Source organism: Dipodomys merriami, unplaced genomic scaffold (assembly GCF_024711535.1).
Source record: "Dipodomys merriami isolate MVZ:Mamm:240054 unplaced genomic scaffold, mDipMer1.0.p SCAF_48, whole genome shotgun sequence".
NCBI lineage: Eukaryota > Metazoa > Chordata > Mammalia > Rodentia > Heteromyidae > Dipodomys > Dipodomys merriami.
In genome coordinates, this window is record NW_027206046.1 from 9,402,448 (window position 1) to 9,637,409 (window position 234,962).

At 44.5% G+C, this 234,962-nt stretch overlaps 8 protein-coding genes across 18 annotated transcripts; 6 read left to right on the forward strand and 2 right to left on the reverse strand.

Annotated features, from left to right (window-relative positions):
- Positions 1 to 14,510: 14,510 nt before the first annotated feature.
- Pygo1 (pygopus family PHD finger 1) lies at positions 14,511 to 34,253 on the forward strand. The gene is made up of 3 exons (XM_069995355.1): positions 14,511 to 14,590; positions 23,189 to 23,274; positions 24,825 to 34,253. The coding sequence occupies exons 1-3, from the start codon at positions 14,542 to 14,544 to the stop codon at positions 25,947 to 25,949; spliced, it is 1,260 nt and encodes a 419-aa protein (XP_069851456.1). The 5' UTR covers positions 14,511 to 14,541; the 3' UTR covers positions 25,950 to 34,253.
- A 1,891-nt stretch (positions 34,254 to 36,144) lies between these two features.
- Positions 36,145 to 55,247, forward strand: Dnaaf4 (dynein axonemal assembly factor 4). The gene is made up of 9 exons (XM_069995356.1): positions 36,145 to 36,485; positions 37,314 to 37,461; positions 38,507 to 38,640; positions 41,159 to 41,387; positions 42,199 to 42,344; positions 43,560 to 43,669; positions 48,313 to 48,466; positions 50,292 to 50,397; positions 53,426 to 55,247. Exons 1-9 carry the CDS (start codon positions 36,363 to 36,365, stop codon positions 53,539 to 53,541), a joined length of 1,266 nt encoding a protein of 421 aa, XP_069851457.1. The 5' UTR covers positions 36,145 to 36,362; the 3' UTR covers positions 53,542 to 55,247.
- Positions 55,248 to 59,058: 3,811 nt separating this feature from the next.
- Positions 59,059 to 65,411, reverse strand: Pierce2 (piercer of microtubule wall 2). Its single transcript, XM_069995452.1, has 2 exons — positions 65,179 to 65,411; positions 59,059 to 59,895 (listed from the first exon to the last, which is right to left on the reverse strand). The coding sequence occupies exons 1-2, from the start codon at positions 65,194 to 65,196 to the stop codon at positions 59,548 to 59,550; spliced, it is 366 nt and encodes a 121-aa protein (XP_069851553.1). The 5' UTR covers positions 65,197 to 65,411; the 3' UTR covers positions 59,059 to 59,547.
- Positions 65,412 to 65,585: 174 nt separating this feature from the next.
- On the forward strand, positions 65,586 to 101,152 carry Ccpg1 (cell cycle progression 1). 5 transcript variants are annotated; one of them, XM_069995359.1, is made up of 11 exons: positions 65,587 to 65,715; positions 74,331 to 74,399; positions 76,960 to 77,074; positions 79,197 to 79,279; positions 79,957 to 80,158; positions 87,220 to 87,315; positions 89,020 to 89,271; positions 96,201 to 96,322; positions 97,088 to 98,490; positions 100,389 to 100,486; positions 101,026 to 101,152. In XM_069995359.1, the coding sequence occupies exons 2-11, from the start codon at positions 74,340 to 74,342 to the stop codon at positions 101,040 to 101,042; spliced, it is 2,448 nt and encodes an 815-aa protein (XP_069851460.1). In that variant the 5' UTR covers positions 65,587 to 65,715; positions 74,331 to 74,339; the 3' UTR covers positions 101,043 to 101,152. The 5 variants fall into 5 exon arrangements, with proteins under 5 accessions (XP_069851462.1, XP_069851460.1, XP_069851458.1 ...); XM_069995357.1 differs by having other exon boundaries at positions 100,389 to 101,152; XM_069995358.1 differs by lacking the exon at positions 65,587 to 65,715 and adding an exon at positions 73,144 to 73,244 and having other exon boundaries at positions 100,389 to 101,152.
- Positions 101,139 to 120,484, reverse strand: Pigb (phosphatidylinositol glycan anchor biosynthesis class B). Of its 2 annotated transcripts, XM_069995362.1 has the most exons (12): positions 120,281 to 120,484; positions 118,854 to 118,989; positions 118,152 to 118,269; positions 112,542 to 112,646; positions 111,232 to 111,362; positions 110,118 to 110,258; positions 107,702 to 107,753; positions 105,002 to 105,213; positions 104,290 to 104,354; positions 103,330 to 103,543; positions 102,161 to 102,341; positions 101,139 to 101,490 (listed from the first exon to the last, which is right to left on the reverse strand). In XM_069995362.1, exons 1-12 carry the CDS (start codon positions 120,414 to 120,416, stop codon positions 101,353 to 101,355), a joined length of 1,629 nt encoding a protein of 542 aa, XP_069851463.1. In that variant the 5' UTR covers positions 120,417 to 120,484; the 3' UTR covers positions 101,139 to 101,352. The 2 variants fall into 2 exon arrangements, with proteins under 2 accessions (XP_069851463.1, XP_069851464.1); XM_069995363.1 differs by lacking the exon at positions 101,139 to 101,490 and having other exon boundaries at positions 102,191 to 102,304.
- An 88-nt stretch (positions 120,485 to 120,572) lies between these two features.
- Pigbos1 (PIGB opposite strand 1) lies at positions 120,573 to 123,301 on the forward strand. 4 transcript variants are annotated; one of them, XM_069995365.1, is made up of 2 exons: positions 120,573 to 120,698; positions 123,003 to 123,301. In XM_069995365.1, exon 2 carries the CDS (start codon positions 123,071 to 123,073, stop codon positions 123,233 to 123,235), a length of 165 nt encoding a protein of 54 aa, XP_069851466.1. In that variant the 5' UTR covers positions 120,573 to 120,698; positions 123,003 to 123,070; the 3' UTR covers positions 123,236 to 123,301. The 4 variants fall into 4 exon arrangements, with proteins under 4 accessions (XP_069851466.1, XP_069851465.1, XP_069851468.1 ...); XM_069995364.1 differs by lacking the exon at positions 120,573 to 120,698 and adding an exon at positions 120,906 to 121,038; XM_069995367.1 differs by lacking the exon at positions 120,573 to 120,698 and adding an exon at positions 120,906 to 121,034.
- Positions 123,302 to 125,543: 2,242 nt separating this feature from the next.
- Rab27a (RAB27A, member RAS oncogene family) lies at positions 125,544 to 167,095 on the forward strand. Of its 3 annotated transcripts, none has more exons than XM_069995369.1 (6): positions 125,544 to 125,692; positions 154,541 to 154,715; positions 155,912 to 155,997; positions 157,656 to 157,759; positions 158,368 to 158,491; positions 164,959 to 167,095. In XM_069995369.1, exons 2-6 carry the CDS (start codon positions 154,563 to 154,565, stop codon positions 165,152 to 165,154), a joined length of 663 nt encoding a protein of 220 aa, XP_069851470.1. In that variant the 5' UTR covers positions 125,544 to 125,692; positions 154,541 to 154,562; the 3' UTR covers positions 165,155 to 167,095. The 3 variants fall into 3 exon arrangements, with proteins under 3 accessions (XP_069851470.1, XP_069851471.1, XP_069851472.1); XM_069995370.1 differs by lacking the exon at positions 125,544 to 125,692 and adding an exon at positions 137,102 to 137,316; XM_069995371.1 differs by lacking the exon at positions 125,544 to 125,692 and adding an exon at positions 144,689 to 144,707.
- A 1,443-nt stretch (positions 167,096 to 168,538) lies between these two features.
- Positions 168,539 to 185,160, forward strand: Rsl24d1 (ribosomal L24 domain containing 1). The gene is made up of 6 exons (XM_069995372.1): positions 168,539 to 168,663; positions 170,022 to 170,135; positions 171,392 to 171,464; positions 172,287 to 172,350; positions 182,574 to 182,659; positions 184,419 to 185,160. The coding sequence occupies exons 1-6, from the start codon at positions 168,583 to 168,585 to the stop codon at positions 184,490 to 184,492; spliced, it is 492 nt and encodes a 163-aa protein (XP_069851473.1). The 5' UTR covers positions 168,539 to 168,582; the 3' UTR covers positions 184,493 to 185,160.
- Positions 185,161 to 234,962: the final 49,802 nt, after the last annotated feature.

The window sequence follows — 234,962 nt, forward strand, 5'->3', positions numbered from 1 at the left end:
TATGAAACGTTTTGCCTTAGACCTTTTTACTCTTTGTGAAGTTACTTAGGGATACAAAAAGTTGCCTTAACAGTTGTTTTGTTGTTGTTTATCAATAACGATTTTGATGTACAGTAACTTGAAAAGTGCAGGTTTTGTTTAGGGATGAAATGTTCAGAGCTCTACTGTCTTCACTTGTGTTTTTCTGAATTCTTGAAGAGAATTTGGTATTTGGTACTTTGGGTGTACTCTTCCTTTCCTGTAATGCTGGGACAGAGAAGGGGGGGGGGTCCCATTGCCTCTTAATATTATGTTTTCCTATGTCCTGGAAATGACCCCTCCCTCCCTCCCTTCCTTTGTCCTGGGGCTTGAACTCAGGGCCTGGGTACTGTCCCTGAGCTTTTTGGCTCATAGTCAGTATTAATTGAGCCATAGCTATACATCTGGCCTTTTGCTGGTGAACTGGAGCTAAAAAAGTCTCAGGGACTTTTCTGCCTGGGCTGGCTTTGAACCTTGACCTTCAGATCTCAGCTTCCTGAGTAGCTAAGATTACAGGCTTGAGCCACCAGTGACTGGAATGAGTCTCTCTCTCTCTCTTTTTTTTTTTTGGGGGGGGACCCTCTGGTCGTAGGGCCTGAACTCTGGGCCTGGGCTCTGTCCCTTAGCTCTTCAGCTCAAGGCTAGCGCTCTACCACTTGAGACTCAGCACCACTTCCGCTTTTTTTTTCCTGCTTATGTGGTGCTGAGGAATCAAACCCAGGGCCTCAGACATGCAAGGCAAGTGCTCTACCACTGAGCCACCTTCCCAGCCCCTCTCTCTCTTTTTTTTAAGGTCACGTTAAATTATACTCAAATTCTTTTTTTTTTTTTTTTTTGGTCTAGGTAATAACTTCCTAGCCATGGCCTGTTGACTGATGATAGAACATTTTGTCATAGTCTCGCCTTTTCTTCTCTCTTCTTTCTTTGTGGTTTGGTGCCACACTGGTTATATTCAGAAGCAGACTCTATATACGCGGCGTCACTGCTTCGGTACTAAGTTCAAAGTCGTCCCCTCTTTGGTTAAGTTTGGCCTTCTGGCAAAAGGGAAATAAAAAACAGCAACAACAAAAAAAGAAAAAGCAGAGCTTTAGGTGAATCATCTCAAGTTGAGGGGAGATACTGCTCCTGCCTTTATGGCTCCTGTTTTATACTACCTCCTTTAAAGCTATGCTAGTGTTACTTTGCCTGGACTCAGGGAGTGCCGTGCGGCACGTTGACAGGGTATGGCGGTGGGTGGGTGGGTGGGTGTAGATGTTTGTAGAACCAACTTCATCGGTAGCCCAAAGTCAGAAGCACGACGGGATTGTTTTTCGTTTTTAAACGGAAAGCTGTAGCTGTAGGACCGTATGAATTTTGAACCATCTTATCTGCCTGAAAATAATAATAAAATAGATCCTCAGTTCGGGTAGATATTTTGGACTTATTCACCTTTTTTTTTTGTACTTTCCATTTTTTTCATGTACAGATTTTTTGCATTATCTATTACCAAAGAATTTTCAGGAGAAAGTGAAATTTTGATTATTAATTCCCCCCCACCCCAGTTGAAATTGAATTAGTTAGAATGAAACGTATACAAGCAATTACACCAACCGAGGTTTACTTTGCTTTTGTTTTTTATTTTTTGTAGTAATTAGATTAGTAATGCTGACTACCTCATTATACCAGAGCATTTAAAATAAATTGTAATTACCTTCTCTATCAGCATATAGTTCAAAGGAAATTCAAGTATAATTTTTTTCCTTCAGCAAGTATATATGTTCAGCTACCCAGTATTAAAACTAGTATTGAAACTAGTTGGAGAGGGGGAGAAAATCTTTTCAACAAAAGTAAATATTTTGATTATACTGAATAAGGTACTGAATGTGAGCAAAGACTTCTTTTTACTTGGCCAAAAAATTTCTTTGAAGTCTGAAATATGAATTTGTGACTTAAAATGTGAACGGTCTTTTGTGGTATTCACTCCTAAGGGGTGAATATGTAGACAAGAACCTTTTTCTTTTCCAAAGATTTATTTGCTGTCATTACTGACACATGCATGTCATTTTTTAAATGCCAAATATTACAAGATACTGCTCATCAGTATTTTCATACCAAAGACCATTAAAATATAGAGTTTAGCCTGTAAGAATGAGCAGATGTGAAATAAATTTATTTAGAGGCAGATAGAGAATCTAGCTTTAGTTGCAAAGGATATTCAAAAGGTTAAGTTTACATAAGTAAAAGCAATACGTTGGTATTTATCGGTGTTTATTCTAAAATCCTTTACATTGGCAAGTTAAAAAGAAAAAGAGAACCAAAGATATTTAAGGTTACCTCCACATGTAGGGAAATTGAGTTGTACATTAAACTTTTTGTTCCTTGTTTTTGTGTTCAACAACTTTGTCTTTCTCAAAGCTATTCTACATACACAAATCATCCATAGAGACTTTCCATGAAGTCTGCTGACTGAGCCATGGGATCTTTTTGCCAAATGGTGTGATTCTTTTCTAAGCACCTACTTTGTGAGAAGTTGATAGGAAGCCAGAAAGCTATGGTAACCCCACAATTAGCCTGTACAATCTTCTTCCTCTTTGTAAAAGTGTCACTTGGCTAGAGGTGGCCCTGAGGAATGGGAATACTGTCATCTGCAGAGCTAAAATGGATGCAAAACATATATTATGTTCTTATTTTTATTTTATTTTTGTACTGGCGGTGAGACTTGAACTCAGAGCTTAGGCCCTGTCCCTGAGCTTTTGTGCTCAAGGCTAACACTCTTCCGCTTGATCCACAGCTCTACTTCCGGCTTTTTGGTGGTTAACTGGTGATAAAAGTCTCATGGACTTTCCTGCCTGGGCTGGCTTTGAAACTTGATCTTCAATTCTCAGCCTCATGAGTAGCTAAGATTATAGGTGTGAATCACCAGCTTGCCTCAGCTTATCATGGTTTAAGTGAGTGGTGCTTATGTGCTCTTCAGCGCTATTGAGTTGAAATTGAATTATTAAATTGAAACATGTCCATTGTGTCAAAGGAGTCTGGTTTTCAAACTAAAACTGACACCTTAGGAGAAAAAAATATACTTTTTAATGAGATCTGGAGTTTGATATAATTAACCTAAAAGTAAAGACTCACCGTGACTTTTCAAATTCAGCTTTGCCACGCTGAGGAAATTAGATCCCCCATGAAATTCTACCCTTCTTTTTGCTTGGCTTTAGACAGAGATGATACTAATGGAAGAACTATGATTTATTTATTTATTCTTTTGCCATCTTGTCTTACCTTTGTTAAGGGTATCGATGTTAACAATTCAGGTCATCGTTCAAGCCCAGAGGATGAACCCTTTGGAAACATTTCTGAGTTGGTCACAAAAAAAAGTAATAGAAAGTATCTCATATATATATATGAATACAAGAACATCCAGATAGGCTTATACTTCAGCAGTGGCTATAATAGTTCACATATATATATATGTGTGTGTGTGTGTGTGTGTGTGTGTGTGTATGTGTGTGTGTGTACTTCATTGAATGTAAACCTTTAATACTGAATGTAAAAAAACCCAAACAAACCAAAAAGCATGTTTCCACTATGTCAAAAGAGTCATGGTCACTTGAGTCTCACCATGTTTTCTGCAGGCTTTGGTCTCTGATAAGGTTTAATCATCAAAATAACTTTTTGCCACCTGTGACCCCAGAGTGGAGTGGAGGCCAGGTTCTGGAGACCAGTGTTCATACCCAGTTGTCCGATGGTCAGTTGTGTTGATGGTTAACTGCAGATTAATTCCGTGTTAGGTTGATGTATACTCAGGACCTAAGATCATAGGCTAACGCAACATGTGTGTTTGCAGGCTTCTTTCTAAAATCTCTGGAGGTATTTTAAATTGCAACACCTAATTTAATCTTCGAGCTCTGTAGATCTCTGTAGATGAAAATCAAGGTGTGGGTAGGGCTTCTGGAAGCCTTAGGTAATACAGGATTCATTCCTTTGTCTTTCCCAGCTTTTAAGGGCATATAGATTCCTCTGTGTCTTCAAAGCCAGCTTGTGTTACAGCTTTCTGATGCTTGTCACTGGACAGAAAGCCCCTCCCTCCTGGGGGAGGGGGGGTGGGTGCTGTGGTGGCTGGGAAGGTGGCTTAGTGGTAGAGTGCTTGCCTCGCATTCATGAAGCCCTGAGTTCCATTCCTCAGTACCACATACACAGAAAAAGCCAGAAGTGGCATTATGGCTCAACTGGTAAGAATGCTAGCCTCAAGCAAAAGAAGCTCAGGGACAGTGCCCAGGCCCTGAGTTCAAGCCCTAGGTCTGGCATAAATAAATAAACAAATAAATAACTAAAATCTCTTTCAGAAAATGTGAGAGAAGCAGTTCTTCAGTCATACTAGTAAGAGGATTTCCTTGCCCTTTAGTATCCCACAGTTCATTACATTTATAAATGTACTCAACATCTACTTTTTTTTTTTTTTTTTTTTTGCCAGTCCTGGCGCTTGAACTCAGCTCAACATCTACTTTTAAAAAGTCATACCTTAGCCGGGCACCGGTGGCTCTCTTCTGTAATCCTCGCTACTCAGGAGGCTGAGATCTGAGGATCACCATTCAGAGCCAGCCCCGGTAGGAAACTCCATGAGACTCTTATCTCCAATAAGCAACTAGAAAACTGGAAGTGGCGCTGTGGCTCAAGCGGTAGAGCGCTCGCCTTGAGCTGAAGAGCGCAGGGACAGTGTCCAGGCCCAGAGTTCAAGCCCCACGACCACCAAAAAAAAAAGTCGTACCTGAAAGGAAATGACAATGAGATGCGACACAGATATATAGATACTGAGCAGTATCTTCTTGGGGATGAATCTGTGTGTCTTACAGAGATAGCTGTGATGAGTTCTTAACCTTTGTTGTTGTTAGGTCTTTTTCTTTCTGTTGTGCTGGCGCTGGGGCTTACACTGAGGGCCTTGCCCTCTTGCTTGGCTTTTTCACTCTGTTCCATCTTTATCCATAAATGAGAATAATTTGTTGGGCAGAGTGAAACAATATATTGAAAACATAAAAAGAAAGTCAGTAAATACTTAAGACCCAGAAGTCATTTCTGTGAAGTGTGAAAACACATCTTAATGGTTCTTTGTTTACAGACCCACCTTTCCACTTAGGACTCTTTCTAGCTTGAGATGGCAAGCGGTCAGAGAGAGAGAGAGAGAGAGAGAGAGAGAGAGAGAGAGAGAGAGAGAGAGAGAGCGCACACCCAGAATTTAAACCATCGTCCTGAGTGTGAGTAAACTCATGGGAGGAACAGAGAAGTTGACTGAGCTAGACAGACATTCACTTTGATATCTTGGCTTTTAACCAAGTAAAGAAAAAAAAAAAGGTGTTTCTAGACTTCTTCTTTAACAGATCTGCTTCCCATGATTATGCAGCATTGTTCTGTTTTTTGCAAACTATTTAGAATTACATCTGTGCGTGAGTGTCGCTGTGGATGGAACTGGAGGCCCTGCACCTGCTCCACCAGCACACCGCCTCCTAGCAGCCGATACTGGATGAGTTTTATATAGGACAACACAGAGCCGCCTCATTCTTACTGTATTCCAGTCTATGCTTAAGGCTACGTTCTGGATGGTATTTATTTTGTTTGCCAATGGAAATGATTACCAATGATTCACACCTCCAGCCTGTGACAGGAGAGCCTGCATGCAACACATTGCCTTAGCCTATGAGCGTTAGAAGACGTGTGTTCACAAAAGTTTGTCTCTTGCTATTGTTGCGCAAAATTTTTGATTGTGAATTTTTGCATTTGTTTGTTTTCTGTGTGTGTGTGGTTTTTTTTTTTTGTATTTTGTTCAAAGATGTGAATTTAATGCAAGTGTAGGAGCCAGGTAAATTATTTTCTCACGTGGGTGTTCTGGATCCTGTCACTCCGTATACCCTATTCTTACCTGGACAGCATTCGCAGACTTGCTCGTGGACTGTGGAGCTGAATGCTATTAATTTTATACTTGACTCAGGGGATCAGCTCTGTAAACTCCAGTGCATGAAGAAAGCGAATGTCTGTCCTGATTTTTGAATGTACTTTTTTTAAATGTCTTCTTAAAGCATATTTTGTTTAATAACGTGGGTTTGTTTTCTCCCTAGCATCATAGTAAATATTTCTTAGCATCTTTCTCCCCCTACTCCCCCAATTCCCCAGGGTAGTTTATATTCTACCCAACAGGTCATGCCAAAAAAGAATAAAAGTTTAAATGCCAAAATGTTTATGAAACTGCTGTCTAAATACTGATTGATTGCACAGTTTAAATAAAAGATTTTCTTAGTTTAAAAAAGGTCCTTGTGTTCTTTTACTCTTCTCTTTCCTTTGGAGAAAGGAGACTTGGAATTTCTAGAATGGGATTGGGATGATGACAGAAGGGAGTTAAGGATCTAAGAATTGTTTCCTTGTTGCATTTTCTGAATAGCACAGTAGAAATCATTTTCTTGCTTTGCCACATGGTTACTCACTAAATAGCAGGTAGTTTATTTATTTTGGTTAGTCCTGGGACTTGAACTCAGGGCCTGAGCTCTGACTCAAGGGTAGCATTCTGCCACTTTGAGCCAAAGTTCTTCACTTCCAATTTTTTGGTGGTTACTTGGAGATAAGAGACTCACAGACTTTCCTGCCAGAGCTGGCTTTGAACCACTGGTGCCTGGCTCAGAATTTTTTAGAAGGATGACTATGAAAAGGTAAAAAGATTCTAAAATGAACTTGGTGGCTTCCATTCGTAATCCTAACTACTCATGTAATCCTAGCTACATGGGAGGCTGAGACCTGGAGGATCAAGGTTAGAAACCAGCTTGGGTAGAGAAGGCCATGAGACTTAGCTCCAATGAACCACTAAAAAGCCAGAAGTAGAACTGTGGCTCAAGTGGTAGAGTGCTAGCCTTGAGCAAAAAAGCTCAGGGACAGTGCTCCAGGCCCTTGGACCTGTACACACAAACCAACGCTATAATAGTGACTGGTCTGTATTTTAAAAAATCTCAGAAGCCGGGCTCTGGTGGCTCACACCTATAATCCTAGCTACTCAGGAGGCTGAGATCTGAGGATCACGGTTCAAAGCCAGCCCGGGCAGGAAAGACTGTGAGACTCCTATCTCCAATAACCCACCAGAAAACCGGAAGTGGCGCTGTAGCTCAAGTGGTAGAGCACTCGCCTTAAGCTGAAGAGCTGAAGGACAGCGCCCAGGCCCAGAGTTCAAGCCGCACGACTGACAAAAAAAAAAAAAAAAAAAATCTTAGAATCATGATACACACGGGAAGCCTGAGGAGCCTCCCCACTCCCATATTTAAAGAAGACCAACACAGTTAAATATAATGTGGATCCTTCATGCCAGGATCAGGGCTTTGGGCTTGGAAGAAATAAAACTGGCCTAGCCAAGAACTAGCCGTCCTTGGAATTATATTGGTTATGTGGCACATAATGTTTCAAAGACTGACCAAAATACATGATGGATGCAACAGTGATTCAGTGTCATTTAAGCCCTCTTAGTCTTTATACAACTATTCTCTCCCACCTTCAGAACCTGTCCCCATTGTGAACAGACAATAGTTCTTGTTAAATTTCCTTAGCAATGAAGATCTAAATTAGTGTTAGGTGATCTCTACTAGATAATACTATGCTAGTTGTATTTATTTTCCTTAATTTTTCTCCCAAGTGGGAATGCATTGTTCCAGGAGACTCCTCCAAAATGACCAGCAAAAAGCTGGGCTAGAGGCATGACTTGAGTGATAAAGCACCAAGTCAAGCAATCAAGCCAAGCACACACAGGCTCTGAGTTCAAACCTTGATACCACCACAATAAAAAAGCAAGTATGCAAAACATAATAAAATACTCAAAAGAATGTTATATAAAGTTGTCATTATCTTGCTTTTCTGTTCCCAGACTTTCCCTGCAAACATTCCTGTAAGCCAAAAAGGCTTAACGTTGGCACCTTTGCTGTCTGTTCATTGAGATTTCCTAAGATGGCGATTGTTCCAAATTTAGTTTGTTGTTTTAACACTAAGTCTTGCCATGTTTCTTACATAGTCTTGCCTTGCTGTGTTTCATTCACAAATGTGCACACGTCCTGTTCTTTCCCAAATGTTCGTAAAATTTTTCTCAGGCACCCACAGCGTTGCAATCTGCCTGTGTTGGCAGTATGTGTATCCTGGGGGGAAAATCAGCCTCTTTTCCCATTGCTATAATAAAAACAGAGCAAAATAAGGAAGAATCTCATATTGGTTTTTATCATGTCTCACTTTCAACTTTTTGCCCTTAGATTCAAAGATCAAAGACAGGCTAGGAGCGGGGCACTGGTGGCCTACACCTGTAATCCTAGCTACTCAGGAGGCTGAGATCTGAGGATCACAGTTCAAAGCCAGCCCAGGCAGGAAAGGCCATGAGACTCTTACCTCCAATAAACCACCAGAAAACTGGAAATGGTGCTGTAGCTCAAGTGGTAGAGTGCTTGCCTTGAGCTGAAGAGCTAAGGGACAGCACCTAGGCCCATAGTTCAAGCCCCACAATCAACAACAACAACAACAAAAAGACAGGCTAGGGGCTGGGAAGGTGGCTCAGTGGTAGAGCGCTTGCCTTGCATGCCTGAGGCCCTGGGTTGGATTCCTCAGCACCACATAAGCAAAAAGAAAAAAGCCAGAAGTGGCGCTGTGGCTCAAGTGGTAGCACGCTAGCCTTGAGCTGAAGAGCTGAGGGACAGCGCCCAGGCCCAGAGTTCAGGTCCCATGACCGGACTCCCCCCCCCCCCCAAAAAAAAGGCTAGGAATGTGGCTTAGTGGTAGAGTGCTTGCCTAGCATACATGAAGCCTTGGGTTTGATTCCTCAGTACCACATGAACAGAGAAGCTGGAAGTTGCTCTATGGCTCAGTACTAGCCTTGAGCAAAATAAGCTCAGGGACAGCGCCCAGGCCAAGCGCCAGGAGTGGCAAAAAAATAATAATAAAGTGCCTTGGAGTTATGTCACTTAAAAATGTGATACTGCAGCTGGCTTACACCTGTAATCTTAGGTACTCAGGAGGCTGAGATCTGAGGGATTGAGGTTCAAAGCCAGCTGGGTAGAGTATAAGATTCTGATTCCCAACTAACCACCAAAATGCCAGAAGTAGAGGTATGTCTCAAGTGTGTAGTCCCAGCCTTGAGTACAAAAAGTAAGGGAGTTCAAGCCCTATTATTGCTGCATGTACACGTGTGCATACATGTGGGAAGGTGGTTCAGTGGTAGAGTGCTTGCCTTGCATGCATGAGGCCCTGGGTTTGATTCCTCAGCACCACATAAACAGAAAAAGCCGGAAGTGGCGCTGTGGCTCAAGTGGTAGAGCGCTAGCCTTGAGCTGAAGAGCTGAGGGACAGCGCCCAGTCCTAGAGTTTAAGCCCCACAACTGACAAAAAAATAAAAAGCTCTACACTTTGGAAAATAGGTGGACAGCCCTTATAATATTGAAAATGGAGTCTCCACATGATCCAGAACTTGCATTCTTGGATCTTTATGTCAGGAAATTGAAGCCTATTTTCAGGCAAGAATTTATATATGTATGTTCATAATGACTTTATTACTCCAGTGTCCTTCAATGAGAAAATGATTTTAAAAAAACAAGCTGTGGGTCTGGGAAGTTGGCTCAGTGGTAGAGCGCTTGCCTTGCATGCATGAGGCCCTGGGTTTGATTCCTCAGCATCACATAAGCAGGGGGAAAAAAAGCCGGAAGTGGTGCTGGGGCTCAAGTGGTAGAGTGCTAGCCTTGAGCTGAAGAGCTGAGGGACAGCGCCCAAGCCCAGAGTTCAGGCCCCACAACCGGACCAAAAAACAAAAAGGGCTGGGAAGGTGGCTCAGTGGTAGAGAGCTTGCCTTGCAATGCATGAGGCCCTGGGTTCGATTCCTCAGCACCACATAAGCAGAAAAAGCCGAAAGTGGCCCTGTGACTCAAGTGGTAGAGCGCTTGCCTTGAGCTGAAGAGCTGAGGGACAGTGCCCAGGCCCAGAGGTCAGGCCCCACAACCGGCGGGAAAAAGAAAACAAACTACAAGCTGTGACATATCCATTCATGTGGAATACTGACAGGCAGTAAAAAGACAAAATACTGACACCACAATGTAGATGTAACTGGAGGAAAGTACAGTCTTTTGGAAAGAAAGCTAGTCTCAAAATAATACATACTGCTGATTTCTTTTGGTAATATTAGAGAGATGGAATAAGGATCAGCTGTGTCAGGTGTGTAAGAATATTTTTGGTAGGAATTCTATCATATTGAAGACATAAAAAGTGTAATGGGCTGCCAGGCCCTGGTGGCTCACGCCTATAATCCTAGCTACTCAGGAGGCTGAGATCTGAGGATCGCAGGTTCAAAGCCAGCCCAGGCAGGAAACGTTGGTGAGACTCCTATCTCCAGTTAATTAATCAGAAAAGGTGGAAGTGGCGCTGTGGCTCAAGAGTGCTAGCCTTGAACACAAAGAGGCTCAGAGACAGCGCCCAGGCTGAGTTCAAGCTTCAGGACTGGCAAAAATAACAACAACAAAAAAAACAAGTATAATGGTGTTATGTGGAAGAAGTCACTCTTTCCACTTCTGCATGGACCCGGGGCCAGGCTTTTAGAGGGGACTTCAGATTTCCTTTGACATATAAAAATTGGTACTGGAGCAGGTTTGTACTGTATCTGGCATCTGGCTAGCAGCGTTGAGGCATACTGATGAATCTTTGTAGGACTCTGACATTTCCAAGATGAACAAGAGTAGAAGAACATGACAGATGCCATGAGGGAGAAAAGAGAATTTCGGTTTTTTGTTTTGTGTTTTTTTTTTCTTTTTTAAGAGTACCATGTGTTCCTGTTTCTCTCTCCCATCCTCAGGAATGTCAGAAAAGGACACACATGATAGATGATTGCAGTCATTTGCTCTGCCTTCTTTATATCCAAATTTTTGTATAAGCCAAATTCCACATTGAAAATGGGATTGACAAAAATGAGATTTAAGCAAGGTTGACAAATGTTTGCATGCAAGGACTTAACCTTCTCTTGGCATTGTTGGAAATCTAGAAACTACTACTTAGATGAAGGAGGTCATACTAGCCGGCTGGATGCTAACAGATGGCCCATTTACCAACCTGCCAGCCACCAGCCACACAAGGCCACTGTCCCCACGGATCCTGGAGTCTACCTAGTCATCACTATAATGTCCTGCTGAAGCAGCACAGCTTTTCCTGCTGACCCCGCACAAATGGTCTAGCCACAGAACTACTACAAGTAAGTGACTGGTTTTTATTGTTTTGAAGGCTATCAAATATTGGGTTATTGCATCACAAAATTTATTATAACTGATTATATAAGTGATAAACAGTTCACTCATAATTGCTAATAGAATTCCTTGGACTGGAGTGTGTAACCTGGGGTATTATGGGTTGTATCAATGTATCTGTCTGCTAGATTCCCCACTTCAGACTCAACATAGCTCATCCCAACCGAAAGTTCTTCCTCTGTTCTGGGTCATCTAAACCAAGGATGTGTGTAAATGTCTTCCATGTTTGAACCCTTACCATATTATCAGTCTGTACTACTTTTACAGAGTCCTCACCCCGCTGACATTCTCCTCTTTTTGTGTATGTGTATCATTTCTCAATTGCTCTGCTTTCAATATGTCTCCTTCAAAATTCAGGTGATAGCATTAGGAGGTTGGACCTTTATGAAATGACCACCAGGACTACAACAGCATGAATAGAATTAGGCATCTTTGCAAGGAGGGTAGAGGGAGTTTGCCTTTCTTTTTGTTTTTGCCTTTCTGGGTTTTTTTTTTTTTTTTTTGGGTCCTGTCGTGGGGCCTGAACTCTGGGCCTGGGCGCTGTCCCTCAGCTCTTCAGCTCAAGGCTAGCACTCTACCACTTGAGCCACAGCGCCACTTCCCGCTTTTTTCTTTTTGCTTATGTGGTGCTGAGGAATGGAACCCAGGGCCTCATGCATGCAAGGCAAGCACTCTACCACTGAGCCACCTTCCCAGCCTCTGGTTTTTGTTTTTTAAGATAGGATCTCACTATTATAGCCAGGCTGGCCTGGAACTCCCAGTCTTCCTGCTTTCTTTTCCTAATATCTTTTACCTTTCTGCCTCCTGCCTGCTTCTTCCCAGGAGTCCGCATTCACAGTGCAACTTGGAAAGCAGGAGGCAGCCCTTACTAGCCGCTCCTGACTTCATCTTGGATTTGCTAGTCACCAGAACTGTGGGAAATACATTTACCTTCTTTATAAATAATACCATTGTCATAGCAGCATGAATGCAGTAGGAACACTTCTTGTTGTTGCTTCACTGGATTTGAATTTATAAGCTCAGGTAGGTGATCTTTCTACCTCAGCCTTCCAAGCAGTTGAGACTACAGGCATGCTATACCAAGCCTAACTTGGCACTGTTTGGTGCCTCTCCAATCCATCTTTCACTTTATAGTTAGGGACAGTATTCCTAAAATGCAGACCTACGGATGGCATTCACCTGCTTAAAGTCTTTATTGTTTCCCCAGTTTTTAGGATAAAATCCAAATTTCTTGGGTTCAATGTTCAATACCAGGAAAGGGGGGGGGGTGGCGAATTCCAATCTCTTAGCAATGACCTTCCTCAACAAGTCTCCTTTCCCTAGGGTTATGTAATAATAATTTTAAAAAAGTTTCCATATTGACTGGTGTTTTCAGAGTGCTTTGCGCGTCTTCTACGCTCATCAGTTCCTGTGAGGGAAGGGCATTGGATCCACTTTTGCTTTTATCATGTTACCATTTGTCCTGAACACTTTCCTTTCATCATATTACCAGGGGCATTATCACGCCACAGCTCTGCCGGTCCAGTTGTCCCAGGCCCACTTCCAGTCCATTTCGTCACACACTTAGTCACCAAGTATTTTTTGAACACTTAGTATGTGGGACTGCGGTAAGGACACAGTGGTGTGCAGAATTCCTGCCTGCCATCGGGGCTTCCGTCCCAGTCTGTGGGAGCCTTTGGCTATGTACCTCCTGTTACCAGCCTTGCTCCGTGCTGACCCAGAGTCTTCTAGTGAGGAACGCCACCCCCTACCCTCAGATCTTTGGGCACAGGATGACATCTGTCTCTTGGCCAGGCTGCGTTGTATCTTGTAAAGCAGGCTCTGTCTTGCTGCTGGGCCTGCCCGTGCAGGCCGCTTGGTTCACCCTAGCCTGGCTGGTTCTGGGGGCTCTGTGTTCAGCTCCAGGGGGGACGGAGACTTCCGCTTTGGTTCTTCCCGCGTTCTGGCAGGCTTGGAGAGCAAGCTTTTGTCAGTGATGGGGACGTGGACATCAGCCACGTTTTAGGGGACGGAGGATTACACACTCCGCTGTAGGATAGCTAGCAAACCTTCCTTCCCCCCACCCCACGCCTCCCAACCCAGGCCCAAGACCGCGGGAGCTTAAGGCCTTGCCACAGACGGAGCCCCCCCCCCATCCCCGCCGCCTGCTGCAGAGGAGCAGGGCCCCCCCAGCCTCGCCCCCCGAGGGGTCCCCAACTCGATGCTCACCCCAGTGTCTGGTGCTAAGTCGGGGTACCGCACAAGCAGGCGTCCGGCCCAGGGAGGTAGGGGTGTCCGGGGGGTGTCCGGGGCCCGCTGACAAGGCTTCGCTCGCTGCCAGACCCAGGCTGGCGACCAGGCCGAGGCCACGCGGGGCCGGGGCGTGGGGGGGGGGCCGGGGCGTGGGGGGGGGCCGGGGTGTGGGAGGGCCGCCCGGGGCGTGGAGCCTCGTCCGTCCGTGTGTGTGTGGAGGGGGCGTCGCGGAGGCTGAGCGTGGGGACTCCCGCGTGGCGTCGTGGAGGCCCCCGAGCCGGGGCGTCGGCGTCGCGGAGGTCGGCGGAGCGCGGGAAAGGCCGGAGGAAGGCGCGCGGCCCGGGGGCGAGCGCCGCGGGGTGCAGCTGTCAAGTGGCGGCGGGTGAGAGGTGAGAGGTGAGGGGTGAGGGGTGGGGGGCGCGCGCCGGGGCCGCGGGGGGTGTGGCCGAGGCGGAGCACGCGGCGGGGGCGGAGGCGGCGGGGGGCGGGTCGAGGCCGCGGCCCCCTCCTCCCTCCCTCCCCCTCCCCGAGCCCGTCCTCGCGCGGGGCCGCGCCACGTCCGTCGCCCGCCCGCCCCGGAGCGGGTGCTGGCGGCGGCTTCCCGGCCGGGGGCTTTGTGTCTGCGACCGGGCGCGGCGGCGGCGGCGGCGGCGGGCCGGGTTCCCGCTCCCGCTCCTCGTCCTCGGGGGGGGGGGGGGTCGTGAGGGCGCCGCCCGCCTCCCCGCCCGGGGTCCGCGGCCTGGGGTCCCGCGCGCGCGCGCGCGCCCCGCCGCACCCCCAGGCCGCCGCCGCCCCGGCTGGAGCCCCGCGCGCCGCCCCCGGGCCTCGGCCTCCTCCCAAACTTTGCAAAGTCAGCCGCGTCGCCGCCGCCTTCCCCGGCCGCCGGGGCTGAGCCTCGCGCCGCGGCCCCGCCAGGCGGAGGAGCCGGAGGAGGCGGCGGGGGCCGGGGTCGGGGAGGAGCCGCCGCCGCCGCCGCCGCAGCGTGGAGACCGGATTCCCGCGGCCTGGGAGCCATGCGCCGCGGTCGGTGATGTCCGCGGAACAGGACAAGGACCCCATCGCGCTGAAGAGAGTCCGAGGTACCGGGGCCCGGCGGCGCCCGCGCTCAGGGGACGCGGGATCCGGGCGCGGGGCGGCGGGGGACGGGGGGGGGGGGGTTGTGGATCCGGGCTACGCGTGCCCGGAGGCCCCGGGGCTCCGTCCACGGCCTAACTCTGCACCGCCCGCCTCCCGGGTCACCCCGACTTTGTGTGCCGCCCTCCCGCATCCTTCCCACCTCCCGCCGCCTCACCCCCTTCCCCCCAGACGCGGCACAATGGAGGGAAGTGGGGTATGTGTGTGTGGGGGTGCCCCCCCGGTTCAGGATCTCCATCCATGCACACCCCCCCAGCACCCCCCAGAAAAGTAAGTTGCATGGCAGGAGAGTTTATGATTTTTAAGGTGTGCAGGTTTTGCGAGACTCTCCTGGACCCCTGCTTCCCCCCCCCTTCCTCCACCCCCAAAAAAGCATCACATAGTTTGTTTTCCTTAGGGTGAAGGAGAGAAAGAAATTAGATTCATCCAAAAGGCGCCTTCTGCATTCATTTATGTTTAAAAACCGAATCACCGAAAATGGCTTTTAGACATCATCCGTTTTGTTCCTAGCAGACTAGTGAGTACTGTTGTTACTGCTGTCTTTGCCAAGAAGAGTCAGAGCGAGCGATGAACTAGACAAAAGATACTGCATGCAACTGCAAAAAGCCCAAATGCCATCTGCAAAGATGGGGGTGCTTTTTCACTTCAGTGGATTTAAAGCTGGGAAGTCCTGAAGTTGGAATGTTACCGCTGGGTCATTAAGCAGCTATTTATTGAGCATCTACTATGTCCTGGGCACTGTTCTTGGCACTCCTTGGTTCCAGCAGTGAATATAAAACCAATCTGTATCCAGAACGAGTTCACAATCTTCTGGGGGTAAACTCAAGATAAAGGAAAGGTATAGAATGGCAAGGTGTAGGTGTTGTGGTAACAATAAATCAGGAAAACAGATAGGGGGACAGGGATTATACATGTTTTAGGAAGACGTCAATCTTGGCAAATCAGCAGCAATTGCAAAGACTGTGGGTCTGGGTTTGTCTGTCTACCTAGTTATCTACATATCCATCCATCCATTATCCATCCGTCCATCCATATCTATGCATGCCCACTGTATTCAGGCAACTACAAAGAAGTTGTTTTAAGGAGCAAAATGAGCAAGGGAAGAGTCACAAGAGATGGGCTGAAGGTTGGGGTGGCTGTGTGTTGGGAGACCTTGTGTGCCATTTAAGACTTTAACTCTGACAAAGGGACTGTACAGTTTTGCACAAAACAGTGATTGAGGTGACATTTTTAGTAGGGTTTCGGTGACTGCTGTGTAAAACGTAGACCGTAGAGAATAAAGGCTAAATCAATGAGACTAGAAAGCTATTGCAGTTGCTCTTTCATCCAAAATGGGGTGTACACACACATACACCAAGCTTGCACAAGGTCCTGGCTTGGATATTAATAAGGCAAAGAACAAAAAAGGGATGTATGCTTAAAATACTTCATAATTAGTTTAGTAGAAAAAAAATCTCCACTTAGGTGATACTGAGATCAAGGGCTACAGTCATTCATTGTTTCTGATCTGTATGATTACAGATTAAACATATATAGAACTGGCTTGTGACACACTGATAATCTAGTATCCGAAAGACATTGCCTCAAAGAGTACGTAGGAATTTATTTTCTTAGTCATTTAAACAAAAATAATTTAGGGCAGAACAGTTTTTAAAAGGTTTAGTGTCAGCATAGCCTTTCATTTGATGAATTATTTTAACCTTTTTCTGTTTGTGGTTATGTGCTGCCAAAGCCTTTAAGGAATAGAACTTTCTGAGATAGATAGGATATTTCTCCTGACATTTTTGGTGTATCATTGTAAAGTGCTTTGTGGCTAAAGAAAATGAAAGCTGGGGCTGGGAAGGTGGCTCAGTGGTAGAGTGCTTGCTTTGCATGCATGAGGCCCTGGGTTCGATTCCTCAACACCACATAAGCAGAAAAAAACCAGAAATGGTGCTGAAGTTCAAGTGGTAGAGCATAAGCCTTGTGCCAAAGAGCTGAGGGGCAGCACCCAGGCCCAGAGTTCAAGCCCCATCACTGACAAAAAGAAAACCATCAGACTTTTTTTTGGGGGGGGTCCGGGCGTGGGGCCTGAACTCTGGGCCTGGGCGCTGTCCCTCAGCTCTTCAGCTCAAGGCTAGTGCTCTACCTCTTGAGCCACAGTGCCACTTCCAGCTTTTTTCTTTTTGCTATTATGTGGTATTGAGGAATCAAACCCAGGGCCTCAGGCATGCAAGGCAAGCGCTCTACCACTGAGCCACCTTCCCAGCCCAACCATCAGATTTTTAGCTTTGAACGTAATCATCAGTCTTGGTGTGTGTGTAAAACGGTACTGGGGGCTTAAACCCAGGGCCTGGGCTACCTACCATTGGAGCCACAGATCCACTTGTAGTGTTTTGGTAGTTAACTGGAGATAAGAATCTCACAGAGGACTGGGAAGGTGGCTCAGTGGTAGAGCGCTTGCCTTGCATGCATGAGGCCCTGGGTTTGATTCCTCAGCACCACATAAGCAAAAAAAGAAAAAAGCCAGAAGTGGCGCTGTGGCTCAAGTGGTAGAGCGCTAGCCTTGAGCTGAAGAGCTGAGGGACAGCGCCCAGGCCCAGAGTTCAGGCCCCACGACCAGGACCCCCCCCCCCAAAAAAAAAAAAAAAAAAGAATCTCACAGACTTTCCTGTCCCAGGCTGGCTTTGAACTACAGGCCTCAGATCTCAACCTCCTGAGTAGCTAGGATTACAGACATGAACCACTAGCACTTGGCTGTAATTAGTGGTCTTAAATATAATTCTAAGTGTAATGGATGAGTATTTGTTGAGGATCAAGAACATGGATGTGTGTTCATTTGTTCCAATGGCTGCTTGAAAGTCTGACACCTTACGTGTTACAAGTTGGCTAGGTGTTAACTCAAGAATATTCTGTGAGGGCTGGGAAGGTGGCTCAGTGGTAGAGCGCTTGCCTTGCATGCCTGAGGCCCTGGGTTTGATTCTCCCCAGCACCACATAAGCAAAAAGGAAAAAAGCCGGAAGTGGCACTGTGGATCAAGTGGTACAGCGCTAGCCTTGAGCTGAAGAGCTAAGGGACAGTGCCCAGGCCCAGAGTTCAGGCCCCATGACCGGACCAAAAAAAAAAAAAAAGAATATTCTGTGAGAGCCGGGCGCTGGTGGCTCACGCCTGTAATCCTAGCTACTCAGGAGGCTGAGATCTGAGGATCGCGGTTCAAAGCCAGCCCGGGCAGGAGAGACCGTGAGACTCCTATCTCCAATAAACCACCAGAAAACCGGAAGTGGCGCTGTAGCTCAAGTGGTAGAGTGCTCGCCTTGAGCTGAAGAGCTGAGGGACAGCGCTCAGACCGAGTTCAAGCCCCACGACCGACAAAAAAAAAAAAAAGAATATTCTGTGAGCTGGGCGTCCATTGCTCACACCTGTAATCCTAGCTACTCAGGAGGCTGAGATCTGAGGATCATGGTTCAAATCCATCTGGGGCAGAAAAGTCCATGAGACTCTTAATTTCCAATTAGCCACCAGAAAACAGGAAGTGGCACTGTGGCTCAAGTGGTAGAGTGCTAGCCTTGAGCTGAAGAGCTCAGGGACAGCACCTAGGCCCAGAATTCAAGCCCCACAACTAAAAAAAAAAAAAAAGAATATTCTGTGAGTAAAGTGCCAGAAGTAAGGAAATAAGTCAGTATTTTCATCAAGTCAGTATTTTCATCTCATAAGGTTTTATAGGTCATTTTCTAATAATTAATACGTTAATGTAAAAGGCATTTTTGGATTATTTTATAACCCACAAAAGCTACTAGAATGTCATAGTCAGCTTTTCTGATGCACAATTCTGCTGAAATTCACTGTCCTGGAACTTTTGTTACTGTTTGTATTATTCATTATGTGGTGTTTTCAGAGCATATGCTCCTTTTTATTTTTATAGGTGGTGGTACTGGGGTTTGAACTTGAGCCATGACTCCAGCCCTAGCACATAATAAACTCTTGAACAGTTCTTCCCAAATTCTTTCTCATCTACTTCTGTATACAGATAAACATTAAGAATGGTTGTATATTTATTTCATGTGTATTAATACCAAATTCATTTGCTAAGAGAAGGATAAGATACAGATTCCATATATATGTGTATATGTATATACACACACATTAAAAATAAAGATACACATTTCCAATTTAAATGAATCATTAAGAACCTAATTTAAGTTAGGTACTAGTGGCTCAAGCCTATAATCCTAGCTACTCAGGAGGCTAAGATCTGAGGATCACGGTTAGAATCCAGCCTGGTCAGGAGAGTCCTTAAGACTCTTGTCTCCAATTAACCACTAGAAAACCGGAAGTGAAACTATGGTTCAAGTGCTAGCCTTTAGTAAAATAGCTCAGGGACAGCCCCCAGGCCTTGAGTTCAAGCTCCACAACTGAAGAAAAAAAAAAGAAACTAATATAAGTAGAAGTTAGATTTGACAACTTTATGATGGGAGATTTTGTCATAGTGTGCTTTGTAAAACAAAAGCATCAGAGTCCACCTGTGACACTAAAATAGAATCCTGACCCTCAGAATTAGGATTGCTAGGACATTTCTCTGCATTTTTTAGTGAGGTCCCCAGATGTTCTTTATACAGATTTATTTGAAAACTTACATTGCAGGCATACATGGTCCAGAGGAAGCTGGTTTGTGGTCTTGATCTTGTCCTGGTATTTAATTCAAATTGCATAGTATTTTATATTATCTACTAGTTAATCTACCCCCGAAACCTGAGCTCTTGGTGATTATAAGACAGATTCCAGGGCTGGGAAGGTGGCTCAGTGGTAGAGTGCTTGCCTCACATTCATGAAGCCCTGGGTTCGATTCCTCAGCCCTATATAAACAGGAAAAGCTGGAAGTGGTGCCGGGCTCTGAAGAGCTCAGGGACAGCGCCCAGGCCCAGAATTCAAGCCCCACGACCAACAGAAAAAAAAAAAGAAAGAAAGAAAAAATTTGCTTATTCTTTTGTTCATTTCTTTCTTTTTTTTTTTTTGTCGGTCGTGGGACTTGAACTGTGGGCCTGGGCACTGTCCTTCAGCTCTTCAGCTCAAGGCGAGCGCTCTACCACTTGAGCTACAGCGCCACTTCCAGTTTTCTGGTGGTTTATTGGAGATAGGAGTCTCACGGTCTCTCCTGCCCGGGCTGGCTTTGAACCGCGATCCTCAGATCTCAGCCTCCTGAGTAGCTAGGATTACAGGCGTGAGCCACCAGCGCCCGGCGCGTTCATTTATTTCTTTATGTTGCATTCTGATTTGTGTGTGTGTATGTTGGTCTTGGTGCTTGAACTCAGGATCTAGGTTGATGTCCCGTAGCTTTTTCACTCAAGGCCACTTGAGTCACAGCTCCACTTGTGGCTTTTTGCTGTTTATTTAGAGATAAAAGTTTCAACAAATTTTTTTGCCCTGGCTGACTTCAAACTGCAATCCTCAGCTCTCCACTTTTTAGTATATTTATGAGAGAAATGTCATAAAGATTGGAGAGGCTTTAAAGGTTGTGTAGTTACAGAATAGGGAGGAACAGCTTGTGAGACAAAGTGTAAAGGAAAGGTTTCTGTTTCTATTTTTGTTTTTAAAGTTGGTTCAAGAACTAGGCAAATTATCAGGGAAGTAAGTTTGGAATCAAACCTTGAAATCAAACCAGGATATTCCAAGGGATGTGCTTACACAGTTTGGAACTGAAGCTACCTATTGAGCCATAAATAGAGCTGAAAATCGTCAGTAAACAAGTGAATACTAATTAATGTCTTGGGAACACATGAACTCACCATGGAGGGAATGAACCATGAGCACAGAAAAGCATTAAGACCACAAGCTTTGGAAACACTAACATTTGGGAAACAGATGGAAAAAGAAGATCTTGAAAGGTAGAATGTACTAGATTTCTCAGGTAGGAGGAAAACCCTTAGAATAGTGTCACACGCACATATGAAAGGGTAGATTTAGGAGGAATACACAAATGAATTTTGCTTTTGACATATTGAATGAAATATTGTGAGATGGGAATTCTCTCGCCAGTATTCCATACCTTTTTTTTTTTTTTTTCTTCAGTCCTGGGGCTTGAACTCAGGGCCTGGGCCCTGTCCCTGACCTTCTTTTGTTCAAGGCTAGCACTCTACCATTTGAGCCACAGCGCCACTTCCTGCTTTTTCTGTTTGTGTGGTACTGAGGAATTGAACCCACGGCTTCATACATGCCAGTCAAGCACTCTACCCGCTAAGCCACATTCCCAACCCCCAGTATTCCATATCTTAATGAACATGATCATTATCTAGTGGCCCAAAGTTACTGTTCCTTCCCACACAATATCCTAGAATATCTGTTGTTACAATAACTTGAACCCTTTGCCTTTCCACAATCAGTTGTTCAGTTTGGGTTTGCCTATCTATTTGATCATTACAATAGCCCCTTCCTTGTTTCTTGGCTTCCCCAATGTCCTTAATCCACTCACCTAGCCTCTGCTAGGATTAAGTAACTACTATCTATGGAGTGCTCACCCAATGTGTTGCCAAGTGGTTTATATGGATCATTTGGCTCAATTCTCTCAGGAACCCTCTAAATTAGATGTTATTATTCTAAACTTACATGAAGGCTCATGCTATCCTGCCCAATCATTGGCTGAGGAGGAGTTTCACACATTTCTCCTTTACCTTGTGGAAGTTAAGCAACATTAAAATTTGTTCAGCTAGTAAGTGACAAATAACTGAAGTTGTAGGGCCCAACATTCCAGCCACTGTATTCCAGTGGCCTCTTCCATAAAATTATTCATTGGGTTTTTACTGCATTTAGCGGGGGGGGGGGGGGGGGGGGATCTCTTCTTTTTTTTCAAAATCCTGGAGATTGAACCTGACAGGCAAGTGCTCTACCAGTTGAGTCATGCCTCCAGCCCCCTTTTTCATTGTTTATTTTCCTGGTAAGATCTCAATTTATGCCTAGCTAGCTTGGGCTGTGATACTCCCACCTGTGCCCTGTGCTTCTCTGTGTCACTGGGGATGACAGACTGGTGACAGTTTCCAAGAAGTATGTTTCCTCAGTAGAATAGAAATAACGAAGGGCAGAAACAAAAAAGAAAGTATTTGTTTCACGTGTGCAGTACTGAGATTTGAACTCAGGGCCTCTTGCTTGAGAAGCTGGCTTGCTCATGGCTGGTACTATACTGCTTGAGTCACTCAGCTTTTTGCTAGTTAATTGGATATGGAGTCTCTCCTAGTTTTCCACATGGGCTGGTTTTAGATTGAGATTGTCAATATCGCAGCCTCTTGAACAGCTAAGATTACACCAGCACCTAGCCAGATGGTTTTTAGATATACTTTATAAGATAAATGAAAATGTAAAAATATTTGACAGGGCTGGGAATGTGGCTTAGGGGTAGAGTGCTTGCCTCGAATGAATGAAGCCCTGCATTTGATTCCTCAGTACCGCATCCACAAGTGGTAGAGTGCTAGCCTTGAGCAGTAGAAGCTCAGGGCCAGTGCCCAGGCCCTGAGTTCGAGCCCCAAGACTGGCTCTGTGTGTGTGTGTGTGTGTGCGCGCGCGCGCGCACACACACACACACACACACACAATTATCCTTGTTTTGCATCCCCTAATGGATCATCAGAGCCAAAGTTGATCACTCTTTTGATAGTCGGAATTCTAAGGTGACTGCTTACCTTGTGTGTGTGCATACCCTGGACAGTCAGGATCATGAGCTTAAGGTCAGCCTGGAGTATGGAGCAAGACTTACTCAACGAATCAAAACAGTAGAAGGGAGACTTGATTTTTTTTTTTTTTTACTGAAAGAATAATATGGAGGGAGCAGATGCATGAAACTGTATGACAGGCTTTTTGACTATTTTTATCTGACAAAAATAGGAAACAATAATAGATGTTAGGTTTGAATGTGAAGTATCCCCACAGACTGGCTCATGTGTTGAATGTTTCATCCCCAACTAGTGAGGAGCTTTGGAAGATTCAGTAGGTAGGGCTGAGCTGGATGGAGTAGGTGGGGGTGGGGTAGGGAATGACAATGCCTGTGAAGGTTTCATCTGGTTCCTCATCGCTCTCCCGTCCTCTATTTTCTGTCTCTCATGAGATAAAGAAACTCTTCCTTCACATCCTTTTCCCAATCACATGGGGCCAAGCAACCATGAACTGCACCCTGTGAAACTGTGAGCCAAAATAAATTTTTCCTCCCTTAAATTGTTCATGTTGGGTATTTGACAAAAACCAGCAACATAGCTAGTACATAGGTTATAATAGATATTGCTGGCCAGGCGCTGGTGGCTTATACCTTTAATTCTAGCTACTCGGGAGACTGAAATCTGAGAATCAAGGTTCAAAATCAACCTAGGCAGGAAAGTTCATGAATCTCTTATCTCCAATTAATCATCAGAAAGCCGGAAGCAGCGCTGTGGTTCAAATGATAGAGCATTAGCCTTGCACAGAAAAGCTAAGAACAATATGCAGTCCCTGAGTACTGGCACAAAAACAAAATAGATATTGCTATGAGATCTACAAAATTGTTATACTTACAGGTAGATAAATGAGGATTATTTTTTTCTTTCTAGGTGGTGATAGTGGACTGGATGGGTTAGGAGGACCAGGTATACAACTAGGAAGTCCAGATAAGAAAAAACGCAAGGCAAATACACAGGTAAATTGATATTTTCTTTGGTAACGATTTTCTTTTGCTAAGGGAAATTGAAGTTTGGTAATGGGTTTGCTTTCCTCTCTTCATTCAGAACATGATAATGGATTGTGCAGCAGTTGTTAGGTTTGGTGGTCTGTACGTAACTGCTGGCTGTGTGTGGATTATGGGTAGTGCAAGGAGAAAGTGTGGGCGTGCCAATTAAAATACTGGTTCTAAAATCTAGAGTTTGTTAAAAGATATAAATATTTGTAGTTCTGTTTATAGATTTAATGTAGATTCTATAAATTGAAGCACTCTTTTGGTGATAAAAGCTGTGGATATGTTTGCTACTTAGAAATTGTTGTTTACTTTTTTCCTTTTTTTTTTTTGCCAGTCCTGGGGCTTCAACTCAGGGCTTGGGCACTGTCCCTGAACTTCTTTTGCTGAAGGCTAGCTCTCTACCACTTGAGCCACAGCATCACTTCCAGCTTTTTCTGTTTATGTGGTACTGAGGAATCAAACACAGGGCTTCATGCATGCAAGGCAAGCACTCTACTACTGAGCCACATTCCCAGCCCCTCCAAGTTTCTTTTGCTCAAGGCTAACACACTACCACTTGAGCCACAGCACCACTTCCGGCTTTTTTCTGTTTATGTGGTACTGAGGAATGCAACCCAGGGATTTATGTATGCTAGCTAGCAAGCACTCTACCACAAAGCCACATTCCCAGCCCCCTATTTTTTACTTTTTGACCAGTATCTGTTAAACTTGCAGTGTGACTAAAACCAGCAGTTTAGGTTTCAGCTATCAGGCCTGTTAATGTTTTGAAGATACTTTCTTTAATTGTGGCTCCTTGAATTTTACTGGGGAAAGTTTTTCTCCTGTTTATTGTTACTTAATTTTATGATTATTTGAGAGTATAAAAGGAGTTTTAATTAGACTGCTTTCTTGTTTTAAGTGAATGATTCTCTATATAGGTATCCTTAAGGAAAATTATGACAATGAAGCTTCTTTTGAAAGTTAAATACTGGTCAATGGGTTTGAGCTCTAAAAAGCCAGCCTGCCTACCTGCCCACCTGCCTGCCTGCCCGCCTGCTTGCCCCACTGCCTACCCACCTGCCCGACTGCCCTTTCTTTTGTGTGTGTGTGTAGTTATGGGGCTTGAACTCAGGGCCTGAACACTGCCCCTGAGCTCTTTCCTTAAGACTAGCATTCTGCCACTTTGTGCTACTTCTGATTTTCTGGTAATTCATTGGAAACTTATCTCCAGCCAGTCCAGGCTGGCTTCAAGCCATGAGCTTCAGATCTCATACTCCTGAGTAGCTAGGATTACTGGCATCAGCCACCAGCACCTGTCTTTATTCCTTAACTAAAAGGAACATAGATAGTTTTATCAATAAGTATAATATAATTACATATAAATAATTGTGATTGAAAGGTCAGGTGAGGAAGTTGTATGGTCATAACATTGTAGGAACAGTTTGACTGAAGCCAGATTCATAGGTTTACAGAGGGGACACTCATAATGACTTATTTGATCAAGAACCTATGCTTTACTTTGTATCTCTTTTCAGGGACCTTCTTTTCCTCCACTGTCTGAGTATGCTCCACCACCAAATCCCAACTCTGACCATCTAGTGGCTGCTAATCCATTTGATGACAACTATAATACTATTTCCTATAAACCAATACCTTCATCAAATCCATATATTGGCCCCAGTTATCCTGGCTTTGGAGGCTATAACACATTCAGAATGCCACCACACGTTCCCCCAAGAATGTCTTCTCCCTACTGTGGCCCTTACTCACTCAGGAATCAGCCACACCCATTTCCTCAGAATCCTTTGGGCATGGGTTTTAATCGACCTCATGCTTTTAACTTTGGGCCACATGATAATCCAAGTTTTGGAAATCCATCTTATAATAATGTGCTAAGTCAAAATGTTAATATACCCAATCAACACTTTAGACAAAATCCTACTGAAAACTTTAGTCAGATTCCTCCACAGAATGTTGGGCAAGTATCCAACCCTGATTTGGCATCTAATTTTGTCCCTGGAAATAACTCAAATTTTACCTCTCCATTAGAATCAAATCATTCTTTTATCCCACCTCCAAACACTTTTGGTCAAGCAAAAGCACCACCTCCGAAACAAGACTTTCCCCAAGGAGCCACCAAAAGCACAAGTCAACATTCCTCCACTCTTCCACCTCACTTAAATATGGATGACACGGGGAGTCAGAGTAATATTGAATTGAAAAATGTTACCCGAAACAATGTAGTCAATCCGGAGAACAGCCGTTCAAGTAGCACTGAAGCCACAAACAACAGCCATGCAAATGGGACACAGAATAAGCCACGGCCCCCCAGAGGTGCAGCTGAGGTGTGCAGTGCCGAGAAAAGCAATAAATCCTCCCTCCACCACAGCCGCCATGGCCATTCGTCTTCTGACCCTGTGTATCCCTGTGGAATTTGCACAAATGAAGTAAATGATGATCAGGATGCCATCCTCTGTGAGGCCTCCTGTCAGAAGTGGTTCCACCGAATCTGCACGGGGATGACTGAGACAGCATATGGCCTTCTTACTGCGGAAGCATCGGCAGTGTGGGGCTGTGATACCTGCATGGCAGACAAGGATGTCCAGTTAACGCGCACCAGAGAAACTTTCGGCCCTCCTGCGGTGAGCAGTGATGCTTAATCACAGGCAGAACTGAAGTGGGTTCCCCCTGTGTATTCCAGAGGCTCGGTGACACAGGATTGAAATACTTTACATTATTTTTTTAAATGCACACAAAGACACTTGATTACCTTTAAGTTCTTCCTGATATTCTACTTCATTGCTAGTGCATACTTTGTATTGTCTTTATTTGCTCTCTTCAATGAGAATACTGTATGTATGGGTGCTTTGCAGACATTGATGCCTAAATGTTAGTTGTTATTTATCATAAACATAAAAGCCTCTTGAAGCTTCAAAATAATATGAAAAATTGGAATCATTGAAAAATAACATGATTCAGTGCCAAACCTTGGCCATTTCACGTTAAACATTTAGTTCAAAATGTTTTTTAAGGATCCACTTCACATGTGTTCCAAACAGCATATGTAGCTATAACGTGGGGAAAGCATCCATCGTAATAGATTCTCAAAAAACAATAGTGTGTGGCACCAGATTCCTTCTCAATAAGAGACTTTGACATGAATGAATTTCACATTTGTTGGTCAGTCTTCCCAGGATATCTGTATAGATAAAGAGATGAATTTTAGCATTTAGGAGCTTCTCAGTATTTGATAATTAACTTATGGATTGTACCATTTGAAATTGCTAATATTAGATCAGCTGAGAAATGACTGCAGTTAGCAAAGTTGGTCTATAGTATGGATAGAATTAGGCCCTCAGTTTTCTTTGAGCATTCAGTTATTTTATTTTCCAGGGTTATTAAGAATACCGTAGTATCTCCAGGAGAATTGTGAACATGTTCTTTCACATAACTTTTAAGCATGACATTCTGCAGATGAGAAGGTAGAGGCATCACGTGACTGTAGAGGATCTGCTAGCCAGATAAAAGCAACTCTCAGTTGTGGTTTGAAAATCTTGTTCTGGGATCTGAGCTTGCAAAATGAGCTTCAGGAAAGCTTAAAATCCACTTGAAGCAGAGACCAGTTAAGATGCAAGGTGATAACCAACTTAGGAACACCAAATGGAGGCCTTACTTCAGGCTTATGAGTATCTGCTGTGACTGGGCCCAATGTGGAAGTGGACCTTGGAATACAATGCTTACAAAAAAGACAGTTGGAGGAATGAAAATTAAGGTTTGCAACAGCAAAAGCACATTTTTTTGGAGCAGATCATACCTGTGATCAAAAGAAAGTGAAAACACACTGTGTGACAAGTGATAGCGATTTATACCATGGCTGGATGTTGAAGCTCCACCATTATCATTTCCTCCTAGAAAGTTCTGAAGACTGGTGATCCGCAAGGGAGACATACTACAGTTTAAATCTGGGTAGATGATAGCGGGAGCTATATACAGTATTGTCAGGAAATTTTAAGTTGTACATGAAAAATTTGACTTTGAAATAACTATTGGGCTTAGCAGTGGCTCATGCCTGTAATCTCAGCTACTTCGGAAATAACAACAACAAAACTTAGTAAGGCCTTCTAAACCAGGCTAGGTATTGTAGTATGTACCTGTGATCCCAGCTACATGGCAGAGAGGAGGTAAGTAGGAGGGTCATGATCCAAGGCTGTCCTGGGCAAAAGTAAGTATGAAAAATAACTACAGAAAAATGGGCTGGTGGTGGGCATGGTAGAGCATTTGGTCTGTGCATTCAAATCCCAGTACCACCAAAAACCAACTTTTGACTGACAAACCTCAATTTACACGTTGTAATCCACAGTTAATTGACTCAGGTTGCAAAACATCACATCTTCCAGGGGACAACCAACTTTTTTGTCATTTGTGGCTTCTTCCTAAAAAACAACACATTCCCCAATTAAGCAGTAACTGGACGGTTTGAACAATTTATACAGGCTAACAAAATGATACCTTTTGTACAGGTTAGGTATTTAATACCTTATTGAAAGAATTGGTATCCATTTTGGTTGAATAAAACTTATTTTTTTTTATAAATAGTGCTTTAATTTTGACACGCAAAACAGCAATTTCATATGGTACAAGATAATAGAAGGTTTTTTTTCTTTATCCTTGCTTGACTAGTTAGAAAATTTTAAATAGTTGTATAATATGTATACAATGAGATGATTAGAAAATGAAACAATGTAAATTCTACAGCTAGGTATTTCCTTGTATGAAAACTACTATTTGGAGCAGGTTAAAATGCAGCATTTTGGGCTGACTGACATTTGATGTTACTCAGTACATACTCAAAAGTCATTTTGCTGCCGGGCGTCGGTGGCTCACGCCTGTAATCCTAGCTACTCAGGAGGCTGAGATCTGAGGATAGCGATTCAAAGCCAGCCGGGGCAGGAAAGTTCATGAGACTCTTATCTCCAATAAACTGCTAGAAAACCGGAAGTGGTGCTGTGGCTCAAGCGGTAGAGCGCTCGCCTTGAGCTGAAGGCCACAAGGACAGCGCCCAAGCCCAGAGTTCAAGTCCCACGACCAAAAAAAAAAAAATTATTTTGCTTACATAATTATTTTTTTTGCTAGAGATAAATAATGTTCTAAGTGTTCAAAGGCTTAATTTGCCTTGAAATTCTATTGAGTGCTGATTTTTAGGAAATGACACACTGCATGCTGTGTGCTCATATTGGGGAATGAGTGTGATTGAATAGAACTTCTGATACTCAGAATCCTCCCACCTGGTGTGGTAGCAATTGAGTGGTACTCATTGCTGAAATGGCTATGAAGCTTCCTAAACCTTTGATGGCTTACAGTCACAGAAATTAGCTGTTTTTGTGGAAATGAAATAACCTTTTGAAATCTAGTCTGAAGACATTTGATTTGAAGGTAATTCATTTTCTCCTTTCACTGTTGTTCACATTTGGTTTGTGGTTTTGTTTTTTTTTAAACTTAAAACAGGTGGATTTCAATTCATATGTTTAGGTCTTCAAAGCATCATACTTAAATAAGTATTCTAAGAAGAACCCGTGGTTGATTTTGACATGAATCATAACTGATGAATGTTTTCATGTGTTTGAATTCATTTTCTTGCTAGTTTCACATTTATCTCTTTAAAACATTTAGTCCAGATTACATTTACAGATGCTTTTGAGGGAGAAACAGTGATAAATTATGAGAATGGAGAGAAAATTTGTAGTGTGACATGAAGTCTTTCTTAGAACAAACTGTCATCAACCTTTTTTTTTGCCAGTCGTGGGGCCTGAACTCTGGGCCTGGGCACTGTCCCTCAGCTCTTCAGCTCAAGAATAGTGCTCTATCACTTGAGCCACAGCGCCACTTCCAGCTTTTTCTGCTTATGTGGTGCTGAGGAATCGAACCCAAGGCCTCATGGTTGCAAGGCAAGCACTCTACCACTGAGCCACTTTCCCAGCCCCTGTCATCAACCTTTAACACACGGTGATGGAAAGAAATAACAGGTAGAATTGTACCTTTCAAAGTGAAACCCTTTTCCTTTACTGAAAGCCCTCATTTCTCTCTTCCCCCCCATATACACGTACAAACACACTCTTAAGTTCAGACAGACACACACACACATACATACTCTCTCATTTTCTCTCTTTCTCTCCCTCCCTCTCTCTCTCTCTCTAGGCTATCTCAGGGTTTCCCCTATGATCTTGAGTTTTGCTAAAGTTCATCCTGGTTCACTATTAGCACCATCTAGGTTTCCTCATTGAGGCCAGTTTGCTGATGAAAAATTTTAAAGCATACATCCTTTGTTGTTGTTGGTCTTGGGATTTGGATGCTGGGCTTGGGTGCTAGACCTGAGCATTTGTGCTCAAGGCTAGTGCTCTACCACTTTGACCCACAGCTCCACTTCCAGTTGTTTGGTGGCTGACTGGGGGGAAAATACTGTCTAACAGACTTTCCTGCTCAGGATGTCTTTGAACAGAAATCCTCAGATCTCAGCCTCTTGAGTAGTTAGAATTATAGTAGTGAGCCACCAGTGGCTGGTTCATAATCTGTCATTTCTTAAAAACTTGGTTTACTCACTCACTAGAGGATTGCTGGTCCACTGGCTTCTAAATGTCACTGGACCCACAAATATTGAAAACAGCTTAGCTTAGAAAAGAAAGAAATAGTTCTTCTGATAGAATGTTTAGAGTGAACAGTCTTTTCCTTTTGGGTGAAATACTTTAGATTGCTGCTATTAAGAATCTTGTCCAAATTAGGTTATATGCATAAAACAAGAGTTTTGTTGTACTAGTGCTTATTCTTCAAAGAAAACACAATAAAAAGATAGCCAAGGTTTTGTTTTTTGTTTTTTGTTTTTTTCCTAGTTTTTTTCCCTAGTAATAGGGAGAAAAACCTTCATCCACATATAAGCATGAACAGTTTCCATCTAATATTCTTTCAAACATTTCAACAAATTAAGAGTGCTAGTAGTTCTCCAACATAGTAACTGTATTTAACAATAAGCAAATATATAAGCTGTGGGGTGGGTATGTGTATGTGTGTTATGGTTCTGAGGATCAAACCCAGGCCTTTGCACATGGTAGGCAAGTGCTGTCCCATCTCACCACACCCCAAGCTCTAAGGAATGATTTTTTTTAAAGGGGGGTTATAAAGTTTTAGATTTCTTCTTTGCTGGTGTATAGTGGTTTCGTATACATAAAAATTTGTGCTATTTTAGACTTCTTTTTCAGTGGGAAAACATCCCGCTTCCAAAGTTCACTTGTAAATAGTAGCTTGGAACTCTATATAACCAGATTCTTAGGGAAGCTCATAAAGGTGTATTTAAACCATCGTATAAACCATCGTGTAGTTAATTTCATCATCCTGAACACTTAGTTTCCTTTAGAGAAAGAAAGGAAGGTCTTCCTGATGTGATTGGGAGGTTGAGATCTTATTTTTGGTTTCCTTCTTACCATTGTGCACTGTCTGGCGCAAAGCTGTGCAGACAAGCTTGTCTTTTCCCGGAGGGGTGTCCTGTTCTTCAGAATTTCCCATCTTAACTCAGCAGATAGCATTTCTTTGGGTAATACTTGTTGGCCAGATTTTAAAAGAAAATAATGGGGATGAGAGGAGGGGGTGAAGAAAGTGAGAGAAAATGAGGAAGGGGCTAAGTGTTCAAAAAGAAATGTACTCATGGGCTGGGAATGTGGCTTAGTGGTAGAGTGCTTGCCTAGCATGCATGAAGCCCTGGGTTCAATTCCTCGGTATCATATAAACAGAAAAAGCCAGAACTAGCACTGTGGCTCAAGTGATAGAGTGCTAGCCTTGAGCAAAAGAAGCTCAGAGACAGTGCCCAGACACTGAGTTCAAGCCCCAGGACTGGCAAAAAAAAAAGGGGAAAAGGAAAAGGAATGTATTCATTACTTAATGTAACTGTAACCCCCCTGTTCATCTCCTTTACAAAAAAAAAATAGATAAAATCATTCTCTGCTAACATACAAATGAATATCGTGGAGAATATGACTTTTTTTTTTTTTTTGGTTTGGTTTGGTAAGGGTCTTCAGAAGGAATCTTTTTTTTTGCAACACTTCAGACAATATGGCTGTATTTTGGGCACCATGGGAAGCAGTATTTTTAGAACCAGTTGGTACTGTCTGAAGAGCACTTCTCACTTCCTTTAGCTTATTTTGACTTTTCACAGCTTCTTGCCCTTAATTCTGCACTCAAGAGATTTCTTCTCATTTTCAAATTTCAGTAAGCATCCCTTTCTGTTCTACCTCCTCAGTGAGCATCATAAAGTCAGTGTGCATTGTCAAGTCTTGGTGGTACTGTGATGGGAATTTGAGTTGTTGGAGTGGGGAGGCTACAGATAGCATTTGCATCTGCGAGACTAATGGTTAAGAGAAAGTGGCCTTGTGTATGCTAAGCAGTAACCCATTGGGCACTGCCTGTGTCTAATGAAAAAGCTTCAAATGAAACCCACAGTATAAGCTTCATCTTGGTCATAGTTTATCAATACTACATCACAATTAATGCTGACTTTAAATACTTGTACCTTTGCTGTTCTGCAGATGTGTAGATGATATTGCTTGGTAGTTCAAATGTTATCTTTTATAAAAGAAAGTCCTGCTTCTTATCATGATGTATGTGACTTAAACGATTGTTTCATATTAAAACTATTTCTTCCTTACGTACTGTTTACATATACCTCTTTTTGGGATATTAGTTCAGTACTTTTATACAAATTTGAGTGTGTTCCACATTGGTGACATGTATTTTTGCAGTAAAGTTTTGTTTTGTTTTTTAGAGCATGTCTAAAGGAATAATACATGCACTAGTGCTGTGGTCTGTGGCAAAATTACTGTAATTCAAATTGGAAAATAGAACGTTTCCAGACTTTGTCCAACACTAATTCCTATGGTAAAGGAAATTACTATGTAATACTAATTATTTCTTATGCTGATATGTTTTAAGCTACTCTATGAAGTATGTGAAACATCAGTATCTGTGGATTAGTGGGTGGTCTGATGTCTTTAAAATAGGAGAGAGAAATAAAATGTCATGTTAGCAATTCAATAACAACAAATACTTTTTAAAAATTTGATCTGCTGGGCATGGTGGTACACCTATATAATCTAAGCCCATTGGAAACTGAGGTAAGAGGACCTTGACTTAAAGGCCAGCTTGGGATAGGTAGTGAGACCCTGTCTCAAAAACAAAAAAGAAAATTTACCTATACGTGTAATTTACTAAGGAATTATCCTGACAGTGCTTATGAGGATGTTTTAGCCCATACTACTAAATACTACTAAGATTATATAGTAGAATTTTTCTTTTCAGTGATGGGTCTTGAACTCAGGGCCTGGGTGCTCTCCCTGAGCTCTTAAGCTCAAGGCTAGTGCTCTACCACCTTGAGACACAGTGCCACTTCTGGTTTTCTGGTGGTTAATTGGAGATAAGAGTCTCGTGGACTGTCCTGCCTGAGTTTGCTTCGAACCTGAGTAACTAAGATTACAGGCACAAGCCACCAGTGCCTGGCTGTCTAAAGTAGAACTTTAAGATGATGACTCCAACCACAAACTATCATTCCACCACGGAAGAGTAACACTAGTCTTTCCTTATTAAGAAATTAAGACACCATAAAAGTGATTTAGTTAAGAGTGTGTAACCATTGACCATTGATACTTGAATACTCTTTATTTTAGACTAATGAAAGGATTTGATAATAAAAGTCAAGGTTTTTAAAAGCTTAGTTATGAAGGAAAAATTTTAAAATTTTATTTTAAAAACATTTATTTAAGAACACTAGTTTTTAAAGAAAACATTCTTATTTTGTCATTTAAAACAAGTACCCAAGAAGAATTTTAGTAATACTTGACTGATGCCAATTTATGTATTTGAAATTAGCCTGGAGCTTTCACCCTTCTAAAAGAACACAATGTGAATGCTTAAATTGCATATCTTTTTAAAATACTCCAATTTTTAGACTCAACTATTCAAACTGTTCTGAATTATTAGTAAGGTTTTACTATATTAGTGAATCCGTTAGAAAATAAATGTCTCCCTATGTTAATAGTATTTCTATGTTGCATTGTATTTGGCATGGTGGTTGTGGTATATATTGTACTTTTAATTGTTGATTGTTGTTTGGATGATATAGCAATAAATCTGATTTAGTCTTAATGTTTTTAAAAATGGCAGATACCATCTGTGTCATAACCCTCTCCCCTCATACTTGACTTGAATGCCCATATTTTCATAGGTCTATTTTTGTGTTAAAATTTAGTATAACATGTTCAGGGTTTATTTTTGTCTGCTATTTTGACACATAGTCTTTTAAAACTGGGTATATTTCTATTTAAATCATAGAGGTTTAAAGAAGTATTAGTATGAAATGAATTCATGAAGTTTTGTGAAATTAAAGTATGCAATTAGTAGATCACCTCCAACTTGCTTATTATCTTTATAAGGTTTGTATACAGGTTGTAACTTTCAAAAGAATAGACTTGGCTTGGTAGCTGATAGACTATAGTAAAACATGAAATATGCTAAATCATGGAGTTTGTTTCAAGGCTACCAAGTATTACTTGTGTTCTCAATTCTGAAATGATGATTACTATAATAACAGTAAGCTACTTATCCTTTTTTGAGATGAACTCTGACAGCCTTCTCTGATTCTACTCCCTTCTCCCTAAACACTAGGCTAGATCTGACAATTGGAATGTGTCTTCCACGTTAGTTTTTTACTCTAAAGTAATAAGACAAGTAGAGGTTCTGCTGTGAAGACAGTCTATGGTATTGTTGACTATTCTTTTCAGGGATAAGGCTAATGTCATTTGTGCATTGTGTTTGGAATGTCACATGTAGATCTAATAGAAATGATGTATGGCAGGCTTTCTTGAATAATATGTATCGTGTGTTTCATATAGTGTTATTATGATTCAAATTCTTTTCAATAAAGCTAGTTTTTAAAGAGAAAAAGACCTGTTAAGTGTTTTGACTTTCATTAAGTGTGAGCATCATCAACAAAATGTTGATGACAATAGTTTACAATTTACCAAAGATTCAATTTTATTCAAGGAGAGTCAGTATTTCTGTTCATGCATTGCTACATACATACATTTTTTGTGGAAAAAAAACCCCGAACAAACATTTAACTCCTGGGCTTCCCTAAGAAATGGTGAGAATAATGTGTGTTTATTTTTATTTTAACACACTAGGACTTCTGTTCACAGAAAATTGGAGCAGAATCTACAGCCTTAGCAGCTGGATCACCTGAATGATGAGTGTCAAGTAAGGTTGATTTTCTTTCTTTTTTTTTTTTTTTTTTTAAGTACAGGAGACAGAAATACCAGGTATGAAAAAAAGAGGGAAGGCCAGTCGCTGGTGGCTCACGGCTGTAATCTTAGCTACTTGGGAAGCTGAGATCTGAGGATCACGGTTCAAAGCCACCATGGGCAGGAAAGCCCATGAGACTGGTCTCCAGTTAACGACCAGAAAACTGGAAGTGGCGCTGTGGCTTAAGTGGTAGAGCACTAGTCTTGAGCTGAAGAGCTGAGGGACAGTGTTCAAGCCCCATCACCAAAAAGCAAACAAACAAAAAACAACACTAACGACTAAAAGCATGAACTTTTTTTTTTTTTTTTGCTTATGTGGTACTGAGGAATCGAACCCAGGACCTCAGGCATGCAAGGCAAGCCTTCTACCATAGAACCACCTTCTCAGCCCCAAAAGCATGAACTTTTTGAAGACTTGGAAGCTTGACACAGAACAGTAAAGGCAGAACTAGAACAAAAAGATGGCAGACACCAAAGGCACCAAGAAAAAAAAAAAAGACTCTAAGATTCTTAGATTTCATGGCTTGGTCGGCAGATGTTTGAGATCATTAACTGCTGGTTAAGATAAGTCAGGGGTACATTGTTTGGAGGAAAAGACATTTTCCCCAGGCTGGAAATGTGGCTCAGTAGTAGAGTGCTTGCCTAGCATGCATGAAGCCCTGGGTTGGACTCCTCAGTACCACATACACAGAAAAAGCTGGAAATGCCGTGTGGCTTAAGTGGTGGAGGGCTAGCCTTGAGTAAAAGAAGCTCAGGGACAGTGCCCAGGCCCTGAGTTCAAGCCCCTGAACTGGCAAAAAAAAAAAAAAAAAATCAAAAAACATTTTCCCCATGTCTGCTGTTCCTAAAGTTCCAAGGTATTTCTGAGAAGGTTTGAAACGTGTATGAACGGCCTCCACATGTTAAATCATACTACTTTAAAATAGAAATCCCCAGCTGGAAAATAATGTATAGATTCTTAATTGCATCTACTGTGGTAGCATAGTATTTTAGTGATTTATAAACTGAGTCTACAGATTTCTCTTTTCCTTTTTTTTTTTTGTTGGTCGTGGGGCTTGAACTCTGGGCCTTGGGTGCTGTCCCTCAGCTCTTCAACTCAAGGACTCTCTACCAACTTGGGCCACAGCCTGGCAGAGCCTCAGGCATGCAAGGCAAGCACTGGACCACTGAGCCACCTTCCCAGTCCCTGCACAGAGTACAGTAAGTAGCCCAAGGACAGAACTCTGGAATGGGAGGTGGGGTCCCAAGGTCTGGGCTTCAGATTCCTCAGCTGTCTGGTGGAACCACCAGACCTTCAGGTCTAGGTAAGCCCATGTGAGGCCTATTCGTGAAAGCTGCCCTTCTCCAACTGCCCGGGAGGTGTCAAATAGCGCCTTTAATGTTTAATCATCCCACCGACCGAGACGTGAGCTCGCCGTCCGGCCGGCTGGCTCCGCAGCGCGTAGGCGCGGGGCCCCGACGGCGCGTCAGTGTCGCACCCGCTCCCCGGGGCTTCGCTTTACGGCTCCGTGCGCCCACGGTCCCGAATTCCTTCGGAGAAGTGGGGCGCCCTCCGAGGCGAAGAACCCCGAGAAGCGACGGCGGACACCGCGACCCCGGCGTCCAGGCCATCCCTAGACGACCCCCGACACGTGCCCGCGTCGCTGACCCGGAAGTCCTAGCGCGCGGTGAGCCCGGCTTCCCTAGCAACCGAGCGGGCGCGGTGGCAACGGACGACGCCACCCCCAGCCCGGCGCGATGCCGGTGCAGGTCGGCGACTACAGTTGGCAGCAGACGGAGGCGGCCGTGTTCCTCTCGCTGCCGCTCCGGGGCGTGAGCGTCAGGGACGCCGACGTGTTCTGCGCCGAGAACTACCTCAAGGTGGGAGCCCGGGCCAGGCCGCCGCCCGCTGCCTCTGCCCGCCCGCCCTCCGCCAGTGCTTTTATTGTTATTGTTGTCATTATTGTTATTCGTGTTTTCTTCTTTGCAGCATGAGGTTCGAACTCAGGGCCTCTCTCTTGCTAGGGAGGCCTCGTCTTTAATTCTCCCCCCCCTTTTTTTTGGTCGGTCGTGGGGCTTGAACTCTGGGCGCTCTCCCTCAGCTCTTCAGCTGAAGTTTGAGCCACAGCACCACTTTCAGTTTCCTGAGTGATTTATTAGAGCTGGGAGTCCCACGGACTTTCCTGCCCGGGCTGGCTTTGAACCTCGATCCTCAGATCTCAGCCTCCTGAGTAGCTAGGATTACAGGCCTGAGCCACCAGCTCAAAGCCTTAATTCCCATTTTAAGGGAAAACCGAATTCCAGGCCAGTGGTAACCCTCCTGTAGACAAATGTCCTCCTATAGGAGATGACTTTCATGCAGGGCTTTCTCCTAGAACCCACTACATTGTGGAACCTGGTAGAAGCACCTGGTATAAAGTTAACGGACCTTTAAGAAAAATTAAGTTTTTATCATACACTTTGTGTGTGTGTGTGTGTGTGTATGTGTTGTTTTGTTGTTTGTTGTTTTGCCTGCACCAGGGCTTGAACGAAGACTGGTGAAGACTTTTCTACTTGGGCCAGCTTTAAACCAGGATTCTCCAGACGTCAGCCTGTTTAGTAGCTAGGATTACCAGCCTGAGCCACTTGGTGCCCAGTTTATCACATTTTTCTTTTAATGGCAATAACTTTATGTAACCAACTTAATTTCTGTTCCCCCCGCCCTTACAGGTCAATTTTCCTCCATTTTTATTTGAAGTATTTCTATACGCTCCCATTGATGATGCCAGCAGCAAAGCGAAGATTGGGAATGACACTGTTATCTTCACCCTGTATAAAAAAGAAGTGGCCATGTGGGAGATGCTTTCCATGCCAGGAGGTACGTTCTTCAATGAAGGATGTTTATCTGCCCAGGTGTAGTGGTGCATGCCTGTAATACCACCTTTTAGGAGGCAGAGATGATGGATGCTCACCTAGTATATGCAAGGTACTGGTTTCATCCCAATCAGCTGTGAAATCAAACTACTTGAAACCCTGAACACTACTGAAACCCTACCTCAAAAAAGAGAAAAAAAGTGTTTTGTTTTGTTTTTTGTCATTGGTCATGGGGCTTGAACTTGGGCCTGGGCGCTGCCCCTCAACTCTTCAGCCCAAGGCTAGCACTCTGCCACTTGAGCCACAGTGCCTCTTCCGGTTTTCTGATGGTTAACTAGAGATCAGAGTCTCATGGACTTTCTGCATGGTCTGGCTTTGAACTGTGATCCTCAGCTCTCAGACTCCTGAGTAGCTAGAATTACAAGCATGAGCCACTGGTGCCTGGAAAGAAAAAAGTTTTAACTTCTTGCCAGGTTAGATAAAAATAAAATATCCTGAGCAGGGTGCTGGTGGCTCATGCCTGTAATCTTTTTTTTTCTTCTTCAATTTTTGGTCATGGGGCTTGAACTCGTGGCCTGGGCATTGTTCCTGAGCTGTGTTGCTCAAGGATAGTGCTCTACCATTTGGAGCCATAGCTCCACTTCCAGTTTTCTGGGGATTAATTGGTGCTAAGTGTTTCATAGGCTTTCCTGACCATGCTGGCTTTGTACCAGGATTCTCAGACCTCAGCCTCCTCAGTAGCTAGGGTTATAGGCATGAGCCACCAGTTCCCAGTATACCTGTAATCTTAAATACTCAGGAGGCTGAGATCTGGAGGAGGTGGTTTAAGACCTGCCAGGGCAGACTCCATTAAAAAAAAAAACAGCAAAAAGTAGGGATGGATGCGTGACTTTAGTGGTAGAATAGCAGCCAAGCAAATGGGAGGCTGTGAATTCAAACCCCAGAATCAGAAAAAAAACAAAACAAAAAACTCGCTGCACCCTGCATCAGTATATTAATTTTCTTTAAGTTAACAAGTTAGTCACCTGGCAGTATTCCTTATATTCTAGTTGATAAAGAGACGAAGCAAAAAATCAGAGAAAAATCTATTTTGCAAGCTCAACAGACAGCACAGGAAGCTGAAGAAGCAAAAGCTAAGGCAAGACGGGAAGATCAAAAGTATGCACTAACTGTCATGATGAAGGTAAGCAAGACTGAGGGAAAACAAGGAATGACGTAAAGACAGTTCTGTTCACTGTTCTTTCTCAGCACTTGATTATAGAAGTCACTATGTTATATAAAGCATCTACTATTTAACATGTGTTACAACCTGTATGGAAATCCAGGGTATATATAGATGTTGAATAATAACATAGGCACAGTGGTACACAACAGTAGTCCAGCTACTTGAGGTAGAAGGACTATTAGTCCAGCAGATAGATGCCAGCATGGGCCACTAGTGCCAGCTAGGCACTAGATTTATAGCTATAATCCCTACCTACTGAGGAGGCTGATATCTGAGGATCATGGTTCAGTGTCAGCTCTAGCAGGAAAGTCTGTGAGACTCTTAACTCTAATTAACCACCAGAAAGCTGGAAGTAGAACTGTGGCTCAAGTAGTAGAGCACCAGCCTTGAGAAACAAAGGTAAAGCCCTGAGTTCAAGCTCCAAGACCAGCACAAATAAAATGGCGGGGGGGGGGGGAGCTCGTGGAACAATAAGTTAATTTTCAAGAAAGGGTCATGATGGGCTAGGAATGTGGCTTGGTGATAAGTGCTTGCCTAACATGCATGAAGCCTTGGGTTCCATTCCTCAGTACCACATATACAGAAAAAGCTAGAAGTGGTGCTGTGGCTCAAGTGGTTATAGTGTTAGCCTTGAGTAAAAGAAGCTCAGGGACAGTTCCCAGGCCTGGCCAAAAAAAAAAGGCATGAATCTATGACTCATATCTGCAATACTTTTTTTTTTTGTGCGTGTGTGTGTCGTAGTGGGGCTTGAACTCTGGGCCTACGCGCTGTCCCTCAGCTCTTCAGCTCAAGATGAGTGATCTACCACTTGAGCCACAGTACCACTTCTGGTTTTCTAGTGATTTATTGGAGTCTCTCGGAAGCTGGGCGCCAGTGGCTCATGCCTGTAATTCTAGCTACTCAGGAGGCTGAGATCTGAAGATCATGGTTCAAAGCCAGCCCCGGCAGGAAACTCTGTGAGACTCTTACCTCTAATACACCACTAGAAAACCAGAAGTGGTACTGTGGCTCAAGCGGTAGAGCACTCGCCTTGAGCTGAAGAGGGTACAGACAGCACCCAAGCCCAGAGTTCAAGCCCCACAACTGACAAAAAAAAAAAAAAAGTCTCGTAGACTGTCCTACTGTGGCTGGCTTTGAACCATGATCCTCAGATCTCAGCCTCCTGCGTAGCTAGGATTACAGGAGTGAGCACCAGTGCCCGGCTTAAAAAAAAAAAAAAAATTGGTCATGATTCCAAAGCTTTCTTCTTCAGTTCTACTAGATTGTGTGTGTGTGTGTGTGTGTGTGTGTGTGTGTATGTGTGTGTGTGTGTGTTTCTTTTTGGGCACTTTTCAACATATCTGAAGTCTTTAGTATACTTGTTAATTTCTGCCTTTTCTATTATTTTGCCTGTCAACCATTTCATTTAGTCATTTTTCTGAGTTTTAGTTACTTATTTATAAGGCAGAGTCTTGCCTTCAGCGCACCTTGTAGACCTAGAGTCTGCTTCCATTTCCTACAGTACCATACAGGGTTGGTTGTGTTCCGTTTGCCATCATGGGAAAGAGTTTTACCTGATAAAGAGTATGGTTTATTTTTTGTTGTTGTTGGTCTTAATCGGGCTTAAATTCAGGGCAAAGATGCTGAGTCTGATAGACTTTTCCTGCTTGGGCTGCTTTGGAACAATGATCCTCAGATCTCAGCTTCTGAGAGGCTGGGAAGGTGGCTCAGTAGGAGAATTCTTGCCTTGCATGCATGAGGCCCTGGGTTCAATTCCTCAGCACCACATAAGCAGAAAAAGCCAGAAGTGGCTCAAATGGTAGAGCACTTGCCTTGAACTGAAGAGCTGAGGGACAGTGTCCAAGCCCAGAGTTCAGGCCCTACGACCGAATCCCTCCCCAGAAAAAAACATCTCAGCTTCCTGAGTAGCCAAGATTATAGGCCTGAGCCATCAGCTTCTGGCTATCTTTCCTATGTTAATTATTATTATGTTTTCTTTGAACTCAGGGCTTGAGTGCTGTCTCTGAGCTTTTTTTTTTTTTTAATTGTGAAAATACCATACAGAGGAGTCACAATTACATGGGCAAGGTAATGAGTACATTTCTTATGCCTCCTCCTTTGTTTCCCCTTCCTATCCCTTCCCATATTCCCCCCCCCCCCCGGGCTTTTTTGCTCAAGGCTAGTGCTCTACCACTTGAGCCATAGCTCCACTTCTGGTTTTGGTGTGGTTAATTGGAGATAAAAGTCTCATTGGCTTTGCTGCTAACTGGCTTTGAACTGTGATCCTCAGATCTCAGGCTCCTGATTAGCTAGGATTACAGGCATGAGCCACCCGTGCCCACTCCTATGTTAATTCTTGATAATGAACTCATGACTAATGTTATGGAGGGGATGGTAAGGGTTTAAATGCAAGAAAACTTATATTTAGTTTCTTATTGTATAACTATAATCTTGCTTCGAAATGATTCAAAGGGTTTGGTCATTGCCATTTTTACAGATTGAAGAAGATGAGAGGAAAAAAATAGAAGATATGAAAGAAAATGAACGGAGAAAAGCCACTAAAGAACTGGAAGTGTGGAGAGAATGTCAAAAGAAAGATGAAGAACAAAAACCTATTCCAAGAGAAGAGAAATTACGGCAAGGAAAGCAAACTAAAGAAGAAAGAAAACAATTAAAACATAAAACTGTTACAAGAAATTCTACATTCAGTCATCATGCTACAAAAGGTATATATAGGGCTGGGAACGTGGCTCAGTGGTAGAGCTCTTGCCTTGCATGCTTGAGGCCCTGGGTTTAATTCCTCAGCACCACATAAGCAAAAAGAAAAAAGCTGGAAGTTGCACTGTGGCTCAAGTGGTAGAGCGCTAGCCTTGAGCTGAAGAGCTGAGGGACAGTGCCCAGGCCCAGAGTTCAGGCGCCACGACCAGACCCAAAAAACAAAAAAAACAAGAATTTCAGAAAAGTAGTGGGGGGGTCACTGTGACAATGACAGGTTAGCCACCATATTATCAGTGATGATTTCCATTTTTATTTTTGCAAAAGATGCCTTTGGCTTATTTGTTTAGGATTATAGAATTAGCTTTGATGTGTAATTATTTTTTTTTCTTTTTTTGGTCAGTTGTGAGGCTTGAACTCTGGGTCTGGGCACTGTCCCTCAGCTCTTTGGCTCAAGGCAAGCACTGTACCACTTGAGCCATACTGCCACTTCTGGTTTTCTGAGTGGTTTATTGGACATAAGAGTCTCACAGGCTGGGCTGGGAAGGTGGCTCAAGTGGTAGAGTGCTAGTCTTGACTGAAGAGCTGAGGGACAGCGCCCAGGCCCAGAGTTCAGTCCCCACAACCGGACCCCCCCCCCAAAAAAAAAGAGTCTCACAGGTGTTTCTGCCCAGGCTAGCTTTGAACCATGATGCTCAGATCTCAGCCTCCTGAGTAGCTAGGATTACAGGCAGGAGCCACCGAGCTTATGTGTAGTTATCTTAAAAATCAGTTTTAGCTGGAAGATAAGTAACACCTTACTTGATACCCTTACTTTTGAAGGGAGAAATTCAGAGGATATATTTGCTGAAGTGTTACAGGAAACCAGCATTCCTGCCCCTCGTTCTGTTGGCAGTATTAAAATCACCTTTACCCCTAGAGTGTTCCCCACAGCTCTCCGGGAGTCACAAGTAGCAGAAGAAGAGGAGGTAAGTATATTTTGCTTTTCATATAGCTACCAGCAATGAAAATGCTTCACTCATTTCAACCACTGAAATTAGTACTGGCTCTGGATTTCCTAGGTATTTTTTAAAGATACTACTTCATGAATATGTTTTAGTATTTCCTTATGAGAAAAATTTTATTTTTGGCTCTAGAATATTCATGAGAAGCTGGTACCCGTATCTCACGTCTATAATCCTAGCTACTCAGGAGGCTGAGATCTGAAGATCGCAGTTCAAAGCCAACCTGGGCAGGAAAGGCTGTGTGACTCTTATCTCCAATTAACCACCAGAAAACTGGAAGTGGTGCTGTGGCTAAAGTGGTAGAGTGCTTGCCTTGAACTGAAGAGCTGAGGGACAGCGCCCAAGCCCAGAGTTCAAGCCCCATGACCAAAAAAAAACAAAAAAAACAAAAAACCATGAGAGAATACTAACAGATAGTATTGTTGCCAGGCTCACACCTGCAATCCTAGCTACACAGGAGGCTGAGATCTGAGGATCGCAGTTCAAAGCCAGCCATGGCAGACAAATCCTTGACACAGCAGAACTAGAGGACTGGCTCAAATGTTAGAGCACCATCGGTGGTGCAACTCCAAAGCAGAGAGAAAGGAAGGATCTGGGTCGAAATGCCCTTCTAAGTTTAAACCCCCATTGACCTAACTTCCTTCTTATTAGGCTCTGCCTCCTCAAGTGCCATCACCTGGCAGTGGTGCTACAGGCTGGTGACCAGGCCTTTAGCACACAGGTCTTTGGGGGACATTGAAGATCTAAAACAGCTGGTTGCCAGTGGATCACGTCTGTAATTCTAGCTGCTCAGGAGTCTGAGATGTGAGGATCCAGATTCAAAGCCAGCAGAAAAATCCAAGCAACTCCAATTAATCAGCAAAAAGCTGGAAATGGAAGCATGGATTAAGTGGTAGCACACCAAGCATGGGTGGAAAAGCCAAACAAGAGGGTGAGGCCAACCTTTGCCCCTCTCCCCCACCTTCTTCCTTGCACGTCCTCCAGCCAGTTGATGCCATTTACCATACTAGAACACAGCCAGAAGGTTCTCACCAAAACCTGACTAAATGGAGGCATTCAGTCTTAGATTTCCAGCGGCAAAACCAACCTCTTTATAACGTAGCCAGCCGTGGGTATTTTGTTATAGAAACACAATGTGGACAAAATCAGTATCCTTCCTGAAACTTTCCCTCGTTTCAGTGGCTACACAAACAAGCTGAGGCGAGAAGAGCAATGAACACTGATATTCCTGAATTTTGTGATTTAAAAGAAGAAGAAAAGAATCCAGACTGGTTGAAGGAAAAAGGAAAGTAAGTTGGGCTCTGCCCACAAGGCTGCTAATGTACATGGACACTAGTACTTAGCACCTTCTCTGTCTCTTCTGCCCCTTGTGTTTTCATGTGTATCTATTATGGGGGAGTGTATATGAATAAGCAAACTAGGTAGGCAGGCCCTGTGTTCAAGAAGCTCATCGTGCTGGGAGCTGGTGGCTCATACCTGCAATCCTAGCTACTCAGGAGGCTGAAATCTGAGGATTGCAGTTTAAAGCTAGCGTGGGCAGGAAATGCTGTGAGACTTCTATCCAATAAACCACCAAAAAACAGGAAGTGGTGCTGTGGCTCAAGTGGTAGAGCATTAGCCTTGAGCTAAAGAGCTTAGGGACAGCACCCAGGCCCAGAGTTCAACCCCACTACTGACAAAAAAAAGAAGAAGCTCATAGTACAGTGACTGAGTACAGTTCTTTTTTTTTTTTTTTTTTTTTTCCGGTCGTGAAGCCTGAACTCTGGGCCTGGGCGCTGTCCCTCAGCTCTTCAGCTTAAGGCTAGCACTCTACCACTTGAGCCACAGCGCGACTTCTGGCTTTTTCTTTTTGCTTATGTGGTGCTGAGGAATGGAACCCAGGGCCTTGAGCATGCAAGGCAAGTGCTCTACCACTGAGCTACCTTCCCAGCCCTGAGTACAGTTCTTATTTTTTGTTTTAAATGGTTATAAAAATGTGAAAATATGGGCTGGGAAGATGGCTCAGTGGTAGAGTGCTTGCCTTGCATGCCTGAGGCCTTGGGTTCAATTCCTTAGCACTACATAAGAAAAAAGAAAAAAGCCGGAAGTGGCGCTGTAGCTCAAGTGGTAGAGCGCTAGCCTTGAGCTGAAGATCTGAGGGACAGCGTCCAGGCCCAGAGTTCAGGCCCCACAACTGGACCTCCCCCCCCCCCAAAAAAAGTGAAAATATCTAAGGGGAACAAATCGGGGAGAATGAAGGAAGGTGTGACATTGATCAAGAAACATTGTATTTATAACCTGACTTATGGAATATACTCTTAGAACTCTTGAATACTCATTTCCATTTTTTAAAGAGATAACTAGGTTTTCTCATGTCTAAGTTAGATTGTTAAATGGGATGTTCACACAGACCTGAAATGCTGACATGTGGGTGAGTGGTAGAGCACTTGTCTAGCGTGCCTGAGGCCCAGGCATTCCTCGCAAATGGGAAGACAACCACAACCAAACCACTATGGAGTCTGTCTCATCGATGGCCCACACCTACAGACCTGGGAGGCCATGGCAAGGGGAGTATGAATTTGAGTCCGATTTGGGCTGTGTAGGGTGATGTCATGAGAGTGAAGCCAGCAGAAAAGAGCCTGGAGAATGCCGGTCCCCGTCTCCCTGGGAGGTGAGGGTCTCAGTGATTAGCTCGGTGGAGAGGGCCTTGTTCTCAGGGCAGAGCCAGGATATTTTTTTGCCAGTCCTGGGGCTTGAACTCAGGGCCTGGGCACTGACCCTGACCTTTTTTTGCTCAAGGCTAGCAATGCCACACCACCTCTTTCAGCTTTTTCTGTTTACATGGTACTGAGGAATGGAACTCAAGGCTTCATGAAGGCTAGACAAGCATTCTTTCACTAAGCCACATTCCCAGCCCCCAGGGTAATTTTTTTTTTTTTTTGTGGGTCACGGGGCTTGAACTCTGGGCCTAGGCGTTGTCCCTGAGCTCTTCAGCTCAAAGTTAGTGCTCTACCACTGGAGCCACAGCACTACTTTCAGTTTTCTGGTGGTTAAATGGAGATAAGAGTCCCACGGACTTTGCTGCCTGGGCTGGCTTTGAACCATGATCCTCAGATCTCAGTTTCCTGAGTAGTTAGGATTACAGGCGTGAGCCCCTGGCGCCCAGCCCCCAGGGTAATTTGAAGAAAGCATTTAGCTGGATACCTATGGCTTACTCCTGTAACCCTAGCTCATCAGAAGGCTGTGATCTGAGGATCATCATTTGAAGCTAGCCCTGTCAGGAAAGTCTGAAAGAGTTCATCTCCAAAATAACTAGAGGAGGTGTGGCTTAAATGGTAGAGTGCCAGCCAAACAAGCTAAACAAGTGTAAGGCCCTAAGTTGAATCTCCATACTGTTGTACATGTGGTATGTGCATGTTTATACACACATACAATCAAAATCTAGATGCTCTAATTTAGGTATGTGCATGGTATAATGGTGTTTAACAGCTTTCCATGACTCAGACTCTGTAAATAACTTTAATAGCTACCCTTCCTGAAACTTGTAATTATAGAAGGGAGAAGGGCCATTGTTCTGTCATTTTGCCATTACTTTGTGCATGATTTCTATCATAAGTTCTGTATCTTAACTGAACAATTCCAGTTTATACCAATAATCCTAGCTACTTGGGAGTATGAGATCCAAAGGATCTCAGACACAAGCCCAGACAGAAAAGTCCTGAGACTCCATTTCCAAAATATCTACCAAAAAGCTGGGCTGGATGCATGGCTCATGTGGTAGAGCACCAGCCAATGGAGCAAGTCAAATGAGCACAAATCCCTGTGTGATACTGACAATAGAAAAAAAATGCTTTCTTTCCCCATATTGGATCTGCTTACATCTCATTTCCATACCTCAGACAAATTCTAACATGAGTGGGTGGAAATTAAGGCTATCAAACCCTATAATCTAACTCCTAACATCCTTCCTATTACTGATATTTCATAAATTCCCCTTCTACTCCAGTTGTAGTGTCCAGACCCCCTCTCAGTCTCTCTAAGTGCCAGGTCTTAGAGCCTGCCAGATACCCCGGTCATTTTAGGACAGAGGCTTTGCTTTTGGTTTTCCTACCAAGTTAATTCTGCTGGCCAATCCTAACTGAGAAGGCAGTAGTTTTCACTCTACTACAGTCCACATATGCACCAGGCTGATTTTCTGTGTGCTCATGGTTTTGAGTTTCCGGTAGCTGGATTCCATCTGTATATCAGATGTCCTTTTATTTTACCTGGCATTTTTTGTTTTGTTTGTTTTTAGTCAGTCTTCTATCTGGCTTGAACTCAGGGCCTGGGCATTGTCCCCAAGTTCTTTTGCTCAAGTCTGGTGCTCTACCACTTTGAGCCACGGCACCACTTCTTGTTTTCTGGTGGTTTATTGGAGATAAGAGTTTCACGGACTGGAACTGGGAATGTGGCATAGTGGTAGAGTGCTTGCCTAACATTCATGAAGCCCTGGGTTCCATTCCTCAGTACCACATACACAGAAAAAGCCAGAAGTGGTGCTGTGGCTCAAGTAGTAGAGTGCTAGCCTTGAACAAAAGAAACTCAGGGAGAGTGCCCAGGCCCTGAGTTCAAGCCCCTTTGAACTGTGACCTCAGATCTCAGCCTCCTGAGTAGCTAGGATTTATAGGCATAAGCCACCAGCGCCTGGGCTCCCCTGGGACTCTTTTTTGAATTGGAGATAAGGTCTCACTATGTAGCCCAGGCTGGCCTTGAATTTGTGATCTTCCTGCCTCTATTGCCTAAATGCTGGGATGACAGGCATGCACATTGACACTAACTTTTTTTTTGGTTGTGGGGCTTGAACTCTGGGCCTGGGCGCTGTCCCTCAGCTCTTCAGCTCAAAGCTAGTGCTCTACCACTTGAGCTACAGCACCACTTCCGGTTTTCTGAGTGGTTTATTGGAAATCAATCAATCAATCTCGTGGACTTTCCTGCCCAGGCTGGCTTTGAACCGTGATCCTCAGATCTCAGCCTCCTGAGTGAACCACTAGCACCTGGTTATACCGACTTTTTATTCAAAGGTATTTATTGGTTCAAGTATCCCAAACCTTAAAGTCATTTTACATTTCAGGTAAAGCTTGGTTTTGCAGGTTAGTTTGTGTTCCAAGTGGGCAAGTGCTCAGTTTTGTTTTTTTTTTTAATGTGCTTTTTTTTTTTTGGGTCCGGTCGTAGAGCCTGAACTCTGGGCCTGGGCGCTGTCCCTCAGCTCTTCAGCTCAAGGCTAGCACTCTACCACTTGAGCCACAGCGCCACTTCCGGCTTTTTTCTTTTTGCTTATGTGGTGCTGAGGAATCGAACCCAGGGCCTCGAGCATGCAAGGCAAGCGCTCTACCACTGAGCCACCTTCCCAGCCCGAATGTGCTTTTTTTTTTTATTCCTTTCATATTTAATTCATGTTTCATTCTAGCTTCTGCCATGGTGTTGAAAGTGAATCATAATTTAGGCTTTGTGCTCTCTTTATCTGGTTGGGGAAAGAGTTTTCCCAACTTTCCATCCTCAACCAGTGAAACCAAAGTGATAAGCTTCATTGTTTCTCTTTGTCTTGTGGTGCTAGGGAGGGACCCCCAGGGGCCTTGCCCCTGCTCTTCAGGCTCTCTGCCTGGAACCCCAGTCCTCCTCCCCCCACCTCAAGTTTCTTTCTGAATAGACCAGTGTAGGTCACAATCCCATCCTCGGGTCAGTCACTCAGTGTAGCAAGGGGGATGGAAATCTGCCCAGCAGATTAAACAATCAGTGGCCACTTCGGGACAGCATGGGGTGCATCCATTCTCACTACATGCTGGTGTACTAGGGAGTTGGGATTAGTCAGCCTACCAAAAAAAAGTGAGCTGTCCCATTGTCAAATAGCTCTAAATATTATTTCTGTTTGAATTAGTGATTCAATGTTGTTGTTTTTCTGTTTTTGTCTCACTAGCAAATTGTTTGCCACAGAAAACTATCTGGCAGCCATTAATGCATACAACTTAGCCATAAGACTAAACAACAAGATTCCACTCTTGTATCTGAATCGGGCTGCTTGCCACCTAAAACTGAAAAACTTACACAAGGCCATTGAAGATTCTTCGAAGGTATGTACCTCTCTATGTATAGTGATTTCTATTCGTGAGGTGATTTGATGTGGTTTGTTGTATGCAGATGGCTCATGCCAGTAATCCTAGCTACTCAGAAGGCTGAGATCTGAGGAACATGGCTGGAAGCCAGATTGGATAGACAAATCTGAGAGATCCTTTTTTTTCCCTCTCTCTCTCCCTTAACTTTCTTTCTTTTTTTTGTTTTGTTTTGTTTTGTTTTGTTTATGTGGTACTGAGGAATTGAACCCAGGGCCTTACGCATGCTAGGCAAGCACTCTACCACTAAGCCACATTCCATCCCATTAAAAGACTTATCTACAGTAAACTACTCAGAAAAAGCTGGAAGTGGCCCTGCGGCTCAAGTGGTAGAATACTAGCCTTGAGCAAAAAAAGCTCAGGGAGGGGGCTGGGAAGGTGGCTCAGTGGTAGAGTACTTGCCTTGCATGCATGAGGCCCTGGGTTTGATTCCTCAGCACCACATAAGCAAAAAGAAAAAAGCCGGAAGTGGCTCTGTGGCTCAAGTGGTAGAGCGCTAGCCTTGAGCTGAAGAGCTGAGGGACAGTGCCCAGGCCCAGAGTTCAGGCCCCATGACCGGACCCCAAAAAAAAAAAAAAAAAAAAAGCTCAGGGACAGAGCTCAGGCCCAGAATGCGAGCCCTAAAACTGGCAAAAACAACAAACACAATGCAAGAGGGAAAAAAAAGGACTTAAAGCATCCCTCTTTGGTTCTGGGAAGGTGGTTAGAGACCAGAAATAAGTTGGGCAGTAAGGAAATTATAAGGAAAACATCTGTCATCTGTTTACTGGAGGATAAGACAATGTAACGGTATCAGCACAGCACAGTCCAAGAGGTCAGACTGCCTGATCCCCTGATCAGCCACCCCCAACTCTGTCAGGAAGCAATTTAGGACAGGGAAATGAATCAGCATTCCTGTAGTTAGCCCTGCTTACCTGCTTACCCCTACCAAAGCTGCTAAGTTGGAAAGCCCCTGCCCTTACTAGAAATGATCATGCCTCAACTAATGAGTTTAAGACAAGATTTACTGGTGAATCGCCAACCAATTACATAACCCCACACAACCAATGCTGTAATGATCCCTCTCTCTGCTTCATGGTTCCCTATAAAAACCCTGCTGGACAGGGGGTCGGGGCTCACATTTCGGACCTGCTACATTAGGGAAGATTTGTGAGTCCGGCTCAAGCTGTAATAAAACAACTCTAGTTCATTTACATCTGGGACTGCTCCCTGGTGGTCTTTGGGGGAATTCTACGGCCTGGTACTACAGTGTCTCAGTTGCTTGCCTTGCATGCATGAAGACCTGGGTTTGATTCCTCAGCACCACATAAGCACAAAAAGCTGGAAGTGGTGCTGTGGCTCAAGTGGTAGAGCGCTAGTCTTAAGCTGAAGAGCTGAGGGACAGTGGCCTCAGGCCCAGAGTTCAAGCCTCACAACTGGCAAAAAAAAAAAAAAAGACATCACTCATTTTGAATGCGAAAGACCACAAATGCTATTTAATTATCCCTGTGGTGGATTTCAAGTAATAAGCCTGGTCAGAGATCAGACCTTTTATCAGTGTATCAATATATGCATTGATGAATTCCTGCTTGAGGCTTGTCTTTTTCTGTTGTGGTCCTGAGCCTGAACTAGGGCCAAATGTCTTCAAAGAAAGTAATGAATCTCTTGGCCATGTCACAGGCTTCTCTTAAGAGTTGTTACTTAGATTTAGTTCACACTTAAATTGGAAAGTTATGTCTTTGCATATGCATATGCATACACAAGTATATATGTATGTTTTTTTGGGGGGGTTGTTTTCTTTTGCCAGGCCCTGGAATTATTGACACCACCAGTTAAGGACAATGCTAATGCAAGAATGAAGGCACATGTACGCCGGGGAACAGCATTCTGTCAGTTAGAATTGTATGTAGAAGGTAAGACATCTATAGAAATGTGATTTGTTTCATTTTTTATTTCATTTTTCACTGTAGTGGTGCTTAAACTCAGGGCCTGAGCGCTGTCCCTAAGCCCTTAATTCACAGCCTAGTGCCTAGCGCCTAGTGCTCAACCACAGCTCAAGAAAACTTACAGTTTTCTGAAGGTTAATTGGAGATAAGAGTCTCTTTGGCCTTTCCTGCCTGGACTGGCTTCAAACTTGATCCTTAGATCTCAACCTCCTGAGTAGCTAGGATTATAGATGTTAGCCACCAGCACCTGGCATTTGCTTTGCTTCTTGATTTGAGATGCTGGGATTACTTGTATCCAGCAAAAGAAATGTTTTAGCTTCCAGCTTACTCTGAAAAAAAGAAAAGTCATTGAGATTATTTAAGATCATGACCCTTTAGGACTCATTACATTATATTTGTAGTAAAATATAGGTGATTTTAAAATTATATTGTAAAAATAAAAGGGCTAGCCAGCTACTCAGGAAACTGAGATTAAAGATTAAGGTTCAAAGCTAGCCCGGGCAAGCAAGTCCGTGAGACTCTTCTTTTTTTTTTGGGGGGGGGGGTCAGTAGTGGGGCTTCAACTCTGAGCTTGGGTACTGTCCCAGCTCTTCAGCTCAAGGCCAGCGCTCTACCTCTTGAGCCACAGAGCCACTTCCCGTTTTCTAGTGGTTTATTGGAGATAAGAGTCTCAGGGACTTTCCTGCTCAGCTGGCTTTGAACGGTGATCCTCAGATCTCAGCCTCCTAAGTAGCTAGGATTACAAGTGAGAGCAACCGACACCTAGCCTAGCCCAGAAACTCTTAAATCCAATTAACCACCAGAAAACCCAAAGTGGCACTACAGCTCAAGTGGTAGAGTGCTTGTCGTGAGCTGAAGAGCTCAGGGACAGTGCCCAAGCCCAGAGCTCAAGCCCTATGACCGACAAAAAGGAAAAAGAAAAAATATCATAGAGCTGGCCATGTGCTAGTGGCTCATGCCTGTAATACTAGCTACTCTGGAGGTTAAGAGCTCTGGATTGCGATTTAAAGCAAGCCCAGGGCAAGAAAGCCCTAGAAACTCCAATTAATTACAGAAAAACCCAGAAGTAGAGCTACAGTTCAAGAGCTCAAGCAAAAAGAGCTTAAGGACAGGACCCAGGCCCAGAGTTCAAGGCTCAGGGCCAGCAATAAATAAATAAATAAATAAATAAATTTCTAGGGCTGGGCATTAGTATAATTTTCGATACTGAGGAGGCTGAGACCTACTTGGAAGGTCACAGTTCAAAGGCAGCCAGGGCTGGAATGTGTGAGAGATACCATCTCCAAGACAGCCAGCAAAAAAGCTGAGCTGGAAGCATGGCTTAAGTGGGAAAGCACCAACCCTGAGCAAGGAAGTAAAAAAAAAAAGAAAAGAAAAAAGTAGGGCTGGGGATGTGGATGAGTGATAGATTCAGTACTGAGCATATGCATGGCCCTGAGTTCAAGGCTCAGAACATAAAAATAAAATTAACTAAATAGGCCCATTCATTGTAGAATGGAGTTAGAGCAAGGTGTGAGCTGCATGAGACCAGGAAAATGCTGTGTTATCAGATAGGTATGTGGTAATTGGTACAAGGAATTCACCTGAGATAGACCCTGTAAACACATCCACACACTCTTAAATATAAATGTTATTTGTATTTGTGTTACTGTACTATGATCTGTCATTTATACCCATGGATTTAGAAGCCTTAGCATTTTATTTATTTATTTATTTATTTATTTATTTTTGTGCCAGTATTGAGGCTTGAACTCAGAGCCTGAGTGCTGTCCCTTAGCTTTTGCACTCAAACCTGGTGCTCTGCCACTAGCATCATACTTCTACTTCTGACTTTTTGCTGGTTAATGGAGATAGAATCTCTTGGGTCCAGTACAGGTGGCTCACGCCTATAATCCTAGCTACTCAGGAGGTTGAAATCTGAGGATCACAGTTCTTTTTTTTTTTTTTTTTTTTGGGTCCAGTCGTGGGGCCTGAACTCTGGGCCTGGGCGCTGTCCCTCAGCTCTTCAGCTCAAGGCTAGTGCTCTACCACTGGAGCCACAGCGCCACTTCCGGCTTTTTTCTTTTTGCTTATGTGGTGCTGAGGAATCAAACCCAGGGCCTCATGCATGCAAGGCAAGCGCTCTACCACTGAGCCACCTTCCCAGCCCCTGAGGATCACAGTTCTAAGCCAGCCTGCGGAGGAAAGTCTGTGAGACTCTTATCGCCAATAAACCACTCAGAAAAGGCTGGAAGGGATGCTGTGGCTCAAGTGGTAGAGTGCTAGCCTTGAGGAAAAGAAGTTCAGGGACAGTGCCCAGGCCCTGAGTTCAAGCCCCAGGACTGGCAAAACAACAACGACAACAACAACAAAAAAGAATCTCTTAGGGGGGCTAGGAAGGTGGCTCAGTGGTAGAGTGCTTGCCTTGCATGCATGAGGCCCTGGGTTCGATTCCTCAGCACCACAAAAGCAGAAAAGGTTGGAAGTGGTGTTGTGGCTCAAGTGGTGGAGCACTAGCCTTGAGCTGAAGTGCTGGGGGACTGGGCACAGGCCCTGAGTTCAGGCCCCACGATCGACCAAAAAAATAAAATCTCAGGTTTTTCTTCCTGGACTGGCATCCAACTGTGATCATGAGATTTCAGCCTCTTGTGTAACTAGGATTACAGTCATGAGTCACCAGCACCTGGCTAATTTCTTTTCTTTTCTTTTCTTTTTTTTTTTTTTTGGGTCCAGTCATGGGGTCTGAACTCTGGGCCTGGGCACTGTCTCTCAGCTCTTCAGCTCAAGGCTAGTGCTCTACCACTTGAGCCACAGTGCCACTTCTGGCTTTTTTCTTTTTGCTTATGTGGTGCTGAGGAATCGAACCCAAGGCCTCAGGCATGCAAGGCAAGAGCTCTACCACTGAGCCACCTTCCCAGCCCCCTGGCTAATTTCTAAAATATACATAATTTATTTAGTGACTATGTTATTTAGATAAGTATAAAGGATTTATCTTCCCTCTTTGCTATCCACATAGGTTTGCAGGATTATGAAGCTGCACTTAAGATTGACCCAGCCAACGAAATAGTACAACATGATGCAGTGAAGATTCGGAGTATAATTCAAGGAACAGAAGTCAACTCTTGCAACTAGAAACAGCTAGGTAGAGTACAAGGCATTATTTTGAAGTTTCATTAGACACATTGGGAAACTTTGTACATATCCATTTGTACATATATCCATTTGTAGGATAACCTACTGTGGAATATTTTAGTTCTCTAGAAGACAAAATATTATGAATCTGTTGAATGTGAAGTATTTCTTTGATTCTTCCAAAAGAAAATCCAAATCACAATATTTTAATCCTTCATATTTGAAACAGCTTAATTTTTTTTAAATTTGTTTATTGCTGGTACTGGGGCTTGAACTTAAGGCCAGGACGCTCTCCTTTAGCTTTTAAATATATATATAATTGTTATGATTGAGGTGTTGTACATAGAGGTTACCATTTCATAAGTCAGGTAATGAATGTAATTGTTTTTTTGAACAATGTTACCTCTTTCTTTTTTTTAATTTTGTTTTTGGGTCCGGTCGTGGGGCCTGAACTCTGGGCCTGGGTGCTATCCTTCAGCTCAAGGCTAGCACTCTACCACTTGAGCCACAGCGCCACTTCCGGCTTTTTTCTTTTTGCTTATGTGGTGCTGAGGAATCGAATCCAGGGCCTCATGCATGCAAGGCAAGCAAGCACTCTACCACTGAGCCACCTTCTCAGCCCCACCTTTTTCTTTTCTTTCCCCTAGTTTCCTTTAACTTTTTTGCTCAAGGCTGGTATTCTGTTACTCGAGCTACAGCTCTGCTTCTGGCCTTTTGCTAGTTAATTGGAGATAAGAGTCTCATTGACTTTATTGCCTAGGCTGGCTTCAAACCACTATCCTTGGATCTCAGCTCTTGAATTAATTTTTTTTTCCGGTCATGGGGCTTGAACTCAGGGCCTGGGCACTGTCCCTCAGCTCTTCAGCTCAGCTCTACCACTTGAGCCACAGTGCCACTTCCAGCTTTTTCTGTTTATGTGGTACTGAGGAATTGAACCCAGGGCCTCATGCATGCAAGGCAAGCACTCTACCACTGAGCCACCTTCCCAGCTGGATCTTAGCTCTTGAGTACTAAGATTGCAAGCATGAGCCAGGGTGCCTGGCTTACTTATCCAGTTTTGTTGGTTTTGAATTACACTTGCTCAAAAATTGCTGCTGGTGGGCTGGGAAGGTGGCTCAGTGGTAGAGCGCTTGCCTTGCATGCCTGAGGCCCTGGGTTCGATTCCTCAGCACCACATAAGCAAAAAGAAAGAAGTCAGCAAGTCTTAGCCGGGCGCTGGTGGCTCACGCCTGTAATACTAGCTACTCAGGAGGCTGAGATCTGAGGATCGCGGTTCAAAGCCAGCCCAGGCAGGAGAGACCGTGAGACTCCTATCTCCAATAAACCACCAGAAAACCGGAAGTGGCGCTGTAGCTCAAGTGGTAGAGCGCTCGCCTTGAGCTGAAGAGCTGAGGGACAGCGCCCAGGCCCAGAGTTCAAGCCCCACGACCGACAAAAAAAAAAAAAAAAATTGCTGCTGGTATGTGACCAGGATACTTAATTTTTAACAAGAAAGAATATTAAAATAAAATTTGTATTTGTGTAAAGTATTTGTTGATATTAAATTGATTATTGTCTGAAACATTGACTTTACTATAGTAGATACTGGTAAATGTTTAGTTTCCAAATACAGTGAACGTGTGTGTGTGTGTGTGTACGTGTGTGTGTGTGTGTGTGTGTGTGTACGCACACACGTGCATGTTCCAGCCCTAGGGCTTGAACTCAGAGCCTGTGCACTGTCCCTGAGCTTTTCTGCTCAAGGCTGGTATTCTACCATTTTAACCACAGTTCTACTTATATCTGCTTTTTGGAGGTTAATTGGAAATTGACCTGTACTCAGGTACTTAAAATCTTATCTCAAACTGTTCTTATAGGCTGCTGTCAAAAAACAAATTTAAAGCCAGGCACCAGTGGCTCAGTCCTGTAATCCTAGGTACTTAAGCGGCTGAGATCTGAAGAGTGTGGTTCGAAGCTAGCTGGGTCTGGAAAGTGTGTAAGGCTCTTATTTGCAATAAATTTTTCCCCCCTAAACAAACAAAAAAGCCAGAATTGGAGCTGTGGCTCTAGTGGCAGAGCACTGGCCCTGAGCAAAAGAGGTTCTGGGAAGCTTCCAGGTTCTGAGTTCAAGCCCTAGGACTGGCACCAAAAAGTAAAAAAATTTAAAAATTAAGCACCTTGGGTGGTACAGGCCAGTACAGCACAAGGGAGGCAGAGGACCAGAGAATTCAAGTTCAAGGCCAGATAAGGTAGTTTAGTGAGACTCTGTCTAAAATAACAAACAATAACAAATAACAAATTTAGTTTACAGACCTTGATTGGCTTTGTGATTTTAGACGTTAGCAGTGCTTAACTCCACAAAATAGAATATTCCCTTGAGCTGAGAGGCTGTTGATTTCATAAACAGAAGAGCAAAGGCTGACACATCACTGTACATGTTGTGTGTTTGTTGGATTACATAAACATGGGTGCTGTATCATTGTTATTATGTAAGCACTACACACAACTGCGTAACTTCCTTTTTTAAAAAATAAAATACTGGGGGCTGGGAAGGTGGCTCAGTGGTAGAGCGCTTGCCTCGCATGCATGAGGCCCTGGGTTCGATTTCTCAGCACCACATAAGCAAAAAGAAAAAAGCCGGAAGTGGCACTGTGGCTCAAGTGGTAGAGCGCTAGCCGTGAGCTGAAGAGCTAAGGGACAGTGCCCAGGCCCAGAGTTCAGGCCCCACGACCGGACCAAAAATAAATAAATAAAATAAAATAAAATAAAATACTGTTTTTCAGATAGCATTTCCCTATGTGTCCAGGCTGGCCTGGAACTCCTGGTTCTCTTGTCTTGGCCTTCCAGGTGCTGGGATTATAGGCTTCACTCTCATAGCTTCCTATTGGCATATGTAAAGATCCATCAAGGGCTGTGACCCATCTCTTGAGGATCCAGTCTACATTAGCCATGCTCAGGAGACTGAAGGAAACAGAACGCCTACTTACATTAAACGAAAATCACAGAGGCCACTGTTTTGGTCTCCTCCGCCTCAACAGAGAGAACACTAAAAATCAAAATGGAGCAGTTAGGATAAAGTTCAAAGTTTTCAAACCCAAATCAATTTATCTGATCTTCTGATAAGAGATTAAAAATCAAATTTGAGGCCCAGTGCTGGTGGCTCACACCTATAATCCTAGGTATTCTTGAGGCTGAGATCTGACTATCTCTGTTCAAAGTCTAAAGGACTCTTATCTCTATTTAACCACCAAAAAGCTGACAGTGGAACTGTGGCTCAAGTGGTAAAATGCTAGTCTTGAGTAAAGAAGCTCCTGGGCAGCATTCAGGCCTTGAGTTCAAGCTCCAGGACACACAGACTCACACACACACACAGACACACACAGACACACACTCTCTCTCTCTCTCTCTCTCTCTCTCTCTCTCTCTCTCTCTCTCTCTCTCTCTCTCTCTCTCTCAATAAAACCTCTATTTCTTCTGCTTTAAAAATTAAAGTAACTTTGAAAAGACAAATTAGTTTTTTTTTTTTTTTTTTTTTGTCGGTCGTGGGGCTTGAACTCTGGGCCTGGGCGCTGTCTCTCAGCTCTTCAGCTCAAGGCGAGCGCTCTACCACTTGAGCTACAGCACCACTTCTGGTTTTCTGGTGGTTTATTGGAGATAGGAGTCTCACGGTCTCTCCTGCCCGGGCTGGCTTTGAACTGCGATCCTCAGATCTCAGCCTCCTGAATAGCTAGGATTACAGGCGTGAGCCACCAGCGCCCGGCAAATTAGTTTTTTTGTTTTGCTTTTTTTTTTTTTTTTTTGTAGTCCAGGACTTCCCCAGGACTGCCAGCAAGCCTCTCCCGCACAGCCACGTCCCAGGCAGTCTCTGCTCTTTTTTTTTTTTTCTGTTTATAAAACCAACCTCTTCTGTGTGGAACACATACTCTATTTTATAGAGGAAGAGCTTCCTGACAGCCCAAAATAAAGGCAATTAAGGGTGTGGAGATGGAGTTTAGTGGTAAAGTACTTGCCGAACTTCTGTAAGGTCATAGGTTTGAAGGAAATGTAGCACCACAAACAAAAAAGGCCAAAATTAACTTTTTAAAATTTTTTCTACTAAGATTTATTTAGCAAAACAGGATGAAGTAGGGAGAAGCAAAGCAGAAGTAGGTACTCCTGTTTGATGCACAGAGAGGCTCAACCAAAATTACCATCTTTAGGCTGGTACGGGATGTGGTGGTACCCACTATAACCCAGCTCTTGGGAGGCTGAGGCAGGAGAATCTTGAGTATGTGGCTGCTTTCACGACATGGCAAAATCCTACCTCAAACACACACAAACATACCTTTAAGCTGTTGTAATGTTCTAATTCATAATTTTAAAAATTAAGCTATGAGACATTCATTTTTTTTCTTTTTTTCTTTTCTTTTGGTTGGTTGTGGGGCTTGAACTCTGGGCCTGGGCGCTGTCCCTCAGCTCTTCAGATCAAAGCTAGTGCTCTATCACTTGAGCCACAGCACTGCTTTTTCTGCTTATGTGGTGCTGAGTAGAAACTAGGGCCTTATGCATGCAAGGCAAGCACTCTACCACTGAGTCACCTTCCCATTTTTTCTTATAAGCAGGTTAAATGATGCTTGGCAAAGGAAAAAATAGTATGAAAAAAATAATTTTGCCAAATGCTGATGGCTCGTGCCTATAATCCTAGCTATTCAAAGGCTGAGATCTCAGGATCACAGTTCAAAGCCAACCCAAGTAGTAAAGTCCTTGAGATGCTTATCTCCAATTAACTACCAGAAAACCAGAAGTGGCACTGTGGCTCAAGTGGTAGAGCACTAGCCTTGGGCTGAAGAGCTCAGGGACTGCACCCAGGCCCAGAGTTCAAACCCCATGACCAACAACAACAACCAAAAGGAATTTCATGGCATCACCAAACAACCTTCCTCTTCCTATAATGTTGACATAATTTCCTTGTTTGCAAGCTTTATGTAGCTCCTCATTGTAAGTCCATCTCATGTAGTGACAAAAAATAAAAATAAAACTAGGTTTATTCTTTAGGTCATGACTAAGTTTCTTTTATTTTCTTCTTGTTCTTTGTTGTTGTTGGTGGTGGTGGTTGTGGGGCTTGAACTCTGGGCCTGAGCACTGTCCTTGAGCTCTTCAGCCCAAGCTAGGGCTCCACCACTTGAGTCACAGACCCAGACCCACTTCCCGTTTCTGGTAGTTTATTGGAGTCACAAGACAGTGCCCAGGCCCAGAGTTCAAGCCCCAATACAGAAGTTTTTTTTTTAAGTGTATAAATGTGCTATATAATGTCCTTCCTTAAAAACAAAATAGCAAACCAGGTGCTGGTGGCTTACGCCTATCATCTTAGCTATTCAGGAGGCTAAAATCTGAGGATCATGGTTCAAAGCCAGCGTGGGCAGGAAAGTCCGTGATACTCTTTTTTTTTTTTTTTTTTGGGTCCGGTCGTGGGGCCTGAACTCTGGGCCTGAGCGCTGTCCCTCAGCTCTTCAGCTCAAGGCTAGTGCTCTACCACTTGAGCCACAGAGCCACTTCCGGCTTTTTTCATTTTGCTTTATGTAGTGCTGAGGAATTGAACCCAGGGCCTCATGCATGCAAGGCAAGCGCCCTACCACTGAGCCATCTTCCCAGCCCCCGTGATACTCTTATCTCTAATAAACCACTAGAAAATGGGAAGTGGTGCTATGGCTCACGTGGTAGAGCACTGGTCTTGAGCTGAAGAGTGCAGGGACAGTGCCTAAGCCCAGAGTTCAATCCCCATGACCAGCAAAAAAAAAAAAAAAAAAAAAAGCAAAAACCATTGCATAGGCCTGTAATCCCAGCCTTCAAGAGGCTGAGGCTAGAGAATCAGGAGTAAAGGCCCACCCTGGGGTACACAGCTAAACCTTGTTTCAGAAAACAATACAAAAACTGGTTTACTTTAAAAAATTGTATTCAAATCTTTTATATTCTAAATTTAGGCACTAGCCCTAGATTGAAAAATCATTTTTACGAATCTGTTTCATCTTAAGTTGTCAAGGGAATTTATTTTCACAATGTATGTTGAAAATTAGGACAATCGAGGGTTCTGGTTCTATCAGGGGCAGTATTTAGACCGTTATTTTGATACATCCCAGTCGCTCTGATATGGTTGGAAAATTTGTACTCCTTTGGAGTGTAATTGCAGGGAAAAAACTGTGGCATTGGTAAAAATTCACCATAGTGGCCTGAGTTAGTTTTATACATAATCATCTTGGGTTTGGAGAGTGAGGTGGTGGAACAGAGTGACTTCGGGTCCAGCATGCAAGAGAACACTGGGTTGCCCGGGTTCACACAGGTAGGCAGCGGCTCGCATTTCATCTCCATGTCTGAATTGGAAGCTTCAGCACTTTTCTTATCCTAAAAGACAGATGCAGAAAGTCAGCCTCAGGAAAGCCAGCCTCAGGCTGGGAATGTGGCTCAGTGGTAGAGTGCTTGCCTAGCATGCATGAAGCCCTGGGCTCGATTCCTCAGTACCACATACACAGAAAAGGCTGGAAGTGGTGCTGTGGCTCAAGTAGTAGAGTGCTAGCCTTGAGCAAAAGCAGCTCAGAGACAGGTGCCTAGGCCCTGAGTTCAAGCCCCAGGACTGGGGAAAAAAAAAGCCTCAATGATTAAGAAATAAGAGTTCAATTTATTCCCCCAGCTCTCTTTTCAGCATGTCCAGCTCTCTTCAGGGAGTCATTTGGCCTTTTGCATGGCCCAGCCTAGCCTAGAACTCATACAGATCTTCTTCTGCTTCCCAGGTGTTGGGGTTACAGGCATGAGTGGCCACCATGCCCAGCTTGGGAAGAGTCATTGATTGTTTGATTTTTGCAGTACTAGGACATGAACCTAGGCCCCAAGCATGCTGGGTAGGTTTTCTACTCCTCCAGTCATCTTGAGTCAGGTTTGTTTGTTTTTGTTTTGGTCAGTCATGGGGCTTGAACTCTGGGCCTGGGTGCTGTCCCTCAACTCTTTAGCTCAAGGAGAGTGCTCTACCATTTGAGCCACAGTGCCACTTCCAGTATTCTGGTGGTTTATTGGAGGTAAGAGTCTCATGGACTGGGCTGGGAAGGTGGCTCAGTGGTAGAGTGCTTGCCTTGCATGCAAGAGGCCCTGGGTTCAATTCCTCAGCACCACATAAACAGAAAAAGCCAGAAGTGGCACTGTGGCTCAAGTGGTAGAGTGCTAGCCTTGAGCTGAAGAGCTGAGGGACAGCACCCAGGCCCAGAGCTCAGGCCCCATGACTGGCAAAAAAAAAAAAAAAAAAAAAAGAGTCTCATGGACTTTTCCTGCCCAGGCTGCCTTTGAACTACGATCCTCAGATCTCAGCCTCCTGAGTAGTTAGGATTACAGGAGTGGTCCACCCAGTGCCTGGTACCCAGGACTTTTGTTTTACAGCAGTCTGGGGACTGGGGACTGTCCCAGATTTTTTTTTTTTTGCCAGTCCTGGGACTTTAACTCAGGGCCTGAGTACTGACCCTGAGCTTCTTTTTGCTCAAGGCTAGCATTCTACCACTTAAGCCACAGTGCCACTTCTGGCTTTTTCTGTGTATGTGATACTGAGGAATTGAATGCAGGGCTTCAGACATTCTAGGCAAGTACTCTACTCTAAGCCACATTTCCAGCCCCCCAGATCTTTTCTTGTTTTACTGAAGGCTAGCCCTCTAACACTTGAACCACAGCTCCACTTACTGGCTTCTTGGTGGTTAACTGGAGATAATAATCTCAAGGACTTTTGTGCTTGGGCTGTCTTGAAACCATGATCCTTACATTGTAGCATCTTGAGTAGCGAGCTACCCTACACTGCTTAATATAATGACACTTAAAATCAGAGTAAAATAATCAGGTACCAGTGGCTCATATCTGTGATCCTAGCTACTCTAGAGGCTGGATATGAGGATTCCAATTTGAAGCTAGCCTAGGCAGAAAAGTCTGAGATCCTTATCTCCAAACTAACCCAACAAAAACCTGTGCTAGAAGTGTAGCTCAAGGAGTAGATTGATAGCCAAATGACAGCATGAGTCCCTGAGTTCAAATCCCAGTAATACCCTTAAACAAACAACACAAAACCTTTCTATTGGCTGGGAATATGGCTTAGTGGTAGAGTGCTTGCTTAGCATGCATGAAGCCCTGGGTTCGATTCCTCTGCACCACATACACAGAAAAAGCCGGAAGTGGCACTGTGGTTCAAGTGGTAGAGCACTAGCTTAAAGCAAAAAAGAAGCTCAAGGGCAGGTCCAAGCTGTGAGTTCCAGTCCGAGGACCAGCACCAAAGAACAAAACAAAACCAAGAAAACCCCATCTAGGGCTGGGAATTTGGCTGAGTGGTAGAGTGCTTGCCTCGTATCCATGAGGCCCTGGGTTCGATTCCTCAGCACCACATAAGTAGAAAAAAGCCAGAAGTGGTGCTGTGACTCAAGTGGTAGGGCACTATCCTAGAGCTGAAGAGCTGAGAGGCAGTGCCCAGGCCCAGAGTTCAGCCCCCACATCTGACAAAAAAAAACCCAAACAACCATCTAACCCATGGTTTGTTTAAGAATAAAACTATTAGCTGGACGCTGGTGGCTTAGGCCTGTAATCCTAGCTACTCAGGAGGCTGAGATCTGAGGATCATGGTTCAAAGCCAGCCTGGGCAGGAAAGTCTGTGAGACTCTTATCTCCAATAAACCAGTAGAAAACCGGGCGCTGTGGCTCAAGCAGTAGAGTGCTCGCCTTGAGCTGAAGAGCCGAGGGACAGCACCCAGGCCCCATTGACTTCCCTGCCCAGGCTAGTTTTGAACCATGATCCTCAGATTTTAGCCACCTGAGTAGCTAGGATTACAGGCATAAGCCACCAGTGCCTGCCTGAAACTTTGTTTCTTTTTGTGGAGACAGGTTCTTGCCTTGTGGCCCCAGGTTAGCCTTGAACTCCTATCCTCCTGTACCAAAATCAGTGCTGGGATTACAGACACGCATTATTATCACACTTTCCTATTAGATTTCTTCTCAGGTTATTAGATTTCTTCTGCATACTCCAGAGATTTTATACACCTACCCATTTTGCAAAAAAATCGACACAAATTAGTGGTATGTGTAGTCTGCTATTGTATGAGAACTAGAGTTTTCTTTTTCTTTTTTTTTGGTCAGTCGTGGGACTTGAACTCTGGGCTTGGGCACTGTCCCTGCACTCTTCAGCTCAAGGCGTTCGCTCTACTGCTTGAGCCACAGCACCACTTCTGAGAACTAGAGTTTTCTAAAGAAGCCACATCTACAAACTGGCTAGAACGTTGATGACTGAATATAGGTGGAATGCTACAAATTCCAAGGAGAAAGATCTTGACCTCTCTTCAGGCCCTTTTAGTAGCCATTTATTATCATTCACAGATCAGATCTAATATCTTTGTGACTGTGAGTACAATTTACCACCTTCAAAGCTAATTACATCAGACACCTCAACTGTAACCTCCCTGTGAGGTCTGTATTTTCAGTGTCTGCCTTTATTTAATTATTTTGTGCCTGTGCTGGGACTTGAATTTAGGGCCTTGGCATTGTCCCTTAGTCTTTTCACTCACAGATGAGCTACCACTTGAATTACATCTCTACTTCTAGTTTTTTGGTTGTTAATTAGAGATAAAAGTCACACAGTCTTTCCCACTCAGACTTTAAAACATGATTCCTCAGATCCTCCTGAGTAGCTAGAATTACACTCCCGAATCTCCAGTGCCAGCTATCTGCCTTATTTTATTAAAGATCATAAAGAACTTTCTCAGAAGGTCTAACAGTGTCCCCCACATTTAGAGTTGTCCTTGGCAAAGTTACTTTCTCTCCAGGCACAGTGTTCTAATTTTTAAAAAGAAGCAGCACTTAAATGATAAAGATGCTAACAGCTATAGATCTTTTGGTAGGTTTACCGTACTCAGAACATCTAGTGTAACCTTCAGCTCATGTCCAAATGTTCAATGCCCTACTTTATGGCAGCCATGAACACAAAGCAAATCAACTACCTTGACATTTAACTTGCAGGAAAATAATTTGTTTAGAGAAGTACAGGAGCCTGTGCCCGGAGGTAGAGTCCAGTGCTCAATGCCAGCCAGAAAAAACAGACTTAAATCTCTCTCCCTGTGGTTCCCTCCTCCTCCTCCTTCCTAAGTCATGTGTTCCTGAATCCCAAAGGATGGGGCTCCGAGACAGAAGCCCTCTCATTTTTAAGATGACACACCTTGGTCTGGTCGTGGGCCTGAACTCTGGGCCTGGGTGCTGTCCCTCAGCTCTTCAGCTCAAGGCTAGCGCTCTACCACTTGAGCCACAGTACCACTTCTGGCTTTTTTTTTTCTGCTTATGTGGTGCTGAGGAATCGAACCCAGGGCCTCATTGATTCAAGGCAAGCGCTCTACCACTGAGCCACCTTCCCACAGCCCCTACGTTTTAATTTTTATATGAGGTCTCATCAAACTGGTAACTACCTGCCTCAACAGGGTGTACCACTTTGGCTTAAGGTTTTGAGTTCCTGAGTAAAATAACATTTATTAAAAAAAAAAAAACAAATGAAAACGAGCCTTTAAATTAAAAAAATTCCATCACATAGTGTTATTATGAAAATAGTAACTTTTTTTCCTGTTTTGGTGTTGAGTCACTTGATGTTACAATTGTCCCCAAAGTACAAACAACTCAGGTCTAACTGTAAAGCACTTTTTTGTCTGTATTGGGGTCAGTATCTTCTTCGTAAATGTCTTTTTTTTAAAAACTAAGTTGACATTGTAAGGAAATATTTCGAGTACCTGAAACCCAGGATTTGAAATATTTCCTTACAAAGGGGACAGAATTGGGGCTGGGGGTTTAGCCTGTCGAGCGCAAGGCCCTGAGTTTGGCTCTCAGGTCTGGGGTTAGGGTGGGGAGAAAGCTATAAAAGACCAAAAAAATTAGATATATATGGCAACACCAAAGGGGACAGAATTAAGCCTTAACTTTCCAACAAGTGCATTATGTATTTTCTTCACTTCCTCTTTTGGACAAAGTACAATGTTGAATTATGAGCCGGGCGCTGGGGGCTCACCCCTGTAATCCTAGCTTCTCAGGAGGCTGAGATCTGAGGATCGCAGTTCCAAGCCAGCGCCACGAGACTCTTAACTCCAATGAACCAGCAGAAAACCGAAAGTGGCGCTGTGGCTCAAGTGGTAGAGCGCTAGCGCCCAGGCTCAGAGTTCAAGCCCCACAATCGACCCAAAAAAAAAACAAAACCCCAACAACAAAACAACAGCAACCAAAAACAATATTAAACCATGAAAATTAAAGTATAGGGTTGCAAAAACGCTCGCTCAACCACGCACAAGGCTCAGGACTCGATGCCCAGCACCGCAAATAAGCAAGCAAAATAGAATTCAGGAACCTTGGAACTGTGTACAGCCATCACCAGAATGTCAGCAGGGGAAAAACCGGGCGCTCCCGCCCCCTACCCAGCCACGATCGAAAGCTAGTGCATTTGCATTTGCAAATATAAAAGCTTCGCGTTGGCCCAAGGAAGAGTCCTTGTTGATGGGGTGGAGGGGAAAGCGGGGGGGGGGGGGGGGAGAGGAAAAGCGGGGGGGGGTGTAAGTGGGTGGTGCCTCAAATTTTATCTAAGAATACCCAAATTTTATCAAAGAATACAAAAGCTCCTTGAGCCTCGAGCCCCAAACCCACCCAGTTTGGGTCAGTCATTCTCCCTCCGGGTTTTAATTTCTTCAGCAAACGCAAAGGTCGATATATCCAGCGAGGGCCCTGAGCCCTTTTACCTGCAACCAATTAAAGCAATGAGAGAGAGGGGCTGGGTCAATATCCGATAAAGCGACGGGTCGATTCCGTAGTTAGGTGGGTGGAAACCGCGAATCCTTTGTAGTGGTTTGCAACCCGTTTCCATAGCAACCGGCCGCCGACTCAGGCGCCCGGATGGTGAGAAGATCCGCGTTCGTCAGGCCCAGTTTCCGGCCGTGGTGAGCTGCGCTGCTCTTCGGGATTCGTAGTTCTTTTCCTCCGCAGCCTTCAAGGCCGGAGGCGCCAGCAGAACTACAAGTCCCGGCATGCACCGCGACGCCCCGCCAGCCGCCGCTTCCCGGCTGCGGACGCCTGCGAGCGAGCAGGTTGTTGTTTTTATGAGAGGCGTCACTGGCACCTGGAGCCGTGACCGCCGGCGTCGTGACTGCCGGCTCCTTCTGCTGGAGGTGGCGCTGCTCGGGCCAGGTAAGGTCGCGGGTGAGTTTCGGCTGTGAGGAGGAGGGTTCGGGTCCCGCTGTCGGTGAGTCTTATCCGAGCGGACGCCGGGGAGGTCTGCCTTCGAGGCGGGGGCGGCCCGCGGCGGGCACTCCGGCTCCCAGCGCGCGCGGCCGCGCCGCGACCTCGGACGGCAGCGGCCGTGCGTGCGGACTCCGCGGCCCGGGCCGACCCGAGCGCCCGCCTGGGGGAGTCTCCACCACTCCCTGAGCCTCATCTGCAGCCGCGAGCTGTGCGCGGCGTCGGGGGGGGGGGGGGTCGGGGAGCTGGCGAGCCCGGGGAACCCCGCGAGGAGCCCGTGCTCCAAGTCCGTATGGTAGGACGTTCGGCGCGCTCACCTCAGCACCCCCCCTCCCCGGTGTGTCGGTGACGGGCGAGCCCCGCGGTGCCGGGGAGAGACGCGATCACAGGGTCATTTTAATGAGGCTGAGATTTCCGCTCTTCACACGCCGGTCCCAGAAGAATCGAATCCCCTTTTCCGTATACCCTGGAGCGCTGAGCTTGCTTCACGGAGCGGGCCCGGGTGGCAGCGGTCCCGCGCGGCGCCGGCGCGCGTGCCAAGTTTATCTAGTTAATCCAGACCCTCTCCCGTAGGGTGGGGGGGGGAGCGATCCTGCCAATTAAGAGCGCTCCTTGGGTGGTGAGATTTGCACTTCCCCTGCTTCTTTAGCTTTACTTAGGAACGAAATGGGGCCTTTAAACAACAACAACTATATATATAGTTATATATACATATAACTATACATATAACTATATATATACATATAACTATATATATATAAATATATATATGAAGAAAGAGATTGGAAGAAAGAAAAACAAGGAACCAAAAAAGTTATATATATATATATATATATATATATATATATATATATATATACACACACACACACATAGTTTTAGTTGCTTAGTTGCTCTTGCACTGCAAGTTTTAGGAGTGATTTGTCCTTTTCGAAGGTGAGTTCCCCCAAATCACTGTTACAGCATCCTGGCCTAAGGTTAAAATCTTGGTGTTCCTCCCCACCCTCTCCCTCTCCCTTTCCCCCCTCCCTCCCCATATTTACCATATGAATAGTTAACTCCTTCTGGAATTGAGGTCACTGGCAACTATGGTTGTGTGAGTTTTAACCACTGCCCAGTTAAAGCTGCTGGGGAGCCTGAAGTCTTAGACAACTCCCTCCGGAGCCTGTGGCCGGAGGGTCTCTAGTTGGAGGCCCCCAGCCTAGGCAATTTAGCCCCAAAATGAAAGGGTCTGGGGGATATAGTTTGCCAATGAAGTATTCCCCTAGCTTGGGGGGCTCTGGGTTCAATCCCTAGTACAAAACCCCCACAAAACCTGGAACCAGTTTTGTACACTAAACCGAAGAGCAGGTGGTTGTATTTGTTTTGTTTTGTTTTCTCTTTTGTGCTTGCTTGTGTGTGCAACGCCAATCTTCACGGAGTAGGTGCTGTTCCTTAGCCTTTTGTGCTCAAGATTAACACTACCACTTGACCCACAGCTGCACTTATGGCCTTATGGTGGTTAATTGGAGATGGACTTTCCTGCCCAGGCTGGATTCGAACCAAGATCCTCACATTTCAGTTTCCTGAGTAGCTAGGATTACAGGTGTGAGCCATTGTGGTCCTGCCCTGTGCCATTATTATAACATTGAATAATTTGAGTACTGTATTCTACATGTGTAATAATTTGGACCCCTTTTTTTTGGGGGGGGGTCCAGTCGTCGGGCCTGAACTCAGGGCCTTGGCACTGTCCCTCAGCTCTTTAGCTCAAGGCTAGCGCTCTACCACTTGAGCCATAGCACCATTTCCAGCTTTTTTCTTTTTGCTTATGCGGTGCTGAGGAATCGAACCCAGGGCTTCATGCATGCAAGGCGAGCGCTCTACCACTGAGCCACCTTCCCAGCCCCTTGTTTTTGTTTTATTTTTATCCATTTATTGGATATGGATACATAGGTTGCATATTGATTACTTAGCCCATATTTTGACCTTTCTCCCTCCCTTCCTTTTTTTCCTTTCTTTTTTTGTCAGTCATGGGGCCTGAACTCTGGGCCTGGGCACTGTCCCTCTGCTCTTCAGCTCAAGGCTAGCACTCTCCCACTTGAGCCCCAGTGCCACTTCCAGGTTTTTCTGCTTCTGGGGTGCTTTGGAATCGAACCCAGGGCATCTGCATGCAAGGCAAGCACTGCACCACTGAGCCACTTTCTCAGCCCTTTTGATTTTTCTTAAAGAACATTATTTCTTTTTTAGCCAGTCCTGGAGCTTGAACTGAGGGCCTGGGCACTGTACCTGAGGCTCTCAAGGCTAGCACTCTACCACTTGAGCCACAGCACCACTTCCAGCTTTTTCTGTTTGTGTGGTACTGAGGAACCCAGGGCTTCATGCATTCTTGGCAAACACTCTACCAGTAAGCCACATTCCCAGCCCTAAGAACAATATTTCATAAGAATAGTTATATGCCTTTGTGCCATTATCATCTTTGAAAAAAATTGAGATTTACCCCAATCAATCCTGTGTGTCCGTTTACTTGTAACAAAATATGTATTCTGAAGCTTGTTGTTCAGTTGTTTTTTGTGCAGTAGTATTTTAGGTTCTCTGCTTTGGAGGTACCCTCTCCAAATTTCACTATTCCTCCCGGCCGCCCATTTCATACCTTTATTGTTAAAGTAGTTTTTTCTAAAAATGTTGAACACAGGCAATACTGGCAGGGCTGGTAAGCCCCTCCCCCCCCCCCCCCCCCCCAGTATTTTGAAACAGGAAATGCAGACTCATCCAACTATACAGAACCACTACAGGCAGAATTGTGTCTGTGTTTGTGCGGTTAAGGTAAGGAAGTTGCCTTGTTGTAAGTAATAACTATTTTTTAAGAACTCTCTCTTCTGATACTTTGCAATTTTGACTAGATTAAAAGTCAGAAACAAGTTGGCTTCAGAAGCCTTTTCTGGGTAAACTTAGCCAAATTATCTTTCATTTTGAATACTAAGATGAAATTTAGCCATATGTGTGCAGAATTGCATGTAACTAATACATTTTTAGGGATTTTTTTTTCTCCCTCAGTCCTGGGGCCTGAACTCAGGGCCAGGGCACTGTCCCTGAGCATCTTTTGTTCAAGTCTAGCACTCTACCACTTCAGCCACAGCGTCACTTCTGGCTTTTTCTGTTTATGTGGTACTGAGGAAAGGGCTTCATGCTTGCTAGGAAAGCTCTCTACCACTAAGTCACATTCCCAGCCCATTTAGGGATTTTTTTTTTTTTAAGGCTTTATTGTAAAAAATCTTTAAAAGAACTTACAGGGTATTCTGAGGAAGTATTGGGACATAAGTAATAAGAGTTAGAAATTTTTCTCTTTAATCACTGGAAGCCACAAATGGAATTCTTTATACTTGTCCATAAATCACTATCTTTTACTATCTTTCTGAAACCTTCTGGATAAATAGCAACACCACAAGAAATGAACAGTACTGGAATATGGGAATCAGAAGGCTTAATGAGTTATAAATAATAGCTAGTTGCCTTCCTGGGATATTTGTGAAGATGATATCAGATATGCAAATGAGTTCATTTTGTAAGTGGCAGACTGATCTACCTACTAAAAGTATTTTTGGACTACATAAGTGACATTTATTTACATAAGGAATATTACACATTTGAAGTGTGATGCCTTGATGTGCTACATATTATTTGATGGGCAAGCTTGAAAAAAATCAAAAGGGGCTTCATTTGATCTTTTGGTAGCACTTGGTATACTATTTTCTCTGTTGAAGAAAATCTGGCTTTTCTCCTGACAGTGACTTTGCACTCTGCTGTAATAAAGGCTCTGAAATTGTAATGTGCTTTTCTGGTTAGGCCTTTAATTTTTGTTTTAATCTCATGTTGAAAAGTGTGAGAGAGATCATTTGTCTGACAGGAAGTCTCTCTCTTTTTTTTTTTTTTAGGCTTTAAAATGGGCTTTTAGTTTAACTCATGAACAGACTACATTAAATAGGAAGTCAGGTCCTCAGGAGAGGTTCTTAGTAGTTTTAACACCTTCTGGGCAAGTTAACCCTCGCCATCTGACTTTTTGGCTAGCTTCAGGTTAACTTGACCCTAGAATATTCATGTTAAATAGTCTTAGAAATTTAAAGTAATTAATAGCTTAGTGAATATAGTAAATGAAAGTAAAAGGCAAACAAATGAATAAAATGTGCTGATTGCTAATGACCTTTATAAAGTCATTATTACAGATTATCAACTAATTTTGTTGTTTTGTCATCTTTGGGCTTGAACTCTGGGCCTGAGCACTGTCCCTGAGCTCTTTAGCTCAAGGCGTGCGCTCTACCACTTAAGCCACAGTGCCACTTCTGGTTTTCTGGCAGTTAATTGGACTTTCTGGCAGTCTCTTGGACTTTCCAAGCCCAGCTGGCTTTGAACAGAGAGCCTCAGATCTCAGCCTCCTGAGTAGCTAGGATTACTGGCATGAGCCACTGGCACCCAGCCTATCAACTGATTTTATAGATGATAAATACTTACCACTAGAAAGTAACAATGCATGCACTCTATTCTGTAATCAGGTATGCAAACATTTTTGTTGTTGTTGGTCATGGGGCTTGAACTCTGGGCTTAGGCTCTTCAGCTCAAGGCTAATGCTCTACCACTTGAGCCTCTGTGCCACTTCCAGTTTTCTGAGTGGAGATAAGAGTCTCACAGACTTTCCTGCCCAGGTGGCAAAAACCGTGATAGTCAGATCAGATCTCAGCCTCCTGAGTAGCAAGGGTTACAGGCGAGAGCCACTGGGCCTGGCAAGATATGCAAATCTTAACAAATGCAATATTCTCCCTCCCCCCCACCCCCATGTGGGGCTTGAACTCTGAGTCTGAGCATTGTCCCTCAGCTCTTCAGCTCAAGGCAAGCGCTTACCACTTGAGCTATAGCTCCACTTCCGGTTTTCTAGTGGTTTGTTGGAGATAGGAGTCTCACGGTCTTTCCTGCCCGGGCTGGCTTTGAACTGCGATCCTCAGATCTCAGCCTCCTGAGTAGCTAGGATTACAAGTGTGAGCCACCGGTGCTCGGCAAATGCAATATTCTTAAATGGAAGACAGCTATTAGAAAATTAAATTATCGTTTTGTGAAAAAGATATTTGAAATAAAAAAGGATGTGTTTATTTTTATCCAGTTACAACAACTCTACATTAAAAAAATTGTTAATAAAATATAACACTGAGTCATAATCCAATAGTTGTTGTTATTTCTCTGTTAAAAAAAAAAAAGTGTGTGCGTGTGTAAAAATAATGAGGCCTGGAGGCTTCCTAGTACCCCTGAGGGCAGAATAAACTTGTCTATCTCTCTACCCAATAATAGTCTTTGCAAGCTTTTTCAAAATTGAGTTCCTTGGGGAACTCAGGATCTTTCTTTCATTGAAAGAATATTTGCTGGTATCTCAGTTTCTTCTAGTTTACTCACTTTATTTCAAACTTTTTTTTTTTTTTTGGTCGGTCTTGGGGCCTGAACACTGGGCCTGGGTGCTGTCCCTCAGCTCTTTAGCTCAAGGCTAGCGCTCTACCACTTGAGCCACAGCACTACTTCTGGCTTTTTGTGCTTATGTGGTGCTGATGAATCAAACCCAGGGCCTCATGCATGCAAGGCAAGCACTCTACCACTGAGCCACCTTCCCAGCCCTATTTCAAACTTTAACAGAGGTAGGGTTTTCAATCCTCAAATAAGGCACTAGTGGGTTTTGTTTCCTAATTTCAGAGGTTGTTACATGGGAGAAGGAAACTTAGGAAGTAATGCTTTATTGATTCACTTCTACAGAAGTTATTTTCTAGATGGAGATAATTTGCTATGTAACAGTATTACTGCCTCTTTCTGAGCATGGATAAAGTGAATTTATTCCTCCTCTGAGAGGGTGTTTCTCTACCCCATTATGCCTAGAAGAGCCAGCTTACCATGGACTGGTTGTCTTTATTTTTATGATGCACATAACCTTGAAGTTGGCATTTCTGCACTGTGAACTCAGCCAGCCACATGTGTCTTTTTTTTGAGATAGGTCCTTGCTGTGTAGGCCAAGCTGTCCTGGAACTCATTTATCTAGCCCAGCCTGGCCTCAAACTTTCCCATCTCTACCAGCCTCCTAGGTTCTGAAATAATTGATGTGTACCGCTGCACCACACCTGGTTTTAGTAAACATTTTATTTTATTTATTTTGTTGGTCGTGGGCCTTGAACTCTGGGCCTGGGCACAGACCCTTACTTCTTCAGCTCAAGACAAGATAAGACTTATCTGCCCCAGCTGGCTTTGAACTGTGATCCTCAGGGCTCCACCTCTTGAGTAGCTAAGATTACTGGCGCCTGGCTCCAAGAGGTCTTTCTTTTTTTTTTGGTCAGTCGTGGGGCCTGAACTCTGGGCCTGGGCGCTGTCCCTCAGCTCTTCAGCTCAAGGCTAGCGCTCTACCCCCTGAGCCACAGCGCCACTTCCGGTTTTTTCTGCTTATGTGGTGCTGAGGAATCGAACCCAGGGCCTCATGCATGCAAGGCAAGCACTCTACCACTAAGCCACCTTCCCAGCCCCTCTAAGAGGCCTTTCTAACCACTGTATTGTATATTCTAATTCCTGCAGCCCTCTCCTTTGGAACTTGTGAACAATTAGTTGGTCACATCTGGAAAATAACCTGTCTTTTTTCTTTCTTCTGGTTTTGATACTGGGGCTTGAAACTCAGGGCCTCATACTTTATTTTTCCTCAAGGCTGGTGCTCTATCTATCTACAGCTCTACTTCCAGCTTTTTGTTAGGTAATTGGAGTCTCTTGAATTTTTGTCTGCCTAGGCTGGCTTTGAACCATAATCCTCAGATCTCAGCTTCCTAAATAACTTGGATCATAGATGAGAGTTACCAGTGATAGGCTAAGTTGTCTTTAGAACAGTTTTTTTTTTTTTTTTTTTTAATTTTCCTTCTACTGTTTCTTCTTAGTACTTGGCATTGTTCAAGGCAGAGTAAGCTCGGTGAATACTTGTTGAATGGTGACTACAGTATTAAATGCTCCAAAGATGTCTCTAGGGTTCTTTCTTGTTGGACAGAAATTAGAAAGTTAATTAGAAAGATTGTAAAAGCATTTTCATTAGTTACATCAATATCTTTCTCAAGTGAAATGATGGCATTTTCACAGCTTGGGAGATGAAAGGTGCAGAACCTTGGAAAAGTATATTGAAGTACTCTTTTTTTTTTTTTTTTTTTTAGTTAAAATTATACTTTATTCACATGCTTCTCAGTTTGGCATATTTCACTGATATAAAGAACCCCAGCCTTCTATTGAAGTACTCTTGACGGCCCTCTCATCTCACCAGGCTCTAGGTCCTTTGCCTACAGGCTATTGGTTGTTTTTCTTCGGAATTTCAGAATTATGGGATAATAGTGCCCCACATTCTTCTCCATCATGTGTAATTCTAGAAGATGTGGAAATGGAAACTTGACATCCGTGCATAGTAAAATGTAGTGACTCAGCAATGATGAGGGGCACCATCTTATCAGGTAACTAGTTCCAGTTACTTTTAATGAGGCAAGAGTAATTTTTTTTAGTTTTACAAATTAAGTATGGTTTATTTCATTGTGGGACAGGGGCTAACTATGTAGCTAGCCCAGGCCAGCCTAGAACTTGCACTGAAGCCCAGGCAGTCCTGCAGGCCATTACTGCTGGTATCTCTTTTTTTTTAGGGGGGGGGTCCGGTTGTGGGGCCTGAATTCTGGGCCTGGGCGCTGTCCCTCAGCTCTTCAGCTCAAGGCTAGCGCTCTACCACTTGAGCCACAGCGCCACTTCTGGCTTTTTTCTTTTTGCTTATGTGGTGCTGAGGAATCGAACCCAGGGCCTCATGCATGCAAGGCAAGTGCTCTACCACTGAGCCACTTTCCCAGCCCTGCTGGTATCTCTTCTGCACTGCATTGACCTGCTTCTCAGGGTGAAATTTGGTTCTCCTGCCCCTTCCACTCTGTGCCATCATATTCTACATTTTTCTTTCACATTACTCACTCTCTTGCTGGGTTGATTACTTGCTTGCTGGCTGCCTGGCTGTCTGGCTTGCTACTTCCTTCTCCTTCTCTTTCTCTCCCTTTCTGCCTCTTTCTCATTCTCTCTTCTTCTTCTTCTTTTTTTTTTTTTTTTTTTGCTGGTCGTGGGGCTTGAGGGCCTGGGCTCTGTCCCTGAGCTTTTTGCTCAAGGCTGACACTCTACCATTTGGGCTACAGCTCCACTTTAGGCTTTTTTGTAATTGGAGATAAGAGAGGTACTTCAGACCTTGATCCTCAGATCTTAGCTTTTGAGTAGGTAGGATTACAGGCATGAGTCACTGGTGCCCACCCTGCATTTCTTTTATTTCAACAATTTAACTGTCCATATTATTATAGATCAGGAGGGTCTCTTGGTCATCAAAGGGGTATTATATTTCGTCTGTAAGTATGAAGTCAAATGTCATATGGTAAATCTATGTATGAGTGGGTTGTCTCAGTTTTATCTGAAGGTCAGTAAGTCACCTTTCATAGTTGGTATCACCTGGAATAAGAACATTCCTATAGAATGTTTAAAAAATGGTACCACAAGTCAATATGTTCTTGTATTTGTAGACCTAAAAAATGTCTGAAAATTCCAGTGACAGTGATTCATCTTGTGGCTGGACGGTCATCAATCATGAGGTAAGTTATTTATACTTCTTATGAGGCAGTTTGTAATCTTAGTGAGTGTTAGCAGTGTTATAAACTGTTCTTTGAAGGCCTATATTTTTATGTATTTAAAGTAAATGTATCAGTGTAGCTTGAACATTTTCCCTTCAATATCAGATCTGACTGCTGAAAGCTCCTCCCAGGTTAGTTGATATCTTCTATATAATTGTACATAGTTTTCCTAGCTTTGAGACGTTTGGCAGCTGCTTATTGAGTCTTGTTATTGATAGGCCTTGTCCTTGGCCTATATTCTCACAATTTTTAAGAAGTGCCCTGTGAGCCAGGTGCTAGTGGCTCATGCCTGTAAATAGCTACGTAGGAGGCTAAGATTTGAGGATCTCAGCAAGCCCAGCAGGAAAGTTCATGAGACTCCAGTTAACCACCAAAAAGCCAGAAGTGGAAAAAAGTAGAGAATGTAAGGCCCTGGTGTGTTCAAGCCCCAGAACCAGCACCAAACAAAAGGGGGATTGGGCCTGTAATATAGATTATTTGAATTCTTTCTTGGAGGTAGGTTTTGGGCAGGACAGAGTCACACTATATTGATCTTTAATTTGTGATACTTAGCCTCATGAGTGCTGGGATTCTAAGTATCTACCACCATGTTTTGCACTCATTCTCTCTCCTTTTTGGCAGCAGTTAGATTTGAACTCAGGACCTTGTGCTTGTTATGCATGTCTCTGAGCCATGTCTACTTAGGCTTTCTGCTGGTTATTTTGGAGATGGAGCCTAGCTAACTTTCCTTCTGCCTCCAACTGCTAGGATTACAGGCCTGAATAACTGATGCCCAACTCATTCTTGTTTTATAGTTGTGAAGACTAAATGTTAGAAAAGTTAGTTGAATAATTTGGCTGAGTATATAGCTAGAAAATTGACCAGACTGTCAGTAAAATGGAGAACGTCTGTTTATGTTGTATTATAACAACTTGATAGGACCTTAGGGCTAGAACTGTCACCAAACAAGCTTTATATAGCATGATGCACACAATATACATAACCAGAAAGTAATAAGCATTGGTTTATTTTCTCAAACTGATAATATATTCATTATAGAAAATGAAGAGAAGCCAGGATTGTGGCTCATGCCTATAATCTTAGCACCTTAGGAGGCTAAGATCAGAGGATTATAGTTAGAAGTCAGCCTGGACAGGGAAGTCCTTAAGATTCTCTCCAATAAAATAGCAAAAATGATGGACTCGAGGTACAGTACCAAAAAGAAAAAGAAAAATACAAGCCCCAGATATTGCTATGCTTCAAAGGGAAGGTCATCAAATCCAAAGTAGGTTGGTTCAGTTAAGTCCATAGAAGCTTATGGCAGGGAAACATCAGAATAAATTCTCAGGTTTGGAGTTTGCGTCAAGTGGGTCCAGAAACAAAATGCCTATGCTATTTGATGAACACATAAAATACATTTGAATCTCAGAAATGGGGTGTGTGTGCATGCTGCATACGTAAGTGTGCATACATGTGTGAGCATGTACTCTCCCAAGCTTGAATTCAGGGCTTAGGCACTATCCCTGAGCTTTTTTGGCTCAAGGCTAGTGTTCTACCACTTGAGCCACAGTTCTGCTTCCAACTTTTGAATACTTAATTGGAGATAAGAATCTCATGCACTTTCCTGCCTGGGCTGACTAGAAACCATGATGCTCGGATCTCAGCTTCCTGAATAGCTAGGATTGAGCCATTAGTTTAATTTGTAGACCCATATTCAACAGTGCACTTTTGTAAGGTGTTATAGAATATAAAAAATTAAAATTTGCAACTCATTCAAAGATATAATCACATGCAAATAAACTTTTTTTTTTTAAACTTTTTTTTTTTTTTGGCCAGTCCTGGGGCTTGAACTCAGGGATTGGGCGCTGTCCCTGAGCTGCTTTTTTCAAGGCTAGTACTCTTTAACACTTGAGCCACAGTGCCACGTTTGGCTTTTTCTGTTTATGTGGTACTGAGGAATGGAACCTAGGGCTTTATACACAGCACTCTTACCACTACAAGCCACATTCCTAGCTTAAACAGACTTTCCTTTTTTTCCCCCCAAGTTGTGAGGCCTGAACTCTGGGCCTGGGCGCTGTCCCTCAGCTTTTTAGCTCAAGGCTAGCGCCCTACCACTTGGGCCACAGCACCACTTCTGGCTTTTCTGCTTACTGAGGAATCCAATTCAGGGCTTCATGCATACAAGGCAAGCACTCTATCACTGAGTCACCTTCCCAGCCCCAACACTGTTTCCTATAGCATATAAACCAGAACTATTTTTTGTGTGCCACCAGGGCCTCTTTGCTTCACTTTTTTACTCTTAGGCCTGTGCTCTTCCACTTGAGCCATGTGTCTAATTGAAGCTTTTGCTAGTTAATTGGAGATAAAAGTCTCTTAAATTTGTCTGCTCAGACTTGCTTTGAACTTGGATTATAGGTGTGAGCCTTTGGCATCCAGCTAGGACTTCTGATTTTTGGAAGCATTTCCATGCAGTCACATCCAGCAATAATATATAATATGCAATAATATACAAATAACTGAACGATAATCACTTTTTCCCTAGGGGTCTGATGTAGAGATGATGAATTCTGTCTCTGGCAGTGACAGCTGTGAGCTTATCCCAGAATGTTCATCTCTAGAGCAAGAGGAAGTACAAGTACTGCAGATAGAACAGGGAGGTGAGTGGTTAAATTCTTTTGTTGTTGTTGTTGTTGGTAGTGGTGGTGGGGCTTGAACTCTTGGCCTGGGTGCTATGCCCCAGCTCTTCAGCTCAAGGCTAGCACTGTTCCACTTGAGCTACAGCGCCACTTCCAGTTTTCTGGTGGTTTATTGGAGATAAGATGGACTTTCTTGCCCATGCTGGCTTTGAACTGTGATCCTCAGATCTCAGCCTCCTGAGTAGCTAGGATTACTGGCGTGAGCCATTGGTGCCCAGCTTGTGAGTGGTTAAATTCTAACTTCTTAAAACCTTTGGATGTCTGAATGACATTGTGAGTTTTGTGTGGTCAGCCTTTCTGACTAATGATGCAGTGGTCAGGTCATGAAGAACTAAAATTATTAAGTGCAGATTAGTTGGCACTGAAGTATGGGTTTAGAGAAGTCAAGGCAGGCCCAGTCCCCTCTCTGCTCTAAGGGCTTGTTATATAGATATGTAATTTGTTACCAGTGACTACTATTACATGGATTATGGTGAATTGACACTTGATGTTAAATGCAATTTGCTTGCCATTATTAATGTTATGGCTAAGAAAGAGATTAAACTCTTTCCAGTGATCATGTATAGAGTATTTGCCTTTGAATTTGATGAAATGGCCAGGTACCGATGGCTCACACCTTTAATTGTGGGTACTCGGGAGGCTGAGATCTGAGGATTGCTGTTCAAAGGCAGCCCCGGGGGGAAAGGCCGAGAAAATTTTTTTTTTTTTTTTTTTTTTTTTTGGGTCCGGTCGTGGGGCCTGAACTCTGGACCTGGGCGCTGTCCCTCAGCTCTTCAGCTCAAGGCTAGCGCTCTACCACCTGAGCCACAGCGCCACTTCCGGCTTTTTGCTTATGTGGTGCTGAGGAATCGAACCCAGGGCCTCATGCATGCAAGGCAAGCACTCTACCACTGAGCCACCTTCCCAGCCCCAGGCCGAGAAAATTTATCTACAATTTAACCACCAGAAAACTGGAAGTGGTGTTGTGGCTCAACTGGTATAGCACTAGCCTTGAGCTGAAGAGCTGAAGGACAGTACCCAGGCCCAGAGTTCTAGCCCCAATATCTACAGAAAACGAATTTGATGAAATGGTATTTTGCCATGTAGTTTCATGTGGTTGTGAGATCTATATCTATATCTATATATATATTTGAAGCCCACATTATTTATATAAATACAACTCTCTAATAATTATAATCTTAAAAAGAATTGAACTAAAATATAAAGTAACTATATAATTGTCTAGTATATATACAATACATACATGTGTATAAGGTATAAGTATAGTATAAGCAAACTTTTTGTTTGCATGGAGAGTGTTGTTGGTTCTTAAGTAATGATGAATGAACTTTTTTTTTTTTGGTCCGATCATAGGGCCTGAACTCTGGGCCTAGGTGCTGTCCCTCAGCCCTTCAGCTCAAGGCTAGCACTCTACCACTTGAGCCACAGTGCCACTTCTGGCTTTTTTTTTTTTTTTTTTTTTGGTCCGGTCCTGGGGCCTAAACTCTGGGCCTGGGCACTGTCCCTCAGCTCTTCAGCTCAAGGCTAGCACTCTCCTACTTGAGCCACAGAGCCACTTCCGGCTTTTTTCTTTTTGCTTATGTGGGGCTGAGGAACCGAACCCAGGGCCTCATGCATGCAAGGCAAGCACTCTACGACTGAGCCACCTTCCCAGCCCATGATGAATGAAGTTTTAAGGAGGAAATGTTCTCCCTGGTATCTAAAAGTACATGTTCTTAGTTCTTAGAATATCTTGGGTTAAGTAATTTTGTTATTACAACATAGAGCTTTTATTTAGTCAGATTAGTTTTCATTTAAGTTCTTAATAGATTATAAATGAGTGCAGTTCAGTGTCTTAAATTGTCTCTTAATTTGTAATAATTATAATCTCTTAGAGTAGAGCAGTTTATAATTAATAATACATTAAATTCCCTTGAACATATTAGAAATAGATTTTTTTGTGTACCCTGACTTACATAGGCTACAAAAAGTCAAGAAGTATTTTAAAGAATTCTGTACTGTATTATACAGCTTTAGGAAATAAAGTTTGAAGAGTTATTAATAGGAAAAAAAGATAAATTTATTGATCCTTCTGTTCTATCAGGAAGCAGCCAAAGCCAAAATGAGACACTGTTACTGGGAGAAACTGCTTTTCCTGCTCTGGAACAAATTATATCAGCAGTTGAGGTAAATTGAGGTATTTTACTCTGAATGTATGATAAACAATATCCATAGAGAATATTAATTGAAGTCTCAATTCTAGTTGTGGATTTATTCCTATTTGAATTATAAGCACATTTAATGGAAAAATTTGTCAGTTTTAATGTTAAACTGTATTGGGAGTCATGCCCATAACCTTGTATGTGCGTGCTAAGAATGCACTCTACCACTGGGCTCCATCCTTGGCTCTGTCTTCTAATTTAGATAAGTCATGTGTTTTATGCATTATTTGTTATGTTAAAATTTTTAATATTCAACCATTCATATCCAAAATGTTGTCATTTCAAGAGTTAAACAATATGCAGTGTTATCTTTTCCTTTTTTTTTCTTTTTCTGAATGAAATTTTTCCTGTGTGTTTTACTCATGGTTGCATACCATGATAGGAATTCCACAGCCTGCTACCATGCGGTCCTTTACTGGCTGGGTAGACATCATGTCTTTAGGAGTTGACAGTGGTCAAGCCCTTGTCCACTGTCTGTGAATTCAATCCCCAATACTGAAAAGAAGAAATACAAAAGAAATTATACTTCATTTTCACCTCATACTTTCATAATACTAGGAACCATTATATATTTTAAATTGTACAGAAAATATAAGACTCAAATAATGATTGGATTTACTGTCTGTAATTTTGACTTCTTAGGTAGAAGAAACAAAGTCACCTGAACACAATGTCTATTTTGGAACTGCCAGTGATGACTCTGATATTGTTACCCTTGAGCCACCTAAGTTAGAAGAAACTGAAAGTCAAGAGGTTCTGGTTGCTGAGGAGGCACACAATTCTGATGACTTCCACATGGGCTCCTCCTTGAGCAGCCAGTATGCATTCTGCCAGCCAGAAACTGGTAAGACCTATGTAAAGGTAGTACATGGATATAACACTCAACCACTTTTTTTTTTTTTTTGGGTCCAGTTGTGGGGCCTGAACTCTGGGCCTGGGCACTGTCCCTCAGCTCTTCAGCTCAAGGCTAGCGCTCTACCACTTGAGCTACAGTGCCACTTTTTTTTTCTTTTTGCATATGTGGTGCTGGGGAATCGAACCCAGGGCCTCAGGCATGCAAGGCAAGCGCTCTACCACTGAGCCACCTTCCCAGCCCCTCAACCACTTATTTTTGTATCATGTTTTCTAATTCTAGCTCTCAACTTTTGGATATATTTTAGTGAGAATTAAAAAAATTTTTTTTGTTTATTTTATTTTTTGTTTTTATGTGGTACCAAGCACAGAAGGGCTAGGCAAGCACTCAGCCACTAAGCCACATTCCCAGCTCCAAAACTCAAATTAAAAAATAAAATCTACTAGATTTGATGTTTTCCTAGTCACTATGGCCCTAGAGTAAAGCATTATTTTGTCTTGACTATACCTTCTTTTTCTTTTTCCTTGTTTTGTGAAGATTAAAACAAGGTCCTTATGCTAGATAAGCACTCAACCATTGAGCTACACTCCAGCCATACATAGAATTTCTTCCATTTCCTCATCTTTTTATTCAAAAAAAAATTTTTTTAAGTGTTTGGGTTTTGGTAGCCTTGAGGTTTGAATGCAGAGTTGTATTTGCCAGCCAGGTACTCTACCACTAGAACCACATTTCTGACTCTTTGCTTTAGTTGTTTTTCAGATGGCATCTCTTAGTTTTTTCTTTGGCTGGCTTATCCCAAATGATGTTCTTTTGTGTGTATGCGTGTGTGTTTGTGTTTGTGTGTCGGTCGTGGGACCTGAACTCTGGGTATGGGTGCTGTCCCTCAGCTTTTCAGCTCAAGCTAGCCCTCTACCTCTTGAGCTACAGTGCCACTTCTGGCTTTTTCTGCTTATATAGTGCTGAGGAATTGAACCCAGGGCCTCATGCATGTAAGGCAAGCACTCTACCACTGAGCCAAGTTCCCAGCCCCATGATGATGTTTCTTAAGCCTCCTGTGTAACTGGGATGATAGACACATGCCACAAGGTTTTTTTTTTTTTTTTACAAAGCAACATTTTACTTTTGTTGTGATAAAAAAAAGTCACATTTTACAGATAAAATGTAGAACCCTGAAATACTGACACATTCTCTTATCGTGCACAATGCTGAGGTTCTCTTACGATTCACTTTAAAACTGCAATTAAAAATGTACAAAAAAGAAAAGAAAAAAAAAATCAACCCACAAAGCTTCTACAAAAGGAACCCGCAGGCACTTCCTCTTGTGGAATGTTTAAAAAGTTAGCCTACTAAAGAAAACAGTCGACTTCTTGTGAAGGTTTTGGAGAAATATGTATCAGTTCATTTTATTTGGGTATTCAATAATATCCTTGGTGATAATGCTGACTCCATGGCTTCTGACCCCAGAATTGACCCTGCTGCCACTGGTTGTAGCCCTGAGATTGATTTTTGTAACCACGATTGTTTCCTCGTCCTCTGAAATTCTGGTTGTAGTTTCCTCTGTTGGGCATTCCACCTCTATTGTAGTTCCCTCTGTTTGAGTAGCCACCTCGGCCAGGAAACACAGGGCCACGAGGGTAGGGATAGCCAATGCCACCACTTCCACCACCGCCACCACCTCGCTGACATGCCACAAGGTTTTGTTGTTGTTTATTTGTTTGAGATGATGGAGTCTTGCAAACTTTTGCTCTGTTGGGTCTTGGATCCTCCCAATTACCACTACTAGAAACAGTTACATGCATGAGCTACCATGTTTGGAGCTCTCTTCCTGTATAGCCCAGATAAATTAAGTTCTAGGATTCCTGCTGCATTCAGATAGTTTTCCCCTCACCTTTTGGTTTGTTTGTTTGCTTGTTTGTTTATTTTTGGTCGGTCATGGGGCTTGAACTCTGGGCTTTGGCGCTGTCACTCAGCTCTTCAGCTCAAGGCAAGCGCTCTACCACTTGAGCTACAGTGCCACTTCGGGTTTTCTAGTGGTTTATTGGAGGTAGGAGTCTCACAGTCTTTCCTGCCTGGGCTGGCTTTGAACCGTGATCCTCAGATCTCAGCCTCCTGAGTAGCTAGGATCATAGGCGTGAGCCACTGGCGCCCGGCTGTTTATTTATTTTTAAAATAATTTTTTATTTAGATTAAGTAACTACATCGATTTCACAGTATTGTAGGATAGTGATAGTTAAAGTAAAAATACATTTTAACCTTCACAAGGCAAGTTGTCATTATCTTGGTCTATAAAGTTTGTGAATTCTACAAGCTTTGACAGTACAAGTTTTTCTTACATTAGGTGATAGGTACATTTCTTTTCTTTTGCTTAGTGTAAGCTGTTCTCTCTTACCCTCTTCATCCCTCCCTCCCATTGCTTCCCTTGAGTTGCTTAGTTCGTTTTCATCAATGTCCAGTGCAGCTGGTGTACCTCTCTGTTGTATTTTTCCGTTTCCCTCTGATTCTGTGCCTTCCGCCTAGCTTCCCTCAGATGTAAATGTGTATATGTGTGTGTGTGTATGTGTATGTGTGTATATGTGTGTATATATATTTACCATGTATGAGGTCAAGAACATAGAATCATTTAGAAATTATATGACAAGTTAAGTAGATATCCTTTGTTTCTTGAGTCCTTTTTACTTTGTCGTATCTCCTTGCATTTTGGATTTACCATCCACATATCAAGGGAACCATGTGCCATTTCTCTCTCTGATCTTGGCTTACCTCACTCTTAAATGATTTGCTCTATTTCCATCCATTTCCCTATGAATGCCATTATTTTGTCCTTTCTAATGGCTGCATAATATTCCATTGTATATAGGTACCACAATTTTTGGATCCATTCATCTATAGTGGGGCATCTGGGTTGTTTCCATATCTTGACTATTGTGCATGTGTCCTTGTATCCTGGTTCCTGGTAGATGCCCAGGAGTGGTATGGCTGGGTCATAGAGGAGGTCTATATTTAGTTTTTGTGTGTGTGTGTTGCATTTTTTTATTGTGAAAATCCATACAGAGGGGTTACAATTACTTGGGCAAGGTAATGAGTACATTTCATATTATATTTAGGTTTTCGAGGTACCTCCAGACTGCTTTCCAAAGTGGTTGTATTAGTGTACATTCCCACCAGCAATGCAATAGGGTTCCTCTTTCTCTGCATCCTCTCCAGCATTTGTTGTTGGCTGAATTTAGGATATGTGCCATTCTTTTTTTTTTTTTGTCGGTCGTGGGGCTTGAACTCTGGGCCTGGGCGCTGTCCCTCAGCTCTTCAGCTCAAGGCAAGCGCTCTACCACTTGAGCTACAGCGCCACTTCCTGTTTTCTGGTGGTTTATTGGAGATAGGAGTCTCACGGTCTTTCCTGCCCGAGCTGGCTTTGAACCTTGATCCTCAGATCTCAGCCTCCTGAGTAGCTAGGATTACAGGCGTGAGCCACCAGCGCCCGGCTTGATATGTGCCATTCTAACTGGGGTAAGGTAGTATATCAGGGTTGTTTTTATTTGCATTTCCTTTATAGCTAGGGATGATGAACATTTCCTCATGTGTTTTTTTTTTTTTTTTTTTTGCCATTTTTATCTCTTCTTCTGAGAAGTGTTTCTCTAGTTCCCTTGCCCATTTAATGACTGGTTTTAGATTTGGGATGGATTAGTTTTTTGAGTTCTCGATATATAATAGATACTAGACTTCTGTCTGGTATGTTGTTGGTAAATATTTTTTCCCAATTGTTGGTTGTCTTTTTAGTTTGGCAGCTATGTCCTTAGCTGGGCAGAACTTTTTTTTTTTTTTTTGGGGGGTCCAGTCGTGGGGCCTGTACTCTGGGCCTGGGCACTGTCCCTCAGCTCGTCAGCTCAAGGCTAGCGCTCTACCACTTGAGCCACAGCACCACTTCCGGCTTTTTTCTTTTTGCTTATGTGGTGCTGCGGAATCGAACCCAGGGCCTCATGCATGCAAGGCAAGCACTCTACCACTGAGCCACCTTCCCAGCCCCTGGGCAGAACTTTTTTTGTGTGTGTTTCAGTCATGGAGCTTGAACTCTGGGCTTGGGCGCTGTCTCTATGCTCTACAGCTCAAGGCGAGCGCTCTACCATCTGAGCCACAGTGGCACTTCTGGTTTTCTAGTGGGTTATTGGAGATAAGAGTCTTACGGTCTTTCCTGCCTGGGCTGGCTTTGAACCGCGATCTTCAGATCTCAGCCTCCTGAGTAGCTAGGATTACAGGCGTGAGCCACCGGTGCCCAGCTGGGTAGAACTTTTTATTTTAAGGTTGTTCTGTTTGTCGAGTCTCTCCAATTTGTTGTAACCCTGGGACTCTGTTCAGGAAGTTCCTGCCTGTGATATAAGTTTGAGTGTCTCTCCTATTCTGTCCTGCCGTAGTTTCAGATTTGATATTAAGGTCTTTAATACATTTTGAGTTGATGTTAGTACATGGTGATAGGTTGAGTTCCACTTTTATTTTTGATTTGTTTATTTTATCCCTTTTTAATAGTACACATGGAGCTGGGGTGCCAGTGGCTCACATCTGTAATCCTAGCTACTCAGGAGGCTAAGATCTGAGGGTCGTGATTCCGAGTCAGCCCAGGCTGGAAAGTCCATGAGATTTAGTCTCCAATTAACCACCAGAAAAACAAAAGTGGTGCTGTGGATTAAAGTGGGAGAGCATTAGCCTTGAGCAAAAAAGCTCAGGGACAGTATCCACGGAGAGTTCAAGCCCAACAACCAACAACAACAAAAAAATGTTCACATGCGGGGTGGGGGTGGTAGGAGGGTAGGAATGTGGTTCAGTGGTAGAGTGCTTGCCTAGCATGCATGAAGCCCTGGGTTTGATTCCTTAGTACCACATAAACAGAAAAGGCTGAAAGTGGTACTTCGGTTCAAGTGGTAAAAGAAACTCAGGGACAGTACCCAGGCCCTGAGTCCAAGCTCCACAAATTGGCCAAAAAAAAAAAAAAAGAAAAAAAAAAGAAAGTACACATGGAATAGATGAAACTAGGCATAGTGGTACAAACTTACAGTTCTTCCAGTGGCTCACGCCTGTAATCCTAGCTACTCAGGAGGCTGAGGTCTGAGGATTGTGGTTCAAAGCCATTCACAGACTTTCCATGAGACTCATGTCTAATAAACCCCTAGAAAACTGTAAGTGGCGCTATGGCTCAAGCGGTAGAGCCCTTGCCTTGAGCTGAAGAGCACAGGGACAGCGCCCAAGCCCAGAGTTCAAGCCCAATGACTGACAAAAAAAACCAAAAACAAAACAAAAAAATAAAAAAAACTATAGTTCTGGTCTTTTCTTTTTGTTTGTTTTGTTTTGCCAGTCCTGGGCACTGTCCATGAGCTTCTTTTTGCTCAAGGCTAGTATTCTACCACTTGAGCCAAAACGCTACTTCTAGCTTTTTCTGTTTATGCTGAGGAATTGAACCCAGGTCTTTATGCATGCTAGGCAAGCACTCATAAGCCACATTCCTAGCCCCAAACCTATAGTTCTTAGGAACTTGCATAGTTCTTAGGAACTTCTTGGGTTAAGTAATTTTGTTATTACAATGTAGAGCTTTTATTTAGTCAGATTAGCTTTTATTTGAGTTCTTAGTTTCTAAATGAATGCAGTTTAATATCTCAAATTGTCTTTTAATTTGTAATATTTGCAATTTCTTAGCAAGAGTAGAGTGGCTTATAATTAATAATGCATTAAACCTACTTGAACATAAGAGAAGTAGATTTTTGTCTACTCTGATTTACATAGGCTACAAGAAGTGTTTTAAAGAAAGAATTCTATATTGTATTATACAATACAGCATTCAGAAGGCTGAGGGAAGCGTTTAAGATCAGCCTAGGGGGGCTAGGAAGGTGGCTCAGTGGTAGAGTGCTTGCCTTGCATGCATGACGCCCTGGGTTCAATTCCTCAGCACCACATAAGCAGAAAAAAAAAAAAAAAAAAAGATCAGCCTAGGTTACTCTCTTTTAAAAAAATGGGAAATGGAATCAGGGTAAGAAAGGTCCAAGGTGACATTGGACATATAAGAGGTCACAAACAGCTTTTTCAGGAATTTGGACACATTATTTTAATGTTTATTTAGAGAATGTTTTTAAGACGAGAATTTTTCAGACTTAGTTATCTGGATTATTTTATTGTTTTATTTAAACCTATTATATTTATCCTTCCTAACAGAATAGTTCCAATAAACAAAACATTAAAAAATAAAGATGGGAGCCCTGTATTGCCTAACAGTGTGATCTGTTTTGATGAGAAATGCAACATTAGGTAGTTTTCATCACTTCATGGAGCTAAGACTGTATGATATGACTAGATAATATAGAGGCTAATAGGACCTCCCTCATATATGATCTGTCATTTTGTAGTATGATAGTTTCTTCCCTTTCCCTTCTTATTTTCTACTTTGTTAATTTCATGCACTCATTGCTTAATTTGTTTTGTTTCCTACCCCTTTTTTCTTCATCCTTTGGCTTCTATAATAGTACTGTATTTTGGGCTCAGTTAAAGACTGCCTATTTTAGTGTGACCAACTTCAGCTTTCCCAGAAGGCAAAGTTGGTAACTGTAGGAAAGTTTGTGTTGTGAATGTTTTTAAAATTTAGAAAGGTATGATTGTGCCAGGCGCCAGTGGCTCATGTCTGTAATCTTGGCTACACAGGAGGCTGAGATCTCTAGGGCAGTCTGGGCAGGAAAATTTGTGAGACTCTCACCTCAATTAACCCCAAAAATCCAGAAGTAAAGCTATAGTTCAAATGGTGGAATGCTAGCCTTGAACAAAAAAGGTCTGGGACAGCACCCAGGCCCTGAGTTCAAGACTCAGGACTGGCACATACACAGATAAAATAGACACAGACACAGACAACACAGACAGACAGACACACACACACATACACACACATACACACAAAAGTAAGATTATTTTTAATTTAGAATCGATGGCTGTGTTAAATAATAAAGTATTTTCAATTATTTTTCTCTTTTTGTTATATGTAATAAAGCTTTATACATCTTTTTTTTCCTGTTTATTCACAAAAGAAAGGTGGTGGGAGAAGCTGTGGAAGATTCCCGAGTGCATAAGGGGCTGGGATGATCGGCTGAAGCACCATGCTCCTAGCCAACTCGCTTTCCAAGGTGGTCTGACTAAGTCCAGTCAGCTTCTCAAGAGCTGAGTGTGCCCGGTCACATTTACTTTTTACTAAGTGCTTTAAAAAATACCTGTTACTTGTGATATTCTGAGAGATGTTCAAAGTAGATTTTGTTAATAAAAACAAAAGCTGGCTAAGCTTATTTGCATGCCTTTGCATTGCTTGCATCTTGGACTGCGGGCCAAATTATGCTTTAAAAGGAGCTTGAAAATAAAAATATTTCAGCGTAATTCTATGTATGGGTTAAAAAAGATGGAAGCATTAGATAAAGATGTATGTTTTAATATGAGGTAGGCTGATTTTGTGCAATATATTGTGAAGGCAAAATGGGTAGTAGAACACTATTTAATTTGGAAATTTTGACAAATGTTTTGTTTATATGGTTATTATAGTTTTATGTCAGATAGTCTGGCCAAAATAATGCAGCCATGATTATGAATGCCTTTCTGTTATGTAATGTTTAAGTCTTTTTTTCCTCTTTGTCCAAGAAATGTAAACTCACACCTGAGGCCACAGCATCTCGGAAAAAACCTAGTGGTCAACATTAAACCAGATAAACATGATGGGCATAAATAAGGGTCACACCCAAAAAATCTCAGTGGCATCTGTGTTACTAAATATAAATTCAGTAGTGACTTCTTTGTGTTTGTTGTTATGTGAGAGCTGATTAAATTCAAATAGTACTAACCCGTGTAACCAGCTTTCCTGTGGCATGGTTAAGCCTGTCTTCTGAAAAATTGTTTTGCTTTTTTGAAGCATGAGATTTGCTTTGGAGCTTTGAATTAAGTTCTAGTTCACATTTTATCCCTACTTTTAGTGCTTTGCTTTTCTTGAAATTGGTCTAATGGGGATTATAATTGAGTGATTTTTCTTCTGTGAAACTATAGTTTGCTGAAATAAGGCACAGTATTAAGTCATGCAATTGGGGAAAAGAAGTTGAAATGTCCAAGGAATGTTTCCTAAGCTTGCGATTTTTTATGTACTTTTTTCTTTCCTTCATTTGTTTTTCATCCTTTTCATAAGCAGTACCAGTCTAATCCTTAATTTTGGCGATAGCTCTTGTGTCACTTCCTCATGCTGACATATTTACTAGAGGGTAAAATTAAAAACCTTCTAGTAAGAGTGGCAGTCGAAGGGAAGGGCTCATCTAACTTCTGGAAGCCTATATTAGTAAACCATAGTGATTTGACCTTGATGGTGACCCCATAGGATAATGGGCAGGTACACTGAGGAAACTTTTGGTGGCTGTTTTATTTTGCAAGCTACAAGAACTGTTCAATGCCTTGTTGTGTTGCTTATCAGCAGTAGAGCTTACTTTTTTTTTTTTGAAACTGAATAGCCAGGATTTTTTTTAAACTTGTGTTGTATGCCTCTGATTAGCAATGAAATACTAGGAGAATGAATTTATAAGATTCAGGAGGAAGATAGGTGATTATAACCCCCCCCCCCCAGAAGAGTAGATATCTCCAATTAGAGAGAATATCTGTAACAGAGTCCTGTAATAGAGGTCTTTTTTGTTTCTGTTTATTTTGGTAACTTGAACATTTGTGTGTTGGTTTGTGTTGGTTTCAGTTTTGGCTATCTCTTGTGTTAAAAGGCATGTAGGGATTGCATTAGTTATAGTAATTGTATTTCATGGGAAAGCTTTGTTAAAAATTTTAATGCTTGATTATCAACTTTTTTAAAATAGTATTTTCATCTCAGCCTAATGATGATGAATCAAGTAGTGATGAAACAAGTCATCAACCCTGTCCTGCCTATCGACGCCGCCGTGGGAGGAAGAAGACAGTTTCTACTTCAGAGTCTGAGGAACGGCTACTTGCCGAGCAAGAACATGAACCTTCTAAGGAGTTGAGTAAACGCCAGTTCAGTAGTGGTCTCAATAAGTGTGTTATTCTTGCTTTGGTCATTGCTATCAGCATGGGATTTGGACATTTCTATGGTAAGTATTTGAAAAGAAGTTAGATGTAAAGTGATCCTTAGTATAGAGGAACTTACTAAGAGATGAGGAGCCATGGTCTCTGTGCTCTCTGAATTATTAACTATATGGCTAGCAACTTGACTTAATCTGTTTTCTCATTTGGACAATGGAGGTAGTGCTGCCTATCTCTGAATACCTTCTGTGTAAATGAAGGAGTAGTTATTAACAAATATAAGATCAGACCCCAGTTAGGTTGGCCAACAATGTGAATTTGAACAACAAATGTTGGCAGGGATGTGGGGGTAAAGGAACCCTACTGCACTGTTGGTGGGAATATAAACTAGTACAACCACTCTGAACAGCATGCAGTTCCTCAAAAAACTAAACATAGACCTTCTCTATAAACCAGCCATACCATTCCTGGGCATCTATACTTAGAACATCATGAGCCAGGATGTGATAAAGACTTGCACATCCATGTTCATTGCTGCACTATTCACAATAGCCAAGATATGGATATAGTGCTGATGCCCTACAGTAGATGAGTGAGTCCAAAAAAATGTGGTACCTATACACAGTGGAATTTTGCACAGCCATTAGAAAGAATTAAAAAAAATGTCATTTGCAGGGAAATAGATGAAGCTAGAACAAATCATGTTAAGTGAAGCCATACTCAAAGAGACAAACCGCATGTTCTCTCTGATATGTGGAAATTAGATCAAAAAGACATTGAAATATGATAAATTTTTTTAAAATTTATTTTTATTTTATTTATTTATTTATTTTTGGGTCCGGTCGTGGGGCCTGAACTCTGGGTCTGGGCGCTGTCCCTCAGCTCTTCAGCTCAAGGCTAGCGCTCTACCACTTGAGCCACAGCACCACTTCCGGCTTTTTTCTTTTTGCTTATGTGGTGCTGAGGAATCGAACCCAGGGCCTCATGCATGCAAGGCAAGCACTCTACCACTGAGCCACATCCCCAGCCCCGAAATATGATAAATTATACCGGGTACCAGCTACAGTAAGACTACAAGAGAGAATATGCTTTTTTTTTTTTTTTTTGGTCGGTCGTGGGGCTTGAACTCTGGGCTTGGACACTGTCCCTGTACTCTTCGCTCAAGGCAAGCGCTCTACCGCTTGAGCCACAGCGGCATTTCTGGTTTTCTAGTGGTTTATTGGACTTTCCTGCCTGGGCTGGCTTTGAACTGTGATCCTCAGATCTCAGCCTCCTGAGTAGCTAGGATTACAGGTGTGAGCCACCAGTGTCTGGCTAAGAGAGGATATTCTTAAGAGAGAGCAATGCCTACATGCCTTTTCATATTAACATAAAATTATATATATATATATATATATATATATATATATATATATATATATACACACAAATGAACTCTAATATATGGAAACAAGAGACCTTTATTTTCCCCATTTCTTTTTTTTTTTTTTTGTCGGCCGTGGGGCTTGAACTCTGGGCCTGGGCGCTGTCCCTCAGCTCTTCAGCTCAAGGCGAGCGCTCTACCACTTGAGCTACAGCGCCACTTCCGGTTTTCTGGTGGTTTATTGGAGATAGGAGTCTCACAGTCTCTCCTGCCCGGGCTGGCTTTGAACCGCGATCCTCAGATCTCAGCCTCCTGAGTAGCTAGGATTACAGGCGTGAGCCACCAGCGCCCGGCTTCCCCATTTCATTTTTTATATTTGTATTTTTTGAAGATTCTGTCTTTTCCTTATGTATGGTATATTCGTGTGTATATCTTCAGGAGGGTTGGGGGGAGGGGACACTACTCAAGGGAAGAAGGGTGAAAAAGTACAGCAATAAGAGCTCACTGGACACTGGTGAAAGTGAAATATACAACGTGGGTGGAGATGGGAGGGAGACAAGGAATGTACTCATTGTACTCATTACTTGACTTGTAATTTCTTTGTGCATCATTTCTATAATAAGTAAATTAGAAAAACATATAATATCAGGTACCTGTAGTTTATACCTGTAGTCCCAGCTGCTCATGTGACTGAGACAGAATTGTTTGACTGCCAAAGTTTGAAACCAGCATGGAGATCATAGCCAGATTGTGGCTCAGTAAGGATAAGAGCCAGCGGGGGAGGCTCATGCCTCTAACCTAACTACTCAGCACACTGAGATTGGGATCAGCTAGGTTTCAAGCCAGCCCTTGCAAAAAAAAAAAAAAGTAGCTTATGAGACTTCATCTCAAATGGAAGAAGCTCAGCATGGAGGTATGCAGCTGTCGTCTGAGAAGAGGAATTTTTCCATGTGGCATTACTGTTTTTCACATAGGAATCTAACTGTTGAGTCTTACTATGATTCTACAAAGACAGGAGTGCTTGACAAATGAACATACTTCGTTCTGTGGGACTGTGCGGGAGTATACTTTCCAAAGAAACGTCTTAGGTCTTGGCATATTCAGAGGTTTTTGTTTTGTCTTATATAAACTATTTCTTTTGGTCCACATTATCTATGCTCATTCTGTTTTGCTATTTATTTTCAACAATTTTTTTTTTTTTTAATGAAGAACAATGTGTTCTTTTTTTTTTTTTTGTCGGTCCTGGGGCTTAAACTCTGGGCCTGGACACTGTCCCTCAGCTCTTCGGCTCAAGGCTAGCGCTCTACCACTTGAGCCACAGTGCCACTTCCGGCTTTTTTTCTTTTTGCTTATGTGGTGCTGAGGAATCGAACTCAGGGCCTCATACATGCAAGGCAAGCACTCTACCACTGAGCCACCTTCCCAGCCCAACAATGTGTTCTTTATGTGCTGTTTATGGAAAAGTTATTTAACATTGAGTGATGTTAGAATAAACATTGTGTATGTGTGTGCGCGTAAGTGGACGGGGGCTTGAACTTAGGGCCTGGGCACTTAGCTTTTTCACTCTAGGCTGGTCCTCTACCACATGAGCCACAGCTCCACTACTGCCTTTTACTGCCTTTTGGTGGTTAGAGATGAGTCTCACAAACTTCCTGGTCTGGCTTTGAAACATTCTCAAAACTCAGACTTATGAGTAGCTAGAGTTATAGGTGTGAGTCACCAGCATCCAGCTCAGAATAAACTTAATGAGACAATCAGTACTTGTTTTTTAAAAAAGTATTTAGATTACTGATGGATGCCTGTTTGAATTTAATGCTGAGGCACTATGACTTGTATTCTCCCTTAAAGTTCGTAGTAATGAAGTTTGATTTGAAATATACATTTAGCTTTATTGAGTAGCTTGGTCAGTTGTATTGATAAGATTTTCAGTGTGAATTTTTTCCTTTTACAGGTAAACATGAAGGTAACAAAGGAGGTCTTAACCCTTTTTCTTACTAAAAGCAAAAATTGAAAGTGATTTTTAAAATCTTACCAATTGCATGCTCTTTGAATGTTTTGTAGAAAGTTCAGTTCAAAACAGTCCTTTCAAAAGTGAAAATTTTCATTTAGAATTTTGTTTACTAGTAAAATTTATTTCAATAATGATAACCAATAAAGTAGTTATATAATTTCACTTGAGTAATACAGTGGTATATACTACTATATACAGTATAGAAAATTGGTTTAATAAAAATGTAAGACTCACCTTGGATGATCTTTCAACTTGATTACCACATTTTTTTCTGAACATTGGCCCTGATCTGAGTATTATTCTAGATTTGCTTGCAGAGCTATTTAAAATATATGTGTATATATGTATGAGTTACTTCCTTGCTCCTGTTGATTTGATTTTCTTGTGTAGTTTCTGTAAGTATTGCTCTGAGTCCGTCATCAGGCAGTGTATAAGTAGATGCTCAGTTATATAGCACACTTAACTGAATCACCGTAGGTACAGGATTTGAGTTAGGTCTGCTCTTAGCAAGCTGATAATAGGCAGAAGGAAAGAGAAATTTCAGCCAAGGACCTTAGTTTCAGAGGAAGAAACAAACTTTCTAGCTTTTGGAGCAGAGGGAAGATGGCTGGAGTACAGATGAGTTATTTAGAAATAATGGAGTAGGTGGGTGCTATTAGGCTATAAAACATCTTAGAATCTGTGTAAAGAAGTTCATTTCATGACAAGAATGCAAAAGTGGGAGAAAGTGCTGGAAGGTAAGCATGGCATGGAACAAACTGGAACAGCTAGCTGTGTAGCCAGAGATTTGCTGAGGAGGGCCTTGAGAATGTTAGTGGCAGCAAGGATCAATGGAAGTTAGTAAAGTGACTTTGAGGACTAACAAGGTAGGACTGAGCCCTGGGGTATTGGTAGACTGTTCAATTCTAGAAAGTGTGCTGTTTGACTTTTGGGGTATCCAGGGAAGAGTTGCACTAGGTTATGAAGTAAATAGTTGAGAAATGGAGTTTGAATGGTTTGTACTGAAATCATTGATGAATGGTTTAGAATAGTGCCTCAGCTTTGACACCTTCCTCCCTCTAAAGATACTCCTAAAATGGTACCCAGAATCAACTACATGTGTTGTCCAGAAGCTCTTATAAGTGGTGGCAACTGCATCTCAAGCTGAGAAGTCATTCAGGAAGGTCAAGCCAGTAAGCAGTATTTGTTGACATGACTAGCCCAAAAATTGTGCCTTGGAACTAGGCTCATGCCTGTAATCCTAGCTACTCAGGAGGCTGAGATCTGAGGATCCGGTTTAAAGCCAGTAGGGGCAAGAAAGGCTGTGAGACTCCAATAAACCACCAGAAAACTGGAAGTGGTGCTGTGGCTCAAGTGGTAGAGCTTTAGCCTTGAGCTGAAGAGCTGAGGGATAGCGCTCAGGCCCAGAGTTCAAGCCCCAGGACTGACCAAAAATAAATAGTGCTGGGGCTGGGAAGGTGGCTCAGTGGTAGAGCGCTTGCCTTGCATGCCTGAGGCCCTGGGTTCGATTCCTCAGCACCACATAAGCAAAAAGAAAAAAGCCAGAAGTGGCGCTGTGGCTCAAATGGCTCAAGTGGTAGAGCTCTAGCCTTGAGCTGAAGAGCTGAGGGACAGCGCCCAGGCCCAGAGTTCAGGCCCCATGACCGGACCCAAAAAAATAAAAAAATAAATAGTGCCTTGGCTAATAACATCTTGGTAGTCAGCTAAAGATGTAGAGGAAGAAAAGGCATCACTGACTGGTTAGGGAGATAGCAGAAGGCCACCTATTAAGTAAGACAGTCTTAGCTGTGTGGTCATAGTCCCATGCACTTAGATCTCAGCAGATATTTACTTAGTTGCCAATAGCAAAAGGAATCAAGTTTGCCATGTTTCTGTATGTCAGAAATGTAAAGGGAGAAAATGATACCTTATACAGAAATGCTAATTTGTTAACTGTACAGAATACCTGCCAAGTTGTAAGTTAGTGGTTTTCTTTCTTTCTTTTTTGTTGGTTGTGGGGCTTGAACTCTGGGCCCGAGTGCTGTCCCTCAGCTCTTCAGTTCAAGGCAAGTGCTCTACCACTTGAGCTACAGCAGTGCCACTTCCAGTTTTCTGGTGGTTTATTGGAGATAAGTGTTTCATGGACTTTCCTGCCTGGGCTGGCTTTGAACCGTGATCCTCAGATCTCAGCCTCCTGAGTAGCTAGGTGTGAGCCACTGGCACCCAGCAGTGGTTTTCTTTTTAGTGTTTTTCAAGATGTAGTGAAGATGAAAAATACAGAGTCTGTAGCAGTAAGAAGAAAAATAAACTGTTATATCCTTTGGTTTTGAAATTTTGTGTTTGTGCTTGGTAGATATTAAATTGTCAGATGCATTTTGCCTATTTCTAGTTTCCTGTTTTCTCCTGCATGAAGCATGTAGCGGCATGTAAACAGCATGTCTTAGCAAAATAATGTTTTGATTTTGGGGTGAAAGTAAAGGAATCTTCATTCTGCCAGGGATAGGAATAGTGGTACTACAATACAGATTGAACCATCATGATCCCCCACCCACCCCAATGATGTGGGTATTCCCTTCCCCCACAACCCTAGTTCCCAGTAGTGGTGAGTATTGAATGTAGGGGCCCTGCAAATGTGAGCAAGGGCTTTATTGATTAGCTATATCTCCAGCTCAGTGGCAGAATTCTCAACAGATTTGGCTTTGAGAATGGCGGGTAATCATAGCCAGGTTGTTTAATATATTCTTTTTGGTCTTTTTTTTTTTTTTTTTTTTTTTTTTGGTCGGTCGTGGGGCTGAACTCAGCCTGGGCACTGTCCCTCAGCTCTTCAGTTCAAGGCTAGTGCTCTACCACTTGAGCCACAGCACCACTTCTGGTATTTTCTGTTTATGTGGTGCTAAGGAATCAAACCCAGGGCCTCATGCCTGCGAGGCAAGCATTCTGCCACTGAGCCACCTTCCCAGCCCTGTTCTTGTGTTCTATAGCAAAACATTAAGAGACATTTTAAATTTTTTTCTGCATTAACTTTTTTTTTTTTGCCAGTCCTAGGGATTATGGACTCAGGGCCTGGGCACTGTTGCCAGTACTAGGGCTTGAACTCAGAGCCTTGTGCTCACTTGTTTTGCTTGCTAGGTTGGTACTCTACCACTTGAGCTCCAATCACACTTTTGGTTAATAGGATGGACATCGGTTTGGTGGACTTTTCTTCCCTTCCTGGCTTTGAACCTCAAGCATCCATCTCTCAGCCTTTTGAGTAGCTAGGATTATGAGTGTAAGCTACCAGCACTGGGCTTATAATTAGAATTTGGGGGGGGGGGCGCGTCCGGTCGTGGGGCCTGAACTCTGGGCCTGGGCGCTGTCCCTCAGCTCTTCAGCTCAAGGCTAACGTTCTACCACTTGAGCCACAGTGCCACTTCCGGCTTTTTTCTTTTTGCTTATGTGGTGCTGAGGAATTGAACCCAGGGCCTCAGACATGCAAGGCAAGCGCTCTACCACTGAGCCACCTTCCCAGCCCCTATAATTAGAATTTTTAAAGAACTATGAAATACTATTCTCATTATAAGACTAAGTGGTTATATGTAGATGAAATGTTTTCTAAATTTGTATATGTTGGTCATCATGTTATATATAATAATTTTTCATTTTAGGCACAATTCAGATTCAGAAGCGTCAGCAGTTAGTCAGAAATATACATGAAGATGAATTGAATGATATGAAGGATTATCTTTCTCAATGTCAACAAGAACAGGAGTCTCTCATAGGTTCTAAGGTGTGTATCACTAACAGATATTAAAATTGTTTGCCAGTATCTGTGCTATTAAGATCTAAGTGCAATGAACAGACGAGCAACTTACGAGTGTTGATATAATTGTTTAGAGCAACTGCTAAACCCTAGTTACTGTCATGGAGTTTGTCATATTTCTCTTGATAACCGTGTATATGTGTGTAATTTTTTTTTGTGGCTCTTATGGCTTGAACTCAGGACCTGGGTGTGTCTTTGACTTTTTTTTTTTTTTTTTTGTCGGCTGTGGGGCTTGAACTCTGGGCCTGGGTGCTGTCCCTCAGCTCTTCAGCTCAAGGCGAGCGCTCTACCACTTGAGCTACAGTGCCACTTCCGGTTTTCTAGTGGTTTATTGGAGATAGGAGTCTCACAGTCTTTCCTGCCCGGGCTGGCTTTGAACTGCTATTCTCAGATCTCAGACTCCTGAGTAGCTAGGATTACAGGCGTGAGCCACCGGCGCCCGGCAGTTTATGATACTCTTATATCCAGTTATCCATCAGAAAATCAGAAGTGGAGATGTGGCTCAAGGTGGCAAAAAAAAAAAAAAAGCTCAGGTACAGTGCGTAGGCCCTGAGTTCAAGTCCAATGATTGACAAAAATAGCTTAAGGGTCAGCACATAGTTCCTGAGTTCAAGCCCCAGGATTCACACAAAAAATAGGAACAGAGAAATATATTAATTGGTGATACGTATTGAAGATTCAAATTCAGCTTTTTAACATTTTTTTTGTTTTCTCCTTAAAAAAATAATTTAGTCATTGAAAGAAAATCTTGCCAGTTGTTGGACCATTACTGAAGCCGGAAAGATTTCCTTTGAAACTCAGAAAAATAACCTTGCTACAGAAAATCAGTATCTAAGATTAACTCTGGAGAAGGACGAAAAAGCCATATCTCTATTACAGGAAGAGTTAAGGAAACTAAGGGAACAGATAAGAATATTGGAAGATAAAGGGACCAATCTTGAATTACATTCAGAAAATCAGAAACTTAAGCAGCATTTGGAACAGGAAAAACAGAAAACACACACCTTCCTTAGTCAAAGGGACACTCTGTCAGCAGAAGCAAGGATGCTAAGGACCGAGCTGGAGAGAGAACGGCTGGCAGCATTGGCTTTGAGGCTGGAACTCCAGCAGTTAAACACCCAGCCCCAGGACAACTCTGAATCTGCCAGTGCACTGGATGAAAAAAAGGAAATTGTGCTTTTACAGCAGAGGCTCACTGAGATGGAGCAGAAGTTAATCTTTGAGCAGCAACGCTCTGATCTGTGGGAACGACTGTATGTGGAGGCAAAAGATCAAAATGGGAAAGAAGAAACAGATGTTAAAAAGAAAGGGAGCAGAGGAAGCCACAGGGCTAAGAGCAAATCAAAGGAAACACTCCTAGGAACAGTTAAGGAGACATTTGATGCCATGAAAAATTCTACCAAGGAGTTTGTAAGGCATCATAAAGAAAAAATTAAGCAGGCTAAGGAAGCTGTAAAGGAAAATCTGAAAAAGTTCTCAGATTCAGTTAAATCCACTTTCCGACATTTTAAAGATACTACGAAGAATATCTTTGATGAAAAGGGCAATAAAAGATTCAGCACGCCAAAGGAAACAGCAGCTGAGAAACCAAGAACAATTTTTAGTGACTATTTGTACCCACCATTTAGGTCACCTAGACCAAACCAGGACTGCAGAGGTCCTACTGTGCAACAGGACAGAAGGAAAGAGAAGCCAGTACACTTTGAAGAATACGGAAGAAATGCAGATCCACCGAAGGACAGTTCTGAGCACAACTGTAGGGAAAAGCATCCCTCTTTCAGAAAAACATGTTCTAATATATTTGAATGCGCTCGACTGGAATCCAAGATAAGTCCCTTTAATATAGTGAATCCTGTAAGGATAGAAGAATTTAGACAAATAATGGAAAGGTACTTGTTAAAAGAACTGAGAGCTTTTCATCACTGGAAAGAACTTGATCAGTTCATCAGTAAGTTTTTCCTCAATGGTCTGTTTCGACATGATCAGAAGCTCTTCCTGGACTTTGTTAATGATGTTAAAGATTATCTTAGCAACATGAAGGAGTATCAAGTAGATAATGATGACGTGTTTAAGAAGTTGGATGAACACATACACAGATACTTTGCTCACCCTTTACCCCCTCCACATGGACCCAGGTCGGTTTACATAAACCCATGTTATTATAATAGTTTCTAACAGTTGTAGAGCAAGAAAGCATTTTTAACATTTGAGGAGTGAGTGTCTTGGAATGTTACTATTTCTAAGAGAAATGTTTTTAAGGGTATAGTTTGAAAAGCACTGCTATTGCAGATGAAAGTTTAATATAGCATCACTTTGATTTGAGCAAATGATTTAAAAAATAAGGCTATATAATTCTTCATCTAGCCAGTTTTGATTTTTCAGTTTCAGTTTTATATGAAACTATCATTACCTTAGGGAAATTACTTTATTTAATCTTTTATTTGGTTAGTTTAAGAGGCTAGAAAGTGAACAACAGAAATTTTACTCTAAAGTCAGAAGAGCTCACAGTTCTAATGGCCCACCCATTTTCATTTTTCCACTCCATGTACCAATTTATTATGCCTAACACTTTAATGGGATTATTATTATTGCTAAGGAAGGGTAGTGGCTTGATGAAGCAAACTCAGCAATCTAGACATTCAGTGTATTCATAACATTTTATCTATTGTCCCTGTTTTATTCTGTAACATGAAACTCCCCTACTGTTCAAATGTTAATTTCACTTTTTATCTTTAAGAGCCCTACATTACTAAACCTTTATGAATAAATGTAATGTGTCTATAAAATAATGAGACTGATTTCTGTTGTCTAGTGCAATAATCAGCAAATGTTGAGAGGTTGCTTTAAGGAAATGAAACTATGATAAATGAAACTATGGAGGCATGTATGTGGTGGCCTTAGGCTATGTGAAGATACTTGAAAGGTTTGGTGAGTGGACTGGTCTTTCAGTACTTTTGATTCAAAAGGAGGAGGCATTCCACTCAAGTACGTCAACTGCAAAGATTTGGAGATAGGAAGACAAAACTAACTTCAAGGAAGAAAAGATGATGAGGGATCAAATTAGAAGTGTTTGTTTTGTAAGACAAATACGAATAGAATTTTGTAGTAAGCTTAGTTATGTTGTCTTTCAGATTATTAGCAACAGTTTGGAGGATTGATTGGGAAGATGTTAGACTAGAATCTGATCGTCACTATAATATAGACATGAGCTAATGAACATTGAACAAACAGAAGTAGAAAGACAGACTAGGTAAACTTGTTTCTAGAAGTGTCTTCTAGATTTCTGGAATGTGTGTTAGATAGTGGTATCATTCAGACTAGAATACTAGAAGTTGAAGGTCAAAGGAACTAGAAATGAGAATTGTTGGGAGGTACTCACTGACATTCATCTGGAGAGGCTTCACTGGCAATTACTTAGATGGCTAGACCTGCCGGGTCAGATTTGCCAACCCTGTGGAATAGGGCTGCTAGAACTGTAGAAGATGCTGAGATGGACAAGACAGCAGAAAGACATCTGGAAAACATTCAAGTTGTGGGTCACATGTTTTCGGGACAAGACCTTTTTGGTAAAATGTTTCTTGGCTTGGGAATTGGGTGGCCGTGGATGGCTTGTAGACTGTGACTTCTGATGGAAACCTGATCCTGGAGGGTGAGGAAACTTGTGCTGTGAGGGAGGCAGAGCTAGAGACTTAGTTTTGCTTGGCCTTTAAGAGGTGTGTAGAGTTGTATGCACCCTGAGGGGTGTGAGCTATGTGGGGCGGAACTGGCTTTTATAGAAAGGAGGAAGAATAATAGAAACATCTCATTATTTTATTGTCACATTTCTGTTCCTTTGTCATTTGTTCAGTATTTCCCCTTCTTGCTAATAGTTATGTTTTTCTGTTTTTGGTATGGTTGTTAGAATTATAAATCGCATTAACATCTTTCTGCAGAGTGCTCAGATGAGTAGATTAGTGGAGAAAAACATGAAAACTGTTTTAAATTAAATACATAGAACTCTAACATAGATGAAAAATGTGTTTACTACTTTCAGTCGACCTGATAAAAAGCAACGTATGGTAAATATTGAAAACTCCAGGCATCGAAAACAGGAGCAGAAGCACCTGCAGCCACAGCCTTATAAGAGGGAAGGTAAATGGCATAAGTATGGGCGCACTCACGGAAGACACATGGCAAACCTTGAAATAGAATTGGGGCACTTACCTTTTGACCCTAAATACTGATTCCCTGGTTAATATTACATTAGGAAACTTAAGAGACATACGGATGCTTTCTACAGTTTGGTGTTGAAACTTAACATGAAATTATCAACGTGTTTTTTCCTTCCATTTTCAAAAGATCAGTTTGATGGCTTCATAGTCTTACTCAGAAGCATCAGTCAAAAGCTTACTAACCTGCATTTTCCTGTAATTTAGCTTTGTTGAAATTTGGGGGGAGGGTACTGGAAAAAAAAAGTAGTTTTATTATGGAAGCCAGGCATGCAACAGATTTTGTGCATGAAGTAAGACTTCCTCTCAGTCTTCTGAGCTTAACAAGTCCAATTCATACATGACGACGTGTAATTAACACTATGTTTGATTTGCAGTAGAGCTTGAAAAAAGTATGTTTTGCTGGGACTTCATTTCTAACATTTTATACTCTTACATTTCTTGTCTTTTTGTGGGTTCAAGAGCCCGTTGACTTGTGAAGAGTATGCTGTCCTCTTAAGAGCTTGCTGATTTGTTCTCTTGTGAAATTTCTTGCACATCTGAATATTGTGGAAGAAACAATAAAACCTACACCATGAGGAAAACTAAAGGTCTTTATTTAAATTCTGGCATTGTATTTTTTTTTTACTTTGTGGTATTTTATACAATTCCTCAGTAATTATATTTGGGCTGCTCATAATAATTTATTGCAAGGAATGAGTCCAACTTTGGCATTGACTGAAGTGTTGTCTGAATGTCTCCATCCAGTGATGTCAGACATCATCTCTAGAAATTCTGAACAGTTAAGTTTCATCTTTCTTTGCGTTTCCCATTTGCCTTTTGTTCATAGACATATATGTGAGTTCCAGTTCGACCTTCTGGCAAGTGAGTGTGGAAGAAAATAGCAGTCCTCTCATAATTTCTTGCAGCTAGGAAAACACTTATTTCCTAGAAGTAATAAATGTTACTGTAAGTGAAGGATACATTTCGCTGAGTAATGTTTCAGAAAATTTTAGGATGGCCTATTCTAGGACTGGGGATGTGGCTCAAGTGGTTAGGAGTATCTGTCTAGCAATCACAAAATCCCAGTACCACCAATAAAAAGCAAAGCACCAAAATCCCCAGCCAGTTCTTGAGTGCTACTTTGAAACTTTTCCCTCTATTCAGGATTTCCTTAATAAAAAATTAGCTTTTGGGCTTGCACTAGTGGCTCACACTTGTAGTTCTAGCTGTAGCTGTTCAGGAAGCTGAGAGCTGAAGATGGTAGTTGGAAGCCAGCCTGGGCAGGGAAAATCCATGAGACTCTATCTACCACCAGAAAGCCAGAAGTGAAGCTGTGGCACAAATGGTAGGGCATTAGCCTTGAACATAAAAGGTCAGGGACATGGCTTAGGTCCTGAGTTCAAGCTCTAGGACTGGCACAACAAATACCTTTTGGATGGTAATCAGTGTACCTTGACAGGTACAAAACTGGAGCTAATTTTGACTAGAGAAAAGACTAATTGATTACAGGCATTAAAAGGGGCCACAAAACAGGCTATATTGTTCATTGACTTCAGTCTTTGCTAATCCTAAAGTGAAATACAGTAAGTGAATTTTCTTCTTCCATATTACTCACCTCCTCCAAAGCACTAAAGATGATCAAGTGAGTAGGTAGTGATGCATTCTCAGGAAATTCCTTATGTAACCACTTCAAGGGGTTTTGGTAAAACACATCTGCTTCATCAAGATACTGACTTTTTCCACTCAAGTCTGGAGGACACTGGAGAAATCGCATTGGAAGTGGACAGTGAACATGGCTAGGAGAAGAATCAGTTACCGTAATAGTTAGAAGTAAAAAAGTAGTGGATTTCTCATGTTACTTTTTAAGATATATACTTAGAAAAATGGGAGATGTGAATGCATAAACTGCATTGCAGTTAAGGGGAAGAGGCAGCAAGCCTTTAGTGTGTCTTATCAGAGATGGAGACTTCAGTTCCCCCATGCAACAACAAATCTACACACCCAAACTAAAGTATGGAGCGCTATTTCCAGAGCTTCAGGACTACATACTCTAACATTAATGCATAGTTTCAGAAGTCTAAGTGTGCTATAAGACCAGGTAAGTTAACTTGTTTTAGAGCAGTTCTCTAAAGGGTTACTTGGCAAGAGACAAAAACTACAAGTGGAAAGGATTCTTGTTCTTTTCCCTTTCTACCCTAAAAAGGAATTCATCATAGCTTGAATGACTAGATCATCCTCCTGCCTCAAGGTCCTGAGTGCTAGACTATAGGCACCAGATCCATAATGAGTTTAAAATTACCATTGATCAAATGATTAAGATCTGGGATTTTTAGAGAAAGGGAGTGTGTGTATGTGTTGGGAATTAAATCTAGGACCTCTATCACTGGACTATATCCCTCAGCTAAGTTTGAATTTGTTTTCTTTTTTTTGGGGGGGGGGGGGGGAGGGAGTGGTCCAGTCGTGGGGCCTGAACTCTGGGCCTGGGCGCTGTCCCTCAGCTCTTCAGCTCAGGCTAGCACTCTACCACTTGAGCCACAGCGCCACTTCGGGCTTTTTTTTCTGTTTATATGGTGCTGAGGAATTGAACCCAGGGCCTCATGCATACAAGGCAAGCGCTGTACCACCGAGCCACCTTCCCAGCCCCCACTCTACCACTTTGTAAAATGAGGAATTGAACCCAGGGTTTCATGCATACTAGGCAAGCACTCTACCACTAAGCCACATTCCCAGCCCTCCAACATGGCAGCACCAGCTATGAGGGGCCTGTAAAACAACTTTTATTACCTGTAGTAAGGAGTAGAGTGGCATGGCATCAGTATAAGTATTGAGGCCGAAGATTTATTGGGACTGCTGTGACAGACTTTCTGAATATGACTCATGACATCAAGGGTGCCTCGTTGATGAACTAAACCAGTATAGAATGCAAGAACCGTATTTGATAAAAACAGGAAACTGAGGGCTGCTTTCTTCCATGATTTCAGGTGGGCTAATGAGTATCCTATATGGAGACAGGCACATAGAACTGTTAACACTGGCAGTCTTATTTTTTATTTCTAAATATATTTGTAAGGGAACAGCATAAGCTGTGCTACTGTCATTGATGATTAAGAAACAAGCAGTCAATTCCTTTGGTCTGTACCTGTCCTTTTAATTGTGATCATTTTTATCTAGTAAAAGAGAGCTGGAAAGAAAATCATATTGCTAGACTCACAATAGAAGCCTAAGGGAGTGGTGTTGAATGCATATTTCAAAAATGTAATTGAGATGCTAGATTCTGCTATCTTGTGCATGCACGATAGACATATTTTTCTAAGTTTTGGACATTAAGTCCAGTGACTACATGGCAACAACTCATGATTTCCTCCTCAGCAAGACAGTGAAGAGGATGGGAAAGTGAGCCTCCACAGTGCTAATCACTGGTAACTAATGACTGGTAACTAACCAGAAAAACCAATGCTAAGGAAACCTTACTACCTTCTCTACTATCTTCCACTATCTGTGTACTTGTAGTGTTTCCATGATGGAAAGGGTAGTTGGGTTTTAGAATGGGACACTAAAACTCAAGATTGTGAGGCCTCTCAACCAAAATAGTCTTAAAAGACTCATATATTAAATGAAAAAGAAGTACTACAATTAATAACTAATTAAAAAGCAATTTTCACACAGCTTGGCTGAAAACAAATTAGTTCAAAAGTACTGTTTTAACTTTCTATAGATTGTTTATATTAAATAAAAGATACTTACCACAGAACACCATACAAAATGGTAAAACTGAGTAGATGAACCTGAATTCTTTGTGACCTAACATGCTATAATAAAAGATAAAAGAAAACATGGTTTCAAATGTCACATGACTGATAATTTAAATGAAGTACAACATGATTTGTTTTTTTAAGTATTGGACACTGAATTTTTTCAAGCATCAGTCATTTTTGTTAGGAAATTTCATTCATAAAGAGATGTTTATTAACCAGTCAAGTAGTAATCAAATTTGGAATGTATATACATATTAGAATACTGTATCATTGTTCCTTTGATGCTTTTTCTCTCTTTTTCCTTTTGGTGGCAGAATAGGGCCTCAAACTAAGGGCCTGGATGCTGTCTCTGAACTGCTTTTTTGCTCAATGCTAGTGCTCTACCATCCTGCCTAGACTATCTGAACCACATCCTCAGATCTAGGATTACAGACATGATCCACTGATGCCCAGCTAATGCTTAAGGTTTTGGTAGTTTCTTGTCTACTTAAGGTGAATGAAATTTTTTAACCTTTTAAGAAATGGAGTATAGCCCTAGTCAAGCAAGTGCTGTATGTGAATTACTTGTACCTGACCATGTGCACAGTTACTACTTCTTTGGTCTTCTAAAATAATCCCCACTAACTCAAATCCTCACAATCAGTATTTCTGTTAATTTAACTTCTTAGTAAAAAAAACTACTTGAACACATAAACTCTTACCTATAAACTAACAGTGTCCATAGCACAGTCACCATGAGTATGTGGTACCTCTTTGGGGCTAGAAAGCAGCCATGGATAAAGAAGGGTAAGTGCGTACCCAGGACAGCTGGAAATCCTTGACTGAAGTACCAGTGCCACGGATGAGAGCCATAAAATGTTCCCAAATTCTGCAGCACGTTAAATTTCAAGAAATTAAACTGCACCAGAGTCCACTGGCAGAGTTGAAGGGAAAAGAAACAGATGTGTTAGTGTCAAGTGTTAATCTTTGGTATGAGGAAATGTGATAAACAGATTACATTAATAGTTTTGATTAACTATGAAGTCATTTTTTGTGGTACTGGGGACTCAATTGCAATCATCCTTAATGACATTTTCTTTCCTAATATTGATGCATTCTTTGTTAATTTGTAAAACACTGGGTTTGAGATTTATAAGGAGTCTTAACATTATTAAATGTTTATACATATTTTGGCAAAGTTTTATATCCTTTAAGAGATAAGCTGTGAAAACTTAGTAGAGGATATGTGTGGTATCTATACTAATAATTTTACTCTTAGTGTGCAATGTTTCATGTTACTTGGTTAGGTAAAACTGTAAACATTAAAACGTGTATATAGAGCTGGGAAGATGGCTCATTGGTAGAGTGTTTGCCTTGCATGCCTGAGGCCCTGGGTTCGATTCCTCAGCACCACATAAGCAAAAGAAAAAAGCCAGAAGTGGTGCTGTGGCTCAAGTGGTAGAGTGCTAGCCTTGAGCTGAAGAGCTGAGGGAAAGCACCCAGGCTCAGAGTTCAGGCCCCATGACCAACAAAAACCAAACAACAACAACAACAAAAAAAAACATGTATAGCACAAAGCAGACAATGACAGCAAATTAATAATTGGTAACATTAAGTATTCACTCATGCTAGGAACTGCTGTAATATAAGCATTTTACATGATTTTTCCCATTTAACCTTCCAACATCAAGAACCAGAATTACTTCCAGAATAAGAAGTCATGAGAAGTGGCACTGTGGCTCAGGAGGTAGAGTGCTCATCTTGAGCTGAAGAGCGCAGGGACAGCGCCCAGGCCCAGAGTTCAAGCCCTACGACCAACAACAACAAAAAAAAAACCCAAACAGAATAAGAAGGCATGGAAAGAAAGATCTGAAACTTGTCTAAGATCACAGCTAGGTATGAGAGCACCAGGTTTCAAATTGACAGATGATTTAATTCAGTCAAGAATGACTTCAAGCCGGGCGCTGGTGGCTCACGCCTGTAATCCTAGCTACTCAGGAGGCTGAGATCTGAGGATCGCGGTTCAAAGCCAGCCCGGGCAGGAGAGACTGTGAGACTCCTATCTCCAATAAACCACCAGAAAACCGGAAGTGGCGCTGTAGCTCAAGTGGTAGAGCGCTCGCCTTGAGCTGAAGAGCTGAGGGACAGCGCCCAGGCCCAGAGTTCAAGTCCCACGACCGACAAAAAAAAAAATGACTTCAAGCTAAGCAGCTGGGACTCATGCCTTTAATCCTAGCTACTCAGAAGGCTGAGATCTGAGAACCAAGGTTCAGAGCCAGCTCAGACAGATAAATTCTAGAGACTTATCTCCAATTAGCAAAAATCTGGAAGTGGACGCGTAGCTCACGTGGTAGAATATTAGCCTTGTGTGAAAAAGCCAAGCAAGAGTGCAGGCTTCAGGCTCCAGTACACACACAGAAGTGACTTCTGCCAAGGATGGACAACCAACCAAAAGCCACTTCCTAGGTTTTTTGTGTTTGTTTTTGTGGGTTGTGGTGCTTGAACTCTGGGTTTGGGCACTATCCCTCAGCTCTTCAGCTCAAGGCTAGTGCTCTACCGTCTGAACCACAGTGCCACTTCCGGTTTTCTAGTGGTTTATTGGAGATAAGAGTCTCATGGACTTTCCTGCCCGGGCTGGCTTTAAACCAAGGTCCTCAGATCTCAGCCTCCTGAGTAGATAGGATTTCAGGCATAAGCCAACCGTGCCCAGCTTTTTGTTTTGTTTTGTTGGTCATGGGGCTTGAACTGTGGGCCTGGGCACTGTCCCTCAGCTCTTCAGCCCAAGGTGAGCACTCTACCACTTGAGCCACAGCACCATTTCCAGTTTTCTGGTGGTTTATTGGAGATAAGAGTCTCACGGACTTTTCCTGCCTGAGCTGGTTTTGAATGGTGATCCTCAGATCTCAACCTCTTGAGTAGCTAGGATTACAGGTGTGAGCCACTGGTGCCTAGCTTACCTAGTCATTTTGAAAACCAAATAATTGAGGAATAGAATACTTATTTTGGTATATGTGCAGATGACAAAGGGTCAACCAAAGTCAATTTTAGCTTTTTTTATTCTCAACGGAAACATTAAGTACTCTTCTGAACATCAACTAGGAATTCATCTTAGAAATCACAGAAAAGAAAACCAAGAGCATACACTAAAAGTTATATTGTTTAATTTTTATAGTCTAGACTGGCCTCAAACTAAGTACTCCTGCCTCAGCCTCCCAAATACTGGATTCTGTTTGAACTTTCAGGTATGGCTTGAAAATCTTTAAAAAAAAAAATGTGTGTCTCAGCATTTCTTGAAAATTTGCCTCTGTTCTGAAATATTAATGGATTAAGATATTAATGGATTAAGCATCTAGCTTGAAGTTCCAGTGCAAAAAATGGTTAAAGTAAAGATAACTATTAAAGACTTTATAATTTTTACTTACTTGGCCAAAAAAAATGCGATCAATGATCACAGATGAACTAAAAGCTACAAATCTGAAAAAGAAAAAAAAAAAAAAGCAATTGTGATTCACATTCTGAACCTCAAAGTGGTAAAGTACTAGCCTTGAACTGACAAAAACTAAACCTTTCAAACTTCAACAGCTGAATATGGATTTATACTTTTTGAAATATCTTTCACAGATGAGAAGATAAATTTAGCAAACTTTAAAACAATTCATTATCCATTATTATTAAATTTTCCCAAAACTTACCAACCTAAAATTACAGTATTTTATAGTTCCTATAAAATCCCAAGGTGCCTCTGGCTCAAGATTTTTAGTCAAACTCTTGGCTTTAGGCTTGATGGAGGACAGAGGAGAGAGATTGGTTTTCAAACACTCTTATGGTTCGCAGGACTCAGTCCTCAGACTGCCTCATGGCTGTCTGGCTTTTCTCTGGGTGAGTTGGTCTAGCGAGAGGCAGACTAGCAGTATGGTGGAAGCCACAGTCTAATACCTAGTCTGGAGTGATGTCCCCCAATCCTGCCATTTTCTTTTTTTTTTTTGGGGTCCTGTCATGGGTCCTGAACTCTGGGCCTGGGCGCTGCCCCTCAGCTCTTCAGCTCAAGGCTAGCGTTCTACCACTTGAGCCACAGCGCCACTTCCGGCTTTTTTCTTTTTTCTTGTGGTGCTGAGGAATCGAACCCAGGGCCTCATGCATGCAAGGCAAGTGCTCTACCACTGAGTCACCTTCCCAGCCCAATCCTGCCATTTTCTAGGTAGAACTTAGTCAACAAATCAAGCCCATGTTGAAGTTGTGGCCCAGGTCTCCCTTTTTTGAATTTTAGGAGAATGGAATCATATCACATGTACTCTTGTTCCCACAGTCCTTCCTTCAACATGCTTGTGAGACTGAACTGTTTTCCCAGCATGAGGCAATTTAGTCATTTATGATACCATCTGTGTAACTGTACTAACACACTATATTCCATGTGCCCACTTTCAGCCGTTAAGAAGTATTGATACTTTTTTTTTTGGTAGAATACATTAGTTGTAGTGATGGAGGATTCGATTCCACTGTGTTTTATTTTTCATTTTTTTGTGATACTGAGTCCTGAACTTGAGAGTCTCATGACTTCTAGGCTGGAACTCTACCACTGAATCCATACCTCCCCCGGTTCACAAACATTACTTTTTCTTTTCTTACTACCATACATTAGTTGAATGGGAGGTAGGGGGTGGTCACATTTCCACATTTGTAGAGTATCCCTATCTACCTCCCTGTCTTCACTCTCCCCCACCCTCCATTCCCCTTGTCTTAAAAAAGTCTCAGGGCTGGGAAGGTGGCTCAATGGTAGAGCGCTTGCTTTGCATGCATGAGGCCCTGGGTTCGATTCCTCAGTACCACATAAGCAAAAAGAAAAAAGCCTAAAGTGGTGCTGTGGCTCAAGTGGTAGAGTGCTAGCCTTGAGCTGAAGAGCTGAGGGATAGTACCCAGGCCCAGAGTTCAGGCCCCACAACCTCCCTCCCCCCCACCAAAAAAAAGGGGAACCACCAATTTCAGCAGTTTTCATTGTTTAATTTTCATACATGCACATAAACTACACAGGCTACATTCCTATTCATCATCTTTGTTAGCAACCCTTCCAGCCCCCCCTTCCCCCGTTGCTGATGCAAGCCTGTTTTGTTTTTCTCATTTTTTTTAGAGTGTACTAATTACATCGAGGCATTTCATGATGCTATTTCAGATATGCATATATATTGTTCACATAGCCCAATATCATTTTCTCTTCATCTGCTGTGAACATTCTATTGTGTTCATCTTATACTTGTATATAGGGCTGTGATTGCTAGTCTACAAAGGTCAGCTTCAGAATTTTCCAGGGCTGGGAAAGTGGCTCAGTGGTAGAGCGCTTGCCTTGCATGCATGAGGCCCTGGGTTCAATTCCCCAGCACCACATAAGCAAAAAGAAAAAAGCCGGAAGTGGTGCTGTGGCTCAAGTGGTAGAGCGCTAGCCTTGAGCTGAAGAGCTGAGGGACAGTGCCCAGGCCCAGAGTTCAGGCCCCACAACTGACAAAAAAAAAAAAAAAAGAATTTTCTAAACAGGTCGTGTCAGTTTACATTCTTCCAGGAATATTTATGGGTTCCATAGAGCTTTTTGCCATTGGGCAGATGTGTGTCACGGCCATTTAAAATGTTCACTTCCACTATGACCAAAGAGATGCCCTTTAGATATTATTTTGAAAAAGCTCTTCATTTTGCTCATTTTCCTGTAACATTTTTCTTAGAATTTTTTTTTGATGGGAAAAAGGTTTTGGTTGACATTGGAAGATATAATGAACTGAAGGATATAAAACCTTATTCAGTCTCTCATTTACAGGTTAGTGAACTTAACAGGTGGATTATAGCCATACTTACCCTACAGGTAAGAAATGATGTAGAGTAAGAGGGAGCTTTCTCCGTGCTTGCCAGAAATGTGTGCAGAGTAGAGGTATCCATGGGATGACGGCTGTGGGACGAATTATGAAGGCAAATGCCACCAGTGACACATACTTAGCACTGTAAGCAAGGAAACATGTGACCACAAGAACTGCAGAGTTAGGTTTGAAGCTAACTTACTATTTATACTATGATACAGTATTAAAAAAAAAAAAAAAAGAACAAAACAGCCAGGTAGGGGCTGGGAAGGTGGCTCAGTGGTAGAGTGCTTGCCTTGCATGCATGAGGCCCTGGGTTCGATTCCTCAGCACCACATAAGCAAAAAGAAAAAAGCCGGAAGTGGCGCTATGGCTCAAGTGGTAGAGCGCTAGCCTTGAGCTGAAGAGCTGAGGGACAGCGCCCAGGCCCAGAGTTCAGGCCCCATGACCAGACCCCCCAAAAAAAACACAAAAAAAACCCAGCCAGGTACTAGTGGCCCTGCCTATAATTCTAGCTACTCAGTTGGCTAAGATCTGAGGATTACAGTTCAAAGCCAGCCCAGGCAGGAAAAGTCCATGAGTCTCTTATCTCCAATCTACCACCAAAAAACCAGAATTGAAACTGTGGCTCAAATGGCAGCACGCTAAGCTGGAGCAAAAAAGCTTATAGAGAATGACCAGGCTTGAGTTCAAGCCCCAGGACTGGCACCAAAAATAAGCAAAACAAAACCCATAAAACAAACCCAACAGGGCTGGGAAGATGGTTCAGTGGTAGATTGCTTGCCTTGCATGCATGAGGCCCTGGGTTCAATTCCTCAGCACCACATAAGCAGAAAAAAAAAACAAACCCAACAGCATCTTTTTGGTTTAAATAGCTATATGACTGTATCCTTAGTTATATGTACCTTTGTTACACTGTGTCTTTTCAATAATTTGAAGATTATACTTGAGGATTATACTTGTTCTTAGTATAATTTATCCACTAATAGTTGTGATTCTCATAACTTACGAACACTTGAGAAATTACTGGATACTATAACACAATTATAGTTTAAGCTTTTTCCAAAGTATGCCTTAGAGTTTTGTACATAATTGTTAACAGTAGTAAATCTCACCTGTTCACAGGCTTGGAACCTTCCAGAGGATAGTAGAAAAGAGCAAGTATAGTGAGAACAGCTTCCATGGTGTTGGTGAGGGTTCTGGTACAGCAATACCACGTGAACCAAGAACACAACTGGCAAAACAACTAAGAAAAGTGATGAGCAAAGTGTATGAAGTATTTGACATAGAGGTGGGGAAGCTTAGCATCATCTTGTGTGGGAACTAGCAAGCGAGTCTAGTATTGCCAAAACCATGGCAACATGAAAATGAACCGTAGACATGCTCAGACATTGTTTTTAAGAATTTACACCCAGCACAGCACTATGATAGCATCAGATCTTTTTGGGAAGATTATACTCAGGTCTATTTTATAGTACTGTATCTGAGTTAAATTCTACTTTTCACAAATTAAAGATGTAAGATAGACTACTTTGATGGTAGAGTTTAAGTTTGTTGGGGGTAAGGCTGTTAACGTGTACTAGCTTCCTGTCTCTTCTAATGTACCTTAAAAGAATGCTTAATGAAATTAAGAGGATTTTCCTAAACTAGAACATAGGAGGTAGGGTTTCAGAGGCATCATGACCCTTGCTACCACTTTAGGCTGAGCTATAAGCAATGCACATGCATGTAGGCACAAAATGGACGCTGACTTTATATCTGCATCAAGGAGCAAGGCTTAATTGCCAAACCTGTCTTTTCAGAATGTTAAAGACTACATTGCTGACAGTTACATATCCTTTTCTAAATTTACTAAGAAATTGGATTCTAGACATTGTATCCTACTAAGAAATCGTATTCTATGCTAGTAAATGGGTTACTTGGAATTTATACTGTATTTTTGGAATTCATATCAAAGATTTGAGTGGGATACAAGGAACTGATACTTCCATCTTGAAATAAGTCAAAGAAAAGGATTGCTTCTACACCATTCTCACTCTGGACTTGTACAAGTCCAGCCATGTCAAGCATTTAAGCCAGGGGTCAGGATGTCAAGGAGTTTCTCTGAGGAACAGCAAACATGAGGTGCCTTTTGTGAGACAGGCAGTGGTATGCAGCTGTTCCTTCTGAATTCTGGTAAAAAAAAAAAAAAAGCAAGGACTTGGTCACTTCTGAGACAGTACCAGCCTTCAAAGGCTGTCTCTTCTGGCTCAGTTTCTTCCAGGGTTTGCATTCTACTATCCAAGGCTCAATCAGAAAGGAACATATGGCATGTGCCTCTGGTACTTTACTGTCAATTACAGAAGTAACTTGTAAGTTCAATTGTTGTGGGGATCTGTTTTCTTCCATACGCTTTCTGCTTACAGGTTAAGTGATTAGGACTTACCACCCATCTTGCCACTTCCTGGCTGTCCAGTTGCCTCATTAATGAGTAAAGCCTCAGGTCGGCTAGAGCAGAGAGAAGTGCTTGGGCGAGTCTGGGAATCCAGATCTTCAATAGTTAAAGAAGAAGAGTTGAAATACATCCCTGGTTCACACAGAATGGAAATAAACCAAAGCTACTCCTAGTATAAAAATAGACAAAAATCCATCTACTTCTACCAAAGTCCATGAGCAATGCATGGACATTCCCAAGGTATATTTATCATTCTCTTTTTTCTCTCCATTTTCATATTGATTTATCTACTACAGTACTAATTTTGTGTTTTATTTTTTATTTTTTGTTGGTTGTAAGCTTGAAATCTGGGCCTGGACACTGTCCCTCAGCTCCTCAGCTCAGGGCGAGCGCTCTACCACTTGAGCTACAGTGCCACTCCAGTTTTCTGGTGGTTAATTGGAGATAAAAAGTCTTTTGGACTTTCCTGCCAGGGCTGGCTTTGAACTGTGATCCTCACATCTCAGTCTCTTGAGTAGTTAGGATTATAGGGGTGAGCCACCAGACAGTTATCTCAAAAGGAAGCCCAGCCTGGCCTTGAACTCATGATCTTCCTGCTCCCATAGGCAGCCCATACACACTTCTAATTTTAAGTAGCTATCAAACTACTTTATTGTGGTGATTCTATTTTAGAAGAAAGTTTATTTTAATTAGTATATAAGAATTTTTAGGGGCTGGGAAGGTGGCTCAGTGGTAGAGCGCTTGCCTTACATGCAAGAGGCCCTGGGTTCGATTCCTCAGCACCACATAAGCAAAAAGAAAAAAGCCGGAAGTGGTGCTGTGGCTCAAGTGGTAGAGCGCTAGCCTTGAGCTGAAGAGCTGAGGGACAGCGCCCAGGCCCAGAGTTCAGACCCCACGACCGGACCCAAAAAAACAAACAAAGAATTTTTAAAAAACCATTTAGAGGGCTGGGAAGGTAGCTCAGCGGTAGAGTGCATGCCTTGCAAGCATGAGGCCCTGGGTTCAATTCCTCAGCACCACATAAACAGAAAAAGCCGGAAGTGGCACTGTGGCTCCAGTGGTAGAGCACTAGCCTTGAACTGAAGAGCTGAGGGACAGCACCCAGACCCAGAGTTCAGGCCCCATGACCGGCAAAAAACAAACAAACAAACAAAAAACCATTTAGAGTTTGTATCAGGTATCCCCCTAAGTGTATCTGTGTGTTATATCTCAGAGACATAACAGTCTAAGGCAGGTACTTGTTACTGTCTCTAGCATCAACGAAATGCTGCCTAACTCTTAATTGTTGCAGTCAGAAAACCCTGCCTGAGCCGGGCGCTGGTGGCTCACGCCTGTAATCCTAGCTACTCAGGAGGCTGAGATCTGAGGATCGCAGTTCAAAGCCAGCCCGGGCAGGAGAGACTGTGAGACTCCTATCTCCAATAAACCACCAGAAAACCGGAAGTGGCGCTGTAGCTCAAGTGGTAGAGCGCTCGCCTTGAGCTGAAGAGCTGAGGGACAGTGCCCAGGCCCAGAGTTCAAGTCCCACAACGGACAAAAAAAAAAAAAAAAAAAAAGAAAACCCTGCCTGCCTATGTGCTATCTTTCAGCTCTATACAGATTACTTCCTCCCATCCCTAGTGCCCTGACTATAAAAGTGCCCCTGAACAAAGGCTTGGTGCCATTTCTCCCTCTCTGTTGAGAATTGGCCTTGTCAGCCCCTGCTGACAATAAGCTTTTGCTGTATGTGACTGTGTCCATGTAGTCTTCTGGGATGGATGCTTTCATTGGAACCATGACTCGAATTTGAGCCGATGTTGCTTCAGTCCAAGAAGCATCTGGTTGACAGCCTGACTGGTAAAGCTCCTCACCCTCTCGGTGAGAATGTTTTGTAAATACTGACCAAACTGTCAATCAAATGCCTCCCAGACAGAACCCGCTGGAATGACAATTTAGGGACCCCTATTAATTGCTTTGCCCCTCCCATCAGGAAGCAGCTTTAGAAGAAATGACCCATCACCCATTTTCCCAGCCTGGTACCCATATCTAACAGGGACATCCTGTCAGCTTGCTGACATTAAACTTTGCTGTATGTGACTTTGGTGTCCCTGTGATACTCTGGGCTGTTGGCATTCTGCGCTTTCATTGGTAGTGTGACTTGGCTCAAGGCTCTCTTGGTGATTTTGCTTTTCCCCTTTGGGGAGTTTGAGCTGCCACAGGGACCTTGTGCCCATCTCAGGCCCATGCAGAAGAATGCTCTCTCTACATCCACCAGCAGTTGAACTGCCCTTCTTCCTGGGTGAGTGACCATTTCCTGCCACCAGGGGCTCTGAGTCCTTTTTGGTACTGCTTTCCAGGGAGCAAAATCTTGATGCCAAGTTCCAAGCCCTTCCCCTCCTGCCTAGGCCAGATAGACCAAGGGACCCAGCAGCTGTGTGCTAACAACTCTTCTTGCTGACTTTCCATGTTAGTTGACCAGAGTGTCTCTGGGGACGCCCTTGCTATCTCTTGGGACAACTCTGTTGGTTGCTCATTTTGGGCGGGCACAATCTAAAATTCCTCAGGACACAACCTAAAACCACTCAAGCTTGAACCCAATCTTAAGCCTCATAAGCATAAAGGCTTATGTAATCAAATTTGGCTCCAATATTCACTGGACAATGAGTCCACACGGTCCCTTCATGGGACACTGGATCCAGACATTTTATGGGACCTATAATCTCTACACGTGCTGGGCCAAACAAAAGACAATTGTTTATGTACAGTTTCTGTGCTTCCCCCCCTCCCCCTTCTGCCTGTGTCCCTGGAGAAGCAGGCAGGGTTCCCAGGACCCCCTTCTCTAGGTTTCCTCTCAAGGTTAGCCATCCTGGCTTAAAATTTTCTCTCTCCCTCTCTCTCTCTTTTTTTGTCAGTCGTGGGGCCTGAACTCTGGGCCTGGGCGCTGTCCCTCAGCTCTTCAGCTCAAGGCAAGTGCTCTACCACTTGAGCCACAACACCACTTCCGGCTTTTTTTTTGCTTATGTGGTGCTGAGGAATCGAACCCAGGGCCTCATGCATGCTTGAGGCAAGTATTCTACCACTGAGCCACCTATCTAGCCTGCTTAAAGTTCTCTTAGCTAAGACTCTCCCCCTTTTTAAAGCCTTTCCCACTTCTGCTCTAGTAAACTCCTGTTGACCTCTGCCCCTTGCCTACCTGGGGTGGGGGGGCGAGCCTTTAAAGTACAGCAACTTTCTTGTAAATATAGTCAAGATAAGCTAACAGGCCTGCTTTGTTCAAGACTAGCACTCTACTACTGAGCTACCTTCCCAGCCCCTTAGATTCAATTTCACAAGTTCAGTTTTCAGTTCAGCTGCACTGATCGGATTAGTCAGTAGCAGCTACCTGCCAGGCTTATCCCCAGGCCAAATAACTCCCAGCCCTGAAAGGCCTTGGTGGCCTGTGTGTCTCTCCTCCCAGCACTGTGCCCCAGTGCTTGTCCATTGTTCTAGTTTGGGCCCCTCCCTTCACAATTCTTTCTACAGGCCCTAAAACTGACACCTAAAAGAAGACAAAGGCCATGTGGTAGGTTTTTCTATAACCGCCTTTCTAATTACCAAAAAAAAAAAAAATTTTTTTTGGGAGGGGGAGAGCCTGAACTCTGGGCCTGGGCGCTGTCCCTCAGCAATTCAGCTCAATGCTAGCGCTCTACCACTTGAGCCATAGCACCACATTTGGCTTTTTTTCTTTTTGTTTAATGTGGTGCTGAGGAATCGAACCCAGAGCTTCATGCATGCAAGGTAAGTGCTCTACCACTGAGCCACCTTCCCAGCCCCCCCCCATTGTTTTAAAGGTTTTCTGGTCTTGTTATCAATGCTTAAACATGCAAATTCTATCAGATTGTTTATTGTCAACCAAAAGTCTCTGCTTAATATTTTGTTTGGTGCTACCTGTTTTTTCCAGCAGTAACCAGTTCTATCATACAATGGGAAAAATGCTTTTTTTTTTTGGTTGGTTGTGGGCCTGAACTCTAGGCCTGGGCACTGTCCCTCCGTTTTTCAGCTCAAGGCTAACACTCTACCACTTGACCCACAGCACCACTTCCAGTTTTTTCTGCTAATGTGGTGCTGAGGAATCGAACCCAGGGCCTCCTCATGCATGCCAGGCAAGAACTCTACCAGAGCCACCTTCCCAGCCTCAAAAATGCTTTTTGCCACTGGAATTCCAAAAATATTTATGGCTGACTTTCACTTTTAAAACTAAAGCACAAGCTGGGAACTGTAATCCTAGCTACTCAGGAGGCTGAGATATGAGGATCATGGTTCAGAGCCAGCCTGAGCAGGAAAGTCTGTGAGACTCTCATCTCCAGTAAACCACCAGAAAACCAGAAGTGGCACTGTGGCTCAAGTAGTAGTGTGTTAGCATTTAGCTGAAGAGCTCAGGGACAGTGCCCAGGCCCAGAGTTCAAGCCCCATGACCATCACCACCACCAACAAAGCATACTTTAGACTTTTGTGCACAAGTGTATACAAACAGGTTAAAAATCATCTCATTTAATACATAAGATCTATTCTCATGGTGTTAAAAAGAGGTTTTGTCTACCAAACATACTTTTGTCTTAAATATTAATATTTCCTGTTGTTCTTAATTGACTTAAATGATTAAGACAACCCCCAAAAGGTTCAAGTAAGTGTATGTCTGTATGGTCTGGGATGGTTGCTTTCAGTATTGTTTTACTCTGTTTGGTAGATGAGGAAAACAAAACACAAAAGGTAAGTAATTTTCTAAGGCTGCAGAGCTTTTAAACATGGCAGCCAGGATTTAAACCCTGGTCTGCCTGACGCCAAAGCCTGTGCTCTCAGTTATTAAGGTACAATGCTTCCTCAATACAAAAACTACTTTAAAATCTACAATCATAGTTTTTATATGACATAACATAGTAAATTTAAGAGTACATTATAGAATAAGTGAACAGGTCAGGGTTGTGGCTCAGACAAGCATGTGTAAGACCCTGGGGTCAAGCTCTAGCAACACACACACACACACACACACACACACACACACACACACACACACACACACACACACACACACACACACACACACACACACACACACACACACACACACACACACACACACACACACGCGCACACACACAGTGTATTTCACTAGTTATGGTTTAAAAGTTTCTGTGATTATGCCAGATGCTGGTGGCTTACATTTGTATACTGAGGAGGCTGAGATTTGAGGATCATGGTTTGAAACCAGCTTGGGCAGACAAAGCAGAGATCTCCAATCAGCAGAAAAGCTAGATATAGATCTGTGGCTCAAGTGACAGAATGCCAGCTTTAAGCTTAAAAGCCAAGCAAAAGCAGGAGGTCCTGAATTCAAGCCCTAGCACCAGTACAAAAAAAATTGATACTAATAATATTAGTGCTAATTAACCTTGAAAAGAAGGATGGAATATTGGTTTAAATTTAATCCAGCAGAGGTCGTGTGTGTGTGTGTGCGTGTCTGTCTGTCTGTCTGACGACTGAACTGGGGCCCTGTGAATGCTAGATAAGGGCTTTACACTGAGCTACATTCCATCTCACACTCATATATTTTTCACAGATATTTTAGTTACCTTTATTTATACTTACCAGTAACTGCACACTATCTTTCCCCAATAGATGCAGAATCTTGTATATGCTTGCAAAAATTAAGGGGTAAGTATAACCCCTCAATCTTTCTGTCCATTCCCAGGTTAAATAACCATAATTAGTCATATTAAGGATTAAGTTCAAAGAGTGTTAAAGCACTATTTAACTTCTACATATAAAATGTCAGTCTTTTTTTGGTCGATTGCGGAGCTTGAACTCTGGGCCTGGGTGCTGTCCCTGAGCTCTTCAGCTCAAGGCTAGCACTCTATTACTTGAGCCACAGTGCTACTTCTGGTTTTCCAAGTGGCTTATTGGAGATAAAAGTCTCAGACTTTCCTGCCTGGACTGACTTTGACCCATGATCCTCAGATCTTAGCCTCCTGAGTAGCTAGGATTACAGGCATGAGTCACCAGCACCCAGCTCTGGAATCTTTGTATAGCCAGGGCTAGCTTTGAACTAGCAATTGTCCTGCCTCAGTATCCCAGTACAGAGAAAGAATGTGTTTGTAATACTCTCAATACTGAGCATTTGGAAGATACACTAAAGGCTATGTCTAGTCTAGCAAATTGAAAGATATATGAGAAATATTAGTATACATTAACATATGCTCTGATGAGATGATTTGTAGAAAATGCAGACAACTTCTTGAAATTAGAAAGCAACCTCAGTTAATAGTCTGAAAAAGACCTGAAAAAGGATATTTAAAAACCATGTGATGTGCAACTTCAAGAGACTGCCAGTATTCGTCTGGAACAAAGCTCGTCTGCACTAAGAAGCAGTTAAGTATTCTTAAAGCAATGATAGACAAGAACAGATAAATGTTTTCTCCAAGGAGATCTGGAAAACAAAACCAAGGTCATTGTGGCATAAAAGGCAGTTTCTCCTGCAGAACTTAAAATATGCTTCTCTGGCTGGCCTCTGGCTAATGCACCCTGGTGAATTCTGGTCCTTCCATACCACTTGCCATTTGCCTAGAGCTAAACATACTAGGGAGACAGGTAGCCTGGGGATTTAGCGTAGTGGTAGAGCTCTGTTTTAGTAGGTCTTCGGTGATGGCCTCACCCATTGAGTGATGGCCCTGGCTTTTATTTAACCAACTTGTCGTGCAACTGAATATACAAAGAGAAGGTTAAAATACATATTGAAAACAAGGACTGAGTTAACTAAGCACTTACTCAAGTTATGCTACATGTGTAATCAAACTGGCTCGTAAATCAATCATTGAGAATACAACTTTGTATAAATGTCAAACGACATAAAATGTACATTAAAATATAGGTCATTGATGCTTACAATATGTCAATCACTGTTAATTCTCACTTAATCTTCAAGTCCTATCTTTCGGGGCTGGGGTGATGGACCGGCTCTAGGGTTTGCGCTCTGGGCTTCCCATTTGTGAGGCAGGCGCTGTCACTTGAGCCCCGTCCCCAGCACTTGTTTAGTTTAGCTGGTAACCGGGATTTGAACTCAAGGGCCTGGTGCTTGGTAAACTGGTGCTGTACCGTGTGTGGTTATGTCTCGACCGGATAAAACACACCACACACGTCCGAAAGGAGAAGGGTTTTTTTTCCATGTCAGACAGACGGACAGGATGTTCGGATCGGGACGGAGAACAGCGGCGGCCGTGAAGCCAGGGTGGGTAATTTTTATATATAGAGAGTTGGACCTGGAAGAATGAGGATGTGGGAAAACTGCGTTGGGAGGGCAAGAATTTCCCTTAGGGTTGACGTTTGGGGCCAGGCCGGGTCAGGGCGACCTGACTTACCGGAAGCGGCGTTTTCCTTCCTGCAGGTGAAACTGCAGCAACCGGAATATCAGCCTCTCCCCAGACCCCCACCACGGCCAACACCGTGTGCCTCACCCCCAAACCCTCAGCGCGCTCGTTTACGGGGCAAGTAACGTGGAACAAGTGAATCGCCCCGTCCGAAAGTCACCAAGTGGTGACTCGTCTGAGCGCGATCACAGATCGACCGCAAAGCCTGTACCACGGGGTACGGGGTGACCTCATCATTGGATCTAGTTCCGACACTGAGGATCAGACGGCAAGCTCGGCATCTCCAGCATCTCCGGCATCTGCAGCCCCGCGCGAGCGCTCCCGACCCGGCCCCGCCTCCCCTCCCGCACTCACCCGCCGCGGGTCGGGCGCCCTTCTCCGGGACGCTGGCGTACAGGGTAGACTTTCTCTTCCGCAGCTTCGTTTTCGGGCCGGAGCGGCTCGGCAGACCACGGAAAGCGATCCCGCCGTCCCCGCCCTCGAGATCCATCGCCCCCACCCCCGAAACGGCTCGGGAGCGGGCTGAAGACGCGCCGCCGCCGCCGCCACCATCGGACCGGAAGCGGAACGGCCGGCGCGTGCGGCGCCTCCTCCCGCTAGGTTTGGCCTCGGTGAGCCGCCGTCGCGCGCAGGCGCAGAAGGAGCGTCGACGGGAGCGCGGGAAGGCGATGCTGGGCAGCCTCCCTCTAAGTAGTCCTCGCGGCCCGGTGCCCGCGGCTTCGAGCCTCGCCGCACCGTCCGCGAGCGCGCCGAAGGGGACGCGTCGGCCACGGTGAGCGGAGAGGGCGGCGCGACGCCTCGCGGTGTGGGCACTTCCCAGGGATGTCTTGTTGGGTGGTAACTTAGCGAGCGGTTCCGACGTAGAACGGAGTCCCCGGGCTGCGCGTGCGCGGGGGCGTCCCCCGGGCTGCGCGTGCGCGGGGGCGTCCCCCCGGGCTGCGCGTGCGCGGGGGCGTCCGTGCGTGTGCTTTGGTGGGTGAGCCGGGCCTTTTCCCAAGTCCACCTGCGGAGTCCGGGAGGAAACAGGCTTGCCTTTCGCGGGTTCCTTGACTTTACCTAGCAAGGACAGTTGAGGTCGTGCAGGTTCAGAGTTCGAGTTCCGCCACTTGTGGGTTGGTTTTCCCCCCTTTTTCTCTCTTTTGCGATCTTGGGCTGGTGGTGGGCGCCGGGTCACCACCCCTGGGAAGCAAACCCACAATTTACCCAGATGAGAAGGCGTTGGCAGGGAATGCCACCACCTGGAAGATTCCATTTGCAGACTTTTCCAGTTGGTTTCCAGTAGTGTCAGTTCGTTAAACCTCCTTACAAAATGAATGACCTCCTCCCCCCACCCCCAACAACAACAACAAAAGGACGAATGGCATTGATGTCTGTTTGTCCTGACACTAAATAACATCAGAAGAAGATTCTTGAAAACATTTTTTTTTCTTCAGTATTGGGGCTTGAACTCAGGCCATCTAGATTGAGCTATGTCTCCAGTCCTTTTTGTTTCTTTGAGTGTTTAAAAAAAAATGGGAGGGGAGTAGGTAGGAGAGGAAAGGGATAGTAGAAAAACAAAGGAGGAGGTAACAATGTTCGACAAGAAATGTACTCATTACCTTATATAACTGGAACCCCTCTGTACAGCATCTTTCCAATAAAATAAATTAAAAAAATTTTTTTGTGGTCCGAGATCAGGACCTGAACTCGGTACCTGATGCTTTCGCTCATTGCCTAGCTCTCCACCAACTGAGCCATGCCTCCAGCCCCTTAAAATTGTTTGTTGTCATTTTGTTTTTCAGATAGGATCTCATACTTTTTGTCTGGGCTGTGATTCTTGAACTGTGATTCTCTTGTCTTGCCGCTCCAGTAGGTTTAAAATTTCTGTATTATTTGCCAGTACTGTGGTTTGAACTAAGGGCCTCACATTTGGCAAGTGGGCACTCCTTTGGCCTTTTAAAAGCGTTTTTTGGGGGGCTGGGAAGGTGGCTTAGTGGTAGAGCACTTGCCTTGCATGCATGAGGCCCTGGGTTCGATTCCTCAGCACCACATAAGCAAAAAGAAAAAAGCTGGAAGTGGCGCTGTGGCTCAAGTGCTAGAGCGCTAGCCTTGAGCTGAAGAGCTGAGGGACAGCCCCCAGGCCAGAGTTCAGGCCCCACAACCGGACCCCCCCCCCCAAAAAAAAGCTCTTAAAAATCTTTTTTTTAAACTGTAGATGTTGCTAAAAAGAAAACCACGAGTAGTACAAATGAAAAGTATTTTCTGCCTTTTCTCTTTCTTCCTGATTAGATTTCTAGACACAATTGCATTCAACTTTTTTTTTCCCAGCTGTTCCTTGTAGTACTGAGTTTTGTGGTATGACTTTGGAGGTGTCAAAAGTTTATTATCTTTTCCATTTCTTTTGCCACTTAATACTTCACCTGTTTAAAACCACTGAGCACATTCTGCTATAGAAGAGGATTTAGCTTTGGTCCATTCCATCCCTTAACCCTTGCTTCCCATCTTTTATTTACTTACGTGCTCATTCTTGGACTTGAACTCAGAGCCTGGGTGCTATTCCTTAGCGTTTTCACTCAAGGTTGACACTCTGTCACTTGAGCTACACTTCCACTTCCAGCTTTTTGCTGGTTAATTGGAGGTAAAAGTCACAGACTTTATTGCCCATCTGGCTTGAAATGTTTCAGATCTTACCTTCCTGAGTAGCTAGAATTACAGGTGTGAGCCACCAGCAATGGGCTATTTCCTAATATTTATATGCCTTTTACTAATCAGTGATGCTTACATATTATTAAAAACAGAGCAAAGCAGTGATGTGTAGTTATAAGAGGATATTATTTGATTTATGTAAAAGATTAACTATCCTTTGACATGTATTCATCATTGATGGAGCAGTGAAATAAATTGTGGGACCATAAGATGTAGAAATGAGTTATCTTCCTGGGTGACAGTACAGAAAGCTATGTTGTTCTGCAAAAGAAAAGTACATTCATGCAGGAGGGCATTTAAGGCTTGCTTCCATCGGTATTATAAAGGCATGTATACTTAAGTAAATCATACATTGAGTCATTGCCTTACTTCCCGTTTTCTTTGTACACAGATCTGAAGAGATTGGCTGCACGTAAGATACAACTTTTCAACACCTATTTATTAGCCTGTGTTGCAACCATGTTTGGGAGGCTGACTCTTCCACAAATGCTTTTTGCTACCATCCTTGGAATTGCTGGAGGAATATATATTTACCAGCCGATATTTGAACAGTACGCCAGAGATCAGGAGGAATTAAAAGAAAAGATGAAATTGGCACAAGAATCAGAAGAGAAAAGGAGTTAATGCTGTTTGAAGATGAACTGTAATAGTTGCTTAAATAAATCCTGACTAATAAATTTAGATCTTTTTTTTTGTTGTTGTTGTTGGTCATGGGACTTGAACTCTGGATCTGGGCGCTGTCCCTGAGCTCTTCAGCTCAAGGCTAGTGTTCTACCACTTGTGCCACAGTGCCACTTCCGGTTTTCTGGTGGTTAATTGGAAATAAAGAGTCTCCATGGACTTTCCTGCCCGGGCTGGCTTGAACCGTGGTTCTCAGATCTCAGCCTCCTGTGTAGCTAGGATGACAGACGTGAGCCACGGGTGCCCAGCTTAGGTCATTTTTTAAGTTAGCACTTATTTTTTTCTTTTGAGGCAGAGTCTTGCAAAGTAGCCTGGGCTGGCTTTCGCCGTGAAATCTTCCTGCTTCAGCCTCCTGAGGGCTAGGATTTATTTATTTTTACCAAGATAGATAGATAAGTAGTTATATCTGTGTGTGTGTCTGTGTGTGCGCACGTGTACGTGTGTGTGCGTTTTAGGGTTTGAATTTGGGGCCTTTTTCCCTTAGATTTTCATTCAAGGCTGACGGGTGCTCTGTCACTTTTAGTCACTTCTATTTCCAGATACTTGACATTTAATTGGAGATCAGAGTCAGATTTGTCTGCCTGGGCTGCTTTCAAATCTCAGTGCTCATATCCGAGCCTCCTGAGTAGGATTACAGGCGAGAGCCACTGGAATGCAGCAGTAGGGATTTGCGTTTTTATGAAAAATGAATATTTCAAGGTCCGTATATGAGTTGATTTAATTAGTATCCTGTTAAATGTGAACTTTTGATGCTGTTTTTCTTTTGCTCTTAGAAACAGTCACAAATTGAATTTGGTGACATTTTTCTGTGTTTCAAAGATACTTTACATTCTTATATTTTTAGCAACAGGGTCTTGCTGTGTTGCTCCTGGAGTAGCTGATATTGTAGGCATGTGCCACTTGCATATCTATCAATGAGTGAGTGCCTTTAATTTTCCTTAATTAAAATTTTTGTTGTTGTTGTTGGTTGTGGGGCTTGAACTCAGGGTCTGGGTGCTGGTTCTGAGCCTCTGTGTTCAAGGCTAGCGCTCTACCAATTGAGCCACAGTGCCACTTCCAGTTTTTGAGTGGTTAATTCGAGACTTTTCTCCTTGGGCTGTCTTTGAACTGCCATCCTCAGATCTCAGCCTCCTGAGTAGGGTTATAGGTGTGAGCTAAATTTTTATTTTTCAGTACTAGAATTTGAATTCAGGGCCATTTGAATTTGAGCCACATTGTGGCCCTTTTTATTTACTTTTCAGATAATGTATTTTTGCCAGGGCTGACCTTGGACTGTGATCATCTTACCCACGATTTCTACATCGCATCAGAGATGTGGGCCAGCACGTCTAGCTTGTTTGTTGAGGTGAAATCTCATAAACTTTTTTTTTTTTCCTTCCGATTAGCTTCAACCCATGATACTCCTGATTTCTTGCCAGATAGCTGGGATCACAAGCATGCACCGCCACACCTAGGGCCCTCCCCCCCTCCCTCCCCCCCCCCCCATTTCGGCCTTTCTGGAGAACAAGGAACAATTGATCTAGCTCATTATTGCATCCTCTTGTACCTAACCTGTCTGGCTCATTGAATGAGGGGATGCCCAGGAGATGAATGAATCATAGGAGCCCGGTTCAGATATCCAGGTCTCTGCTGGGGAGGGGAGCGGGGGTGGGGGGGGAATCCCGGCTGCTCTCGGGTCCCAAGGCCCCCGGGCCCGCCCCCCCCCCCCCCGCCTCGGACCCCCCCCCCCCGCGTCGGCGCTGAGAAGAGGCGGCCGCTGGGGGGCGGCCGAGGCCCGCAGGTGCGGGCGACCCGAGCCGGCGCGATCCCTGCGCGCCCAGGTCCTCGCGATCCTCTCCAGCCCGCGGTGGGGCTGCGCCCGGTTCGCCTTTATTCCCAGGGTCGGGGTGGTTTTCTTCTCCCCTCGAGCTCAAGGCCGTCCCTTGCCCAGGGCGGGTTTCAAACCTCGTCTGTGAGCGGGCGCACCTGCGCGGGGCGCGGGGCTTGCACAGCCCGCACGGCCGCACCCCACCGCCCCGGCCCGAGGCCAGGCCTTCGGGGCCCCCGGGGCGGAGTGGGGCGGGACAGGGGGCGCGTGTGGGAGATCGCGGTCCTGGGGCGCTTGGTGGATGTCACCCCGCGTCCTCCCGCCCTTCCCGGAGCAGGTGCGGCCGTCCCCTCCCCTCCCCAGTGTGTGGGAGGTGGGGGAGAGGGGGGGCACCCCCGAGGTGGCGGGGGGGGGGGGGAGGAGGGAGAGGCCCGCCCCGCCCCCTCTCCTCCACGGGAAGTGATGTGCGGCCAGACGACGGAACACACCCGCGCGCGCGCCAGCCCAGCACCCAAAAAAGGCAGCAGCCGGTCGGTGCACCCAGACCCACGGACACGGGGACCGCGGGGGACACGGACACCGGGCCAAGCCAGGTGAGCGCACGCGCAGGCCGGGTCCCGGCCCCAGCCCATCCCAGCGGGCCCCACAGGGTGTCTCCGAACTGGAGGAGCAGCAGCGGGGCTGGAGTCTGGGTCAAGCAGAAAGGGGGCTCGGTGCCCCCCCACACCCTCTAGGCCCTCAGTGCGGCCCCCTCCCCCCCAGCAGTGATGACCCGGACCCCCCTCCTCCCCCCCCCGGGGGTCTGGGTTGCACTCAGGTCCCGACTGTCAGGCAAAGCCCCATCACAGAGCTGTTGGTGACTGTCCCAGAGTTGGGGCTCCACATGGCCACACAGCCCTCCTCCTCCCTCCCTCCAGGCTGGGCTGACAGCTGCTCTCCCTCCCTCGATGGTGGGTGACCAGTCAGATACTGTTTGTGTGTGTGTGGAGGGGAGACTCACAGATAATTATGCCATCTAAGCTTCTCGTCGTTATTTCTGAAAAGCTCATTTTAGAGGGAAAACACAAGCCAGCAATGGAGGCTTCTCTAGTTGGTTAAGAAATGAAGAGAAAGCGTAATAGCAGAACTTCACTGAGGGTTGTTCTTTGGGGTGTTTTATCTTGTTGTTTTAATTCCTACTTCCTTGTGGTCACCTCTCCTTCTCATCTTCTCATTATTGGGGTTTGGACTCGAGACTTTGTGCTTGGTAACCAGGTATTCTACAACTTGAGCTACACCCCCCCCCAACCCCACCCCAACTCAGCCTAGATGGTTGTAACTACGTAGTAAGGTTTGAATTCAGAATCCAGAGCCCTCTTGAGTCCTTGGCTTTTCATATGGAATTTAAGGTCAGCTCTCAGTTTTGCTTTGGTTTTAGAACCAGTGTGAGAGTTCTCCAGTCGGAAATAGTCTCTAGGAGACAACTTCTGATTTTCCTTCCTCAAGCCTGCTTTTCTCTTTGCTTCTTTGTCTTACAATGGCAATTTTACTCTTTTAGAGCTTATAAAGTCCACACTCTGGAACTACTTTTGATTCTCTTCTTTCTCCTACCCTCTGTTGAAGAATCCCACAGCAAATGTCACCAATTCTACCTTGAGAATATATCTAAGATGATATTCACCCTATTTCCCTGCTCCCACTGAGTTCCCGTCTCCAGGACCTTGGTAACTGCCTAAAGTGTTCTAAGGACCTTCCCACCTCCACCCTTTGCCCCTCAGCACAGCAGCCAGAGAGCACTTATCACTCTGCTCAAAACTCTCCTTCTGTACAAGAACAACGGCCGGGTGCTGTTGGCTCATGCCTGTAATCCTAGCTACTCAGGAGGCTGAGATCTGAGAATAGCAGTTCAAAGCCAACCAAGGCAGGAAAGTCCGGAGGTTCTTATCTCCAATAAACCACCAGAAAACCGAAAGCAATGCTGTGGCTCAAGTGGTAGAGCGCTTGTCTTCAGCCGAAGAACTGAGGGACAGCACCCAGGCCCAGAGTTCAAGCGCCACAACTGACCAAAAAAAAAGAAAAAAAAAGGACAAAGATGGTCTATAAAGGCCTTCCATGGTTAGTGGCTTTAACTTCCGTCACGCTGCCCTAGAATTGCTGTGTTCCAGCTGCACCTGTGTCTTCTGCCTGCCACGCTCTTCCTTCCTGTGCTCAGGGTGTTCTTACTCATTCCATTCAGGCCCAAAGTCAACTTTTAGAGGGGTCTTCTTTGGCATCCTTCATCCCTTCCAGAGTTTTCTGTCCCCTTACTTTGGCCTGTTTTTCTTTGAAGTATTTCTAGCCTATCATTATATATATGTATGTATATATGTACATATATGTATATAGTCACAATTTGGCTCTTACTGGTAGACTATGAACCCCACAAGGACCAGAAATTTGCCTAGTTCTCTGATGCAAAAGAAGCTCAGAGACAGTGCCCAGGCCCTGAGTTTAAGCCCCAGGACTAACAAAATTAAAACAAACAAACACACAAAAAACCACTCTGTTATTTCTTTCCTTTCTTTCTTTCTTTCTTTCTTTCTTTCTTTCTTTCTTTCTTTTTTTTTTTTTTTGTCGGTTGTGGGGCCTGAACTCGGCCTGGGCGCTGTCCCTCAGCTCTTTAGCTCAAGGCTAGCGCTGTACCACTTGAGCCACAGTACCACTTCCAGCTTTTTCTGCTTATGTGGTACTGAGGAATCAAACCCAGGGCCTCATGCATGCAAGACAAGCACTCTACCACTGAGCTACTTTCCCAGCCCTCCTTATTTTTTCTAAGAGAAAGAACGTCCACATATATGCCATCTCTTAAAACCTTCCCTTCTTCCTACTTCCCCTAGGATAATGATCCTCCTGGAATAAGAAAACTTAAGTGGAGAGAGAGATGAGGCTTTGGGTGGGCAGCCTTCTGCTTTGTAGCCTGGGCAGGGCCATGCAATGTCCCTGTCTCCTGTCTGTTGGCCTCTTCTGCTAGTGTAGGAAAAAAATTTCTTAGAAATTCAAGAAGATACAATTTTCTTCCCTCTCTCCTTCCCTCCCTCCCTCCCACCCCCTCTCTTTCTCTCTCTTTCTCTTTCTCCCTTTTTTCTTCTTTCTTTCCTCCTTCCTTCCTCTCTCTGTGTCTCTGTCTCTCTCTCTCTTTCTCTTTCTTTCGTGCTTGCTTTCTCTTTCTTCACATATGCACCAATACTGGGACTTGAACTCAGAACCTTAAGCTCTTACTTAGCTTTTCACTGAAGATTGACAATCTACTACTTGAGGCATACCTCTACTTCTGGGCTTTTGCTGGCTCATTGGAGATAAGAATTTCTCAGGTTTTTCTGCTTGGGCTGGCTTTGAACCTCAATCCTCAGATCTCATCCTCCTGAGATGGTAGGATTATAGCCATGAACCACTGGTGCCTGGCTATTTTTGTTGTTGTTGTTGTTGGTTGTGGGGGCTGAACTCTGGCCCTGGACACTGTCCCTCAGTTCTTCAGCTCAAGGCTAGCACCCTACCACTTGAGCCACAGCACCACTTCCGGCTTTTTTTCTGCTTATGTGGTGCTGAGGAATCGAACCCAGGACTTCATGCATGCAAGGCAAGCACTCTACCACTGCGCCAACTTCCCAAACCCAAGATATTAATTTCTTGATGAATGTTGCATACCACAGTCAATTGATCTTTCTGTGGCTTCTAACAGAAATTGCCAACCCTTGGCACTTAGTTACGCAAATACCTTAAACTGTAGATCATTTCTGTATATGTCAGTCTCATTTCCACAACTAGATTGTAACATCCTGGAGAGAGCTTATTTTTGAGTGTTATTTTGCAAGGTGCTCATTAATAAGTGTTCATTGCATTGTTCTTGCTGAGCATGCATTAAGTTAATGGATAAGCCCAGATTTATTGTCATCATTGGGAAATATCTAATCTATATGTTTGATTTTTCTCAGCCAGACTTGACACAGACCACTATGTCCTGCCTCTGTTGCCTGGCTACAGTTGAGTGGGGTTTTCCTGTGAATGAAGAATTGTGAGAATTCTCAGTGAGAGTGCGGTTAATTCCATCTAGAAAGCATATTAACTGATTTTCTATATTATTTTAAAATGAAACTCACCTCCTTTATTAAACTTGGAAAATGTTTTAGCTATAATGTCACTGGAAAATATGAATTATTTTGACAGCTAATAAATTATAATAGATTTAATACTTCCTGAAACACAAAATAGGGCTTGCAAGTTTAAAAGTCTGAGTTCTCCCACCCCGACCCCGGAGTAAGGTTGTCTTACCATTGCTAAAATGAGACTCCTTTGAAAGGAGTAGATTTTCCCTCCACAGCTTTCCCTTTTATGCCTCCTGCAGATTTGCTAGCATCACATTGGTTTCTCAGCCTCCTGGTCAGGAAATGTGAGTTTATAGTCTTGTTTCCCTTAAGCTGATTACCTAGGAGCGGACGTGAGCTCTGAATTGCAGGCAGAGATAGAGGGTTTGCAATTAACTTTGTGTCCCTTTGGTGAGGCCTGTGGATCAGGGAGCCTATGTCTTGTCTTGTCTTTCCAGAGCTATAGTACAGAACTATATTCTTTTCCTTGTATGATCCAGGTCTAGTAACCTCTGTATTTCCGTGAAACGTCTGTGTTTTCCTTATTGCCGGGAAAGAATTCCATGCTTCCCTTTCTCAAGGAGAGTATGAAAGTTTTGTTTTTGTCTGGGTTTTTTCTTTTGCCTTTGCATCTTACTCTTGACAAGTCTTCCTACTTAGTGCTTTAGCCAGACACTCTTCCTACTGCTCTTGTTTATGGAATCCTGCTTGCTTGCCTGCTTTTCTTTTTGGTGCAGGGTTTTGAACCTGGGGCCTTGCCCATGCCAAACATGGAATACACGCCTGCTGACTTAAAAAAAAATTCTTTAAGCTGGGCACCGGTGGCTCATCCCTGTAATCCTAGCTACTACTCAGGAGGCTGAGATCTGAGGATCGCAGTTCAAAGCCAGCCTGGGCAGGAAAGTCCTTGAGCCTCTTATCTCCAATTAATCACCAGAAAACCAGAAGTGGTCCTGTGGCTCAAAGTGGTAAAGTGCTAGCCTTGAGCTGAAGAGCTCACAGACAACAAGTTCAAGTCCCATGACCAACCAAAAATTTTTTAAAAAAATATTACCATAATATTTTTTATTTCTATAAATGCATGTGATGTAGTTTTATTATATTTACCCATTCTCTCACTTATTCCCCCTTTTTCTGTCCTCTTCTCTTTCCACATTCCTAAACTTTTACTTCTGTTCCTTTCTTTTCCTCCATTCCACAGATGAGATAAGGCATGTGGTACTTATCTTTGTGGGACTGGCTCATTTCACTTAACATGAAGATCCCCAGTTCCAGTTCCTGAAAACAACACAATTTCATTCATTTTTTGGGGGGAGGGGGGTCCGGTCATGGGGCCTGAACTCTGGGCCTGGGCGCTGTCCCTCAGCTCTTCAGCTCAAGGCTAGCGCTCTACCACTTGAGCCACAGCGCCACTTCTGGCTTTTTTCTTTTTGCTTATGTGGTGCTGAGGAATCGAACCCAGGGCCTCATGCATGCAAGGCAAGCACTCTACCACTGAGCCACCTTCCCAGCCCCACACAATTTCATTCTTTATGGCTGAGTAAAACTCTACTGTGTGTGTGTGTGTGTGTGTGTGTGTGTGTGTGTGTGTGTGTGTGTGTGTGTGTGTGTGTGTGTGTGTGTGTGTGTGTGTGTGTGTGTGTGTGTGTGTGTGTGTGTGTGTGTGTGTGTGTGTGTGTGTGTGTGTGTGTACCACATCCATTCATCTTTTTATTGACGACCACCTAGGCCAATTTCATGATTTGTACCCTGGACTTTTGATTCTTTATTTTTTTGTCAGTCGTGGGGCCTGAACTCTGGGCCAGGATGCTGTCCCTGAGCTCTTCAGCTCAAGGCAAGAGCTCTACCACTTGAGCCACAGCACTACTTCCAACTTTTGATTCTTAAAAGTGAAACTCTGCATCAGGCATTATGCCTATAATCCTAGGTACTAAGGAGGCTGAAAACTGAGTGATCACAGTTCAAAGTTAGCTTGGGCAGAAAAGTTTTTCAAACCCTATCTCAAAAGTAAGTAAAGCACATATATGCACATTGAAGAGAAACTTGGAGGAGGACACAGAACTAGAGGGAAACAGGAAAACATCTAGCAGTGGGACCCATCAGCTGCACTGGACATTGATCAAAACGAACTAAGCAACTCAATGGCAGCGATGGGAGGGAGGGAATGAGTGGGAAAGAGGGAACAGCTGACACTAAGCAAAAGGAAAGGAATGTACATATCACCAGATGTGGAAGAAATAACTGTATTGTCAAAGCTCATAAACCTTATAGACCACGATAGACAATTTGCCCCATGAAGGTTAGAATGTGTTTGTAACTTTAACTAAGTATCACTATGCCACAATACCGTAAAATTTGTGAAATTATGTAATCACTTAATCACAATAAAGATTTTTTTTAAAGTAAGCAAAGCAGGGCTGGGAAGGTGGCTCAGTGGTAGAGTGCTTGCCTTGCATGCAAGAGGCCCTGGGTTCAATTCCTCAGCACCACATAAGCAGAAAAAGCCAGAAGTGGCACTTTGGCTCAAGTGGTAGAGTGCTAGCCTTGAGCTGAAGAGCTGAGGGACAGCACCCAGGCCCAGAGTTCAGGCCCCATGACTGGCAAAAAAATAAAAAATAAAAAAATAAAGTAAGCAAAGCAAAAAGGTGCTGGAGTTGTGGCTCAAATGGTAGAACACCTGTCTTGCAAGTTTGAAGGTCTGAGTTCAAACTCCAGTACATCCATAAAAAAGTGAAATTACAATTTGAAGATAGAGGTAAGGTACCAGACTTAGCAAATAAAAAAGGTTAAGGTTTCATATCAGATAAACAATGAATTTTCTTGAAATGTAGATATATTGGGATATACTTTGTCTAAAGATATTTGTTATTTATTCAAAGTGCATTTTTTTTTTTTTGAGACAGGCTCCCACTAACATAGACTACCTCAGAAGTGTTCTGGAGCCAGGACTGGCCTCTAGCTTATGATCCTCCTGTCTTTGCCTCCCAAGTACTAGGATTAGAGGTGTGAACTACCATGCCTAGCTCCAAAACACAACTATAACCAGCCTTAGTCAGAGGTCATGTTTGTGCACAGGAAATGTATTAATCATGATAATGTCCAAAAAATGGTGAGTTCCTGTTCATTTCATGACTATGCGTGTATCTACTTTGTTGGTTTTTTTTTTTTTTTGGTGGTGTTGGGGTTGAACTCCTGGCCTCAAGTGTGCTAATAAGCAGGTTACGCTACCATTTGAGCATACTACTAGCCCCTGTATAACTTGTTATTTTTGAGGTAGGGTCTCACCTTATGCCTCAGCTGACCTGGGCTATGATTCTCCAGTAATAGAGCCAAGACTGTCATTTTTAGGACCAGTAGATATAGTTTTACTATTCATTTTTTTAAGTTATTTCTACCCATTTAATAAGGCAACCTTGAAAATGAACATGCTTTCTCTGATACTAGAAAAACCATATTCACATTCACTAATCTTGTTTTATCATAACTTCATTGGTTAACTCACACAGAGTCCTATCAGCTGCCTGGTCAAAACATAATAAAATTGGTTGCCAAGCGACCAAAAAAAATCAGTGTGTTCTTATTTGCTGTAGTTCAGCCCACCACGTCAGCGAGTGACTGGTCAGATCCTATCTGGTATCCTTGCTAGTAATCTCCTGGATATTTGTGTCATTAGAAGCAAAAACCAGGCCTCACCTAGCTAAACTAATAATAGAGTACTGTGTATGATTGGTTTTCATGATGAATCTCACTATTTAAAGAGCATGATCCCAAGAATAAGTGGCGGGATCTAACAGCCCTCGAAAAGATAAGTTACTGCCTTTATGTGTCCATGACACTCAGTTCCAAAAATGGCCATACGAACTGCTGGTTGTTGTGCTGGGCTTAACTTTTCTTGTCAGAGTCTGGGCAGCTCTCCATTACCCTTCCCTGCTGAGGCACAGGGCAGGAGGTGGTTGTGGCCTTTCTTCAGGACTGACTCATCTTTGTGCCCTAGGGCTCCTTTGGAGACAGGAGAGCCAAGTATCAGTGGGCTGGCGCTTAGTATCTCTGTGGCTGATGACTAGCTCTGTGCATTCCACCTGTGGCTTAGCCGGCAGTGGTTTTAACCCTCTCCCTTTGCAGGGGGGTGGTGGGGAGGAGGTTTAGCAATGTCTTGAGACATTTTCAATGTTTCCAACGGGGGGGGGGGGGGGGGGGTAGGGGAAGGGAGGGGAGTTGCTATGGGCACTTGGAGGGTTAGCGGCCAGAACTGACAGGAAGTGTTCTACAACACCCAAAGAGCAATGAAGGCTGGTCACCAAGAAACCCTGCATGTAAGTCGCCGAACCTTTGTGCCTTGGAAGTCCCTGAGATTCACATGCTGTCCATTATAGAAAGTGGACTGAACCTGATTCCCTCCCAGGGGGAGCGTTCTGAGAGCCACTGCACCCAGAGAACATGTGGACTGAAGTCCTTCTGGGGGTGCCAGATTGCCCCCCCAAGCAGCGTGGACTCTGTGAAGAGAACTAGCAAGAGGAGTCAGGTGCTGGTGGTTCACACCTGTAGTTCTAGCTACTCAGGAAGCTGAGATCTGAAGATCACAGTTCAAAGCCATCCCTGGGTTGGAAAGTCCATGACACTCTTGCAGAAAACCAGAAGTGGAGCTGTGGCCCAGTGGTAGAGCGCTACTTAAACAAAAGTGCTCAGGGATAGCACCCAGGCCCTAAGTTCAAGCTACACTACAGACCAAAAAACCCCAAAACCTAGCAAAAGGAAGTGAGAGGCTGGACTATGGGGCTTGATCCTGTGCAATTCCACATGGTAGGAGCCTGCCAGAGAGATGTGAGAGGGTGAGGAACTGAGCTGGGTACGGGCTCACCAGGAGCACTGCTCCCCCAGTTCCCAGTGCCCCCCATGCCATGGTGAAGAAGGGGCCACAGAAATAGCAAGACTGGACAGTTTCTTCATTAGCACCTCATTTCCTGCTGAACTAGAGCTCTCCAAGTTTAGCCGTTGTGACCGAAAACCACCACCCCCGGATTCATCAGCCACTCCGATAAGGAAACCTCGCCTGTTACACGACAGGATTGTGTAATTTCAGATCTGCTCAGAGGCCTTGGCAGCCAGGCTGCCCAGCCTCCTTTCCATCTCTGATGTCAGAGCTGGGCCTCAGGCTGCAGGGTTAGAGTGGGCAGGAGGGTCGCCAGAGGCAGGTTTGCGTTCCCTGCAGTGTTCTTTGTAGGCTGTTATGCTGATAATCCCTCCCTTCCTCCCTTTCTCCCTCTCTCCCTCCCTCCTTTCTTTCCTTCCTTCCTTCCTCCCTCCCTCCTTCTCTCCTTCCCTCCCTCCCTCTCTCCCTCCTTTCCCTCCCTCCCTCCCTCCCTCCCTTCCTTCTTCCCTTCCTTCCTCCCTCCCTCCCTCCCTCCCTTCCTTCCTTCCTTCCTTCCTTCCTTCCTTCCTTCCTTCCTTCCTTCCTTCCTTCCTTCCTTCTTTCCTTCTTTATGGTGCTAAACTGGGGCTTGAACTCATGGCCTCAAGTTCTCACTTGGCTTTTTTGCTCAGGGCTGGAGCTCTACCACTTGAACCATACCCCCAGTCTACTGGCTAATTGGAGATAAGCCTTAAAAGAATTTTCTACTCCCGGGGGCCACAAAGTTCAGTCCTCAGATCTCAGCCTCCAGAATAGCTAGGATTACAGGTGTGAGTCTCTAGAAGTCTGCTAGTCATTTCTTGCTGATGACCATTTGGGAGGTGGGCAACCCTAAGCTGTCTGGCTTTATTGCTCAAAGGAAATGACTTTTAGATGGATCATTACCAACCGCCGAAGTTCCTTCCTTGAGTCTTTCTGGACTATCACAGTGAATGAACAAGCACATTGTGGCTTTCTCCTAGATTAAAGTAGTCTAGACATCTAAGCACCTGCCATGATGGTTCCTTTGGCTTCATTCAGAGTTAATATGGATTCTCAAAAGAAGCCTTCCTGAGTGCTCTGTTCAAAGGAGTGTACAGTGCTCATTGTAGTATTCTGTGGGCTTCATAGCCCTTAATTTATTACTCAAAATTATTATTATTTACTGGTATCAGGGTTTGAGTTAATGGCCTCACACCCAGGTGGTACTCTACTGCTTAGCTGCAGCCCTAAACCTGCTTTATTTTTCTGGCTATTTTGGAAACAAAAGTCTTGCAGACTTTTTTACCTGGACTGCTTCAAACTGCAATCCTCCTGCGGAGCAGCCAGGATTACAAGTGTGAGTGCTTGGCTGATTTTATCTTTGTGTCTCCTTGTTTGCTATTAGTTTCTTCTTCAGAAAATGTCCTGTCTTTGAGGGAAAGGGCTCTGCTTTGACTGCTGCTTGTTATCTGCTGAGAGCCTAGAATAATTAATGCCTACAGCACTGGTGAGTGCTAAATTGATAGTGAGTGGGTGAATAAGCCAGCAGTTACTGATGATCCTTTACACAGACAGTTCTGTGGAATTCTTTTGTTTTCAGAACTAAACAGTGAATGCCCATTTATTGATAAGTGAAGTGTAGAACTGCTAAGCACACTTGCTTCACGTGTTTGGGGACTAGTGTGCTTGCTTGTTTCCTCTTTTTTTTTTTTTTTTTTTTTGTACCTGTCAGTCCTGGGCTTGAACTCAGGATCTGTATGCTGTCCCTGAGCCTTTTCATTCAAGACTAGTGCTGCCCACTTGAGCCCCAGCTCCACTTCCATTTTTCTTTTGGTTTTTCTGTTTGCTGATTAATTGGAGATAAGAGTCTCCCAGACTTTCCTGCCAGGGCTGGCTTCAAACCTTGATACTCAGATCTCAGCTTCCTGAGTAGCTAGGATTACACATGTGTGGCCACTAGTGCTGGATACTTGTTTACTCTTGTAAAAACAAACAACAACAACGAAAACCCCTCTATGGGGTGGAGGTGTAGAGACTGTTTGGGGGCCCAGACTGGCTTAGAGCTCACACACTTAGAAATCAAAACTAACAGAAGGCTTTCATGATCAAAGAAGATGCAAAGTCACTCTGGGAATTATGATTTAAAACTGAATCCTACAAAACATTCTTCTGGTTTTTCCTTTGGAGATTCTAATTTGTTAGGCTTGTGGTGAGGGCTCGTGGATCCTGGTTTTGTTAAAAAAAAATACTGCTTGGTGATCGTGGCTGTCTGGTCGGGTTTGGGACCCTGTGACCACACCCACCTGCACACCTAGGTGAGCCAATGAGGCTCAGAGCCGCCCTGTGCTTCTCTTAGGGCCACACAGCTAGTGTGTCTCCCTCGGCCCTGCTCAGAAAAGGACTAAGCAAAGGCAACCAGGCTTCGGAAACAGTTGGTTTATTGCTTTTTTTGTTTACATGTAGCTAACCCGTCTGGTGTCAAACAGGAAGTACCACACAGCATAGCTTTCCTTTTTACTGCAAAGCCTGGTGAGTGAGCTACACCTCAGTGATGATTAAAGTGGGGTTCTGGGTTCAGTAGCACCCACCCCCCAACTGGTCAGACATGCAAATTCTCAGCCCAGAACCGCTCAATCTGATGCAGGGGGTAAGTGGGGGGGGGGCAGAATCTCTTTTACAAGTCATCTTGGTGAGGTCGATAGATGCTGAGTGGGAGAGCCCCCCTTCCCTCCCCCACCCAGTACATTTTACAGTTCAGTCATTGGTGAAATGATCTGTTAGCCTGAGTCTTTGCCGTTGATGACTCATTAACCCAGGGTGTGTGTGTGTGGGGGGGGACCTTAACCTAAAGTGACCACCTGCTTTCCTTAGTGACATTTATTCCAAACATGAGCTGGTGTGAGCAGTCTAGGTTAGAAGGTCCCACAAGCTGTGTATGAGGCACTATGGAAGGGGGGGGGGGGCGGGGAAGGGCAGTACCCATGACCTCATTCCATCCTGCCAACCAGATATGGTTATTCCTGCTGGGCACATTTGCAGCCTGAGGCTGGTGCCTTGCCTAGCTATTAGTTGTGCATCTTGCTGGCTGTCATCTCCCTTGAGGAGTGGCTCTCAAATTTGTACGCAACCGTGATGTCCCCGGGAAGCTTCCCGAGCAGCACAAATTCTCCAGTCCTCCTTCCTAGAGATCTTCACTCAGAGGTCAGAACTGTGGATTTTTGTCAGCTGCCCCAGTGTGCATGAGACCGTGAGTAATCTCTTTCTACACTCATTCCTGCTCTAGGGGGTTGGGCCAGATCACCCTCAAGGATTCTGGAGGTTTTGTGGTCACAGGCCTTGGGCACCCAGTGGAGACATGGGCAGTAGGAATGTGGAAATAAGGGAAGGGGGATCTTGAGGATCTTTAGAATAGAGAGAGATCTCCACTTCCTTCCTGTTTCTACTCAGTGTCCAGGCTCTTTGGCTTTGAGTGATTTGGGATCCTTTGAGTTATCTAACTCCAGTTGTGTACCTTTGCTTATAGCAAATGTGCTCTAAGAAAGATTGTACCCAGAGGTGAGTGACTTCAGGCTGTAATTCATATCTATAAAGTAATGAATTGCTTCAGCTTTTGAGATTAGATAGGGTATTGAACTTGTTTGGTGATAAGAATCCATATTTGTTGATTCTGTTGGTTTGTTTGCTTGGGTTGATCTTGGGGCTTGAACTCAGGGTCTGGGTGCTGTCTCTGGGCTAGTGCTCTACCACTTTGAGCCACAGCACCACTTCTGTTTTTTCCAGGTAGTTAATTGGAGATAAGAATCTCATAGACTTTTCTGCCTGAGCTGGCTTTGAACTATGATCCTCAGATCTCAGCTTCCTGAGTAGCTAGGATTATAGGGTGAGCTACTGGTGCCCAGCTTCCTCCTCTCTCCCCCCAGTACTGAAACTGAAACTCAGGGCTTGCTCAGTTTGCTTGCTAGGCTGGCACTCTACCATTTGAGCTATTTGGAGATGGAGAGTTGTGGATTTTTCTCTTGGGCTGACTTTGAACTGAGATCCTCCAGCTCTGAGTCTCTTGAGTGGCTAGTAACTAGTAGCTACTTTTAAGCTGGTAGCCCAGCTTAAAAGTTCTTATTTGTTTTTAGGGATGGACTTGGCATGTTAAGTGAATGTGTTAGTGTCATGATGAGGTGAATAAGTGAAACACCACTAGAAAACCCAATTTCAGCTATTTTGCCTGCTGTTCTTGTGTATTGTCTGTCCTCAAGCTTAGAAATAGTTACTGCAATAAAAAGACTCCTGTATGAAATGACAGTGGAAACCTACCAGTCTTTGCCCAATCGAGAAGTCAACTATGTTGACTATTACATTTCTTTACTATGTCTTAGTTCCTGAAACAATTGTGTAGGACAAAGAATAAACATGTCAGCTGCTTGAGACCCACACTCTATAAAGCAAGTTAGAGTGCTGGGAAAGTGGCTTAGTGGTAGAGTGCTTGCTGCATGAAGCCCCAAGCATGATTCTTCAGTACCATATACACAGAAAAAGCCAGAAGTGGTGCTGTGGCTCAAGTGGTAGAGTGCTAGCCTTGAGCAAAAGAAGTTCAGGGACAGTGCCCATGCCCTGAGTTCAGGCCCCAGGACTGGCTCAAAAAAAAAAAAAAAAAGAAGCAAGTTAGAGGTGATTTCCCTGATCACTATTACCACACTGTTGGTAGCAGTAATAATGACAATAAGTAGCTGCAGCCACCATGTGTGTCAGGATTATGCAAACACTCACTCATTTAATCCCCAACAGCCTACTGTCCTTTATTTTATGGTAGATGGAACAGGCTCAAAAGGCTTAAATCATTTGCCCAGTTCAGGCCTGGGAATGCCAGGGAGGCGGGACTTCCTGTGTCATCACTCCAACAGGATCTGGCAAAGTGGGATGTCCTGAGTGTCACTGCACTTGACAATCAGGAAGTAAACCCAAAAGGTTTGGAGCAATCAGACAGGTAGCTGACAGACTGAAGCGTGCGACCTGCCTCAAGAGAGCTTTTCAGAGCAGTTTCCTCTCATTCACAAATTGTTCGTTAGAACAATAATAAGCTTGGTGATTGGTTTCCAGGTACCATGTCAATTAGAAACAGCTTATTGGAACCCATTCTGGTGGCTCACTCTTGTCATCCTAGCTACTCCCGAGGCTCAGATCTGAGGATCACAGTTCTAGGCCAGCCTAGACCAAAAAAGAAAAGAGGATCTGTTGTAAACAACAGCTGACAGTGGTGTCATATGTGTGTCAGCTCATGGGACAGTGCCTAGGCCCCAGCAAAGATGTATAAATACATCTACCTGGGCTGGGAAGGTGGCTCAGTGGTAGCGCGCTTGCCTTGCATGCATGAGGTCCTGGGTTCGATTCCTCAGCACCACGTAAGCAGAAAAATTCAGAAGTGGCGCTGTGGTTGAAGTGGTAGAGCGTTAGCCTTGAGCTGAAAAGCTGAGGGACAGCGTCCAGGCCTAGAGATCAAGCCCCATGACTGGCCAAAAAAAATACATCTACTTGGGAAAGATACATATGTATAATAGGATGATGGTCCAGTTTGGCCTGGGCAAAAAAGTGAGACCATGCATCAAAAATAACTAGAGCAACAAAAGCTGGAGATGTGGCTCAAATGCCTAACAAACGTAAGGCCCTGTGTTCAAATCCCACTACTTCCTTTCCAGCCCATAAAAGGGACAGCACACTAGGTGGGGGTACATCTTGTTCTAGAAAAGTCTACTGATTACAGCACAGATGAGACTGGGAAAATGAACTATGAGCTAATGAAACATGAGATCGATGTGGTAATTGTAGCCATCTCTTACAGAAATGAATGTGCCTTGATGAGAATAATTACTGAATGTGTCTTATGGACCAAACAAGGTTTTAAGTACTTTGTAGGAACTATATTATTTAAGCCTTACAAAATAATCCAATTATTATTCCTGTTCCACAGAGGAGGCCAATGAGGCAGAGAAGGTGCAATCATTTGCTCAAGATCACACAGAGTGACTGGTCTGTCTCCAGGGCCCAGGCGCTTAGCTTTCTGCTTTATACTAAGTCTTCTATCCTGAGGTTCAGCATGAGAAATTTCTATTATGGTGCCTTGAATTATTTTAGAAGTTAGTTAAAACATGGTCGTTAAATTTTATTTCATGTTAATTTAAAATTTTTTTATCATGAATATACTTCTACAAGGCCTGATTTTATCTATCTATCTATCTATCTATCTATCTATGGAGCTTGTTGTCAGTCGTGGAGCTTGTTGTTGTCAGTCGTGGAACTTGAACTCTGGGCCTGGGCACTTTCCCTCAGCTCTTCAGCTCAAGGCAAGCACTTCACCTACCCCATTCCACATATAGGTACCATTTCTATCCTTTCTGTCCTCCCCAGACAGTTACAGTATGACTTAAGTAGGTCAACATCATGGTCTCCTTGTTATCTTCCCAGTCCAGGAAGGAAGGCTGGGCAGATTCCAGAAAAAAACAAACAAACAAACCCCCAGTAGCCACATGTCTGTGGATCCAGCTGCATGTAGAGTCTGGCTGTGTTGGTGCAGAGTGGCTGGTGGGGTGTATCTGTATTTACTGTTTAGCATCTCACTCTCTGCCAGGAAGCTGGTATGTCTCAGAGATCCTTAACCTGAAGGTTTTACCATGTCCCTCTCCAGAGACAAAGCCTTTGGTTTTACCACGGCTGGAAGCATCTTAAGCACTGATAAGGATGGGGCCTGGGATCTGAAGGCTGAGCTTCTAGAACCTGGGACTGTAGCTCAGTGGTCACTGATTGCCTAGCACATGTTAGTCCCTGGGTTCTACTTTCTCCACTGCAGAGAATTAAGACAAAACAAAACAAAACAACAACAAAACACCATACAAGTTTGTATTCCCAACTACTTGGGAGGCTGAGGCAGGAGAATTACCCCGGTCTTTGTAGTCTGAGACCAGCCTGGGAAAACTGAAACCCTTATCTCAAAATAGTAACAGCAAAAACTGGCCGGGTGCCAGTGGCTCATGTCTATAATCCTAGCTACTCAGGAGGCTGAGATCTGAGGATCACAGTTCAAAGCCAGCCCAGGCAAGAAAGTCCATGAGATTCTCATCTCCAATAAACCACTAGAAAACTGAAAGTGGCACTGTGGCTCAAATGGTAGAGTGTTTGCCTGGAGCTGAAGAGCTGAGGGACAGCACTGAGGTCCAGAGTTCAAGCCTCACAACCAACAAAAACAACAACAACAAAAAAAAAAAACTAAAAAAACCTAGATGGCTGAGATTTTTCCTTCTGTGTTTCCCTTAAAACAACAAGGCAACACTGATATATGACTGACATACAAAGAGCTGGGAAGATGGCTCAGTGGTAGAGCGCTTGCCTTGCATGCTCAAGGCCCTGGGTTCGATTCCTCAGCACCACATAAGCAAAAAGAAAAAAGCCGGAAGTGGCGCTGTGGCTCAAGTGGTAGAGCGCTAGCCTTGAGCTGAAGAGCTGAGGAACAGTGCTCAGGCCCAGAGTTCAGGCCCCATAACCGGACCCCCCAAAGAAAAAACAAAAAAACCAAAGAGCTATATATATCTAATATATTCATCTCGATGAGTTTGGGCAAGTGTTTACCCACAAAACCATCAACTCACACACTGACCCTCCCCCCCTCCCAATTTCCTCTTGCTTCTTTTCTTATTGCTGTGGTTTTTGTGATCCACTGTCATAGCAAAATTCAAGTTTATAATACAGTATTGTTAGCAATATCACTATGCAATATAGTAGCTCTTTACAACTTATGTGCTATGAACAATTCAAAATTTCTTTTTGACTGTACAGGATTTTGTACTCAAGCCTAGGCTGGCATTTTACTGCTTGAGCCACATCTTTATCCCTGATTTTGCTGGTTTTTTTTTTTTTTTTTTTTTGGTTGTTGTTGTTGTCAGTCATGGAGCTTGAACTCTGGGCCTGGGCACTGTCCCTCAGCTCTTCAGCTCAAGGCAAGCACTCTACCACTTGAGCCACAGTGCCACTTCAGTTTTCTGGTGGTTTATTGGAGATAAGAGTCTCATGGACTTTCCTGCCTGGGCTGGCTTTGAACCGTGATCCTCAGATCTTAGCCTCCTGAGTAGCTAGGATTATAGGTGTGAGCCACTTGCACTTGGCTGATTTGTTTTTGTCAGTCCTGGGGCTTGAACTCAGGGTCTGGGCACTGTCCCTAAGCTTTTTTTTGCACAAGGCTAATACCCTACCACTTGAGCCAGAGTGCCACATAGGTTTTTTTCTGTTTATGTGGTACTGAGGACTCAAACCCAGGGCTTCATGCATGTTAGGCAAGCATTCTACCATTAAGCCACCTTCCCAGACTACTGATTTATTTTTTTGTCAGTTGTGAGGCTTGAACTCTGGGCCTGGGTGCTGTCCCTCAACGCTTCAGTTCAAGGCAAGTGCTCTACCTCTTGAGCCATAGCACCACTTTCAGTTTTCTGAGTGGTTTATTGGAGATAAGAATCTCACGGACTTTCTTGCCTGGACTAGCTTTGAACTGTGATCCTCAGCCCTCAGCCTCCTGAGTTGCTAGGATTACAGGTGTGAGCCACTGGCGCCCAGCTGATTATTGTTGAAATAGGGTCTCCTGAGCTTTTCTGCCTGGGCTGGCCTTGAACCACAACCATCAGCCTTCCCTGTAGCTAATATGAGCCATCATTCCTACTTGCTACTTCTGTGAGGTTGGTAGTTTTAGATTTCAGGTGAGGCAGAATGTCCTTCGGGTCCATTCATGTTGTTGCATTGGCAGACCTGTCTACTTTTTTTTAAGGCTGAATAACAGATATGAGTAATCATATCTGTAGTCTACCTTTTCTTTATCCGTTCATGATCAGGATGTTTGGCATTTGGGCTGTCTGAAAGCCTTAACTATTATGAAGATTGTGGTGATGAAAACCAGGATGGAGATAGTCTCTTTGAGATCCTGGTTTCAATCCCTTTGAGTGTCTACCTGGAAGCAGAGTTGCTCTACTCTGGTATTTCTAAGTCAAAATTTTCACCATCTTCCATACTGTTTTCCATAGTGGCTGTATCAATTTACATCCTCACCAACAATATATAAAGTTTCCTTTTTTTCCCGTATCTTCACCAGCATCACTTAAAAAAAAAATTCCTTGGGACTGGGATTGTGGCTAACAAGTGTGAGACCCTAAATTCAATCCACATTACCACCTCCAAAAAAAAAAACCCACAAAAATATTTTTTACTTTATCTGGTGCCAGGAGATCAAACCTAGGGCCTCATAAATGGCAGGCAAGTACCCTGAGCTACATTTCTGGACGAGCCTCGACTTTAAAATAATAGTCATCCAAGCAGATGTGAGGTGATATCTCATGGTGTTTTTGATTTTCATTTTCCTGATGATTAGTGTTATAGAGCAGTTGTTTCTATACCTCTATGCTATTTGGATAATTTCCATTGAAAACTATTTACCGAGGTCCTTTCTCTGACTTCAGTTATTTGGTGTGTGTGTGTGTGTGTGTGTGTGTGTGTGTGTGTGTGTGTGTGTGTGTGTGTGTGTGTGTGTGTGTGTGTGTGTGTGTGTGTGTGTGTGTGTGCACGTGGCTATAAAATTCTATGAGTTCCTTGTGCATGTTAGCTATTAACCCCTTATCAGATGTATATATGGTTTGTAAATTCTATTTCATTGTCTTCCCTATTCCTCCCTCCACTGAGCATCAGACCCGGGGTCTTGTGTACACTGGGCAAATGTTCTCCATTGAACTACATCCTCGAGTTTAGATTGAACAGTCATCAGTCACATTTGAGCTGCCACAGGAAAGGGTAAATTTTCCCAGAGGCAAGGGATGCATTATTTAGTTAGAAACCCAGCATCTGGGTAAGTGCTCAAGAAATGGGATGAAAGGATAACTGATAAATAAGACAATTCTTTTCTTCAAGATAGCTGTATACCAGGCTAACCAGGACTAGGTACAGAGTAGGGGCTAACTCAGCACTGCTGGCAGACAGGTGCTCTGGTTTGAGCATCTGGAAGCCTTGTTACACTACACTCATGCATGTGTGGTGCCCAGCATGTCTAGGTCAATGAATGTTCCCACGTGATCCTCAGATCTCAGCTCTTGAGTAGCTAGAATTACAGGTGTGAGCCATCACCCACTGGCTGAGTGTGATTTTCTAATGTGTTGCTCCTGCTGGACTTGGGTACAGATTTTCATAACCACCAATTCAGAGAAATACAAACCATTCTGGTAGTTGAGATCTAGTGACTCATGGCCAGGAAACTGGGAATGGTAGCTAATACTCAACAGAGCCATTAACAGGTAGTGTGGGAGAGAGTGAGGGATTCTCATTTCCCTTTGGAAAGAGCAAGTTGCGTACAGTGTGGAGGAGGTGTCTGGAGGTAGAATCAAGTTTGGAACCAGAAACCACATCAGTGGTTCATCTCAGCCATCCTGACCAGAAATAACAAGAAAGGAAATGGAATAACTGAGGGAGAGAGGCGGGAAGATGCTTAGAATTTTGTGGCCAATGGGGAGTGGCAGAGGAAGGGGGGGAGGAGTCAATGAGGACCATCAGATTTCTGGGTCTGTGCAGGAGAAACTACTCCAGACACAGGAAGAAAAGGGTGCCACAGGAAGACGAGCAAAGGAGGTAAGTTGAGGACAGGACACGCTGACTTGGAGATGTTAATGAGGATTCCAGGTGGGCAACTCTGTAGACAGGGTTCTTTTTTTTTATTTTTAATTTTTGTGGTTGTTGTTTTGTTTTGCTGGTCCTGGGGCATGAACTCAGGGCCTGGGCACTGTCCCTGAGCCTCTTTGTGCTCAAGGCTAACATTCTCCCACTTCTATTTTTTTCTGAGTAGTTTTAATTGGAGATAGGAGTCTCATGACTTTTCTGCCTGGGCTGCCTTTGAACTGAGATCCTTAGATCTCAGCCTCCTGAATAGCTAAGATTACAGGCATGAGCCACCAGCGCCCAGCTGTAGCCAGTTTTATTTCTGGGTTTGGAGGCCAGGAGCAGGGTCTAGGGAAATCATCTTGTGCCATCCCTCTTTCCCCTTCTGTTAGATCTCTGGTATTGATTAGATCAGGAATCGTATCGATCAAGAACCCATACTAAATCCACCTTTGGCATACTTTTGGGAACACGATGCTTTTTTAAAAATCTTTCCTCAAGAAAGCAAATGTATGTTCTTGATGAAGGGAATAGTGTGGACATTCTACTCTCCTAACACCAGACGAGAGGTTAATAAAGCAGCCCTCTGTCTGAGAGCCCAGAGGAATGGGATCATAGTAAGCTTGAAAGAAGCGAGCATCACTTGACTGCTCTGTGGAGCCATATGACGAACAGCTGAGACTAATTAGTTGGATTGTGGGCTTGCACGGCGATGCCGGCTTTTTTAAGTTGGTGAGCAGACCTGCTTTTCAAAAGACTCTTATAAAGCTTTGATAAGTAGGCCCTTTGCCTTACCACTAGACCAAAAGTCACCTCTCTGAGGAGGAGGCCATGGGAAGTTACTAATGGTTCATGCATGAGGCCTACAATTTTAGGAGACCACAGCCAATGGTCTCTCTGTCCTGTCCAGGTATGTTTTCACAGTTATTATTTTCTTGGAGTGGTTTTTAGCTCTACTATATGAATTGTCAGGGACTGAAATTATGTGTAATTTCTCATATATTACCACTATATGCCTTGTTTCTGTTTTTTTTTTAAACTAGAGAGCTCTGGTTTCTGCTAGATTTCTTGGGATTAGTTTAAATGATGCATTTTTAATGACAAGAGAACGGGTAGAAATACCATGTGCATTCTTCCTTGCTTATCTTGGCTTTCATAAAGTAATACAAGCTTTTATTCTCAGATAACATATCGAATGAGAGAGGTTGCTTAAATAATCACATTCCTCTAAGTCTTGCTCTTCCTCTGAGAATTCTAAAATTCAAGTTGCCTAGGATTTTATTTTCAGTGATTGTAGTTTCCATAGAGGAGGGTAAGTATGTGTCTTAGAATAGGGTATATGTTTTTTTCCTCTGATTTAAATTCTACCTTCAATTTGTTGTTAATTTTGTTTTAAGTTTGATAAGGGAATGTAGCCATATAAAAAGATCTACTCTGTGTGTGTGTGTGTGTGTGTGTGTGTGTGTGTGTGTGTGTGTGTGTGTGTGTGTGTGTGTGTGTGTGTGTGTGTGTGTGTGTGTGTGTGTGTGTGTGTGTGTGTGTGTGTGTGTGTGCTGTTGTTGTTCCAATACTGGGGCTTGAACGCTGGGCCTTGAGCTTTCACTATGCTTTTTATTTTTCTCAAGTCTGGCTCTTTACTACTTGAGCCACACTTCTTGTTTGGCATTTTGCTGGTTAATTAGTGATAAGAGTATCAGATTTGTCTGCCTGAGCTGGTTTTGAACTGCATGCTCAGGCCTCCACCTCCTGAATAGTTAGAACTACAGGTGTGGACCCTCTGCTAGGTCCATATATTTTAGAGGAGCACAGTAAAGGAGGAGGGTGTATGTGTAAAACATGGGGGGTGATGTGCTTGATGAGTAGTTTCATTATTTAACGCTTTCTGCTTTGGGGTGTGTGTTAGTCTGTAAGGGTTGTGGTAACAACAGACCAGAAGTGGGGTGGTTTCAGCAACATGAATTTGTTGCCTCATGGTTCAGGAACCTGGAGGTTCAAGATCAGCCTATGAGCATGACTGGCTCCTGCTGTGGGCAGCTGGGGAAAGATCTGCCCCAGGCCTCTCTCCTTAGCTTAGAGAAGGCTGTCCTTAATCCGTGTCTCTTCATGCTGTCTTCCCTGTGTGTAGGTCTGTCCACATGTCCTCTAGCACTCAGGCCACACCCTCATCCCTTTTTGCATTCGTTATTTTGTCAGTCATGGGACTTGAACTCAGGGATTGGGCACTGTCCCTGAGCTTTTCCACTCAAGGCTGATGCTCTACTACTTTGAGCCATAGCACCACTTCAGGTTTCTGGTGGTTTATTGGAGATAAGAGTCTCACAGATTTTCCTGCCTGGGCTGTCTTTGAACCAGGATCCTCAGATCTTAGCCTCCTGAGTAGCAAGGATTACAGGCGTGAGCCACCGACGCCCCCTACCAGTCCCCGTTTTGTGTGTTTTCTGTGAGATGCAGTCAGGTCCTTGGCATGAGGACAGCCTAATGTCCCCTGAGAGACACCAAGGAGGAGATTCTGTCCTGCATATACCCACACGTAGGTTAAGGGGTTGAAGACTCTTAGTGTTTATCTTATCCATCCTACCTACTCTTAAGATGGTAATATTGAGGATTGGAATCAATCAAGTGATTTGATTTATGAGTGTAGCCAAAAAAATGTCCTGAACTTAGACAGCCTTGATGACAAGCTGACATCCTGGTCAAGATTTATAAATTACAGGGCTGGGAAGGTGGCTCAGTGGTAGAGCGCTTGCCTTGCATGCATGAGGCCCCCGGTTCGATTCCTCAGTACCATATAAGCAGAAGAAGCCGGAAGTGGTGCTGTGGTTCAAGTGGTAGAGCGCTAGCCTTGAGCAAAAAGAAGCTCAAGGGACAGTGCCCAAGCCCCAGGACTGGCCAAAAAAAAAAAAAAGAAAAGATGTGTAGATCACGAGTGTCACCGTCCCTCAAAGAGTTTTTTTGGGGAGAGGGAGTGCTTATTCACGAGGCATCCCCATTGATTGGAAAGGAGTTCAGGGCCATCTTTCTGTCTCCTTCCCACTTTCTCCTCATCCCTTCCAGATCTGGAGTTCAGTGGCCTGGCAGTCATTAGAATACGAATGAATTTCACACTCCTTGTTTCCTGCTGCTGCTACTCACAGACAGGAACTGTGGCCGAAAAGGATGGGGGGGGGGCTGTGGGGAGTGGGCAGGTTGGCACCACCGTAGCCATGGTAACCGGGGCCCGTGCACATCTGCAGGTCCCTGGGGCTCTGCTGCCATTTCAGCTTCCCCCCTCTCCAGACCCTCAGTATCTCAGCGGTCCGTGGTGGGGGAATTTTTCCCTTGGAAGGACGAAAGCTTCCTCACATATCTTCTCCTGGGTGATGGAGAGCCAGAGCTCAGGGCATGGCTTATGTGATAGCGGTGACAGCCCACTGAGTCACACAAAGCCCGTCCAGAGCAGAAGCTCCTCATGCATCACTGCGGGAGCCATACATAATTCGTTAGCCCCTTAGCCAGAGGGCGGTTTCTTCTGTGCTCAGCTCTTCCTGCAGCTCGGCTGCTCTAGCTCTAGGCACAGTCTAGTCTTATCTCAGTGCTTGGCTCACATGCCCCTCCCATCATGGCCTCCCCCGTGTATGGGCTCCTCCCCGGCTTCCTCAGCGTTTTGTGGGTGGTTTTGGTTGGTGTGGTTTTGCTGAGTTCTTCATTGTTTCTGCATAGGGCTCATGCATTCCACTATAGCTCCAGAGCCACGATCGCGTGTTTGATGTAGTGTAGAGTGGATGGTAGAGCCTCAGTGCCAGTTTGTGAGGTGTTCCTGAGATGCTCCGTGTTCCACTCCCTCAAATGAGGCTCTCTCCCCTCCCTAGGGACCTCAGGGATCCCCGATCTATCTGTTCATCGCCGTTGGAGGGCATGTACTAAATGTCATTTAAAATGATAGCTTTCGGATTGGTAGGTTTATGTTGTGTTGATTTTGGTTTCTCTTCTCTTTGAAGGACCTCCTTTTGTGTGTGTGTGGGTTGTGGGGCCTGAACTCTGGGCCTGGGCGCTGTCCCTCAGCTCTTCAGCTCAAGGCTAGCGCTCTACCACTTGAGCCACAGTGCCACTTGAAGGACGTTCTTAAGAGGCTGGGGTTACAGGTGTGAACCACATGTCCAGCTGAAAGAGAACTTTTGAGTAACAACTATAAACCAAGAGTAGAAGGCAGGAAAGTGAGAAAAAAAAATAGAAAAAAAGGAAAGGTAACTATCAAAAGTAGCGCTAATGCAAAATTGGGTAAATGAATAGATTACAGGAGAAAAAATAGCATAATCTCAATAGATGCAAAAACAAAATTTGGTGAAATACAACACTAGGAATAGATAAACTTCCTTAATGAGAATGAAAAGAAATCTTCACAAAACCTTTTTAGCAAGCTGGGCACTGGTGGCTCACATCTGTAATCCTAGCTCCTCAGGAGGCCGATCCCTAGGATCACAGCCAGCCTGAGCAGAAAAATCCATGAGACTCTTCGATTAACCAGCAAAAAGCCAGAAGTGGAGCTGTGGCTCAAGTGGTAAAGCTCCAGCTATGAGTGGAGAAAGCTAAAGGACACATGGAAATTGCTTATCAAGTTTTCAACAAGTATAGTGCAGTTGATCAAAGAAGGAGCGGCTCTCTGTGGAGTCTCAGGACTCTTTTTGGTCATTCCTGAATGAAATCAGTAGGGAACAGAGGGAACTGGGGGAAGGAGGAGGCTATCAGGGGAAGCAGATGTGGATGCAATTAGCGTTTGAGTGACAGGTGGCCCCTTGTCAGTTAGTGGTGAGAAGATAGTCAACCTCACTGGAGAGTTGAGACACATTTTCTGAGATCAGAAAAGAGAGGCCGGATGATGGGGTCCCCAAGGCTCTTTCCAGAAGCCTAATCCATCCTTTCATGCTTTAGGGAGCCTCTCTTGGAGTGCTTACCTGGGGTACCCTGTATGTGATAAGTTTTCCCTCCCAGATAAGATGAACCTTGAGATCTGAGAGCTGACAGCTTTAGGAGATGCCGAGTGACCAAAATGCCCGGAGACTTTACACATCAGCTGTGCAGCTTGGACTTCAGGCAGAGAGAAAAATGTTTCACTCAAAGCCGAAGGCAAATGAACGTGGTTCAAGGTTCAACATTCCCGGATGATTTTCCACATACATACAGTGGAGTCCTTGTCAGGGCCTTAGTCTAGACCCACAGGTCATGGGTAAAGTCATAACCTTCATTTGTTTTATATGGTGGAGAGCTAGTGAGAGTACCTTTGAAGAACCAGTTTTATTGCTAACACAAGTTTGCCATCTGATGGATCAGCGCCGTGTGCTGTTGGTCACGGTGGCATGGCGGTGGTAACATCCTCATGCCTCTCGGGGTAGGTTGCTGGCCGTGACAGCACCGGTCTGCTCTGAACATTCTGGCATTGCCTTGTCATTTCCTGCTGGCAGACAAGCAGGCTCCCAACCTTGAGATCATCCCCACAGTGATGCGTGCGTGAAAGGCTCTGATGGCATGTGTCACGTGCATTTGCGGTGGCTCCGTGGACTGTCCCATGCAGAGCACAAGTTCCTGAGTCTCCCCTGTCCTTACCTGACTGTATGTGTCCTCCGTCTCTCATTCCAACACAGAGGAGAAGAGAAGCCATTAGAGATGTGGCAGGCCACTGGGTGCTTTTGCATAAGTAAACTCAGGGCACGGCCCATTTCACCCTACCTCTGGGCAATCAATACAGATAGTGTTGAGATTCCACACAGGGCCAAGCCCTGGCGATCGGTGACAGCTGTATCTGAGGAAGCCAGTCTTGTCCAGTAGGTAAGTTCCTTGGCTTTCCTTTTAAGTCACCCATTAAAGAATGTGGGATTTGGGAGCTGTTGAACTTATACTGTAAATATATCGGTGGAGAGAGGACCAGAGAGATAGAGAGTTGACTGTCTACAGTTTTTTTTAATACTTTTGTTGTTGTTGTTGTTGGTCATGGGACTTGAACTTGGCCTGGGCACTGTCCCTCAGCTCTTCAGCTCAAGGCGAGTGCTCTACCACTTGAGCCACAGTGCCACTTTCAATTTTTTAATACTTAATGGCAGCGGCAAGAATCCTAGGGTCATTTGTTGTTATAGTATTTTTTTTTTACTCTTTTTAAAATTAAGAATTGAGTTTCTATATTAGCAGAATTATTTAGAGCTACTTTTTTTGTGAGACAGAGTCTTGCTATGAAACTCAGCCTAGTGAACCAGCAAAAAGCTCAAAGGAGAGGTGTGGCTCAAGTGGTAGAGTGCCAGCCTTGAGTGCAAAAGCTAAGGGACAGTGTCCAGAGAGAAAGCTGGGACAGAGCCTAGGCCCTGAGTTCAAGTCTTAGGACTGGCCCAATAAAAACCCCCAAAGTCAGTGTTGAAGCCCTGATCTGTTGGGGACATATGACCAGGTGTAGCCTAGGCTTATAACATCCAGGTTGAAAGGGACCCTGGCTCCAGTCTAGGTCCCATGCTTTTCTGTGTGCACACACAAAGCAGCCATGAATAGGCATGCATTCACACCTCGCATACCTTTATGAACTTCCTGGGACCAGGTAGTCCTTGCAGGCCGTAGTGGTGGGCGGCCATTTTATCATACTGACTGGTGATTGTAGTCTGTAGGGCTGTGGTCACAATATTTGAGAAGTTACTCAGCAAATCAAACAGACACTCCTGTCTATGAGTACCACTGTGGTACTCATAGTTGACAAATGACCCAAGAGCTTCCCCAGCCCCGCCATGCCTGCTGTGCTGTGTGTTTGAAGCTGTAGTTGAGGTCCATGTCTCTTAACTAGAACTCTGCAGCACCCCAGCTTCGGTAAATTTGCTTTTCATAAATCCCTGTGGACATTCAGACTAAAAGCAGCCTTGGAAACCAATATCTTTTGAATAAATGAGTCAGTAGTGACCATAAGTTAAAAAGAAAACAAAGACCATTTGAGTCATTGACAAGCATTCTCCTTCCCTATTATACAGAAGTTCTTCTGGCTGTGGCAGAAGGAAGAGATGTCATCTTGGTTTTAGATGATGGTTTTGGTTGTAGAAGGTGGTTTTGGTTTGTAACCCAGGCTGCTTTGTAACCCTGGGTTATTGTAGCTCCGGCTTGCTTTGAATTCAGGATTCTCCTACCTGTATCTCCTGAGAGTTGGGATTACAGGCATATACTACCACACTTGGCTCAGGAAAGGAGTTTAGTAGTAGAAGTGCAGATCCTTCACCCCAGCATCTCTGAACTTTAGACATAAAGCAACTTACTTCTACAGCTGTGGAAAACTTTTGATTCCTGAATGAAAGCAACTAAACCTGTGAAGGAAAGAATGTTGAGAACAAATCTATGTGAGAAAAGGAGACGGGACTAGAATTTTGGAGACTTGGGTTCCAGCCCAGGCCCATCCTTTGATCCAGCTGGTTGCTTTCAGATCATTCATCGCCTTCTGGGGGCCTCAGTTTCCCTTTTCTGAAAGTCAGAGCATGGAACTGATGAATACTTCCTGCTCTCAAATTGCCGAGAAAGCATGTGGAAGAAACTCATTGGTAGATAGGAATGCCAGAGTATCTTTCAATTTAGGCACAAAGACAATTGTACCTAAATAGAATTTCTTACTGTGATTTTTTTTCCCCCCTGAAGGTTCATGTCCTGGATATATTAAGAAAAAGATTTAAGCTGGGTGCTAGTGGTTCACACCTGTAATTCTACCTACTTGGAACATTGAGATCTAGAAGATCGTGGTTCAAGGCTAGCCTTGGCAGAAAAGTCTGAGACTCTTTTTTTTTTGGGGGGGGGGGTCCGGTTGTGGGGCCTGAACTCTGGGCCTGGGCGCTGTCCCTCAGCTCTTCAGCTCAAGGCTAGCACTCTACCACTTGAGCCACAACGCCACTTCCAGCTTTTTCTAAACGCTTATGTGGTCCTGAGGAATTGAACTCAGGGCCTCATGCATGCGAGGCAAGCACTCTACCACTGAGCCACCTTCCCAGCCCAAGTCTGAGACTCTTATTTCCAAAATAACCACTAAGAAGCTGGGCTGGCTCTGTCGGTTAAGCAGTACAGCAAGCCACCTAAGTGAATGTGAGACCTTGAGCTCAAACCTTGCTATTGAGGGATAGAAAAAGATTTAAAAGTATATGCCTTGCTAGTAAAGAACTTAGTGAATCTACTTAAAATTGCATGTAATCCTAGCTACTCAGCAGGCTGAGATTTGAGGATCAAGGTTCCGAGCCAGCCTTGGCAGGAAAGGTCCCTGGGATTTTGATCTCCAGTTAACCACCAGAAAAGCTGGAAGTGGAGCTGGGGCTCCAGTCGTAGAGTGCTAGCCTTGAGCACAGGGACAGCACCCAGGCCCAGGACAGGCGCATACATACATACACACACAAAAAATCCAGTGTTGTAAATAATGTTTCAGTGATTTAATGTTTTGCATATATAGCCAGCAATGCTCAAAGCTTTCTGCAGATTATCATTTTTCTTAAAGCATCTCAGTGAGGACACTAACATGGTCATCTCCACTTTACTTGATAGAAAGAAAAATGGGGGGGGGGGGGAGAAAGGGAGAGAAAGGGAAGAGAAAGAGATCTTTCTTCTTAGCTCCAGGCATATTCTTCTCTCTTATTCCCTGAACAGCAAGGAAAAAGTTTGCATGTTTGTTTTGTCCATCATGGGGCTTGAACTCAGGCCCTGGGTACTGTCCTTGAGCTCTTTTGCACAAGACTAGCACTCAGGACTGGGAAGGTGGCTCAGTGGTAGAGCGCTAGCCTTGAGCTGAAGAGCTGAAGGACAGCGCCAGGCCCAGAGTTCAAGCTCCACGACCAAAAACAAAACAAAAACTGTCCTCTGCCTCCTGAGTAGCTAGGATTACAGGCGTTAGCCACCAGTGCGCCCTGGCTTATTTTTTTAATAACAAGGATCATTGGCTTCCTCTCACTGGACAGTTACCCCGCCCAGCACTTGTTGAGGAAGTAGGCGTGCTGGGTTTCCGTGGTTAGTGGATGGAGCAAGGGTGGAGGGCACTTTGAGAAAATATTTGTGTAAGGAGGAGAGCTGGAAGTGCTCTCTCTGAGTGAGCCGGCCTTTCACCTGTCCCAAGCCTGGCAACCTTGACTTTTCCTAGATGCTACTGGAGGGACTTAGAGAGTACTTATTCCAGGAGACCAAGTGTTCCCACGCAGGGGCTTCAAAGTACCCCGAGGCTGGAGACAGTGCCCACAGAATGGGGTTTGGCTGTTCTTGCTTTGAGGCTGACCCAGTACATTCTCACCGTTTCCTTGCAAGCTAGTGGGAACACATTTACATGATTTGATTTCCATATTTGAAGCACGGAGCATTTTTTTCCCACTTTGGCTTCAAAAACATTACTCAGGATTTGAGTAATAATTAAGAAGACCAAATTTGTTGTTGTTGTTGTTGTTGTTTTTCAGGTACTGGGGTTGAAACTCAGGGCCTACACATGTAGAGGTATTAACATCAAAATTCCCATTAGCTGATCTTTGAATTTTTCATTTGCCAGTCCTGGGCCTGGAGCTCTGGGCCTGGGCTCTGTCCCCAAGCTTTTATAATCAAGGCTAGTGCTCTATCACTGGAACTACCAACTACAGCACCCCTTCTGCCTTTTGTGGGTCATTGGAGATGAAGAGTCTCATAGACTTTCCTGCCCGGGCTCCCTTCTTCTTGCCTGGGATGCCTTCAGATCATGATCTTTGGATCTCAGCCTCCTGAGTGGCTAGGATTATAGGTGAGCCCTCTGAGCGTGGCAACCTCATTAATATTTCCTGATAGGCCTTAATAAATCCATGCTTATCTGTGTTTTTCAGGTGAGCCACAGAGTTCTTCATTATGTCCGATGGAGATTACGATTACCTCATCAAGTTTTTAGCATTGGGTGACTCTGGTGTAGGGAAGACCAGTGTACTTTACCAATACACTGATGGCAAATTTAATTCCAAGTTTATCACCACAGTAGGCATCGACTTCAGGGAAAAGAGAGTGGTAAGTTCTTCTTTTCTTTTTTTTTGTTGGTCATGGGGCTTAAAATCTGGGCCTGGGTGCTGTCCCTCAGCTCTTCAGCTCAAGGCTAGCGCTCTACCACTTGAGCCACAGTGCCACTTCTGTCTTTTTCTGTTTATGTGATACTGAGGAATCAAACCCAGGGCCTCATGCATGCAAGGCGAGCACTCTACCACTGAGCCACCTTCCCAGCCCCGAGACTGGTAAGTTCTATATCCTCCTGAGTAGAAAGGTCATCTCAGGCTCCATGTTCACCTGTCTAATTCCTTAGTAGGTATTGGTGCACGCCTGGAATCCTGGCTGGTCGATAGACAAAGATCTGGAGGATTGATGTTTGAGGCCAGGCCAAGCAAAAACCCTGAGAGACTCCATTCCCAATTAAGTCAGCATTTGGAGATGTGGCTCAAGTGGTAGAGCACCAGCTAAGCAATCAAGCTACAGCATGAGGCCCTGAGTTCCAATCCCAGTATTGCCCAAAGAGTAAATAGAGAGGGCCTGGGAATGTGGCTTAGTGGTAGAATGCTTGCTTAGCATGCATGAGGCCCTGGGTTTGATTCCTTGGTACCACATAAAAATAATGAATAAAAAAGGAGAGGGTAGGGGAAAAGCAATGTGTTCTGAAAGCAGTGGTCTGAGGGGACTTTGGGAAAAAGCAAGCTGCATGGTGTGTGTGTGTGTGTGTGTGTGTGTGTGTGTGTGTGTGTGTGTGTGTGTGTGTGTGTGTGTGTGTGTGTGTGTGTGTGTGTGTGTGTGTGTGTGTGTGTGTGTGTGTGTGTGTGTGTGTGTGTCTCATTTATTTATTTATTTATTTATTATTGGTCATGGGGTTTAAGCTGTCCCTGAGCTCTTCTGCTCAAGGCTATTGCTCTACCATTTTGAGCTACAGCACCACTTCTGGTTTTCTGAGTAGTTTTCTGAGTCTCATGGAGTCTTTCCTACCTGATCTGGAGTCTTACTGCAATCTTGAGATCTCAGCCTCCAGAGTAGCTGAGATTACAGGCATGAGCCACCGGCACCTAGCCTTGTGATATATTTATATGAGTATATAACGTCTATACATTTTTATTACAAATGACTGGGTTCTCTTGGGGTGCTTGGGGATGGAAACTGAAGAAAGGGAGGAAGAGCTTGAGGGTCTCACAGGTCCCGGGTTGATTGCTCTTTCCTCTGTCGTGCAGGTGTACAGAGCCAGTGGGCCCGATGGCGCCGTGGGTAGAGGCCAGAGGATCCACCTGCAGTTATGGGACACGGCAGGGCAAGAGAGGTGAGTGCAGCTCACACACAGCAAGAGCTCCACAGCTCCACTCCTCACACACTGACCTGAGCAGCAAAGGCCAGCCACCTGCAGGATTTACCCCTGGATAAGATACGCTGCCCCGTTATCAGCGCGGGTGATAACAGCAGCTCTATTTCATAGAAGGTCACGGGGAAAAATGGAGCCCGTTCCAACTGAAGCTTCCTTCCTTCAGACTCCCCCTTCCCCTTTTCCTCCTTCTCTTCTTTGTTTTAGATCTGTCCACATCCCTTCCCTTCTCCACCCCCCCTCCCATTATCTCTCACTATTTATTTAACTTTAAGATGGCTGCACATGTTCATGTAGCTTTCCTGCTTGTTGAAACCTAGTTGAAAATCTGGTTGGAATTGATGCCTGTGGTCAAAGGTTACTTGACTAGGAGAAATCATGTGACATCTTGACACAGCTTGCTTTTAGCTACCTTTCAGAGTGTCCTTGAAGCTTGTTTGTTTTTTCCCTAAAACTTTTCATATATGGAAACCCTCAAGCATACACAAAAGTAAAAAGCACAAGCTGGGTGCTGGTGGCTCACGCCTGTATCCTAGCTACTCAGGAGGCTGAGATCTGAGGATCGAGGTTCAAGTCCAGCCTGAGCAGGAAAGTCCGTGAGACTCCTATCTCCAATAAGCCACCAGAAAACCGGAAGTGGTGCTGTGGCTTAAAGTGGTAGAGCCTTGAGCTGAAGAGCTGAGGGACAGTGCCCAGGCCTAGAGTTCAAGCCCCACGACCAATTTCCCCTCCCCACCCCCCAAAAAAAGACTTTTTTGTTGTTGTTGTCCTTGTTGGTTGTGGGGCTTGAACTTGGGACCTGGGTTCTGTCCCTGAGGTCCTTTGCTCAAGGCTAGTGCTCTACCACTTTGAGCCACAGCACTACTTCCAGCTTTCTGGTGGTTAGTTGGAGATCAGAGTCTCATGGACTTTCCTGCCAGGGCTACCTTCAAACCACAATCCTCAGATCTCAGCCTCTTGAGTAGCTAGGATTACAAGTGTGAGCCACTGGTGCTGGGCTGACTCTCAGCTTTTCATTAAAATATTTGAAAAAAAAACCCATTAGTATTCTGATTAGCTGGCAAATTGACACCAATGTTTTCTTCCCTGACATCGCTCCATTGGTTACAGACTTTCCATACAGGCAAAATGAGAGGAAAGTTACTATCAGAAGGAGACACAGGAACAAAGTCTTGGGAGGCAGAGTGTCAGGAAAGAGTAGGGTATGAATTAATAGCATTCCCACCTTAGAAGCAAGGAAATGGTCATCAAAGAAGAGATTTCTATAGAGACTTGAGCTAGAAGACCAGTGCACACCTACAAGACTTCATAGGACAAAAACATGTACAGAAAGCAACCTGGCTTTTGGCCCATAATTGTACAAGAAATTCCTGGCTGACACCAAAGGATCACGAGCTAGTTCTCCAAGTCCTTTCCAGCAGGCTGGCTCTTCAGATCACGTGGTCTGTTAACTCAGACACTTACGTAAGAGCTAAATACCTGCCCTGCACCCTTTGGAAGAGCATCATGGAGTTTGTTAGTGGTAAATTGGTGGAAGAGGGCTGGGGCCTGGCTGGCAGCTCTGTCTCTATGTGTCATCTGGGGCCACGGCTCAGGTGACATTGATTTTATGTCCCTAGGTTTCGTAGCTTGACAACAGCATTCTTCAGGGATGCGATGGGTTTTCTTCTTCTTTTTGATCTGACGAATGAACAAAGTTTCCTCAATGTCCGAAACTGGATAAGTAAGTATCACTGCATCCCTGCCTTCTGGGTAGCTCTCTCTGGAATAGAGTCCCTCGTAGGGCTACTTAGGTTGGAAGCTGTTTGAAGGAGATCACTGTCCCACAACTCTGATATATTTACTGGAGAATTTTGTTTAGGACAGGAGTAGTTTTATTTTATTTTTTGTCCACTGTGGGGCTTGAACTTGGGGCCTGGGTGCTGTCCCTGAGCTCTTTTTATTCTCAAGGCCAGCACTCTACCACTTTGAGCCACGGCTCCCCTTCTGGTTTTCTAGTGGTTCATTGGAGATAAAGAGTCTCACAGACTTTCCTGCCCTGGCTGGTTTTGAACTGCGACCCTCAGATCTCAGCCTTCTGAGTGGCTAGAATTACAAGCGTGAGCCACTAGTGCCCAGTTTAGTTTTACATTTCTGTAAAATACTATCCTACCCATTTGTATGTCTGTAAACCTTCCTATTCATGCAGTCTTACATATTGTATCACTGATGCTTTGAAAGCATTATGTCCACACATTCATTTATAGTTTAAAATCACGTTTGAGTGTATTCTCTATCGATTGTGTGCTTCCAGTATTATTTTCTTCTAATAATCTATCTTCCCTTTCCTAGGCCAGCTGCAAATGCATGCCTACTGTGAGAACCCAGATATAGTGTTATGTGGAAATAAAAACGATCTGGAAGACCAGAGGGTGGTGAGAGAAGAGGAAGCGAGAAGCCTTGCAGAGAAATACGGGTGAGCATTTCTGCCGTGGGCTTGAAAGACTTGCAGTGGAATCAACACGAGCGCGTGAGTGAGTCATTCAAAAAGCCCAAAGTGAAAAACGAATGCTAACGCCCACCTATAGGCCTTGGAAGGTGTCACAGTGTACTTTTCTATTCATTTGCTAGCTTGTTTGTGTTGTGCCCCTACTAGGCCTTGAACTCAGGGCCTGAGTGCTATTTCTTAGTTTTTTTATGCTCAAGGCTGACACTGTACCACTTGATTCCCTAGCTCCACATCTGGCTTTTTTGCTAGCTGGATGTAAGAATCTCACAGGCTTTTCCTGCTGGGGCTGGCTTTGAACTTCAATCCTCAGATCTCCCCCCTCCTAAGAAGCTTGGATTACAAGCATGAGTCATGGGTATCCTGCTTAACATCCCTGCTTCTTATATTAAAATCATATGATAGTGGGAATCACAGTGTCTTAGTCCCATTTTGTCAATCTCCTGGTTTTTGGAAAAAGACAGCTTTGAATGTAGGCATATTAATGTGTAGAGATGTTTTTTTCTTTCCCTCCCTCCCTTCCTTCCTTCCTTCCTTCCTTCCTTCCTTCCTTCCTTCCTTCCTTCCTTCCTTCCTTGCTTCCTTCTTCCTTCCTTCCTTTTCAGTCCTGGGGCTTGAATTCAGGGCCTGCACATTGTCCCTGAGCTTCTTTTGCTCAAGGCGAGCACTCTTAACACTTGAGCCACAGTGTCACTTCCAGCTTTTTCTGCTTATGTAGTACTAAGGAATCGAACCCAGGGCTTCATGCATGCTAGGCAAGCACTCTACCCCTGAGCCACATTCCCGGCCTGAGAGGTTTCTGAGTTGCAAAGAAGAAAGAAACTCCCGTGTTCAGTAAGGCAATTTCACTCGGTTCATACACGAGAGTTGTAGCATATAAGAAGGTCTTACTGGATATCACTGGTCAGGTGCTGAAGAGGAGGTGAAGATCTCCTTTGTTTAGCTGTTTTGAGGAGGGGAGAGATGGTTAAGTTTTCCTCCTGGCTCTGGCGCTAGGATCATAGTGATAGCAGTCTGGGTTGTACAGGAGTTGGGAGCAGACTGCCACCTGGTGAAGTATTCACATATCCAGGGCTCCTCTGGCAAAGGAATTCAGGCTCTACTTTATTTCGACTTCCTGTCCTATGAGAACTCAAGTGTACATTCAAACCCTTAGTACTATAAGTAGGATAAGCCAGGTGCTGGTGGCCCACACCCGTAATCCTAGCTACTGAAGAGGCTGAGAGCTGAGGTTCAAAGTCAGCCCAGGCAGGAAAGTGCATGAGACTTAGTCCCCCACAAAAGCACCAAAGGGCTAGAAGTGGAACTGTGGTTCAAGAGGTCGAGTGCTAGCCTAGAGCAAAAAGGCTCAGGGACAGCGCCTAGGCCCTGAGTTCAGGCCTAAGGACTAACACAAAAAAGAAAAAGGAAAATCTAAGAGGCAGCAGGCAGGATTGGGAAGGTTGTGGGGGGGGGCCAAAGAGGAAGATGGCGTGGATTTCCCAGGAGCCCTCATGAGAGGCTCCCACTGGGGACGGCGAGGCGAGCTGAGGAGAGGCCAGACTCTGGGCAGCTTTGAATGCCGGCTGCGATTAGACTTGACCCCTGCAGGCCCGACATTGCTGAATGCTGAACGTCTGGCAAAATGGAGGGGTGTTAGGGGAGCTTTGTCCTGATCATTTTGAGAGCAGTGGGGAGCAGTGGGGAGAGGAGCAGGTAAGAGACAGGGAGGTGACACTGATGGTGACATAGACCAGGGCTGGATGAGTGGAAAAAGGAAAAGGAGGGGTAAATTAGAATGCACGGGGGGGGGGGGGATGCACGGGGGGGGGGCGAGGGGGGGCGAGGCCCAACTGGGTTTTCAGTCTTTCTCGATTCTGACTCACAGGATGTGAAGGTTTCCACCCCTGGGTAGAGGGGGCTGAATCGTGTTAGCAGCACCTGGCGAGCTCTGATCAAGAGCTTCTGTGGGGCTCAGCTCCATGCTTCTACCTATGCTTGGTGGCTTCCTGGTCCCATGAGTGCGTGTGTACGAGACCCGTCTTGTCAGCGTTTGACATTATGCGGTGGTGGGCACTGGTTTAACCACCTCTGTAGGCGTTGTCTTTGTGTCTAATGCCGACACTTCAAGTCCCCAGCACACACGCCATCAGGAAGGCAGGATGGGTGTACAGGAGGGGGATGGATATAGAATGCCAGAACCAGCCAGGCATGGTGGTGCATGCCTGTAATTTCAGCACTTGGGAGGTGGAGGCAGGAGGTTGAGTTTTCAAGGTCGAGCTGGCCTATCAAGGAGTCTGAATAAGAACCCAAAGCCCAACACACCACCTGGGACTCCTCCTAGTTGGCCAAACCCCTTTCAGTGTGTGGCTTTGACCTTGATGGGTGCAAACAGCCAGGGTTCTTTGCCACAGAGCTAACCACACATTGCTGAAGAGCGGGACCGTGGAGGAGACGCGACGCGGTGGAGCAGGTGCAGGTCTGGGTGCTGGTTTATGCCAAAATGAGCCAGCAGATGAACACCAGTGGGGAACCGAGTCTTGCTTCCCCTCCATCCACCAATCTCTCCCAGGTCTCCCCTGGCCAGGAAGGAAATGTCAGGGATTAATGCTGAGCCTAGCCACGCTTGCTCCCAGTGGAGGCCTGCGTTTGGCTTCCTCTCCACAGCTCTCTGCACGATATTCCCGGGCCTTGGCTGAGACCCATCGACTCCCCCGCTTCTGCCACACTTGAGAGGCCCTGGGGTTCTGTGGTCCAGGGCAGAGGGGCTGTCACAGAGCCGGGCACTGTGTCGCAAGGGGTGTGGCGGAAGTCAGCAATGAAGCAACACACCGTGCAGGCCATATCTGCAGTGCTGGGGCGAATTAGAGTTGACTTTTGTCCACGCCGCCCTCCTTTGGTCATTTGCTGGGGGCCTCTGGGTCCACAAAGACCCTGGCATTACCTCTGTCCCGGCGGGGATAGCCCAGATTGTCCTCCAATTGTGATCCTCTTGCTACAGACTTCCAAGTGCTGGGATTATAGTCATGTGCCACCATACCCAGCTGGGAATGTTTCAACTCACACGACTAAGCTACAATTCACTATACCGGAGCTGGTATTACTTAGTAGAGGGTGTAGAGCTGGTTTGTCATAATTTTCCAGGTGCAGACAAAGTGTCTATGAGCGTGTACATGGCCTGTTAGTGCCATTCACTCAGCACCCAGCAGACTATGAAAAGGAGCAATTTGCTCCCTCCATAACTTCTGCATTCAGGTGGGAGCCAGATAACGCAGAGCCATTTGGCAAAAACCATCAACTATGTGTGGGGTCTTTCCTGGTGCCCACCCCGATTTAACTGGGGTTAGGATTGTCTAGTTTTGAGGGAATCCAGATTGGAAGAGAGACCAGCTGGGTATGGATTTTTGCTAACCATGATGTGAGTGAGATACGGATATGGTGGTGAAAAACCACAACATGACCCTCTTGATTTTCTTTTTTTTTTTTTTTTTTTTTTGGGTCCGGTCGTGGGACCTTGAACTCTGGGCCTGGGCGCTGTCCCTGAGCTCTTCAGCTCAAGGCTAGCGCTCTACCACTTGAGCCACAGCGCCACTTCCGGCTTTTTCTTTTTGCTTACGTGGTGCTGAGGAATCGAACCCAGGGCCTTGAGCATGCAAGGCAAGCGCTCTACCACTGAGCCACCTTCCCAGCCCCACCCTCTTGATTTTCTGAGGCTATCATTTTACATAATTTTTTAAATTTCAGATTGGTTGATGAACCTGTTCTTAAAGTACTTTCAAATTCTGTGTGTGTGTGTGTGTGTGTGTGTGTGTGTGTGTGTGTGTGTGTGTGTGAATTCTGAGCCAGGGCACTATCCCTGAGCTCTTCAGTTCAAGGCTAGCACTCTACTATTTGAGCCACAAGCGCCACTTCCGGTTTTCTGGTGGTTAATTGGAGATAAAGAGTCTCACGGATTTTGCTGCCCAGGCTAACTTTGAACTGTGATCCTCAGATCTCAGCTTCCTGAGTTTTTTGGATTAGAGGCATGAGCCACCAGCATCCAGATCATCCAAATTCTTTGTCTCCATTCTCTCCAAATGACCATTGAGTAGGCATTTATGACAATTTCTAGATGAGCCACAAAATAGCATTTTTCATAATCTGCACTGCTACGTGCTGTTGCAGTTTTAGCACCCCCGTGTGGACAGAGGGAGCAATAGCATATTTTCTGTGATTAAATAGGGGACCAGTTGATGCTCTTCAATTTATGCTAAGATTACAAAATTTTTGGCTAAAAAGTTTTGGAACCAGGTACTGGTGGCTCATGCCTGTAATTCTAGCTGTGAAGAAGACTGAGATCTAAAGGTCTCATTTCAAAGTCAGGTTGGGCAGAAAGTCCATGAGACTTTTATCTCTAATTAAGCTGCATAAAAGCCAGAAATGGAGCTGTAGCTCAAGTGATTGAGCATCAGCTTTGAGTGAAAAAGCAAAGAGACAGTATCTAGGCCCCTGAGTCCAAGCTCCAGTACTAGCATTACCCTCCCCCCCAAAAAAACAAGCTTTTAGAAATTTATAATGCTTTTGAAAGAAAGGATCCCATTGCATGAACATTTGTTAAGTGCTTTTTGTGAGCCAGTCTGGTGCTAAGTGCTGTAAACAGGTAAATCTCCTTTCAGTTTAATAGTTATGGAAATCAGGATTCTGTTAACTCTCCACTGAGAAGATACTTCCTAGTTATTTGAGGACTTGCATAAGAAAATGGAAGAGCTGGGTGCTGGTGGCTCACGCCTATAATCCTAGCTCCTCAGGAGTTAGGATCTTGGTTCAAAGCCAGCCCAGGCAGGAAGGTCTGTGAGACTCTTTATCTCCAATAAACCACCAGAAAACTGGAAGTGGCACTGTGGCTCAAGTGGTAGAGCGCTAGCCTTGAGCTGAAGAGCTGAGGGACAGCGCCCAGGCCCAGAGTTCAAGCCCCATGACCAACAACAACACAAAAAAAGAAGAGCCTGTTTTTATGTTTGTAAAAATTAGACCTCTTAACTTCTGGACCTTCCTTGCTATAGGCCTCATTTAAGAAGTTTTTCCTAAGTGAATATAATCAAACTGCCCTCGGCGTACCACTTCAGATGTGCCAATTAAAAAAAGAAAAGTTTCTAACAGATAGAATTGAAGCTTCCTTTGTACGCCTCCTGTTCCTGCCTTCTCTGAGAAAACCACTGGGTCTGCTTCCTGTGGTGGACATGGGTTCTGTGGTTGCCAGGACAATGTCCACATCCTCCCCTCCCCATTCTGTATAGAATTCCCTTGTCTTTATACATCTGTTCTATTTCAAGAGCTCCTACTCTACTGGGTGGTGAGATTCAACTGTGATCCCAGCACTTAGGAGGCTTACATAGGAAGATCGTGACTCTAAGCGCAGGCTTAGCTACATAGACTGACTCTCTCTCTCTCTCTCTCTCTCTCTCTCTCTCTCTCTCTCTCTCTCTCTCTCTCTCTCTCCCCATCTCTGTCTCTGTCTCTGTCTGTCTCTCTCTCTCTGTGTCTTCTCTCTCTCTCCCTCTCTTTCTCTCTGTCTCTCTCTCACACACACACACATATACACACAAAGGAAAAAAAAGAGGACTATTGAAGAAAGATAAGTAAGCTAGTTATGATCTCCATTCCTTTCGCTGGAATTTGGTTTAGCTGTCAGTATGTAATATAATTTTGACCAATGAGACAGGGGAATGAGGGAAACTTCTCTGAGAAGCACACACAGAAAAAAAAACTCCTCCCCCACTTTTTTTTTTTTGTACTGGGACTTGAACTCTGGTCCTTATGTTTTCTCTTGGCTTTTTCACTCAAGGCTAGTACTCTACTATTTGAATTCCAGCTCCATTTCTAGCTTATTTTGGTGGTTAACTGGAGATAAGAATCTGATGGAAGCCGGGTACCTGTGGCTCATGTTTGCAAACCATAGCAACTCAGGAGGTTGAGATTTGAGGATCACGGTTCAAAGCCAGCCTGGTCAGGAAAATCCATGAGACTCTTTATGTCCCCTTAACCACCAGAAAAATGGAAGTGGCACTGTGGCTTTGAGCAAAAGAGCTCCAGGACAGCACCGAGGCCCTGAATTCAAGCCCCACGACCTACCAAAAAAAAAAAAAAAGTCTTGTGGAGTTCTCTGCCTGGTCTGGTTTCCTAGGATCCTCAGGTCTCAGCCTCCTGAGTAGCTTAGCACTACAGCTAATGGGGTGCAGCCTCGGCTCAAGAGGCTGAAATCTGAGGATGAGATTCACAGCTAGCCCGGGCAGCCAAATCTATGAGACTGACCTGCAAAATGCCCAAATGGAGGTGTGGCTTGAGCGGTAGAGCACCAGCCTTGAGTGGAAAAAGCCACACCAGAGCCCGAGGCCAGAGCCTACTCTTTTGGAATGATCAAGCGCAGACATTACTGCCCTTCCCATGTGCATTGGTGACGTGGATCGTCTCTCTTCCAGAATCCCCTACTTTGAAACCAGCGCTGCCAATGGGACCAACATAAGCCAAGCGATTGAGATGCTCCTGGATCTGATCATGAAGCGGATGGAGCGCTGTGTGGACAAGTCCTGGATCCCCGAGGGTGTGGTACGCTCCAATGGCCACACAGCCGCCGATCAGTTAGGGGAAGAGAAGAAGGGAATGTGTGGCTGCTGAACCATCAAGAGAGCATCGCAGTGAGCCAGGTGGCCCACACCTGCCATCTCTGTGCTTCCCACAGGGCCCGGGAGATGGACAGGCACTGGGCCACACTGCTTCCCACCACCTCCATTAGACTTGCTAATCAAGCATCCAGCTTTCAGATCCATTTGTTCTAGCCTTGGTGAAGATCGCTTTAAGATTCCTCCTGCCAGCTAGGCTCTGCTGGTTCACGCCTGTCATCCTAGCTACTCAGGAGGCTGAGATCTGAGGATCATGGTTCTGGGAAACTCTTAATCTCCAATTAACCACCAAAAAGCTAAAGTGGAGCTGTGGCTCAAGGGAGCCTGGAGTGAAAAAGCTAAGTGACAGCACCCAGGCTGGTCAAGTCCCAGTACTGCCACAAAAAATAAAATGTATGTATGCACATGAGAGCAATGTCTTTCAGCATTATCCTAATCATTCCCTTTGACTTGATATCAACAGATTACTGCTGTGTCTTTGGACTGGATAAACCCACTGGGACTTAGTGGAAATTTGTTGTTGGTGGAGGTGGGAAGGGAATTGGGGCTGCAGGCAGGAGTGGATTAATGTAGTCTGAGCAAGTGACATGGGGTCTCTGTCTCTTTGTGATGCTCTAAAGTACCAACCACAGGGCAGGGGTTCCAAAGGCTGTGGCTGCGGTTCACTGTGATCCACGGGTGCCAGCCACACCTGAGCATCGCTGCTTTTTATGCTGTGTTGGTGATGAGTCAATACTTTGCTCTTTTTCTTCGTCTTTGTAGTGTTGGCCCAGGAGCCTCAGGCTTCTGGTTCAGCTAATATGGAAATTCTGAGTCTTCTGTCTCTTCACCATCAGGCTCTTTGAATTGTGCATATTTCTAATTTCTTTTATTTTTCCACTGGTGCCATTGAAGGAATTAATTTTTAATTACACAGAATGTTTGCCACTTGGTGGAAGATGGATGTTTGTATTTAAGAAGCCACATTTGTGTTCTAGTTCAACATGAGGAAAACGGAAATGTTCAGTAGCCTGTAGCCTTCCATGGGACAAGGGACATTTACTGTGCTTGCTGTAGCTTGCCATGATTGTGTATTCTACTGTCTTGCCAAAGTGTCTTCATACCAAATTGAAGGTGGTTTTATAATACGCCTCATAGAAGTTCTCTATAACCTTCTAAGGTATTTCATTTAAGATAAAACTCTTATTTATTCAAGTGGGTTCAATCAAGTAGATTAGAATTTCCAGAAAGCAGAAGAAATACCACTCATTATCATTTAAATAAAAATAGGAATTTTGTAGCAGCAAGTATTTGACAGAGCTGTAATTGGAAAAATACGAGTCTGATGAAAAAGAATTCCTTTTTGCAGGATGATTTTCAGATGGCTTTGTATTGCATACTTCTTATGGTTTTTAACCACTGCTCTTCCAGTACTCCTCTAACTCAATCTTGGCTAAGACAATCTTCATGACTAAGAAGATTTTACATATTTTTATTCTGGAGACTACAGCTTCTTTTAAATACCAAAGAAGTTACTGGGAGCTATGCATTTGAATTGCAGCGATTTCAAGGATAGGGACTTGAGTTTACCATAGTGCCTTTCAAGTTGCCTTAGACTTTGGGGAAGACAGGTCATAATTTTGCAGTTAACATATCAGAGCACATTTTTATATGGTCTCTTCATGTAGATAAAAATAATATTATGTTTGCAGATTTTAGGTTTCAAGAGTCTACTGCCTTTAACCGTAGCACACAATGAAATGTATAATAATATAGCATATACACACAAGAACCATCATGAGTTAACTGAAAATTTTGTTTAAGTTTCATAGCAAAGTCCTGTATTTTTATGTGTCAGTGTATTTTTCTATTTACCAGCCTGTATAAGAGCAAAATGTTTCTTTAGCAAACCTTGTGCCAATTAAGCAATAATAAAAAATGTGATCCAGTCTGTCAAGCTTGTGTGTCAACATGACTTAGCTTCTCATCCCCCAAAATAATGTCAAAGGAGAATTGAGGCTAAAGGTGACACCCAGTGTAAGAATATAGATTTAGTAGATGCTCATTGAGGGGCAGACAGAACAACATGTGGGGTTAAAAGCAATTTCAGAACGTACTGTTGTGAGACTTGACACACTAGCAATCCCAGTTAAAACAAGAATGAGGGCTGGGAAGGTGGCTCAGTGGTAGAGCGCTTGCCTTGCATGCCTGAGGCCCTGGGTTCGATTCTTCAGCACCACATAAGCAAAAAGAAAAAAAGCCAGAAGTGGCGCTGTGGCTCAAGTGGTAGAGCGCTAGCCTTGAGCTGAAGAGCTGAGGGACAGCGCCCAGGCCCAGAGTTCAGGCCCCACGACCGGACCCAAAAAACAACAACAAAAAAAAAACCAGGAATGATTGTCTGGCACTGATGGCTCATGCCTGTAATCCTAGCTACCCAAGGAGGCTGATATGTGAGGATCGCATTTCAAAGCCAGCCCCTGCAGGAAAGTCTCTGAGACTCTTATTGCCAATGAATCACCAGAAAACCAGAAATGGAGCTATGATTCAAGGTGGTAGAGTGCTAGCCTTGAGCAAAAGAGCTCAGGGACAGTGCCCAGGCCCTGAGTTCAAGCTCCTTGATTAAGACTGAGTTGACAGCAAAGCTGGGAGACAGTTCCAGGAGCCTTGGGAAAGGGACATAGACTGATGACTGCTATTATCAGCCATGGACTGGGATGGGGATTCTGGCCTAGTTTGCTGCTTCATTCAATCAGTGTGTCCCTGCCTCGGAGCACCTGCATTGCTGTTCCTTGTCTGGAATGCTTCTCAGGACTCCCTTTCCCATTCTGTAAATCCTGTTCTAATGCCACTCCATCCAGAAGGACTTTACTGATCCACCCTTACCTAAAATGACAATCATTACCTGATTGTCATTCCCTGACCCGGTCATCCTGCTCTCCCCCCCCCCCCCCCATCACTTTTCAGGGCTCAGTATGTTTCCAGCCACTTAAGGTTTGTCAGCTCCCTTCCCACAGGCAAACCCAGTTTGGGACTGGAATGGGTTTGTCCAGAGCCAACTGTGGGAAAGGAGTTCTTAGAGACAGCTCAAGGTGTGGTGAGCCCTGGGAGGCAAAACACAAACCAAAGATAGAATTCAGAAGTTCTCACGAGTTCCTGCAGGGCTGGGCCAGGTGTAGCTGGCCAACAGCAGGTGGGGTGTGTGTGTTGGGGGGGGGGGGGCGGAGAAAGAGCAGAGCGCGTTTGCAGTTCTGCGCCTGCGCGGAACACACCGGTGCGTTAGTCCGCCGGGCCGCCAGGGGGCACCAGTTGGATTCGGAGCGCCTCACTGGGACGCGCAAGCGCTTTCATCTTCGGAGTCGGAGGGCGGGGCAGACGCTTCCGAGAGACTCCGTCACTTCCGGCGAGCCCTAGTGTGTGGTGGGAGCGCGTGCGCGCGGCCTGGGCATGCGGATCGAGAAGTGTTATTTCTGTTCGGGGCCCATCTATCCGGGCCACGGCATGATGTTCGTCCGCAACGACTGCAAGGTGAGGGGGTCGAGGCCGAGCGCGCCCGGGAGCCCGCGCGGGTTGCACCTGGATGGGCGGGAAGTGTCTCTGTGCCTGCCGGGAGGCCTGGGGCCTCGAACTCGGGGAGCTGCGTCGCGCGGGCGGAGCCGGGCACAGGCCGCGCGCGGGGCGGGGATGGGCGGGGGGAGGCGGGGGCTAAGTTTGGAATAATCTGTGTCATTTGTAAACCTATTTTACTGCATCACATCTTCTAAGTGGGATGCTTGTTGTTGTTGTTATTATTATGTCTGCCAAGATCCACTCACAAGATTATTTCCTCCAGTAACACACAGGTTGCAGCGTCTTCATGGTCGTGGTAACAACAATGCACTTTGGAACTAACCAAGTGAATCTTGAATCCATTTCAGGGACCCAGGGAAGCGTCTTTACTTTGTTCAGTCAGTTCTATCCGAGAGGATGAAGGTGGAGCATTCGAGTAGTCGCGACCTCCTAGTGGATTTCTGAATAAAGCCTTCAGAAAATAAGCTGTACAACTGGAGCACGGTGTGGTTCACCGCCTGCCATCCCAGCGCTTGGGGAAGGCTGTGTTAAGAGCAGAAGCAAAAGTTAGGAGTGTCAGGCCAGCTTGGGTTAAAGAGCCAAGAACTTGTCAGAAAACAGAAATAATAATCATTTAAATAAAGCGAAAAGCAACTTCACCCTATAACACACCTAATAGTCAACAGCAGGGAAAACAAATCCGTATGCAGTTTTAGTTGCTATTGGAATTAGTTTGTGCCTTTGAGAATCAAAAGATTTCAGGATGGGTTTTTGAAATTTACCCTGATTGGGGTATATAGAAAAGTGAATTTTGAGAATTATTCTCCATTGATAAGAAGCTTAAATGACTTTTTAAACAATTATTTCCTTTATCACGATTTTATTTTTATTTCCAGGGGTAATTAGCCTTTAGTTGGGGTACAGTTTGATAGTTGCAACACCCCTTTCATACTCTGATAGGCTTCCCATTTCTAAACGATGTAAGCAGAAGGAATTAGGAGTAAAGGCATTGTTATTTCTCAGACTTGATAGTAGGTTTTTCTTTTTTTTCTTTTTGTTGGTTGTGTGGCTTGAACTCAGGACCTGGGAGCCATCGCTGAGCTTTTTTTTCTCAAGGCTAGTGCTCTACCACTAGAGCCACAGCTCCACTTCCAGCTTTTTGGTGGTTAACTGGAAATAAGAGTCTTATGGACTTTTCCTACTGGAGCTGACCTTGAACTGCTAGTCTCAGATCTCTGCTTCCTGTGTAGGCATTGCTGGTGTGTGAGCCACTGGCCCCTGGCTTATGATAGAAAAGGTTGAGTGTTGGCTTTTCAGTCTTTTAACTTCTCTTGTAGGTGTTTAGATTCTGTAAATCCAAGTGTCATAAAAACTTTAAGAAGAAGCGCAACCCTCGCAAGGTCAGGTGGACGAAGGCCTTCCGGAAAGCTGCGGGGAAAGAGCTGACGGTGGTGAGTATGGCAGCTGGCACGGCTGGGTCTAGAGCAGGCTGTGAGGCTTCATTGTGTGATTCGAGACACCGGCTCCTGCAGGCTGTGGGATAGGGAGGGAAACTCCTTCTAGTTTTGGAGAAGTGGTTTTGTGTGTGTGTGTCTGTGTGTGTCAGTTGTGGGGCCTGAACTCTGGGCCTGGGCACTGTCCCACATCTCAAGGCTAGGGCTCTACCACTTGAGCCACAGCGCCACTTCGGCTTTTTCTGCTTATGTGGTGCTGAGGAATTGAACCCTGGGCCTCATGCATGCAGTGCAGGCGCTCTACCACTGAGCCACCTTCCCAGCCCCAAAGTGATTTTTTTTAACTGTATTTTTTTCCTTTCTTTTTTGGTATTGGGGATTGAACCCAGGACGTTGCACTTGCTTTGCCACTGAGCTACATCCCATCCCTAGAAGTGATATTATTTTATGGTGGGGGTGGGGGGGGGTGGGGGGGAGGGGGAGGGGGAGGCAGGGGGTGATGCCAGTCCTGGGGCTTGAACTCAGGGCTTGGATTCTTGTCCTTGAGTTGTTTTGACTTAAGTCAGTGCTCTCACTTGAGCCACAGTACCACTGCCAGCTTTTTTAGTAGTTAATCGGAGGTAAGAGTCTCAAAAGCCCTGTTGGCTTTGAACCATGATCTTCAGATCTCAGCCTCCTGAGAAGCTAAGATTATAGGCAGGAGCCACTGGCACCTGGCTTGCAGAATTGCTTTTTCTTAGCTTTACGGAATTACTTTAAGGTCTTGCTAGCAAAGAGGAAAATCATTTAAATGGATTTGGTGGAATTGCTACTCAAGGATCTTGAGAGAAAGTTATTAATGAATAGATTACTAAGAAGTAGTAGAGGCTGGTTATGTGAAGTTCTTGATGTTTTAAACTCTTGTATTTATGAAAGATGGTGGTTTCATAGGGTTCACTTTAATACAAAGTTTTCTGGCTGTGAGTCACATCTGGGGGGAATTGTCTGTACTATCTGCAGTTGCTGTATGCCACCCTCAGAAGGATGGGGTGCAACTCCTCTGCTTTGCAGTGACCTTTCTGAAGAGACACGTTCAGTGGCTGTCTGTACATGGGGATGTAGAAGGAGAGGAAGATTGAAACCCTGTGTTCTCGTGATGACTCCGGAGGGGTTTTATTTTACTGTGCGCCCCTCAGAAGTGTTGTGAGAGGGTGATGTTTGAAGCCTGCTTCTTTCCTGTCTCTCTTACCAGCCCCTGGGCTTCCTTCTTGCAGGACAACTCGTTTGAATTTGAGAAACGTAGAAATGAGCCTGTCAAGTACCAGCGGGAGCTGTGGAATAAGACCAGTAAGTGCATGCGCGGGATTGGCAGCGTTCACAGATTCTGACTTGGGGTTCTACTAGGAAGAAACGTTGGTTTGTTGTGTACATATTAAGTGTGTCATTTTTATTGCTTGGTTGGCTTTTATTACTTTATTCTTGCTTCAGTGGGTTTGTTGCGTTTGTGTGTTTAGTCTCAGTGTCCCAGGTCCTTATATTATGAAATGATGTAACCATTAAACTTGAGACGGGGCACTGAATAGCTGCGGAAAGGACTCTGCGGGGCCCAGTATTCACAGCACCTAACTCACTCTCCAAGTTCAGCTGAGTGTGTTTAGGAATGAATTGTTTCCGTGCTGTTTCATGATCTGTGAGTGCTCCTCATGGGTGGTGTTCGCTGTCATTGTTCATGCATTGCAGTTCAGTATTCATGTAGGAAGCAGCGGTGTGTGCACGTGTGTGCACGCGTGTGCACGTGCGTGCACGTGCGTATGGGCACGCACTTGCGTGCGGGTGCAGAGATAAATGAATGGGGAGCCCTGCTGCTTGCTCAGCCTTCTGTAGATGGTAACTGGTTCCCATAGACCCACCCGCTCATCTAAAATAACACATGTGGTGTCTTAGGTACACCACACACAGTGCTGACAGATTGTAAAATACAGTTGCACTTGGTTTTTTTAAAGTCAAGACTCTGGTAGCTATTTTCCAAAGCCGTTAATTGTCGTTAGTTCAATTTTTTTTTTTAAGTCAAAGTAATAAAGAGAGGGAAGTTTGTTGAAGCACTTGTCGATAGACTCATATTACTTGAATGTACGTAAATTTGCTGATTTTTAAAAATTTTCTTTGTAGTTGATGCAATGAAGAGAGTGGAAGAGATCAAACAGAAACGCCAGGCTAAGTTTATCATGAACAGGTATGAGTATTTGTTTAGACTAATGATACAAATTAAGATTAGTTTTTTAATTTTTTTTTTTTTTTTTTGCTAATGTGGTACTGAGGAATTGAACTCAGTGTCTCATGCATTCTAGGTGTGCACTCTACCACTAAGCCACATTCCCTACCCAGATTAGTTGTTTTGTTTTGTTTTGTCAACCCTGGGGCTTGAACTCAGGGCGTGGGCCTGGGCCTGGGCACTGACCCTGAGCTTGTTTTGCTCAAGGTTAGCGCTCTACCACTTGAGCCACAGCGCCACTTCCAGCGTTTTCTGTGTATGTGGTACTGAGGAACCAAACCCAGGGCTTTATGCAGGCAAGGCAAGCACTCTACCACTAAGCCACATTCCCAGCCCCAGATTAGTATTTTTTAAGCCTTATTTTGACATAATTTCAGACATAACCTGAAAGACCCCCGTCGGCGTGGGGTGCCCTTCGATCTGAAGAGACCCTTCCCCAAGGAACAACGAGACCACTTGTGCGGATGCAAACAGCAAGAGGTTTATTCGGGCATGCCTCGGCTCCCAGGTGCACTCAACCTCGAGATCCACAAGGTTCGGGTTGAGTGTCTGGGAACCGGTTACACGGGTACCCGGGGCGACAAAGTCTATCGGGAGACTTGCGCACCAAGTGCCTGAAAGCACCCTATTTTTATGGGCAGCAGAAGCGAGGTTACAGAAGCGAGATGCGTGGTTACAGGGGGAATGATTGGTTAATTTCAAATTACGCTCAGGGTGGGGATTGGTCGGGTTACGCTGGTCAGATGGGGTAGGTGGGGGGGGGGGGGGGAGCTGACGTGCCGGTACTTGCCCCGTCATGCCGGTTCTGGTCGAAATGCCCCGAAACTTCTTGTTCCCTAATTTTGACAAGTGATTTATTACATCCCGTCCTACCCTGCCATTAGGGTTAAGTTTTACAGGAAGGGACAGGTGGGTCGGCTATTTCCCAGGAATGTCTAGCTTTAAGGCATGTATTACCGTCACGCTGAGGTCTACAGGTGGTGACTCAGTGTTTAATAGTTAGCCTGTGTCCTGCTTTGCTTTCTTAGGAATGTAGGGGAGGGGGCAGCAGTTTTTCCTAAAGAGCACAATGGGGCTCTGGGTTGAGGGTCTGGGGTCTTTTCATTCCCCCATTTTCTTTTAGCCTGAATGAAATCCTTCATTCAACTGGAGATTCCTCCGTTAGTTTAAGTTGATGGTATTGTTGAGTTAATACTAGGGCCTGTACGACCGATAGGCGGTCCTTTACAAATTGTATTAAGCGATTTATGATGCAGGGGCCCACAGTAAGGATTAATATAAGGAGTATTAGTGGTCCCATTAGGGATGATATTAGAGTAGTAAACCACGGAGACTTATTCCACAGCCCCTCATACCAGGTTTGTTGAGACTCAAATTCTCGCTGTCTATGGTTCAGTCTTTCCTTAAGTTTATCTAGAGACTTGATTATCACTCCTGTCCTATTGACATAAAAACAACATTCTTCCCTTAAGGCTACACACAAGCCCCCTTCCTTTAAAAACAGTAAGTCCAGTCCCCTCCGATTTTGAAGGACCACCTCAGCTAAAGAGTTTACAGACTTTGTTAGTGTTCGGACGGTGTTTTCCAGAGTCTTTAGGTCGTTATTCATGGCTTGTTGGAGAAGCGAATAGTGGTCCACTCGTGTCAGGGCGGTGGCTCCTGTGGCGATCCCAGCCGATATTCCTCCTATACCTAGCAGAACAGCCAATGTAATAGACACAGGTTCCCTTCTGTCTCTATGAGTCGGTTGGTCAAAGTACTGGAGAACAAAGCTGTCAGGATGGTAATTAATGCGAGGCCAAATCTGTACTAATACACAATAATCCTTACTTTGATTAAAAATAGCGGCTGATACACAAGGGGTTAGGCCGGTATTGCAAGCCCAATAAAGTCCAGTCTGGGGGACCAAGTAATGGGGTCCAGTGATTACAGTCTGGATATTACTGCACAGGACTTGGTGGGAGGTGGGAACATTGCCCAAACATGTCCCCCTTTCAGATACTTCCGGGAGAGTCAGCTTGTGAGTAGGCAGAGAGCTACAGACGGAAGGGGGATTGGAATGAATGGAAAAATTAGCTTTTACAGCAATGCCTTCATAGTAGGGAGGACTGGAGGCTAGACAAAGCCAACAGCTCTCGGTGCGACTGGGATCAGAATAGTTTAAAGCAGTATATGCTCCCTTTACAAGGTCAATGAGTCTTTCCTCGGTCCCTGATAAAGTCGGGACCGTCACCAGGGCAGGTTGGTAGGAGGAGTTGATTGAGGACGGGGAAGACACTGGGCCACCACGCAAAGGAGTTAGAGGAGGATTTTTAGCAACCGGGGCCCTGGGTTCAGTTAAAACTGGATTGGGCCCTATTGGCAGGATGGGGGTTACTGTTTGTCGGTGTAGCCTAATCTGAAATATTGTTCCATAGGATTTAGGTCCAAGCGGCCCCATATGCCACCTAATTCCCCACTGTCTGCCTATTGTCCATAGGGCAGGAAGTAGGGCTCTTCCTTTGTCTGTAAAAGATATTTTTAAGGGTAGGCACGTGTTTTTATATTGGCATGAAGTGCCCCAGGGCCGTCCCTTTTTTACATTGATTAGATCCCACGTGGAACTCGGGTTCCAATATGCATCTCCCGTGGTTTCACAACCCCAAGAGGCACAAAAGTAGTCCCCCTCTTGTCCACATTTGTTAGATGCCGCTCGGGTCCTACCCTCTCGAGGGCAAACATAAAAGTCTGTTTTTGCTAAATCTCTTTTTTTATCTGGGCCACAGCACCCTGCATGAAAGCCCCCCCTGTGGGGAAAGCCTGTGCAGTCTTTCACCGGGAGCTTATCAGGGGTGAAACTGGGTATGTCCCAGGGGCGGGGTAATCCAGCTACTAATTGACAAACGTCCGGGGTGAGGTCTGGCCACCAGGCTCCCCACGGATGGCGATCGGAGCTGATCTGCCAAACTACTTCCGCTGTGCTGGATAAAACCTGCCAAGTCTGTCTTACCGGCTGGTGAGGATTGGGAGAAGCAAAACCCAATAGGGATAGGAATAGCAAGTAAGCAGGGGAAATCATTTTGGCATAAGTCTTATCTTTAGAGGATTTTGAGTACGCTGCACTTTCCAGTCTGGGGTCTTTGTGGCCTCCTCCGGGGTCCGGGCGGCCTTGACGTGGGACGCGTGGATCCAGGCGGCGATTCCGTCTACCTTCACAGCTGTAGGGGTGGTGAGGAGAACGATGTATGGTCCTTTCCACCGGGGTTCCAAGTTTTTGGTCTGATGGCGACGGACCCACACAGAATCCCCTATCTGGAAACGATGAGGCACGACAGGGTCGTTTTGCTGGTCCCGGTATGCTGCCGCAAGAGGTCTCCAGACTTCACGCTGGACAATCTGAAGTGCCTGCAAGTGAGCTTGTAAAGAAGGGCTATTAGCATAGTCAGATATATGAGGGTCAAGGAAATTGACAGCCGGAGGGGGAGCTCCATACAGAATTTCAAAAGGGGTGAGGCCATGGGGGCCTGGGGTGTTACGGGCACGGTAAAGGGCCAGGGGCAGGAGAAACACCCAATCCTTTGAGCCGGTTGCAAGTGTTAATTTGGTTAAAGTCTCCTTAATTGTTCTATTCATTCTTTCTACCTGTCCTGAGCTCTGGGGTCTATAAGCACAGTGTAATTTCCAATCAATCCCCAACAGTTTGGCCACCAACTGACTCACCTGGGAGACGAACGCAGGCCCATTATCGGTCCCCAATACCTGTGGCATGCCATACCGGGGAAAAATTTCTTCCAACAGCTTCTTTGTCACTACTCTGGAGGTTTCTTGTTTGGTGGGGAAAGCCTCCACCCAGCCTGAGAAGGTGTCCACAAACACTAGGAGATATTTATAACCATACTGTCCAGGCTTGATTTCTGTAAAGTCAATCTCCCAGTGAGTCCCAGGTCGTTGTCCTCGAACCCGCACTCCTGGTCCTATTTTGGTTTTTCCAGTATTGACACGTGCGCATATTGTGCACTGATCAGTCACTGATTGTAGACTGTCTTCCTTTCCTAAGAGATATGTTAGTGCTTCTTCACGTTCAAGGAGGGTCTTCATCTTCCGGTTGCTGAGGTGGGTTATTTTGTGGAGGCGATCTATTATTTGATGGGTCCACTTCCTGGGCCACACTGTCTTTCCATTATTAGTCCATGTCCCTCTTTCAGAGTTAAATGTGGCCCCCATTTTCTTTAGATCGTCTATGTCCTCTGGACTGTAGGGGAGCGGACTGGTTCTCTTCGTCTGAGGCTCAGTTGTCATGGGGAGGACCGGGGTGGTAGGAGTCCCTGCTAGCGCTGCCTCCCGGGCTGCCCTATCAGCCAGTCGATTGCCTCTTGCTTCCGGGGTCTGTCCTTTTTGATGTCCTGGACAGTGTATAATACTCAGTTTTTGGGGCAAGAACAAGGCCTCAAGCAGGGCCAGGATTTCAGGTTTGTTCTTGATCTCCTTTCCCTCTGAAGTCAGCAAGCCCCGCCGGCGATAAATTTCGCCATGCACATGAGCTGTAGCAAAGGCGTAGCGACTGTCGGTGTAGACGTTAAGTTTCTTGTCCTCCGCCATTTTGAGTGCGCGGGTTAGGGCAATTAACTCAGCACGCTGTGCCGATGTCCCGGGCGGAAGTCCCATAGCCCATACTACCTCAGTCTCGGTGGTAACAGCGGCTCCAGCTTTTCGCTCCCCGTTGTCCAAGAAGCTGCTTCCATCTGTATACCAAGTGAAGTCTGCGTCTCGGAGGGGCTGGTCGGTCAAGTCAGGTCGAGTTCCATGTACTTCAGCCAGGATCTGTAGGCAGTCATGGGGCTCCGCCTCCCCCGGTTGTGGGAGCAGGGTGGCTGGATTTAGAGTTACTACGGGCCCGAACTGTATCCTGTCTTTATCCAGGAGCATGGCTTGGTAGTGTGTCATGCGGGCGTTAGAAAGCCATCGGTCGGGTGGTTGTTTAACCAGAGTCTCTACAGCATGTGGAGCCAGGATGATAAGTGGCTGTCCCAGGGTGAGCTTACCCGAGTCTCTCACCAGAACTGCAATTGCCGCGACCATCCGCAGGCATGGGGGCCATCCAGACGCCACCGGATCCAGCTTCTTGGAGAGATAGGCCACCGGACGTCTCCATGGTCCCAGCTTCTGGGTCAGGACTCCTTTAGCATATCCTTGTTTTTCATCTACAAAGAGCTCGAAAGGTTTGGTTAGATCTGGCAACCCCAAAGCCGGGGACTGTAAGAGAGCCTCTTTGATGTTTTGGAAGGCTTCTTGCTGGGTTTTTTCCCAGACAAACAGCGTCCCTGGTTTGGTTAGAGGGTACAGGGGGGCAGCCATTTCCGCAAAGCCGGGAATCCATAGGCGGCAAAATCCGGCGGTCCCCAGAAATTCCCGCAGCTGTCTTTGGCTCTGGGGTGGGGCAATATCCATAATTGCCCGTTTGCGAGACTCTGTCAGCCACCTCTGCCCATCCTTGATCTGATATCCTAGATAGGTGACCTGTTGCTGACAAATTTGCGCCTTTTTGGCGGAAGCCCTGTATCCCATGGCACCCAGGGTCTGTAAGAGGTCTTCAGTCCCTGATTTGCAGTCCTCCTGTGTTTGAGCTGCCAGCAGGAGATCATCTACATATTGAAGCAATATTAACGTAGGATGTTGGATTCTAAAGTCGGCTAGGTCCCGATGTAATGCCTCATCGAACAGTGTGGGGCTGTTTTTAAATCCCTGAGGCAGTCTAGTCCAAGTCAATTGCCCCGACACTCCTAGTTCAGGATCCTTCCACTCAAAGGCAAAAATAGGCTGGCTGCTGGGGTGGACTCGTAAGCAGAAAAACGCATCCTTCAAGTCCAAAACAGTATACCAGATATGAGTAGGGGGCAAACTGCTCAGTAGATTGTATGGATTAGGGACCGTTGGGTGAATGTCTTCAACCCGTTTATTAACTTCTCTTAAGTCCTGCACCGGCCTATAATCCTGAGTTCCCGGCTTTTTGACTGGAAGGAGCGGAGTGTTCCAGGGAGACTGACAGGGGGCTAGTATTCCTTGATCTAACAGTCTCTTTATGTGAGGGCGAATTCCTCGTCGGGCCTCCTGGGACAGCGGATATTGTTTTACAGACACAGGAGAGGCAGCGGCTTTCAGTTGGATAACTAGAGGGGCCTGGTGGACGGCCAAGCCTGTACCTCCTGTTTCAGCCCACGCTTGTGGGAATTTCTGTACCCATAGGAGTGTATCTGGGTCCTCTTTGTTCGGTTTTTGTTCATATAACCTGTACTCGTCCTCTATTCCGAGGGTTAGTACATGTAATGGCTGTCCCTTAGGCCCAGTAATGCGTGCCCCTGTTTCTTCAAAGTGAATTTGTGCTTTTAACTTAGTTAACAAGTCTCTTCCTAGTAGAGGGTAAGGGCAGTCGGGAACATGTAGAAAGGAATGCGTTACCTTACCGGTGGCCAGTTGTACTTTTCGATCGGTGGTCCATCGATATCGCTTCCCTCCAGTGGCTCCTTGCACCCAGGCTGATCGGTCACTCAGGGGTCCAGGGGTCGTGGTTAATACCGAGTGTTGGGCCCCCGTATCCACCAGGAAGGTGACGGGTTGCCCCCCAACTTCCAGAGTTATCCTAGGCTCAGGGGGGGGCTCCTGGCCTGGACCCCCCTAGTCGTCTAAGGTTAGCAAGGACGTCTGGGGTCTTGGTCTCCGAGGTCCCCTGGGTCTCTTTGGGCAGTCTCTCATCCAGTGCCCCTTCTCCTTACAGTAGGCACACTGGTCTTTTTCCAATGGGGGGCCCGCTTTGTCTCCTTTCTGTCTTTCCTGCTCCTGTCGCTGCCCTGATACTATGGTGGCCAACAACTTACTCATCTCCTTCGTTCTTTTGCGATCACGCACATTTTCTCTCTCCTCGGTTTCCTTTCTAAGCCTTTCCTCCCTTTCTTCTGGCGTCTCTCTCTTATTATAGATGCGTTCAGCTTCCTTAAGCAAGTCCTGGAGGGACAACGTTTGAAGATTCTCCTGTCTCTCTAACTTCTTTCTGATATCAGGGGCCGATTGCCAAATGAAAGACATAGCAACATTTGTAGCCTGCCCTGGATCTTCAGGGTCGTAAGGAGTGTATATGCGATACGCCTCCTTGAGGCGCTCAAGGAAAGCCGAAGGCGACTCCTCTACTTTCTGAACTACTTGCTTTACCTGCGCCAAATTGGTGGGCCGTCGGGCGGCCCCTTGGAGACCCACTATTAGCAACCGGCGGTAAAGGCGTAGGTGGTTCCTACCTGCATCCGTATTGAAATCCCAATTGGGCCGTTCCAAGGGGAAAGCCTCGTCTATCTCATTGGGCAGCTGAGTGGGGCGCCCGTCGTCCCCAGGAACATTCTTCCTAGCTTCGAGAAAGACACGCTGTTTCTCTTCAGTAGTCAACAGCACCTGCAATAGTTGCTGGCAATCGTCCCAAGTGGGCTGATGAGTCACTAAGATGGATTCAATTAGAGAGGTTAGTTTTGAGGGGTCTTTACTAAAGGGAGGGTTGTTAGTCTTCCAGTTATACAAGTCAGAGGCCGAAAACGGCCAATATTGTAACTGGCCGCCCGTTCCTGTACGCAAAGGGAACACCCGAGAGGTGGTGGTAGAATCTGGGGCCTGCTCCCGGCGCCCCCGGAGTCGGCCGGCCATTGGGGAGGGTGCAGGGTCGGCCGGTGGTGGAGGGGCGGCAGCCACTGCTTCCTGAGGGGCGGCAGCCTCTGCTTCCTGAGGCTGCTGAGCATGCCCCTGCTGGGCGTGCCCCTGGTAGGGGGGCGGCTCTTCAGTCAGTAAATCCAAGAGAACTTCTTCTCCAGGTGGCAGAACCTTTGGGGTGATAGGCTTGCCTTTTTCAGGAAGTACCTGTTTTTTACTCTCTAGGGAAACAAGGGCTGGGTAAAGGGAGGAATGTGAGGGGGGTTGGGGGGCTGGAGAGGGGAGGAGAGGAGGAGGGAGTTGGGGTTGGGTAGTCAAGGAAGGGAGGAGTGGGGACGGGAGTTGAGGTGCAGATGGAAAGGTTAATGGGGTAGGAATTGGGGGGTTCGGGGTTGGTAGGAAGGGTCTTATCCACGGGGGTGGATCTGAGATAAGCGCTTCCCAGGTGACAATATAGGGGACCTGGTCTGGGTGCCCGTGTGGTCCTGGGTCCATTACCTTAGCTTTGACCTTTAAAGCAATGGTTAGGTTAAAGGTCCCTTCCCGTGGCCATCCACAGTTGAAAGTGGGCCATTCTGATGAACAAAAAGTTATCCATTTTCTTTTCTTAATTTCTACCGAAAGATTGTGAGCTGACGTTTGTACCTCTCTCCAATGTTGTAGGGTTAGGGAGAGAGGGGTCGTGACAGTTTGTCCCATTTTAAAACGGTTAACGAACACAAAAACAATACAGACAACAATACAGACCACAATACAGACAACACTTGGCTTCGCTGCGCGCTGTTGTTAATAAACTGAAAGCAAAACCTGATAGAGACCTGTGTAGTTTTAACTTAAGGTTTAACTTAAGGAATAACACAAGACTATTCACAGTAACACACTCTCCCAAATTTTCCACAGCGAAGGCAAAGACAGCAGATCAACAGAAAAACAAACCACAAGGGCAGAAGCAATGCAAGCAACCAAAACTCTACAACAAACAACATTACAATTATAACTGGTCACGTTACTTTGTCGCTGCGCGGTTTCGACAATCAGCCGAAGGCAAAAACCAGGCGGAGACTGTTTTGAGAGTCTGGATCTCTCGTCTCCTAGGCAAATCACGCGTCTAAAAGAGGACTGAGTTCCAGATGGGCCACTTTTTCAGGCCACCCTGATGAGCCACTTTTTCAGGCTCCCTGACGGGCCAATATTTCAGGCCACCCTGACGGGCCAATATTTCAGGCCACCCTGACGGGCCAATATTTCAGGCCACCCTGATGAGCCACTTTTTCAGGCTCCCAGAAGCCCCCAGGACGTCTCCTGGGGACCGCGGTCGGGAGTACGAGCTCGTCAGCTCCTCCACGGGTCCGCCTGATACAGACGAGAACGGCCGAACTCACCAGATTCGCAAGCGCACAGAAATTGGCCACACGAGACTTCAGACAGCTTACAGGCAACACACAGACAATACACAGACAATACACAGACAATACACAGACGCTGGCCAGCTTACCTCCCGAAAATGGGTCGGTGGTCCCTGGGTGGGGGTCTCTATCCCGGACGAGCCCCCAGAATGAAAGACCCCCGTCGGCGTGGGGTGCCCTTCGATCTGAAGAGACCCTTCCCCAAGGAACAACGAGACCACTTGTGCGGATGCAAACAGCAAGAGGTTTATTCGGGCATGCCTCGGCTCCCAGGTGCACTCAACCTCGAGATCCACAAGGTTCGGGTTGAGTGTCTGGGAACCGGTTACACGGGTACCCGGGGCGACAAAGTCTATCGGGAGACTTGCGCACCAAGTGCCTGAAAGCACCCTATTTTTATGGGCAGCAGAAGCGAGGTTACAGAAGCGAGATGCGTGGTTACAGGGGGAATGATTGGTTAATTTCAAATTACGCTCAGGGTGGGGATTGGTCGGGTTACGCTGGTCAGATGGGGTAGGTGGGGGGGGGGGGGGAGCTGACGTGCCGGTACTTGCCCCGTCATGCCGGTTCTGGTCGAAATGCCCCGAAACTTCTTGTTCCCTAATTTTGACAAGTGATTTATTACATCCCGTCCTACCCTGCCATTAGGGTTAAGTTTTACAGGAAGGGACAGGTGGGTCGGCTATTTCCCAGGAATGTCTAGCTTTAAGGCATGTATTACCGTCACGCTGAGGTCTACAGGTGGTGACTCAGTGTTTAATAGTTAGCCTGTGTCCTGCTTTGCTTTCTTAGGAATGTAGGGGAGGGGGCAGCAGTTTTTCCTAAAGAGCACAATGGGGCTCTGGGTTGAGGGTCTGGGGTCTTTTCAACCAAACTTGGAGGAGGAATATGTGGACGCCCGTCAGTTCTGTTAGCATCTCCCACATTTCCCAGTTGCCAGGATGTGTGACGGGGGTGGGGCTGCTCGTGCTGCAAGCACGGGAGGGCGGGGGAGGATTGGCTGACCGCCTGCGCGCTCAGTGTGGCTCATGCCCTAAAATTTCACTACCATCCTGGGAATTGATGCCCTGAAACATGTGGCAGAAACGGACACTTTGCTGTGTTCTGTCCTAGATTGAAGAAGAATAAGGAGCTCCAGAAAGTTCAGGACATCAAGGAAGTCAAGCAGAACATCCACCTGGTCCGGGCCCCGCTCGCAGGTCAGTAGTGCTTTGTGTGCAGGAATTTACTGCTTTCAGTTGGGAAGTGGAAAATAGACTCTGTGATCCGTGGAGTCGGGTGCCAGCTAAATTTTTTTTTAATTGTCTTCAAATAGTTCTACAAAGAGGTTTTGATTTAACATGTTGATTTATGGGTACAATGTGTCTTGATTAGAGACACCCCTTCCATCTTATCCCCATCCCCAGCCCATCTACCCATCACTGTATGTCTCCTTAGGTTCCAGCTCTTAAAGAGTATTTTTCATTTAAGCATATTATGCAAATACATCATGTAGTATGCTGAGTTGGCTAATAAACAGTATTTAATGTTTCCCCTGTTCCAGTCTATTATGTATGGAATTTCTTTTTCTTTCTTAAAAGCTGATCAACCACATAGTATCTTGAGTTAAGTCATTACAGATGATTTTTGCCTCAGTCTATTTTGATTAAAGGACATTTTACATTAATAGTTTTGAAACTCTGCTTAGGGAACTTAGTATATAAATACAAAGGCCTAGGTCCAGAGTAGCTCCCAATGTGATAGTGATTCTAAAATTTGGAGATTTTTTTTTTTTTTTTGCCAGTTTGAGGCCTGAAGTCTGTCTGAGCCTGGGCTCTGTCCCTCAGCTCTTCAGCTCAAGGCTAGCGCTCTACAACTTGAGCCACAGTGCCACTTCTGGGGTTTTTTTCCTTTTTGCTTATGTGGTGCTGAGGAATCGACCCCAGGGCCTCATGCATGCAAGGCAAGCGCTCTACCCCCTGAACCACAGTGCCACTTGTTTTTTTCTGCTTCTGTGGTGCTGAGAAATCAAACCCAGGGCCTCATGCATGCAAGGCAAGCACTCCATCACTGAGCCACCTTCCCAGCCCCTGGAGATTACTTTTTTGTATTAGAACCTTTTTGTGACCCATATAATTTTACTGATTTGGGTGGACATTTATGGCATAGTTTGTGAGGAGTTAAACTGCTCTTTAACCCAGCCTGGCTGAGTATAATCTGCTACCTAACACCTGACTGAAGCAGATGAATTCAAGGGGGCGAGAGAAACTCTGCCTAACCCTTAGTGTCAAGGCCAGGCTCTTTACGCCATGTGAGAAGATTCATGTAGAAGTCTTGCCTAGGTTATGTTGGTACCAAATTGTGTGTAAACAAGATAGACAAATTACTGGACATTTGTTTCCAGGGGAGGTGGTAACATTGACACCCCAAAGCAACAGGAAGGAGCCATTGTTACCTTGCTTTTCAGGTAAAGCAACCCTCTTAGAGGCGGGCAGCGCAGTACTGAAAGTGTGGGCACTGGGTCTTGGTGACCAGGGTTCGAACTCCAGCTTGGACTCACTAGCTGAGGAGTGACCTAGGCCAAGTCTGTGGCTCAGTTTTCTCATTCAGATGGGGTCCTCTGGGGTGTTATGAGCAATGTCTGTAGGATGTTTACTGTAATCATTGCAAGATCTGAGTAAGTTTAACTGTTCTTGACTTTTTTTTTTGTCCAGTCCTGGGGCTTGAACCCAGGGCCTGGGCACTGTCCCTGAGCCTCTTTTGCTCAAGGCTAGCCCTCTACCACTTGAGGCACAGCACCACTTGAGGTTTTTCCTGAGGAATCGAACTCAGGGCTTCTTGCATGCTAGGCAAGCACTCTACCACTAAGCTGCATTCCCAGCCCTGTTCTTGACTTGCTTAGACGTGGTCGATGTTACCGTTTGACAGTCTGGATCCTTCTTGATGTGGTCACATAAATCCTTATTTTCCTTCTTAAAGGCAAAGGGAAGAAGCTGGAAGAAAAAATGGTGCAGCAGTTACAGCAGGACGTGGACATGGAGGACGTGTCTTAAACATCTTGCTGACCACACGTGGATATTGGGGATCATCTCTGGAGACCTGGGACTTCTGAATCGCTGATCAGTTACTTGACGTCTCTGGGGGGCGTTGCGCTCTGCGCGGCCTCAGCTGCCGGGGTGCTGACCGCACCTCACATTGCGCCTTCATCACTTGCTCCTCCGCTGTGCACAGGAACATCATGCCGCCTGGTTAATGGCACTGGACAGCATTTGTGTAGTGACTAGATACAAGCATTCGGGACTATTGATGTCTACAAATGTTTTCTTGCAGTAAAACGATTCCTGTATTCATGGTAAAGAAAAGGGGTAAGGGGATATTACCAAGAAAATGTACGTGATAACCTTGGCAATCTTGTTTTGATCTCTGCATTTCTGTTTGACGCCCTTGACTTCTTAGAGCCGCACAATGGCCTCATCAGTGAAGCTCATTGTGCTGGACTGGTGTGGCCTGGTTGGCCCGCTTTGACAGGTGGTGGTGGATGCGGGGAGGAGAGTTGAATGATCTGTGCCTGAAATGGTACCGCATTGTTTTCTGCTTTGGAGCAGATTCAGTTCCAGTGTGTGCTTCCTGGCTTTCCCAGCTGGCTTAGGAGTAGCCTTTTAAAATTTGCTGTCTAGTTCTCTCTCTCTCTTTTTTAAACAACAAAAGAAGTTCTGGTTGATTTCTGTTTATTGTTTCTATTTAAAATATAAAACCATTTTGAGCTCATGCCAGTAATCCTAGCTACTCAAGAGTCTAAGATCTGAGGATCAAGGTTTGAAGCCAGCCTGAGTAAGAAAGTCCAAGAGGCTCGTATCTCCATTTAACCACCAGAAAAGCCAGAAGTGGAGTGTGGCTCAAGTGGCAGAGTGCTATACTTGAGCACAAAATCATCGCCCAGGTCCCGAGTGCATCCCCTAAGACTGGTATGCACATGAGCACATAGAAATAAAGCTATTTCTAAAGTAAGTTCCTATGTATGGATTCTAATAAAGCTTAGAAGGATCCATTTGGAAAAGAAGCATTTCCCTCTAACCCACTACTTAAATAGCCGATAACAATTAAGGAGAAATATGTGTTTAATACTGTGTTTAATAGTGGTGTATGTTTATATTATTTATGACAAGTGTGCTAAAAATTTTTACATCATTTTTAGAGTAGAGTTTGAGGTACAGTTTTTAGGTAATTATAAAGTAATGGCTAATCTTATAAGTATTAGGTAATGAAAATGTGGATCAATGTTTGAAGAACTGAATTCCAGTTTGGCTTTGCCTTTTTTTTGTGTGTGTCAGTCTTGGGGCTTGAACTCAGGGCCTGGACACTGTCCCTGAGCTTCTTTTACTCAAGGCTAGCACTCTACCACTAAGCCACAGCGCCACTTCTGTTTTTTTTTTCTGTGTATGTGGTACTGAGGAATCAAACCCAGGGCTTCATGCGTGCTAGGCAAGTACTCTACCACTAAGCCACCTTCCCAGCCCCTGCCTTTGTTTTTAATTTATGAAATATGACACTTTTCCTTTTTGGTGTTAGTAGGATTTGAACTCAGGTCTTTTCTTTGTTGGCAAGTGTGCCCATGGTGTTGAAGTAGGGCATATTTTTGTCAGTAATATTGCTGATGGAAAGAAAAACTTATGGGAAATGGTAAAATGTAAGAAGCAGCATTTTTTGAGGGTTTTTTCCCCCCCACTGGTTACAATCTTTTTAATATGAGCATGTTTAAAGTTGCATACAGTTAAGAAACAAGGTTTGTACCTTGCCAGCTCTGTCTGCTTGGCCTTGAGACCTGCCACTGGGGAAATGGACTGCCCCGAAGAACTGACCTGTGTTCAGGCTTAGCATTCGGATGCTTCTCTGCACTGTCAGAATTTCAGTGCTTTGGGGACCCAGGTGATTCTTGAAGACCTTGCCTGAGCTGTGTGTTGTTAACACTTCGATCAGCCAAGACCTGTACCGAGCAGGAACGAAAAAGCATGAAACTTTACACTGCCTACCCAGAACTTCTATACCCCAGTTGTTTTAAGAATAACAGGATTGGAACATACCCTTTAGACTAGCTGCTTACAAATCCCTTTTTAAAAAGCCAATTAGCTTACATTAGTTGTATGGAGGTGCCATTGTTACTTTCCATGTTTACAATTTATTTTAGTTCATTTCTTCTATATCCCTGCCTTGTTTTGTTTTTTAGAACTTGCAGTGTGTACCCAGGCTGGCCTTGAACTTAAGATCCTTCTTCAGCCTCTTGCGTGTTAGTTACTATAGGTGTGTTCCACTGCAGTCAATCATGATGCTATTTTAAGAATGCAGAAAAATCCTTTCAAAATGAGGAAAAAACTTGAAAAGTAGGAACACTTTTGGCTCAGGCTTGTGATTCTATGTACTTTGGAGGCTGAGATCTGAGTATCATGGTTCAAAGCCAGCCCAAGCATCAAAGTCTATGAAACTTACCTCCAATAAACCACCAAAACCCCCCAAAAAAGTGGAGCAGGAGAATACTAACCTTGAACAAAAGAACTCAGAGACAGCACCCAGACCCTGAGTTCAAGCCCCAGGACTGGCATACACAAATTATTTATAGTTTATTTATTTTGGTTGTGGGGCTTGAACTCTAGGCCTGGGCGCTGTCCATCAGTGCTTCAGCTCAAGGCAAGTGCTCTACCTCTTGAGTCATTGAGCCACTTCTGGTTTTCTGGTGATTATTTGGAGAATAAGAGTCTCATGGGACTTTCCTGCCTGGGCTGGCTTAGAACCGTTATCCTCAGATCTCAGCCTCCTGAGTAGCTAGGGATTACAGGCATGAGCCACTGACTCCTGGCACAAAAGTTCTGAATCTAAATTACCTTGTCTTACCTTGTGGAGAGTGCCTTGGCCTAAAGCTGTCCTGAGTGAGCTCTGGGTTTTTTTCCTTCTCTTTTTTTTTTCTTTTTTTTTGTCGGTCGTGGGGCTTGAACTCTGGGCCTGGGCACTGTCCCTCAGCTCTTCAGCTCAAGGCGAGCGCTCTACCACTTGAGCTACAGCACCACTTCCGGTTTTCTGGAGATAGGAGTCTCACGGTCTTTCCTGCCCGGGCTGTCTTTGAACCGTGATCCTCAGATCTCAGCCTCCTGAGTAGCTAGGATTACAGGTGTGAGCCACCAGCGCCCGGCTTCCTTCTCTTTTTGTAATGACAGGAGTAGAAGCCAGACTTTTGCACACACTAGAACTGAGCTATGCCTGCTGTCCCTCAGGTTTAATCTTAGTTACTGGAGGCTAATTGTGTAAGGTTTGAGGAGGTGAATCTGTTTGTAGACTCTTATCCCACTTTCATGGTCTTTCGTCTAGCCTCTTGTTGACACTTACCACTCCATATAGCCAGGCCTTGGGGAAAAGAAGACATTCTTGTCCAGAGTTATCCAGTACAGATCTAGTCTACACTCAGACTGTCGCATCTTCCCTTTGCAGGTTATCAAGGAGTTCAGTATAGACTCCAAATGTATTACAGTCAGTACACCTGTGCAAAGGATGCTACTACCGTAAAACCACCTGTGCAGGCTAGAGCAGGCCGCAGGTGCCAACCTTCCCTGGCCATTAAGGTCTCCAAAAACCCCAGGTGGTTTTTGTTGCCACAAAGCTAGAGCCACAAGCCTTTTGATTTATGCACAAGACTCCATTTCTAGATGGTTCAGAGGAGGACCAGAAGATCCCCCAGGATGCACAATGGAAATGACAACCTGTGCCACGACCTTTTAGTGTCTTTGCATTTGCAAACAGGCTAGGATGCCGCCTGCCGGTGAGCGCTGCATTTCACACCCACGTGGCAGCCTTGGGGAGAATCGCTATTATGCAGACAAGAAAGCTGGAGGTAAATGGTTGGATTTCTGTCACTGGTGAACACCTCGCAGAGCTTTCATTTGAGCTTTATATTTTGTTTTTCTTTGTGCTGGTCCTGGGGCTTGAACTCAAATTCTGGGCGCTGTCCCTTAGATTTTTTTTTTTTTTGCCCAAGATTGCTGTTCTATCTCTTTTTTTTTTTTTTGTTGGTAGTGGGGCTTGAACCCTGGGCCTGGGCTCTGTCCCTCAGCTCTTCAGCTCAAGGTGAACTCTCTACCACTTGAGCTACAGCGCCACTTCCTGCTGTTCTATCTCTTGAACCACGAAATCCACTTCTAGCTTTTTTTTTTTTTTTTTTTGATGGTTCATTGATGGTAAGAGTCTCATGGATTTGTGTTTTTCCTGCCCAGGCTGCCTTCAAACGGATTTCCTTGGATCTCAGCCTCCTGAGTAGCTGGGATTACAGGTGTGAGCCTTCAGTGCCTGACCAGACTCATAAAAGTTGAGGTAGTGAAGAATCTATGATCATACTCTCAAACGCACAGCTTACGGGGTAACCCTCCTCCTTGGGTTAGTTCAGAGGAACCTCGGAACTAGCATTCAAATCCTCTTTATTTGAACTGAGGGGGAAATCTCCAAGCATTACAGTATCTGCTATGGTTTGAATGTATCTCCTTCCCCCTGCGGCCCCCCCACCCAGCCCATCAGGTGTGTGACTTCACTCATTATGCAACAGCCTTGGGAGGCGAGACCTGATTGGAGGTTTCCGTCCTGGAGGCTCCGCCCTCATGAATACATTAACGCGGACTATAAAAGGCTGGGCTTCCCTCTTGGGTGGCTGTCCCAAAATGGCGGAAGAAGGCCCTGGTCCGACGCCGTTCCTTGATGTTTTCTGGAAGACGCCCTTGGTTCGGGGACTCCTCAGCCTCCAGAACTGTAAGCAACAAGCCTCTGCGCTTTGTGCATTGTCACACAGGGCTTTTTAAGCGCTTTGTGCATTGTCACGCAGGGCTTTTTAAGCGCTTTGTCAGGCGTCCAGGGGCCGCACCGTGACTGCGGCCTACATGGTGGGCGGGGCCGGCCTCGAGACTGACAGCTGTGCGGACTTTCTGGGGCGGGGTTTACGCTGCCGGTGCCCGGGCCCTGCTTCAGCCCGGACATTGGTACCAGGTGACTCCAATGTGTTCTCCAGGCTGAGAGCGACCCACCTCACATGTCTGAACAAGTCTTCGTGGAGAACTAATGCGTTTTCATGCAGTCCTCTCAAGATGCATTTTGTCAAATATTTTGTTTATGTTATCAAAAATCTGACCAAGATCATGGGAGTAGGGGGTAGGTGTGGGGTGTGTGTGTGTGTGGCAGTCAGTGTCAGTCCTGGGCCTGAACTCTGGGCCTGGGCGCTGTCCCTCAGCTCTTCAGCTCAAGGCTAGCGCTCTACCACTTGAGCCACAGCGCCACTTCCGGTTTTCTGATGGTTTATTGGAGGTAAGAGTCTCATGGACTTTCCTGCTGGGGCTGGCTTTGAACTGAGATCCTCAGATCTTAGCCTCCTGAGTAGCTGGGATTATAGATGTGGGCCACCGGTGCCTGGATTTGGGACTGTTTTTAACATGATACGTGCATAACTTTTTTTTTTCTTTGGGTCCGGTCGTGGGGCCTGAACTCTGGGCCTGGGCACTGTCCCTCAGCTCTTCAGCTCAAGGCTAGCGCTTTACCACTTGAGCTACAGTGCCACTTCCGGCTTTTTTCTTTTTGTTTATGTCGTGATGATGAATCGAACCCAGGGCCTCATGCATGCAAGGCAAGCACTCTACCACTGAGCCACCTTCCCAGCCACGTGCATAACTTTTATAACACACACTTTTCTGAGTACTTGCTTAGATAGCTAAGTGGATGCTTTTTTAAACTGTGTGTGTGTGAATGTGAGTGAATTCTTGAACTCAGGGCTTGGGTGCTGTCCCAGAGCATTTTTGCTCAACACTCAACACTTTACTATTTGAGTCACAGTACCACTTTCTGGCCTTTTTGGTGGTTAATTGGAGAAAGGAGTCTCATGGACTTTCCTGCCCAGCCTGGCTTCTGACTATGATCCTCAGATCTCTGCCTCCTGAGTAGCTGGGATTACAGGTGTGAGCCACTTTGGGCCACAGAGATAATCATTTCTGGCTTGGCGCCGGTGGCTCACGCCTGTAATCGTAGCTACTCAGGAGGCTGAGATCTGAGGATCACGGTTCAAAGCCAGCCTGGGCAGGAAAGTCCCTGAGACTCTGATCTCCAATAAAACACTAGAAAACCGGAAGTGGTGCTGTGGCTCAAGAGGTAGAGCGCTCGCCTTGAGCTGAAGAGCTGAGGGACAGCGCCCAAGCCCAGAGTTCAGGCCTTACAACCGACCAAAAAAATAAAAGAAAATAAAAAAAAGAAATATATTCAGGGCTCCAGTCTCTTGAGTTCAAGCCCTAGTGCTGGCATAAAAACAAAACAACAAAAATATACTTTAAGGAAATAGTTATGTGATCAAACATGCTCGTTAACAGATACAGAGATATTCACCGTATTTTAGCACAGCATTGAAAAAAAGGAGGGGCAGCTGGTTAAATCATTATGAATTATAGAATGTACTTTGTAATGATATAATGAAATATAAATGAAAATGATTGGTTTCATAGTTGTTTGGAATATTTCCTCTAAAATGGTGGATTTTTTTTGGCACTAGTATTGGAGTTTGAACTCATTCATGGCCCAAGCATTGTCCCTTAATTTTTTCACTGTAGGCTAGTGGCTTTTTGGTATATTGGTATATAAATTTCAGATAAGAGTATCATGGTGGGGGTGAAGGGGGAGGAGATGGGAGGGCAAGGATGGTAAGGGGATACAAAAGAGGAGGTAACAAAGCTTGTTAAGAAATGTACTCATAGCTGGGCACTGGTGGCTCATGCCTGTAATCCTAACTACTCAAGAGGCTGAGATCTGAGGATCATGGTTCAAAACCAGCCCGGGCAGGGAAGTCTGTGAGACTCTTATCTCCAATAAACCACCAGAAAATGGAATTGGTGCTGTGGCTCAAGTGGTAGATCACTAGCCTTGAGCTGGAGATCCGAGGGACAGCACCCAGAACTAGAGTTACAGTCCCATGACTGGGGAAAAAAAGAGTCTCATGGCCTTTCTTGTTGAGGCTGGCTTCAAACCACCATTCTCAAATCTTAGCTTCTTCTTCTTCTTTTTTTTTTTTTTTGCCAGTCCTGGGGCTTGAACTCAGGGCAAGGGCACTGTCCTGAGCTGCTTTTGCTCAAGGCTAGTGCTCTATCACTCGAGCCATGGCCCCACTTCTGGCTTTTTCTGAATAATTTATTGTGATAATAGTCTTGTGGACTTTACTGCCCATGCTGACTTTGAACCGTGATCCTCAGATTTCAGTCTCCTGATTAGCTGGGATTACAGGTGTGAGCCAGTGGCTCCGGGCCTTAATTTTTTAAAATTGTTACTAGAAAGGTAATATCCAGAGCGGTTACAGTTTCATATCAGGTAAAGAGTACATTTCTTTTTTTTTTGCTGGTCATGGGGCCTGAACTCTGGGCTTGGGCGCTGTCCCTCAGCTCTTCAGCTCAAGGCTAGCGCTCTACCACTGGAGCCACAGCGCCACTTCCGGCTTTTTCTGTTTATGTGGTGCTGAGGAATCGAACCCAGGGCCTCATGCTTGCAAGGCATGCACTCTACCACTGAGCCAACTTCCCAGCCCCAAGAGTACATTTCTTTTGGGATGATGTCCCCCCCTTCCCTTGCTCTCTCTCATTTTTTCCACAAACATGTTTGTGGAAATGTTTGTTTCCACAAACATTTTAGTTCATTTCTCACATAGTGTCCAATGAGTACCACTGCTGCCTCTGTTCACCCTTTGTCCTCTGTTAAATCTTACCTTGAATAGCTAGGATGACGGGCACGATCCACCGGTGCCCGGCTTTCCAATGCTTTTATCTGGGGGACCCTGGGCTCTGGTGGGTCATTGCTCTCCCACAGCATGGGTGGGTGAACTGGCCAACTTCGTCGTGAACTATGTCTGCCCAGGGAAGTTCCCTGTTCCCTGTTTTGGATCCATTGCTCGTGGAAGTTCATGGTCTATTGTCCAAAAGCCAGAGAAGAGAAGTGTTCTGTCACTCTCCTGCGTGGAGAGGCGGGGAGCACAGCAGGTGTGTCCACTGCCCAGAATATGGGCCTCATACATCCAATCCAGCTTGTCTCCAGACCGAGCGAGTAATTGGTTGTCTTCCTATGTGCGTTGGAATGCTGTGGTTTATAAGGTTCAAAATGGGTTCTAATATTGCCATGTCTTTTTAGGTTCAGTGTGGTAAGGTTGAGCTATGAAACACATTGAATTGTACATTTCATCTACAGGGTGTAGAAGCTGCGCACTGATGGCTCACATCTGTCATCCTAGCTACTGCAATCCTGAGGATCACAGTTCAGAACCAACCTGGGCAGGAAACTTTGTGAGAATCTTATTTTCAATCAGCTAGCAAAAATCCAGAAGTGGAGCTGTGGCTCAAGTGGTAGAGCGCTAACCTTGAGTGAAAAAGCTAAGGGACAGCACCTGACTTCAAGACCCACTACTGGTGTACACACACACTCTCACACACTTACACACATACACACAGTGAAATTGTCTTGGTTTGTGGAAGGTTTGTGTTCTCTGTAGAAATCTCTTGGACCAAGTAGTGTTTCCATGGCTTTGAACTCCTGAGTGCTATTTGGGGAATGAATAGTTTCCACTGTCAGGTTTCTTGGATTACATGGGCAGGGCAGGTCATAAGTTTCCCTGATGGGGTTCTTTACTTTTCTTATTCCAGCCTGTATATCCTGCCTTAGGCAACTCTTCACATTCACTTCCTAAGTGTCATTTCCTGCAGCCAATTCATTGGGGCCCATGACTATAGTTGTTCACTTGGTTTTGTCTAGAGTTTCTTTACTTGTCCCCAAATAAAGTATAATTAATTCATTAGTAGCTGGTATTTTACAGTGGCAAGTGCCAATTTATGATAATTCCATCAATAATTACCCCATGTTAATTGACTTTCTGCTTAATCAGTGTTTAAACCAAACTGGGATCAGACAGAAAAAAAAACAGCCCACCATGCAGTTTTGAATAATTACATTGGAGCACGTGGAAATAGGCAAAGCCTTCAGCATTTGCTGCACAGCTGGGCCAGGCGATGATGATAAAATGTGTCTAGGGATAAATCCTCTCTAAATGGCCAAGTTAAACGTCAGTGCCTGAGGACAAGTAACTTGGCATTAATTACGTTTTTTTTTGTTTTTTTTTAAATTTTGTTTGTTGTGCTGGTCCTGGGGCTTGAATTCAAGGCTTGGGGCACTGTCCTGAGCTCCTTTTGTTCAAGGCTAGCATTCTACCACTTGAACCATAGCACCATTGTGAGCGTTTTCTGTGATTAATTGGAGATAAGGGTCTCATGGACTTTCCTGCCCAGGCTGCCTTTGAACTGATCCTCAGATTGTAGCCTCTTGAGTAGCTAGGATTATAGGTGTGAGCCATTAGCTCCCAGCTACTGAAAAATCTTTTTTCAATCATTTTGCTGGGATTCGAATTTGTGACCATCTGAGCACAAGGCCTGTATGTATCTTCCTTACTATGAAATGACTTCAGAAGTGATATAACTTTCATTATACTTCAGTTTAATTTGGTATAAGCCATTAGCTGAGCATTACAATTTGGTGATGCTATTTCATCTCCATAGAAGAACTTCTTTTTTTTTTTTTTTTTTTTTTTTTTTGAGTCCGGTCATGGGGCCTGAACTCTGGGCGCTGTCCCTCAGCTCTTCAGCTCAAGGCTAGCGCTCTACCACTTGAGCCACAGCGCCACTTCCGGCTTTTTTCTTTTTTGCTTATGTGGTGCTGAGGAATCGAACCCAGGGCCTCTGGCATGCAAGGCAAGTGCTCTACCACTGAGCCACCTTCCCAGCCCCCATAGAAGAACTTCTTGACTAAATTTGCTGGATGTGAAGTGTGTCAAAGCAGGCCTCAGCTTTGTAGCCGTGTGTGGTGACAGCATTTGCATTGTGTTTTGTCTGAAGTAGGATATGTTGTAGTTCTAAAACATATACCACATCTGGATGGAAAAAGTATAAAAAGTATAGCTGGGTGTGGTAGTTCATGCTTGCAGTCCCAGCACTGCGCTTGGGAGGCGGCTGAGGCAGGAGGATCCCCAGCTGAAGGCCAGTGTGGGCTGGATAAGTGAGACTGTATTTCAAGTTCCTCCTCCAGGTAGGTAAACTAACATACTAATTTTTTTTTTTTTTTTTTGTCATGGGGTGTGAATCCGGTCTGGCACGGTCCCTGAGCTTTTTTGTTCAAGGATAGCCCTCCATCACTTTGAGTCTCAGCACTACTTCCTGTTTTCTGGTGGTTAATTGGAGATCGGTCTCTTGGCTTTTCCTGCCTGGCCTGGTTCAAACACTATTCTCAGCTTCCTGAGTAGCTAGGCTTACAGGTGCGAACCACCAGCATCCAGCTCATACTAATAAATCTTTGTTATTCAAAAGATCCTATTAGCCAGGCACCAGTGGCTCACACCTGTCATCCTAGCTACTCAGGAGGCTGAGATCTGAGGATCACAGTTCAAAGCCAGCCCGGGCAGGAAAGTCCTCATGAGACCTTTTATCGTGAGACCTTTTATCTCTACCACTTTGAGCTGTGGCTCAAAAAAGACAATATTTTGGGTTGGACATGTGAACTATACTAAGAGGAAGCTAGTCCATTGTTGATTTGTTAATGGAGCATTTAGAAAAGTTGAATTTACATAAGGTAGTGGACGGTGCTGTCTGGGACTGGTTAGGATGAAGACTGTACTTGTACCTGCCAGCTAGGGGCAGCAGAGAGCTAGAGTAGGGAATTCTTGCGTGTCTCTGCCTGACATGCAAGTCTGGGGAAAGGCAAGCTATCAGCAGGGTAGCTGGGGACTGTTGTTAGCCAGGACTGGGACATTAGATCCTGGTCAGGAGAGGCTGAAGGCCGGCCAGCCCAATCTCAACGACAGAGAGCTGCTCGGCACATGAAAACTTTTAGCACAGCTTTGAAGCCACAAAATTTAGCGTTGGAATCTTGTCATCTTGGGGAAAGTCTCAGTTTGCAGATCTATACATTGGATATGATCACATTGATTTATTTTTGTCGATGCAGGTTAAGAGTTCACCCCCCCCCACTACATATTTACTACTTACTATCATCATTGTTTTTATTTGACTAAATTACCAAGCAAGTGTTAAAAAAAGGGGGGGGGTCTCTTTTCTTTTTGAAGAAAACCTAGGCTACAGCTTTTTAAGGCTTAGCAATTTTGGGGGGTATTAAACTCAAGTCCTTCTTGCCTCAGCTTCCCAGTGGCTGGGATGATTTTCAACACTTAAAAATTCTTAATTTTTTTTGTACTGGTACTGGAACTTGAACTCAAGGCCTGCATATTGGTTTAGCTTTTTTCCTTAAGGCTAGTGCTCTACTTCCAGCTTTTTGGTGGTTAATTGGAGTTAAGACTTGCACAGACTTTACTGCCTGGGCTGGCTTTGAACCTTGCTTTTCAGATCTCAGCCTCTTGAGTAGCTGGTATTAAAGGTGTGAGCGACCTTTAAGATGGCTGCCAATTATTATTATTATTATTATTATTATTATTATTATTATTATTATTATGTAGTTACACAAAGGGGTTTCAATCCAGTCAAGAATCTGCTGCAGTGGAATTTTTGCCTATATAGAGATACCCTTTCCAAAACGCTATCTGAACACGTAGTCCTGGAAAGGCGTTGTTAGAGGGTACCCAGCACTGTGTGCTGCCACTGGACTTTTATTTTTTGTTTATGTGGTACCACGGAATGGAACCCAGGGCTTCATGCATGCTAGGCAAGCCCTCTACCACTAGGTCACATTCCCAGCCTTGACTTTTCTTTAAAGATCAAAAAGACTTGACTAGGGAGACAAAGACATTCCTTCAGTCTCACTGGAGCACAGGGATTTTGTTGGGACACCAATAACACAGCCTGTGTGTGCTGGGCAGAAAGTAAGAGCTGGAGGCTGGACTCTGGCTGAGGAGTGGTGACAGGAAGTCCTGGAGTCAGGGAACTGTGGGCTGGATGTTGTAAAGCTCTCTACCACTGGCCTGGTAGTTGGCAATTAATCAGGGGAATGAGCCTGCCTGGGCGACTGATGCCAACACCCTTAGCCTGCCAATAGCATAATGTGACTCCAAGGTGGTCACAAAGCTGGAACAGGACATACTTGCGTCAGTGAGAGAATCAAGGGAGCTGAGGGCAGGTTCTAGGCAGGCTGCTACTGGAAATACTAACAGGGTGCTCATTTCCGTCTCTTTTCTGCCCTCCATCTATCTCTCTGTTTTTCAGTCCTACCAGCAGAAGGCCATGGACTTGCATACCTGAGCTGAATTACTGAGCTGTTGATTTGAATGCAAAAGCACTATGAAGGAAGGTAACAGTGGAACCGGTTTATATAGATTATTTGGGATATTTTCCATCAACAAAGCATCAAGAAGTTATTCTAGGGCTAGGAAGGTGGCTCAGTGGTAGAGCGCTTGCCTTGCATGCATGAGGCCCTGGGTTCGATTCCTCAGCACCACATAAGCAAAAAGAAAAAAGCCGGAAGTGGTGCTGTGGCTCAAGTGGTAGAGCGCTAGCCTTGAGCTGAAGAGCTGAGGGACAGCGCCCAGGCCCAGAGTTCAGGCCCCACAACTGGACCCCCCCCCCAAAAAAAAGTATTCTAGGCTAGGACGGGGGCCCCACACCTGGAATCCCAGCTAATCAGGAGGCATTGTTCAGGAGGATCATCATTGGAGGGCAACCTTGGTAAAATGCAAGACTCCCATCTTAAACAAGCTGGGTGTGGAGTGTGGTGTAGATCTGTCCTTCCAGCCACTCCAGAGGTGTAAGTAGGAGGATCATGGTCCAGGCTGGCTTTGGGCAAAATATGAAACCTTATCTGAGAAATATCTAAAGCCAAAAGGGCTAGAGGCATGTAAGAGAGTGGCTGCGGGCAAACACGGGGTCTGAGTTCAATGCCACAAAACCTATGTGCCTGTGTTTCCAGTGTTTCCACGTATAAATAGAAAAATAGATGCATATACTTATACTCACATAGAAGCATAGATGTACATATAAGTATAAATATAAGTATATATACTTGTACATATAAGTATGGTATAGGTGGTGGTTGTTTTTTGTTTTTTGTTTTTTGCCAATCCTGGGGCTTGAACTCAAGGCTTGGGCACTGTCCCTAAGCCTCTTTGTGTTCTAGGCTGGTGCTCTACCACTTAAGCCACAGCTTCACTTCTGGATTTTTTTCTTTTTTCTTATGTGGTGCTGAGGAATCAAACCCAGGGCCTCATGCATGCAAGGCAAGCGCTCTACCACTGAGCCATCTTCACAGCCCAACTTCTGGCTTTTTCTGAGTACTTTATTGGAGATAAAAATTTCATAGACTTTTCTGCCTGGGCCGAGATCCTCAGATCTCAGCCTCCTGAGTAGTTAGAATTACAGGCGTGAGCCACTGGTGCCTGGCTAGCTATATAGAAATCTTTTAAAACAGTATCTTTCCAGATATTGTAAGATTTCACTCAATGTGACAAAATCTCATGATTTTGGTAGCCTTCTAAATTTTTTTCTGCATGCGTGCGTGTGTGTGTGTGTGTGTGTGTGTCTGTGTGTCTGTGTGTCTGTTTGTCTGTTTGTGTGTGTTTGTTCGCACGTGTGCACTATTACTAGTGCTTGAACTAAGGGCCTGAACGCTGTCCTTAGCTCTTTCACTGAAGGCTGGTGCCCTACTACTTGGACCATAGCTGTATTTTTGGCTTTTTGCTGGATAATTGGAAATAAGAATCTCAGACTTTTCTGTCTGGGCTGTCTTTGAACTACGATCCTCCGATCTCAAGTCTCCTGAGTGGCAAGGATTACAGGCATGAGCCACCATCGCCTGCCCAGCTTGGGTTCTAAACTATCACAAGCCCTTTTCTATCTATGCCTCTTCTGTGTGAGGCGTGACCCAATCCTGCAGGGTCAGGGTGCCTCAGCATCCCTCCCCTGGGACCGGTGGTGGCACGGAGACTCACAAAGGCCCAGCAGCTGTTTCACGACCCTTATTGCCAGGTGAAGGCAGGGCTGCGGCTTGTTTCCAAGCTGCCTCTGTTTGGCTGGGCCAGCAGCCGGCATCTCCTACCCAGAACTAGATGAGCTCTTGGGTGACCCCCCCGCCCCTGCATTTCTCTTGGGTTTCCTTGCGCGCATGTCCGGGTCACGGGTGCAGCAGCAGCGGGCAGCGGGCAGCGGCAGGAAGCTGCCTTGCCTCTAAGATGCAGGACGGGCTGCCTGCAGCACATGATTTTCTCTTCCAAATCTTTGTTTTATAAAAATAGAGCCCTGCTGCTAGCAGCCGAGTGCAGAAATAATTAAGATGACTTGAATCAATTGAGCGCTTGGCAGGTGAATTTTATCTCTGCAAAAGTAGGCTTGGAGAATTTGAAATGTTTCATGTGTCTGAAAATATTGGTAAGGAGAAAATGAACAAATCATTCCAATTACCTTTATGGATCTAGTATTGAATACTTTTTTTTTTTTTTTGTCAAATAATGCATTTACTGAGGATACAAATATGCATGTATTTGTACCTAGGTATATGTGTATATATTCATGTATGTATATATTTGTATACACATATGTGTGTATAGGTACATATGTATACACAACTTTGGCTTTTTTACCCAAGACTGGTGCTCTATCACTTGAGTCACACCTCCACTTTTGACATTTTTTTCTGTTGGTTGTGGGGCTTGAACTCAGGGCCTGGGCATCAATCCTGAGCTTTTCTGGCTCAAAACTAGTGTTCTTTGAGCCACTTTGAGCCACACAGCACCACTTCTAGTTTTCTGATGGTTAATTGGAGATAAGAATCTCATGGACTTTCCTGCCTGGGCTGGCCTCTCAGCCTCCTGAGTAGCTAGGAGTACAGACATGAGCCACCAGTGCCTGGCTAACACTTTCAACTTTTTACTAGCTAACTGGAGGTAAGAGTTACTCAGCTTTGTCTGTCCAGGCTGGACTTGAACCTGGATCTTTAGATCTCAGGTCCTGAGTAGCTAGGATGAGCCACAAGTGCTCGAAGTATCTTGTCTAGCTCAGCCTCTATTTCCATTTGCCTCCAGCAAGTACACAGATCACCAGCAGGGCTTTGCCACCTGCCGGACACAGGCTTTTATGGCACAGGTGAGGGGACTGGTGCAGTGGATGGATGAAGAAAAGACGGTTGTAGCTGCTCTACAGGGAAGTGGAAGCTTGTCTCCATGAGAGATAGTATGGCTTCGGATAAAGCAGCCCCTAGGGGCTGCCCGAGAAGCTGCTGGTACAGAAAGAAGCAGGGTGTACAAGGACAGCAGAGACCAGATCGATAGCCACAAGATGGAGGGATGACTGTCTGCAAATCACCTCTCTCCCATTCCAGTCCTGCCTTCTAAAAACAAGGGCTTAGTCTGCCAGCCCTGTGGAGTGCTGGCAAGATGAAAGGGAGCAACCTGTGTGCATGGAAAATCGAACTCCTAGAATTATGTTCATAGGAGATCTGATGTAGTGTGAGACTCCAGCAAACAAGTCATCGTGAGCCCCAGGTCCCAGGGACAGCAACCATCTGTCGCACACCTCTGCATTATGCATAATCTTTACAACTCTTTCCATGTTTCCAGTGGACCTCGGCAATCTGTCCAAGGAAAGAGCTAAACACAGGCCTGCTGATTTCCATAGTGTTTCCTTTCATAGTTTATATGCTTTCCCCAAATCCTTTGCACATTATAGGCAGTAAGTATGGAGAGTCTGAAGGGCTTTTATTTATTTTTTGTGCCAGTATTGGGGCTTGAACTCAGCCTGGAGCTCTTGGTTGGCTTTTTTGCTCTTTTTGCTCAAGCCTGGTGCTCTACCACTTGGAGCCACAGCTCCATGTCTGGCTTTTTACTGGTATTTGGTATTTGGAGATAAAAAGATCTCATGGATTTGTCTGCCCAGGCTAGCTTCAAACTTTGGTCCTTAGATCTCAGCCTCTTGAGTAGCTAGAATTACAGACGTGAGCCACTGGCTCCTGTCCAGTTTTTTTTTTTAACAGTGTAAAATATAATTTTTGTCAATGACAATTCTTCCTATCATCCACTTATCTTTTTTTTTTTCTTTTTGGCCAGTCCTAGGGCTTGAACTCAGGGCCTGGGCACTGTCCCTGAGCTGCTTTTGCTCAAGGCTAGCACTCTACCATTTGAGCCACAGAGCTGCTTCTGGCTTTTTCTGTGTATATGGTACTGAGTAATCAAACCCAGAGCTTCATGCATGCTAGGCAAGCACCCTACCACTAAGCCACATTCCCATCCCTCTTATCTTTTTATATAAAGGCCAATTCGTAGATCCAGGAGCAACTTTCTTCAAGTTTTAATATTACATCAGTGCTTTGATATAGTGATATCTGTTATTGGGAACAGTGGGATTTTTCTTGCTTTTCTGGAGAGCTGTTAGAAACCTGCAGATGTGTCAAACTTGCCTTTTCCCCAATTCAAACTTTCATGGAGGTTTGGTTGAAAGATATTCTAAAAATAAAGCAGAAATCTCTTGGGTTTGTGAAGCTATCTATTTTCATAACTCTGTTCTCTTTGCTGCTCATAGTTCCCTGGTCTGTGATTTATACTCTCCTCAGTAGACAAGGTTAGGGTAGCCAGATATCCCAGATTTTGATAGAGATAAATGTTGATGTTTGACTTAACACTATAACGAAGAATTATACTATGATTTACAAAATAATTATTGAGGTCATGAGATGAGATTTTTTGTGTATGTGCTAATACTAGGGCTTGAACTTGGGGACTGAGTGCTGTCCCTTTTTTGCTCAAGGCTAATATTCTACCACCTTGAACTACAGCTCCACTTCTGGTTTTGTGGTGGTTAATTAGAGATAAGAGACTTACAGACATTATTGCCCAGGCTGGCTTCAAACCATGATCCTTAGATCTTAGCCTCCTGAGTCACTAGGATTACAGCATGAGCCACTGGGTGCCTGGCTACCTTTTCTTTTGAGTTTGCTGCCTTCTAACATCTTTTCCTTCTGATTTTGTGACATTAAAAATGTCTCTCCCCTGTTTTTCTTTTGAGCTTGAAACTTTAGTTCCAAGAAAATGCCCTAATGCTTGATCATTGCCCGTGAGAGAACATTTGAGGATTTTCTCCATCTGGTGGCGGAGAAACAAGACAGAAACACATTTCTCCCCCATAGTTTGTGATGGAGCTCAGGATGGTCAGTGCGTCCTTTCTCTGGGCTTACTGCCCTGAGTCTGTGTCTCATCTCTGTTTTCTGTGTCTTGAAGTAAGAAGTTGAAAAATGTTTTAATTCTTGATCAGTTTACACAAATGACAACTTTAAATGTACTTTGAACATCAAAAAACAAAAAAGGCTTAGAAGTGACACCCAGCAGACTTTCCTATTATTTTAGTTGCTATTATTTTTGGACATGGGATAGACCGTTGGCGTGAATTTTGTAGGTTGGTATGTAACTGGTAAATCGGTCTAGCCTGGCGTGTGCATGGCGTGTATTGGGAGTGGGTGTCGTCATCTCTCCCTGGTTCTAGATGGAAACGCTGGCCGGCCTATGTCTCTTCTGGATCTGGTTCCTCAAGGTAATAAGGTGTTAGAATTGTTTGAAATTGTAACCACGATCTCCATTCAGCAGTTAGAATGCGGAGTGCTATGGTACAATCAAAACTCTGACAGTTTAAGATGTAACATAACCTTACCTACTATTATTCCAAATAGTATTATATTTTCTCTTCTCCCTCCCTCCCTCCTTCCTTCTCTCCCTCCTTCCTTTTCTCCCTCTTTCCTTTCCTTATTAGTTCTCTCTCCCTCTCCCTCTCTTTCTCCCTCTCCCCCCTCTCTTGTTTTTTTCTTTCCTTTAATGTGCCAGAATTGAGACCTGAACTCAGGGTCTGATCACTGTCCCTTTAGCTTTTTTTGCTCAAGGCTAGTGCTCTACCGCTTGAGATACAGCCATTTCTGGCTTCTGGCTGGTTCATTGGACATAAGAGTGTCACGGACTTTTCCTGCTTAGGCTGACTTTGAACCGTGATCCTCAGATTGCAGCCTCCTGAGCTGGGATTAACAGCTGATAGGGTCTGCAATGCCTTCCATTATCCCCCTTTGGCACCATGTCTTGCTTTGGGCCATGTGAAGGAATGCTGCCTTCCACTGGTACATTGCGGGGGGTGGGGGGGAAGAAAAGAGAGAGGAGGGGGAGAAGAGGACAGGAGAGGGAAGGGAGGAGAGGGGAGACTGCTTGGCCATCCAGTGTTGCTGATGATATGATGATAGGATGATATGATGTTCAATGGCCTATTGCGTATGTAGCTTGGTAAAGCAGGATCGACTAGAATCTCAAGTCAGTGCTTTATGCAGAAGTTTGTTTTTAAAATTAATTTTTGAGCTGGTACTGGGGCTTGAACTCAGGGCCTAGGCACTGTCCTTGAGCTTTTTTTTTTTTTTTTTTTTTTTTTGCTTAAAACTAGCACTCCACTACTTGAGCCATAGCTCCACTTCTGGCTTTTGCTGCTTTGTGGTGCTGAGGAATCGAACCCAGGGCCTCATGTGTGAAAGGCAAGCACTCTACCACTGAGCCACCTGCCCAGCCTGTGAGACTCTACCTACAATTAACCACCAAAAAACCAGAAGAGGCATGTGACTCAAAAGTGGTAGAGTGCTAGCCTTGGGCAAAAAGAGCTCAGGGACAGCACTCAGGCCCTGACCAAAAAATTGACCAACCTCCCCCTCCCCCCTCACCAATCCCTCCCCCTCTAAAACCAACCAGAAATATCTACATAACACACAGAATGAAGGGGGTCAGTGGATGAAAAATTACTAAGAGGAGATCCCTCAAAGTCAAGATTGACTTCTACGTGTCCTAACATGATTTTTTTATTTTGGTAAAGAGCAGGCCAAGGACTTAGACATGAAGGGCAAGGCTGAGTTTCATCATATTCCATTATTGCTAAAATGAATGAGCAAGGATCCTTGCTAAAACGAGGCTGTTCAAGCATAAGACAAGGATCAAGGAGAAAGTCTAGTCAAAATAAGGCTCCAAAGAGGTCTGTCTGATTGATGATCCGGGGATCTTTGCCCGCTGGGCATGGTGGCTCATGCCTGCCATCTCAGAACTTGGGTGGCAGAAGCAGAAGGATTTTGCTTTGAGATGAGCCTGGGTTCTATAGTAAGATCCTGTCTCTAAAGACCAAGAGCAAGTAAGATCTGGTTTAAAGAAATGAGGTACATATTCTTATTTCTTCTATCTATATCTGTATATCTTGTTTCCTCTCTATAAACTTATTTCTTAGTTAGTTATCTTTATTCATTGAGAATCACCTGAATTTCCTGTTGAGGTTCGTTAGTGTAGGATATTTGCACAATGGTGTGGACCATCAAGCATTTAATGAGGGAGCTTTGGTTTTGGTCGATGGGTTCACTTTGGGCCTAAGGTGAGGGGAACATTATGGCTGAGAGGTGATGGATCAGAGTCATTTATCTCACGGCAGTCAGGAATCGTAACTCCATTATATTTTTAAGGAAAGAATATAATTTTTATGACTGTTCAGGGATCAAGTTGAAATGGCAACTAATATACCTTTGACACAACTAACAGAAACTTGATTGTTCTTGCGAGCTTGATTGTGTACCAAAAAACCACCTTGGAACCTTGTTAAAATCAAGATTCTCATGGGTAGGTCTGGAGCAGGGCCTGAGAATCTGCATTTCTTTCCTTTTTATTTCTGGGGCTTGGACTCAGGGGCCTGGGTACTGTCCTTTAGCTTTTTCAAGGCTGGTACTCTACCATTGGAGCCACACCTCCACTTCTGGCATTTTGCTGGTTAATTGGAAATAGAGTCTCAAAGACTCCTACCCTGGGCTAGCTTGAAATAGGGGGTCCTCAGATGTCAGCCTCCTGAGTAGCTAGGATTACAGGAGTGAACCACCAATATCCGGCAATTCTGTACTTCTAACCAACCCCAAGGTGAGGCTTTGCTGTGGGTTTGTGGGCTATATTATGAGTAACAAAAGAACCCAGAGGATTAAAAAAATGATTGAAAGCACACATTCACTTGTATGTATCTTCGTAATCCTGGCATATGATCTGGCCTGTTCCTTGCTCCAGGGTTAAGGACCAACTCATTAAATCCAAGATGCTGTGGGTTGTTACGCGAGTCACTATATACTACTAATGGGAAAGTGTTGATGCTAAGTTCTAATGCATTCCAATTTCAGAAATGTTAAAAAGTAAGATTTAGAGAGAGAACTATGGTATTTTCTATGCCTTTCCTCCTCCTCATCTTTCACCTCTTTCTTCTCCTCTTTTCAGTCTCTGTCCTGAATATCTATGCTAGGTATATTTCAGTGAAATAGATGCTATGATTTTTTTGTTTTGGTTGGTTGTGGCACTTGAACTCTGGGCCTGGCTGCTGTCCCTCAGCTCTATAGCTCAAGGCAAGCGCTCTACCACTTGAGCCACAGTGCCACTTCTGACTTTTTCTGTTTATGTGGTGCTGAGGAATCGAATCCAGGGCCTCATGCCTGCGAGGCAAGCGCTCTACCACTGAGCCACCTTCCCAGCCAGATGTTATGATTTTTATAGAGCTTTGGAGTGGCTAAAATATCTTGAGGTTGAAATTGTACTCAGGTCTCTATGACTAGTGATACACATGCTCAGCTCACTCCTTCCTGCCTGCCTGCCCGCCTGCCCGCTTTCCCGCTTTCCTTCCCTTCCTTCCTTCCTTCCTTCCTTCCTTCCTCCCTGCCTCCCTACCTCCCTGCCTCCCTACTTTCCTACCTTCCTACCTTCCTTCCCCCCTCCTCATGCTGGGACTTGACATTAGGGACCTTGGAGTCATTTTGCTTTCTTTCTTGGCTGGTGCTTGATTATCTGAGCCATGCCTCCAGCCCATCTTTTGGTTGATTATTTGGGAGATGGTGTCTTGAACCATGATCCTCTGGATCTTAGCCTCCAGGATTACAGACATAAACCACCAGGACCCACCCATCTCTAGCCTCTATACTTTAATAGGAAGACTTGGTGTAGTTCCTCCTTAGTGCTCACTTAAGCTAAATGCACAAGTAATAATGACTTAGAGTAGCATCGGTGCCTGCCATGTTTAGTTGCCTTTTATTCATGCCTTCTTTGAGCTTGATCTTTTGACCTCCTTGCTCTACTGAAATGGTGGTGAACCCCCACAGGGCTTTTCCAACTGTAGTGATCCTTTGCCCTCTGAATTTACCGCCCCACCTCCTTGCTGCTCCTTCCAAGCCTTTTGTGTTTGATGCCTTTCTGATTTTGAGTAAATCATACTGCATGTATTTCTCACCAGCTCTGTCCTTGACGAGCATACAGTATATCAGAAGTGTATTAGAGGAATCCAGAAGCTCCCTAAATCCTCACTGAATGAATTTGAGGCTCTTCTGAAATCATGGTTCTTACAAGAATTTTCTCTGCTCCCACTCTGTGCATATTTTTATCACGGGGTTTACAGTGTTAGATTCTAATTGTGTTCATTTGTCTCTGTGTCCTACTTGACTGAGAGCCTGGTGGGAAAGACCCATGATTGATTTACTTTTGTCCCTCCACAATTCCTGTCTGGTGCCTGGCACATTGGTGACAGCACTGCCAAGACATGACCACAGTTAATGATTTTAGTGTAGAGACAAGCTGCGTTCAGATCATCTGTGCTGGGGTGTGTGGTGGTGGTGGAGAGAGCAGGTGGGGGTGATGTCTGTGGTCTGTTTCATATGGAGACTCAATGGGTCCCAGTTTGAAGATACTCTTGGATTGGTTATTTTTTTGGTAAAAAGTTGTCACATGTTTTCCATCCTGGTGATAGATACCTTAAAAGGAGGGAAGATTCATTTTGGCTCATGGCTTCAGATGTTTTCATGCTGGCTTGACCCCACTCCTTTGGACTTGTGAGACACAGCATCATGGTAGAGGGTGCATGGTAGAAGAGCTGCTCATTTCATGGCAGTTAGAAGCAAAGAGAACAAAAAGACATGGTCCCAAAATTCCTTCAAAGGCACACTCTCAATAACCTAACTTCCTCCCACTAGGCCCCACCTTAATGCCCTAACTTCTTCCCACTAGTCCCTCCCCCAAATAACCTAACTTCCTCCCACTATTCCCTACATCCAATAACCTAACTTCCTCCTACTAGGCCCCATTTACTTCCCACTAGGCCCTACTCCTATACCCAATAACCTGACTTCCTCCTTCTAGGCCCCATTCCCAATGACCTAACTTTTCCCATTAGGCCCTACGCCTAATGACCTAACTTCCTCCCTCTAGACTCCACCCTAGTGATCTAACTTCCTCCCATGAGGTCCCATTCCAATAAACTTCCTCCCTCTAGGCCCCAACCCTGCAACCTAACTTCTTTCCATGAGGCTTCAGCTCTCTCTGTAATGTTACAGGCTGATAACCAACCCTCCATCAAAGAGTACTGTGTGTGTGTGTGTGTGTGTGTGCGCGCGTGCGCGCGCGCCAGTATTGAAATTTGAACTCAGGGCTTTATATTCTTAGCTCTTTTTCCTGCTCAAGACTAGGGCTCTTGCTTAACTTTTTGGCCCATGTCTGACAGTCTTCTGCTTGAGCCACACCTCCACTTCAGGCTTTTTGCTGGTCAACTGAAGATAAGGAACTCTTGGGTTTATCTGCTCGGGCTGGCTTTGAACTGAGATCCTTATACCTCACCTTCCTGAGTAGCTCTAACTATAGGTGTGAGTCACCGATGCCTGCTTGAAGGTGCTTTTGAGATTCAAACTATTACACTAGACTTGAGACTCAATTAACCTTTGTCTGGAGGATGAAGCTTTCTCTTACAAAAAAAAAAAAAACCAACCCCCCCCCCCCAAACAAAAAACACCAACAAGGGCCTTTCTCTGTTGTCCTCTAAAAACATAGGCCAAAGCTCAAAGACTGAGGGATTAAAGTTCTTGCCAAGAAATGCTTCTCTAGCGCTTTGCACAGGTCAGTCTCTGAAATGTTTTTGTCCTTCTCCAGAAGCGTCTTCCCCTTGTGCGACAACTCCTGGCCCATTCCCAGCTCAGCCTTAAGGTGATGCAAGCCTGAAGAAGGGGTGTATGTGGGGGAAGTGGGTTTCCCCTGTGTGCTGCATCGCCAGTCTGTTGTCACCCCTCTGGTGGCTAGGGTCACTTTGGTTAGTTGAGCTCGCTCGCTGCTAGCCACAGTGGTTGGTAATTCAGCCATGTGACAGGCCGTTTTTAAGAAAAATCAAATCCTTTTAGGAGAGGAAAGTATAACTGTGGATTTAGCCATAAATAATGTTATTGGCTTGATTTGATTTATTTTTTTAAATGGCCCATTATACCTCTTTCTCCTTTTGTGTATCACATGATTGAGAGTCACAGAGGCCATGGGGCGGGGGCAGTGTGGCAACAAGGCCGACAGAGGGCGCTGGGCTCCTTGAGATGATTTTGGACCTGATGGAAGCTGTTTATCAACCATTAGATGGAGGAAGAAAATCCAACCAAAACAACAAAATCCCTGTCCAAAACAAACTCGGATGGCCTATTTAATCACTAATTCTATAACAGGCACAGTGGAAAATTTAAAGAGTGAAAATGGAAAAATTTTACGGGCTTTCTCTTTAGGTTTGCATTTTAAAGAAAGAAAGAGTTCAGTGTTTTGGCTGTTTATCAGTTACAAAGGGTTTTACACAGAGGAATGTACACACACACACACACACACACACACACACACACACACACACACACACACGATTTTCCTGATCAGTTTGGCTGTTTATCAGTTACAAAGGGTTTTACACAGAGGAATGTACACACACACACACACACACACACACACACACACACACACACACACACACACACACACACACACACACACACGATTTTCCTGATCAGTTTGGCTGTTTATCAGTTACAAAGGGTTTTACACAGAGGAATGTACACACACACACACACACACACACACACACACACACACACACACACACACACACACACACACACACACACGATTTTCCTGATGTATTTCAGCTTGCCCTGGGGATGATGGAAAAGCACCTGAGTTCTCCAAAGGCTGAGTTCTGAAAGCAATCTGATTCTTTTTAACTTTTGTAGAAAACTTCAAAATAAGAGAAATGCTGATTATGTAAAATCTACTTTCTAGTGAACTTCGTTTTTCTCTTCAACTTATGATTTCCTTCTTGCTTTCTCTTTTTATTTTTATTTTTATTTACATGGTCTTGGTAGTACAGGCTAGTCTCAAACTCATGATCTTCCTTCTACCTCATCCTCCTGAATTCTGATATTACAGATATCACTGTATTTGTATAGACCTTTCAAGGAGGTATTCATAGTCTTTTCATTTATTCCCTCCCCCCTCCCTCCTCTCCCCCCCCACCTGGTTGTGGGACTTGAACTCAGGGCCTGGGCACTGTCCCTGAGCCTCTTTGTGCTCAAGGCTAGCACTTTACCACTTGAGCCTCAGTACCACTTCTGGTTTTTGAGTGATTAATTAGAGATAAAAGTCTTATGGGGACTCTTCTGCCTGGAATGGTTTCAAACCTTGATCCTTGGATCTCAGACTCCTCCTGAGTAGCTAAGTGTGAGCACTGGCAGCCCCCCCCCCCCTGCTTTTTTTTTTTTTTTTGGTCTCCTGAAATTGTTTGAGACTTAGCTCTGCAGGTAATATATTATTGTTACAGCTGGTTATAAGTTGGTGATTTTCACTGCCACTGGCATAAACTGTCTCATAAAACAGTTTACAGATGTATTATTTAAGAAGCACAAAATATTAGCAATTATCTCAGAGCTTTGGAGTTTGTATATAGCAATATAAAAGTTGTCCTAACCGTGAAATGCTCTGCATGGCTTCTGAATTTACCTGTCTACCCATCCCTCCCCCCCACACCTTAAACCAAACACATCTGGTTTTGAAATATCTAAAAGCATTTTAAACAGTTAACCTGTGACTTCTGAGGATTTTTTTTTTTTTTTGTGAAAATACCGTATAGAGGAGTTACAATTACATGGGCAAGATGATGAGTACATCTCTTACCAAGCATACTTCTGAGGATTTTTAGCCTTGGATTTATCAGCAGTAATAATTTAACTGTAATTTTCGAACAGATTCACATGACTTAGCACAGGGAAGTTGTAAGAGAATTCATCTGTCTGCTGCTCGCGGTGGGATTGGCTGGAGCAAGCCACCCGGTGGAGCAGACAGAGGAGGAAGAGCAAATGCACGACCAAGAGTAAGATTTGTTTGGAAGACTTTAGCCTAGAGCATGCTGAGGAAATCACTATCGGAAAGATGATTTCAGACAGGCCCTGGTGGCTCATGCCTGTAATCCTAGCTACTTCGGAGGCTGAGATCTGAGGATCCTGGTTTGAATGCAGTTTGGATAGAAAAGTCTGTAAGACCCTTTATCCCCAGTGAACCACCAAAAAAGCCAGAAGTAGAGCTGTGGCTCAAGTGGTAGAGTGCTAGGCTTGAGTGAAAAAGCTCAAGGACAGTACCTAGGTCCTGAGTTCAAGCCCCAGGACCAGCCTCTTCCTCCACTCCCCCCCACCTCCCCCCAAAATAGAGATTTCCCTCTGTGTGGGAGCTGGAGGATTAGAGCATAGCACAGAGGCTTTGCTTTTTGGAAACAAAGCCTTAATCCAGGTGGAATTGGCTGCTTCCTGTGAAAGAAATTTACTAGAAAGGGAGGGCCAGGCTGTTGTCATGTTGTTGTTAGAGTGTGTGGGGAAAGGGAAAAAAGGAGTAGCAAGAGTGACTTCACTCTTTGTCTCTTTGTTCTCCAGCTGGAGGAGGGAGGCTGTAAAATCACCAGAGGACAAATATGAGAGAGAGAGAGAGAGACAGAGGAGAGAGAGAGAGGAAGGGAGGGAGGGAGGGAGAGAGTTCTTTGCTTAAGGTGGAAAGAATCTAAGGGAGCAGTTCTTAGTGGTTTCCAGATGATAGTTGTAATCAGCCAGAGTTTTCTAGACACACGGAGTCCGTAGACTATGTGTAATGAGAAGAGGGCATTTCTGTGGTGGTTTCACCTGCTCAGCTTCGGAGGTCTCCCACATTGTGTTTCTGCTGGCTCAGACAGCTGAAGCCGCTAGAGCAAGAGACGCAGCAGCGACACACGCAGGTCCTGGGAGTCACCGCAAGTCATGCTCTGCTCAAAAAACGAAAACACATTCTGGAGCCCAGTATGCAGGGAACAGAGCTGAAAACAAGCTGCAAGTCCAGCCGGCTCCCTTTCCTCTTCCAGGGTTTGGTTCCACCTGCCACGCCACCCTCTGAACCCCAACGCCTCCCCCATACTAGCTTTCTGTTTTTCTTTTGTGCCAGTCCTAGGACTTGAACCCAGGGGCCTAGGTCCTGTCCCTTGGCTTTTTTATTTTTTGATTTTTGGATCCAGGATGGCGTTCTACCACTTGAACCACAGCTGTACCATCAGCTTTTTGGTAGTTTATTGGCGCTAAGAGTCTGATGGACTTTTCTGTCCAGGCTGCCTCACGAGTTAGCTGGGATTACAGGTGTGAGCCTGGCCATATTAGTTTTTTTTTTTTTTTTTTTTTTTCCAGAAACACAGGCATAAGCAAAAGTACATCTCTATTTTTCCAGGCATCCCACAATCCAGTTGACAGTGAATCCAAATGAGCCGCCATGATGGTGAAAACCATGAGACTGCGGTCACTGGGGAAGTTCCTGGGCAGAGTCTGTGATTGTTGTCTGGGTGGTGCAGTGAAGCAGCAATGTAACATTCTAGAACAGTTCTGGTAGCATGAGGAAATGTCTTTTTCTGCCAGAGACCCTGACCTTCGGGTATTTGTGACTCTTGGCCGACACCATTGTGCACAGAACCTTTGCCTCACATTTGGAGGGGATACCACTATGTATGCTTTAAGTTTTTTTTTTTTTATAAAGGGATTGGCTAACTAAAATATATCGATCTAGTTCTGTGTGTTGAGTACTCAAATGTGTCACTTTGGTTAGATGGAGCGAAAGGAAATTCCTCACAAAGGAAATGCACACTTGGTTTCCAATTAATTGAACGGAGAATGGAAACATAAAAATGCAATAAACAACAACAAAAAAAGGTTTTTCTTTTCCAGAAGGATTATGATTATCCTTAATCATACCCAAAATGAAGCTTGAAACAATTATGGGTAATACAGATGTATTAATGCCAGCTGTACCCAGCTTTTGATTATGTAAAAAAAAGCTTCAGATGTGGGCAGATGGTAAGTCTAAAAAGTTCAAGTTTTTAAATACTCAAGGTATGCAGAACGTGAGGAAACCCACCTTTCCAACTCTGCCGGGAACAAGTGACTGCCGGATGGTGTCAGCAGCCTTCTCTTTAGGACTTAATTCTGTCATTATAAAAGTTTAAGAAATTACACGTAGCTGTAGCAAAAGGCTTCAATTCAACTTGCCAGTTTATAACCACAGCGCTGCCTTTGTACTTCGGAATTCTCAGGTTTATCATTTTCCCAATCATTGTGCTAATCAGACCTGAGAGTATTAAAAGATTTTTATTTTTGACCTGTTGCAGACTTCTATTAGCCTTGGTTCCTTTTTCTTCTCTTTTTCTTACGTGCAGGTATTGGGACTTGAACTCAGCACCTGGGTGCTGTCCCTTAGCCTTTTCATTCCAGGCTGTTGTTTTCCCACATGACTCATGGTCCACTTGCGTTTTTGTTTTATTTTGTTGCTTAATTGGGAGGTAAGAGTCTCATGAGCCTTCCTCCACAGGCTGACTTTGAACCTTGGTCTTTAGATCTCAGTCTCTTGAGGAGCGAGGATGACAGACGTGAGCCACCAGTGCCTGGCTTTTATTTCCTCTTTATTTTCTTAAGGTGATTTTCTTAATGTACTAGCACATCTCTGATTATGGGGCTCACACGTATTTACTCATGAAAAGGCACGTTTTCATGGTATGAGCTGAAGAGGCTCAAATAAGTGACTGTCAGCTCAGGGGCTTTGGGCCAAGCAGCGCTAACGTCTCCTTGCATTGAATATTTCATATGGCCACACTGTAGGCTGATGTTCTCACAGTGATTTTTCCCTCGCATCTTGACTCTCAGTAGTTAACTGTTCTGCCAAGGAAATCAGCAACTCCCCGGGCCTCCTCTTTCTCGTACCCCACTGGGTTTAATGACATGTGCCATCTTCCTGTAATTTCCCCAAATGACATGTCATCTATTTGTTGCCTGGCACTGGTGACTCACACCTGTCATCCGAGCTGACAGATCTCAGGGGGCTGAGATCTGAGGATCATGGTTGGAAGCCAGCCCAGGCAGGAAAGTGCATGTCTCTACGTAACCACCTGAAAATCAAAAGTGGTGCTGTGGCTCAAAGTGGTAGAGTGCTAGCCTTGAGCAAAAGAAGCTCAGGGACAGCACCCAGGCCCTGAGGTCAAGCCCTACAACCACCAAAACAAACGAGCAACGACAGACAAATAGGCTAGGCACAAGTTCTAGCTACTCAGGAGTCTGAGATCAGAGGATTGCAGTCTGAAGCCTGGGAGGAAAATTTCTGGAGACTCTCACTAGCAAAATGGCAGTCTGGAGGCATGGCTCAAGGGGTAGAGCACCAGCCCAGGATCAAGAAAGCTGAGCAAGAGTAGAAGACCTTGATTTCAAGCCTTGGAACAAAAATAACAACAACAACAACAAAAACTCCAAACCACTGAACCAACCAACCAAACAGAAGCCCAAACAGAAAAGTATATCATGTGTCACATAGTAGTAAGAGCTAGAAATGAATGCAGAGTAGAGAGTGATGAGGGAGGTTCTAGGGTAGAGCATGTAGTATTTTTATGTAGGTTGCTTGGGGAAACCTTTCTGGTAAGACAGCATTTGCTCAGAGAGTGTTGATGTGATGGAAAAGCAAGTAGCAATGGCATTTGCTTTTTCTTTTCTTGTTTGGTGCTGTTATTGGGAGTTGAATTTGGGGTCCCTCCTCTCTTGAGGCTGGAGCTCTACAACTCAGGGACAGCGTCCAGGCGTGGAGTTCAAGCTTCATGACTGACCGACCCCCCCCCCCCGCCCCCTACAATATGTGTAAGACTTAAGTAGAGAGATCACTGCATTTCTCAGGGCTTTCTATTTTTCAGTTTTTGTTTTCTTTTTGCCAGTCCTGGGGACTGGGCACTGTCCCTGAGGTTTTTTTGCTCAAGGCTAGCATTCTACCAATTGAGCCACAGCTCCATTTTCAGCTCTGTGTTTTGAATAATTTATTGGCGATGCGTCTCACAGATTTGTCTGCCCAGGCTGGCGATAAACAGTGATTCTAAGATCTCAGCCTCCTGAGTAGCTAGGATGGCAGGCGTGAGCTACCGACATCTGGACTTTCTATTTTTTTTTTTTTGAGAAAAGATAATAACTGTTATATAAATTTTAGAAATAAAGAAATCTTCCTTACTTCTACAAAGCTGGGGTAACTTTAAAAGTCAGATAAAGATGTATCAAGAAAAGGTACGTAAATAGACTCATTTTGCTCATAAACTGCATGCGAAAATCCCAAATAATGTATTATGTAATGAATCCACCCGTGTATTACAGATGTAAGTATGGATGTTATTCAAGGGAATTTTTGTTGTGGTGGTGGTGATCGTGTTTCCTTCTTTTTGGAGACAGGGTTTTAGTAGGTAGTCCAGGCTGGCCTTGAACTTCTGATCCTCTGGCCTGAGCCTCCTGAATCCTGGGATTACAGCTAGTCTATATTTCTTGAGTGGTGAAGCTTTGGGGAGTTACTTAAGAAGATTAATGAGGTATTTCTGAACTCTTCATAGTTAAGGTCTCAACTATCCATCCTTGTGAGTGTAGTTTATTTTAGCCATTTGGTGTGCATCTCTCAGCTTTAGTACAGGCTGAAGAAGAGAAATGGTGAGTTTGGGAATTGCTGGTATTTATTTTCCTTTGGCAGGGACGCAGCAAGATCATGAAATCCTATTTCTCTTTCCCCTTCTTTATCCAGATGCTAGAAAAGTGGAAAGAACCCCGGGAGCAACGGTGAGCATTCTTCTGCATTTGTATGGCACCTGCATCTTAATATTTGGTAGCCATCATTGGAAAATGTTGAGGTAGACTTCCAGTGTTTGTGAGTCTATCACTTTAAGAACAGGAACATAGGGAGTTGGGGGCGTGGCTTAGTTGGTAGCTGCTGGCCTGATTGCAGAAGCAGCAGGCATGGAGTTCAGAGTTCGAGTCCCAGTGTTGGACCTTAAAAAAATCCCGGAACCAGAAGAACAGGAACAGAGACAGAAACTGTGTCAGTACTCTGTGTTTGCTGAATTTAGAGAAGGTTAAAAGGAGACAGGGCATAATTTCTTTGGTCTGAAAAGAGAGTCTCATTTTATTTTCTGGTCAATAGGCCAAGGGTCTTTTGGGGGCTGCTTGGTTGCTGAGAAGCTGACCCAGAGGCAGGGTTTGTATGCACGGGAATTATTACCGGGGTTCTCCCTGTGAGGTCTTTCACGAGGGTTGGGAGAGAAGAAAAGGGAAGAGTGGGCACCATTGAAGGGTGTAATTTCAAGTCCCGTCCAGCAAGGGGCGCCGGGGTGGGGAAAGCCTCTTCTCCACTGCTCAGTGGAGGCCAATGACTGCTTTTCTAAGCCACAGTATGGTATCAAGTGCTTTGGCTCTTTCTGAGTCGTGTGTGTGTGTGTGTGTGTGTGTGTGTGTGTGTGTGTGTGTGTGTGTGTGTGTGTGTGTGTGTGTGTGTGTGTGTGTGTGTGTGTGTGTGTGTGTGTGTGTGTGTGTGTGTGTGTGTGTGTGTGTGTTTTCATGCGTCAGTGTCACAAGTTATTAGAATGCTTTACTTGGCTTTATTATTTTATAGTGCTGAACTTTGAACCCAGAGCCTTGTCTATGCAAAACAACTCTCTACCCTTGAGCCTGCCTACCTGCCTTCTTTCCTTCTTTCTTTCCTTCTTTCCTTCCTTCCTGTCCTGGGGCTTGAACTCAAGGCCTGGGTGCTGTTCCTGAGCTCATAGCTAATGCTCAACCACTTGAGGCACAGCTCTACTTCTGACTCTTTTGGTGATTAATTGGAGATAAGAGTCTCATGGACTTTCCTTCCCCAGGCTGGCTTTGAGCCACAATCCTCAGATCTCTGCCTCCTGAGTAGCTAGGACTACAGGTGTGAGCCATTGGCCTTGAGACCTTAGGTCAGACATGGGGCTTGAACTCAGGGCCTGGGCTCTGTCCCTGAGCTTTGTCACTCAAGGCCACAGCACCACTTCCAGTTTGCTGGTGGTTCATTGGAGAAAAGGGTCTCATAGCCTTTCCTGCCTGGGCTGGCTTCGAAGCACAAGCCTCCGATGTCAGCCTCCTGAGGTTGCTAGCATTACAAGGCGTGAGCCATTAGCACCTGGCTCCTCGGAACTTGTGTGTTGAGTGAGAAGATGTGTTGGGTGAGGAGATGGCTATACTTGGTCTGGGCCTCCCCGTTCCTTGCAGTAGGTGAGGCTTTTCTGCCCTGGATTCTGGAATGTTCTCACTCTGGCTTTTAGGAACAGACATGGTGCCATCACTTTGGGAACGAACCCCAGGCCCTGGAGTTGTTGGCTGTGGTTGGGTGAAGAGCTTTGGTGGGTGCTGAGGAGAGGATCCCTGCAGCATGCCGCCTCTGGTCCGTTCCTCACGCCGTTCTCTGCTTTCTGCTCCTGTGCATTCTAGTTGCTCTGAGGCTGCAGACTGGCAGCTTTGCTCTCCTCCATCCTGGCGCGCCCCGGGCTGTGCCCTTGGCCGCGTCCGCAGACGTTCTCCAGGCGGGAGAGTCCTCACCATCGCCTTCCCGCCTTGCTGGGGCCACACTTCCTTTCGTTTTCTGAGTTGTAGTGTCTTGCACTCAGATTTTCAGTTTGTCCAGTAAGGGGATAAATTCAGCCCGTATCAACTCTGTCTTGATCGGGGCCAGGTCTGTTTCATTTTATGAGAGAGTTTTGTGAGCTTGGTCTGGTAGAAGCTCATCCTATTTGACGTATTTGACATCGTACGCTAGATGACTTACTGCAAAGCACTTACATAATTTCACTTACGCACACACTCCAGTCTTACCCAGTGTGTGACAGATTCCCCCCAAAATCTCTGTGAAACTGATTGGAGCGAACATGAGCAATTCTTTGATAGATGAGGAAACCGATGCACAGAGAAGCCATGTGACTTGCTCAGCAGTGTACAGTTACTTTAAGAATTATGACGAGGATGTGAAACATCCAGAGTCAGATTCCCCTAAGTGTTGTGCGCTGCCGGGCTTTTGGAGTGGTATTTTGGGGATAGTTACTATGCCCTGGATCATTCAGGGATCAGATCAAAGAAAATTCTTTACAGGTCCATTCATCTCTCTGCAAAGAATGTAATTGCATTCTTCCTGAGAGATGAGCAAAATTCCATCACATATATCAATAAATTCCATTATATTTAATAAAATAAATTCCATTATATATATAAAATCACAAATCTGCATATATAAGTATATACATATACACACATATACATATGCACATATACATATTTATATATGTACATATATAAACATGTGTGTATGTATAAAACTTGGAAAAAATTATGTTGTGAAGTAATTCAGGTCCAGAGAGAGACATATTTTCTTCTCTCATAGGTGGGCATTATATATATATATATTTATATATTTATATAACATATACAGTGTCATATGCATATACTGTCTACCCAAATGTATTAAGTAAAGTTTGATATATGCAGGAGAGAATTCTGCTGGTGTAACTCCTATGAACAAATGACTCACAGTCTAACACAATGAGCAGCAGGAAACTGGAACGCATGCTGCTGAGGAGGGGTGGGTCATGAGGGAGCAGGGGAAGATGGATGGGGAGGAAGGCTGAGTGGAGGCAGTCACAGTATTCAATGTGCACATGTGAAAATGGAGCCAGGGAACTTGAGGGGAGAGTTGGGGTTGGGAGAGATGGATCAAGATGCATTGTACTCACAGATGGACATGCTGAATTCAAGCCTGTTTCCACAACTGTTTAAAGGTAATAAACTCAATCTACCAAAGAAATTGAAACAAATTCATTACTTTGTTAGTATGTAGAACTCAGGTGGGTAGGGCTGAGCCATCAGGCGGGTTCACTTGGTTCTGTTACGCTGCTGGCTCACACCTGTAGTCCTAGCTACTCAGGAGGCTGAGATCTGAGGATCCAGGGTCAAGTCCAGCTTGGGCAGCAAAGACCTTAAGACTCTTATTGCCAATAAACTACTCAGGAAAAGCTGGAAGTGGTGCTGTGGCTCAAGTGGTAGAGTACTAACTTTGAGCAAAAGCAGCTCAGAGACATGAGCTCAAGCCCCAGGACTGGCAAAAAAAAAAAAAAAAAAAAAATCGGTGTGAAGCTCTATTACAAGCAGCCTTTGGAGAATGGAGCAGACCTGAGGTCAGTTGGGAGAGACTTCTGTCTGTTTCTAGTTTCCAACTCCCTAATTCCCATCCATCCAGCTCTAGACATAGTTCAGGTTTGGATTTCAGACTGCTAGAAAAAAATGTTATGTCCTCTTCTTGCTCTCTTTAAATATTGTAAGGAAAATGCATTTCTGACATGCCTAAGGGAAGACTGTATATCTCAAAAAACAGAAAAAAAAAGGTAAGAAAAGAATCTCCTCAAAGAGCCAGTGGGAACATTTGAACAGTCCGTTGGGCTCCTGGGAACAGCAGCTTCTCTTTTACACCTCCAACTCTATTTGTGTAAACACTCCATTCATATAGCTGCTGTACAATTTTCCTTTGGTAGGTCCTGGGGCTTGAACTTGGCTTTGGTGCTATCCCTGAGCTTTTCTGCTCAAGGCTAATACTTTGAGCCTCAGCTCCCCTTCTGGCTTTTTTGGTGGTTCATTTGAGATGAGACTCTCATGGGATTTCCTGCCATGGCTGGCTTTGAACCTCGATCCTCAGATCTCAGCCTCCTGAGTAGTTAGGATTATAGATGTGAGATTTTTTGTCTCTCTAAGGTTGTATGTTTGCTTTGAGTGGGGACACACACACACACACACACACACACACACACACACACACACACACACACACACACACACACACACACACACACACACACACACACACACACACACACACACACACACACACACACACCCTGAGTAGTTAGGATTATAGATGTGAGATTTTTTGTCTCTCTAAGGTTGTATGTTTGCTTTGAGTGGGGCCACACACACACACACACACACACACACACACACACACACACACACACACACACACACACACACACACACACACACACACACACACACACACACACACACACACACACACACACACACACACACACACACACACACACACACCCTCACCCTCACTGACCAGGAGTGTGTAAAGGGGCTGGGGAATTCTCCCCTGGGCTTATGGGCTTATAGGATGGGGAGACCCTGCCTCACCCATGTATTAGTGGAGGGGACAGATGGCAGCTTTCTCCCCTAATAATGACCAGATGGCAGGAGGTTGTGCCACGCAGGGCAGGAAGGAAGAAACTAGGTTGATTGTGTGTTTTCTACATGTAAGCCTTTCTTTCCGTAACTTGATTGAAATTTCTCCAGGCTAGTGGTCAAAAGCCCGTGTGAGAAGATCCTCACAGGAAGCCACTAGAAACTTCTTGAAGGTGGATGTTAATTTCAGGGAATCTAGTATTGTGTTACCAGCCAGTACTTTGGGAGTCTGTTGTTAGATCCAGAGATGTCTGATCATTTGCTTCCTGAGCCAAGATCTGTTTGCAAGCTGCATGCATCCACTCTAAGCCTCCACAGCACATTTCTGGACCAATTAAAGGTCAGGGGAATGGAAGTTTTAATCTGTGTGTGTGTGTGTGTGTGTGTGTGTGTGTGCGCGTGCGTGCGTGCGCGCGTGCGCACTGCTGCTAGGGCTGAACTTCACAGCCTGGTTGCTATCCTTTCCTTAGCTTTTTTGCTCAAGGCTGGTGCTTTATCATTTAAGCCCACACCTTCATTTCAGGCTTTTGGATGATTAATTGGAGATAAGAGTCTCCTAGACTTTCTGGTTTAGGCTAGTCTCCACTGTCAATCCTCAAATCTCAGCCTCCTAAGTAGGTAGGATTGCAGGCATCCATATCTGGCTTTCCTTCTACCTTCTACTAGCTTTGAGGAAGACTCACTTACTGCCTCGATTTCCTTCATTCCTCTGTCATGTTTCTATCCAGGAAAAGCTTATGCCTGTGTAGGCTGCAGTTTTATCACCTGGTCCAGGACCTTTATGTTTGAGATGCTTTTGTGCACTTTTAATATCCCATGAACACATGTTGCTACTTCTCAATCTTGTAGCATCACAAATGGGTCGATTTCCTTTTAACCTGTAGCTTGTGATTAGTTATATTCTTTCTAGAACCCTAAATGAAGCTGTCAGTCTAATCACTGTGTTGTGACAAATCTAAGTTTGGAAGTCAGCAAAAGACTGCATATATATTTTAAAAAGGCCTTGTAGAGTTTCATTAAACAACAATTTAAGCTGGAAATGAAGGCCATGCCTGCATCTCTCTGTCTCTCTCCGTCTCCGTTGGTTGTGGGGCTTGAACTCTGGGTCTAGGCACTGTCCCTGAGCTCTGTCACTCATGGTTAATGCTCTACTACTTGAGCCAGCACCACTTCTAAGTAGTTAATTGGGGATAAGAATCTCATAGACTGGGCTGGGAAGGTGGCTCAGGGGTAGGGTGCTTGCCTTGCATGCATGAGGCCCTGGGTTCGATTCATCAGCACCACATAAGCAGAAAAAAGCCAGAAATGGTGCTGTGGCTCAAGTGGTAGAGTGCTAGCCTTGAGCTGAAGAGCTGAGGGACAGCACCCAGGCCCAGAGTTCAAGGCCCATGACTGGTCAAAAAAAAAAAAAAAAAAAAAAAAAGAATCTCACAGACTTTCCTGTCCAGGCTGGCTTTGAACTATGATTCTGAGGTCTCAACCTCTGAATAGCTAGGATTACAAGTGTGTCACTGATGCTGGGTTCCTGCATCTCTTGATGGCTTCTTTCCCAACGCTGGAGATTCCTGATTCCTTCTTGGCTAGAGCTTGCCCTGAACATGGCAGCACAAACGTGGCCACCCCAGGATGGAAGGGGAGAGGAGCCCAGGCTGGCCTCCAAGGCAATGATGCTGTCACTTGTAGTTATGATTCATGTATTTGTTTTTTGTCAAATCAGTGAGCTCTTTTGGACTGAAGAAAAATTACACTTCAAACTGGGCATCAGTGGCGCATGCCTAGAATGCTAGCTACTCAGGAGGCTGAGATGTGAGGATCGAGGTTCGAAGCCACCCTGGGCAAAAAAATCTGTGAGACTCTTAACCTCTAACCACCAAAACCTCCAGCTTTGAGAAAAAAAAAAATCTCGGGGATAGTGCTCAGGCCTTGAATTCAAGTCCCAGGACTGGCATACATGTGTGCGCGTGCATGTATACTCGCAGCGCATACACACACACACACACCACCCCACTTCATATAACCAGGAAAGACCAGGCTACCTTTTCTTTGTTATTTCTTTATTTTTATTTATTTATTTTGTCAGTCATGGGGCCTGAACTCTGGGCCTGGGCGCTGTCCCTCAGCTCTTCAGATCAAAGCTAGTGCTCTACCACTTGAGCCACAGCGCTACTTTCAGCTTTTCTGCGTACATGATGCTGAGGATTCGAACCCAGGGCCTCATGCCTGCAAGGCAAGCACTCTACTACTGAGCCACCTTCCCAGCCCATGAAACTTATTTTTGCTTTGCAGTTCAAGTTGTCCAGGAACTATTGATGAGCTGAGATGACAGGCATGTAAAGCTATGCTTGGTTCATGCAAAAAAAAATTCTTTTTTCTTTTTGTGCCGGTCCTAGGGCTTGAACTCTGGGTCTAAGCTCTGTCCCTGGGCTCCACCCCCGCCCCCTCGCCCCTTCCAAAGCTGGCACTTGAGCCACACCTTCACTTCTGGCTTTTTGGAAGGGTTCATTGGAGATAAAGAGTCTCACTGTTAGACTTTTCTGCCCTGGCTGGCTTTGAACTGGGATCCTGGGATCTCTGCTTCCTGAGTAGATTAGGATTACAGGCGTGAGCCTCCATGCCTGGCCATTCTCATTACCCATAACAATGCCCAAAGGATATTCCATGCCATAGATTTTATTGACTATCTACATAAGCTCAGAACTCTTTCATGGTCAAGAATTGATTCCTGCAGAGAGCAAATAAAAAGAGATAGAAATTACAAGAGATTCAAAGAGGGGCATTCATCTTTCCAAAATAGGCTAGAGCACAGAGACATATAAAAAGTGGAGAAAAATCCAAGAAAATCCATTTTAGTATTAGAAAATTATGGGCTGTGAGTGTCTCCATACTCTGCTCAGACTTCGGTAATTTGCAATGGCTACCTCATAAATGTAAAATACATCATTTGTGGCCTTTCTTGTCCTGGTAAAAAGAGTATGTGACTTACGAAAAAATAATCTAAGCATTATAAATCCACAGAGAAAAGCTTAAATTTTCAAGCAGTTCCTGTATTTCTTGAGAAAGAAAATATATTATTTTCTCTAATAGTTATTTTATGCCAAAGCAGCACTGGATGATTTAATAAGGGAAAAAATAGTAACTCAGTAGAAACACAAGGGGGAAAAAAACAGGAAGAACTGTTTTCACAGGGAAAGAAATCTAAATGGATTATACAAATATAAAAAGTATTTAACATTACTTACAATGAATGATGATCAAATAAGGTGATACTGACAAAATGGACAATGTTCCATGCTATGGTGTGCAGGAGGAAGAAATTATCCATTTCTAACATTAGGAATGAGAGGAAAATGTTGCCATGGGAGTGAAACTTTTTTTTTTTTTTTTTCCTTCTTGCCAGTCCTGAGGCTTGAGCTCAGGGCCTGGGCACTGTCCCTGAGCTTCTTGCTCAAGGCTAGCACTCTACTTGAGCCATGGCCACTTCTGGCTTTTTCTGTGTATGTGGTACCGAGGAATTGAACTCAGGCCTTCATGCATGCTAGGCCAGCACTCTACCACTAAGCCACCTTCCCAGCCCCCAGTCCCCCCTGTTTTTGCTTGCTTGCTTCCTCTTTCCTCCCCTCCCTCCCTGTCTCCTTCCCTCCCTCCCTCCCTCCCTCCCTCCCTCCCTCCCTTCCTTCCTTCCTTCCTTCCTTCCTTCCTTCCTTCCTTCCTTTCTTCCTTCCTTCCTTCCTTCCTTCCCTTCCCTTCCCTTCCCTTCCCTTCCCTCCCCTCCCTCCCTCCCTCCCTCCCTCTCTCCCTCTTTCTTTCTTTCTTTCTTTCTTTCTTTCTTTCTTTCTTTCTTTCTTTCTTTCTTTCTTTCTTTCTTTCTTTCTTTCTTTCTTTCTTTTTTAGTCATGAGTTCAAGCGCTAGTCACTGTCCCTGAGCTCAAGACTAGTGATCTTCTATTTTGAACCACAGCTCCGCTTCTGGTTTGATAGTGGTTAATTGGAGATAAGAGTGTCACAGACTTTCCGGCTTTCCTGCCTGGGCTGGCTTCAAACTGTCATCCTCAGATCTCAGTCTCCTGAATAGTTCAGATTACAGGCGTGAGCCACTGGTGCCAGGTGGATGAATGCTTATGTGTAGGTGCAGTCTGATTAAGTTGCAAAAAACCTTCCTTTTCCACATGCAGAGTAATTGGTGTGTTAGGGAGACACCAGAATAAAACAGCTGCTGCCGAGGGCTTCTTCGAGTGCCTCTATTCTGTGCCCTTCCCTGTGCACAGATGGTGGAACTGAGGCTGCCAACCTGTGCCAATCTAGTTAGAGGCAGAACCGGGCATCCGTTATTCATTCTGCTTCCCGTGGTCAGGCATTACAAAGAGCTTAAAGCGGCAAATGATTTTTTAATACTTTCATCAATATTTTAGAGACAAGGATAAAATCCCACCACGAGATTTCCTGACAGCAACACTGTTTCTTCCTAGCAGAGAATAGTTCCAAATCCTCACATTGGCATAGGACCTTAAGATTTTGGAAGATGAATGTTTTGTTTTGTCCCAGCTGACTTTGAATCTTGAACCTCTTGTTCTTTATTCTCTTGAGTTGCTGGGATTACAGGCATGAGTCACTGGTACTCAGCAGCGTCATGCATTTTGTCTTAAATTTTCTTTTATTTTTTTGGGTCCAGTCATGGGGCCTGAACTCTGGGCCTGGGCGCTGTCCTGGGCGCTGTCCCTCAGCTCTTCAGCTCAAGGCTAGCGCTCTACCACTTGAGCCACAGCGCCACTTCCGGTTTTTTTCTTTTTTCTTTTTGTTTGATTCCTCAGTGGTGTGAGGAATCGAACCCAGGGCCTCAGGAATGCAAGGCAAGCATTCTACCACTGAGCCACCTTCCCAGCCCCTCACATTTTCTTAAAAAAAAAAAAAAAACAACTCCATATTATAAAAAGTATGTAGAGCATATAAGTAACAATAATTGTTTAAAAATAATTTCATAACATTTCAGGACTGAAATCCCATCTTTTTTGCATTACATTTTCTGAATAACAATTGGTTTTTTAACCAGAAACAACGTGCGGCTAGAAAAGATAAGCACACTGTAACTTTGCTTATCTAGAGAGATATGTTCACTATGAGATTTTTGACATGCAGTGAATCTCATTGTCTATATCAGACCTTGAAGGAACCAAAAATTTAAATGCTGTTTAAAAAAAAAATCTTCCCTGGAGTTAGGCATGGTGGCTCATACTTGTAATCAATCATGGCAACTAGGGAGGCAGCTTTCAGGAGGATCATGATTTCAGGCCAGCCTGGGCAAAAAATTTGAAGGACCCCATCTCAACCAATAGCAGGGCATGGGTGTATATGTCTATTTTCCTGGTTCCCTGGGAAGTATAAATAGGATAATTGTAATCCAGGCTGCCCCGGGCATAAAGACAAGATCCTATTTGAAAAATAACTGAAGCAAAAAAGGCTAGAGGATTGTTTGAAGTGACAAAACGTTCACCTAGCAAGTGGCCCTGAGTTCAAATCTCAGTACTGCAGCAAAAAATTTCCTTGGTGTAGCTGCTGCCCATTGAGCTTGAGAACTCCTGTTGTTAATGAATTCATTTTAGGATTCAGATTCCATTTGAAGGTTCACCAATTATTACAGACTCTTTAAGATCTCTGGCTTGCTGGTATTTAAAGGTTATTTCTAATAGCTCTACAAGGGAATGCTTGATAAAAATGAAAGAAAGCCAAAAGCTGTTCTAAAGGCCCTTGCATCATACAAAATTCCCCAATTCAGAGAATGAAATGTCTTTTCTCCAAGCTCCCGTGTGTGACAGCCAGAGTGACTGGTCAGTGTGGGAGATATGGCAATAAGGAAAGAGCATTAATCCTGAGTCTGGAGGCCACAAGCCTGGGGAGCTGCTGCCAGCCTTCCTGCTTGATGAGTTCTGTGACCTTTGCGAGTCCTTTCACACCCTTGGGTATCTGTTTCCTCATTTGAAAATTGATGGGGACTTGAGCTAAATTATTTCTAATATCCAACCCATCTTAAGGTCCTATTTAATAATACATTTTTAGTAGTTGCAATTGAGAAGTAACTTGTCAATTTTTCATTTCGAAATAAGACTCATGAATACTTGAGAGGAAAAGCTGGTGAGCAGATGGATCTTGGATACTAAAAGGCAGAAGATCCTGTGATTCTCAGGACTGACTATACCCATGGAGGTTCAGCCTGAATGAAGTAGATTCTAAATCTACAAGTTGTTGTGATGATTTATATCTTAAGTGTTCCCCCAAAGGTTCATATGCTAAAGGCTTGGTTAATAGCCTGTGGTACCAGGGAGAGGTGGTGGGCCAGAGGTGGAGCCTAGTGGGAGGAAGTTAGGTTATTGGGGGTGGGGTCTAGTGGGAGGAAGTTAGGTCATTGGTGACATCACTACCAAGAGCCTTCATGACCTAGTTACCTTCCAAAGGCCAAATAATTGTTAATATTCCACTGGGATGTCAAAGTATGAAAAATTTGGGGGAGACACAAGCAATCAGACCATATCACAAAGACTGTGATATTACTTAGAGATGAAATGAGAAAATTTTGTGTGAGTGGAAGAGAAGTCTGGAGGCCCAAATTGGAAATCAGGTCGTGTTAGTATCGTATTCTCCCTTGGTGGTGGTGGTTTGGCAGGAAAGCAGTCCTCTTCTGAGAGCTGCTATCACCCCGATGCCGTTCTGTCAAAGACCATCATGCCTGCTCAAGGGAACTGCCCTTGCAGAAAGAACAAGCCTTAAGCCATCCACATAATTCAACCTAATTTCACCAGTGTTGAGCTTGTTTGGGATTTGAATGTTCTCACTAATCCTTCCTACTTTTTTTTTGAAAGAAGATACTTGGTTCCTCAGCTTAAGAGGACGCTGCTTTCTTTGACGAGGAAATTCAGCAAATCATCCCAGTAATGTGCATCGATTCTTCCCGCACCAGCAGTTAGATCAATGTGAGGAGTGAATGCTGTTACATCCTGTGCTGTCTGTCCACAGTCCCAGAGGTGTCCGCAAAGACTTTGAACTTTTACTTGGGGTAATTGTTAAAAACAAAACTATTCTGTACCACTTCTGGAAAGCTTAGGGAAGTAGTGTGTTTATGGCCAAGATCTGCCTAAGATCAGAAAGTCGGGAGGGTTTTTTAAAATTCTGATTAGGGACCCAGAAATGGTGGATATCAGTTTCTTTATGCCATAGGATTATGGGACAAAAATCCTCAAAGTCTATCATCTTGTGCTACTTTATATGTCAATGTGCCAAAGCTACACTTGCAGATTTCTTTTTCTTTTTTTCTTCTGCAAGTTCTGGGGCTTGAACTCAGAGTTTGGGTGCTGCCCCTGAGCTTTTTCCTTTGCTCAAGGCTAGCATTCTACCACTTGAGCCACAACTCCACTTCTGGCTTTTTAGTGGTTAGTTGGAGAGAAAGTCTCATGGACTTTGCTGCCCAGGCTGGCTTTGAACCATGATCTTCAGATTTCAGCCTCCTGAGTAGCTAGGATTACAGGTGTGAGCCACTGTCCCCCAGCTTTGATCTATTATTTGATGTGGTATTTGATGTTCTTTGAATTTTTGATATTTTAGAAGATTCAAAAATGTTAGTAAGACACAGAATTGTCTGGAAACACTCCAAGCTCATTTTGATGAGCGAGAAGATAGTTCCAATGCTGTTACTTAAAATTTTATCACCTGGATATGAAATGTCCATTTATAGGGCTTCAATCAGCCTCTATGCTCAGGACTTCTAAATTGAGATTTTTTTTTTTTGGTCCTGTCGTGGGGCCTGATCTCTGGGCCTGGGCGTTGTCCCTCAGCTCTTCAGCTCAAGGCTAGCGCTCTACCACTTGAGCCACAGCACCACTTCTGGCTTTTTTTTCTTTTTGCTTATGTGGTGCTGAGGAATCGAACCCAGAGCCTCATGAATGCAAGGCAAGTACTCTACCACTGACCCACCTTCCCAGCCCCTAAATTGAGATTTTTTTTAAAAACTGTGGTCTCTTTCTTAAGTGGTTCATATTATCTTTGTTCTCTTCCTAGTTCTTATCCAGAGCCCGAAACACAACTCTTCATCCTTTCTTTTTCTTCTAACTTATTTCTTCCTATTCATTTTTTTTCCTTTTTTGTGGGGGGGGGGGTAGGGAGGAGGGACATGCTCCTAGAGCTTGAATTCAGGGCCCAGGGACTTGTCCCTGAGTTTTTTTTGCCTAAAGCTACTATTGAGGACAAGGTACTACATGAGCTACAATTCCACTAATGGCATTTTGGTGGTTAATTGGAGATAAGAGCATCATAGATTTTTCTGCCCAGGCTGACTTTAAACCCCAATCCTCAGATCTCAGTCTCTTGAGTTGTTGGGATTACAGTTGTGAGCCACTAGCACCTGATAAGATTTAGCCTATTCTTATGCTTACATGGAGGTAAGGAAGCAGCCTTTCCTCCTGTCTTCCTGATTCTGGCTTCTCTTATAGCCCCAAAGTAAATAATTATGATAATAATAATTACTATTATTTTGGTTTGGCAGCAACTAGAGTTATTTCAGCTCTTCCGCTATCTAAACTCCTGGATAGATTGGTAGGGTTTTTTTTAACTGGGTTGTCATCTACCTTGGCAGATTGAAAAGTAGCTTTTATGACTTGCTTTGAAACAAAGTTAAAACTTAATTCTCCCATCATATCCCAAGAGACCTGTCCTTTTGAATTATTTAAGGCTGGCTAACAATCCGATGACACATTATCCCTCCTCGGCGATAGATTAAGATAGATCTGCTCCTCAGGCCAAAAAAATTCCCCCAAGACACCACTTCAAATCAAGTTCATGAATTATCATCTCCTCCTTGAGCCCATCCCATAGTTAATTACTATCAGGAGCAATGTCCCTGCCTTCCAGAAGTATGACTCATTGTCTCCTTGATATTGAGAAGTTCTTGGACGATATTCAGATGCTGTGGTCTTCTGTGATAGAGGGTTAAGTACATGTGACAACAGAAGTAGGCGAGGATGCACTTTTGTGGTGTTTAGTGTTGGTCAGTCCTCTGAAAGTCCTGGCTGAGCACAGAATAAAATACTCCCAGCCCCCATCATCCTTCTGGGCAAAGACTACCAGAGCGCCTAACACTTACGTATAACATGAGTGTTTCCTTATGAGATGACAGGTAGATCATACTTAACGGTTCTGTTATGCATGCAGGATAAGTATAATTTATTACAATTGTAGAAATAACATTTTTTGCTAACTTCCAAGTCACAGTGATTTTTTTTTTAATTGTGAAAGTACCATACAGAGAGGTTACAATTACATGGGTAAGGTAATGAGTACATTTCTTATCCAGCATTGTTGCCTCCTCCTTTGTTTCCCCTTCCCATCCCTTCCCATCTCTCCTCGCCCCCTCTTTCTTCTTTTGTAGGTTGTGGGGCTTGAACTCTTGGACTTGGCACTGAGCTCTTCTGCTCAAGGTGAGTGCTCTACCGCTTGAGCCACAGTGCCACTTCTAGTTTTCTGGTGATTAATTTGAGATAAGAGTCTCACGGACTTTCCTTGCCTTGGCTGGCTTTGCACCGTAATCCTCAGATCTTAGCCTCCTGAGTAGCTAGGATTATAGACGTGAACCACTGGCTAGTGATTTTTTTTTTTAAAGAATTGTGTCAGCTGGGGACCAGTGGCTCATGCCTGTAGTCCCAGCTACTCAGGAGGGTGAGATCTGAGGTTTGTGGTTCAAAGCCAGCCTGGGCAGGGAAAGTCTGTGAAACTCTTATATTCAATAAACTACTGAGAAAAAGCCAGAAGTGGCTCAAGTGATAGGGCACTAGCCTTGGTCACAAAGAAGCCCAGAAACAGCACCCAGGCCTGAGTTCAAGTCCCCAAGCCTGGCAAGAAAAAAAAGAATTGTGTTTTAGCAAGGCAAAATTGAGTTCTGCAGAAGAATGCACCATTAGCCAAAAATCTGGCAAGTAAGGTTGTCCCCTTTCCCCCAGCCATTTATTCCTAACATGCAGGCCCCGCCCCTCTGCTTGGATTGGTTGAGCTCAGGTTCACAGTCTGCTCTTGATTGTTCAGTTTGAATAGGGTAAAATGTATTTACATAAGGTGACTTGGAAATAAGATTAACAGTATACCAGTACTGTGTGTGCGTGTATGTATGTATGTATATATGTGTGTGTCTATGTGCATGTGCCCACATGCACATGTGCCAGTACTGGACCTTAAATTCAGGGCCTGGGTGCTGTCCCTGAGCTTTTTTGCTCAAGGATGGCACTCTGCCATTTGAGTAACAGCTCCAGTTCTGGCTTTTTGGGTAGTTTAGTGGAGAGAACAGTCTCACAGAATTTCCTGCTTGGGCTGGCTGGCCTTGAACCATGATCTTCAGGTATCAGCCTCCTGAGTTGTTAGGATTTACAGGCGTGAGCCACTGGTGCCTTGATGTGACTTTTTTTTTTTTTTTCAAATGTGAAGGTGGGTCCTCTTTTCCCTTTATGTCTACTGAATCCTGCATTTCTGGCTGGGAGGCTGGCTCAGGTTCATAGCTTATCTAAATATGATTCGGGTCTCTAGAGGAGAAATGTCTGAGACATATGAGTGTGCTTTTATTTTTTAATTTTTTTCTTTCAGAATAACTTTTCAAGTTTGTGGCCCAGAATTGAATTGAGAGAGAAAGGCAGTACATTCATTTCAGTAAGAAAATTGATTCAGTTGAAAGCGTGAGATATTGACACGTTCGGCCATCAACATGGCTGGTACTGGGGAAGAAAAAAAAAAAAACAATTAATTCTTCTCAAATTGAAAACAAAGAGAAAGGCATTGTGGGTATTGGTCTGGCGCATGTGATTCATTTCTTCTGTCATTTCCTCAGGCTCCATTGGTTTGGGGAAAAGAAGATATAACCATGGCTTGTCAGTTCTTTTCCTACTGGAAACAGAGCACCATTTCCCCTTCCTCCCCCAAAGTATTGCATTTGCTGAGACGTGCTCATCACGGAAAACTAGTGGGAAATAAAAGAAAATGAGTTCTTGTCCCATCCAAGATGAGTTGTGACCGAGGGCTTGGCATGCTTTCCTGGGGTACCAGACACGGGATGTACCTCAATTATTGCATTTCACTGCAGACTGCAGCAGTTTGAAGGCAGCAGTGAACGGTTTCATTCCAAATGAACATAGCTGGAAAAGGTCAAAGTCAATGCCTCACACCCGCAGCTCGCGAAAGGCTGCTTCACCACCCTGATGAGTTCAGCGAACATTTGCTTTTCCTTCCTCCATTTTGGTCTCTCTGTCTGTCTGTCTCTCTGCTCCACCACACGCCTCCTGTGCCGCCTGCTCTACCTGCCTCTGTCTCTCTGTGGCCTCCATCTTCCTCTTGAGAATGGCCTTTAGGATAAAGCCGAGGGAAGCAGTCAGTCTGTCGGTCCGGCTCCGGCTCTGGCTCCTGCTGTGGTGCGTGTGCTTGGCTGTTTCTCTTACCAAAGCTTTCAGGGTCTCTGACCTGTCGACTCCTTTCTTCTCCCTTGCTAGCAAGCTGTCATGCTGGGGGAAGTGCCATTTCCCACGAAGAGATGGAAGTCGCGGGGATGTGACTCATCCATCAGGGAGAATAATGTCACATCACGTGCAGACAAATGGATGGATGGGCCTGGAAAAAGAATGATGGAAAGTGAAGTAGCCAAGGTCCAGAGAGACCAAGGACACATGTGTTTCTCCCCTGTGTGGAAGTTAGAGCTAAATGATAAGCATCTATGAAAACATAGATGGGGCCGTATGCATATCGATGCACGCATGCGTGTACCCCGGGAGGATTTGATGGTGTAACGCCTTTGCACAATGAACTTGCAGTTTCACAAGATGAATGCCAGGGAGCTGGGACTTGAGGTGTGAGGAGGTCAAGGGAGTGGGGGGAGGGTGAATGGAGAGAGGAAGGGCGGGCAAAGGCTGTCATAAGATTCAATGTACACATGTTGAACTAGGTAACTTGAGGGGACGGGTAGGGTTAGGAGAGATGGGGAGACTGATGGAAGGGTGTCATGGACCAAGATGCGTTTAGTCCTAAACTGATATGTGAATCAAATCAAAACCCCTTTGTACAGCTACTTAAGGGAAATGAAAAGATTTTTGTTGTTGTTGTTGTTGTTGTTGGTTGTGGGGCTTGAAGTCAGGGCCTGGAGCATCCCCTGAGTTCATTTGATCAAGCTGAGCACTCTACCACTTTGAGCCACAGCGCCACTTTCAGTTTTCTGGTACTTAATTGGAGATAAGAGTCTCATGAACTTTCTTGCCCAGGCTGGCTTTGAACTGTGATCCTCAGCTCTCAGCCTCCTGAGTAGCTAGGATTACAGGTGTAAGCCACTAGTGCCCAGCAGGAAAATACCTTTTTTTTTTTCTTTTTTTAAAGTAATGATCCACAAAAACTTGGCTTATCACTGTGAGCAAAACAATGCAGACATTTCCAAATATTGGAGAATAGACATGTTGCATAAGAGTTATGGGAAGGGAGTTAAAGTCCAGCTCGCTGCCCCGCAAGGATTTCTCTCAGAAGGCCAGAGAATCTGAATTTTCTCCTCTTTGAAGGCTCAGCCAGGTGTTTAAGCCTTGGTGCAGGTAGAACTTATTGCCTAAAGTTGAGCCAGATTGGATTTATCCACTGTGGCCTTAGAGAGCCGCAAAAGAGACCTGCATTTGCTTGGTGCCTATAATCCTAGCTACTCAGGAGGCTGAGATCTGAGGATCGCAGTTCAAAGCCAGTCTGGGCAAGAAAGTCCGTGAAACTCTTATCTCCAGTTAACCACCAGAAAACCGGAAGTGGCTCTGTGGCTCAAGTGGTCGAGCACTAGCCTGGAGCTGAAGAGCTGAGGGACAGCGCCCAGACCCAGAGTTCAGGCCCCATGACTGACAAAAAAACAAAAACAAAACAAAAAAAACAACTGCATTTCTGTTCAAAAGAGAGCCACATTTCTAGGAACCAGTAGCTCTGTACCAACCACAGAAAGAATGGGCTGGGAAGGCAGGGGGGTGTGGGCTTCCTCTTGGCCAAGAGGAGAAATGAATCCTGGTTTATGCCTGCGAGGGGTTTTGCAGTCTTGGGGTGGGAAGATGGCCAGCACGCATGATGAGACTGGTGACTTGAAATTACCCCAAGTCCCACCTCACGAGAGCCAGACACGAAGAGTGGGACTTGAGACTCAGAAGTGACCGAGGCTGAGTCATGGGTGTTTCAGCCTGAGCGAGGGTGGCTCATGGCTGTCACTCTAAACTCCTCAGCAGGCTGAGATCTGAGGATCAGGGTTCACAGCTAGACCTGCCAGGAAAGTCCAAGAGACTCTTATCTCCAATGAACCAGCAGAAAACCAGAAATGGTGCTGTGGCTCAAAGTGGTAGAGTACTAACCTTGAGCACAAGAGCTCAGGGAGGACAGCCAGGCCCAAGTTCAAGGCCCATGACTGACAAAAAAGAAAAAGAACCTAGGGAGTTTGTTAGGCTCAGTTCTAACTCTAAGAAGGAAGTGTAAAGATAAAGTAGGAAAGGAATGTGAGAGAATGAGAGGGGAGGGGAGGGAGGAGGGAGGGGGAAGAGAAGAAGAAAGGGAGGGCAGAAGTTTGGGAACATGACTTGTTCAAGGAGGGAATGAGGTGTTTGGCAGTGGTGTGTGTAGCCATTGGTGTGGAGACTGAACACAGTTCTGATCACGCAGGGATCTGCTGTGGCGGGGACTGGGGTTTGCTGCCCTGCAGGGAACAGTGGCCCGCTGCCTCTTTGATGGAGCTTCACCAGATTCCATCCACATCTCATTCTGGGCAAACTGTTTTTGCCCCTTTTCTGTTGCTCTTTGCAACTGAAGGGGACGCCAAGTGCTGAATTTAAATGGACTCAAATTAAGTAGACCCCAGGAAGCTTTTACCTAAAGGGAAGAGAGGATGAGTCAAGACCCCGTGGAATCTCAGTCATATAAATGTGAGTGAGACATTATCACAAATGACTAGATGCTTATTTTTATTTTTTATTATTATAAAGGTGATGTACAGCTGGGTTATTACAATTTCATGAGTCAAGTAATGGGTACATTTCTTTTTGGACCATGTTACCCCTTCCCTCCCTCTCTAGTTTTTCCCTCCTGTGTCCTCCCTCCCCCCACCCCCCACAAATTGTATAGTTCAGTTTTCACAGTGTCCAGTGATTACTACTGCTGCCTTTGTCCACCTTTTGTCCTTCCATTCTGTGCCCACCCCATAGAAGCTGTAATGTGTGTATTGTGAGTGTGTGCACGTGCACATGCACATGATATATGTGTGCCAGGAAGTCCCGGGGCTTGAACTCAGGGCCTCATTATTGTCCCTCAGCTATTTTTCTAGCAAAAGCTCCACTTGAGCCACAGCTCCCCTTCTAGCTTTTTGGTGGTTAATTGAACATAAGGCTTATGGGGACTTTTCTGGCTGGATTTGAACTGTGGTCCTAAGATCTTAGCTTCTTGAGTTGCTAGGATTACAAGTGTGAGCCACCAGTGCCCAGCTTTTGGTACTTATTTTTCAGCATGATTTTTCTCTCTGAGTGGACATGATGGAGGGCAAAGTACGCCCTTAAACTGTTGGAAGGGATTTGATTGTGTTAGGTTAACTTCCTAGGCAATGGCTTCAGAGACTTTCTTCTTTAATTATAGATTAAAGCAGACCTTGGCAGTGTCCTCTTGGATCAATGTGAAATACAGCACATAAATCAATACTACTACACAGTGGAGAGTAAGAAATTCTTAAAAAGCAAATGGAATTTACAAATGGTCTTAGACAAGAAAGTGAGTTTTTTTTTTTTATTGTGAAAATACTGTACCAGAGGGGTTACAATTACATGGGCAAGATAATGAGTACATTTCTTATCAAGCATTGTAGCTTCCTCCTTTGTTTCCCCTTCCCATCCCTTCCCATCCTCCCCCCTTCCCCCTACCCAATGAAAGTGAGTTTAAGAAAGTGAGTTTTACAGGAATCCATTTGACCAAGCTTAAAGTCTTAACACACCACACACACACACACACACAAAATTATCTATCTCTACCTTTCTCTATCTCTGTCTCTATTTTCATATCTAGTTGTGTTCAGATTCCAATTGATTCATTAAGATGTTCTTTTTATTTTTCTTAAGAGTGTCCAGTATTAGAATTCCATTTCTGGTTCTAGTTCTTTCAGTAATTCTTTTTTTTTTTTTTTTTTTTTTTGATATGTGTGCTGGTACTGGGGTTTAACTTGGGGCCTTTTGCTCTTGCTTGGCTATGTTTTTTTTTTTTAATTTATTATTATTTTTTGCAAATGGCTGGTGCTGTACCACTTGAGCCATATCTCCATGGTTGACTTTTTGGTTGTTAATTGAAGATAAGAGTCTTTCAAACTTGCCTGCCTGGGCTGGCTTTGGAACTCGATTCTCAGATCTCAGCCTCCTGAGTAGCTGGGATACAGGTGTAAGCCACTGGTACCCTGCCAGTTCTTCTAATTATTAATGGCCATCGTTCTGGTTTCTTTATCTTTTAAAGAGAATTGGACTAGATGAGCGCAAACAGCTCCAGTTTCTGAGGTGTGTTAATGACTGTTATTATTAAAGGATCTCTGACATTTACTGAGCCTGAAGAGTTTGAAGAAAAATGGATGCATGTGAAAACATTGAGCCCAAATGGAAAGTTTGGCAAAAATGTGAAAAGCTGTTCTCTGGCTTAAAAGAGAGAAGTCAGACTGTAGTGTGTGCATGGGGGGGTGGGGGGTGGGGAATCAGCTCAATTGGTAGAGACCTTTAGCCTTCCACTGATAATGAATTTCACTCTTTGCAAATAAATTTCTGCTGCATTCTCATGTTTGAGATTCTTTCTCTCTCTTTTTTTATTTTGGCTACCAGTCTAGGGCTTGAACTCAGGGACTGGGTGGTGTTTCTTAGTTTTTGTGCTCAAGGCTAGCTCTCTACCACTTGAGCCACAGTGCCACTTCCAGCGTTTTTGGTGGTTCATTGGAGATAAGAGTCTTACCAACTTTCCTGCCCAGGCTGGCTTCAAACCATGATCCTTCGATCTCAGCATCCAGTAGCTAGGATGACAGGCATGAGCCACCGCTGACTCTGTTTGAGATTCTTGCTGAGGAGTTCTTAA

Coding starts and splice junctions, on each gene's coding strand:
- Pygo1 (XM_069995355.1), top strand. CDS start 14,542: ATGTCCGCGGAACAGGACAAGGACCCCATCGCGCTGAAGAGAGTCCGA. Junction 14,591..23,188: donor CGCGCTGAAGAGAGTCCGAG/GTACCGGGGCCC, acceptor TTTTCTTTCTAG/GTGGTGATAGTGGACTGGAT. Junction 23,275..24,824: donor AACGCAAGGCAAATACACAG/GTAAATTGATAT, acceptor ATCTCTTTTCAG/GGACCTTCTTTTCCTCCACT.
- Dnaaf4 (XM_069995356.1), top strand. CDS start 36,363: ATGCCGGTGCAGGTCGGCGACTACAGTTGGCAGCAGACGGAGGCGGCC. Junction 36,486..37,313: donor GCGCCGAGAACTACCTCAAG/GTGGGAGCCCGG, acceptor CCGCCCTTACAG/GTCAATTTTCCTCCATTTTT. Junction 38,641..41,158: donor CACTAACTGTCATGATGAAG/GTAAGCAAGACT, acceptor CCATTTTTACAG/ATTGAAGAAGATGAGAGGAA.
- Ccpg1 (XM_069995357.1), top strand. CDS start 74,340: ATGTCTGAAAATTCCAGTGACAGTGATTCATCTTGTGGCTGGACGGTC. Junction 74,400..76,959: donor GGACGGTCATCAATCATGAG/GTAAGTTATTTA, acceptor CTTTTTCCCTAG/GGGTCTGATGTAGAGATGAT. Junction 87,316..89,019: donor TAGCCAACTCGCTTTCCAAG/GTGGTCTGACTA, acceptor TTTTTAAAATAG/TATTTTCATCTCAGCCTAAT.
- Pigb (XM_069995362.1), bottom strand. CDS start 120,416: ATGGATCTCGAGGGCGGGGACGGCGGGATCGCTTTCCGTGGTCTGCCG. Junction 111,363..112,541: donor AGGAAGTGGCAAGATGGGTG/GTAAGTCCTAAT, acceptor CACTTTTCTTAG/TTGTTTTGCCAGTTGTGTTC. Junction 105,214..107,701: donor ATCGCATTTTTTTTGGCCAA/GTAAGTAAAAAT, acceptor CAACTCTGCCAG/TGGACTCTGGTGCAGTTTAA.
- Pigbos1 (XM_069995365.1), top strand. CDS start 123,071: ATGTTTGGGAGGCTGACTCTTCCACAAATGCTTTTTGCTACCATCCTT.
- Rab27a (XM_069995369.1), top strand. CDS start 154,563: ATGTCCGATGGAGATTACGATTACCTCATCAAGTTTTTAGCATTGGGT. Junction 154,716..155,911: donor ACTTCAGGGAAAAGAGAGTG/GTAAGTTCTTCT, acceptor TCTGTCGTGCAG/GTGTACAGAGCCAGTGGGCC. Junction 155,998..157,655: donor GACACGGCAGGGCAAGAGAG/GTGAGTGCAGCT, acceptor TTATGTCCCTAG/GTTTCGTAGCTTGACAACAG.
- Rsl24d1 (XM_069995372.1), top strand. CDS start 168,583: ATGCGGATCGAGAAGTGTTATTTCTGTTCGGGGCCCATCTATCCGGGC. Junction 171,465..172,286: donor GGAGCTGTGGAATAAGACCA/GTAAGTGCATGC, acceptor TTTTCTTTGTAG/TTGATGCAATGAAGAGAGTG. Junction 172,351..182,573: donor GCTAAGTTTATCATGAACAG/GTATGAGTATTT, acceptor GTTCTGTCCTAG/ATTGAAGAAGAATAAGGAGC.